We start from the raw sequence: 288,358 nt of genomic DNA on the forward strand, positions 1-288,358 counted from the left end.
CTGCCTGGCAGGGTGGCAACTCACGGAGCAGTAACAGCACATTTCGGATGCAGGACATGTCAGTGAACAGCTCACCACCCACCTCTGCTCCGGGTGGCTTCAGAGCTTTCCTCAGTGAATTACCCGCATGACTTTCAATTAAAAACCGCAACCTCTACCTGTTAAAATGATACGTCGCCTTGTATATAGAACGATTTCTCAAATGTTACAGTGAAAAGCAAACAAGTGACAGATTTACAACAGGTCTGTCTTCATTTCAGGTAGGTTACAGGAAAACACTGGGTTTGTTGCAGCCAGAGGTTGCCCTCTCTCTTCCCTGATGAAGCCATACGTTTCAATCGCTTGCTGAAAGGAATGCAATAAGACTCCCCGTGGTGCTTTTCAGTACAGAACTGCACAGACTGGTGTCTCCACAGAGCAGCATGAGTCCTCCTCCCTCTCGCAGGATCAGATCATTTTCCTTATGGGCCTGGTGAGTAAGCACCCTCTCTTTCCCACAAGGGACTTCACAATGTTGAGGCCACTTCTCATCCAGCCCCCAGAAAAACAGCCTGGTACTAAGCATTTCTTAAGAGCCTTTATTTATTTATTCATTTATTTTTAAAATGTTGATCCCATGTAGTTTCCTAATAACAGATGAAGTTTTATACCGTGGGTACCTTCTGGTGTGGATTGGCCATCTTCTGATGGTCAGTCTGCGTCCATTAAGATTTTGCCCTAGGTAGCACACTTTACCTATGGGAGAGATTTTAAAGACTATTGGTGTGTCAGCGAAGGAGGTTTTGCCCAAGTAGTAGTGCAGTCGGACTATCACATCGGTAATGAAGCAGCTGAGAGGGAGCACTCCTGTAGGAAACCAGCAGCTTTGCTCTATGGGAGGCAGCACCTCTTTTTTCCTGGTGTGTAGAAACCCTTACTCTCCACTGACACTGCAGAATAGGTTGTGATAGACCACTTGCTGTATTATTAACAATTTCAGCAGCATTAAAGAAAGGAAGGAAGGAAGGAAGGAAGGAAGGAAGGAAGGAAGGAAGGAAGGAAGGAAGGAAGGAAGGAAGAATAAAGTAACCCCCATCCCAATGCCCATTCCCTGTACCATTCCCAGCTGTTAGCTTAATGGTGCAGATTTTCTGCCTGAAGGATACACATGAAACAGATGCTCCTGTGTCCTGAGCCAGGTAATGACCACAAGTACAGTTTGTAGGGGATGCACGGGGGGGGACTCAAGCCTATCAGCCCTAACAAGTGCTGTAGGTTGCCCTTTAAATTGCTTCCAGAGAGTGTCTGTGCTTTGGTCTAATGAGCTTTAAATAGTCAGGAGCACCTTCCATCTCAGAAAACCGTCCCATAGAACTGTCAACGGGCCCTGCTGTGCACCAGACACTGCTGCAGAAGGTGCATGAGCAACAGGTTTGGGCTCAGTCAGTGGTCATTTGGGGTACAGAGCGTTCAGGAACGACTCGGCACTATCTTGCTCCAACTGGGGAATGGTGCTGGAAATATCAGGAAATATCCTAGAGTGCAACCAGGTGGCAGTGTCTCAGCTGGCTGCCAGGACTTCTGTGAATATGAGTTTCATATTTGCCTAACTCTACAGTATTAGGGCTTTGCTAGCAGCCGCCTGGCCAAGACGGCGACAGGGACTCTGAAAAGCTAAGGTAGATCAGATAGGCTGAGAGGAGAGAGAACACAATATATTTCTGTGATTCCCATGCAGGCAAGAAACCGTCACGACAGAGCATGGTAGAGACTAAACTGCTAGACAAAAACCAACCAACCAACCAACCAACCAAACAATTAAAAACACATGCAGAGTTAGTCACAGCAAGTCACCAGAAACCTCAGAAGATACAATTCCCAGTGTAATCCTGTACAGTGCACTAGGCCTGGGTCATATTCAATATAAACACCCTTACAGGAGTGGAAAGACTAAGAAAAAAAAAAAGTCATTACAATAATGTTTAACTTCAAAGAGGCAGACCATGTGTAAATAAGTACACATATTAAAAGGTACAGCCAAAAGGATCGAGTGATTGCTAGGGGGTTCGGAGATGCTTTATGGACACTGACACTGCGTCAGAGGATGAAAAGAAAAAGTATACATTAAAAGATTCAAAAAGGAACCCCAAAAAGGTACACTCACATATTTTTAAACAGTAAAGAGAACTGCTATAAGGTAAGTAAATAAATTCCTTCAGAAAATGGAGGACATCTCCCAGTGAGAGTGAATCAAAAAAAGATGAGCTCTGGCAGACTGAAAGGGAAAACCACAGCATGGCAGACCTAAAAAAAATCCCTCAGAACTGGAGGGCATAAAAGCTACAGACGCTTTTGCTGGAGTTTGCGTGTACACAAAAAATACCCTTTTCTTTGCAGAAGACAAGCCCATGGATCTGTCTCAAATGAAGGTGCCAGTAGAAGGAAATCTGGACCTAACTGATAGGAACAAACAGTGAGAATAGCTGGGGCTCTGGCTGGGAAAACGAGGGATTTCAGATGTTGATCTGCCAAATCCATGGGCAGGTAACCTGCTGCTGAGGTGGGGCCTCCGTACACTGGGGTGGATCTGGGTGATCACAGTATCACAGATTTCTAGGTTGGAAGAGACCTCAAGATCATCGAGTCCAACCTCCGACCTAACACTAAGTACTCCACTAAACCATATCGCTAAGCTCTACATCTAAACGTCTTTTAAAGACCTCCAGGGATGGTGACTCCACCACCTCCCTGGGCAGCCCGTTCCAATGCTTAATAACCCTTTCGGTAAAGAAGTACTTCCTAACATCCAACCTAAAACTCCCCTGTCGCAACTTTCGCCCATTCCCCCTCGTCCTGTCACCAGGCACGTAGGAGAACAGACCAACCCCCACCTCTCTACAGCCTCCTTTAAGGTACCTGTAGAGAGCGATAAGGTCGCCCCTGAGCCTCCTCTTCTCCAGGCTGAACAAGCCCAGCTCCCTCAGCCGCTCCTCGTAAGAGTTGTTCTCCAGACCCCTCACCAGCTTGGTCGCCCTTCTCTGGACTCGCTCGAGCACGTCCATGTCCTTCCTGTAGCGAGGGGCCCAAAACTGAACACAGTACTCGAGGTGCGGCCTCACCAGAGCCGAGTACAGGGGCACAATCACTTCCCTAGACCTGCTGGCCACACTGCTTCTTATACAGGCCAGGATGCTGTTGGCCTTCTTGGCCACCTGGGCACACTGCTGGCTCATATTCAGCCGACTATCAACCAATACTCCCAGGTCCTTCTCGGCCAGGCAGCTTTCCAGCCACTCATGTGGTGCCTGTTCTTAATATGCCCAGTCCAGTTATCACAGAATAACGAGCTTTAGTTTCTGGAAGACACTCTGGTTGGTGGGCTAATAAAGGACAAAGTAGTGGACACAGGATGAACAGGACATATAGGAAAGAATCAATGTGTTTTTTGTAGGGGGAACAATCCTGTCTCCTCAGGCATATTTAATTGTGCTGAGAAAATTGGGGTTGTTTAGTCTGGAGAAGAGGAGGCTCAGGGGAGACCTTATTGCTCTCCACAGGTTGGCCTCTTCTCACAGGTAACTAGGGATAGGACTAGAGGGAATGGCCTCAAGTTGTGCCAGGGGAGGTTCAGGTCGGAAATGAGGAGACATTTCTTCTCAGAAAGAGCAGTCAGGCATTGGGACGGGTTGCCCAGGGAGGTGGTGGAGTCACCGTCCCTGGGGGTGTTCAAGGAAAGGTTGGACGTGGTGCTTAGGGACATTGGTGGCAGGAGGATGGTTGGACCAGATGATCTTGAAGGTCTTTTCCAACCTTATTGATTCTACGATTCTATGCTCTCCAGCCCTTCTGCCAGCTTTGTTGTCCTCCTCTGGATGTTTTCAAGAATCTTAATATCATGTTTATATTGTGGAGCCCAGAACTGCACACAATATTCAAGGTAAGGCTGCACCAATGCTAGATATAGTGGGAGAATCATAGAATCATATGCATGTTGTGACGTACATCATTCAAAATACTTGTAAGTGATGTAGGAAAAAAAAGCATACGTAGTGAAGTGAGAGATTTTTCTGGCCCTACACAACTATCAGAGTTATTTGAACTAAAACCAGCTGCAGAGAGTTGCAGAAGGATCTTGTGGTACTGAGTAACTGGAAAATAAAATCAGAGATGAAAGTTGGTCTTATTACATGCAGGGTAATTCACATGGGGAAAACAATTTTAACTACACACATACACGTAACAACGGGATCTCCATTTCCTCTCACACATAAGGAAGATCTTGCAGTGCTTGCGAATACTTCTTTGAAAACATTGGTTCAATGTTAAGTAGTAAAGAGACTGTTGGTAATTACTAGGAAGGGAACCGACAACAATATAGGCTACATCAAGGCTACATCGTTATACCGTGAATTTATGATGCTTCCTCTTTTCATACACCATCTTCTCATCTCAAAAGGTTAGGGTAGAAAAAGATACAAAGAATAACTAGAATTTTCTCTACAGATCTGTTTCATAAAAAGTACTAAATGGAATGTGATTCCTCTGCTTGGAAAATAGATGACTGAGGAGAAATAAGATATAGCTCTACAAAATTGTGTGCTGCATAAGAAAATTTATTCACTGTTTTTCACAGTACTAAGGGTCACCAAATGAAACAGTCAGAGAACGAGATTAAAATAAACAAAACCAAGCACTTTTTCACACAGTGTGTGCTGCAGTTGTGGAATTGCTCATTGTTGAGAAAAGATGTTGTAGAAGTAAGAATCCTAATTCCTCCAGCTAGAAGTTGTCAAAGGTCAGAAAGCTGTATCAGGGAAGATATGATATTGGATAAGACCATCCCTGAGCCAGACTCAGTGCGTCTGTTTCTTTTTTATTTTGTTCTTACAAAAAAACCCACAAACAAATGTAGACAAAGATGGAAAGAGCCCCCTCCACGACGAGCATCCTCAGCAGGTTTCTTTGGCAAGTTCTTATTATGGGGCCAATCAATCCCGCCTGCCCGTAGCTGTGGCCCGGGGCTGCAGAGGTGTCAGCAAAAGCTTCCAGCACCCCGCATGGTCTTTAGTGCACTTGCCACATGTGAGGGCTGCAGGAGCACCAGTGAGCTCCCAGTATGACCATGGCACCGAGAGGAGATCTAAAACCAGTCGCTACTTGGGCTACATGTTGGGCAGGGTGTGAGAGGCATTCCCAACTCTTTTGATTACAGAGAAGTCCCTGTGGTGCTGTGAGACACTCCTCTTTTTGTCGTCTTCTGGTATAAGAAGGACAAGCCATCTTTTCTGCCAAGTACTAGCAAACTGTTATTTGCTCATGTAATGGGGCTTTCAGAGATAAGTCTGTTTTCATGACTCATTTCAGGATGATGCAAATTCAGTTTTACCCCCACGTAGCTTTTAGGAATAACTGGGCCTTTAGGCAGAGGAAAAGCACTGGTAACATTGCACCTGAAATCTGGACCTAGGGCTGCCATCAGTTGTTTTCCAGTCAATGCTTTGTTCCACTTTGTGTAAGAACCAAGGAACAAGCTTAAAGCATCTTATTTCTTTATCCCTACACGGTAAAGCCTGACTCCCTAGGGAAAGCCTTACACTTTCAAGTTAATTGGTATAGATGTTTCCAAAGTTTGGTACTCCGAATCAAGCAAGAAATTCATTTCAGAGAGCAGGAGCCCCATACTATCTCTCCCTCTCCAGTCAATTTCAAATGCTCCGCTCTACAAGTTTCTCTTCTTTTCAATTACAGTTCTCCCATGGTAGTAAATAAATTTGTTTCAAGCACACGCGTTTCTCTTCTTTTCAATTACAGTACCCTCTCAAGTAATCTAATTTCTTTCAAGTCTTCAGTTCACATCCAACTTTCCCTCCAACAAATATATACATCAGGTAGCAGAAATACATCCCAGGTTCTGGCTTTATATTGAGGTTTTTGAAGGTGTTTTTTGTCTCCATTACCTCCAAATTGACTAAAAACTCTTCACAGGTTCAGTAAGAGGTACACAGACCAAGTAACATGCATGAGAGCTGCACAAGCAGGCTTTTGTTTGGGCATCTCCTTTCGTCCCAGTAGCTGCCCTACTCTAGCTGCAGGAGTGATGGGAGTGCTGAGTGTCAGAAATTCAGCCTTAATTTGATATAAATACATTAATTTTATTTTGCAGCTATAGCTGACATGATAGTGAAATCTTAGGAAGGCTTCAACATTGTCTGTTGCAGGCTGATATTTATCTCCCTTTTATCTTCGCAGAGCTTTAGAAGATGTGCAGAGGATAGGGCTTTAAATGGATGTGAGGGATGGATGGAGGACTGGAGGAGCTGGAGATTGAGGACAGCTTCAGAGCTGAGTCTGGGACAATCCGTACAGCCACAGGAAATGTTGCTCCATTATGTTGCCTTATCATGCCCATATGTTGCCTTATCATGAAAGACTAGAGGGCAGAGCAATCTGCCAGTAAACGTGCTCTATTTGTCCTGCAAATAAACACAGGGCTTCAGACTGAAGTGGCCATTTGGGTACCCTCCACATGTGCAATACTGAATATTCAAAAACTGAAATGTAGGAAAAAATGCACAAACTTCATCGTAATAGGTGCCTCCCCTAAACTGCCCACATAGCAATAGGGGTTCAGACAGCGAAATGATGTGTGGTTCACACGTCGCATAGCAAGTAAGTATGTGGTTGGGCTCTGGTGTATGTGTGAATTAAACCAGTTGTGTTAGCAGCTTGATGAACAGGTACAAATATTTTCTGATACTTTGCTACAGCCACCTGTCAGCAGATGAGTACAGCAGCTGGTAATCCGTGAAGATCCCCAAGATTCTTTCTTTTGATTTTGTTCATTTAATCATGGCAGCAGGAAAAGATAATTCAGCCTTTCATGAGGTCCATAGAAGGGTTATCAAAGTGAGGGACAGACCTCCTCTGACAGCGCTCTGGAGGTGTTGGTATGTGATCGCTACTGCTTGTGTCTGGGGGACTGAGGTGCTGGGGTGTGTTGGCTGTTCCTGTGGCAGATCGCTGAGCCTGCAGCCCCTCTGCTTTCCCACAGCGCTGGGCAGGTTGACTTCAGCACCTCTGATGGAGAGCCATTGCCTGCCCCTGATGGCTGTAGGAAATGGATGTTCACAGTCGTGCTCATTTGGTCATTAAAATAGGAAGCGCATTTCTAGCTTCAGCCTCCTCAGCTAACTGCAGTTAATTTCTCCATGGATTTGGCTTTTATGTGCACCCCAACTAACACCCGCTGTTTTTATTTAGTGAGTCGGAATTTGATGAGATTCTGCCTTCCTCTTTCTTTACTCCCCATTTCACTGTAGTTGTAGTTCAATCAGTAGCTCCCTAATTTGATAGCTCTGTTCTGGGATCTGGCCACAGTATTCATTCAGCCCGTCTCTTTGCTGATACCGTACTATTTCCTTCCTTACAAAGAGTTGTTTTCCTAGCATCCAAACTGTGCAGAGAGGCCCATATGTTCCCATAGTCCATGTGCTCTAAAGCATAGCAAATTACTGTTTAGAAAAAGCACTCTGCAGTCCCCTGCGCAAGCCAAAGCGAACTCCTTGGCACGATGCCATTCCCACTGACAATAAAAAGTAGTCTCGTGGAGGAGGTTCTCAAGAGGGCTCCAGAGCTGGTGTGCGCAGCGGCAGCGCAGGTGCAAGCAGAGACCAACTCAACCAACACGATCAACCTGCAGCATTCGGCAAGACAAAAACCTCCCGCTATTTAAATGCTGCACTGAGCACATGCTGAGCAGCGTTCCCCTTCCCGCTATGAGCAACGATTTCAGTCCTTCAAAGATTCCCGAACGCACCAAAACCCACCTTTAGCATGCGGCGCAGGCGAGGCAGTGCGTAGGAGTGCACAGACCTTTCTCCTCTAGCAAAGCGTTTGCTGGGGCCTCATTAAATGCCTTCCCCACTTTGCTTTTGTCTCTTCTCAGTTTTCTTCTGCGTCAAACCTTCCTCCTCACAACCTTTTCCCAATTTAATCCCTTCACCATTTGAGGAGGCTGAAGTTACCGAGCAGTTTGATTTTACTATACCAGCACAGCTCCTTGTAAGCCTCAGGAGTGGACATCATGGGAGTGACTGGAGATTACTTCTGATGTGGCTTCTAGTTTTATTTCCTATGTGCCATTATTCCTTTTTATTTCTTCTTCTTTTTCCCCACATTGCCCCAGAATATGTGGAAAAATCAGTTTTGTTTTTTTATGTCTCTCTCCGTTCACGTCTCCTCCCTTTAGTTTTAGGGTATTGCCCGTGCCCTACACACCCTCACGGAGTGATGCAATGGAGAATCAGGAGGAGGCTGAGAGCAGAGCTGGAGTCCTGGCCGCAGACAAGAAATAGGGTACCTACAGATGGGCTCTGGGGAACCCTACCTGTTCATGTTGACTGGAACCCAGAAGGGGATCTGAAAATAACACCTCAGGTGAGGTTAAAAAAAAAGGAGATTTTGAGCCTGACATGCTATAGGAGTAGGATTTGGAGGAAGGCTTTTTTTAAATACATAATAAATCAGCCTCTTCTTACAAATAACCACAGTGGGACAGAATTAATAACATATGTATTAATTGATATTTTCAGAAACATTTCTATGGAGAGCATGTAAACAAGGAGGAGGAAAATAATACATCACAGTATTACTGTCACCAGATATTGGAATTGCTGCTGTGTGCTGTGGCATCCTGTCCCATCGTACCGTGGAGTAGATGAGTCCCTGGTTATTTTCTTAATTTATTAGTGCTGTTGCTGCTGTTGTCATTATTGCTATCACTCCTGGAAGACTTACCGTTAGACTAGAGTTTCACTGTGCTAGACGCCATCGAAACTCAGAATTAAAACAACATCCAGGACAAGAGATGACTGGTGCACACAGGCAGGCAGTACAAGAAGTCAGAGAGGTAGTGAAGGCCAACATGATAGCCAGAGACACCAAAGTTAGTGAAAAATGACTGAATCACGAGCAGATGATTTCAGTTGTGTGGGCTGGAAAGAAAGAGCAGTGGTGTTTCCACAGGCAAGGCCGACACACAGCACGGATGGAGAGCCCACAGAGAGAGGAGGAGACCTGAAGAAGCTGGTCAGGCTGGCTGGGGATGGCCAAGAGGAGGGCAGCACAAGTCAGCTTTCAACGCACAACTTGCACTGGGGCTGAGCTGTGGGCCACAAGGCCACACCTGAAGGAAGTTCACGCTGACTGTCCTCCTCCTGAGGGCAGGCATGGTGGGGCACGTGTGGGGGTGCAGGAGAGGGCCCGAGCGAAGCCCAGCCTGCCCTGACACCCCGAGCCAGCACAGGCCACCCCGAGCAGGCCCTGGCTGCCCCTCACGTCTTCCAGGTGACACTCGCCCAGGCCCTGAAGACATGGAGGGCCTTACAGCCGTCAGCCTTGCTGTGCATGCAGTATTTCAGCCACTTTAATGGTGCCCCAGGCATGGTGGCAGGAGACTGTGCTAATAGCTTGGAGGTTTGGAGACGTCCTGATGCCCACCAGCCCCCACAGACTTCTGCTGCTGACCATCAGTAAGAAGCATTTTACAGTTCCTCAAGCCTGTGCTGGGCTTAGATTGGGCAAATTTATTTGCTGTTTCACCAAAGGGAAACTCAACACCTCTATCAGGTAATAGGAGCATTGTGTGTCCTTTGTGCCAGGTGTGGGCTTTGTCCTTTTGAAAACATACAGCTGTGAAATATGTAACTCTGCTCTAAGTCTGGACAGGTTTTATCTTGCTGGTCATAGCAGACTTTGGTCTTTGCATTTCTTTTTTTCTTTTTTCTTTTTTTTTTCTTTCTTTCCCATGCTGCTCTTTCTGCTGCTCCCAGAAGTAATACACCTGAAGCTACAGGTTGGAGAGTATATGCATAAATTGATGTCAAGCATTGTCCTGGAGTGCCATTAATTGAATACCATTTCTGGTAGCGTTTATCTTTGTTCAAAAGTAGTTTTGCTTTATATAGATTTCAGCCTTTGTAATTTTAAGTGGTTTTCCTGTCAGAGCCAGGCAATGATCTAAAACGTCCGAATGCCTGTGCCTGCATAAATTGCTTAAATTTGGTACAAATGAATTTTGAGTCTAGCATCTGAATCTACACGATGTGGGAGCACATCTATACTGAAATCCTTCAATGCTTTACATAGTATGGTCTCTATAGGACAGCTATATATAAATAGGACAGATACAGGACAACTCATTTTATCTATAATTTGAAAACTCGCTAGTGATAATAATGTTGTTGGTACCATTTGTGGCAAAGAGGTGACTACTTTGCTCTCAGACCAGTAGAACAAGCTGAGTATTTTCATCACCTTACTTTGCTTGGCCTGTGTTCCTTTATTGGTTCCCCAAATCTCTGCTGCCTCAGATATGTCTTTCTACACTGGAAAAGCTCTAGTGAATCCTTGAGGATCTCTTTCTCAAGGAGAAGCCCTTATTCAGGAGGCCACCTTCGTGCTTCTTTTGTTTTACTGCATGGTGAGTTCAGTGGCCATTTCCTCGAAGTCTTTCAGGATGAGGAGCTCATGTTCATATTTGCTCTCCTTAGTCCTGTACTACTCAGTTGTCCTGTGCAAGAGGTCACACGTGTGAGTATCAGTTCTTTCATTGAGCAAGTTTAGTCTGAGGGATGATCTTATTCTCCTGGCTTTGGGTTCAGCAGGATTATTCCCTCAGCTGCTCTGCCTTTTACTATTGAGGCCACGGCAGGCTTAACCTGACAGCGTACCAAAGACCTAACAAACAGGGCGTATTATTTTGGGCTCGGTGCCACACTGACCTGGTTACAAAGCTCCCAGATGGCACTTGTCCGTCTGGGGCTGTGCAGTGCTGGTCTGAGCAGCATCCTGACACCTTGAGAAACACACCAAAGTTGGAAATCAGTTTTTCAGATAAAAAACCTGTTCTGCCCAGCAGCTTCCAGGAGCATTTCTGCAGCTCCTTGGTCCAGGCATGTGTCACGGTGGTGTCCCGGCTTCAGGCCACCACAAGCAGTGCCCAGGTGCCCATCAGCTCTCCTGGCCCTTGCTGTTTTTGGGAAGCCGTCTGGTCCAGAGCCACAACATGACCGGGCACCGAGCTCCAATGCACTGGTGGGAGTATTTCTGCCTCCTGCAAAAGTGCCATGTACCAGAAGGCACAGGACAGTGATGTTTATTGACGGAGGCAGCACTGCTCGTGCACACAACAAAAGAACTGCTATGCATTCAAAAAAGCCATCATCCCCTCCACCTATGTGACAATAAATTCTTTACACAAATGTTGCACTTGGCTACTGTCAGCAAAGCCAATCTGTACCTTTGCAGGATGATGCTCCAAGACGGAGAGTGAAAATCCATCTGGCAAATGGTGACAGTCTCTAGCATGACAGTGCTCAATCTGTCAGGGAATGGAAGACACTTCCATGATTTGTCCCTACTAGAATTTCAGCTGAAAATGCAGATTTGAAACATTAATTATGAATGCAGTCCAATAAATACATCCCTAGGCATTTTATCAGCTGCATTATATATAACAAACTCCTGAAGGTTTTACATTTACTTTAATTTACAGAACTTTCTAGTTGGCTGTCTTATTGTTTGTGTTCCTGTTGCGTTGATATCTTGTTGTTTGGAGTGTTGCTTGACCTACCCAGGAGCTACCATTGAAAGAAATGTTTCTCTGCATCATGCTTATACTTTTGTTTGTTTCTTCTTACATTGAGTACCTACCTGATCTTTATATTTTGTCTTTTTGGTACTGATTTTTATAAAATGTGCTGTGCTGTGCTGTACAATGTGTCAAATATGAAAAAGAGAAGACTGGGATGCCAAGCTATGTGTCAAATGTTGCTGAGGACCCAATCCAGCTCCCAACACCTTCTAGAAATAATGAGAATAAAATAAAAACAAACCCCAACCTCCTCCCCCAGAAGGAAACTCGGCAAAAACTGCAGGCGCCATTAATTTTGCAGATTTTGCAGTAGCCACGGGAAGGCACACGTGTGTTTGGTGTGACCAAGCTGCCAGCTAGCACCTGCAAACAATGCTTGACCTTTCAGTAGCGTCGAGGGAAGAGCGGTGTTAACGTGTTCCTTCCCCTGCAGTACGATTACATCCTGCCTTTGCAGGATGAAACATTCAGAATAATGCGTTTTCCTTCTTTAACTTACAGCTGTAGCCTGGCAAGAAGAAATATGACCGATGCTATGCAACTTAATATTTTGCTCAGCGCTTGGAATCTGGTCATTTTTCTTGTGTAGCGCTGGTCAGGGTAGCGATGGCTCCAGGGACGGACCATCGTGACAATTGCGTGGCCCTGCTGCTGGCATTACAGGCAGCGGGGCCGGCTCCTGCTGACCTGGGCACGGCCGCGAAGCCCAGTGCGTGCAGCTGAGTCCCACGGCACCGAAATAAAGCTGCTCATTACATCTGGGGCTTCCTGGAGAGAGAGGATGGCTACTTTTTACTGTCACCCTACAGGTAGCATTCATTATGCTTTTAGGGGTGGGTGCTATGTATAGAAAACATGATTTTCATTGTGGCAAAACTTTTGGATACATACTCCAATACTCCAAGTGTCAGGTACTGCTATGAACTATTGTAATTTTTCTCCTTCCCTTCCCTTCCCTTCCCTTCCCTTCCCTTCCCTTCCCTTCCCTTCCCTTCCCTTCCCTTCCCTTCCCTTCCCTTCCCTTCCCTTCCCTTCCCTTCCCTTCCCTTCCCTTCCCTTCCCTTCCCTTCCCTTCCCTCCCCTCCCCTCCCCTCCCCTCCCCTCCCCTCCCCTCCCCTCCCCTCCCCTCCCCTCCCCTCCCCTCCCCTCCCCTCCCCTCCCCTTCCCCTTCCCCTTCCCCTTCCCCTTCCCCTTCCCCTTCCCCTTCCCCTTCCCCTTCCCCTTCCCCTTCCCCTTCCCCTTCCCCTTCCCCTTCCCCTTCCCCTTCCCCTTCCCCTTCCCCTTCCCCTTCCCCTTCCCCTTCCCCTTCCCCTTCCCCTTCCCCTTCCCCTTCCCCTTCCCCTTCCCCTTCCCCTTCCCCTTCCCCTTCCCCTTCCCCTTCCCCTTCCCCTTCCCCTTCCCCTTCCCCTTCCCCTTCCCCTTCCCCTTCCCCTTCCATTTCCCTTTTTTCCTTTATTTTTTCCTTTTCCTTTTCCCTTTCCCTTTCCCTTTCCTTTTCCTTTTCCTTTTCCTTTTCCTTTTCCTTTTCCTTTTCCTTTTCCTTTTCCTTTTCCTTTTCCTTTTCCTTTTCCTTTTCCTTTTCCTTTTCCTTTTCCTTTTCCTTTTCCTTTTCCTTTTCCTTTTTTCGTTTTCCTTTTTTCGTTTTCCTTTTTTCGTTTTCCTTTTCTTTTCCATTGTGAAGCCAGCAGTGTGTGTCTGGTCACTGTTTTGAGACAGAAAGCTCAGGGAATGGAAGGTGTGAAATATCTGGGAGTCATTAAGCAGCGTGGCAGAAATAGAGTTCCCAATTGCCAGAAAAAGCAAACCCTACTCACACAAGCCTCCTTGTCTTTTCTTGGTTGGGCTGGGACTCAAAGCTTTCCTGCCCTGTGGATCTGTGCTCCCCAGGCCAGTGGCAGCAAGCAGGTAGGGTGCTCCTGGGGTGCCTTCTTCCACCACCATCTCTTTTGTCACAGCAGTATCACTGCTGCAGCTCTTGGTGCTGCCCAGCATGGGAAGTCCCCCCTCTCTTCCTCTCTTAGCAATCTGGTAGGAAATCTGCACCACTGCTCCATCCCCAGCTCACCTGCCTCCAAACCAAGGCACCCAGGACTTGCTCCTTGGAGCATCAAGAGATTTTGTTTTAGCTGTAACTTTACCTGAGAGCTAGAGCCAAATAACAAGAAAATTCACATAAAAGAGTGCTAGGGAAGGTTTACTACTACTACTGCTGCTGCTGCTACTACTACTACTACTACTACTACTACTACTACTACTACTACTACTACTACTACTACTACTACAGTACTTTTAAATTATTTTTCTTCCACTATGGTCATAAGCACCCTGAACAAAATCTCTCAATATTTGAAGGGGCCAGTGGGAGTCTGGAGCATGTGCCACAGCCCGCAGTGTGGGAGGATCTGCCCAGCTGCTTCACTCACTGCTGCCGATTGCCCAGTGCCAAGGGGATGAGGGACTTAGAGGACTCAGTGCCCTGGATGTGCTGGCATGAACAGCACTTTTGCTGGGGAAAAAATGCTACAAAAAGTTTGGGGGGTGTTTGGTTTCCTTTTTCTTCTTCTTCTTTTTTTTTTTTTTTTCCCCTAAGAACACAGTTTTTCACAGGCTAGAAAAAATGGCTGGACAAAAAGTAAGTGTAGAGGTGTGTGAGGCTGTACTTCAAAAAGTGTGCGTTGCTAATAAAAACTTGTACTGCATACAGGACAGCAATTAATTCTAGATTTGTTTTGTGCTCAGGGCTTACTTTGATGTTTATGAGGTAGTTCTTTCAGATGTGTTACCTTTATAACCCGAATGGTAAAAACTCCTTACTGATTTATCCTTTGACTGTAAATATTAAAGTGGGGTACAACTTCAGATTGCAGAAGGATAGTTTGTTAAATAAGTTTAATAAAGTAGACTCAGAATCTTTTGCTAGCTTAAGGAATGTGAATCTGAACAGGGATCAAGGTCCGACTGCAGTCAGGTGCAAGAACAACATTTAGAAAACTTTACAGGGTCTGAAATCCTTTGCAATGGGTCTCAAAGCTGAGTGTCATCTGATCTGATAGATGTATTTCAAGTTAGAGCCTTCCTTCACAACTTCTAGAACGCCAGACTAATATTTTATCTGTAAGCATGAGCTAGAGCTTTAAAAATATTAAAGACTGAAACAATATTTAAAGGTGTCTAAAACTCCCCTAAAAGAACTGTTCTTCTCTTCCAGCATCACCAAGCTTAAACTACTTGGTCAGAAATTTTCCATATCAAACTACAGCCTGAATCTATAATTATTTATATTTCTGCCCAAACTTTGCGGATGGTTTTGAAAAACAAAATAGGAGAGCAGTTACATTTGGGGAGAATTAGGGCAAAAACATCTACATAAACTGGAAAAAAATCAACTGAAATTTCACACAAAATCGAACCTCAGTCACGGGGGCAACCAAGAGGATGCTGACAGTAACTGGGCAGTGCATTCCATATGAAGTACGTGGAAGGGCGATGGTGTTAAATCTAGGTGAAAGCAGAAATCTAGAAAGTGAACTTTAGTTTCAGAGAACCATTCCCAGAACCAAAACAATGCTAAGACAAAGCATCACATAGAACAATGGTCAGCTGATAAAAGCCTTGAAAGGGTCTGGAGGGGAAGACGTATGAGGAGGGGCTGAGGTCCCTCGGTTTGCCCAGCCCCAAGCAGAGCAGGCCGAGGGGAGGCCTCATGGCGGCCTGCAGCTCCCTCACAAGGGGAGCGGAGGGGCAGGCGCTGAGCTCTGCTCTCTGGGGACAGCGACAGGACCCGAGGGAACGGCACGGAGCTGGGACAGGGGAGGGTCAGGCTGGGGGTTAGGGAAAGGTTCTGCACCCAGAGGGTGGTCGGGCACTGGGACAGGGGCCCCAGGGCAGTGGTCATGGCACCGAGCCTGCCGGAGTTCAAGGAGCGTTTGGACAACGCTCTCAGACATTGGGCTTTGTTTTTGGGTGGTCCTGTGTGGTGCCAGGAGTTGGACTCAGTGATCCTCGTGGGTCCCTTCTAACTCAGGACATTCCATGATTCGTGACTCTGTTAACAGCATCTGAAACTTCATTGTGCAGGCCTGAAGAGGGCTTGTGAGCCCTACCAGGCTTTTAGAATTTTTCAGCTGGTTTAATGAAGCAAACCCAGAAAAGTCCTCAGTATTTTAACAGCAAAATATTTTAAAATAATGCCTCTGTGTCATCGGTGATTAAATGTAGAAAGACATGATTATACCTGCTACAACTAAGTCCACACTTGACGGTATAAATCCTTAATCTAGTAATTCCTCTCCAGCCAGTGATGCAATTGGGTCCATTAGCTTCGTTACTTTTACAGGTTTATTGCCTGCATACACTTGAAACTACAAGTTAAATTGGAAAACAGTAAATTCCAGAGGGTGCTATGGGTTTGTAACAGTACCCTACTCATGCGCACATATCTGCCAACCTCAACCATGCTGTGATTTGATGACTATTTCATGTTGTACTGAAAATTTATGGAACAATTTAAAAACAAGATTTTGGTTGGCCTCTGATATTGTCTCAAAAAGCACCTGTAAAAAAGGCAGTCTCAGAATTCTTATAATTTTTTGTGTTTAAAGAACTCTACATCTCAGCTCGTGTCAGAGATCATACTGTCACAGACTTCTGCCTTTTGCAACATTACCAGTAAGGAAGCTACCTAGCAAACCCACACAGCACGTCTACGTCGTATGGTCTTCGCTGGTCTTCTGCATTTAATTAGAATTTAATATTTAGCTTCCATTGTGCCTCTCAGAAGATACACACCTTGAAATCCGTGTGTCTACTAGCATGTGGCTGAACACACACACACAGATGAATTCACAAGAAGTGCTTTTTAAAGTAAAGCTGCAAGCCCTCTCTTTGAATTTGAAACACAGCGTCTTCCAAAGTATTTTAAGGTGAAGAGATGTGAAAAGTAAATGAAACCTGAGTGTACACAGTTCTAAAGATCGTGTCTTACAGACTACAAATCTTGTCATGTTAGAGTCATGTACCTAAAATTTTAATATGTGAACAGACACATGCAAACTTACTTGATACCCAAAGAAAATCCTTGAGGATTCAGTTTATAGCTAAGTACTTAAGATGACAATGCTTATTATAAGATGCTTTGATGTATTAGAAAAACAAAAAAACAAGTACATGCAGCAAACTCTGGAAATACTAAAAAAAAATCCCCAAACCAAGCACAACAACAAATTTAAGCTAATGTCTTTTGTTAGCATGATGGCAACAGCACGTGCCTCTAGGCACCACATCAGCAAATTAAATCTAAGAACACAGCCCGGATGCAGTTCTTCAAGCACATGCAAATAGTTACATGCATGCCAGAAATAGCTTGTCTCAGGTGGGATTCACCTTTCCTTAATCATCTTGTTTGTCTGCAGAAGGCACCAAGGAATTTTGCTGGTCTGGCCAACAACCTGCAAAATGCCCGCTCAATTTTCCTACCAGGGCAGCTCAGCGAGAATGCAGCTCTCCATCTGAATACACCGCAGGTATTGTATGGTGAACCACACGGAGTGTAAAGTGTGTTTAAAATATTGACTTCTCTGCAGTCTGTACCATTTTATGTGAAAATGTTCAAGGGAGAGTACAGTTTCCAGGAAAATCAGACAGCCAGTGTTTTTAACGTGTTTTTGCAGTTCAGGGCTGATACAACCTTTACAGTCAGAATATCTTGTGTGTGTTTCTGTGATTCAGTCAAGGAAAACTTACTCAGTTGTTCACATTTGCTTCCACACACTGACGAAATTAAGCAGTTCTACAGTTGCACTGAGAAAGATCACAGAGAAACATGATTTAAAGCTATTAAGGACTTGCTCAAATTGCCAACAAAAATATAATGTCTAAACACGGTATTCAGATACAATGTAATAAGTTTATTTTTTAAATCCAATTTTAAAGGTCCCTTTTTAAACAAAACAAACAAAAAAATCAACACAATTCAGAGGGCTTATCTCATTTACCATATTCTTCCCACCCACTCTTCATTTATCATATCACAAAGCAGCAACTTATATTATTAGTGCTCATATAGTGCACTTATATGAATTTTGATTTGTGTATTAAGCTTTAAATACAATGTATATCCATGAGCATAGCCCAGAGTACACAACATTACATTTTCAAAGCATGTTAAAAAAAGGACAATAAATGTATATCCAAGACAGTCAAACTCAAATATTTTGACCTGGCAAATTCTCTAACAAGTAACAGTAATTTTAAACTGCATACAAAGCAGAACAGTGCCAACATGCCTCCAGTCTGTGAGCTATGGTAAAATATCAAGCATACACATAAAGAAGAGAAGCAAAAGGAAGATGCCACAAATTCAGAACTAACCTGAGGCACACCCAACTGCGACTGAACAAAGGCAACCCACCTTCCCACTCTATAATGCAAAGAGCCCAACAACAATAAAAAGCACTCCTATGCTACGGAAAAGTTAATATTTAACTTTTTCCAAATTTTGTCTCCGCATTTTTAAACAACTTGCTCAAAAAATGTAAAGATGAACATCTAATTATACTGAACAAATGTACAAAACCGTAAAGTCAGAGAAGCTCCGTAAGATTGCCACTTTTCAACCTTGCATAGTGATAGCTGGCATTGATATTGCTACCATAGCTTCAGCAGAAGATAGGGAAAAGGAAAATCTTTACTTCTAAGTATGCACATATGTAACATTTTCTTCACAAAATTCATTTAAACGTTGTTTTAATAAAAGGGGAAACAGCTCTAAAAAGGGAAAGATAGTGTTCACAAGCTGAGAAATAAAAAAATACAAAACCAGAACATTCCATAAAAAATGAAAATAACCATTCCATCATAACAGCACCTATTTTATCACTAAATAAGCCCCATACATGCAACAAACTACAACTATTGTATAAGGCTGTCAAATTAAAGGTTTACTTTTCATATAAACAAAGTGTAAAAATAGCAATAAGTTGCAATCTTCAAATTTAATGCTATGTGAGGATTTTGTCCCCCCAGATTCATTTGGTAGCAATTTCAATATGCATTTGATATAAAGGTCATTGATCTAGGAACCATGGTACAAATACATTGTGCCTAAGACAGTATTGTCATACCTCTGTTCAACTTTAACAGAATTGGAATGCTCAACAACACTACTAAGCTCGGGGATGCTTTCAGCAGTATCCCCAAAACCATGGTAGTGTCCATAGTGCAAAGTATCTCCAGGGTCTTCCACCCACGAGGGCCGGTTAGAAACGCAGCTACTCGGGCTTCCATTCAGATGAAGAGACCCACACATATCAGTGGGATTATTCATGGCCTTTTCCACCTCCTCGGTGCCATTACTGGTATGAATTCGATGCCTACCGGGAGAAGTTATTCCAGGAATGATTCCGTTAGGTGTTATTGTTAAACACTCCTCACGCCTGGTATCCATCCCACTGAGCTGTTGTGCGGCGGTGAAATCCAAATGTCCATTGATGGCACATCCATTTGTCAGTGCATTCAATATGGAGCTACTGCTATTCATATCTGCATTAAGAAATACACCTGTCACCAAAAATTAAGAATAAATCAAAATACATCAAAATGTCTCCACTATACTCCACTGATTTTAAAAACATTTCCATACACAGCTTTGTAAATAAATCTACCCTTTCTTTATTTGCAACAACATAGGTAGTTCAAAGTAAGGAGAGCTGATCACTAAGCTTGAGTCAAGGATTGTGATGTCGAAATCTACCTACGTTCAATGTGCAAATATACTCGTATTAATCTTTCAAAGACAAGGTGAACTGCTCAGAAATGATTTCATTTAACTCTATGAGACAAGTGTAGCAGGCAGCATTCCGGACAGCATTTTGAAAGGTGGAATAAAAGGCTTCTTTCCATCCTAAATGTAGTGCCCTCATGGGATAAAAGAATATATATGTACAAGAACTGAGTATCTGTGAGAGGGTGATGAGTTGTTTTTTTCTTTTATTTTATTTTCAGTAATAATTAATCTGTGTTTATTTTTTTTTATTTTTTATTTTTTTCTTTTCAGCGGTCACTCTCACAGCATGGTATACTCTGAAGTAGGCCAAAAAAAAAGAAATATTATGTTGGGAGGCTAACATAAAATGTTTCAAAGTTCCTTTATTCAGAAAGTACTTCAGTTTATCTAGCAGCCTGCTAGATAAGATCGTGAGCAGGTTTATATTTAATGAGTTTATAGTAACATCTGTACAATCCACATGCAAAAGGCCATACAATAGCAACAGCAGAGTGCACAGAAGACTAAAAAAGGTTAATGGCAGGAAACAAAATTCTAAAAATGTGCATGCAAAAAAAGAGACAACTGTTTTAAAGCAATTTCTCTTTTGAATTTAGTAATTAGTACAATAATTATTATTTCCATTAACAGATTTCAGCAGTGTGTCTGAAATGTATTTTTTTGCAGTGGTACTCAAAAGTACTAGCTCAAAAGCTGCATGATATATTCTGCCTTAAAAATGCCTACTAGTAAAGATTAGCAAGGCAAACGTAGAAATACAGACCTATAAGGTAACATTTGAAGATTTTACATTGTTCTTGAGCTTGGATACGTGCACATATGTTTGAGTATACACGAATGCATAAACCTATGTGCAAAACAGGGTTGTATTTACTCTGTATTTCCAAATCAAGCCCATAAGTTAGTCTGTGGGTAACTTTCCACAATTATAAAACTCTGGGTTTTTGCTTAAGTGATGTATTATGAGTACCACTGTTTGACAAGGAAGAACCAGAAGCTTTGGTTCTCTATTAGTCCTCCACATGGATATGATTTGAAATATGGATTACGATACTGATACTTCACATACAGCAATACACAATGCCAAGAAATGTATTAATTTTGTAACTTGGTGGATATACTAACCGGAATTTCCTGTTTCATCCCTACATGAGTTAAAATAACCACATCAGCTGAACTTGCTAACCACAAATTCTTACTGAAAGTGAAAAAAAAGCACCCAAACCCATCAAGACATCAGAGCTAATACTTCAGTGATGAAAACGCACAGAAGGAATTTCAGATAGTGTTTATTAACTGAAAAGTGCAAAATGTTAACTGCTTAAAAATAAACCCTCATAGGCTGGCTTTGCCAAATCAAATTTAATAAAAATGGCACTATTGTTAATTAATATGCAAAAGTAGGTAATGAATAATTCTAGTGATAATTATAGAATGTTACTACTTTTTAAAAATTAGCACCTATAGTAATAGAGAATATTCATGAAAGACAATCATTTTTCCATAAATAAGAACACTTGGTAATTATCACTGGAAAATATCATAATCTACTTTTTAAGTACTGACTGTATATATATGTATATATATTACTTCTAATATATTAAAATATCTATCCGTTATCATTCCCTTTGGCGAATCTGATCTGTGGTACAAAGCATAAACATTTTTATCACAGAACACACTAAGAAATTCATTTCTCAATATAATAATAACGCACTATAATAGTAACTCTATAAACACCCCGGGGTTACCAAAAGCATCTTGATTCAGCAGCCCTGAAAAAATCTTAGACCATTAATATTCACTAACACTACTAACATTATGACTGTTTCATGAAGATCAACGTACAAAGTCCAAACAATTTTCCAAGGTACTTTAGTTCCAAATACCAGTTTAAGACCAGCAATATGCAGCTTTTTATTTGCATTAAAAACCACAGATTTGCTCATAGCAGGATCCTGCACTTATATTGCTGTCTGAATAAATTTTAAACACACTATGTGTGTCTAGACTACCCTATATAGCATTTTTTGAACTATTTTGAATATAGTTTAGTTGTTATATTATTTTCAAAGCTATGTAAGTGCTACAATGTTTCCCTATCAAATCTTATTAGCAATTAAATCTATTTAATGGAAATGAAATGATTCATTTAAATTGTTTCTGAATTTTCTTTAACCTGAAATCATAGCAACTAAAAGCAAGGCACAACATAATACAAGCCTTAAGTTAAAAGTGAAACAGCCATTGTCAATTTCTGTTTATCTGAGAACTACCAACAAACCTCCTCTTTCACCATTACAATTTTTGTCATGAAACAGCTAATTTTAGATACCCACTAAAACCCCAGAATAGTGGGCGTTACAGCAATACAACAGTTTTCGAGACTCTAGATGACAAGGTGCAAAATTAAAGAATTAAGTCTTATACTTAAAAATAAAATGCATATTGGTTCTTGCAACGACATGGCGTTTGCATTGCAGAAACAGTGTATATTTCAATTTCTTTTGGTCCAACAGAACTACTCTCCTGTTGTTTGGTGTCTTCAACCATTTGAATGTTGTTGTAGTTAACAGGAAACTGTCCACTCCCACCTGATACAACAGCAAACTCTCTGTCAACGTGCATATTGTCAGCATCGTCCTCAACTCCTCCATTCATCATTGGTATTAAGCCATCAAAGCTGTAAGCTGGTTAAGAAAAAGAGGTAAGCTTAGTCACTGGTGCACACTTGAACATTCAGCCAACAGATGAGTATTTTGGTTATTAAAACAAAAACTTTCTACATAGAAATCTTGGAATCGCAGAATGGTTTGGGTTGGAAGGGACCTTAAAGCCAAAGTTCCAACCCCCCTGCCAAGGGCAGGGACACCTCCCAACAGACCAGGCTGCCCACTGAAAGCTTCTGATGTGTTTTGAGATTCCAAATGTGCAATAAGCAAATGCTCAGTAGTTGCATTTCCATTTTTATCCCTCAAAATGGAGAATTAGCAGAGCACCTATCAGACTTTGCACTTGTGTATCAAGCAGTTATTAGCCTGATGTACTAATAGGTTGACTAAAGAGTAATTTAGGTTACCCATCTTTAGGCTTTACAGCGTGCCCAATGGATAAAAAGCAGTCTCTATCCCAGAGGATGTCTGCCTGGCCAGCTGGGACTGCTCCCTCCTTGGCTCCCAGTTCCCAGAAACCCACGTCCCAGCCACACAAGACTGCTCCAGGGATCCCTTCAAGAGCTGAACAAACCGATCTCTTTTCTGATAAAGCCAAAAAGTGGCTAGACTGCTGTGGGAAATGCTTTAAGAAGCCAGACGGGCTTGACTGCACTGTCTCTTATAGCTACCAGCCACAGTACTCCTCCGGTATTAGCCCAGCAGATCCTGCACTGCTCTCACACTGACACTAACACACCTTTTCACCTTTTTGTACCCTGCATACACTCACCATTATGTTTTAAAGGGCTACAATAGTAGACTGCGAGTCAACTTGCATTACCTTGGGCACAACAGAAATTTAGTAGACTAGTTGTTTGTAAGGAACCTTCAGCAATCACAAATGTGTTTCCGGGCCAAAGAGCTCACCCAGGGCTTAAAGGAGACCAGGGCCTTGGATCAGTGAACCTCACATCACCCTAAACCAGGAAGGGAAAGGTGTTTTCTGCAGCTACCCAGAGGAATATGACGTGCAGTTCCACGCCGGCACATCCAAGGGTACACCCAGCACTGTTCCCTGTCCCCATCCCACAAAGGGCACGCAGCAGCAGCCACGCTGAGAGCCACGATGCTGACAGTCAGGTCACCTCTTGCGCACAGCAAGCCAGCGTTGTGTGGAGCACGCAGGGCAGTCTGCCAAGGGCCAGGAGCTAGATGGACAGGGATAGGACTGTGACAAACGCACCCATGCGAGCGGTTGGCCTGGTGTGCATCGCCTTTGCATTTGACCCTGTGCACCAAGCAGCCCGGGAAGCAGGGAGAAGTTGCTGGATCCGATTTCAGAAAAATGGACGTAAAATCCTGCTAATGTTTCTAAGCCAAAACTATCTGGTGTACATTCTGAATGCTGTCCTGCACCAGGAGTGGCTACAGATGTGCATTCATTAGGTTCAGCTTATGGTGCTCATTTTTATATTCCAATAGCAGAGAATAATTCGTTTCCATCGCAGTGTATCAGGTATCAGCGTTGCATAATTTTGAAGCCAAAGGGCTTTAATGTTGCGTGCCTGATAGCAGGTATGTGCGTGCATATAAACAAAATTATGTGTACGTAACTCTTGCCCCCTGCCCAGTTTAGCTATTTCAGGACAAAGGGTGAAGCACAGCTCAAGTATTTCTCCCAACTCTACTGCCTACAGTCTCATTGTAAGGGGCACATGCTGTGCCTAGGCACGACGTATAGATTTTTCCAAAGGAGTGATTATTCTAATTCAGGGTATGGCCATCAAAACCCTACCCTTTCCAGCAAACACAGGGCACCTGCACTCTTTGAAATCCAGAATCTCCCAAACAGTTTTAAAGTAAAGGACAATAGGAGAGTGTGCCTTTGATAAGGGCAAAATTGCCAAAAAATTGGTATTGTTTTGTAAAAAGGCTAGCTAAGCACAAAGATATACTGATGACTTCTCATTACTCACCTTTACTGTTTACAAAGTGCCTCAAGACCAGTGACTCATTCCCACTCCAACAGACTTTCTGCATTATTATGACAGATATTTCTGACGCTGATGCCTTTGAAGGCAGACATATCAGATCAAAAACTTCAGTTTCAACAGTTTGGATGCACCTCTTAATTACTCTATAAACCTTCAAGCAAACGCAGCAAAGCATTTACCTTTGCTTGCAAAGGTCTTAAAAAATCATACTTGTAAAAAAAATTCAAAAATTACCCCCACTGCTTCTCTACTCTAATATCTCCATTTTTGGTTAGGAGACCTCATTCACTTAAACATATTTTATTTGTTTGCCCCATCCACAGCTGCAACTGTTTATGCTGAAAGGAAATGCAGATACTGCTATTTCTTGGCAACATATATCATAAAAATAGCTTGCCTTGTGCCACTCCTGCACATTTTGGGGAAACACAACCTTGTGACTAGATTGGAGGAATTTTCTGAAACTAAGAGATTGCTGGTTATGAACATTCAGAAGGAACAACTCTTAAAAAAAAAAAACACAAAAAAACCCTTTCCGTTTAACTGCACAGGCTCTCTTCTCCACCAGGAACGTATTTAGTTTAGACCAACCACATAAAGCAGCATACCCTAATTATGGTTGGCCATGGAGTCCCATGTTAATGCCCAATTCTGGGATAGCTGAAATGGTGGCTGGATGGCAAGTACTAAAGCAAATACTACAGAGGGACACCGTAAATGACATCAATATTGTCTGTATCAATTTTAAAACGTTGTTTTGGCCTCATTTCCACTCTTGTTAACTGGAATTAAGCACCAGTTGAGCCCATTTTATTTGGCTTACTGGAAGCCACACCTGTTAGACCAACATAAACTTTAACTGACGAAAAGTGTCTTCATTGATGACCTGCCAAGTCCTTCTCCCAATGCTGGATGTAGGAACAACAAAAGTTCGAATACCAAATGCTGGACTCCTTTTATTAAGAGTTTAATGGGATGACCATAGCATGGAATAGAGGATATTCTCTCTCATGTTATTCAAGGTACTTATAAAATTAAAAAAAAGACTTCTTCATATAGCCACCAAAACTATCAAGGTACTATTCCATCACGGCTGGCAGGGGAAGCAGTGTTATCCTCATCGTACAAGGCTGAATATGAATCCTCCAGATTCATTCTAGTCTGACATCTTCCTGTAACTTATCCATTCCCCTTGGAACAAAATCCTGGAGATTTAATGTAAGCTCACTTAATGTCACAGATACAATCTTTATCAATTGAGAAACGTTTTTGCATCACGTTTATTTCATCCATCTTGCCTAGTAAACAGTTTCTGAAGTGTGAATGAATCCTGAAATGGAAAATTACCATCAGAACACCCGGGCTTCTTTGTGAATTAAGGCAATATTATGTTGCTCTCCAAAACAAGAAAAAATTGAGGAAGGAACAGAAGCTAATTTCAGCTGCTGCTCTTCTGCATGTTATTCTTGGCATCATGTAACTGCAGAACTCTCCGGAAATAGAAATTTCTGAACGTGCCAAGATGCTAACAGGGATCTTATGGCATATGCATATTCTTCAAAGGATGGAAAGCTTTATTTACCTACCTCTTGTATTCATATGTATTTTAAATATGTTGGTGAGTTTGTGAATAATACTCAACATCCAGTCTGAAAGGCTTTAAAATGTTTATTTTCCTTTCTTGGCAACAATATCACCCCATCCCTTTTACCTCTAGTGTCTCACCTTCCGTTCTAGCTTTCTTTACTCCAGCAGACTCCATATCTTCAAAGGATCTCTTTCGACTTGTCCCACCACTGAATGGATTGGGACCTGCATTCTGATGAACCCCATTTAAGGTGCCATTGTTATAGTAACGATTCAGGTGACAGTTCTGGAGGTTCAAGAGAAACTGGGCACATTCTTGGAAGCCCTGGGTATGTGCAAGGTCTGCTGCTGTCAGGCCACTGGCATTTCTCAAGCTGTACAATACAAAGAAACTGAATTACACTCATTCATCAACCTAGCTGGCTGCTGCTGCTGCCCTTACTGACTATCTATCTGTTGGCGATGAGAGAAAGCATACACTTAGCAAATTTCCATTAAGAAATTAGTTATCAATCTTAGTATTATAACTAACTTAACTTTTCTCACATACATCTGGCTTCTAAGCAAAATTTGGGAGACAAAACACTTTAAAATAAAATCAATATACTATATGCCTTAAAAAAGCATCTTCCTATTTAAACTTCTCAAAACGCTTTATTCTAAAATAGTCTGAAGACCTGATCTTTACATAAACTTCAGACTAATTTAAGCCTTGAACGTTACCATCTTCTGCAGTTTATTTTGCAATCTATATCTTGAGTAAAAGATCAAATACTCAAAACAAGCTTAACATGACTTGGCAATTGTCCATGGCATTCTGGTTTCTAAGGTAACAACAACATCACTGTTCCTCCTAACAATAAAATATACACATACATAGAAAAAAAAGATAAGGTGCTATACTTAGTTATGCTTTGCTTATAGTTTTTTTTTTTTTTCTGGTTTGTTTCTTATTTCAAAGTGTGTGACATCATAAGTGTTGGGACTTGCTTTGTTATTTGAACCAAGACTTTTTCCATGTACAAGAGAAATGGCACTGGATTTTGAATATCCTAATATATCAGGGAGCTTATAAATGAAACCAGATAAGACATGTAGACTTGTGGAGGTTTAATTTGCAAGAATGCTGTAGGACATGTATTTACACAAACATACAGTATGTCTGTGCTTAGAAATACAGAATCCTGTCATAAGGAAGCGCAGAGAACTGGCAACAAGAAGGCTAGAAATGACACAACTAGACTGTGAAGCAAAAGAAGCCAATGTATCTTTCCTATTTTTTCCCTCCTTTCCAAACATAGCTAACTAGTTAGAAAAATGGATTTTTGTTTCTTGGCTTCATTAGTTTATACTACTGTATATCCTGTAGTAGTTGAAGTCTAAAACTTCAAAATCCAGAAAGAGACTAGCCACAGAATGAGAATTTAGAAGATGAATAGACCTGATTCCTCTGTTGTAACTCATATGCAGTAGAAAACTCAATCCAGCTCATGCAAAGAACACAAGGAACAAAGCTCAGCTTTACTTCCTAGAACACTGCAATTTATTTGCTATAACAATGAAAGACCAGAAAAATCTTTAGAAACTATTACAGCAAGACTAACTCCGTAAATGGATACAGCTACGTTATGTAAGATTTGGAAGGGTAAATTGAAATACTACAGAATCAGAAAGCTTATTAACTAGGAAGATCAGGGTAATTTCATTCCATTCTAGAATTATTCTAAGTGATCACTTACTTGGACTACTAGTGAAAATCCAGAGAACAGCAGCCAAGAGCGTCCAAGAAAGCAAGACTTTAGAAGACTGAAAAAACTATTTGGTCAAAAGAAATGAAATCTCAGGGTAGCAATATTAGCTTCAAACACCTAACAGACAGCTGCAAAGAGACTAATATGTTCTGTGCATCCAGTGCTGGCAGTATATGAATGGGATTAACAAGAGCAAAGTATATTTCAAATAATGCACTAGGAGAAAGTTTCAGAGTATGAAGTTAGTTAGGGTTGTTGAATCTGCAAAGTGTTTTCTCACCTCCTCCTTTTTAAGGACAGACTATGAGGCCAGAAATTCTGTGAAATATAGTCGATCCTTTCCAATGCTACACTAGATGGCCTGTTGAGTTTCCTGCTAACCTGCATTCAATGCTCTTCTGGTAGTTCTAATTTACTTGTGTTGCAATACAGATACAGTATTTCAATATTGATTTTGAACAAAGTGAATAACTCCATTCTGTCTAATCTGTTTTAAATTTGCTGGCCCAAAAAGGAAAATACAAGAAATCTAAATGAGCAAATTAAAGATATGCAAAGATAAAAACATGACCAAAACAATACGGTGTTGACTGAACACCTAATTTAATAAAACATCAACAGATAATAATTCTACATTTTAGCAAATGTTACTGAACAGTATATCTCTGCTTTGAAAAATGGACTGTAAGACATAAAAACAGACTGTAAGATTTAACTGTAAGACAGACTTTAAGTCATCATTTCCCAAAGTAATGGTGATATAAGCTGCGAGAGGCATTTGGAGATGTATGAACTAAGACCCAAGAGTAAGGCTAAATGTAAAACATTTTGAGAAAGTTTGTTTCCCAGAAACAAAAGAAATGAGATCTAAATTAATGTCTGGCAGATTTCAACATGTAATCAACTTAGTAAGATTTTTTTTAGATCTCTCCCCTCCCCACTTCTTCTTAAACACCTTATTCCTAACAGGCAAACAAAAAAGTACTTGTCCTAAGGAAGTACTTTAGAAATACTGCATAGATTTTGTAAGGACTCGAGCAGATTGGATGTAACATTCTTGATTCCAAGAGTTTAGAAATTTCTCTCTTAAAAATCTGAGTCAGAATTTAACCTAACAATTTCACAAGGACTCACTTTGTCAGGAAGTTAGCAAAAAAAAGAAGAAAAAAGAAAACAAACTAGAAAAAGAGAAAACAACTGTAAAGTTCTTTCTGCTCTCTCTCAGTGGGCATAATAATATGAGGAATTCTTCTACATTCAGTTGTCAAGTTCTGTGAATTTAATAGAAACTTGATTATTCTAGGACTTTCAAATCCTTTCACATTTCAGTTAAACGTGCTTGTATTCCAATATTTTCAGGAAGGAGTAAAGCAGAAGTCAACAGAAATGGCACAAACTTTAGGTTTCATTTTCTCAAAAAACAATCTAGAAAAATAACGTTTTACTACTTTAGCAGCTTTTTTTAAGCCTTCTCTAGGAAAAATACCACCTGTCAGTGGGAACAAAAATGGCTAAAAGAACTAGCCATGCTACACTAGCTCATCAGAAGTGTAAGAAAAAATGGCAAACTCAATTAGCCCACGCATAAATCGGAAAGATAAAGCCCTTAACAGGTATCACAGTTTTACCAGATTAGAATAGCTTTATGACATGAATTCATCAAGAAGTGTTTCCAAAATATGTAATTAAATAAGAAGTAATGCCATCACTGTGAGGATTCTGAGTGCGTAACAGAAAAATCCAGTCTAATACAGCCTTTCTAGAAACGCTGAAGTGGAATACTAGAAAGAATTAAAAAAGCTCAGACATCTATTCCACCGCTCTTTAAAAGCACTAATCTGGACTTTGAGTAGTACTCCCCTGTTGCAGCAGCAGTTACAAGGAACTGGGAACACTTCTACTGAATCTCAAATTACCTCAAATGATGCCAATGTTTGGAAATGAAGCAGCTAGCTCTGCTAGGTCCATAAGCCAATATAAAAGCTGTTAATGTAAACAGACTTTATTATGGAAAGGAAAACAGAAATGGTTCACTGCACTGACCACGTGTAAGACACAGAAGGAGTTTAATCTCTTACATGCAATCTATCTCTATGTCAGTCCTTGATTATGAACTGCAATTATGCAAACTATCAGGTGAAAAAGGAGGAGAAATAATCGAAGATTCTTTTGGATATTAAGCAGACTATATATGACACTGACTGCATTGTTTAAAAAAAGGAAACTCAGAGAGGTAATCACTATAATTAAGTAAATTGTCAACTACCTCAGTTATCAGAGATGTCCCATGAAAGGCACATCCCTTCATTTCTCACAGCTGCTTACAAGAACAATTTGACTACATAAAGGATACTTTAACTAAAACCAACTTCAAGACTTGAGTTGCAAAAGAAAAGCAGTGAAAAAAATGCAAACCTTTGGACAAGACGGATGGAAATACCTCAAAATTTCATGTTTCTTGAAAAAAATTCTTTTCCACCCATCCTTGATTTTTTTTTTAAAGTTAAAAATCCTTTCAGTACTAGTTTTGAGCTGACTTTAACCCTAACCTTGAGATAGCCAAAGAAACTGAGAACATACTATTTGATATTAAATCTTCAGGTAAGCGGACCTTTTATTCCTTCTCATCATACTGCAAATATGACAGCGCTATTTCTCCAACTATTACTCAGAATTTATAACTTAGCAAGGAACTTTTCTGCAGGTTTTCTCTCTCCTTCCTTCTCTCTCTCTCTCTCTTTTTAAGATATTGCACTTGAAAACAAGCTTGTATTTCCTTTCAGGTGTTTTCTCAAAACTAGGCTACCTAGCTGAAAGAAGACCAAGCACGTAACAAGCTAGACTGGTATTTTCCAAAGATGCTTTTACGAAGTAACTATCAGTAAGGAAGATGTGAAAGGATTTAAGGAAGTCATATTAAAGAAAAGAAAGTCAGGCTAAGCCTTGCAACATTACATGCATTTTACAGTTAGACAGTCTTTTATTACATAGTATTCATTGACTCGATACAGTATTTTCTAAAGGTTGTCCTATTTACCCTCAAACCCCATCTCTTCTCCAGTAAATCAAGTCCAAAAAAGTAGATGTCTCTGAAGGTGGTCAGTTCAGCTACAGAAACAGGTGGAGAAGCTCAGGAAAGCACACTGAAAACTATACCTCTGAAAAGACTTTTTTTTTTTTTGGCACCGACTCCAGACAGGAATTTGAATTGAAAAAAAGTGAGAAAAATCTCTGACTTAATCTTACCCAGAACTAAGTGCAGTTTTCGTTGTCAGAAAATTGATTCACTCTACGCTTAGAAAGCACAAGCCTTGCATCATTTCCATTTGATTTTCCATTCATATTTGAAAAACAAATGAGTCCTCTTAAGATAACTTGGCAGTATTTCATTTTGCTTTATAGTTTATTCATTGTATTTATTACTCTTATTACTGCAGTTAAATTAGAATCACAAAGCATGATGTTATTTACCCTCAGCCTTCTTTGTAGACAAAAATCCAGGAGCTGGGAATGATAAAGATGTATTATTTTCCTTGAAGAATGGAAGTTTGGGATGCTAATACCAGAGCAAAAGAAAAAAAATACAATTGGAAAGATACATTTTCATACTATAAAGTTGTTATAAATAGAAAAGGTCCATGAGAAAAGTTGAAGGAAATCTGGATATGGAGAAATAGGTGATCTTGAGGTTTCTTGACAGATTACATTTAACACTTGAATTCTGTAGTGACAAGTGTTTTATAAATGAACTGAAAGCACGCACTGTTTGAGTTAAAACTCTGACTTTTGTATATACATTTATTCACATACCTTCTGTAGTGCTTAAACAACACTCTTACAACCCAGTGTTTCTTCATCCATCATGAGATGTCCACAGGTAGTCTTCAAAACTGACTAATCTTGGCATGAAGAGCACTTTTTTTTTTTTTAATTTTGTTTTTCTCCTTCCAGTTGACATCACAACTCCCATTTTAAAGGCCCAGTTCATCTGAGAGTCTTGGTATCAAATTAAAGCAACTATAAAGAGGACACTGTTGAAGCTTATGCTTAGTTATTCCCTACTTCTGAAATGCTTTTAAAAGGGCTGTGTGTGTAACTCAACTGTTGTTCATAAATAAATATCCTGACCAAACAGGATTTGCATATAGAAACACAAAGTCAACTTTCAATTTAGCCTTAGTTTAGGGAGATTTTTATTATCTCAATCTAATCACAATTTGTTGTTTTGAGAAGTTCACTAAAGGAAGGAAAAAATATGAGGTTAGCTCTCAGAAAATATGGAAGATAATTCCACTGTGATTAAGGTACAGAAAGTACAAAAAAATTAACTCAAAATTGTTTAAGTGTACTTTCTTGTAAGGAAGATTTATTTCAAGTTAACTCTAAAAAAAATACTCTTCGAAGGATCTGTGGAAAGAAAGACTTGTGTTTCTTGCACTGACTTATAAATTATACTGAATTTACTTAGACGAACTTGATTCTAAGATGTTTCAGTTGTTCGTATTTTTTTTATATTCATTGAAGGAAAAAATCAAGTACATTTCTATGTGTCTTTGATATGTACTACTTGAAATACTCTATCTTCCACTTATAATGTCACATACCTTGAAAAACAAAACAAACGTTTGCTACAAAAATTCAACATTCAATCTTTTTGAAAAAACATTCATATGTAAAAAAAATCCTCTAATTTTAAATAGTGATTACATCACCTACAGCTCACTGTGTTTTTGTTAATGCCATGCGACAATCTAAGAAAATAAACCACAGTTTCTGTATATCAATGTAATATCTGTTAAAAAATACTGATCTCAACTTATCTATTGTTAGTTTACAAATAAAAAAAAAAGTAGATAATTGTAAATTAGGGTAAGCAAAGCATGCAAATCTATAGATTCTATATCTGAATTCCTAGATTAGCATTAAAACCAATCACCGCAACAAATACCTCAACAGTATGCCTTGTGTGCAGAAAGGAAGCGATACTGAACATTCAATGCCACAACTGTAAGGTTTTCGGAGAAGCACCTGTGGCAGTTTCAGCAGTTTCTATATGGAATGCTCCCCCTTTCTAGGATTACTTGAAAAAATCAAGTCAATTCGAATTACGTAGCTGTAAAACATTGACATGTGTAGTTTTCACAGTTTCAGAATCTTCTGTTTGATTTAAACGGGCAATGGTGCATAAACAGGAAACTTATAATCATAAGGGATCACATATTTGCAGGCAACATTAAGATTAAAAGTTACATAAACATACATAAAGTGCTGTAGCACATTATTCATTATGTAAGCCATTATCATGTGACCACCTTAACAACAAGATACTAAGCCTTTTATGCCTTTAAAGCATTATTACGTTCATCCTGAAACCAATTTGTCAGTTCTTCACCGAAATTTATATAGAATGGATTAAAATTACCAGTCAACTCATGGCTTCAATTACTTTAAATTTAGTAGGCTGTATCTCAAAAGAATTAGTAACTATTCCTATACAAAAATTAGCAGATAGAAGGATTAAAACAAAAGGAGAAAGAAAAAAAAGAGATCAGAACACGAAAACGCCCACAGTGAGAAAAGAATTCCTATAAACATCAGTATACTAATCTAAAATTTCTACAGCAAAGTGATTTTAAAATACTAAACTTTAAGTGTTTTAACCCTTTGGTGTCCAAATACAAAAGTCACAAAATTGTTTTGATTTTTTTTAGATACCAAGAGAAAAATTTTCTTAACTAAACAGATGTATTCCACTGCTGGGGACAGCTACAAAAAAAATCACTCTAGAATTACAAACTGGGCATCTACAAACGCACAAGTTGGTGCCAAGTTTTTATTTCACAACAAAACATGCGGCAGCTGAAATTATTTTAGACCTTTTAAAACAAGGGTAGGGATTTTCAGAACATCCTCCAAAACCATAACCAGGTGAGCATACTGGAAAGAAGGAAGCTCTTCTTTGTGAAGACACGTTTCACCTCAGTATCAAGGTCCACGAAGAACTACACAGCTGTAACAAGCTCTCATGTGTATTAGACACATTTGCTCACGATTGAGCAAATGCTGGCACAAGGAAGAATTCATTAACCATGGCATGCAAGGTAGAAATACTACAATCACCACCATCAGATGTTGGTTTATTGATTTGGTTTCTGATTTAAATGCTTTAAGACAGACCTCAAGGAGTTGACTTTGATTTTCAGTATGATTGATTCACATTTCCAAGTAAACTTTTATCTGAAGAAATATGTGACTTTGCCAGAAAGTAGCAATCAAGAATATTTTTTAATTTACGCTCGATTACATAAATTATTCCTACATACAACTCACAAAGGTATTAACGACTGTTATCTCTTAAAATGACAGCATGCTTGCAACACTGCATAACAGAAAAGACCTTCACTATGAAAATGAAAGTAGAAATTTCCTTGATCAGTAGCAACAATGAATTCCAAACCAGCTTCTTTTTAGTATTGCAGCCACTTTAAGTCCAAAGACAATAGAAGAGTTATTTAGCCAAAAAACTATGAAAATCAGAACCATCACTGCTGTTACTAGTATGTTTCTAGACACAGACAAGGAACACCAGATAAAGTTGCTTACAATGAGAAAAACATTATGGAAGACTACTAAGGAAAACTTCAGAGTAAACTCTGAATTGAAAAGATGAACAGTGTTGTAATGAAGATTCCTCAAAGATGCCTCTAGTAGCAAATACAATCACCTTATTTCTCTTGAATGTATAAATTGAGAAGCAGTGACATGAGAACTTGACCTGGAACTTGAAAAATTAAGAAAGCAAGCTTTTTCCAAATGTGCCAAATGCAGAAAAAAGTTCAAGAGATTTAGTATAAAAATTATGGACAGTAAGAGCTTGGGAAAACTAAAGAAAGAAGGTAAATTGATTTTAAACAGGTATTTTTGTGCCAAAAGGGGAAAAAAAAAAATCAAGAACTGCAGGACTAAAGGTATCAGATGGACTTGTTATTTTCCACTAATAAGTGTGGCAAGGGAGAATGTCTTTCAAACTACATAAAAATTTATTTTTTGTTATGCTCTTACTCAAGTAGACAGAAGATCTTTTGGATTAAGAAACTACTGACACGCATGAAACCACTTTAAAGGAGCTTCACAGAGTATTTTCAACTGAGGTTTTTTTTATTGAAGGAAGTCCGTCTACCAGGTATTGAAAACATCTCGCAAAATAGAAAGAAGGAATTGATCTGAAACAGAATAGTAACATTCTCCCTAACTGATAGCTTCCAACGCTCTTCCACGACTTGCTAAGCTCTATGCAGCGAAATCCAACGCATAACCTGTAGCACAAGTCACACAAGTTACGAAAACTGTTTCTGATCAACCTGAACATGTTGTGGGCCATGCTACAGTTGCCTGTCTTTTTTTTGGTCCAGATTCAAAGACATCAGTTAAACTATGATCAACTCAACTGAAATGACCCAGACTGGAATAGCAAATGAAACCCAAATCACCGCATCTACTACCAGAAGTTAATTGCAACTTGTTTGCTCTAACAATTCTGCAGTCAAAATGTATCAGCAGATCAAGCACGGCATCCATGCAGATCGCCACCACTATGTCAGGGCTAACCATCAGAACTAAGCAGACTATTGTATTTGGGAATATACTGCATCCTCGTTTCTTCTACTGTACCTAACATGATGTGCTCCATCCAAGTTTCATTCAGTAACACTGGCTTCTCCACCTGACTTAACTGCACCTAGTAATAGTTTATTTTACAGAAAAAAACAACTCATCTGAAGGGAAGCTACACAGTGAACATAAGCACAGTGTCATATGTAAAGGAAAATCACTTGCCCCTGAAAAAATCCTAACATTCCTGTCAGAAATCTGAGTTATCAAGACTTTAAAGTCTTGGTAACGCCTCGTTTTTCTTTATCCATGTCTTTCTGGACTGAAGAAAAGCCAAGAAACCACTGTTATAAATCACAGAGGCTTGTCACTAATGACTAAGCTCCTCTATCAAGCTGGACCATATCCTGTGTCCTCTTTATGTTCCAGAAAGGTCACAAAATATCACGGCTTTAATGAAGAATTTAGCTTTACTCATAAAAAGTACCACCTCTCACATTTTTCTCTATTTCTGAACTTATGTCAACAACTACTGTTGTTATTCCACCTCCACTAACAATAATCCACTCTCAAACTGAACAGCAACTACTGAGTTTGCCACAGCTTCCTGTAATTACTCAGAACAGCTTTAACTGTGAAAACTACCCTTTTCCATCCTGATTTACTCTAAGACAGGGCCTCTCCCACTTTCTGGTTTATCAGCTATCCATAGATGTATGATTTGCTTCAATATTCCCAAATCCTTCCTTGAAACTAACCCAAACTACCACCTTATTTCATGGTCACAGATCATATTAAGTTCTTCTACAACAACAATCAAATATGAAACGAAACATGCAAGAAATTAGCAAGCTTTATTTGTAATTATTGTGCAGAAGAATTAGAATTTCACCACTGAAATGCACAAAACACTTTGACTCTGCCTCTCTGTATGAATTTATATAGGACGGGAAAGGAAGAAAGAGACCCCAAGCCTGTAGCCTCCATACTGCAGAATGGTAACTACATGAATACTGTGGTGAAGGCCCTAAAAATGTTTCTGATATATAACGAAAACAGAACAGCCACATTTTTCTTAGCTATACCGTACTGTCTAGTAATGCAACAGTAGTTAATCCAAAAGTTTAACTGCTGAATGGGGAGCTGGCAATCAGGTTTGCAAAAAGAATCACGTATGAAGCAGTTTGAGTTTGAAAAGTACCAAACAGATCATGTAAGTATTAATATACTAATTAACGGATAAGAACTATTCTGTTGAAACAGTACATAACTGCTATTCCCCTAAACAAAAAAATAGTGAGAATCAGAAGCATTATTCTCAAGACGGGGTTATGGACCATAAAACAGTAGGATGTTGCTTTTTCTATGGTGAATCAGTATAGCAGGACAGCTTTGGAAATTAAGAGATGTGACTGTAATGGCATTTCACATCAGAAGTATTGTAACACCACACGAACAGGCTGCAGTTCTATATTCAAAGTTTGGTAGCTAAGTTAGCTAGCTAACAAAAACAAGCATGTGCTAAAAAAATTGCAAGTCTCTGCTAAGTTTTGAAGAAAGCAGGAAGAAAACCAGAAAGATGAAGCATTACCTACTTCCAAGTAATAAGTGCAACTCAGCTAACAGAGGAGATGTCTAAACCCTGAGACCCTTTCAGGGAACAAGCCATATAAGTTTCCTTAAAAGGGGAACTGATAGAAGTAGGAACTCACTTTTGTTCACTAAAGAGGACTGAGTTTCAGAAAGTAAAGTTGCAAAAGTACAAATGAGAAGAACAAAAGCTGAGATATCACAGAAGTGGTCATAATTAAAATGTGAAAGATGTCACTTCAAAGAGAAAAGTAAGACAAGAATTTCACAATTGGCTAATCGAAAGGAGCTAAAAAAAATCTGTTAGACTTCTGTTGTGAAGCATGAAGATCTGTTGTGAAGAAGTAAAATGAAGTTAAGGATGCTTTTTTACAAACATCACAATGTAGCTCATGACACATGAATTTGCAAAGAAGAATTAACATTAAGCTACTGTCAAAGAATGGTAGTAAAGTTCTTGCTGCAAAACCACATACTGGAGATAGGATGCTTCTGGCATTATAGGAGTGAATTTACATATTCAAACAAACCCAAGACAGCTTTAATAAGAAAGTGGCTGAAATATCTGCCTCAGCTAGAATTATAACATCATGATAAGTCTGTCATCTGGTAGAAACAGATGTATGGGTATTATTTATTCCAGCACGTCAGTTACTTTCCCCAGACCTGACAACCAGAGCATGAGAAACCAGAATGGAAAAGGAACTCTTCAGGGTCTTGCAGCATCCCATCACGGTATATAAAATGATTTCTCCAAAAACCGTACGATTTCTGGTAAGGAGATAAGAAGATTTCCTATCCCAATATTCACGCATTTTGACCAAAAAACCTCTGAAGTGAGCCAGTACTCGTGCTCAATTGGATGGATGAATACCAAGCCACATCCTGACCCTTAGGGTGCATCTCTATCCCAAGAGAACATTGCATTTGAAACTTCTCTCCTAGCTCTAAATCAAGTCACTAAGAAATGAGCAACTGTTCAAGTGACAGTTGCAGATTTGTTATTCAGAAACAGGTGAACATGATGATGCACAAGTGAACTGCATCGAAACAGCCAAGGAATGAGAGAATTAAGTTCAAATTAGTATAATTAACAGCTGCATCTGCTTACTGTTTTTTTTTGATTCAATAGTATTCTGTGTTTATATGTGAATTTTATATTTATATACATGCTGTGATACAATCTTTAAAACTGTATGATATCCAGCATTTCAAAAATAGTGTAAAAGAGCAAAACAAAACATGGCACCAAGAAGGCTTTTCCCTGTAAAGAGCTGTGGACACTTGTTCGTCACCATTGTAAATTATACACAATTAACCATACATGAATTGCATTAATTATGCCGTTTCAGTGAAAATCCAGCAGTTATTATGGATACTTTAAAAGGTACTATCCACATTAAAAAGTCAGTTACACAGCAAACCTTTTCACTCATATGAGGACATTGTGACCACCTGCTTCCCCCTCTTCAAGGGTCCATGAATACCATAGTTAGTGGAGCAACCATTTTTATGGCTGTAGGACATACTGTGCACAGAATATGCTTCAGCTAAAATGAGAAGGTAAATACCACAAAAAAAATCAAAATATTTTCACTAGGGTACAATTATTATTTTTTAATATTACTAAAAATTTACACAGGAATAGAGTCCCAAATTCTCTCTCATCAATTAGAAAAACAATGCAACAACTTCATGAAATTTAGAGACTGCAACATATTGTATTTCTCTGCAAAAGCAATACACTAACAAACCTGAAACAAAGTAAACTAGAACAATTCAAGTGAGGCAATTACTTTTATCCTTACTGGACCACTGTTAATATTCTTTGGCTTCCAACATAACCAAACAAGTGAAATATGTAGGAACAGGGCAGACACTGATATCGAAGATTACACTAGTCCAATTTACTTTATTTAAACAGCAGTATTTGAATAATCACTCATAAATAGAAAATAGTTCTCTTGCAATATTACACTATTGATTACTAACGTTAGTGTAATAATGAAATCTTCGCATCCCTATTCTACTTTCTGTATAGAACTATATAAGGGATGGTGCAATACTTATGTAAACTATAAGTATCAGGGATAAGTGGCATATTCGACTATTTGCAGTCAAAAGAGACATTGCGTCTTCACGTTAACTAGATTTTGATACCATAACTGTATGAAGAAATAAAGACAAAATTGTATTAGAAAATCTAACCTCCACAAAAAGGCCATGTTCACCATCAACAGAGATCAGCACTTTAGTCTTGAGCTAGTGCTTAGTTCTCTATTTAGTAAAACTCTTGCCTTTGTCCTATACAGTCAGTGAACATTTCAGTTAAAATATATTAATTAGAACTAAAATATATGGAAATGCCCCTCTCCTTTTCTTCTAATTGAAGCCACAAAATAAAGGAGACAAAGCTTTCAGAGCACCTACATTTTCAAGATGCTACAAAAATCAGGAAATCAACATAACCATTAGAGATATGGGTCCAGTTTTCAAGCCCAGATGATCCAAAGTTAATCAATGTCAGAACTGTACCTATGGATTTGGCCTAATTTAACATCCTGAGCCTGAACACTACGTTCTACGGAATAAATCCTCCACCCTAATCAGTCAATTAACTATCTTCTCTCAGATGGCAGGGGCAGGCTTTTACCCAGTTCCTCCAAATGAGGAACGTGGGCTGCTCCACGAGTCTATTGCATTGGCATCACTTACGTTACCATTTATGGGATAGGACCTATGGAAACTGTGACCAGTCTATCCTACTCTAACACAGATGGAATTCAAAGTTAGAAAATTGCAAATTCAAGTGATTTCCTGTTCCTAAAACTGATAAAAAAAAAAAGTAAAAAGGCCAGAAACACATACGAAGTTTTTTGACTATAGCTTGCAAAGACAACATTTAAAAAGCAAAATTTCAAGTATGTAAATTAAAGTTGCAGCCATATCTCCAACCTCCGCCATTCAGCTCCTACTTTTGAATCTCTATGGATGTAACACTCTCTTCATTTACATCAGACCCAAGTCATTCATTTCATGCTGTTTATGCACTTCTGCAACTTCTCTTTTGATTGGAAACTTTCTGAAAAATCACAAGATTACATACTAATTGATGATGATAATTAAGGTTTGCTCAATTCCACAGTAAATTTAAATCCAAGTTTATCTTAAAACATCTGGAAGTGAGTGCAAAATGGGAATTTATGAATTTACAACTGATTTCATGAACTTGTCAATAACTGACCTTGACAGCTGCATGAGTTACCTCACTGTAATTTTTCTATGAAGTAATCTCTCATATAAAGCAATTTGTTCATTACTATTAACTTTAAAGGTTCTGTATTTCCTGACTACTCTGAGACCATTGAAAAAGTTAAATTTTATGGTAGATTAATCAGGGCAGCATTACAAAAACAGTAAGATGGAAACCAAAGGGTAAAACAAGAAATTAACTACACGATTCTTATTTGACTTACAACTCAATAGTTTCATCACATTGCAGGTTAAAATACAGTAACTAGTTACCATTTAAGATAAAAAAGGCTAGTTCTAATTAAAACAAAGTTCTAAAGTATTTACATTATTATAAGCCATAGAGCTTATACTCAACATTTCTAGGTGAAAACTGCATCCATTTTGTCCATGCTGTAAGTTGCAAAAGTTTGTGAGATTTTCTGAATGTTTTTGCAGTACATAAACCTTTAAAGAAAAAAGTTAAGAGGGCAAATATACACAATACACTAACAAACAGCATTAAACTAACTGCAAAGAGTGTGTGAGTTGCTATTTTGCACATAATGTTGCTTTTGCATTGTTTTCTGTATTTATTCACCAGTGTAAGGTGTAAATTAACTGTAAAAGTAACTACATGCTAGATAAAGTGTATAATTTGGGGCCATCTCACAGAAGCGAGATCCATTTTTTAATATACCACATATAAATGTAATACTAATGTAGCACACTGGTACAACTTCAGTTAAATAAACTTTACTAGACATGCAAAACATCTTGGGCTTTATTACAGTTGAACATGTCTAGCTGTCTTTTAATCATGTGTCTGCTGTTTTGATTTTTCTTTTTGATATTAGTATCTATGTTTACTGGTCTAAGTTAGTCAGCTAAACACACAACAATCAACAACGACACAAAAAAAAACACCTCACTTACTCTATTTGCGCACCGTGAGCCACAAGGGCACTTATGGAATCCACACTACCAGACCGTGCTGCTTTATGAATAGGAGTTTCACCAACATAATCCTGTAAAGACAAACTACATTTTGTCAAGCATAATCTTTCAAAAAAAGACAATCTTATTTTTACACTACTCATTTTAATTAAGAAAGCAGATATACATATATAAAAAATAAAGCAGCATTTATGAGCTAGCAAATACATCAGGTACTTAATCAGTATTTTAAATTTTGCAGTAGGCTTTCATGTACTTTTAGGAACAACAATAAGGGCATCTGACTTGCACATGCCTTTAGCCAATGACTAAGTAATCAGCAAAATCATACGGAGCAAGACCTGTTAAAGAAGAGATCTATACATACTACTGGAACAAGTTACTCAAATATTTATTTCCTAGCATTTTCATTCCCCAGCACCTTGCCCTGAGCAAGCCATCTTAAATTCAGAAGCACTATGGCCAAGTTGGTGGGACTATATCGCTTTCAAATCCCGCTGACACACTTACCCAGTACTGCATTGCACAATAAACACCCTCCAGGTGAGATGTATCTGTGAATAACTCTGCTGTAACATAAGCATGCCCAGTGCTCACAGGCCAGGCCAGATCTCTCCTGAGACATGCACGTTTGACTTACGTGTCCTATATACTATTCTTTTTTGTCTACCTTTATTCGTTTAAATTCCATTAGCATTAACCATTAAAAGCATTTTGTTTTTCAGGCAACTCCTCTCTACAAGCTAGTTTCACAGGTAACAGGGAAAAATCTACACGATTTTACAAATGCAATTGGTAAGCAGCAGGTGAATTCCATGCATCATGACCTCAGGATGCAGATGAAATTCAGGACTTGCAATTGAACAACTATTATTAATGATATTAATGATTACTTATTTTTAATCACTATTAATTGATATTATTAATAATAAGGTATTAGGAATCACAGAGAAGAATTCATAATGAAACATGGCCTTGAGGTAGCAAGTAAACGTTCAGTTAGTTTTGTTATGTTTTTTTCAGTCCTCAACACTTTCACTGCACAGCAAGCTTTTCCTTCCTCCCCAAATTTTGTACAGACTTCTCTGTCTGCTCCACTGACATTAAACATAGTCTAAGCGTGAGTACCTCATTCTTGCTTCTCTGTTGTTTCTTTTATTAAAACATCACCACTAGCTATTAAAGTAACATAACACCTTTACCGGCTTGACAGTCTTTACACACAACGGTGTTCAACGCTTAGCTCTGCAGTTCTGGCTACGCTTCAGCTCTATCTGAAACACGAATACATTCACAGTATGATCTTACCACCATCCTGACTGAAGGTAATGTGCTTTAAATTGTCTGCCAAGCTTCTCAGAAATTCAATCACATTTTCTAGACCATGTAAATGTAACTCAAAGATTAATTTTGGATTATGTTTCATATACTCTCAATTTGCTATTTGCCAATTTTATTTTACAGTGAAGTATTTTTATAACATGCTACAAATTCACTAAGGGTAAGCAAGTTTACCATTGCTTAAGACATGTATTTAGCCAGAGTGAAACGCCCAGCATCCCCAGCAGGGAACAGCAATGGTACCAGACAAATTTTGCCTTATAAAACTAAGGCAAATTGCTGAGGCTGACAGAGTTTGGAGACAGAAAAAGGCAGAAAACTCCTTGGAGTCCTTAGTGATTATGAAAGAGCCATGCACTCCTTTCAAAATGGCTGTCTGTAGCTGATGGATAGAAGACTGCTTTTCAATGAACTTTATATAATTCTTCCTATTTATAACTTTTCTAGAAATTACAGGAAGACAGACATATTGAATGGAGGACACAATTTTATTAACTGCCTACATGGAAACTCATCTGGTACTAATTTATCCAGGATTTTCTTAATAGTGTAATACATTTCCCATCATAGCAGCTGTCTTCGATTCATCATTTTGTTATTATTTCCATTCCCCCTCTTCCGTTAAAGAGATGAAAGTGTAGAAAAGAAATGATTGGCCTCTTAATTTTGTTCAGCATTAGTATTTACAACCCTACCCCTAACTGAAAAGATAATCATCAATATAGAGTTCAGTTTAGGACAAGTTAGCTCATCTTGCCAATGCATATGACACAGATGACAGAAATCTTCACTAGACCCACAAATCCAGCATGTTGCCCAGTTAAGATCTAGATAGCTGAATTACGAAGTACTGCTGAGGGAAATGTTAGAAAGATAAGAAAGGACCTTTGCAAAAGAGCTCCTCACCACTGCATTATAAAAATAAGCTGAGCTTAGAGCAGTTAATAAACATGTCACCAATGACCAGAAAAGGGTTAGCATCTCAGAAAGAGAATACATGTCTTGAGAAGGGCTTCTTTCAGTCACTGGCCCAGAAAAGCATGCACCTTTCTCTAAAGCTAAAGAATTTAGAAAATACTTTGAGATCAGAATATATGAATTTAGATTCTTATAGCGTTCCTCTTAATTATGGCACCTCATTTTCCATCTTCACTAACATTCATTGTCATCTTTTGAAGTTCTACTACAGGACCAAAACTATTTGGTCTTCCATTTACCTGAAATAAGTTTCCAGCTCTGCAAACAAAGAAATTCTCTTTGGGTTATGATCTAGAGTGAAAGGAAATATATATATTTCCCACTGAAAATGGCTTGGAAATGTATGCATTTCTCAACACATCCAAAAATCACCCATAGAGGCAAATAAAGTACTCTATGAGACCGAGCACAATTCTGTTTAGATTTAACAATTGGAATGGATGGCACTAAACAGAAAAAACAATGTAAGTTTTTTCTAAGAACAGTGCCTAGGTTGCTTGGCTTTATGCTCAATTTGCACATTACCACATTGTCCTGTATGTTTTCATTTCACCTCTTTCATATGCCTTTTTTTTGGCTGGGAAGAGCAACCCCAGTTATTTTATTTTGAAGGACTCTAAAAATTCCCTGATACTACCTGCTAATTGATCGCAGTTCCCACATATGAGCTTCAGTTTGATATAACCCCTTCTGCAACAATATTGCAGGAAAGGAAATATCAGTAACTTGTCTTTCATAAATAGAGCACTGGTCTTTACTGGTCTTTCATAAATAGAGCAAAACACTTCAGGGTCCCATTTATCCTTCTTATGTAACACTGCTCCAACAGGCCAAACTTGACTCACGATCCAGAAGTCCCACAGCAAATAAATGACCAGAAAAAATAATAAGATAGTTTTCCCAATTTTATTAATTTAGCATTCAAGGTAATAGAAGTTTGTTTGCTCTCATGAAAACCAAGTACACTGCTCCGAAGTAGGTGACAAAGTGTCACATGGCATCACAGGCACAGTCACTTTTTGCAACTCACTGCCACTGTCAAGCCATGTCTTCCTCCTTTCCCTTGGAGGAACACTACTTTCCTTTTGCAAAGACGAAGGCAGGTTTTTTGTTGTTGTTATTTTTTTTTTTTAGCTTGGGGTCATGGCTGGATTACATTTGACTATTTAATTTTACTAAATAGGTATCTTGCTCTTCCTTCCTTCCTCTTTTTGTTTACATGTCTGAGTCTTTCTTATCTTTGGCTTAAATTCTCTTCAGTAAATCTCAGCTTGCATTTCATCACTATGCTACTTAGCCTCAGACATTTCCTGTACAAATTAAATCTCTCTCAAACTCTTTGCTTATTCCAAGTCCCTTTTTAGATATTTGTATTTATCCAGTCCAGTCTAAAGCATTTTTCCTCAATTTTGGGATATACATTTCTGTTGGCCTTAAGATCTTCCAGTTCAACTTTGCGCAAACTTCCTATTTTCTTCTCCAAGTGCCTGAATATAATTCAATTAATCTCACTCACTGGTACTTTTATTCCTCTTTCATCTAAAAGTTACTTACCTGTAAGTTTTTCTTCTTAAAATGTCCCCATGAACATTTACACTGAAGGCTTTTAACTATGTATGCACTTGTACAATACTTCTAGTATCAATGTCCAAGATACAGCATTATTTTACCTGACGAGAAATAAAAGCCAGTGCCATTTCTTACTCAGCTGATTGAATATCAAAGCCTATCAACTGATCACACTTCCAGAAAGCGTTCAGACTTCTTAGACCTAGCGCCCTGTCCTTCCTGAATCTAGAAAGTAGAGGCTGGAGAAGATGGAACATTTTTCCTCATTCTTCACTAAAAATCTGCTTTGAATTCACGGTGGTTTCTCCTTCTGGATTTTCAGTATAGATGAGGAATGATGGAATGTTTCTATTTATCTGGCTTTAGTCCAAAATGCATCTAGTTTTATATTTTAGACAACCTATCACACAAAATGAATGAGTCTTTTCTCCTCCCCAACAAGGATATTAGTGGGTTTACAGTTCTTGTGAGTTTGGGTAGTCTAACCCCTCCTAAATCTGTCTGCCATCACTACCAAATTACGGTAACTGGCGGGATGAAAAGTAAGTTAACGTCACCTGTAAGGATGCAATATTTCTTATCATTCCCCTTCAAGGCAGGCCACATGATTATTTTTGTTTGTTTTTTGGCCAATCAACGAAGGCAACATACAGTAGAAACATTTGATATGCTGAGGTCAGATGGAAAATATATTTAAATGAAGCAACAGGCTTTTTATCAGAAAGAATTCATGATTATCTGATGCTAATATGCACAGCAGCACAGAATCAGTCTGCATTGTGACAAGGATAAAACATCAAAAACTTCATGGAAGTAGCAGTGTAATTGCTTTGCACTGTTAGAGTGAACTAAAGCAGGCAGGAAGCTAAATGCAGGTCTTGTCTCACAATATTGAGAACTATTAGCAGGCACTGCTCACTGAATATAAAAATAAATAAGACTTTCTCCTGCACCCAGCGGCAGGTAGAAACAGACAGGAATATTGCTTGGCAATTTGGCTTTCTCTGAATGTTTATGGTGACCCTCAGGGAGGTGAGGGACTTGGGGTAAGAACTGCCCACCAATCAGGAGAAGAAAAAAAAAAAAAGACATGATTCTAGCCAGCACATACAGTTATACAAGAAGGCTGGACATCATGAGATATACTCACAGAATTTATTTTGGCGAGCAAGGTACAGTTGGGACAAGCAGCTTTCAGCATTTGTCGTTCATTGCTGCTGCCCGAGAAAGGTCCCGGGCAACTGCCACCAGCACTGAGATAATCGTTTTAATGTTTTCCTAAACTTCAGGGCAGGCAGCATGGGCTACAGTACCTCAGGGCAGATATGAGAAAGCATGTATGCAAGTTCTACCGAGTACCAGTGGTTTACATTAGGATTGAGAGACTTGAGGAGATTCCTTTTCAGAAGCTATCCTTTTCTTTTTCCAGAGGTGATTGGTTAGTCTGTAGCCAGTGACCAGGAGTCAGTTTGGAAGGAAACTTTTACTAGTTTAAATATCAAGTATTCCCAGATCTTTCTCAGCATGTGTTTTGTATCCAGTGTCCATGGAACACTTGTCCTCACACAAGCATTAGCCAGTGACTATGTCTGTCTGAAGTACAGCATCAGTCAGCGAGCTGGAAGGAATAAACAAAATACACATCAGGAAATAGTGCTCCAAAAGCTCAAAAGTGTGGGTGGAAGCCCTAGATAATCACCTGAAAGAGCTTGGAAATTAAATAAGAAACTAGAATCACTTATAAAGCAGTGCAAATCAAACAAGAATAGTAGATTTTGACTGCAATTCAATAAACATCTGGAAGGAACTGGGGAGAGCAAAGCATGCACTGTGCTTTACATACTCGTGTGCGAAACATTCCAAGTTATCTGTGGGTTGTTTTGCTGTAGGTGTCACAAAGGTACGCTGTCTAGCTTTGAGTGCTCGTGCACGTGAAACCAGTGTGACTGACCAGCTGCATCTTAACAAAGAGCTATTCTTGTTTCAACTGTCATTTTTAATTAACCAGAGATTTCTTCTTTTATCAAACCAGATCTAAAATACCTCTTCTTGTATGCTCAATTAATATTTTGTGGGTCAAAAAAGTTTTTTATACAAGTGTAATTTGATACTACCACTATCAACAACATACAAGGGTTCCACAGCATCAGCTCTCAGTACTGTCTATGTTGGCACCCTTTGCCTGTCAGTATCTAAATCTGCCTTTTGAAGTCTTCCTAGGTCTTCCTATTATTTAGGTTTGCTCTCATGACAGGCCATAGATTTATAAAGACTCCTGAGTCACTGGCTAGTCACTAAGACTAGCCCTTTCTAAGACGGAGTGAGTTACCAGTCTACTTTTAACTGCGTGTCATACTGCCTTCTGCTTTCCCTTACAGTCATCTGCATGTTGCCCTCAGCCCATGGAGAGTTCTCTCTGCACTCCTCTCCTCTTCTGCTGGGGGCTAGCTACCACTTTCTTCTGCGTTATAACCTCACCCACTAGATGTTCCAGGAGAGTAAGCTTGTTCTTCAACTCCATTTCAACCTCACTGGTCAGTTCTTCTCTTTATCCTCTTAGCAGGAAACTTTCATTCTTCTCATTCATTCATTTTCATTCATTCTTCTCTTCTCATTTAGCAGATATCTGTACATCTTTATTCTGTGCATGCCATGTTTCCTCTCTAATCACAGTTTCTTTACATTCTTACCTGGGCTCCAGATGCATTTCTAGTTCTTGTATTTTCTCTTCTGATGATTCTACCACTATGCAGCAATAACTTATTGTGTAAGTTACTTTTGTCAGGTATCAAGGAGAAGATGCGATCTATAGCCTCTGCATCCAGTCACCTTCATTGTTTCTATAATTCTCCTGGTGTCTCACAGCTGTTCTCAATGCACCAGCCTTCTTTTCTGAAAACTCAACACAAACTTCCCCATTTCTTATTTTTTGCATAACTTAAAAAAAAAATATATAAAAACAAGTCTAGAAAGGCAAAAGTTCAAGTTCTTCAGCAGTCTTAGCTTAACTCTACTGCATTTAAAACAGTCTGGCCATTAAATATTTTAGGAAAAGTATGACGTAAATTTAACAGAACAGAGATTTTACAGATGCTGTGCTGTACTACAGTTTTAGTAAATGCATATGCTCTAGTAATAATTACTCTTATAGGACATAAAGAATCATATTTTTAAGTACTGTTTTTAAGGGAACACATTATGTATGCACAACACACATAATAGATCCATTCAGTACTGGAAACATTTTCTCCAAATGCATTTTTTTAAGCACTTGATTCTGTTACCATACCAGAGTGTAACAGTCCTTTACGTGCTTTTTTACTATATTAATGTACTCTATACTACAAAATAAATTGATATATATACCCATGGTAACAGTAACGGGAAACTATCAATTAAAAAAAAAAACAAAACACCCCCCATTCTCTCTTTGATAGTCAAGTACATGTTTCTGATCTACTTGAAGGAAATTACTAGAAAAGCTTTGGAAATAATCTAAGAAAGAAAAAAGTATGCAACCAAATGCATCTTAAAATAAATCATGTCTTACTAGATTTTACTAGTTAGACATATGACTAAATCATCAAGGACCACAAAGGTCTCGTGGTTCTGTACGTAGTGGCAAATCCACTGGCTCATTTTTCAATTCTTACATATTAAGTAAGATGTTTCTCACTAGTCTCTTTTTCCTTCCCCTAAAGATGCATTAAAATATCAGAGCATTTGGTAATGCTGCCAGCATCAGAGCAGCGTGGTACCATTTTGTTCACGGAGAAAGATGTCAGTTCCTAAACCAAATGTTCTTCAAACCTTTAGTGGCCTAAGACAATTATTAGTCCTACCTCTACAATAATCACAAAGCCCTGTACCCAACAATTAAGTTATTTCACTTCAGGGGATGTTAAAATTATTTTACCTGTATGTGAACATAAGGATCATACACACTGTAAAAAGGGACTGAGACACTTCTTCCAAAATTATATGCAGACATGAAATACACATTAAACCATACCTGTTTGTTTATGTTGGCCCCCACTTGAATCAACCAATTCAGGCACTGTGGATGTCCTCCAAAAGCAGCAATGTGGGCTGGTGTTTGAGCAAAACGTGTTGTACTGGCATTTACAGAAGCTCCGGCTCTTACTAACTGTATTAGGCACTCCAGCTTTAAAGACATGAGGGAATAAAACCCAAAAAACATTACACAGATATGCTATGACACAATTAGCACATGCTAAATAAATAAAACCCCAAAAAGCTAAACTTACTGTCGAAACTAAGCGGACACAAAACAAGAGAGAACATGAACACTGGATTTTCCCCTTCCTCCTTATTCCTGCCACCAGCCACAGACTGCACCTGAAAAATCCTAAATTCTCATCCCCTAAACTGAATTCTGACATTTATTTTTGGGATGGGGGAAGAGAACAAATAATACCTCAGAGTTAACCACTAGAGCTACTTGGCTCACTTTTGTTATGCAGAAAGTTTCTGATCTGGCAAAGCTGCAAACATGATACTAAACAGACATTATTAGCTAATGTTTGCCAAAACAAAAGTGTTGTTAGGAGATACGCGGACCTATTTTCAGGAGAGTTCAGAGGGAAGTAAACCAGAAAACACAAGAAAGATTTTAAATTTCTTTAATATTTTCTGAAAGTGACAGAACCTGATTATTAATAACCAATATCATTAATACTATGCTAAATCTATACATGAAATATGTTGTGTTTACTGTTTTCCTGCTATTATAGGTGAAGAATTGTTAAAAACAGCATGCATGTCTGTGGCAATACCAAAACCAGCAAAGCTCTTTCCTTTAAAAAAAAGGAAAAAGAGTATTTTGTCACACTATATTCTGACTTATTTTCCTATCCTGCTAACCAGAAGTATCCGATATCCAGCTACTATATTTAAGTGTTTGCAACATAACATTTGTGGAAGCTGAGCAAACCATGATGACCTCAACTTTCAAAAATAGTCAAAAAAACAAAGCTCCTTTCCTGTCACCCAGTAACATTGCCCTTTTGTTGACAGGAAAAGGAACGCACTATGCTAAAAAACAAACAGTTTAGTCTAGGCTTCCATTTATTGTGGTCAAAAAACGAACACCCCCCCCTCCTGCACACACATGCGACAGTACAACAAAGAAACTCCACACTGACTCTGTCATTTTACGTGAAGCAATGCCCCATCTCCTGGTCTGTCTCGCTTAGTTAATTAAAGGAAACGTTTATTAGCTATAGGACTGCTAGGGAATAATCTGTTCATAAAGAAGTGATGAAAAAGCATCAAAAAGCAAGCTGGCAGCTTGATTATGGATAGAGGCACGAACATCACAATTTCAGTGTCCTTCTCTGCCTCTGTACAATGTCTTTTTTTTTTTTGAATCTGTAACTTCCTGATGTAACTTCCATGAGTTACATGAATAGGATCAACCACTGTTAGTTTTTCAGATACATTGTTCACTTCAGCTGTATTTTTTCCCTGTATAGTTCAAAGAAACACATTCGAACTCTATCTTGTAGCATATACAAAACCACTTTTTTTTTTGGACAGTAATGGACCTGACATAAGAGTACCATTAACATACCATAAATTAAGTGTCCAAGAGGGAGGGGAACTGAAATTTCACAATGCTAACAGCTCTAGCTCCATAAATCTCAACATTACCAAAGAAAAAAAGTATCTTTTCAAAAGCAAACAAGTAAGTTTGCTCGAAAAAAAAAAAGAAGAAAAAAATACATATATATATATATACACACAAAAAAATACAGTAAAAATGGTGTAAGATAGTTTGTAATTCCAATGCTAAATTACCCAAATAAATTCTTTATTTGCTACCCTTAAGGCTTTCCTTCCTGTCTACAAGTTCGCACCCCAATATTGCTGCTAACCCTTAATGATTACTAATAATTGTAATCATTACTGTAATCATTAACAAATGATGTGACAGAAAAAGCACCAGCTATACCAAGATGTTTCTCTACTATAACTGCAAGCAAAAGTAAAATTCAGACAGTTTTTAAAACAATCATCTTTCAATAAAATTAACTTGAAAATGCTTCCAGAAAAGCACTGCAGCTTCAGGAAAGAATATTTCCTCTACAGAAACCGGGCTGCATCAACTTCCCTAATTATACAGGCATCACGGCTTGCCAATCGCAAGGGGAAAAATATTGGAACTGGTGCACCCGTGTCGTCTTGCACTGTTTGAATCTGCTTTATAAAATGGCTATGCGTCACCGTGGACTTCGTGTTTAAATTTTTAACTTCGTGTTTGATTTCTTTTCCCTTGTATCTCCCCCTCTCCATCTCCTACGGGGTTTTAACAATGAAGATAATGTTTCATCCCATTAAAAGCCGAAGCAGGGTTCTTCTGCATCATGGCGGTCAGAAAAGCCTGCTTCTTTCTACGCTACTGAAAAATGAGACAAATTATTCTGTGAATAGAAAAAGACAACATGCCTAAGGACAATACCCCACCAGAATACTTAGGCTTTAGATTAGGACACGGAAGTCCGTTTTCACTGAATAACATTTCAGAAGGTATTTTCCACTGTATCGTTATACCTAAATTGGAGGTTAAACTGATTTAACGGAGACAACGGACAAGCCTCCATATAGGCCACAATTCTGGCACGATACCAAGGAAGAAACGTGTGCTTTATCTGTACTACTTTTGTTCCAGAAGAAACAGAATGTACTTACTACTGTTTTGCTTCCTTTAATGTAAACAGTCAAACGGCAAAAATAAGAGTAGAAGAGCACAAGCCAGCAGATATAATCAAAGGAAGCAAAAAATACACATGCGAGCAGTTAAAAATGAAATTAAGGTAAGCATAAAACAAAGTGAATCAACAGTGACTTTTCCTTTAAACGCAAGCCTTTTATTTTCTACCTCTCTGGTAGCTTTTTTAACAATTTTACATTCTGACCCATCTTCTCAAAAATCTGCATAACATCAGTGTAATTTAGGGCACTATATAATTAACTCTAATTTGAACACAGCAGCTCTAATGGGAATTAATTTACTTCTCAGGATATAAGCACTTCTCTGCAGTGAGGGAATACCCTGAAAATGGAAACTCCACCACAGACATCCAACACGGCAAGTACATTTGGACATGCTACCATCTATGATCAGTACTATCTTCCAGAAGGAAGTGGGGGACAGATGGGGATGGACAGAGGTCCATACTGTCGCCATAACGTCAGATATTGCAACCAGGAACTCTTACCTACTGTTTTTAATGGTCACTGTTGGTATTTTAATTATTAATTGTAAGGTCTACAGGTATGTTTCATAGTAAGCTATATAATTATTCACAAATACTGTCTTTCCCTTTTTTAGTCTTAAGATACTATGTTTTTGTTGACTAGCATTAGATCAGTATTTCCCCAATAAAAAGCTCTATTATCTTTTGCATATTCATCTGCGAGGGAACTTTACTTTTGTTGCTACTTCCCTATTGCAGGGCATCTGCAACTGTGCAGGAAGGCAGTTCTACAGCTTTATTTATAAGTGATTTTGCGTTGCCCTTTGATGTAAGGAGGGCTTTCCTTCTACATTCAGCTTGCGAAAGAAGTGAAGAAATATCCATAGATTGCTAAAGGTCACCAACCCTAGACTGATGTTCTGTGCGCATGCACATGTATGTGTAGGAATTGTTTTGGACTTGCTCACGGCAAGTTGTTCCAGAAGTACTTCTTCCCAAAAATAGATGAATCAGTTTTGTCATTTCAGTCTCCTACAGAGATGCAGTTAAAATCATTTGTGTTTGATGGACCATGCTGCTGAAGTGTCCTATACCAGGACAGCAATGAAGTTCTGCTGCCATTTAATTTCTTGCAGGCAAAGAAAACCAAGTGCAAACTCCACAAAATCTAGCACGACAAAGAACCACAGCAAAAAAATCTTGTTCAGTAATTTTTGAAATGTTCATTTGGAGTTAAAGTTTAAGACCCTGATACTTTAAGAGGCAGAAAAACTTTCCACTTGCAATTATGATCAATCTTAATTTGAAAAAATAAATAAATAAACATGAATAAGAACATAAAGACTTGCATATGGATGTCTGCTAAAAGCAGCTATTGTTTCACTTTTGGCAATCGCCGGTTAGCTTGTGAAAGGTTGATTTATGACTACGCCAAATGAACACAAAGTAAGTCAAGTCCGAGATCCAATTACAATACTGGAACTTTTCAAGTGTGTTGAAACACAGGAGGTTCCGCCCAAACGTCAGGAAACACATTTTTCACTGCGAGGGTGACTGAGAACTGGAATGATGGTGGGGGGTCTCCTCCTTGGAGACCTTCAAAAGCCACCTGGACGTGGTCCTGGGCAGCCCGCGCTGGGTGGCCCTGCTGGAGCAGGCGGCCTCCAGAGGTGCCTGCCCACCTCGGCCACTCTGGGATTCTGTTGCAGTCTCTGCCTCAAAGAAAAACATTACCTAACAAGACTGTAAAACGCGCAGATGACTTTCATATGTTGAAGCTGCCTAGCCTCTGCCACAAAGCTTTTTTAAAAAATATATATGCAAAGTGATATCGAAACGTTTGTAGCCTGTGTCATCTTTGCAAGTTTCATTTCAGTTGAAAAACGCTCCCGCCTATTTCACATGCAACAGCAACAACAAAGAGAAAACACACCACAAATCAAATTTGGTGAGGATACCTAAGAATAAACACAGCAAATACAGTAGCTTGCAAACCGACTTGTTCCCTTCAGCAACTTTTTCTGCAAGAGTCTCTTGCAAGAAGCGAACAGCAGGAAGAGAACGTACGCAAGAACTCTCATATCCTAGCACGGCTGGTAAGAAGCTAAAAATACTTAAGGAAAACAAAACAAAACACACGCTTGAAGGACAAAAGCAAGACTCCCACATGCACGCACAAAAATTCCTATGATAACGGTTAAAGGAAACGGGAATCATAAATGCAAGACAGACAGAAAGCCTTGATGCCAAATCAGTATCTGCACGTTTTGTATGAGCTTACTTCAGGACAAAATTTATGGTACTCCATTTCTGAACATAGAAGATTAGCTTCTGAATAGAGAGAAGGGTGTTTTTTGTTTGTTGTTGTGGTGGTGTCTTTTTGTTTGTTTGTTTTTAAGACTGTAGGATTACTCGGCTGTGTTTCTAAAATGTTTGCTGGGTACCGCAGATCAAATCGCTTGCTGTACAAAATCCATCTCTTAATGTACTTGCATTATGTCCGCCTAAGTACGTTCATTTTCCTTCCCTGGCAGACAATCAATACATAAATAGAAATATATTGTGAATGGGAGGGAGAACAAGAACAAAAGGCCCTCAAAAATCAGAAAACAGACATCGCTGAGGGAAAAAAAACACACCCTCCAGGCCTGAATTCTGCACAGGCTGGAACACTCATACCATTATACATAGAAAAAGCATATGTAAAGTGAAGAAATTAAGATAGCATTCATCTTCAGATTTGAAGGTAAAGATAATTCGAAGAAGAAAGGTGGTTAGGAAAAACGCGGATAGCAGGCTTTTCCCATTTGCCCCTTCCTGAAAACGGGAATTAACAGCTATTTAAGTGTGTCAATCCAATAAAGGCTATTTATAAACCCATTTATTTTTGTAATGGCAGCAGAAACCTCATCTAGCAGGCTTCAGCCGCTGCCCCCGGGCTTAGAAAGATCACGCAAGGTTCTCGCGGGGCCGAAGGGAGAGGTTTCAGGCCAAGCAAACTCCAGGCCGCGTAAACTCTACCCTTCACCTAAACACGGCGCTGCCTGCGGCATCCAGAACCAACACCTACGGCTCAGCGTGGCTGCTTTTCTACGTTTTGACTTTTATCCGCCTAGCAACAGGGCGCTTAGCTCCGCTCTCGCACGCGTGCACACCGCCGTTCGCTCCCCGCGCCGAGGGCTGCCCCAGGGGCACACGCATCTCCTGCCCCAGCCCCCAGCGAGGCGGTGGCGCCGCACACAACAAAAGCGGCCTCCGGGTGCGGCGCCTGACGACGGCAAGGGCCGCCACGACAAGACTCCGCAGGCGAAGCGACGAGGCACGGGGAGAAGGGGAAGGGGTCAGCGGGGGTGGCCGCCGCCCGCTGCCCCTCGCCCCGGCCGTGCCCTGAGGGGAGCGGGGCGGCGGCGCCTCCCGGCCGGGCGCGCAAGGGGCTAAGATGGCGCCGCGATGCGCTGCGCGCGAGAGGGGCTGGCGCCATCCCTCTCCTCCTCCTCCTCCATCCCTCCCGTCCCTTCTTCCCTTCCTTCCCTTCCCTTCCCCCGGCCGGGCCCCACCTTGCCGAAGTGCGCGGCCCAGTGGATGGGCGTCCAGCCGTAGAAGGAGTCCTCGGCGGCCAGGTCGGAGCGGGGCGAGCTCTGGAGCAGCGCGCACAAGGCGGGCAGGTCCCCATCGCGGCAGGCGCGGTGCAGGGGGAAGCGCAGGGTCAGCAGCTCCTCGCTGGAGAAACCCGCCTCGGGGCCGGCGCCCAGCGACATGGCGGGCAGGGCGAGGCGAGGAGAAGCGAGGCAGGGCAGGGGGAAGCGGCGCTGGGGGCGAGGGGAGGGGGAGCGGGAAGGAGGGGGAGAGAAGGAAGGAGCGGGCGGGGAGCGGCGGCGGCGGCCGTCAGGCACCGAGCACAAAGGCGGCGGGGCGGGCACCCGCGGCCGGTGCCGCCCCTCAAGGGCGGGGACGGGAAGGCGCCGGGCGGGGGCGAGGCGGGAAGGGCGCTCGGCGGCACGGCCGTCGTTCTACCCCCATCCCTTCACCTCCCCTTCTCGGCACCCCCTTCCCTTCCCTTTCAAAATTCCCCCCAAAAATCCGCCCCCCCCCCCCGAGCACTCACAGAAGCAGGTTGCGGTAAAACCGTGCCTCATCGACCCCTAGCGGCCCCCGCCATCTCACAGGGGCTGCTCGTGTGGGTGCTGAGCTGCCAGCCCAATATGTAGGATCACGGAATGGTTTGGGTGGGAATGCACCTTAAAGATCACCTAGTCCCAAATATATAGGATCACGAAACACCTCGAGTTGGAAGGGACCTTAAAGACCACCTAGTCCCACTCCCCTGCCATGGGGGGTATAGGATATATAGGTATGGCGTTGTTTTCACACCACATCCCCATCAGAAAGCGCGTTCTGGCTAATTTCAGTGCTCTCCAGCGCTTGGAGATTGCTATGGTTCTGTGCGACATAACGGGTTGCAAAACAAAGGATAATTTCATTAGTGGCCGATTCCAGGGATGGTGCCAAATTTTTACTTGCAACTTGAAACCAGTCCTTGAGTAACTGACTCCACAGAAACCTTAGGAAACTTTTGTTTGTTGCTCCTAATTATTTTCTGTCAAAAGTACTCGCGAGATACTTTTCAGGCAGTAGTAAACTTAAATTGATGGTAATTTGTTTGCGTAAATCCAAGTACATTCGTTTACCCCCCAAAATCGAGGGATATTTCTTTTTCAGTAAACACTATTAAATGGTGTAAGCCAGGAATTATGTCTGGGGGCAAATAAGATACAAATCAACTTTTGGTAAAAGTACCAAGAGGCCTAAACAATTTTAAAGGCTTTTCTTTAATATCAAGTGAAATTGATCATTAAACACCTTTTAGCTATTATATGTGTACTTCACCAAAATAAAATACTACATTTCTACAGGGCTGTCAAGTTATAAATCTCAGAATAACGTGTAGAGGAGGGTGAATTACAAATGAGCCCTTTTATAGCTGGTTACACCGAAGCACAAAAAAGCTCAGTGCTTTGTCCAGGGGAGGGAGTGCTTCCAGCTACAGCAATTTGCAGTTCAGTACCTGATCCTTTGCCTTTCAAAAACGTTCAGCTGATGCTGCATCTGGCCCCAGCTTTCGCAAGTTCTGAGAGTTTACCATTTGATATACACTTCTCTTTCTGTGTTATGTGGATTTTGTTTTCCCCATATCAAACTTCTCTAGGCAGATGCTAATCATTTGACTTGTTTTGAGATTAAATAATAAAGGTACCATAGGATAGAGCAGTTGAAAGAAGGAAGGAAAAAACCAACAGCTTACGTTATAAAAACGGTCATTACCAGAATGGCTGGTATTAAAGAAAACAGTTTCTTAGTTTGAAAACAGGCAAGCTGTTTTTCACTGCTCTGTGTATAAGCACTGACATTTATAGTCACTCGTGTATTGTTTATAACTGTCATAAGAAGTGATGAATATTTAAAACTTGGGTTATAGGGAAGATGAGCGAAAATTAAATATTGCGTTACTGAAGATTCGTATTGAAGATTTGCATGTGGTTTTTGTCTCTTACTGGCATGTGGAAACTGCCACACCAAATAAAGACAGTGGTCTGTCTAATTTCCTTATAGACACTGACATTAACGTATTTACTTTCCAGCACTGCCTGCAAGATAGTCGTGTGCTGTTATACCTCTTAAAAGTGGGAAGTGTAATACTGCAAGGGGAAGTGGCTTTAACAGCGACATGCAGAAATCCTGCTTGTGGAACTGAGCTCAGGCATCTTCACTCACCAGAGGGCCGCGTGGCCATCCAGAGGGACCCCAACAGGCTGACAGGAATCTCATGAAGTTAACAAGGAAAAGGGCCACCCAGCTGGAAAGCAGCTCTGCAGAAAAGAAGCTAGAGGTCCTGGTGGACAAGAAGTTGAACATGAGCCAGCTATGTGCCCTTGCTGCTAAGAAGGCTAACTGTATTCTTGGTCACATTAGGCAAAATGTTGCCATCAGGTCAAGAGAGGTGATCCTTCCCCTCCACTTAGCATTGGTGAGGCCACTTCTGGAGCACTGTGTCCACTTCTGGGCCCTCCAGTACAAGAGAGCCCTGGACATACTGAACAGAGTCCAAGGGAGGCCACCAAGATGATGGAGGGCCTGGAGCAGCTCTCCTGTGAGGAGGGGCTGAGAGCTGGGACTGCCCAGCCTGGGGAAGGGGAGGTTCAGGGGGATCTCATCGATGCCTGAGGGGAGGCTGCAGAGAGGACGGAGCCAGGCTCTTGTCAGAGGCCCTGGGCACAAACTGGCCCCCAGGAGGCTCCCTCTGAGCCCCAGGAGCACTTCTGTGCTGTGCGGGTGAGGAGCCCTGGCACAGGCTGCCCAGAGAGGCTGCGGGGTCTCCTCCTTGGAGGCCTTCCAAAGCCGCCTGGAGATGGGCCTGGGCAGCCTGCGCTGGGTGGTCCTGCTGGGGCAGGGCTTGGGCCTGGTGGCCTCCAGACGGCCCTGACAGCCTCAGCTATTCTGGGATTCTCTGATCTCAAGTTTCATGAGTAGATTCCTTGTTATGAGGTCGACCTTTTTTATTTCCTTGCTAGTCATCTACACCAGGTATTCCAAAATAGACAACCATAGTAATCACCGTATGATATTGGTTCCTTAATCAGTTTGTAGTCTGCATATAATTTGGAGAGTCATAGCTGTCTCTCTGTTTGCTTGTTTACTGTGATTAATTATCCATTAAAATATAAAAATAGGTCATTTTTAATATTCTGCTTTCCTATTGACTTCTGTGATGTATTTTGGCAATGGGCTTCATAGGATAATTAATTTTAATTGAAATTTCATTAAATTGTAATTAAAAATGTTTTCTTTAACTGCTGTCATATGTTGTGAAACCGGGACATGGGAATTCTGGTTTTAACTTTTTTTTTTTACACTTCATTCCAATTACATTGTAATTCATTCTTTTCTCTATCATTATCCTCGTTAGCCTCTGTACTGAACAGTACAAGTCTTAAACATATTTTTGACAATCTTTCTGTGCAAAAGTTCAGGTAAAGAGAATATAAATCTGTATGTGGTTCCAACTTCTTTCTAGATGATGGGTGTGGTTTCCCTGACATATATAGCTGCTATTACGGTCTGTGTGCATGTAGAGTAAGTCAGGAAATTGATGGTCATGGGTTAAACTGTAATTTACACTCCTTTATGAAAAAAAAAAGGAAGTTTAATATATAAAAACGTGTCAGGTTCATTGCATTTTCTGGTTTGTCTGAAGACAGATTTTAGCATTTAGTGTGCTTTATAAACTAGAATTCTTTAATGGAATACAATAACTAGTATGCTTACTGTATTATATACACAACAAAATATGTTCCTAATTTTTATGACTTGGAAGTGTTCATCCACTATGTTTAGTCACCCATATTTTTGCGTATTTCAGAAAAAAAAAAAAAAACAACTTATTTGCAGGCCTATTTGCATTAATTTTGTCCTCAGTTCTATTCCTGGTCTTAAAAGGGAAGTGAGAAGCTTTATTTCAGTTTCTGTCAGTCCAAGGAAGTGGGTCTTATGTTTTGTTGAGGAGTGCAACAGAACTAAATTTCCCTTAAGAAAGAAACAGAAAAAGACACGGAAGAGCTTTTAGGCAAGGCAGGGTGGAGGAAGAGATTGGTTTTATTTTAGCTAAGTTTGGTTTTTTGTTCTCTTTTGGCTAAAGGTTAAGAAAGAAAATAGTCTGTAAATGACGACTTCTTGAATATTCAATACAGTCTAGTAAGTATACATTCAGATACTAAATAAATTATTTTAAAGTGTTTTGTGAAAAATTATTTGCTCTTTTACACAACTGTGTAATGTACTCAGTGTCCTCTCTTTGCCATTCTGATACAAATAAATTATATTTGCCAATTTTTCTTTGCAGACGGGTTGAAGATGGAGCATTTTATGACAACTCATGCAGAATGATGTCAGGTATTTTTCTTAAAAAACAAACAAACAAAAAACCACCACCACAAAAAAAACCACACAACCCTCTCCTCCTGCCCTCCTGCTTTAGAATTTCATTGAATACATAGTAGCATTCAAATCCCTTCTTCCTTGCTATGGCAAGCTTGCATTGGTTAACGTTTAGGGCTTTATTTAGATACTCATACATATGAGTCTAGTGCCATTTGAGATGCCCAAGAGTATTCTTCCGTGTATTCAGCTGCTGCTGCAGCAAAAAGTGATCAGTTTATGCAGGTCCCCTGCCGTGCCTGTGCAGACTTAACCTATCCTGGAAGTCCACAGGCTTCTTAGGCTACATTAGGCACCTATGTTCTGACAAACAGATCCTCCATAAATATAATTTGCATTGATGGTCCTAGTTGCACCAGGAGTTCCTCACATTTTATCTGGTCCCAAACCCCTTAAAACAGCCTGTCTTTGCAGGAGGTTGTTGGATAATGAATTCCTTGCTGCCCAAGTCCATTTTTGGGTCAGTGGGACGTTACACTAGCTAATTGTGTTTCCTTCTGTTTACCTAACGGGAATCTAAGAGGGGGATTTTGCAAAAGGACAAACTAATTCAGACATTACTCATTATTCATTCTATTTTGGAACTATGTGAACCGTGATGAAAATGTAACATTTCTTTAGATGCCATGAATTTGTTTTAGCAACGGTGAGAAACTTTCCATCATTTTCCCAGTGTAAACAGAGTCTGATTCATCATCTTCAGGGAACAGTTCAAAGATTAGGTTTACTTCCTGTTTCTGGTTGCACGGAAAACCACAGCTGAGTGGTGTACCACTTGAAATATGTTTTCTTATGTAGATTTTTTTGCTATTTTCACCTTTCTTCCATGAAGACCAACTGTTTTGTTGCGATCATTCCTAGAACAGAATAGGAAATAAACATATTCTTTCGGATGGAAGTTAATGGTAGAAACAGCTGGAACATTTTGTAAAAGTTAATTTAATAAACATAAAAGCATTAGTGCTCAAGTGCTAAAACTAAGTTTGCATAGTATGTGAGGCCTCTCAGGGCACAAAGACCAGAAAATTAATAGCAGCAGTAGCTGCTAACATGGAAAAAAAAGCCGTGAGTGGAAAAACAGTAAACTGAAAGTCCTTTATCCTCCTTTCCAGTCTTCAGTTCTCAGAGTTTTGTCTGGCAAGGAAAGCAGGGAATCTGTCTGACTTTCAAATAATTACTGATGTATTACTCCATTGCAGGCAAGTAGCAAAGAGCAGCTGCTCGTTGTAGCCAGAGCCAATTTCTCCCTTTCCCATCCCCCATTTCTTACTGCTTTCCCTGGAGAAAGCTATCTCACTATTAAACAAACTTGGGTTGGGTTGCAAGACATATCAAGATTTCATTAGAAAAATATTTACTCATGCATAAAGAAGCCTTTTCAAAAAAAGTTCACTACTTAGGAAACGATGTGATTTTGTGGGTAATAAATAAAAACAGATTTGTTATGCTACAGTTGTAAAGCTGCCATCTTTTATGAGCCTGGGAAGAGTGACCTTACTCATCATAAGGCTTTGTCAATTCTGCCTCCACGCAACTATTCTCTTCCTGATACATGTGACTCATCTGGGCCATGCTTAACAGAGGTCTAGTGCCTAACAAGTAAAGGATTTAATTATACTTTTTGGTTTATTGACAAACTGTCCTTCGTTTTTCCACATTCCTTACCAGGTTTAACTGAAAGTTAAGGTTTCTTGAGAGACAAAATACCAGCACTGTAGTAAAAAACAAAACAAAACATAATTCTGTAAGAAATCGGCATCAAACCATTTCCATTTATAATGAGCCTAAACGACAGAAATAGAAAGCTCCTTCAATGTCCTTGTCTTAAAAAAAAAAAAAAAAAAAAAAGGTAAGTTCATTATATCTCCATTTATCTTTACATTTAGGATGGATATAAAACTGAATTCCTGAGAAGTTACATTCAGGAATGATCTTTCATCTGAAAAAATGCATGTATGTGTGGAGGAGTGTTGCTCAAGTTGCTCTTTAAGTAATTCACATGATGACTCCCTGAATTCGTCCTGATATTTCATTAGAGATGCTGTCTTCCTCCCTTGCAATGGTGAGTAGCTTCCTGCGGTTCAGAGACGGGGGAAGCAACCTGTATGTGTTACTTGAGCTGTGCTCTGCAGCATTTTGAGATTTAAAGAAAGCTAAGAACTGCACAAAAATTTCATCTCTTGCATCCAGAGGAAAGATACCGTGGGGCATTGCATATTGTGATTCCTGGAATTCAGACCACATTCATACCATACTTCATGGTATGGAGTCTGTGCCATTAGGCATAATAAACCTTTCACACCAAACAAACTTTCCTACGTTAAGAACAACATTTCTGTAATTACTCTACGTACTGTTTTGATTTGTACTTGGATGGAAGCTTGAAGCGTTTACGTAATTTTTATTTAAATGTTAAATGAAACAAACAAATCAGTGAATTGACTGCTTTTACCCAGATGTGGAGGTAACAAACCATCTTCTAATTTTAAAATTCAATAATCTGGAAATCTTTCCATGGGGAAAAAAAATAATAAAGGGAAAAAATGTCATATCCTCTTACAAAGAGAACAAACAAAAATCTTGAGAAAGGTGAAGTGTGTGAAACGTCTGTTTCTGAGCCTGGCAAGTGTTCTTGAAACCCTCAACCTGTTCAGTGAGATTAGATGCTGCGTTTGAGGGTTTTAGTCCTTACTCATTCAAGAGAGAGCATGCTCCTCTCTAAACTGTGATTTAGTCACGCAATTGTAGCACCATCTTTTTGTAAGAGAGGATGGTGCCTGGTGTTTAAATTCTTCATGAAAAAGAGTGAAAAGATGAAGCAGCCTATGTTATCAGAATAGGTTTCCGTTCTAGCTAGCGTAATATGAAAGGAGCCATCTTGTGGTTGTCTCTTCTGCAAATAAAATGTTGTAACAATATTGCCCTGAAAAGCTGAAGTTAAAGTTGCATCCATACTTCTGTGATATTTTTTCTTCTACTTGTTCACAAATGTTACATTTTGAGTAAAACCCTTTTCAAGCAGAATCTTTTTCATTCAGATTTTTCGTTCTACCAAATATTCTGAATTAAAATAACACATATAACTATTCATACAGAATTAAACTTGATACATTCATTCTATGTACCCTACTAGTCAATCCACCCCAATATTTGCTAGTCCTCAGAGCTCTTGCATCCTTTAATCTGCACTCTAAATCCTGTTTTAAACTGTAGTCAACATCATATCCTCTGAAATATCTTGGTAAAACTACTTTCTAAATCAATGCTAAGTGATTTATTTATTTATTTATTTATTTATTTAATAAACTCTGTTAAAATGTAATCCTTGGGAACTATATGCATTCCAGGCGCAAATAGGCAAAGCATCCTTTGCTCCTGGACTTCAGCCTTGACTTGGAGAGACAACATTTAGACAGTAAATCAGTGTGATTTCTTGGCCTCTTTGCCACTGTACAACGGCACGTATCAGTTTTAGAGTCTGATTAAGCCTCACAGTCCTGAGCATGTACAAGCAAGTTTATTTTACATAGATTAGCTCACTGATGTTTGTATTAGTTTAATTAAATATAATTTAAAAAAATCACTTAGTTAACCCAAAAGTTATGTATAAACACAAGCCTCTGCCATAATTCCTGAAGTTCTATATCCTTAATAATACTGAGTAAGGTCATGTGTGATACAACTTGGATAGCAATTTGTCTAGTGCAGTTGTTAACAACTAATTGTAACTTCACACCTAAGGGTCACCATCTGCTGAAAGTACAGAAAAATGTTACAAATGTCATTTGACTGCCCTCTCTCTATGGACTGAAGGCAAAGATGTATGAAATCTATACTTTCAGGTAAATTTATTCATTTATTTCAACTAACACATAAGCAAAGTCTTACTTCAAAATGTGGAATCATTTGAGGTTTATTCTCTTCTTTGGTCTAGAAAAAAAAAAGAATTTTCTAGGAAAATGAAAATCTGGAAAAGGGATTTTAAGACTACTTATTTCCACTGGAATGGCAGGTACAGTTTGAGAAGATGAGAGACGGGATTGGTAATAATTTTTCCTACAGCTGATTTAGGAAGACAATATAAACATTTATTTTGGAAAGTTATTTGAGCCATAGGATTAGAATGAAATGTTATAGGTCTTTCAGTCAGAAAATAAACATTAACTAGGAGAAAAATGCAGCTTCACAACTGAAAATATTTGAACTTTTTTTTTTCATTCAAAATATGCTTTCTTTGCTTTAAAACTGGAAGTAGAACTTTCTTAGATGAAAATCTGATTTCTTTGAAACTGTTTTGTTTCAAAGCAGTAAAATAAAAAGTCAAGCTTAATATGAAATGTTTTAAATTATTAAACAGGATGCTTAAGTTGTTTTTCATTTTTTAAGGTTTTTAAAAGTATTTGTTGTTTTACAGAGGTATTTACTTTTTGTCCCCAACTAATAGAAAACTTTAAAAATGATAGTTTTCTTGACATGGAAAAATGATTTCCAGTGTTGCTAAAATAAAATTAAAAAGTCAGGTGGCTTCTCACTATTTGAGAAAATTGCTTGGATGAATGAAACAACATGCTTGTAGAGAACGTAAGCACTGAAATCAAAGGTAACAGACCATGTAAGACTTTGACATAAATTTCTGTACAATTATGTTTGAACCTCTATAAGCAATAATAACTCTCATTTGTTTGAGGCATAATCATACATCTTTACTTTCTACTTTATGAATAGAGAACTGTTCAAAAATTATTAGTGTATCCCCAGTTAACAACAGAACTGTATTTAGTCTATTAGAATTACCTGGATTCAACTTCCAGAAATTTCTTGTTGCTAGGGAAATTTATAGTCATAGATACATTTTTTTACAGGGGTCAGTGCTTCCATATCAATAAACAAGAAGTAGGGTAAGATTCTCCATTGCTGTCCACTGTTTAAGGAAGCTTATAGCAGCTTTAAAGGTACCTTTGCACTTACAGGGTTTTTTTGTTGTTGTTAGTTGGGATTACATTGACTCTAGGACCAGAAATTGTTTATTCAAAATTGTGAGGAAATAATTTTTGAACTGAAGAGTGAAGTAGCTAAGTAGCAAAATCTGGAGGAGAATATTGTAATAGCATCATCTGGAAATTCATCCAAACAAGAAACTTTTTGTCTCTCTGCTTCTTTTTCCAATTTGGCATATAGAATGAATGTCTAATTTGCTTGATTGAAACCTTTTGCTTCAATAGTAAACTACTGGTTTGCTAAAAATAAAATCCTTTCAGTACAGAGGGACATTTCATACATCTGTGCAGAAATACGAGCTCTATTTGTACCCTGAAAAGCTGTCAGACATCATATGTGTAGAACTGAATATACAGTGTAAGAGTCTGCTGGATGTTAATCAGTGATGTTTCCTGTGAATTCACCTCCAGATGCCTGTTGTCTCTTTTTGTCATTTACTTTGTTATTCAGTTGTTCCTTCTTCTTTTTACAAAACTTTAATATTGAGTAGCATAGCATATTCTTTACCATGTCCTGTAGATGTTAGACATCGTTGGAAACAGCTGAAAATAGCTGCTGGAAGCCTATTGAGCAACCTCAGCTCTTGCAGACACCAGCTTGTCCTTCACCAGTGTCATCTCTTCTGCAGTAGCTGAGTCCTGGCTCTGATCTAATTGGAATGGGGTGGATTTTCTTTGACCTCACCAAAACAAAACAGAACACTTGCAAACTAAAATACCAAGTTTGTTAATTAGACTGGGAATTTTACTAGACAAATCTGTACCAGTGAAAACTGCTTTTCTGCACCGAGGAAATAGTTACTGCCCATATTCAGCTATGTGGTCTGTTACCGTGAAAACCTTGCCTAATGTGCAACCTCAGTACATTTTTTCCTGTATCTGATAGGTGTATTAGAATAGACTCGGAAATAATACAGTTCTGAGCAGAAACTACCAGGAGTAAAAGCTGGCCTGAAAACAAAAGCTTTAGGCAGTGTAATACAGGAGGTTAATCTGTAAGTACCTCCATGTAATACTATTTAGTCTAGCAGATGCTCTCTCTTCAGCTGTAGTAGTGACATTCTTACATTGAAATTCGGTATCCTAACATGCAGATATGCTTTCCATTGACCAGACTTTCTCTGACAAATACACTGACATTTTAGGGGGAAAAGAAGATGTGTCTTATTTAGTTTTGGTACTGCTGTTCTGAAGATGTTTATGAAATTAGACCTAGGCAGCTTTATGGAGCGTCTTGCATGGAAGTTTAAACCACAGCCATTATTTATATCAACATTAAGTAATTGTGTAACCCCAAAGGAACGGCAATGTGTTATTTTAAGCAATCAGACAGGACATAAGAGACTGTCTGATATCACATGTTGGCAAGAAGATTAATGCTGAAATCTTAAGCCATGCCAGGTTTAAAAATGATGAATGGTACCGCTCAGTGTCTAAAATGTGTTATCTTTTTTTGAAACACACACAATTTTTTCCCTGGGTAGGGAATAATTGTCTGCCTATCACAGTATGCAGATGGATGACCAAACTTGCAAAACAACCTTAATTTTCAGGTCTTGGAGAAGCTGAAGAATATCCAAATAATTAAGATACCGGCCTGCATTATAGCATATAGCATAGCCTGCATAGCATAGCATTATAACAAACTGTTACAGGTTTTGTATGTTATCCTGAATAAGATAAGGCCCAGATCCACAAAGGCTTGATGCTTCTATGGAGAGCAGCCGAAATCCACTTCAAATGGTAGTTAAGTTTCTTAAAATCTTTTGTGTGCCTGGGACTAGGTCTGTATCCATTGGGAAAATAAAGTAGAGTAGAACTGCTAGAACTCCATTGTTTCCAGTGTTTGCCAGGCTAAATGTAATTAGTGTGAAGTGCTCAGCTACTACAAAAGCTGGAGACATAGAAATATGTAAACAAAATAAAAAAGATGGAGAGCAACTCTGCTCAATCAGATAATGACAGGACAAGGGGGAATGGTTTTAAACTGAAAGACAGGAGTTTTAGAGTAGAGGTTAGGAGGCAATTCTTCACTCAGAAGGTGGTGAGGCACTGAAACAGGTTGCCCAGAGAGGCTGTGGATGCCCCATCCCTGGAGGTGTTCAAGACCATGTTAGATGAGGCCCTGAGCAACCTGATCTAGTGGGTAGCATCCCTGCCTATGGCACGGGCTTTGGAACCGGGTGGTCTTTGAGGTCCCTTCCAACCCAAGCCATTCTATGGTTCTGTGATTCTGTGGTTCTGTGATTCTATGAAAAGTTTACACATTCTCTAACAGATGAACCATGAAAAATCTTTAATATTAAAGGTGGATTACATTCATATTATAAAGCATATATACAAAGCAAGTAATACAAAACAAGTATAAGCAGTAAGTCTGTTGTATGTTTGGAAAATGTTTTTTTTTTTTTCTTCACAATGAAATGCTATGGAAATAAAGCCCTGGTTTATGCAGGAGAGACATGTGGCTCAAATAACTCCAAATATTGGTACTAAGGGAAAACTGATATTGAAAGAATTCCAGGCAATTGTGATACCAATATTTACATGAAACAATAGTTCCTTGCTTTCCAGGAGTGTAACATTATGTGAAGTTTTGGCAAAATAGGATAACATTTATTAATCTGTTTTCTTAGCTTAATGCAATTTATGAGTTGTATTCAAGTTTCGTAGATTGAAACCTAAATGCTTACATGTTCACCTGTATGTCAGAATCAAGCTGGAACATTTTTCACTTTTAAAAATCAATGTTCCTGACTTTTTAGTATGTGTGATCTGGAGCTTGTGGATTTCTGCTGTCTCACCAGGTGACTGCTGTAACTATTCTCCAAAACAAATAGCAGCACTGTCACTTTCTTCCTCTTCTAAAAGGTATTTCTGCTGCATTTTGAAGGGAATAATGTAGGTAAGTAATTACAAGCATTCACCTCACTGAATCTCAGGTTAAAGCCCATCAATTTTGCAGGTGCATATGGTGTAAGACGTAAATGATGCTCTTTCCCCTAGCACCCCTATTGGATAGTCCAGGGAGCCCAGACTGAGCATACTGACTGTTTTGAATTCCCATCTGATCAGATTTGCTCAGTGGGCACACCTCTGTTCTGCATTCAGCTTGCTCTTGTCTGGCTGCCACTACCATGGATCAAGTGGATCCATATCCACCCTCGGGGGCAGGCAAGGAGAAAATCTGCTATTTTAAAATGCTCACGCTGACCTGGGATTCCCCCTGGCCCCAGCTGCACTGTAACAGAGGCAAGGCACCTTTCTGTGATTAAAAACATCCAGGGTTGGATGTTGCAGTGCTCCCCATCACAATGTCTAAATCAGTTTGTAGAACTAGTGTATAAAGTTTTTGATAGTGCCAGAATGAAGCTTTTTGTGTAACAGCAGACATGGCAAAGACAGCAGGAGGAAAACGGTGTTCAGAGTCACTGCCCTGCTGGTCTGCCTCAGCCTTGGCCAGAGATTAAAGTCTTTATGGCTCATTTTTGATGTCTGTTCAACCTTCCATTTTCATTAAAAATGCTAGAGAAGAAGTGGATGTGCACCACTGTTGATGCTTTTAAAGATTCTAGACTAAAACTGTTGAGGTTTGTGACCTCAGAAGTTGAATTTATGTATGTACCATATGTATTTTAACCTTATTTTGGAGTTTAATTGTTTTCCAAAATGTATAGGGCTGGACATGAAACTGAAGTATATTTAAACATTTCAGTTTGGGGAAAAAGCTCTACCAAATGGGAATATGAATTCAGAAGTCCACTGATGAATTGTAAGGATAATTGGGGGTCAGGTCTACAGCGAATTTAGCGGCAGAGCTGCTGCAGGCAGATGTAGCTAGCCGAAAAACTGGGAATGCGCACACTGCCAGAGTTTCAAATTAATGGGATGTCTCCTGGGAATGAGCGTCAGGAAGGAAAATCCTACTGGTTGTTTGAGCCTAACTTTCTGCTTCTCACCTCTAGCCACCTGCCTGGGCCGTTCTGCCCAACCACTAGGGAGCTCTGCCAGCACAGGTCTTGCGTAAGAAGTTCCATTATTCAAGTTTAATCCAGCAGTCTAGATCTGGGACATACTTAGCTATTTCCTAGAAGTGTTAGCTCAGTTTTATTCAGGATTTCCATGGTTTTATTGCTAGGCAGTTTAACTGAGAGTAATTCAATTTTCCCCTGCATCTTTTATTATGGGAAAGAACCCATAACTGCTGGGAGTTTGTATGATGCTTCACTCTTTTTTTTTTTTTTTCTTGTGATAGTGATGTAATTCCTGCACGATGTATGTGTTATAGTATTACCTAGGCTTTACGGTTACTATTATACAGATGACATACTTCAGAGAACATGAATGGGAAACTATCACTCAGGACTGTGTATTTATAGCAGCACCACGTTAAGAGCAGGAGCAGGGCTCTGACTCACCGTTGGTGATGCTCACCTTGTGATGGCTGTGACACGTCCTGCTCCCAGCTGCCCCTTCCACCCTGTGACATGCCGTTTCCAGGCCCCACTGCAGACATGGCTCAGCTGCTCATGTAGCAGCGGCTGAATTTCGGCAATTTGCAGCTCAGCATATTAAGGCAACCCCAAATAATTTTTGGCTTACCTTAAAATATTGGCCTGCCAACTGTAGGTCTTCAGCAGCTGTTCTCCAACTGAGACAGAGTTGCACCAGAAGCAAAGATCTCTGGGGAAAGGGAGACAGGACTTCTATCAGTGGCTCCAAAGAGTCAAGATGCTGGATGAGAGAAAAGTTATGCTATATACCGTGTGAAGAAACTCAGGAACATTTTCAGGCTCTTTGGGAGGAGTAGGTGCCATAGCCTTAACCCAGTTTCAAGTTCAGATGAAGCATATCCAAGATAATTCATCTCTGATCATCAGTCAGAACTCCTAGAGTGGGAGTTGGCTCCAGGTTCACAAACCTATTTAGACGTCTGTAGTGTGGGCTTCTACATATGAGGTGCGTATTTAATGTGCAAAAGATTCAGCAACTACAGTCAATGGGGCCTTGAGACCAATTTTGTATCTTTGTGGGTTATACCCTCTCCTTTCATTGACTGTGCCATGAGTAATGTTCAATGAATCATATTCATCTCTTTATTTCTGCAAGTACTAACGGCCCTCTGCCTCTCTTCTTCCTTTGTCATTGTTTCTCTTTCCCATTTGTTGGTAATACTTGTCGAGTCTCTTTGGGACATAACTGTCAGAGACTTCAGGCACTTTTGTAGAAATCTTATGCACATTAGTGGATTAAATAGTTTTTGCTTTATATTAGGGACTCAATTTAAAGATGTGCCAGTCTGGCTCAGCACTCTGAGGCTGTGTGCAGAAGAGGGGGCAATCCACATCATTTGGTGTCCCTCCTCCAACACACAGACTGTCAAATGACTCACTGGATCAATAAGATTTTTAAATAGTACAGAAAGGCTTGCTCTTTTTTGTCTTTCATCCACATGAAATGGCATTGTATGTTACCTTATTAATCATTCGGTTGTGCCTTTTCCTCCAATAGTCTCTTTAAGAGCGCAGCTGTTATCTTGGGCTCAGTCATAGGGAGTCCTTTGTGGTTCACGTTATCCCTTGGTGACTTCATCCGCCTGTAAGATTGCCTGTATAGACAGAGCACCTACATTTTTCTTCCCGTATTCCCAGCATTATAGTACTAGAAGAATTCCCCATAGGTCTGTGAAACGTACCCTTATGCTGACCATCATTATGTTTCCCTTTCCTTCCAGTGCTTTCCAGGGTTTTTCATTAGTTTGTCGTTTAAACACTATTCTTTACAAGTGTGGCTGGGATTAAACAGGAACATTGTTCAGAGAGAAAAGGGCTTCTGGTAGAACAGATGTCACTTGCAGGACCATATATCCCCTTCCCTTGGCAACAGACAGAAGATCTGGCTAACTTGTAAGTGGGCATCATGCCCTCCCAACAGATGGTCAGAAGTACGGGGAGCCAAAAACCCATCTATGGACATGAAATATGTTTAAGAGGGCATGTCTAGACACAAATGTTGAACTAGCTTTTTAAGCTGAACTTCTGTGCCCACAGTCAATCTAGATGAAAGGACGTGTTTTAAAAAAGGAACATTCTGTGTCAACATATGGCTGCTTTGGTGTTTAGAGCTGCTGATGGTTATTGGGAGGGTTGAGGAGCAGGAGATCATAAAGTAATCACCATAATATAAGAGGTCTCCATTTTGGGTTTCTTTCTGTTGGGAATATCTAGGAAGAGACCAAACTAAAGTTCTGGTTCAGCTGAGTGAGTTTCACAAAATAAGTTCAGGAAATCAGAGGAATCTTCAGTACAGTTGCTGACCTAAACGTGCAGCCTTAGAACAGAATATCACCTCTGTTTTGGTAGAAAGTTGAACTTGTTTTCTTATGGTTTTGTCGTATTTGCCAACAACATTAAGAATCAGAGCAGTTTTTATTGTCACAAATCTGTCTCACAAAGACGTTATCACATGGATGAGTGAGAACAGTTCAGGTGTGTGGCTTTTTATTATGCTTATAATAGTTCTTAGCAAGTTTTTAGGAGAAAGTCTACATGTGCTACTGTAGCTGGGCAAGGAAATGTATATTGCAATAAGGATACATAACTACATCAAGACTTGTGCCCTAAACTTTCCTACAGCTGAAAATGCTCACCAGCATACAGTCTATACTTTACTCATGATCTGACTTTGCTCTTACCTGTTGAACTCTTACCCCTCTGAACTTGAAAATCAAGTAGGTTTAAGTAGGTTGCCTGGTGTGCTAGATAAAGCCATAGCAAGCTGTGATAAACACTGGTAAGAAGTTTACTGGCTAGCATTAAGAAATTGGTGGAGATTTATATGCATCAAGGCAGCTCAGCTGCAGAATTTGTTTTTGCATGTGTGTAATGGAGCAGCTGACTTCAGCTTTGAAGGAAAAAAGAGTCAAAGATTGATGAACTGAGAGAGGGACGGAGTATTTCTCTGTGAGATGAGAAACCGAAGGAACCGGCTGGTTCATTGCTGTGTCCTGAGAGCGATGGTGCAGGTGGAGCATGTACCAGTACAAAGAGAGCCAAGTCACTCTGCATCATCAGCGCAATCAGGCAGCTCCCAATAATTGCCTTTCTTATGGCAAAAGAGAGGTTAACCTCTAGCTAGTGTGTGTTCTGGCAGAAACGCTACCAAATGCAACAATGATTTGGTAGTGTATGCACTTCACTGGGGAGGTGTGGCTAGAGACTGTTAGGATGTTTCACTTAAAAGTGGAAATAGAAAACTATTGCGTAAGAATTATTTTCATTCACTGCCCAGCCTGTTTTGATGACCCAGGGCTGAAAAGTCACGCATCACATTGTCACTCACCTACACTTTCCACATGCTGGATCCAACTCCGTTCTGCTTCACGCTGATTTCACAGCTATACTTTTCACTGTAATTTCAGAGTATTTTGAATTCTGGTGTTTTCTGACATAGCCAAGATCATTTGCCTTGTGTGTTTTGTTTATTTTTTAATAACTGTATTCTGTATGGATGTACTATTTGACTGCATACATGTTGTTCTGTAGTTGAAGGAGACTATGAAGGCAATTGCTAAGTGATCTAGCAGTGTGCATTCAGGAGCACTCTTCATCAGTTAGTTCATAAAAGCCTTTTTTTTTTTTAATTTCTTCAGCATGAAGTGCCCTGTGAGCTCAGTACCAGCTTCCTGGTATTTACCAGCCTGTTTTCCATTCTCTTTTAGCCCAGCTAAAAATGACTAAATCCTAGCTGACACAAAGTCTCATGAGCAACATGAGGTTTGCTTATTAATAGTATTTTATTTCAATAATGAAATTCACAACTGTGTTGAATTGTAGTGCCCGCTTCTGCAGTGTTTCCAGGCTCCTTGTCTCTCTAGCATTAAAGCATGCACAGAGCTTGTAAGGAAGGGGAACACAGCCTGACCCGTGGGGTAGAAAAGTAAGTCTGCGTGTGAGTGCTGCGAAAATGCTCATCGAGGACCTAAATCCGTGCTTCCGTATACTGCCTGGAGAAATCTGACTGCAGTCCCACCTGCTCCAAGCATGCCTTTGCGCAGCCAAGTGTGTACACATGAGTACTATACCGAGCGCTTGAGTAAATCTCCAGACAAGTCTTATGGGAGTGTTACCTGGGTGAGGACGGTGTGGCTTACCTCTTATCATCAGGGAATCATATTTTCCAGTCCAAGACTTGCATAATTTGGCCCCAGTGCTTCCAAATCTGAATCTACCTAATTTTTAAGGTGTTGTTCGATTTTTGTTTTTTCATATTTTGCTAGGAAGAAAGTATTTTCATCCTCATTTACAGGCACGAGCTAAAATACTACCCTAATTAATAGATAAATTCCTATGTTTACAGAAAAAGAAAAAAAAAAAGAATAATCTGATAGCAATTCATACTACTGCAAGGTCATCAGAAGGAATCTCACTGCGATGACTTTTGGTGGTGATGGCACACACATCACAAGCCACAGACCCAGGTGCACACTGAATGCAGACATAGGCCACAGGGGCGGTTCAGCTGCTGGGCTATAGGCCAAGGTGAGGGCAAAACTTTTCATCACTCTTGTGCAAGCTGGGCCACGATGTGGCATGGGGAGCTTGAGGAGACTCTGAAGTGGTAAACCTTCAAGTTGTGGGCAGTGGGAAAGATGAGTTTTTAAACTGTGTGGGTTCAGGTTTCCCTGCATTTTGCATATAAAATAAAAAGGTCATCTTTGAGTTTGAATATGCAATAGGAGTGTGCACAGGGTGCTGCCGGTTTTCCTCACTTAGAAGCTTCTAGCTTATCAAATTACAGTCATTTATTTAGTAAATGTGTCATGTCAATGAACAATTATTAACTGAATATGCTTATGCATGTTACCATGGTTAATTCTACACACTTACTGCAGAACGGCTGCGTAAATTAGAAGATTATTGGTGTGGTTAATTTGTATGCCACATCTGATGCATAAAACAGAACTTTGCTTCCGATTTGTAGACAGAGCCATCGGGACACAGGGTGGCCTTGGGACAGCCAAGCCAGCGGGCACTGCTGCCTCATGTCGTTTGGTCTCAAGTTATTCCTCAGGTTAGACAGATGCAGGTTGCTAACCTTCATGGTTTTACTGCAACATTTGGTATTTTCCTTGAAACTTCAGCTTTTCTTTAAAAACCTCATTTCTTTCAAATAATAGTAAAGCCTCTAGCCCTAGATATTGGAGGGAGCTGCCTGGAAAGGTTAAAAGAATGTGGGAAGGATCCTGGAGGACAAATAAATGGAGCTGAGAATGAATTACTGGGAAGCAAATCTGAAAATTTTTGCAGGCCCGTCCTCTTTGTATCTGAGGAATCGGTCTGGAATTTGTAAAGGTGTAGCGTGTTCAAAATTGTAAAACTATATGTAACAAAAAGCCTCTTTTTTCTGCAGTTCATTGTTTTTAATGCTTATTGAGAGGGTGAATGAGTTGGTACACCAAGTGGCTTGCTACATTAACCCCTAAATTTTTGAAGTTTATGTTCCTTGGCAACACAAGAAACTTTCCTTAAACTTTTCAGAAATGCTGATGTATTTGCAGGCTTTCTGGTGTCAGATTGGTTATTTTCTCCACAATTACATTTCTAGTATGGTACAGTGTTGTATTGCTAATCAAGAAATTTTAGGATTTTTTTTTGTAGAACTTCATGTTTCTCTGATGAGCTCAACTTCTGAATTACTAGCTTTATAAACCAATCTCAGCTTTCATTATAAATAAAGCATCTACACATTTAACTTTGTAAAGAAATGCTTGAAAATATGACTGGAGCACACTCTAGAGGCTTAAAAACTCAACGGCAGATAAATAACTCCAAATTTATTCATATTTCAAATTTCATGATTTTTAAGCCAATCTCATGATTTTTTTTAAGCTTGATTAGTTTCTGAGGAAGATTTGAAGCATGATTTATGGATAATATGGATTTACATATCTGCTGTTCATTAGGAGAACTATCTTTTACTACTTTTTATCTGCTGATGTGGAACTGAATGTTGTATGTTCCTGATTGCTAAGTCCTACAATCTAGGTCAGAGATGCATGAAACTCTGCCAGTTCATAAAGGTGGTGGTGCTATTTCTGGAGTGTTTTGGAAGCTTGCAAAATGTATCCTTGATAGATTTTATGAAAGGATTGTGTCCTGGAAAGGATGAATGCTACACTTCATAAAATTATTTGGAGGACTAAGACGTCTATATGTAAATGAAGAAGATTTTAAACAGGTCTATGGATGTCATTAGGTTTTACCAAACTTAGTATGCCACTTAAAAAGGGTCATTACCCTATATTGAGGCTATATGTTCTGTGCCATTTTACATCTTGTCACTTGACTTGGGAACTTGCATGGAGAAATGGAAGTGCAAGCTTGATAAAAGTCTTGATTTATATGTTGCTTCAAATTGTCTGAGTTAAACCATGAGTCTATCCATCTCCACTCTGCAAGTAATTTTTATCTGCATAATATTTCCAATAAAACATGAAGCTCTTCAAGTGTAGCGAAAGGATTAGTGAATTCTTGGACTGCTGACACTTTAGGATAATGTTTAGCAATGGGTTCGAGTTACTCTCTTGAAGCATCGTGCAGCTATGGCTAGATGTCTAATTGAGTGACCTAGACAGCTGAGCGTTGTCACTGTATCTGAGCAGCAGTTCGTAAAATCATTCATGCTTTTTTTTCTGGGCTGTCAAATAGGCAGCTATCATCACTGTCACATTTTTGTTGTTATTTTCAGCTATTTATTAGGCATACATGTTGCCTGCTTGGACCGTGTTGATCATATATTATTTTATGCTGGCACTCCAGAGCCTCAGAGATGAATCAAACCAAGGCATCCAAGTCTGGGTGTGGAGCACACATCCAGTGGTCACAAGACCTTTCCTTTTTTAAACTGGAGTTGCTGTCTCTGTTCCCACTTCTTTGGCTGGTCATTGCTTCAGGAAACAGAAGATCCATCCTCCGGTCTTAATTCCTGTGTTAATTACGCTGCCTACTGGAGCACCACAGGGCAGGACAAATCATAGAATCACAGAGTATCCTGAGCTGGAAGGGACCCACAAGGATCCTCAAGTCCCAACTCCAGGCACCACACAGGTCTACCCAAAAATTCAGACCATGTGACTAAGTGCAGAGTCCAAATGCTTCTTAAACTCCAACAGACCTGGGGCAGTGACTGTCCCTGGGGAGCCTGTTCCAGTGTGCAACCACCCACTTGGTGAAGAGCCTCTTCCTGATGTCCAGCCTAAACCTTCCCTGCCTCAGCTTGACACCATTCTCTCAGGTCCTGTCACTGGTCACTAAAGAGAACAGATCGGCGCCTGCCCCTCCGCTCCCCCTCGTAAGGAAGCTGCAGGCCGCCATGAGGTCCCCCCTCAGCCTCCTCTTCTCCAGGCTGAACAGGCCCAGTGCCCTCAGCCGCTCCTCGTACGTCATCCCCTCTAGGCTCGTCACCATCTTTGTAGCCCCTCTCTGGACACCCTCCAGTAGTTTCACGTCCTTTTTGTACTGTGGTGCCCAGAACTGCACACAGTGCTTGAGGTGAGGCCACACCAGCAGAGCAGAGCGGGACAATCACTAAATTTGGAGATGGAGACGTGGGCAAGGCAGCTGAGAGGTGTGCTAATTCAGTACGTACACACTGGAGCAGGGATTTCCAAGCTCTAATGCAGGAACTAACACTTACCTTCAGAACTACATTTACATTGAGTTTTTTTTACTTCTTCTTCTTAGGCAGTAGAGAGCCTTTAGATTTTGGAAATTGTTTGAACTACTGTTATGGGCCAGTGAACTGCTGCGGTTGTAGTTACCAAGGCCTGGCAGAAACCACACAGCTGGAGGTCAGGGATAAAAGGGTGAAAAACCCTCAATGATAAAAAAATACCAACCAGGAGCAAAACCAAAAGCATTTATTCCCCTGACATGAAGTACAGCAAGAACAGACCTGAGCCGCTACATCAAAGTAAGACGTCTGATGATTATTAAGGGAAGGGAAGGCCATGGCTACAAAAAACGGTAGGAACAAAAAGCCTGAGTTGCCTTTCTGAAGAAAGAAATGTTCTGCATATCCCTATAGTGAGCTGGACAATGCATCTGGGCAGATTTTTTTTCCCTAAAATGTATGTACCACTCCAAAACAAAACAAAATAAAAAACCTCACTTTTGATTGAAAAATGGTTTACAAGTTGGGAAAACCAAAGCATTTTCATTAAAAAAATAAACACAACTTTTTGCTTTTTTTTTTTTTTTTTTTGTAAAACACATTTCTAGGGATTTTTTTACTTGGTCGATGCTACACATTCCCATCAGAAGATATTTTTACTCGTCTTACTGGTTAGTTTTCAAGACTAGATCAAATACCTCCAATTTTTCTGCCAGCCAAAACTTCCCACCTTCCTAACTCCTCACTTTCTTTTCACCTCTCTTTCACCGCTTTTCTAATACCATCTGTGCTATTCATCAGTGTTTAATTCAATCTTTGCCAGCATTCTACATCCCTTACAATCTTGGGCTAGGCCAAACTCTGGTTACAGAAACGGTTTTGGCAGTACTAACTCTTGATTTCTATGCACACGTAGTTAAAATCGTCTGGAAAGAAAATCTTATGTTTTCACAGTAACTACCTACAATGATAAAAGAGAAACAAAAAAGGGGAATAAAAGGGGAAAAAGAGACAAGGCATAAATAGGGTAAATATGAACGAGGAAGAGAGCATCAAGAAAAACAGAAGGAAATAAAGGCATGGGTCATGTAACTGGTCAGAGAGGGAGATAGCATGTAAGACACCTAAGAGAGTTTATATATATATCACTTCATCTTTCAACAAAGTAATAATAATTAAGATGAGATCTTCTTAGAGAAGACTGCATTCATTTTTGCTTCTTTCAGTGAGTTTGCTACAAGTCAATGTCTGATTTTTTTTTTTTTCAAAAATTGTTCCTGATTGTGCAAATGCAAATAAAGACATGGAGTAATTTCTGCTTGCTTTGTAGTCTTTGTGTGTGCAAGCAGTACCTCCTTATATATAGCTAGAGGCTAGGGGAAAGCCGGTGTGGAGTGTTGCCAAAAGGGCTTGCTCGTTACCAGATTTTTAAAAAAATATTGTTTTTTTAAATACCACTGATTTTAAGTCTTGGGAAAAAAAAATACTCATTTTGTTGACTTTTTCTTTTTTTCAGAATTACAAAAAAAAAAAAACCACAACAAACACAGTTTAATGGCTAGTTATGTGAGGATACTTTGTAACACCTTTCTATAAACATTTTTTGATTTATTACTCTTTATGTTCTCCAGGTTAGTGTTCAGCTCTGCTTATTTTGAATTGCTTGTATAGCTGCCTTTGTCCTTTGCTAAAATAAAGAGGGATGTTCACACTAGGGCAAAATTAAGAAAATCATGCAGTGGCTCTATAGTTTTTAGCTACTATTATGCACGAGGGTGTGTGTTATCAGTCAGTGTGGACCGATAAAATCGTGGTGCCTGAGTAAAATCCGTATGTACGCTGTGGTCTGAACTCTGCAGTGAAAGTTGGAGGGAGCCTTTCACCGCTGGGGACGTGACAGGAAGCAGAAGCTGCTCTGGCTTGGATCTGTAATGAAGTTAGCTCCAATTCATCTAGCTCGTCTTACTGGTAGGGGGAGGCACTGTGAAAGCAATTATTAGGAGACAGAGCTGAGAACATCACTGAGCTCAGCATACTAAGCTTTTGAGCTTTTGTGATTTTATTAGATACGTGGATGAGGTCACCTTTAAAAATAGCTGAGAGGAAGAGAAAGGAGAAAAGATGTGGGTTGCCGAAAGTTGTGCTGCTAAAGAAATCATGGAGCCTCTTGCTAATACATGGTGGTTCATTTTGGGCTGCTATTTTCGTTATTCTTAAAGATATGCTGAGAAATTGGGATTCCTCTCTTCCATTTTGTTTACCTGAAAATTCTTGAGGAGTAAATCAGAATCATTTTTGTAAATGCAGCCTCTAGTCCTGGAAATTCATAAGCAATCACTGCAGTTTTTTCTGTCTTTCTGGTCGTCGGTGACCAAAGAGAAATTCTGTTTTATGTCTGCATTTTAAGGCCAGAAGCATGAGCGATTATTTAGTTTGACATTCTCCATTCACAGGTCTCGTCTGAAGTCATATTCATGGAGGCTCCGTTTGATAACTGGCTGCTGTCTCATCTGCTTGCTCAGTACTGAGTAATAAAATGCCTTGAGCTTATTCCTATGCAGTTTTTCTAATGTCAAGGTAATTAATATGAATTTTCTTTAGCAAATACCGTCTAAAACTGCTTGATTATTGATCTTTCTCTTAGAGCTGTAACTCTAGTTCAGATTGTATTTTAGACTGTAATTTAGAATCGGTGGTATCTTTCTATTCCTGTGTTCGATATATAAAAGCTTCTGTATGAAATCATCACGCTTGAAGGGGCATCAAGGTTCACGTAGTGCATCTTCCTGTTCCCAGGCAGGAACATGCAGAGATACATCGCTTCTGACAGATACTTGTCTCATGTTTTCTTAAAGGTTGCAGACAATGCTAAGATTACAACACCTCCCCAGAAAAACTGTAAAGACGTTTCCCAGTGTTGGATCTGAATTTGCCTTGCCACAGTTTAAACCTGTTCCTTCTCATTTCATGCACCACAGACACGGAAAACACATTATTTCCATCTGTTCTGCAACAGCCTTTCTATGTGCTTGAAGATTTGCTCCATCTTTTCTCATAGGTCATACGTTTTGTGTCTTGTTCCTTCCTCGCATTCTCACTTTCCCCTTGCTGTTATCAGTAGCTTCATTAGCACATGTGCCTGTTGTTATTCTTAATGTTATTTTATTTTTGCCTCAAGTACTTGGAGTTAGAATCTTCACAGGGAACAACTCCTGGATAGTGAATCATCAAAACTTGTTTTTATAATTTAGCTGGATTATTCTATTCATACTGGTAAAGACACAGGATTTCTAAAGCCAATACATCAAGAATTTTTGCCAAGTCATTGGAATTTAAATAATTTATTTAAATGCTGATTTCAGTATTTATATAAATACTGATTTCAGTTTTCAGCTCCCCAGTGTAAAAGTGCTCTCCACCTGGAAAGCGGGTAGGTATCAGTTTTGTTTGCCTCTGGTTTCTGGATGTCACAGTGGATGATTTTTGTGCAGGTGTCATTCCTTCCAGTGAAGGAATCTATATCATCTATCTATATCTGTATCTGTATCTGTATCTGTATCTGTATCTGTATCTATATCTATATCTATATCTATATCTATATCTATATCTATATCTATATCTATATCTATATCATCTATATCTATATCTATATCTAATCTACATCTATATCTACCTATTTATATATACATAATAGATATAGATATCTCATCTCTGTATCTTGTCTTCCGGAAAGATTTAGCTTTGAATTAGCTAGAAGACTGGCGCTACAGGCTGCCGGAGGGTTTGCCTGGCTTGCCTCTAGCAGGTAGCTCTTGTTGTGTGCTGGTACTCACTTCCATGCCCTGTTTTCAACAGCGAAACTTCAGTGCTCTCTGCCATGCAGACCTCAACCATTTCCTCTCACCTCATTGCAGAGCAGAATCCTGGTAACTGAGGTCAGAAGGGACCCCTGGATGTCTCTAGTCCAGCCTCCTGCTCAAAGCAAGGCTACCTGCAGTTAGATCAGCTCATGCCGGGCTTTCTCTAGTCAAGTTTTGAATAACTACAGGGATGGAGTTTCCACACCCTGGAAGCTGCTTCTTCTGGGCAACCTGTCCCCATTGCTCTCCCTGTGGCTTTTCATTTCCCACATCCACTCAGAAGTTCCTTGCAGCGACTTGAGTCTTCACCGCATGTCTCCGAGGAGTATCTGGTCCCATCTCCTCTGCAGCTCCCCATTAGGTAAGTTAGGCAGCAAACATGCCTCCTCAGCCTGCTCTTTTCCAGGCTGAACTAACCCAGCTTTCTCAGCCTCTCCTTTTATCTCACGGGCTCCAGCCCCTCAGCCATCCTCATCCTGTGCTGGACTGGCTCTAGATGGCCGAGAAGTCACTCGTTCTGCAGGGCCCAGGACAGGATGCAGCGCTCTAGAAGCGGCCTCACAAATGGGAAGCATCCCTTCCTTTGCCCTGCTGGCTGCGCTCTAGCACTGAGCACACGAGGCAGCAGGGCTTCAACGTGGCTGAGCTAAAGTTTCTGTGCTGAGCTAAAGTTCCTGTACTGACCTGAAGTTTCAGTACTGACCTAAAAGTTTTATACTTTTTTCCCCTTTTGCTTCAGGCTGTTCCAACGAGTTTTCTTCAGAAGTAGTATTTTTGCCTAGTCACCATGCAGGCAGCTTTATCTAGAGCTTTATCCCTCTCTGTAGTCCTTTGCACTCCTTTGTGCTACCAGCACCATATGCTTCCCGTGTCTTTAAACAAATGGGAACTAATGGCTGTGCTGGAAATTGATCTGTGTACAGGCTTGCGTTGTATAAAGCCTGTTTAAAGGAATAACTCTCTGCAGATCTCATTTTCTTCTATGTGTCAACATTGTGTCAACATTATTAACTGAATATTCAGATCGTTTGCAGCATTCCTCCCATCACTGTATTAATACCTCTTGCAGAAGTGAAAAGCGGAGGCTTCGTTGTACTGTGGTTGGCAAACTCTTCTACGCTTTATTTTGGGAGCTCAACTGGCTGCTACAGAGGGGCAGTTTCCGCTCCGTCTGAGCACATCATGTGCTGGTTAAATACCTCAATCATGAACATATGTTACAGGAAATGCAGTCGTAGCACATAGCTTTTTTTTTTTTTTTTTTTTTGTTATTCTTAGAGTTATGACTAAAGGGCAGTGTCAAAGTTCATGGTCTAAAAAGTGAAGAGTTCTTGACAGTCATCCTTTTTTTTTTTTCTTTTTAGGTTCTTTAACTTGAAACACTACTCTTCTTGGCTTTAAATGGTAACTTAAAGCTGTAATTTACAGTAAACAATTAAATACCTTTGTTGAAGCTAAATTAGCTTATGAGAGACAGATTCTAGTGTTTACAAAGCTAATAAAAGAATATTATTTGACTATAAAAAGTTAAATTCTTTCAAAGTTTCTTTGTGTATTTTCTTCTGAGTTATTATTTCCACCATTTGGAAGAGGAAGCTAAATTATATCCAGCTTTGTAGTCCAGCAGGCTTGACATGTCATCAGTACATTTTTCCCTTTTTATTAGTTTATTTTGCTGTAAATTATGAATACGTATATTTCAGATAGAACTATACAGTTTAATACATACAGCTCTAAAGCATACTTTAAAATAAAGCAAATAATCTGCCTTGTACTTTGCAAATTAAAACATACAAACAGAGTATTAAATAAAAGGGCCTGGGGTCCAAACTTTTATCTTATTGTATGGAATAGTAGCTCTTCCTCAAACAGTCCTGCTGTGTCTTTTTGAGGATTAAAAGCCCTTTCCATGCAAATAAGACTATCCAACTTTGTCACACAATACATAATTATGTTTAATTACTGCTATAGAAGATCTGCTGTTATAGTTGTTTAGGCAAAGATCCCATGGTATTTAATAGGGACTGAATAAAAATCGTGGCGTCAATATGTAGTTACTATGAAGCCAAACGTGCTATGGACTGGTTCTGTGTATTGGTTAAATAAACTTATATGGTGTAGGACTATTTGATCCATAATTCTCACTGGCTGGAGGCTTCTAAGGCTTAAACTTTTGAAGAAACTGGGATACTAGCAGAAAGAGCATAGATAAAGATCTCAAGTAATTGCAGAACTCATTGCTTTATTATTTTCATTTATATTTTATGTATGCAGAAAAATTAGCTCTGGTCCAAACGCAGTGTTGCATCTGTAGAATGAATAGTTCATTGCAGCTTCTGTATAAAAAACAACCTTTATTTAGATCAATATTAAAAATCCTGAGAGATTCAGAAAAATTTTACCTGGACATGAGTTATTTCTTCATGAATTAAAATCAAGAGGAGAGAATGATGAAGGAAAATCCCTATAAAGTTCCCCCTGGAGTTTTCTCTGCAGTCTTTTAATTTGGGAAAAATGAAGCTTGTATTCAACAGGATGGGGGAAGGAGTCTGGAAAACATATGGTCTTCTTGTGTAAGTGCTTCTCTGGTTGTTTTGCACTCCCTCCGTACCCAGCTGAGTCTCCGGATCCATTCTCCATAGGGCAGGAAAGTGCAATGGTGTCTGGTGGGGTATGATGCATCTTCTGTAGCAAAAGTGAAGCGTCCTTTTCCGATGGGTGCAAAGTGCAGGCTCTGAGGGGAGCTCCCCTGCTGGAGCTGGTGAACGGTCCAATTCCACTTTTAAGGGGATAGCAACAGTGGGCAGTGTCTCTGAGTTTTCATTTGTCATTTCAGAGAGTTATTAATGACCTTCCTTTCTTCCTATGGAGACAGGCTGAGAGAGCTGGGGACGTTCAGCCTGGAGAGGAGAAGGCTCTGGGGAGACCCCACTGTGACCTTTCAATACTTAAAGGGGTCTTATAAAAAAGATGGAGAAGGACTCTACTCGGGTAAATGATGATAGGACAAGAGGGAATGGCCTTGAGCTAAAAGAGGGTAGATTTAGACTAGACATTAGGAGGAAATTCTTCACTGTAAGGGTAGCGAGGCCCTGAAACAGGTTGCCAAGAGAAGTTGTGGATGCTTGTGGTGCAGGGAAAGTTAACTCCATCCCAGGCAGATCCAGTACAATGCCCCATCCCTGGAGGTGTTCAAGGCCAGCCTGGATGGGGCCTTGGCCAACCTGGTCTGGTGGGTGGCATCCATGGCAGGGGGGTTGGAATTAGATGATCTTTAAGGTCCCTTCCAACCCAAACCATTCTATGATTCTATGACAGGAAACAGTGATGTTTGCCTTTTTCTCTTGAAATATTTTACGTATGTGTGGAAGATGTTCAAAAGACTTATTTTTAAGTTGGTTTGAGCAAAGGGAGTGCAGTCATACAGGCATGACAGTGGCTGATTGCATTTATCTCCTAGCTGGTCTGGAAAATAAGCCAAGCTTAAAGCTGAACTGCTGAACAGCTCTAATGTCAAGAGCAAAAAGTTGGAATTGGTGCAGAGGAGCCCACTTGTGAACAATCTGCTTTCTGGTGGCTAAGCCTCATTTGTTTTGTATTGGTGGAGTTGTCTGAGCTTGAAATCTCAGGTGGAGCAGTCCTGGTGAAACTCTGTCCCCTGTGTGTGTAGTCATGCTAGACAGATTTCGATGGTCAACTCCACAGCTTGGGAAGTTACACTAAAGAAACTAAGAGTGCTAGCTTTTAAATATTACTCATCTATGAGTTTGATGGAAGGGATTATTCTTGTCAGTAGAAGTTGCAAACAGAAGTTCCCACAGATTAATCTGATGTGCTGCAATGTCTTTTGAAAAAGAGATAATATGCAATTTCATACTTTATGATTGAAGCATTACTTTCCCTTTCTTTTACACTGAAATCTAGGAGAACAAAAAGAGCCAGACACTGAGTGTTTTTTGAATATTTTGTCAGTCCTTTCTCATGTAAAACTCTCAAGTTACGTTCTGAGAGTTTGCTTGAGAATGGACTTCAGTGTTTGCCTTCTCTATCACCTAATTAAACAGGCCTGTTTTTGAGAAGTATTTTATCGGTAGGCACAAACAAATATGCTGGAGTGTAATGATGTTACAATAGTCATTACTGGTCCAGACAGTCTTATGAGTTTGGATAGAAGAAAATGACGTGAAAGCAACATGGATTTGAACCACAAGGATTCCACAAGGATTCCAATACTCAATTTCAACCTTTTTTTTTTTTAACCCCCCCCCCCCCCCCTTTTTTTTTGGAGGCTTTGCCTCATTTCCTACTATATATTTGCAAGGTTAAATAGTTAGATCAAGTTATTTTGGTGGTGTTATTTCTGCACAGTGGCATTAAGCCATGACATTCAATCCACAGCAGTAGAGCCAAATAACATTTGAGAACCTCTGTGTGCATTATTTATGTCAGACATCAAAGTGGGAGGCTCACATTTAGGTCTGACCCCACCCTTGTTATTAAGTTTAAAGGCGATGGCAGTGCTGTTATGAGTTACACATCAGCGATAAACTGGTTACAAAACATATCTGAATATGGAAACACCTCAGATTGTCTCGGTGTGATTAGATGGTGAATGTAATTTACATGTTGAAGAGTGGAGAAGTTCTTCCTTGTACTAACAAGCATACATAAAACAATGTCTCTAGCAGGTTTCCTTCCCTTAATGTCCTTTGCTTCTTAAGTTATTGTTTTATACACTTCCTAGTCCCAAATTAGTGCAGGTAGTACTGATTTAGCGCTATTTAGTATTGATGTAGTGATTGCTCATGTTTTTTTTTCTGACCGACATACATAATGAGAAGCTTTTCATTTCTGAACTGAACAGTTATGGACTTGTTTTGCTATTGAACTGAATATGCAAATAATTATGAGGAAAATAGGCAGCGCTCCCAGAAAAGCCTCTGGTTTCCAAGTCTCGTCCAATTAGTAAAGAAGGAAGCTTTCTTACACAGCTTTTATCACGGCCCGTTTCACTGATCAGATAGTGATTATGAGCAGAGATGAGACTGAATACTCTTCAGATCGGAAAGCAATTATAGAGTCAATCCATTATAGCAATTACCGATTAATGTAATATAGCCATCGCATGTAGTCATCGCAGGTAATATGCTGAAAATAAACAGAGATCTCCAGTGCTCTGGAAGTGCCCTAGAAAATCCAAGGTAAACACTGAAAAGCTTATTTTGCTTAATTTAAAAGCAGATTTTATCTTACCTTTGCGATGTGTTTCCCTTTTGCAGCTATATCTGATAAGGAGCTGGAATATGCCTGCTGGAAACTAGATGAGTGATGCGGAAGCAATGACTGCAGAGCTGTCTTTCAAAATACGCTTTACATAAATGTCGAAACTCTCCATTGGGAGCTTAGGAAACATCAGCACCGGAAAAGGAGACAAAAATTTCAGGCAATCTTCAGCCCAGGGTTCTTACAAGGTTTTATTATCCAGTTCCTGTGCTTAAAAGCAAGAATATCCCATTACTTTGTCGGAAGCGGGAGGCTTTATACGAGGCCACTGAGTGATGGAGGCCTGACTCATTCCTTGCAAGGGTCATTTTCATGTGGGGCAATAGCTTCACCTGAAATACGCCAGGAGAAATTAAGTGAAGGCAGACCTAACAGATGGTTAATCGCTAAGAGATGACATTACCTAAGCTTGAGAACTCTAGGAAATCCAGCTTGATGGTGACTCTTATTTCTCCTCTCCGAGCAGCTGTGATGTGACTCTGTGTATACACCTTGGCTTTTATAAATTTATAGATCTTCAGGATTCAAGGCCTCTGGAAGATCTTATTTACGAAGATGCTTGTCATGTGATTACTAGTTAATCAGGACACACTTTGTAGGTTTATTTGGCTAAAGTTAAAAGCACTAAAAATGCTAATTGCTGCAAACAGGGCTATAAAAGGCAAGGAACAATATCCAATTTCTTTAACATTGGGAGCTCAAAGAGAAAAAGGCAAAGGGCTGAGCTGAATAACCATCTCCATAATCCATCTCCATCAGGTGACTGCAGTATTCACCTGCATGAAAGAGAGCAGCCAGAGGTGCGTGGAGCTTGTGAGGAGAAGCAGAAGGGCAGGGGGCAGCTCCCTCAGGCGGCCCTCTGCCCACCTCCTGGTCCTGGTAGCAGCACCACTGCAAGCCCTTTAGTCTGGGTAGGTAAAGGTTTGGTAAGCTAGGTGGGTCTTCAGCGAGACTTTTGCTGGAACAGTTCATTTTGTGCTTGGCTTCTTTGAAAAGGAGCACTTGGAGAATGTGTTACTGCTGGCTCAGAGGGGCAGAACCAAGTCTGAAGTGAACCAGCGGTGATACAAAGGTCTGCAACCTAAATGGATGTAATATAAATATAAGATCATGAGGGCTGAAAGGGTGCAGGTGCTAACTGTAAGGCAAATGGTGACATTCGTTATCTGCAACATTTATTGACTGTAACATATATTGGCAGATCATTAAACGGCTTCTTTCACCTTGACACTTCAATACCAACTGCATGCGAAATGTACGTAGTCAACAAATCGTACTGTAGGACTAAAAATAAAAACTCCATAACCTCACGTGGTCTGCTGCAAAAATAGTCCAGGGAGCACTTAAAAGCTTGATCGAGCTGATAGCCGCTCTCGCTGAGCCTTGCTGCGTGCCACACGCGGGCTGTGGCCAGGAGCCAAAGGGAGCAGGCTCCCAAAGCCCTCCCTGCCCGTACCAGCAGTGCAACCCCTGCACCCAAAAAACAGAAGGAGGGAGCAGGCAGGCGGTGACACTTGCTGTGCCATGTGGAGACGGTGATTTCCCATGTAAATAAGGAGTAATCCAGTTTTCTGGTTGTATCAGATGTACTGGGATCAACGTGTGGAAATGTTATCACACGCGTGCTGACCGGAGAGTTGCTCATTTTGTTGCTGCTGACCAACGCAGTGACCCAGAACCTCTAGCATCTCGCTGTTCTCCTCCCCCCTCCTGTCCTATGTGCTGCCTTTCCACCCTCCTGTACTTCAGAAACTTCTGGAAAAATGCCTGCCTACTGCCCGGGCCTTTGGAGTCAAGGAGGGGACAGGCTATTGGCACCACTAGCAGGACCCTACTTCGCTCTGGTAGGGACTGCATTTTTAAAAGCAAACTGGCAGAGATCTGTGGCAAACTTTCATGGGGCTGGAAAATATTTACGGAAAAGAACACTACAAAATACGTGCAAGGGTCACCATGCGTGGCTTCCAACCCAGTGGCCCTGTACCTCAGAGAAGAGGATTTTCTTCCATTAACCTAGTTTACCAAGTGAATTTTCCATGCAGCGCTGAACGAGTGTCATTAGCATTCACTCGGAGTGAAGGAATGGCTTTGACTGTGGTTCTGCTTATTTGACTCCTCACACTAAACGGTATCCATCATGATGAATGCTTGGCCCACTTTGATTCTGGTAGGCAAAGCACAAATTCTGCTGGGTGATTTCTGCTGAGGAGCAGAGCCTGGGCAAAGCCCAGTCCCTGCTACTGCAGTCGAGTCGTATAATCACTTTAGTCCTCTCGTTGCACTTCTTTCTAAAAATGGCTGGGTGACTCGCCCCACTACTTCTTATTAGCACTGAAGTATTTTATGGCTAGAAGAATCGAGCCTTTTTCTGATTTCCAGCATAAATTTATTCAGGACCTCTTTGTATATTCATTTGTTTTTGTGCTAGCATTGTCCTTAAGCTTAAATAGCCCTGGTCTATCTGTGATATTTACTCACTGATGTATTTATAGACAGCAATCCTATCCCCTTTCTCAGGCTTTGTTTTGCCAGGCTAAACAAGCCAGGCTCTCAGAAGATCACTGTCACTCTTCTAATGACTCTGTTCCAGTGTGATTTAATTTTTCCTGAATGTGGTTGTCCAAGTCTCTGTGCTGTACTCCAAATGAGGTTTTACCGATGAGTCTGCAAAACTCTTACCCTTACTCTGCCCAAAACTCTCCGTCAGGTATATCCTACAATCCTCTTTTTCTGGACGGTCATGTCAGTGCTCTGTAGTAAGAGTTCAGAGCAAAAGTTTTAGGGCTCACTGTTTAAAAACGTCACAGATTCATCAACTTCAAGGCAGCCGTGACAACTGCTACCAGCTGGGGATCTGCATCTGATATTTCAGCCTGCAGGACACAGCTTTCTCTGTGACTGGCCTGAAACTGCAGAGGCACTGCCAAATTCCCTTCCCCCAACACCTTCCCCAGGGGAACCACTGATTTGCTTCCGCCCAGCCTGTGTTGTTAAAAAAGCACTTACTCCATCTCATGCTAACAAAACGCAGGGCAAATTTTGGTAAATACTGTCCATTCAGAATGCACACATTAAAAAAAAAAATCAAAACCTTGACTCCTTTTTTGGTTTAAATTCAAGCCCTTTTCAATCATTTCTAGCCATTTTGATTTCTAGACATTCAATCCCCGTCCTTCATTTCTTCCTCAGTCCTCATTACGTGTGAATAAAATACTTCCAAAATGGCAATTAAAATAGATTTCTTTCCACAGAGAGAGCTCTTGTGTGACTGCACCGCTGACTATTGTCCTTCTTCATTTCGTCCTTTCTCAGGTCTATCCTTCATCTTCTATCATGCGTGATTTAGACTAAGCCCTCAGTTGCGAGGACCGTCATTTTATATTCATCTCTGCCTGAAGTGGAGATACTTATTATTGGTTCCTGAAAGAATAAGGAATATAACAGATCAATGCCATTATCCTGAATTGCACTTAGAGGACAAAGGTAGTGTAGCTGTTGAATTGATGGTCTCAGGAGCACGGAAGCAGAGCTACATTTGGGGCTATCACAGGCTTGCCAGAGGACTCTGCGGGTATTTCCATCTAAAGATCACAGCCAGGATAAAAGCTACAAAAGCACCAATGACCGTGATAAAGCTTATAACACAGAGAGTTGTCTTAATTGCCCTGTAAAATGAAACAGACCTTAAAAAAAAACTTCAGACTGTTAAGACCAAGACCGCTCAGGCTCTGCGCTCAGCACAGTGTGTACCATGAAACCCACTGGGGATGCCCAGTCTGCCTGGCCACCTGTCCTGGAGCTGAGCACCATGGTCCCGAGCATCAGGGTGCCTGTGTCCCGTTGCCAAACACGCGCTCCAAGAGTCCCCTATCTGTGCTTCTGCACCAGCACTGTAACTGCACTCCCTATGGTACTCATTCGTTTATGCTTGGTTGACAAGCTCTCGGCACCAGAAATTTTGCATCTGCCTATATAAATACTTTGGCACCTCAAAGATAATTAAAGATATTGGGTACAAAGTTATCCAAATATAACCGTGTCTCTGTTGTTGGTCTATTTTTTTCCCCACTCATATCTTCTATCCATTTTTCTCTTCAAGTTTATTTTATTTTATTGATCCATTTGTATTTATTTCCTTCCTCTCTCTCTGTCTTCCTTGTACTCACTAGAAAACAAGGCACAGCTTAGTCCAGAGGAAAGCATACTCTCTTGCTGCCCTCCTCACTAAGATTAATGCTTTTGGAGAAGAGAAGCCGAGGCTGACCGAGCCTATGCTTGCTGCAGGTTCCTGTCCTGCCTTAGCTACTAAAGGCATCTCTCTGAGAGGAGACAGGCAGACAGCTCTCCAAGTGCCTGCCCTCGCTTTGTCAGAAGCAGCAGCCTCCTATTCGCAAGGGGAGCACAGAAAACGTGACCACGTGGCTTCATCCATGTAGAGGGGTCCTCTACTCTGTATTTCTCCGTCTTCACCTGTGCTGGTACTGTGAGGCTGGCGGGTCTGCCTTCTGAGGTCTCCAACTCCATCTCTGGCATACAGATGCATGTGTGACAGCGGGTAACTGCGAGAGCCCTAGCTCCCCTGCCAGCTGGAGGTACTTCAGGGCACTTTTGAAAGGTAGGTTCAACCAGACGTGGAAACATACCTCTGAGTTTAAAACAAGTGTTACTTTGTTGGGGTGAGGCTTTTACTTTAAGGGTTGGAAAACTCCATAGGGCAAATCTACAGAGACAGTTACCTACTGCACAGGAATCCCAGGACAGTGATTGATCCAGTAAGACCCCTACATAGCTAATTACAGTCTGTCAAGGTGATTTCTATCCAAGCTGGACTGATATTTAATTAGTCTCCTCCCCATTGAAATGCTGACCTTGGTTTGGCACAGGGAAAGCAGAGAATTGTGTATCTGGCCAGAGCACCTCATTGCTGCTCCAGGAGCTGACAGACGAGGTATTAATAGCTGGAAATGAAAAATGGAAAATGGGAGTCCAAAATGGAGCAGGAGCTTTCTCTACCTGCTATTTCCTTCCTCTCCTTTTCTCCCTTCCCTGAAAACTGTTGCTCACAGGCTGAAGGATGGAATAAAACATGCAGGAGTACGATTGCCTTTTCATCACTTTCAGCTTGGGGTAAATACTCAGGACAACTCAGCCTATACTGCAGAATACAGGAGGTATCTCCAGCATCAACTTTTCATCAAATTGAAAATTGGCAATTTATTCCTGCTGTTTTGTCTTTCAATCACTAGCTAATCCATGGCAGAAATTTACCTTCTACCTTGTGACTGCCTGGTTTCTTTAGTAACTTTCTGTAAGACAAAAGCTTGCGGAAGTCCAAAGAAATTATCAACTGTTGAATCTTTATTTGCTGAAAACGATGTGCTGCTAGATCTACAAGATCTCTGCCAAATCTGGCTAACGTATGTCTTCATCTCTTTCAAAGAGGGGTCCAGATCTTCATATTAAACTAAACTAAACTAGAACTAAAACTAAAAATATAAAAATCTCTTTGTGTAAAGAGAGTTTCCTGAAAGTTTCCTGAACCTACTACATATATGCTCTGTATCTATTCTTTATGAGTCAATACCAAAATGACTGTTTCATCTTTGTGTATATTTAAAAATGTTTTATAGAAAAAGGTAGTTAAAGTCATGCCTTTTGATGTCTTCAGAAAGGTTTTAGGTTGCTTAAATATTACCATGTGGGGTTCCCAAATACAGGGCATCATCAGCTTATGAATGGTTTAGAAGCAAAAGTGGGACCGAAGTCAGGACGTAAAATAATCTGAACAGCTTTGATGGTGAAACAAAAAAGAGAAAGGAGAGAAAACTGGTCATAATGACATGCCTCATCCTTCGTGTTACTTCAAAACCTTCCCCCCCGCTATAGCTTGCGCTCATGGGATGAGGTGGATGCAGAATATCAGTCAGTCCTAGCAGCTTTTGGTACAAACAGGACCGAGACTGGCAGGAGGAAAGCACAGAACAGGCAAGCAGTGTGGAAGGACGGATCACGGTAAGCACCTTGCAGGGGGAAGCCTGAAAGGAAAAGAAGCTGGGAAGAGACTGGCATGTTCCTCAATCTTTTGGGCACCTCCACCCAGATTTGGAAAGATTTGGAGGCCGCTCCCCTGCCTTGGGGAACTCTTGGACGTGGTTAAGCCATCCGTGCTGCTCTCTGAGCACAAGAAGTAGGTGGGCTTGTCTTCTCCGTAGCTATCTGGTAGGCAGCTGTTGCTCCAACGAGGCATCAAAAAGGCAAAGCGGGAAAACAAAAGTCTCAGATGGTTGATGCCGAGAAATGTTGGAAGAGATATTGCACCTCAGGTGTCAGAGTTTAAGAAAATCCGCCTGTATTATGGATTAGGGTTGGCTTATCTCATCCTGGGTCCAAAGGCACCACTGCCCTTTGGCAGAAGATTTGATTACAGTTGGGGGATCATGGAGCCATTTGGGCTGGAAGGGATCTTAACGATGACCCAGTTCCAACCCCTCTGGGCAGGGGTGCCGCCCTCCAGAGCAGGTTGCTCAAGGCCCCATCCAACCTGGCCTCGAACACCTCCAGGGATGGGGCACCCACAGCCCCTCCGGGCAGCCTGCGCCAGCGCCTCACCGCCCTGAGAGCGAGGAATTCCTCCCAGCGCCCGACCCAAACCCGCCCTCTTTCACCCGAAAACCTCCCCGGGAGGCGGCCGGGCTCTCCCCCCGGCCCTTGCGCGCCCGCGGAGGCGGCTCGGTGAGGGGCGGCCGCTGGGGGGCAGCCTCCGCCCGGCCCTGGCGGAGCCTCCGCGGGCGCGCAAGCCCGTGATGTCAGGGGGCGGGCAGGAGGCGGCTCTGCGGTTGCATGTGTGTGTGTGTGTGTGTGTGTGTGCGAGCGTGTGTGACACGGGGTGGCGGTGTGACGGCGGGGCGTCGTCATCTGCATTCACATGGGGGAGGCGGGGGCCTCCGCTTGAAGCCCCCCCCCCCTAAAAATCATCCCCCCCCCATCATCATCATCATCATCTCCGCGGCCATGACTTCGGCCGAGCAGACCGTTACGTGGCTGATCGCCCTGGGCGTGCTGGAGTCGCCCAAGAAGACGGTGGCCGACCCCGAGGCTTTCCTGCAGTCCTCCCTGAAGGACGGCGTGGTGCTCTGCCGCCTCCTCGAGCGCCTGCTGCCGGGCTCCATCGAGAAAGTAAGCGGCTCCTCGGCATGGCGGGGACGGGGAACGGGCTGGAGGAGGGGGGGGCTGCACCGGCTTTGTGCGGCCGGGGGCGGCGGCGAGGCGCGGGGGGGCACGGCGGCGGCCTCCGCCGCCGCCGTGCCCCCCGCGCCTCGCCGCCGCCCACGGGGGACCCGAAGGTTGGGTGCTGAGTTTCCCCGTGGGGACGCCGAAGAACCCCCCCCAAAACCCCCCAACCCTCCCCGCCCACCCCCCGCTTTCCCAATGATAATAGCAACCCCCAATTAAATTCCACGGCGTCTCTCCAAAATAACGCCGCGCGACGCGGGCTGGTTTAAGGCGTTTTGTTTTGTTTTTTTTTTTTTTTTTTTTTTCTTTTCGGTGGGCTGGCGCACCTGGGAGGCCCGGTGGGGAAAGTTTCCCCGCGGGGATGAGCGAAGGTCACGCGCCGTGCTGGTGGCCAAGTGCGGGGTGGAGGGGGGTGTCAACTTTTTTGGCTTTCGTGGCTTCTTCAAGTCGCCCGCCGAGCCACGAAGTTTGGGAGCCACCACTCCGAGTTTGGTAGGGCGCCGAGCTCGGCTTGCCACGCATGGGAGTTGTCGCTGCTTTGCGCTGCGCCATGACACAGAGGTCCGGGACTGGAGTCCCTTGGGCTCAGTGGGGTCATTCCTGTCCCCGTGAGCAAACTGGGGACATAGAAACCACCCAGGACCACCACCAACACGACTGGAGCCGTGAGAGCTCCTGCACGAGCAGCATGAGGCCCACCGCGGGTGACGGGCAGAGCTGCCCGGGATGGCCGCCACCACCTTTCCCCTCCAGTTGCCACGTGCGTGTTGGAGCTGAAAACGCTGCGCGCCCGCTCCAAGGCTTTAGGTGCTGAGCTGCGGGGCAGGGAGAGGCTTTGGGGAAAGGCCTTCCTCTTCTGGAGGTGTCGGCCAGCATGGTAGGACGGTGACCTGAGCTTGTCATGAGGAACAGGCTCTACGGCAAGCTTGAAAATAAACACGAGCGTGACAGAAATAAGTGCTGGAAGAGTGTTTCTCAACTTCACGTGCTTTTCTCTGTACGGTGTAGCTAGGAGTGGCTCTGCTGATGTGAACGAGAGGCTCTCTCTTGTTTCCACCTCAGAGCAGCCAACACCTCAGATGTTGGGGTCCCTTCCCGACCCCAAGTCCAGGGGAGGCTTTGCAGAGGGGCAGAGCTGCCTGCAGCCTACCCCATGCCCAGCGCAGCGCACCGGGAGCTGTCCGTGGGGTGTTGGGATCTGTCCTGTGCACGTGGGTGTGGACCTGGTGGTGTGGGGACAGGAGGTCTGGCAGCAGGTGGTGGTGGGTGGGCTGGGACCGCTGGGAGAGGCGAGGAAGAAGAGCTGCTGTGGGAGGAAGGCTGCTGCTTCTCTGCCAGGCAGGGCATGGGGTGGGCAACTGCCCGAGGTCCCATGCTGGTCTGAGGTCCCTTTCTCCTCTGGCTTCAGTTTAGTCTGGGGGGAAATCACTTTTTCTGCCCCTTTTTCTTCTTTTTTGAAGGGTTCTCTATTTCTTTGCTTATTTGTTTGGTGAGGGGGTCCCAACTTTTTTTTTGTGGGTCTTTCACACTGCACTTTCTAACTCACAGATGCATCTGAAGGACTCATGAACTCATTTTCCAGTCCAACTTTGTGAATATTTTCTCTGTAGCTTCAGAGTGTATACCACGCAGGCTGGCAGCAAGAAAGTGGTATAAGTCTGAAGGAGGTATAACTCTGAGATATTTCCATAATACTTTTTCTCTTTTTTTTTTCTTCTGCGTTGCTAATAAAACATAAAATTTGCATCCTTCCCTGAATTCGGTTATTTTTTTTCCATGCCTTTTTTGCTACTGCTGTTATTTATGCATTATTTTTATCCTGCGAGCATTTTATATATGAGCCCTTTTATTCCCTATTTGTCGCGAAAGCTGACACTTCAAATTGGGCTTTTTTTCAGGTTTAAACAATACACAGTTTGGCCCACAGATGTAGGCTGATTCAGCTCTCAAACTCATTTAAGATCGGAACTTTCTATAAATACCTGACATCAGCAGGCACTTTGAAGACTGACAGAGCTCGCTTTCCTGTAAATACAAAGTAGCAACTAAAACCAAAAAGAACCTTAAAAAAATATACAAATTAAAAATAAGCAGGAATGTTTATCAGTTTCTTGAAGGTGTTTTCTAGAAAATGCTTTAAATACATTTCTTTCCTTCTAAAACTGTTTAGAAAGAGGACTCGATATGTGTAGGAATGTAATAACACATTTTTTGGCATTTTGTGCTTTTAAAGCCTCTGGGTACCCTGCGAGTAATTAGTAGAAGAATTTTAATAAATAAAGGTTGTTTGACCATAAAAGGAATAAAGCACTTGAAGGTCAAAGAACAGATTTTTCTTCAGTCGATAAAAACAAATTGGTGGGTTTGAAGGCTGGATAGTGTGTTCTTCCTTTAGATTGCTTTGTATTTGTGCGCCGTCTTTGCACAGAATAACTTCTTGTCAGGAAGTTTTGGCTACGTTTGCTTACGTGACAGTCATCTGTCTTGAACAACAGCAGAAGACAGATATTAAATTGATCTGATTCCAGGAACTGTGAATGAAAACACGTTGGAAAGTGATGTTAGTATGAATTGTGTCTCTCACTTTTGGGCTGCTGTTGGACATCCCTGTGCTTCCTTTGCGTTTCGAGGGAGGACGTGCCGAGGTAAAACAGAACAGCTGGGCTGGGCGGTGTGATGGTACTGCCGAGCAACCTTCGCCTGGGGAATAGGAAAAGGGAAAGGAACAAAAGGGAGAGCAGTTACCGAACCCAGCACCCTCTGCCCAAATCCAGCGGTGTCTCAGCTCTTGTAAGTTCTTGAGGAGTCGCACTAAAATCATCGTTTGAATGAAGCCAAGGTTTCGAGTTACAGCTTCTCGCCCCCGTGCTGTAAAACTGAGTGGCTTGGAGGGTCGGGGAGAGGATCGCTGTGGAGGTATCGCAGCGCGATACTGCTCGCTGCGTAGATGCTTTTCATTGCAGAGATCATTCTCCAAACAAATCCCTCCATTGCAGACCCATTTGACCCACTTTTGACATTGTAAATAGAGATTAAAACTGGAGCGGTAATTTTCCTTGTCATATTAGACTTCGCGCTCCATTAAGTTTCGTTTGTACTTTCATTTTTTCGGCCGGTTGTTCGACCGATAAGCGTTTCTTTGAGGACAGCTCCATTCGCCTGAAGAAGAAAACAGGGAAGACGCCTCAGGGGAAGGAGTCCCGGCTCTCGGCGTCAGCCCGGCCTCGACCACTGCGTCCAGGGGCTGATATCTGTGGCATGTGGGGAGCCTGGCCTGGGGAAAGCAAGGAACATGCTTTCTCGCTGGAGGAGGCTCAGCGTGCGGTTGGAACATGAGTTGGTCCTCCGCATGGAGGACTGGGCTCCGGTGTTGGTGTTTGGTTATTTGTTGGCACCATGACAGGATTGGTGGGAGGTTTGACTTAGCGGTTGAGGTCTTTGGCGAAAAAAGGCATTCTGGGTTTTAATTGAGGAAGAAAAGGCTCCTAAGGCAAAAGGATCGCTCTACGTGAGTCCCCAAAAGGAGGGCCCAGGCTGCCATGTGTGGTGGCCATCTTGTCAGCCTTAGGACAGGTGCAAGCACCAAGTGAAGGCAGGCCTCACTCGTCTCTGGTTTCACATGGATGTCTCGGGGCCGAGTACTTCTGTCGTGGTGACGAGGACTGACCTGACCATGGTGTTTCAGGCATTGCAAAGAAAGGGAAGGTGCTTGGGAGCCAGCGTTAATAACGAGCAGTGCTTTTGCAGCCAGGTGCCTTTGCGGAGAGCACGGGCCAAAAGCCTGTCCTCGCTGAAATCCGCAGGGAAGGTGCTGCCGCAGCAGGCCAGCCTAGGACTAGACCAGGCAGACATGAAGCTAAATCTGCATTTCAGTGTGCATATGCTCTCTCCCCCGGGCAACAGTCCTCACGTAGAGCCTCCCGAGGAGATTATTTGTGCTTCTGGCAAGAATAATCCCCGCCGGGCAGCTGTGCCTCCGGGCAGGCTGCAGTGCGGCTGGTGTGCGTGCGGAGGGTGCTGCTGCAGGGTGGAGGAGCCGCGAGGGCGAGCCCAGCTCCTGGGGAAGGTTAGCCCAGGTGAGAGCATTAAAACGCCTTTTTTTCTAAATAGGGCTCATTCTTGTAAGCGCTACTGTGAGCTTCCTCGTGGGATCATTTGGTCGTGTTACAGAGTTGTCATTGACCACGCTGTCAGTCACCACGTTACTCCTGTTGCCTTGCGACTGCAGGAGTACAAGAGAGTCACTGATGGAGAGCGCTGCTGCTTTTTGCATTTATTCACTGGCTTTGTAATTGTGGTGGCTGTGATGTTGTCCAGAGAAACACAGTATTCTGAGGAAGCAGAGGACCTGTGTCTGTATTTAGTGTCCCCTTCTCCTTCAAAAATCAGACCCTGTTAATGCCGAAGGGTCTAGACAGAGTTAAATAAGGGAATGCCAGACCCAGAGAAGAGGGGGAAATTTGTGAAATTATTTGTGAGGAACTCATTTTTTTGAGAAAAATACGGAGAGTGTAGTTTTGCCAGCCTCACTCTCTCTAACATCCTTTCCACAGTCCCTAGAAGATGTGTTCTTTCTAGGTCTGTGTGTAATATGGACAACAGAAGAGGCGATACCTTAGCCCTCGGGTACCCAGACCATCCTCCGAGCACCACATCTCTGTGGGGAAAGGGAGGAGCTTTGGGGTGCCACCAGTGCTCTCCCTCTGGTTAATACAGCGTGCTAGGGGGCAGAGCGCACAGCATCGTTCAGGTGATGATGCCTACGATTGTAAAGCTTTGGAAAAACTGCAAGTCTGGCCTTAAATTTAAGTTTATAAATTATATATGTATGTATATATGTATTTAAAATCTGCCTTTGAACCACTGAGGGAAATTGAATATACATCTTTCTTAAATAGCAATTTTCATTTGTTGCTGCCCAATGTTTGTGATGTGACCAGATGGAACCTTACCAAGTTTCAGGCATGACAGGGCTTGCAAAAATACCGTGAGCTGGCAGCATGGAAGGGACATCAGTCTTGCGCTCTGCCTGGACTTTGCCTTGGCTGGCTGAGCCTTACTGCCCGGTATTTAGCCATTGTGGCAGTCTGTGCTCTCCCTCATCGTGCCATGTGGAGCAAAGTGATGCTCTCCCCACATCACTTCCTATAATCCAGCTGCAGCCATCACCCACCACTGGTGCAGGTGATGAACTGAGAAATTCCCCTGGCTCTGTTCCTCCCTGCAGACCTTGTGGGCAGAGTCCCCTCTTGGCCCACAAAACACTGTTTAGGTCTAGGAGCATTCAGGTCTAGGAGCATTTGGGTTTCCATTTTCCTGCTCTACAGCAAGCACCATAGGAAAATGCTGGCAGCTTGCCCGGGGTAGGGTCTCCGCTGTAGGGTTTTTGTAGGCCCGTGGAGTATTTTCACACACGCAGAGGGGAAAAAAGCCATAAAGTCCTACGCCCCCAGCTGATGCAGCTGTGCTGACAGAGCAGTGCTTTAGTTGGCTCCGTCGATGTCACTGGGGGAAGTGGTACGGTTAGACTGGCAGAGGAATTCCCTCTCTGGCATATGTTACATCCACACGGAGGAGCGATGCCAGCACCGCTAGCAGCAGAGCTCTTCCAGTGTAAACAAACCCTGAGTGATTGGACTCCTGCAGCCCGAGCTCACGCTGCATCCGAACAGCGGCACTGCCTGCTGCACCGGGGGCACTGCCGGGTGCCGTGAGAGGGGGTGCAAGACCCCTGCTTGCCGGCCTCCTTGCACGGGGGAATGCTGCAAACAGAGCTCCCAAATTATCCCTTCAGCTGGGTTCTCATCAGCTGCTTCCCTAACGCTGGTGGCAGCTGGAGCAGCACGTCATCGTGCTTTGCCCACTCCAGCGTCAGGGAATGCTCTGCGTCCTGCGTCGCTCCTGGAGCCCAGCAGCCCCAGGCTGGTAAAGTCACAGGGGGCTACGACAGCTGCCTGCTAGATGGCGTCGCCTTTTTCTTTAAATAGACAGGAAAATAAGAAAAAAAAGGGGGGTGGGGGGCAGGCTAGGAATTTTTGGAAATGGTGGAAATATTACTTGTGCAGTTGTAGCTAGACCTCATGTGTGCCTGTGTGTGATGCTTTATGCATTTATGCATTCTCACATGCACGTGTGTCAAGCAGACTCAGCCTGATCTAGTTCACAGGGTGGGCCTGCAGGTGGATTGTAATTGCAGTTGCAAAGGCAACTTGCAGTCTTGTGTTTGCTAAGTTTTACATGCTTGGCATTCTCACCGCTGTCTTACTGGGTTTTGTTTGTTTGTTTGCCTTTTTTGTGTGTGTGAAATATAAAAATATAATGGAAACTTCTGAAAACGAAACTGTAGCATCTGGAACACCGTGACGCCCTTAACTTACTGTGTTTGTATCTTAGGGAGTGATCAAATACCTGTCTCATGGGAGTCTGTTTATAGATTTTGATGGGAATTTGATCAGGTTCCAAGGAAGGTAACAAAAATCCAGTGCTTCCACTGCAAAGAATATACTGTTTTCCTGAGCATTGTTTAATGCAGGTGGAAATCTGAAAGGATGATCTCAAACAGCTGTATCAGTCTCACAGTATCATTTCCGCAAGGCAGTTTAAAGAGAAAAGTGGCTCTAGGTGTTGTGTAAGACTCAGAGAACCAGTTTATCAAGGCTGCCACAGAAGCGGTTGGCATTTTAAGAGGACTGTAAATTTCCTTCCCAAACTTGCCAGCGTTAGCTGAACTGGGTGTTTTGAGGGCTGTTTCAAATAAAGGGGCATTTCTGAACATGTGCAGAAGAAGAACTTGGAGCTAAAGAAGTCTTCAGTCCACCGAAGCGCTCCTGTTCCAGCTGCCCTAACCGGGTGGAAATCGAGGGATCAGGGAGCCGTGGCTGGTGAGTTGGTATGGCCCATTGGGCAGTAAAGGAAGGGTGGTAGGCTCCTGATGAGTGGGATAAGGTTGCAGGGCAGAAAAGTAGGGTTAAACACGGGATTGGAATTGCTGGTTTGAAAGGTGGCTTGATTCTTGGTTTACTTCCATCTGGGTATCCTTCTCAGCATACAAGAAATTTAGGTTGTATTTTAAGGCACCTACCTCTCGGGTGTGTGCAGAGCCCTGGTAAGTTTTTTGAGTGAGCGCTGCAAATTTAGAAATTTGGTCACTGGAGTTTGTGGCCTGTGAGAGTCTGTTATTGGATCCGGCTCTTACTGTCTACACTGTGTCTGCTGCTGGGTTTTCAGAGCATGGGTTTCCTCCTGCCAGAATGCAGGTTTGTAGCACGCAGTAGCTGCTATGCTGCTCATTATTGAAAAGTTTGTGGGCAGCAGGTTTTATAGGTTTGGAAAAATCAGTACTAAAGAGCCACAGTACAGCAGAAACAAACTCATTGTGAGGTCTGGTGCTCCATCAAGATGCCTAAAGCCCAGAATGTGTCTTTCTAAGAATCTTGCTCCGTGTTTTCAGTTTAACTGTAGAATCCTGCTAGTGCCACCTCACTTCACCAGCAAGACCTGCAGTCTGTGAAGTGGCTGGGCTCGAGTGCGGGATGCTTCTCAGTCACAGGCGTGAGCGATGCGACCCTAAAAGTGCAGCTGCACCTTCTGCTGGGACTGCTTGGCTGTCCTCGGTGTCCACTTGTCAGTGTCTTAGGCAGATACAGTGCAAACAAGACCCCAGGCAGAATGAACAGGAAAAATGATTGGCACGTTGTGACAGAGGACAGTACCCTCGTCCATAACACGTTCCCTTATGACTTCATTCTTCTGTAATGCTTTTTAAAGTGCAGGACTGCCTCTTTACAGGATCTTTTCCCTAGCGTGCCTGCTTGGAGGCCGAGTCTTTGAACTTTGGACTCAGGAAGCCACGCTCCTGGCACAGAACATTTTGAAGTGTCTGCTGGACGCACCTGCTAGTTGGCAGGTACCTCTTCTGTTCGCTGGTAGTTCTGCTTTCTTGTAACTGAGACGGTATTCCTTCGTACTGAACCGTGTTGTACATATTGTGTGTCATGCTACATAAATGATTGAATGACAGCAAGCTTCCTACATAGAAGTTTAAAAAAAATCAGTCTCGTCCTACTGCCTTCACTCCAGTTTGTTTGAAAGACCTCTCTCACTTTGGCCCATTTTGCTCATCAGATGAATGCAAATGAACAGCTGATTTTCCATACATATAAGCAGAAGACATCAGCAGCTATTAATTTATAGAGTTCAGTCTTTGCAATCGAAGGGATATCTTTTTGTGTTTTAAACTCATTTATTGCTATATATTCCTCACTTATTTTCTTGGCATACTTCCATTGTCCAAAAGGTAGCCTTTTTCTTTCTTCCTAAGACAGCCCCTGTCATACCTTTTCTCAATAATTCTTGTCTCTGCTTTGCCCTTCTTTATGCATTTGTTGTTGTTGATTAAAATCATAGAGTTAAACTGAATCAAAACAGAGGTAATTTTAGCTGGGCACCATCCAGAGAAGATGGAGAACAATGTAGTCCACTTCTTGACAGCTGCGGTGCCTCGCATGCATGTCCTCGTTGAACTATCCATAATTTCTAGAACTATTCCCCGAGAGATTAGGTCTTAATCAGAACCTGTCCCTGAACCACGAAGCAGTGGTTTAGGCTGTTGATGCCGCTCTGTGCATTACCTTCGCTCATCGCGCTGAATTCCTCTGTGGAGCCCCCGGTCCCTAATTAAGAATCTGTCAGGTCCCTCTGGAAGTCCTGTCTTTCCTAATTACAGTTATTCTTTTTTATTTGTATTACTGTAGCACGTAGAGGTTCCAGTTGGACACTGAGGCTTCTTTGTGCTGCGGGTGGTATAGGCTTGTAATAAGATGACAGCCCCTGCTAATGAACTGACAGCGTTGGGCTGTGACAGCAAGAGGAGGAAGCAAATACCGGGCGAGGAAAGTGTGTAACCTCTTCTTGTCATTGGCTTTATGTACATGCAATCTTCTTTCTGTTAAGCTAAGTAATGTTGTAGTATGACCCTCTTTGGTTTTGGTTTGTTTATTTATCCTGGCTTTCTGAACGTGTTTGCTTTCTTTTGGGCAGACTAATCCTTGCCTGCCTGTGCTCTGCTTGCGTTTATGCTGCGTTACAATGTGAATAGTCTGTGGGCTATAAATGCTACCTGTGTAGCTGCCTATAAGGGGATCAAATGTCTGCTACCACAGGTGTAATTTTAACACTGACTTGGCCCACACAATTGTACTGGGAGATTTGGTCAGAGGTTCTGAGTGTGCTGCTCAGGTCATCGTGCTTCTTAGTAGAAGATTGCTGGAGTCATATTGAGGTTTCCCAGTTAAATAATCTAATGGATTTGCTTCTTTTTATGGGATCATTAACACTTCACATTTCCAGCAGGATACAAGTGCTGTGATATTTTTAGATTCTTTACCCATATGCTTCTGTCTCCCATTGGATAAAAATGCCACTGTACCCATAGAGCTAAGAAAATGTAGCCTGCTTGTGTCATCCCCCTGTACTGCTCAAGTCCATTACCCTCCCTTGTTTTGACAGAGAAAAAAAAACAACACAATTTTAAAAGATTTATCGTATCTTATTCTATTCTTTTTGAGGGAAGATGATTTTAAACTGGAAACATGCATTTGAGTTCTGGTAGGACTGAGATTTCATGGACATATCTGGCATGTTTGGCCTTTGTTTTTTTTTTTTTTTCTTATTGTTTCTTTAATAGGAAGGTTTTGCCCTCTAAATCAGGTGTCCTTGCTAATCCCTTTTTTGACCTATTCCCTGGTACTGTGAAATCTTCTATGCGGTATGTGCAGTCTCTTCTGAGGTAGTAGTTCACATATCTGGGTTTCTTGCAGTTACTGAATTTGGTGCTTAACTTATTAAGGACTTTGGGAATAAGGAGTGTTAAGTTGACACACCTGACTGTATTATGAAGCAAGAAGTTGTTTCTTTTAAGAGAAATCTAGATTTACAGTGATTTCATGATAGAGATTATTCTTGCTTGGAGATTATGGGTAATTTTAAGCTTAAGAATGAAGAGGCCTTGATGAAGTAGAAGCAACCAAGAAATAGCGGGTGCTAAAAAAGGGATGAGGCAATATGACCTATAAAGGGAGATCAAAACCAGATATTTTGCAACTAGTGTAAGAAAAAAGTTACTGATTACAACTATATAATTACTGCGTATCCCATGTTAGACAGCAATATGAGGCAGGAGCATGCCAGAAGCGTAAGCCAGGAGTTACTAACAGAATTCTCCAGAAACATTTCTAACAGTGGGTGTTGGGATCATTAGCTAAGCATGAGATTTCTTAAGAAAATTAAGAAGTAAATTAATTGGAGCAAACAATAAACGCAAAACTGGCAAAAACAATGCAAGGGGGATGAAGCTCATGATATTTCCAAGGGGGTCCTGTTTCTTTGTGTCCTTTCCAAACTTATTGTGATTCCCATTTAGGCTGTCATACTCACGTGGGACTTCTTTGGCACTCCCTTAACGCTTTTTATGTACTAAAAGGGTTATTCTTAACCCACAGCAGTTTATCATAGTACCAAACAATTGGAGGAGCTCGGTGTGTGTGCGTGCTTGCTTGAGAAAAGGAAACTTCTTCAGTTGATATTGATAGCAATTCCTTGTATTATGGAGGAGTGGCATTCATTTAAAATTAATCTGAATTTTGTGTTTAGAAAGTGAGAGCGACTGGTGTTGTAAGTGTCTTTGTTCCAGGTTCAGCCTGTCATGCTGTTGTGTTTGTCAATGCTTGTGGTACCACGGGGTCAGAAATATCTGTGATGCTCTATTAGTTCTGCAGGAAGGCCCTACCTTGGTTCTGGCTTGATGCAATGTTTGGAGACAGCCTTGCGCTAAGTTTCAGGTGCTCTGGAGATGATGGATTACGTGTGAGTTTACATAGCCTTGACAACGTGTTCATGCAACAAAAATTCCTTTGCAGTGTACTCTGTAGGCAAGGGACGTGATGGCTTGTGGTGCCACCTCTGCTTCCAATGACTTCCAGTATGCTTTTGCTCTTGGCTTTGCTGCTCAAACAGAGCTACGTGTCCAGGGCTGTAGGTCTGTTTACCTCATGGTTTGAGCAATGTTTTCTTTGGTAAAGTACTTCGTAAAAAATCAATGATTTTTTTTTTTGGTGAAATGATGCTTATGTGCACATGGTAAGTTAAAACGATGGCTGCTTTTCCTTGGGCAGCTCTCCATTTGAGTTTCAGGACAGAGGCTGGACAGTGTGCAGTGGCTCCAGCAGGTACCTTGCAGAAGACAACTCCTTGTTGAGTTCCCTTAGGGCTCTCCTCTTCGTGAAGCGCCTTCTCCGGGCTAGGACGAGGCATTTTCTGTGCCTATTGAGCAAAGCCGGTTGAAGCCGGGCGCTGGAGCCGGCGGGTTATGAACTGCGGGCAGCGATGCTGCTCCCTCTGAGCCCTCCAGGCTTTCTGACAGACTCCAGCCGTGCCAGACCCGATGCGGGGGGGGGGGGCGCCCGCATTTTGAGGGGAGGCTGCGGGTGGGGCCGGGGCCCTCTCGCCCGAGGCGGCTGCGGGCGGGGGGTGGGTCTTTAATCCCTGATTTTACAGAGCAGCCAGCCTCCGCGCCCTTCCCTTCCCAGCCCCGTGTGGGGGCGGTCCCGGGCCGTCCCTCCCCTCCCCGCCCACCGCGGGCCGGGGCCGCGCTCCTGCGCTGCGTCCCTCGGGCCCCGCACGCCATTTCCTGCGCTCCCTGTTTACTTCCCGGGTCGGCCCCTGCCCAGGCACCCGTCGGCGCCGCCGCCGCCGCCCGCGGAGGGGAGGTGAGGGGCGAGGGGGGAGCGGGGCGGCGTGGGGAGGGGAGGGGAGGGGAGGGAAGGGGTGGGGGACCCCGCGCTGAGCCGGCCGCCTCTTGCCTTGCAGGTGTTCCCGGAGCCGCGCACGGAGGCCGAGTGCCTGAGCAACATCCGCGAGTTCCTGCGGGGCTGCGGCGCCTCCCTCCGCCTGGAGGTGAGTCCGGCTCGGGGGGGAAAGAAAGGGGGGGGGCCGGGGGGGCGCCGGGGCTGCCCCCGCTTTGAGCACAAGATGGAGGAGCCGCCCGTGTGCCCCCCCGGGGCGCTGAGGGGGAAGGATGGCTGCTGCGCCTTCCCCGTGTCCTGACGCCGCACCAGAGCCCTGCCAACTGCCATCTTTGCCGTGCCTGCCGCCGCGGGGCTGCGAGCTAACCAGCCCCCCGGCGCCGGTATATTTAGCTGTAACAAGTACACGCTGCTGTCGAGCTCGCCTGATGCCTGTGTGGGAGAAGGGACTGATGTAATCCGAAATAGTTTCCAGCTTCTCCCCGGTGGCAAGCGGGTGGTATTGTGATTTCGGTACTCGCAGGCGCTTTTTTTTGGGTGGAAAAAAGCGGCTTCTGCTGCTCCCGAATGCAAATTAGCCAAGCGTTGCCTTAATCAGTTCTCAGGTTCTTACAGTACCTCTGGTCCTGCCTGTAATTTCGCCAGGCAGTAACAGAATAGCGTTAAAAAGACTCCGATTGCTTTCACGAGGCCTCTACAGAGTGAAGTACCATTAGTGAAATTAACAATACTTACAGGGCTTGTGTTTCGTCTTAGGTTCTGTCATGGGGGAAGATCTAAAACCTATCTTTTATTTTTTAACTGTTCCTTGTGAAATAAGACTTTATGCTCTTAGCTGCCCCCCCCCCCCCTCCAGCCTCCTAAAAAAATATCTAAAATTGAAAGGGTGGAAAACAAAAATCTACAGGATTCAGAAACCAGGTTTTGGGGTGAGCTTTGCATTGTCTTAAGCATTCTGTTTTGCCTTACAGCAGCTGACTTTTCTTTTTAATGGCTGTGCTAAGTCATATTTTGAACTTGCACATGTGAGAACCGATCTAAAATTCAAGTAGTAGACACGTATGAGCTAGAGTGAGTTGGTGAGGGAGACGCTTCAAGTCTCCATTCAGAAATAAACGGAGTATTGCAAATGTCAAAGCAAAAGGTGGGAAAAAACACCATGAATATCCATCTCTCTTTACTCGTTCCCTAGGGCAGGTCTCTCACTAAGCTTGGAGTTGTTTCAATTGTAACAGGCTGGGAACAGACAGTGTTGCAGCTTGGTCTCTTTTGTAGTTGTGGTAAGCTTTTGTCAGCTCTTTTGCTGAGAAGGACAAGAAAGTGAAGAAAAACGGTTTAAAAAAAAAAAAAGGATAATTTTGGTCTTACTCTCGGAACCTGAATATTTTTTGAGCATAACCAAATTGTTGACGTGGCCTCAGGGGCTTCTCAGCCAGATTGCCGGAAACTCCTTTCTTACGTGGAGGTAGCTGGCTGCCGTAGCTTCCAGCTCAGCATGTTGGAACAGGAATTATTCCCAAGCTACCAAGAGAGGTGAGAAGCTGGCAGGAAGGGGCACAAATGCTTGGGCGTATGGAGCCTTCTGTGTGTGCCTTACGAGCTTTGGTTATGCTCCTACATTGGCTGTTCCCTGTTGTTTTCTCATTAATTTCTCCAACCCCCTAGCTGTGGCCAGAGATGAGAGGAATGGCAGCCCGGATTCAACAAGTGATTATCTGGCAGGGGCCTCCCGGCTGTCCGCTGATCCTGGGCTCTTTTTCCTGCCTACTTTAACAAGGTGTGAGTCAGCCCTCGTGGATCTCTGCCTCGCTCGCTGTGGGAACTGGGGAGATGCCATAGCTTCTCTGTGCAGTGTCTGTGTAACGCTTCCTTACCTGGCAGTCAGGCTTTGGAAGAGGGTGGTTGCTCGCTTTGAAGGCTGCCTTTGATTTTTGCATTGAGTGAAGAGCATCTCTGGAAACGGTGAGAGGGATTTTTTTCAGGGGCAGATTGTTTCAGAGGGCAGATGATCTAATGAAGAGCTAATGGTGAGTATAAATAGCTGATAAACTAGTGGATGTGGTTGTGATAATTTAAATAGAAGAAACATTTGAACAGTGGCAGGTATCAGAGGGAGCTCTAGAATGGTGCTGGGAAATGAGACCTTGTTCTATGCGTGAATGTGATTTTCCTAAGTGTTCTTTGTGGAGTTTTGCATGGCTCTACCTGAGACTGGCATTGAGTTATATGTGGCCAGGTTGGGTGATTTTCTATTTAATTTTTGGAATGTGGTACAAAGACAGCACTGGTTTGCTTAGCTAAGGTTCAGCATTGCACAAGCACTTTTAGTTCCTAGATCTGAGGTAGTCATGGGTATAGTGGAATTGTAATTTGACAAAGCTGTGTCAGAGCTCCTTGCTTCTTAGTCTGTGCGGTTCTGCCTTTGGAGCCTCTGTTATGGCACGTTTGAGAACTTGATGAACGGCCGTGGTTGATGGAGAGCTGCACTGCAGTAGTTGTTTCTTTTAGATGTTTTTCTCTGGGGTGTCCATTTATGGAGGACGTGATGACTGCTGCCTTCCTACCATAAAGATAAGGGACAGAGGTGAGAAACATTTTTGATTTGGGAATGTTCTGGTGTCTAGAAGTTATCATCTTCTTCCTCTCCTCAGTAAATTTGAGCTGTTAAGTTACATATTCAGAAAGGATAGTTCAGGTTCTAATGAGGACTGCTGTTCCTCAGAGGAAACCAGTGGTTCCTTTTTTCCCCTGCAGTATTTGATGTTTAAGTGTTCCAGAGCAAAATGAATGCCTAATCTGGAGTTTGCAGTAATCCTTTGTAAACTGAAATCTGTGTTGGTAAAGCAGAAATAGTTTCAATAAATAATCAGAAGATTGTTCTGAAAGTATTGTCTTTTAATACTTTTTTAAAAATAAAGATTTCTCATATACGGATTAAAAATTGAGACCTGTTCATGAAAAAATGTTCCTGAGATCTCAACTAGGGACTGAATATGCAACTCCATATTGCTTTTTTTTCCCCTTCTGGAAACTGTTCATGTTTGCTTAGAATAATTGGAGTGTCGAGCAGTTTAAAGCTTCGAGGCTTCATTGCATACGACAAATGTCTACGTAGATAGAACAGACTGTGGAACAGCTGCCTGCGTTGTAAGTTCACAACTTACTCTGCGGTTTCCTTCGGGAGGGTACAGTAGCTATATGCTGCTCTTACCATTCCTGTTTTAAGGGTCGTTTTCCCACACAGTTTTATCTTTGGGTGAAAAGATACTTTAACTGTATTGCCTTTAAAGGAAGAAAGACCTGCTTGTCTAAATGGGTTCGGAGGAAAGGCTTGCAGCATAACCGTTGTGCATGGTAGACTCTGCTCTGGAAGAGTATTGGTAGATCCATGTAATTGGTATGGGACTCACTGCAGACACGCAGCATCTTCCACAGAGGTCTGGCAAGAGACAGAAATGAAAAGGTGACGGTCACGGAGCGTTTGTTCCTGTCGCAGCCCTAATATGTTTCTCTGTAATGATTGTCTTGTACCTGTGTCGTGTTACTCTGGGTTTGTTTCTTTTTCAAAGGAGTCTCAGCTTCCTGGATAGATGCACTCTTTCCTCTTTCTTAGATCAGAGCTGCTTAACAGCTTGTGGGGCCAAAAACAGGACATAGAGAAATCTTTGTCTAGTTCAACAGCAGAGGAATTTGTTTTGGGAACAGTTAAACATAGAATAAGTAATAGGTTAATAGAAGAACAGAACTGCACGATGCTGTCTGTTGTTTAAAGGACTGAACAGAACAGTTGACGTATCCTGTGGACACCACCAAGTCCTACTTCCTCAAATTCCCTGAGTCGTATCTTGCAGCGTTTCTCTGCTGGCTTTCATCAAAGGAAAATGATTATTGCCTGCTTAACTGCAAGCGTGTCATGAGCTCAAAAATATTTCTGACTGTTACACTGATGGGAAAGATGGCAACTGGCTCATGGAAAAAGATAGGCAAGCCATGGAGTTGAGCCTTTTCTGTACCTGTTGGGAGACCTGCGTACTTCTGTCATTCGGGATGCTCACTTTATTACAGAGGCAGCAATGCCAAAATCAGGATTTTATTTCTATAGCAAATTTATTAAAGGAGAAATAAAACAAGCCTGGTCTCTTGTACAAGAAGCATTTACCTTTAAGGTTCAGAACACTGCATGCAAATTTGGGGAATGAAGTCTCAAGAGCTATGAATTCTATCAAGATAATACAAATGTGCCTGTAACGCAGCTGTGGCCCTGGGGAGAAGTTTGCGAGGGATGCCAGTATTCTGTTAGACCAGGTAATCGTTCGGGAGCAGGTTTGCGTGTCTTTCTCTTCCCTCCCCACCCAGGCGTGGCAGCTCATCTGTTAGGTGATGGTGCTCTTCTCCATGAGCCTTGTGTATTTCCTTAGGTTGTTACGGCTGCGGTCCTGCTGCCTTTGTGGCTTTGGGAAGGTATTCTGCAAGTTGGCGTTGGAAGATCTGTTTGTACAAGGTGCAGAACTAAGCTGCTAGCACGAATGGGCTTAGCCGATGTCTGCTAGTGAATTAGGAGCGGCGAGGGTTCTCGTACAGAAGAGCTTTAGGCCAGTATTACAATGATATTATAGAAATTCAGTCACACACCTACCCTTCTGGTGCTTGTTCAGACTCTCGTCTTGCCTTGTCAGGAAAATATTTTCTTTAGATTTGCTCCTTGGTTTTATTCCAATAGAAGGAATGTCTTTCTAACACAGGAGGTGTGCTACCAGATGTCTTAGCTGAGCGCCTTTCTGCTGCTTTGTCATAAATATTTTCCAGCATTTTGATGTTTTAAAGTTACTACTATTTATTTCCAGTTAAACACTGGAAAGTTTTTATTTAGAGACTGGGATCTTGGGTAGATTTTTGTTAAGAGAGGAATTATACAAGGAATTTATGCATCTTTAGTTAAAGATTCTTCTTCTGATTTCTGTCCCTTTTCTCACGTATTAGTTTTACAGTTCTGTAAATGAATGTTTCATGCAGTTCTTTCTCAATTTTCTTAGTCTATTTTGCTCATCATAAATAACAGTCAAGTACAGCCTGACTTGCCTTACCGGAATTCTGTTAACATTTCTAAGACGGGAAGATGCTATTACTTGGCTTTTTACATAAAATTTTTACAGAATGGCTTCTTTATGTGATTTGAAGGATTCTTGTGCTCAAAGAGGAAGTCTAGAGCAGTGATTCACAAGTTCACCAATTCTTTGTATTCCTGTTAAGGAGAAGGCTTTGAATATTACTTTGTTAAAGGTATCTTACAATAACGTGATGGGAGAATTCTTTTTTTAAAGAATTCTTTTTTTAAGGTCAAACCAGTTCCTCATCTGCGTGCTGTTCTCATGGCTCTGTGCGTGATGAGGTGACACAGAGGCAGAACCATACGGTGTGGGACAGAGGAAAGTTGGCACAGCTTTAGTGTGTAAGACACAGCCTAACACATGAGCGTGCCCGACAGCATTTCAGATTCTCGCCCTGCTCACTTTAACCTTCCTTCTCTTCCCATGGGAGTTTTTTTTCGTGGCTCTGCCTAAACTGTTGCAACACTCACAGTGTTATGTTGTGCTATTGCTTGTAAACCAGTGATTTCAGAGGTTTTCATGAGATAGGAGGAATGATTCTCTCTGTTGAAGTACATGTTCAAAAGCACCTCATGTTGATTTGAACAGTGAAATTTTAAAAAGGGGGGAAAAAAACCAAACTTACAAAAATTACAAAAGTGAATTGCAGGTGTGCCTCCCTAAGGAGTACTGTAACAAATGGTTGGGGAATGTGCTAGCGTTTTTTTGGCTACTTAGGGGCTGTATTGAATATTCCTTGAGTAAAAACCTGTTCAGAGATCTTGAGTTAGACCTGAAATGTTTGTATACCTGCAAATTATTCTGCCTTGCATGCTGACATAAAGCCTGGAGCACAAACGTAAGCCCGCGTGCTCATACAGAGTCCGAGTAGCTCGGTGAGTCTGCCGCAGACATCGAGCCGTTTGTCTTCACTGCACGGGCCACGTGTGAGGGGCGTCTGGCAGGGCAGGACCGGTCCAGGACATTTCAGTGCACACAAGGAGAGTTGCAGAGGCGTGCTGCTCTTCTCTGCTCCAGCTATTGTCTGGTTTGTATCTGCTGAGGGCACTTTGTGCCGCTGCCCGGATGAATTGCTCTGTGGTCTGGGAGAGGCCTCAGTGTAACCGCTTCACTTGTGGGGTTCGTTTTGCTCCTGAGATCTGAATAAACCCTCATTTCACGATTAAAAGAAAAAAAGTGTATCGTGCTGTTAATGTAGAGCGCACAGCAGATCTCAGCATTGCAGTTGTGTGCTCAAATATAGCCCATGGCTTTCACTAAAGGGTTGCTGTGCTTTTTTGCTAGAAGAGGAGCTGATCATGTGAGGGGGAAGTGTGGGAGCTAGGAAAATCCAGAGAAACGAGAGAGCCAGAGGGGAGGAGGCTTTTGGGCAGAGCTTCAGAGACCCTGAGGAGAAAAAAAAGAGAATGTGAAGGTTGCTTGCTGGCTTGTGCTCTTCTCCTGACTTGTCAGAGGGGTTTGGGCTCTCTGGTTTCCTTAGCCCTCCCCTGCCTTCCAGCTCTCTGGTGGGAAGCTCAGCGGGGAAGGGCCGGTCTGCTCGCTTTCTGAACTTCTTTTCCGCTTGGCCCTGAGCGACGAGCAAGCAGCGCGGTGGGAGCTCCAGGTGAGAAGACAGCTCGTGGGCGAGCTGCTCTGCTCCTTCAGTCCCAGCAGGAGAGCCGCAGCAGCGTGCTGACCCGCCGGGCGAGGGCAGGGAGATGGTGGCGGGACAGCGCCGCACCTGCCGCAAGGTGAGCGCCGAGCTGTGAAGTGTGTGCTTGGGGAGGCGGTTCTGTGCACGCGTCAGAGCCTCTCTGCCTCTTAGTCTTTCCCTGTCCCTTTACAGAGAATGGGTATGGTCGTGTTGGATGCTGTCGTGGTATTTACAGGTGACTCGTGAAGTTGTGCTTCAGAGGTCCTGCCACCTCCCTTTTCTTAAATGGTTTTTAAGACTTGTGAGAAATGTAACTGACAGATGTACGGTAAACAGAAATGAAGGTAAAGCTTAGGCTGTACAACCACAGATGTGTGTGCTGAATGCAATTACCTTGTTGTTAGGTGTCAGCTAAATCTCCCAGGCCTCTGTGTGACGCACAGAATCTCCCGACTTGAAAGAGACCCACAAGGGTCAGGGAGTTCAACTCCTGGCACCACACAGGACCACACAAACCCAAAACCCTATGTCTGAGAGCGTTGTCCAAAGGCTCCTTGAACTCCGTCAGGCTCAGTGCTGTGACCCCTGCCCTGGGGAGCCTGTCCCAGTGCCCGACCACCTATGGGTGCAGAACCTTTCCCTAACACCCAGCCTGACCCTCCCCTGTCCCAGCTCCATGCTGTTCCCTCGGGTCCTGTCGCTGTCCCCAGAGAGCAGAGCTCAGCGCCTGCCCCTCCGCTCCCCTTGTGAGGGAGCTGCAGGCCGCCATGAGGCCTCCCCTCGGCCTCCTGCAGGCTGAAGAGCAACTCTAGCAGAGCAGTGGATTTGAAGATGACCCGAGATGAGGACTATGCAGAAGAGAGTCCAGCTCCCCAAAACAGGCTGCTATTTTGCTTTTGTTTACTGATTTCAGCAGAATCTTCTCGATTTTTATTTGGGACTTAGGTGGTGTTTTATGTCGATGCTGTGTGAATATGATGCAATGTCTAATCTAGATTGTGTGTGGTTTGCTGATTTCTTAAATGCTTCCAGCTTAGCAGCTATTCCTGACTTCTGCTTGCATGCAGATTTGTTGGTATGTGTGGGAAAGGTGCTGTGCAGTCTGTTCTGGAGACAAGGTTTTGCAAGCCTGATTTTTGCATTATTGTCTTGATGAGAGGAGAAAAGTACCTCACTCACTTCCTATAATTTAAAGGAAAAGGCGTATTTAGAATATGGTGATTTTTGCTTTTCCTTAGGGGGAATTACTCTTATCTTACCAAGTTCAGCTGAATACCCAGATGGCTCTAACTCTTACATGTTTCAGCTTGAACCCTCTGTTCCGCTGTAGTTACCTGGATTTAGATGTTTCATCAGATGTCAGTGCTACTGAGAGCTGGAACAATAAGTCTGCCCAGTGTGGGAAACATTTCTTTTTTTATGTTGCTAGCTTTTTCCAGGTCTTTACGTCTTCCGGGAAATATTGAAAAATCTCTAGATAGGAGAGAAAACCGTAGTGGTGGTAACCTCAGACTCTTGTTACTGAAAATAAGATGTCTTCAGCCGTGTTGCCTCAGTCCATCGCCTCACCTGTCTGATGGAGCAAACGGTGTCCCGAAGGCAGGTCCGGAGAGAGTAAGTTCAGTGGGAAGACGATGGGGCATTTCAGCAGGTGGCAGTCTCTTCTCTGAATCCGTGCGGGGCCGGTGCTGCAGCCTGCTGTGGGAGAGAGGGGAATAGAGAGAACGATGTCTTTCTGTCAGTGCCATCTTGTGGGCCAAGCATAAATACAGACTGAGTGCTGGTGGATTAAAGAAGAAGGGGGAAAATCCTTCTTTGGGGTGCTCTACACGGTTTCCTAAGGTCTTTTCGCCCCACTGACAGACTTTGCTTCTTAAAAATGGGGCCGGGTGTTTTCAGAGTGAGCTGTGTTTCCTGAAGAGGCTGGGCTAAAGACTTATATCCAGCAGGTGAAATACTTGATTGAACCTTCTTTCGCCATAAGCTGTAGCTGAAGCTGGGGGGGAAACACCAGCCAAGAAAAAAAAAAGAGAAAAAAAAAAACAATTTTTTGACTTTATTTCGCATAGCATAGTGTTGCTCTATTTCATCATCAAGTTGGCTGCACTTCTTTGTGTGTAGTATTTAGAAACAATTAACTAGAGTTGCTTTTGGGTCCGATTTAGAAACAAACCATGAAAAGCTGAGCCAAGCCCCTGCTCCAGTACAAATCCTCAGTGCGACGGGTGGAGAAATAATAAAGGAAAAACTCGGGGTGGGAAACAAATGAGCAAACAAATACGAGGGACGACTAGCTGTTGTACTAATGGTTTGTGAAGGGCAGCCTTCACAGATTCTCTTTTAGTAGCACTGGGTGATTTTTATTTATTCTAATTTTTAACACACCCCCTCCCTATTTTCTACCCTTTACTCCTCACTTATTTCCCTTCTTAGGGTGGTTAGCGGAGAGAGGATTAGTGGTGTGGTTAGTGACGATGTGGTGATGCTTAATAGTTTTATTGTATGTGTACTTGTTGAATATCCTGTGAAATTTCTACCTGATCAAGTCTTCTCCCTCTGATGTCCAGTCTCGCTTCACGAGAACCTCCAGGCTGCTTTGCGTGGTCATGTTAGGGGATCTTTTACTGGAAGTGCCAGCGAAATTAGGTCCTGTTGTCATATGTCATAGGCTGGAATAGGTGCTGGTGCTGCTGCAGAACAAACCAGTGCCCTGGTTTTAGTTAAATCATCCCTCCCTTCTTTCCCTCGTCTCCCAGTTCTCTGAAAAGGGGCTTAACTGGTTTCACTCCCTTGCAGATCTGAGCCCATGGATGGAAGGGCTGGGAGGGCACCTTTCTGCTGATGGTGTTTGCAGAGCTGGAGAGAATGAATGGATCCTCAGTTTGTAGGGTGACTGAAGTGTGCTGGGACCTGTCTAAAGGGGTCGCCACCCTCCATGCCCAAAGCATGCACACTCTGTTTTCTTCTTTGCACCAAGTTTCCCTCTAGAAACGTTCAGAGCAGGGACTGCAGGTGTCCCAGGGCAGTCTGCGTGCTGGTGACGGGGCTTGCATGTCGCGCCGTGGCCGAGCAGAGCTTCCGCGTGTTTCAAGCACCTCCGTGCGTGGCTGGGCGCCGGGCTGCTTCCTCTGAAGCCAGAAAAATGAAGCTGAATTGAAACGGCGTAAAAATATTTGGTAGCGGGATTGGTGGTGGCTCGGTGTGACGTTTGCTGGTGGTGAGTCGGGGTGAGATGAAGCGAGCCGAGACAGCAGGTCTGTCCCCTGCCTTTGTTCTCCCTGACCACCGCTGCTTGCGCTGCTCCAGCCCGTGCTGCTTGTGGCGTGTGCCAGATGCCTCCTGGAGCCAGCTGGCTGAGCAAATCCACAGAAATCCAACCCATTCCCTCCCGCCCCCTAAAAAAGGAAACAAAACAAAACTGCCCGCAGTGCAAAATCGTGCTTCCCCCAAGCCCACGCTGCTGGGATAGCGAGCTTTGTTCGACTGGAGGGGAAAAAAATAAAAAAGAGGAGGAATTAGGGCCATGTCGTTAAGGCTATGTGTTTCAGCAGTTGTCTGGATCAAGTCCGAAATCCTGCTCTAATCTTCAAACACAAGACGTTAGTTTTGATAATCCCGTTGATGGGCAATTGCTCAAGGCCCTGCCTTTGTAAGGGGAGGCTGGTCGGGTCGGAGGCATCCACCAGCTCAGTGTTTGGTTTCCTTATAACTCTGGCAGCAAGCAGCTACTGCCCGAGTGTTATTTTTGCTGCCTTTAGTTACGTTTTGCCTGTTTCGTGTTTATTTCTAATGAGTTATGAGCAGAAACACCCCTTGCTGTATTTTTAGGTGAGCTGCCGTGGTCGCTGCAAAGGGTTTGCTGCTTCCCTGCCGGTCTCTGGCGATTGAGGTTATTTTCTCCCATCAGGACTGACCCCCTGAGCTGGATCTCAGTGTGACGGTGGCACAAAGGGCTCAGTGGAGAAGAGAGTGCGCCAGGGCCTCCTCTTCGGCAGCAGCAGGCTCCTGGCGTGGCTGAGCTGTGTGATGAACGGCACCTCACGCATTCGGTGATGCCAGCCTCAGACGCTGCCCTTCCTCGTTCCTCCTCCTTGCTGTGTGCCAGCACGAGCGTTTGCGGGTCCAGTGGGTGAACAACGGGGATGCCACCTCCACCTACAGTTAGTGGAACTTCTCAGCAGGATCAGGCTGCTCCTCGGATGTGTTCCAGTTCGTTTGACTGGTACAAAGCAGCCAGAAGATGGGGGGGTGGAATTGATCAGCCCCCCTACCCCCGGACGCTCTCGCTTGTTCGCTCAAGTAATGAATAAAAATGAGGTTTAGGGAAAAAGACAGCCCCTAATGCTAAAAGTCTGTCAGCAGGCAGTGCCTAGAAGCACTTTTATTTAAATCAGCAGCCACAAATGCTTCTACCCTGTTAAATGAACTGGGTCTCCATGCAAAACGCGTTGAAACATTTTTCTTGCATGTTCTGTGTGTTTATTAGCTGCATAGAGCGCCTTTGGAAATGCTCGCTGAACTGATGACCGTGTTCAGTGTAAAAGCAGCCTCAGTGCAGAAATCACAGTGTAGTTGATCATTTTCTGTCTCTTCTTCAGGTTCCTTGCGCAGGTTAAAGCGTTTTAAGTGTGTGGAGATAGGGTAATATCCCCCTTCCTCCTCCTGACGATTGATAGCCAATGTTTAGGAAAGTGCTTACGCTACAGATACGGAGCAGGATGTTAATCTCTACTAATCTAGTCGTCATTAGAATAAACCATGTAAATCTCTCCGCCCTGCGGGCTGGGGAGCTGGGTAAAGTAAATCACAAGAAAATGCATTTTCACGCCCTCTGCCTTAGGCTGGTTCTCGTGTCACATGAACGCCTTGCAGAAGGTAGCTTTCACGTACAAGTACAGCTGAAGCATTTTTGGTGCTTGGCAGTGAAACTGAACGAGCAATCCTTCATTGTTAAGATACAAAGTTGTTGTAATTAGCTGACTTTGATATTGTAAACTGCTGATAGTTAAATTGACCACATCTGGGTGTTATTTATGGCCTGAGTTAATTACCTGGCTTCGAGGGCTCTGCAGTTTTGAAGATGCCTGTCAGCTTGTTGACTTCTTTCCTGCCTCGACTTGCTTGTTAAGATGGCTTATCTTCTAATTTTTTGGTAATACTGCTTGCTGGGAGAAGTACCCTGTCTTCAAATGTCAGTATGTCACTCACAATTAAGTGACTGATTGTAATTTTATTCATAGCTGTTGTCAGCAAGTGAAGAGGAAAATGTAGACGTTCCTATAGAGCAGTCCAAAAACCTCAGATCTAGGGAAAGCACCATCTGAGGCAGAAACGAGAGAGTACTGTAACTTACGGTGACACAGGCTGGTTTTACGAATTAAGGCGCTGAAGAGCGTGCGATTTGGTCTTGTTTTGCACAGATGTAAAACAAAACGAACCAAAAACAAACAACAAAAACCAGAAGAATTGATTTAAGGTTAGAAGTAGGTAGGTTGGGTGCTTGTCTTTATATTGTAAAAGCATTTCAGGACCATGAAGTAACTTGTGTGCCAGACTTCCCTCAAATTATTGTAGCTGTGAATGCTACTAAGGCTTTGAGAAGACTGAAGAAAAGCTTTTTGGTTTTGGCACAACAACTTTACCGGCCCCTTCGTGTGTGTGTGCTGTGATAACATGCCGTCGCTTGGTTTTCTGTAGGAGCCTGTCCCGGTTTCCCTGGCAGGCTGTTGGGTACTCTGCCCTGTGTTGGCTGCAGGAGGTGGTCTCAGCCTTGTGCTGGAGTCGTAGTTTGCAGGCAAAACCACTAGCTCCTGCGCGGACATCCTGCGGCACTTTCCCCAGTAGTGCTGGGTACTCACAGGCGTCAAGTATTTCGGCTTTAAGGTCGTCGACGAAGGATTACCGTCCCTGTTTCCAGAGCCCTCAGCCTCAGGCTGTGGTATCGGTGGCAGGGCACAGCTCCCGCAGACCTCGGCTCAGCGCTGAGTGCTGACCCTGCCGCCGGGCAGCCTGAGGGCAGGCCGTGGTCTGTCCCCCCAGCAGCTCCTACTGGTGCCTGCTCCTCGCCCTGCCCTGCTCCAGCACCTGTGCTGGGCAGGCTCCGAGGTGAGGTGGTGCAGGAAGCTGGGCTGGCAGGGCTCTCCAAGCTCACCCTTTCTCTCCCTTTCTCTCTCCTGCCGATCCTGTTGTCTGCAGGGCTCAGGGGAGAGCTGGGGCTGGCAGAGAGCAGGGGAGGGCCGCTGGCAGCGCTGCCTCGAAGCCACTCGAACCCTTGTGGAACAGTAGCCTGGATTTCTGAGCTGCTGAGGAGACGAGCAGTGGATCAGCTTGAATGAGACGACATTTTTGCAGTGATGTAGGAGTGTTGTGACAGGGGGAAGTCAGTTCTCTGCTGCAGCCGTCAGCTGGCTTCACCGCAAGGCGCACAGTTAGCTGGCTTCTTACTGCGCTTCCTGATTTCCGCAGTAAATGACACGGGCATCTACAGGGGCGGCTTTTGTGAGCTTCAGGCTCAGTGGCAATTCTAGTTCAGCACTGCCTACTGCTGCACCAGTCTCCTTGAGCGGCAGACAATTCATTTTGGAGCTAAACTAACTAACTAACCTGATTTCCTTTTATGATAAGATCACCCGTATGATGGACCAAGGGAAACCAGCTGATGTGATTTTTTTGGACTTCAGCAAGGCTTTTGACACGGTTTCCCATAGGATCCTACTGGACAAAATGTCCACCATACAGCTAAATAAAAACATCATACGATGGGTGAGCAATTGGCTAACGGGCAGGGCCCAAAGGGTTATAGTAAATGGGGCTGCGTCAGGCTGGCGGGCGGTCACCAGTGGTGTCCCTCAAGGCTCCATTTTAGGGCCGGTACTTCTCAATATTTTTATAAACGATCTGGATGTAGGAATAGAAGGTATTTTGAGCAAGTTTGCTGATGACACCAAACTTGGAGGAGTTGTGGACTCGAATGAGGGTGGAAAGGCCTTGCAGAGGGATCTGGATAGGTTGGAGAGCTGGGCGATCACCAACCGCATGAAGTTCAATAAGAGCAAGTGCCGGGTCCTGCACCTGGGACAGGGAAACCCTGGCTATACGTACAGACTGGGCGATGAGACGCTAGAGAGCAGCCTAGAAGAGAGGGATCTGGGGGTCGTGGTTGACAGCAAGTTGAATATGAGCCAGCAGTGTGCCCTGGCGGCCAGGAGGGCCAACCGTGTCCTGGGGTGCATCAAGCACGGCATCGCTAGTAGGTCAAGGGAAGTGATTGTCCCGCTCTACTCTGCGCTGGTGCGGCCTCACCTCGAGTACTGTGTGCAGTTCTGGGCACCACAGTATAAAAAGGACATGAAACTGTTGGAGAGTGTACAGAGGAGGGCTACAAAGATGGTGAAAGGCCTGGAGGGGAAGACGTACGAGGAACGGCTGAGGTCACTGGGCCTGTTCAGCCTGGAGAAGAGGAGGCTGAGGGGAGACCTCATCACAGTCTACAACTTCCTCGTAAGGGGGTGTCGAGAGGCAGGAGACCTTTTCTCCATTAACAGCAGTGACAGGACCCGCGGGAACGGGGTTAAGCTGAGGCAGGGGAAATTTAGGCTCGACATCAGGAGGGGGTTCTTCACAGAGAGGGTGGTTGCACACTGGAACAGGCTCCCCAGGGAAGTGGTCACTGCACCGAGCCTGTCTGAATTTAAGAAGAGATTGGACTGTGCACTTAGTCACATGGTCTGAACTTTTGGGTAGACCTGTGCGGTATCAAGAGTTGGACTTGATGATCCTTAAGGGTCCCTTCCAACTCAGGATATTCTATGATTCTATGATTCTAAATTGCAAACCAGGACCCGTTTTTCTGAAGTTGTTTTTAATCCAGGTGAGTGAAAAGACTTGCCCGAGTGATTTGTAGAGCAGGGGAGTTAGGACATCCTGGGTGGGGGGGAATGGACTGGGAAATGAATTTGCCAGTAAGGGCATTTTAAGGCTTCCTGATCCATCCTTTGACCTGCTTTGTCCTCAGTACTGAACGGGGACAGAGACCTCGAGGGAAACGTTAACAGTTGCACAGTGTACAGTGAACATGCAGGTCACTTCTAGGTGGAAAACAAGTCTTACTCTAGTCCTGAACCCACTCAGTGCCTTACAGTGAAAGGGGGTGATAGGCTTAAAAACCAGTGGGAAGGAGAAGGGGCAACTTTGTAGTTGAGAGCGTGCCTGGGGAGGAGTGGGATTTCCGAAGGCTGTCGTCCTCTGACATTTCCCTTCCCTTGCTTTCAGCTCTGTCTCCTGGACCGCAGCTGAAGTTAGTGACAGAGCCTTCCTTCTATAGACAACAAAAGAAACCTCTCCAGAGGGTGACCTATGGTGCGTGGGATGTTTGCCTCTCTGGGGACAGAGAGGGAGACAGCACACATCTGAAAATCAGTTTCCTAAAATGAGACGAGAGGCAGTCTTGGCTTTGTCATTCTTCATACCCTGGCTCCTTAGTTCTGGATGTAGTTGTGGCGTCCTGGTGACGGAGTGGGACAGTTGCTTTCTCGTAGGGGCGCCCTCCTTTGGCGTTAGCATCTGGACATTTTGGGACTTCTGAGAAATGCCCTGCTCTGTCCTCTGCAGGTGGAGACCTCTGGGAATCTGTCTTTTCTGTGCGTGCAGATAGGCCAGTTTAAAGAGAAGAAGAAGGAAAAAAAAAGTCAAAGGGTTTTAAGCTGATCAAAATAGGGTGTTTTTTTCCTTTTGTTTTTTAGGGGACAGTTTCTGGTACATTTTGGAAGAATTTTTTGACAGATAGGATAGATCCAAAGCAAGGGGAGCTGAAGTGTTTCAGACTTTGCATTTCCCCAAGGTGAATTCTGACAAGCATTGTTTCCTTGTTCTGAGTTCTGGTAATGACAGAACGGGGAAGGTCTGTACAGGATACTGCTAATATGGTAAAGCACAAGGCAAGTGCACTTCATGAAATATGCCACAAATGTTTGAGCTTCAAGAAAGCTCTGGGGAAAATAAAAAATTATTACTGTGAAGTGTTAGCATTGATGGGGCTACCAGCCTTGATGCCACACTTGTGTACCAATGACAAGATCTTACACCCCTGCGTGGTGCACATCGCTTGAAGGTGGAGCTTCTGTGTTGTGCAGGGGTCATGTAAGTTGGCCTTCAGTCGGACTTGGGCTGAGAGGAGCTGTGGTATCATTGTCAGTCGTTAATGCTGTGCTTTGGCAGTACAAAATTGACCCAAAGCAGCCATAGGCGTTTGTTAAAGTAAGCAAAATATGTACTGCAGTAAAGTAACCAGAATACTCTGGTTGTGGAAAGCCTGCTGATCTGCAGTAAAGCCCGTCTGGCATCTGTGGGTGTCTTTTGAAGAGGCTGGAGCTGTTGGAGTGCTGTTGTACTGCAGTGCTCTGCACCTGAAACAGGGCCTTGGTGGTTTTGCTTCACCACTGGGAGTCCTGAAGCAGGATTGATTTTCACCTAATTGCCATCTGTGACTGCTCTGAAGTTTGGGTTCGTTCCTGGTAGTAGTTAATGCAGGTCTCATTAGAGGAGTGTCTTCACTGCTTGCTGAGTTCTAGCAGTTCCACGAGATAAAACTACCCGAGTGAAATAATGACACTTTTGTGGCAGTGCCTGCCTTCAGGAAATTGGTGATGCTTGAGGTGAGGTACGCTGAGGTTAGTTTGAAATGATCCTGATTTTAATATTAAGGCACTTTTTCATCTTTCTACATTTCTTTTGCTTCTGTAGAATATGGAGGCTTTGCAGTCCTGAAGAAACTGCCTCAGGTGCCGTTCCTGCAAGTTAACGAAGGACGTGAAATTCCCCTCAGAACACAAAACTCTTCCCCTTTGTCTTCCCGGCTTTTTAAAGCAGTCTCTCCAAGGGGATCTGTGTGAGCAGATGCGGCCTGCCTTTGGAGTCAGTGAGCTGCCTTGTTCCGTAGTTGAAGAACCCTTTGCTCAAGCAACTTGCAGTGAGCACAGCTGCAAGTTCCTGCTGTGTCAGAGCTGGAAAAGAGTTGGGCAGAGCGCCTTGGCCAGCAGTGAAGGCAGCAGAATGGCACTGCGAAGGAGACACCCTTGTGCCGGAAGGCACTAGGGTGTTTCACAGGCCTTTAGGGGTTAAATTTGAGTCACCATCCCTGGAGGTCTTTAAAAGACGTTTAGATGTAGAGCTCAGTGATATGGTTTAGTGGAGGACTTGTTAGTGTTAGGTCAGAGGTTGGACTGGGTGATCTTGGAGGTCTCTTCCAACCTAGACGATTCTGTGATTCTGTAAATTGCTTGGGAAGCACTGGTGGCTGATCCTGGAGTTAGGGTGATGAGTTGTCATGAAGCAGAACTTGCATTACTTGGGTACAATCCAGACATCACATCACAGCTTCGTTTGAAGCACGTTGTAGGAACTCAGTTTTAAAAAGTAGTAACTCCATTTTAAAAGGTAGTGAAGGTACAGGTTAGAGTGTGCCTGTGTCTGGGGGAAACTGCGTTTAGAGCTGCCAGAAGGTATCGCGGAAGCTACTGCGGATGCTTTAAGAGCAACCTTCATAGCTGGTTTTATTGTCTAGGCGCTCTAAAACGAATTCTGCTGCAAGGCACTAAAATAAGGAGTACGTACCGTGTGCGTAGTATTTTACCAGGTGTGCAGGACTGGGCACCATGCCCGTTTTGTACAAAATGAGGCAGGCTATTCTAGGAGCCTTGCAAAGGCTGGTGTAAAACCAGGGCTGCTTGACTAACTTACTGTACAAAATAAGCACTTTCAGTCTGCTTTTAAAAATGAATAAGTATGTTTTAATCATTATTTTACGGGTCAGATGTGTCTAAATAGTGTATGTTTTCCTTTCAAACCCACTGTGTTGCTTCCAAGAGGTTAAAAACAGGGTATTCACTTGGAATTTTTCACTAGGAGTTGGGATGTGTTGAAAAACTCCAGTATGGTCCTAGGTTTTTTTCTGTTAGCTTTTCCTTCTATTTCTTGCAATGTATCTAGAAGGATTTCTGTCCTTTGAAAGAACTTAAATATGTTCTTCTGGATGCAAGGCAACTTCTCAGTGATGTCTTCCATGAAGATAATGCTTGAGCCAACAGCTTTTTGAGATAGTGTTGCTGGAGTCTCTGAAGCAATTCCAATTTGTTGGAGCTGTATCTTTGTTCTCTGATGCTTCTGGAACATCCCTTCAGAAAGGCTTCAGCCTAGAAGTGTGTGTTGTGCTCTGCTGTATTATCCTGTAACTTCAGTTCTTCCTGCTGCAGCATCTGATGCCACTTCTCATTCAGATGAGAGGAAGCAGTGGGACTTTGGAAAGCTGTCAGTTTGCAAACGTTTGTTGCTGTTGATTGGGAAAGAGGAGGATACCCAGTGACTGTTCAGGCGAGATTTGGGTTTAGACAGAGGTGAATGAGATACTCACTCCACAGAAGGTGAGCATTAGCATTGCTGTGCCAGGTACATGGAACAAACCTAGTACTGCACCTGGAAGCTCTGTGCTACTGAATAGCTTATTCATAGCTCCTTTGTTACTGAATTTGCTCAGGATTCGAAGTCTTGCTGCCACTGCTTTCGGTGCCATGCTGCTCTGCATTGGTGCAATCCTAGTCTGGATTAAAAATTGCTGCAGTTGCCTCCCCCTGTTCCAGGAGCCATCCAACAGCACACAAAGAGCTCTCGGGGCAGCTTTGTGGATTCAGCCTGCTTTTGCTATTTGCCCAGTTGGACACGAGGGAGAAGCCTTTGCTTTTATTTGGTCAGCTTAAGGCACTGTCTGCAGTAGGCTTTAAATGCGTGATAAATTGCACCTCCTGGTTACGTTTTATCTTTAAGTCTTAGGCTGTATTTTTGGGTGTGATTAGACGGAGAAAAACTTCTGCCTCTTGTGTAGCCAGTCTAGATGTTACTCGCTGTTACCTCCCCTGCTTTAAGAACCAAGGGAAGTGGGAGGGCATCACCTTGGGCGTTGCTTGATGTGAAGCCTGCTTTTGCCCTGTGCAGGACACCGTGCCTGGTTTCGTGTTGAACTCCTCTGAGGCTGAGTTCTGCTCCCAGTGTGTGACTCTGGAGCTAAAGGGTGTCTGCTCTGATCTCACAGTCCAAGGGTGGAGCTCTCAAGATTGCTGTCAGTCGCATCAGTATCCTCAACAAGGGGTTTCACGTGTTCTTTGGGAGTGTTGTAAGGAAGATTACAATCTAAAAAAGGTTTGTGTGTCCTCTTATTTTGGCCGGTTTTGGTTAACACTAAATGACAGTACTACATTTATGTCAGTACAGTGATTTCTGTGATGAACTGTGTTTGAGGATGCTGCAGCTCCATGTGATTCGTCTGGTATCCTTTCTTTTTAACGTGTTATGAAAATGACATTTCAGTTTTAAGTGCTTCCCCGTGGGGCTTTTGCTTTCTCTTGAAGCCTCGTCCTTAACGCACTGTGCTTAACTTTGATCTGGCGGAGAAAGTCGTGAGCCTCCAGCAGAAGTCCCATTAGAACCGACCGTCTCGTCTCAGTAGTACCAGCTGTGAAGATGGGGCAGGGTAATAATCCATAGCTCGTTTCTCTAGGCTCAGGCTGATTTTTATGGTGTTTAAATAGCAAAAATTAAATGAGGGGGAAAAAAAAAACAAAATGTGTTGATATATCACATGAATTTTTTTATAAGAAAATGTTATCATCGGTATTCTCTGCTGTAGCTATTGGCATAGTGATAGGTGGAGCTGTTTCTTCTCACTTGTCTCTTTCTTTATTTAAACCTAGACGTGCTCGCTGGTTACTTTTGGTGTGGTGCAGTTTGGTGCGTGCTGGCGTTTAAGCTGTGCAGTCAGTGATGCTGGCCCCGCTGTGCTCACCTCCCTTAATGGTGAGTGCAGCCCGTTAGCTGTGGGCTGCCGATCCCAGCAGCCTGCTGCCCCGGCAGTCCCACCTCTTCCCCAGGGACAGACGGACAGCGTAGTTGCAGGGCAAGGTCTTCCACATGGAAGGCGACGGCTGAAAAGCTTCCTGCAGCTGGCTGCCCGGTGGCTGGATCTAGCACAGGGGAGGTGTGTGGGGTACACCCGCAGAGGGCACCGACTCAGGATTGCCCCTTTGGGTAGCAGGTTGCAGTTGTAATGGTGTAGGGAAAACGTGCTGCCGGATTTATTGTGGGTAGTTTGGCGTTACGGTGTTCCTTTATCTTTCAACATGACTAATCAATTGCTTAACTCTGCTGTCATAATTGAAAAACCAGGTCTGGTATGCGGCTTCGAGAATCTGGGAAGTAAAGGCTAATTATTGCTGCTCGAGCAGTGTTTTACTGAGGGGTTTTCTGTAGCGATGAAACAAACTTTTTTTTTCCTATCTTGATTTTGGAGATTAAAAACGTAGGACTAATATGACTGTCTGCTGACCTAAGGATCATAGAACCATGAAATGGATTGCGTTGGAAGCAACCTTAAAACTCACCCAGTCCCAACCCCCTGCCATGGGCAGGGACACCCCCCACCAGCCCAGGCTGCCCAAGGCCCCATCCAGCCTGGCCTTGAACACCTCCAGGGATGGGGCAGCCACAGCTTCTCTGGGCAGCCTGTGCCAGGGCCTCACCACCCTCACAATGAAGAATTTCTTCCCAATATCTAATCAAAATCTACCCTCTTCTAGTTTAAGACCATTCCCCATTGTCCTATCATTATCTACCTAGTATCTAGTGAAGAGTCCTCCTCCATCTTTTTTTATAAGCCGCCTTTAAGTATTGGAAGGCCACACTGAGGTGTCCCCAGAACCTTTTCTTCTCCAGGCTGAACATCCCCAGCTCTCTCAGCCTGTCTTTGTAGGAGAGGTGCTCCAGCCCCGATCAACTTTGTGGCCCTCCTCTGGACTTGCTCCAACAGGTCCACATCTTTCTTGTGCTGGGGGCGCCAAACCTTGATGCAGCACTCCAAGGATGAGTGTACAAATTCAGGTAAAAGGTCTGTTTAGCTTGTAATCCTGTCAGATAGTGGTCTGTAGTGGGTGCTTGGGAGAAACGGTATAAGAAACGATGAAAATGCAGAATGACCCTTTTGCTGTTAGATCTACCCAGCTACTTACAGTCCGTAGCGGAGGAGCTTCTTGAGGTGTCATGGATGTTATTTGTGTCACTGTGTTTGTGATAGCTCCATGGACCTCCTGTGGCTTTTTTTGTGTCTTTCTGAAGCTATTTTGAGCTTTTTTGACCTCCATGACATCCTATGACAATGAGGTCTATGGTTTAACTACGGATGTTATTTAAAAACCAAACAAAAATGCAAAACCAACCTTTCTTCTGTTAGTGCAGCTGCTGCAGCTGTTGGGAATGGGTACTTCTGTTCTTACGTTATGGATGATCTCCAGGGTGTATACATGACTTTGTGTGACACTGTAGTATACCTTGCTACATCTCTGTACCTTTACTTGCTCTACCATATTGTGATGGACCAGAGCAGCATTTAAGATGTGGAGGTAGTATGCAAGTAACAAAAGCAATTCGTTTGTTGCCTCAGACTTTTCTAATTATTTCCAGTATTGCTTCTTTTGGACTTCCTGATTTGGCTGATCTTGTATCTGGAGTCGTTAGCTGACTGTCCTCTTTTATCTGTTGGTGGGAACAGCTAATTTAGAGCTCATGTATTTATGCAAGTGAAATTCAGGTATCCCCTCTTCCCCCTTGAGGTGGTGGTTTTGCTTTTGTTAGCACTGGATTGCACTTCCCATTTTAACATGCTCATCTACAAAGGTCCTCTGGTAGCTATTTGCTGTGAATTCAAATATCGATTAGCTTGAATTTGGTATCTTCGACAACAACAGAAAGCTCACTCTTCATGCCGTTTGTGAAACCACGTGTGCAGTGTTTCGAGAACGGCAAATCCTAAGTCAGAACCTCTGGGACGCTTTTGATAATCCCTTCGTAGGGAAAACCAACTATTTGTCTAGGGCTTTTGTTCCTTCTTGAGCCCTTCTGAATCTTCCCAAGGAGTGCTTTATCGCATATTGCCTTTGTTTAAAAACAAAAATCATCCCTCGCTGAGGTGCCTTCTCAAAGGTCATCCAGATAGGGTGTGTTAACGGGACTACCCTGTGCTTGCTGACAGTTGTTTCAAGGAGTGTTGATGTATTTTTGAAACATTACTTCTTTCTACAATACCACTGTCAATTCTTTTATCATATTTATGCAAACCCCTCCAATTCTGGCCTTTATTATAGCTTTTGCTAGTTTACCAGGCTTAGGCATTTGCTTTACTGGTGTGCGGTTCTCCAGACCTCTTGCCTGCTCTCCTTCCTGGATCTTTAAAAGCTTGGTTGGTGTTTGCTGCCTTCCGTTTCTCTGCTACTGAAGCACTGTCAAGTACAATGTTGCCTTCTGTCCTTACACTTTCAATTCAGAGTTTGGCTTCTCATTGAACTGACAGGTATCATTTAGTTCTGGAAGTCACAAAGATACCGTGTTTGATCGGTCCTCCTGACTCTTCAGTGAGTTCTAGCATGGTGGTGAATTGTGCTTATAGCAATTCCCAGGAGAAATGCTGTATTTAAAGGAAACCAAAGAGTCTGCCGTTTGAAGATTTAACACAAATTGTTACAAGTAAGGAATGGAGTCCACCTGAACTGTACATAAGTGTGTCTACTCTTCTGTCTAAAGAAGAGGTGAGTGTCTGAGATCTATAGGGCTCCAGTCGTGGGTGGCATAGAGACGGGGGAAGATTTTATTTCCTACTTCTCCTTGCACGGGAGCTAAGGGTTACATGGGGAAAAAGCTAGCAGTTGGCAAGGTTGCAGCAAATGAAAGGAAGTGATTCTTCACACTCTAAGCCAACTGCGCTAATGATTTCTGTGGGTTTTTATAGAAGCTGAAGATGCACGGATTACAGAAGTGACTAGAGAAGTCTGAAAAATCCATTTAAAGCTTTTAAATGCCGGTAGTCCCTGCAACAAACTGTTGGAAGAACATCTTGGTCAAGTATTATTATGTAAAATATTTGCCTTTCTATAGTCTTCCTTACTGGCAATTCTTAGGTGCAGATTTTGGGGCTGTGTGGGCTGTCACTGATTTTTGTCGTCAGTGCTTGTCTTGGTTCTGCGGATGGCATCCCTCGGTGCTGCTCGGAAGAGCACGTGGACCTCTAAGAGAAATCGTTTCCACCAGGAGGAGCAGCTTTAACCACCGTGTGTTGCTGCAAGAGAAACAGAAGAACTCATACTGAAGCAACCACACCGGTCATTGAATTGTAGCTGGTAAAAGCCCACGGTGCTGTGTCCGACTCTTCACTGGGACATCCCAAGGTTCAGAGCCTGCAGACAAAGTTTCCTGGCCCCACAGTTTCCATCCAGGCATAGTCCCCTTGCCCTGGCTGGTTGCAGGAGGGGGTGGCAGCGAGATGCCCCCACACGGGTACTGTTGACCAGATGATCGCTCTGTTCAGTGTCTGCTGAGGAAAGCCGGCAACTCCTTCAGGTCAGGGTCCAGGCGGTGTTGGTGAGGTAGGTAGGATGTGGCATAAGCAGTGGGCTGGATTTAGGGCTGTTTTGTGAGGGTTTGAGCGGGAGAGGTGGTGTTTTGGAGAGGATGTTGAAGTTAGGGCATCTATAATAGGTAAGATGATGGCATGAGACTAGAAGAATCCTGGGCCGTGGAGATGAGAGAATTCAGGAGAAAAGGAGTAACTGAGATACACTGCTGAGGCTGCCTGCTCGCTGTAATGCCTTTGGCTCTCATTGCCAGCTGGGGTCCCCAACCCATCAGCCCAGTGAGTCAGAACCATACAATTCTTGCAACAGCTAATTTCTTGGAAAAGTTTTCTTTAGTTCCTTCAGCTCATGTCCTCAGGCATTACTGTGAATAAACAGAATCGCTGTGGATTTGTTTTTTGTTGTTCTTTGCGATCTGCTAGAGGCGATTTTTTATTAATGTTTGGAAATGTTTGTAAAAATTTCCAAACTCTATAGACGGTGTGAAGTTTTTTAGAGAAACATTACTGAACATCAGCATGAGATTGGAAGATTGGGTTGGGGGAGGTTGTTGCTAAGTCTTCCCTGTTGGAAAATATCTGAACTGTGACATTTCCCAGTGCCTCAAGTGAATCTTCTTCCCTTGCCAGACGAAATGTTTCCTTCCCACACATCAGCTTGGGCGTTAATCTGGTCCTGCGTTGGGCTGGTTTAGCTCCTGAAACTTAGAGCAATCTTCCCACTTCTCGCTGGATGAGTATTCTTCCAGGTCAGCTGTTCGACGGGGGTTGCTGCGAGAGTTTAATGCATCGATCCAATGTTGAATGAGCATGAGGCGGGGTGGAAGCACTGGGCTGGGAGAGGGGAAGAAGAGCAATTCCCTACCTCAAGCCTTGCCCTGATGAGTGGGCTTGCAGACCTGGGCAGGAGTGGTTCACCTGGACCTGTGCTGCATTTCTTGCCCCTGGGGTGCCTGCTTCACCCTTCCCAGGGATGACCCAGCAGTCTGCTGCAGCTTCTCTTTTCCCTGTTCCTCGCCTGAAGATGCTGGGCTCTCCAGCTGCTGCCGAGGCAGCCGGACCAGCCCTGCAGCTGCAGGGCCAGCTTCCTCAGGTGGAGCAGAGGGAGGTGAGGCTTGTCCCTGAAGAAAGTCCTGTGCCTGCTCTCCCGAAGTGTATTTTGTAAGTGATGGTTGATCCTGGATTGCATTATTGCAGGTGTCTGGAAGAGAGGGAGCAATCCCTAGACTTCTCGCTAACAGTATTTGTGCTTGCTGAAAGCAAAGTTGTAAGCAGTGAATGGAAAAGGGCCCGCTTCAGAGGAGCTGCAGCTCAGAGTGCGCACACAGTTCTCAGCTCGTCAGTGGATTTTACCATGGAAGTGTTACAAAGGGCTTCACTCGGAGCCTACAGAAACTTGAATTCTCATTTTTGGGGGCTATTCCACTTCTGCTCGATGCTTTGGGATTACTGTTTTCCTTTTCATGATCATAAATGAAAGCTTCAACAGGCTACATAGAAATTCAGTAAGCCTTTATTCTTTGTTTTGGCACTTCCCACGGTATATTCAGGAAACAATTGAGATTTCTGATAAATCCCCTCTGAGCAGAAGTGTATAACGCTCCCTTGTTGTTTATTATTGTTCTTGAATTTCTAAGTCACCTTTCCTTTCCCTTCCCACTTTTATTTTTTTTCTGAGCGTGTGTACTCTGATCACGATGAGTCAAATTCTGCCCCGTGCCAGAAATCTCAAAACACCAATTCCCCTTCAGTCTGCTACCTCCAGCTACTAGTACACAACTGTACAAGCATTTTCCTGTTTCTTCAATTAATTCCTCTATTAAAAAAAAAATGCACCACAGGGCAAGCCACTTCTGCATGCTCCTAAGGCGCAGGCCACGTACGGTGCTTGTTTAAGGTCAGTGGGGCTGTTTTTGTCCCGTGCCTTGTCTCTAGCCTCTTCTCCATTGATACTGAAGCTGCGCATCATCTGACCGCTTGGCTGAATGCATTTGTTCCAGATGACACGTGAGCATGTGATGGCGTTTGAGTTGCGGGTAGAGCACGTGATGCTGTAGTAAAACAGCCAGCAGGCTATTTTAAGAGGATGGGTGATAACCTCATGGAGTACGAGATCTTTTGCAGCGAGATTAGACCTCTGTAACCACCCCCAGCTCTTACTCCCTGCCATGCTCTGGGTGTGTCTGTGAGTGCTGATGTTTAAAGTCTCAGCAATCTTACCGTGCATCTGTGATGCTGGGGTTTGATGGCAGTGACTTAACTGGTATCTAGCTACTGGTAGCCCTGTTTTGCAAATGGAGAGCCGGATTACAGACAAAACAGGTAACACTGCTTGTTTTGGACCCAGAGAAATTGCTTTTCTTTTTTTTCTCTCCTTTTTCAAATTCTGCATGATGTAAGTTAAGCATTTTGCTTCACTACGTAGCCCTTTTCTAACTCCACACAGCACGGCTTCTGATACTGGGCTGATACTGAAGGATCTAGCTGAAAGTTGTTGGCAAAACGTGTATCTAGACAGAAGGCATCTGAAATCAGCTACGGCAAGCCACCCTTCCTGTGTTTTTTTGGTAAGAGTATGGAGATGTTCAGCTTAGCTGATACGTACTTCATTATTTTAGAAAGTAAATCTAAAATCCAAGTATTCCCAAATAAGACATCTCGCTTCCTCATGTCTGAAGTCTAGTTGCAGGTTTCCTGAATATGCCAACTCCTCCTTCAGTACTTGGTTGATTTTGAGCCTTAAAAAAATTTGATGCATCACTGCTGAGTTCAGGCATTGGCAAACAGCAGTTTGTAAAACCTAGCCCAGAGATGATTTGATTTGAGTATTTATGTTCAAGATCCGCTTTCAGAACCTATTTAGCGCAGTGAATTTTCTCTATTCTTCAGGCCAAATGGGCAGTCTGGTTCTGTAATCTTAAGCAACTCTCACTTGTTGTCAAGTCATTTTGATTTTTCCAGTGATTACGTGTTGGAGGTCAGTCTTCATCTTCGTTACTTTGATACTTTCAGTTAGCATGAGGTGTTGGTCGTGAGTGTGAAGAGCCATTTCTTGCATTCTTTTTCTTTAAAGCTTTTTCCTAACTTGTTTCTTTCTAACTTCTTTAAAAATAAAAGTCTAATAAATTGTGGATGCATGAAAAAGCATGCAGCCATGATACGTGGGTTACTAACTAGCACTGGATTCATTTGCTTGCCTATATTTCAAGTTGGGACGGAGTTTGCAGATTCCATTAGGGTGACTTTTCTTTCAAGTACGGCATTTATCTGTAAGTCATGGACAGGAAGGTGCGGATCTGCCTCTATCCACTTCAGGTCATGATAGGCTTCCTCTAAACTGTAACTCAGGAATGCTTTTGCTCTCCGTGCTGCTCCTTCATGGGGGTGTTGAATGGGAACGATGTAAAGATAGGTGCCCTACAAGGATCTGAAATAGCAGAAACCTTGGGAAGAAGGATTAGCTTCCCAAAACCGCTATCTACTACTGTGACTTTTAAAAAAAGTGCAGCCACTCTGGCAACCAGCCACTCCAATGACTTGCATCCATTCACATCTAACAAGGATCACAGAGTTACAGACATGACCAGCTGGTATTGGTGTAGGCATCCCATGGATTCAGAAGACCAAAATCTGCCATTTCGCTTTTGTGCGTGACTGCAATATGTACAAACTAACTCAAACTGTTTGTCTCATACAAAGGCCTAAAAACTCAACTGGCTTGACCAGTTTTGTCCTGCTACATTGACCTTTATAAGCTATTCATACAAGAAAAAAAAATGGTTTCATGAAGTATAAGCAGCTATTCACTTTCAGAATCAAAGGAGCAACCAACCCTTGGGTAGATGTTAGTATTGTTCTCTGATAAAACAGGGCCTTGAAACTGCCTTCCTTTTTCTGCAGCCCATTTATATTGAGCGTCTCCTGGTTGTTCTCTGTGGTTTGTTTGCTTTGGTTTCTAAAATTTGGGCTGGCCTTTCTGTTAGTTGTGGCTCTGCTCTGTATCCAATCCCATTTGTAGTTTTGGCTTCTAGTCCACTCACAGCCTTCAGGGCTGCATACGCTTGTCATCTGTGGTGTCTATAAGAAAACTTATGAGAGCAGGAACCTTTTTTTTTTTTTTTTTTTTACCAAAAGGTAGCTTGTATGTTACAATTTGTTTGCTGTAATACCTGTTGACAGAGACTTCAGAAACGTTTATGTTTTTTCATTATAGGGTCAGAAGACATTGCTTTTCAGGAAGAAAAATACTTTGATGTTCTTGAGAAACTTCTCACTGGTGCCTTGAGGAATGGTTCTGGGAGCGCAGTAGCGTTGGCCTCTGGAGCATTGTAGAGCTCAGGAGCTCAAGTAGAAGCCATCAGTAAAGTGAGGAAATTAATGTAAATCTGGGCTGAGAACCTGCTCTTGGCCATCAGAAAGTATCGTTACTCTGTACAGTCAGCTTTCATCTAAGCAGGTTGACACCAGGCCCAATCTCTTCACTTGGCTTCAATTCTAGTTTTTACTCCAAATTCGTTCAAATATCTTCAGTTCTTTTGTTCTTAGAAATTGAACCACTGGGAGAAGGATAAGATAGAATTATTGGTTCTTATTTTTTAGAAAGAAAAGCTACTTAGAGTTCAGTAACACAGCCTTTACCTTTCTTGCGTGGTTCTCCCCAGACTGTGTGACTATTTAACCATGTCAGACGTGTTGGCAGCCTGTGATGACTTGTTCACTTACTAGTCAGAAAGTCGTTTTTATCATGGAGTGCTCACCAGAATGCCACAGGAAGAGGGTCTGAATGATGACTTGGTGATTAGTTAGTCTTCCTCTTGTGCAAGCAGGGGTGAAACTTGATAGCAGAGCTATCTGGATTTCCAGCGCGTGCTTTGTAAGTTTTTTCCTTAAACTGTTTATAGACCGTATTCCCCGTGCGTTTTGGCCTGGATATCCACAGCTGTGTTTCCTGATTTAGGAACGTGGTTTACATAGTTCTTGCTTATATATACGTATCAGAAAGAAAGGTGAGTTTTGCTGGGCTGAATCTTCCTCAGGGGATGTTTCTGAGTTTCCCTGTTGAGATACCTCTCCGCGTGAACACTAGGAGGTGCTTATGCAATTGCTTTGTTTCAGCTAAACAAGTCAATGTAATCTGTTGTTGGAAATTGCCAAGAAATCTCAGCTTTGGTGTCCTGATCAAATTTTATGTTTGCTAACTTTGTTTCATCAGCTTTTATTTTTGCCTGTAGTTCCAAGAATGTGAGCTTTAAGTCCTTAGTGCTCAATCACTTACTAATATGTCACTAATTTTTTTTTTTCCGGTGGCAAGTGAGTTTGTCAATGTCTGGTGTTATCTGTCAGATTGAAAGCCTACAAAGCAATTTTAAAGCAAGTTAGGATGAAAACGTGATAGGTGTAGTCCTTGTTCCGTTGTGCAGGTAGAAATTTGGAACAAACTCCTTTGTTTTCTTAAATAAAAACACAAATGCAGGTGTTGCTAACCCTTCTCTCTCAAATCACATGTTGTTTTGCTACTACTAAAAACCTGTAGCTTAAAATACAAAATTCTCTAACTTCCTTGCTAAAGAAAGTCCTTCCAGAATTCATTTCAGGATGCTAACTTGCTGTGTCACATTCTAACAACAAATTGGGAAAGCCTCACAAACGGTACAGTCCATTTCCAGAAAGGAGCCTAGTATTTTTGTGTGGATTTTCTTCCATGCCTTTTTTGGGGTTCATGAAAAGTAAGTCATGTATGTTTAACTTCAGAAAAGTTTAGATGTTGACTTTGAAGCAATGGCTTAGGTAAAATGCTTACATGGTGTTTGAAGTGAATGCCCTGCGTTAGTGCTTTGATGCGGCTGGCTTTGGGGGGGAAAATCTTGGAGATGAAAGGCTTTAGTACATCTTCAGGGACTCTAAGTATTGGTGTTTTTGTTTTTAACCTTGGTGCTCTTCGAATTTGTGTTGTAAATGTATATTGGGATTCATACGCGCACGCATGCACATGCTACAAGCTTTGATACATGCTTTTACTTTTGGTTGTGCCTGCTTTAGTACATAATGTGTCAGGTCTTTAAAGTACTATTCATTATTGAAATTGAAGCTTTTTAGGTGTTCTTAATATAATTAAGTTTTTGTTTTTGAGGACTAGTTTTATGAGCAATGAATTTTATTCCAGATCTCTGAATCTTTATATATTCTTCGCGTATATACACCAAAGAGCTTTAATTTCCCTTGCAAAGTGTTCCCAGGTCACACAAATCCTGCACTGCGGATCTGTTCTCCCAGTTATTTGTCTTGCTTTTAATTTTTGGAACAACGCAATTTTTTTAGCTTTCCCTTGTGCTGTGCATTATGATTTGGGAAACAGTGTGCTTCGTACAAATTTCCAGAACACTTACAATCATCTCCTCTCCTCCCCCATCCCCTTTCCTTCCTCCCTGTTGTCATAGCTCCCCGCTTTTCTTATCTTTCCTCTTACTGCCGCAGCTTTCAGATGATAATTCCCTACTCCGAGCCAGCTGCTGCAGAAGAGCTGAATGAGACCGAGTGCACTCACAGCTGACCTGATGTTGGAAGGAACAAAGACGGTTGTGCTTTGCCTGTGGGCTTACCTATGTGATCTCTTCCCTAGCCTGGCCGCGTTAGGCGTGATCACAGAAAGGTGCAACGGGAATGGCGCTTCTGGCTGCCCCTTGCCAGCTGCTGTAGGGGCAGAAATATGCAGGGGGAGGAGGGTAGAGGACCAGGAGGTTCCTAATGTTTGCGAAGAAGGTCACCATTTTCTAACAGAGCTGTTGTTTTTTTCCTACCCCTTGTTTCTTCGCGCTCCCGCGGCCAAAAGCGCGGCAGTCTGCCCGCCAGGACCAGGTGGGATGACGCATCCTGTGCGGTCATGCTGGCCGCTGCCAAACTCCGCAGGTGACGCCGAGAGACCCTGGTCATTTCCTTTCATTTCCTCGGGGTGAGCAAGCCAACCTTCTTTTAATCTTTCGCACAAGGGGCCCTAGGCCACCAGGCTGAGCTGGAAAGCGTCCTGCTGGTTTTGTGCATTCAGCCCTGGGGTTGCAGCTTATTTTGGGGCCGGCTGGCGAGGCTCGCAGCGGCAGCCCTATCTGTGCCGCGCAGATATCTGTGCTCTTCGCGAGGCAGCTCCTCAGCTGCTGCCGTTCACAGTGCAGGGCTTTAAAGGAAGCTGTCATCTATTTTTGTCAGGTGCTTAAGATGCTAATATCTGCTTGGAATACGGTATGTGTGGGTATTTGAGGCACCAGTCTAGCAAGAAAATGTTTGTTTAAAAAAAAATAAATCTTCCAATTTTTCCATTAACCATTTTGTGAACTTTCCTTACCATGACTGTTAGGTACAGCCTTACTGGTGCTGTGTTGCTTTAAGGGTTCCACCAATCTTAAATCTGCTGGTGACCTTAGGTGATGAAAAAGTGCCTGCCTGGCAGCTTGTCTGAACCACCCCCAGTTTTTCCTGTCCCCAACTTATATCAGAGAAATGCTATTTTGAAAATATTACCACCGTGACCAGCTTCTGGCTTCATGGGCTAGAAGGGAAGAAGCACAGTACTATAAAGGATGCCTGAGGACTTGGAAGTGGCTAGCTTGAAGAAAAACTTGTGCTTGCTGCAGGCTTTTGGCATACCTGCGTTTGCTTTCACCGTATACACTCTTGACCTAATTTTCTTCTTTATCTTTTCTTTCACGTATTCCGAAGTTAATATTTTTGTCATTTCAGAAGGCACTGTTTGTTGCAGGGATGTGAAGTGTTACTTCATTGGTTTTAATTCATTATTATTAGGTCATAAACACCTTCTGAACAGACATTTCCATCCCCAGAGGGATGGTTATTTTGCTTTCCAACCAAAATGGTTTCCAATCCCAGAGGGTTAGTGGTTCAAGTGCCTTAGGCTGATCTGAGTGTATTGCCATGGCCATTTGTAATGTGCTGGAGTTTAAATGGACACATGCAGGAGTCAGCTGTGCTTTGACATGAGAGTATGGATGTGGTAGTTGTGCAACATTACGTGGATGAAATGGATCTCTGAGGCGTTTTAGCGTGGTGGTGAAGAAACGTCAGAAATGGAAAAATCAATATAGCTCATATGTAATGAATTTTAAAACCGTCCAATTAATAGCTTTTAAAGCAATTACAGATGAGGAATTGCCTTCTAACGTGCATCTTTCTATAGGGTATTTGCTGCCATTGATACGTGACCACGTTTAACACCTCATTCATCACCCAGAAGAGGTCGTAACATTCTTACCAACAAAGTTTGCCTCCCGCTGAAGTCCTCAGGGCAGAAAATGCGGGTGTAGTTATGGAGAGCCAGGCTCATACGCTGAGAACTGGGGGCATGGAAGGAGAAGGCAGCTTCTGAGGGTCGTGATAGGCAGTCAGCAGGCTGCAGCATCACCGTGCTGTGACCGAAAGGGCCAGCGTGCTCCAGAGTAGTGCTTTAGATAACACAAGTCCCCTCTTTATTAGGCTGTTTGGTCTGGTCTGCTTTTAGAGTATAGGACATGCCTGAGATATTGGCGTGCAAGATGTTGAAACGCAGGAGAGAAGAGAATAACACGAGAACCTTGTAAAAGAAGAGGAAAAGAGCCCAATAAAAAGAGGCAGAAGAGGATCAGTCTGCTTAGCTCATTGACTCCCAGCTAACTATTTACAAATTGCAAAGTGTTTCCAGCATAAAGCTCCCAACATCATCCTGTTCTGCCTTTATTTAATAGCTGTGCTTTATGTTAATACTTTAAAAAGGCATATCTACATGTAGTCAATTCCCTGGAATTTAAAAACAAAGGGCGATATTTATTTTATTTGGAAGTTTGTTGAAGGGATTTGGCTTGTCTGGGTCCTCAGCTGCTGTGACATGCCAGTTTTCTAGTTGCATCCCGACCAATGTTTTGTTGGGGCGTGCTGGGGGAAGGTAGGAATGGGACGAACAGGAGGGTGAACTTAGCGCAGGTGGAGCCTCTGCAGAGTTTGAAATGTTGTTTGCCTGGAAAGCAAGGCTGTGATGGAAATGTTTTTCCTTGAAGACTTGTTTAGTGTCTATGTGTGTCTGTCACATAATGTTTAAAAGACAGTGTTTTCAAGCTACTATATTTTAAAGTGTTTGCACTTTTAGGTATTAAGGACTGCTGTAAGCATGTGCATGTTTGAGTTCATGCTGTGGGCTATAACAGTATTCTAGAAGGTAATCTAACATGCAGACCTTGTTTTTGGTAGTGGTGTGTGATGTACAAATAACTGCTTGATACTGACATCCCAAAATTCAGCCTCGATTCTGGCAGTTACAGAAGGGATGCATGGATGGGCTTTCGTTGTCCAGCGATGCTCAACAGAGAAGTTCCTGAACGATGCTCTCAGATCCAGCTGTGATGTATTAAAGGGTCAGCTCTCTTAGTAGATCTGCTTGTGGCTACCAGAATGAAGTCGGTAAACCACATGCAAGTCCGACTTCTGTCGAAAACCTGGAATGAAATCTTATGTAGCAATTCCTCATAAGCTCTTAAAACATCCTGAGATGATTTTACTTGGAGAGTTTTTGCTTGTATTGTGAAACCAGCAAATGTGCCCTAAAATAGAAGGGGGATGTTTGTTGTTGTGGGCGTTTCGTCTTTTTTTGGATACAGGATATTTATAATCAAGTATTTGAACTTGGTTTTGATGTGCAAACAACGCAGTAGCCTCACAAGCTCAGAGCACCTGTGGTTTTTCATCCTTCTTTATCCCTCCGTCAGTTTATTCTTAAACATTTTTTATACCAGTACAAAACCCCTCTGGAAGGTGTCATGCCCCCCCCCCCCCCCCCCCTCCTTTTATTAAAGACTATTAATGGCATCCTGGCTGGGACAGTGCTGCGGGTGGCTTCCTGTCACGTTGCCTCTGCAGAACACCGCAAGGAAGCAAACGTTTCTCGTATCCTCTCATTGTGTTGCTGTTTCCTGCGAGGCAGCAGACTGGACGCATGTCCTGGATACAGGCTTTTTTATGGCACCCAACGTGTCGGAGGGCCCAATCACGTCCTTCTTGGGATCCCTCATAGCCCAGCACAACAGGAAACCAGGCGCGCTTGCGTCCTGTTGTGCTCCAGTTAGCCTGGCCTGGGAGAGCTCTCGGCTGAATCCGAGTTCAGAATGAAGGTGAGCTTAAAATCTATTTAGGATAATTATTATTGTCGTTGTTAGCGGTAAGTTTAAGCTATAGCTTATAACGTTTTCTTAAATATTCCTTTTTAATAGTTCTCTCCCCACTTTTTGGTACCTTTCTAACCAATTCTGGTGTCCGCACAAGTACACGTCTCTAAAAATTTTTTTTTTTTAGGATCAGGGCCACTGTTTTGTGATTCAGTTCATTCTTTCGGTTTGCTAGTTTAAAAACTGCCACAGTGAGCATATAGTTAGTAATTACAATTATAAGCATCTATTGCTTTCTTCTTCCATAGCAGCTTTCTTTGTCCCAGTTAGATCAGTTTAACCACTGCTCGCCAGTCTGCTTTTCCATTTAAGCGAGGTTTGTAAGTTCTGCGGTCACTTAGGCTATTTACTTATCTTGCTTGTGTGCGTCTTAAAATAATTTCTTGTGTTTCTGGAAAAAAAACCTTTACACCTATGGGTGGTGAGGCACTGGCACAGGTTTCCCAGAGAAGCTGTGGCTGCCCCATCCCTGGAGGTGCTCAAGGCCAGGCTGGATGGGGCCTTGGGCAGCCTGGTCTGGTGGGAGGTGTCCCTGCCCGTGGCAGGGGGTTGGAACTGGGTGAGTTTTAAGGTCCCCTCCAACCCTTCTGTGATTCTGAGAGTCTGTTACAGAGCCCACATCAAGGCAATTTCCCGGTCCCTCTACTTACTCCTTAGAGCTTCAAATAAACGTGAATACTCCTGAAATGATCGGTAGCCCGGTGAAACTTGATAGAATAATTAGGACTTGTTTTATGTGAGCAGTAGTGGCTTGGTATACAAATAGAGTGAATGCTTTGGGAAACTTTTTTCCCCCCTTACTGAATAATTCTGTCACTTAAATGTTCCCTAAATCTGCTCTACTGTTGTTAGTAGATCACGTAACTGGTCACAACTGGTTTGTCTGTCCCTTAGGCGGTTACTTTAGATAATTTCCATGAAGATTTTCCCTACTCTGTTTTAACCAAGCTCCCCTTCTTGTCGCAGCCTTCCTGTGTCCCTTTCTCTCTCTGGGGATGCAGCCTTTTCCTCTCGTGCCCCTGCAGGCTGCCTTCTGCACTACAGACATCCCATGGGAGTGCCTGCGGGCTGGGTCTTGCCAGGAAAACAACCCTCTTCTTGTTGACTCTTTTTTAGATAAAAGCTGTGACGCTGCAGGAAACTGAATCTTTCTGTTTCTTAAATCAGCTGGAACAACTGTAATAGCAGGATTTTGCTGTCCTCTTTTAATCTTGCACAAGGGAATACTGCGACTCCTTTCAACCTATGCAGAATCTACTGCGAGAGCTATTTTCTCGAGATTGTGGATGAATGTTTCCATTACCTCAGGCAAATATTATGGGTCTCTTCTTTTTTCCTTCCCCCCTGAAAATCCAGATGTTCAGTGTCATCACCCAGTGCTTGAAAGCTACTGGTGTGTTTTCTATGAGACAGTTTGAGGTTTGGGTCTGCTTCCCACAGTTAAAAATGAAATAAAGTAAAATAACTTCACCTTTCGTTCCTCCCCTTCCCAAACATCGTTCTTCATCAAACCTATGCAGCAACGTAAAATTCATTAACTCTTAAGAAATGCAATATTCCTCTGCCTTGTAGAATAAAGAGATGGCAAGTATGTTGTAATATTTTTAAAAATATTGTATGGACAGTCAGGTACAGTGGCTGTGAGCTACTTACAGCAAAAGAAGAACGTGCTGAGAGTAATGCAGTGCTTTGAATGCTACCCAGTAACTTGGTTGGCCAAAATGTCTGAGGAAAGGTGCTCTCTTGTGATAATGGCATTTTATTCAGCTTTCCTGTGGTTTAAATGACACTTGATATCTTTAGCTTTTTTTAATCAAATGCAGCTGCTTCTGTATTTTTCTTTCTATTTAAAAATGAGTTTCGAAATTGAAAAAAGGGGGGAAACCCTCCGCATTTTAACTGATCCATGACAGCCACTGGAAGACTGATCACCTTAATCAGGAAGTAGCTCCTACAGTCATGGTTTGCGTGATGATGATAGATATACTTAGTTTAAGGGCTTGTTCCTAGGAATTAATTTGTTTTTTTTTTTCAGACTTTTGATGCAAATGATCTCTATCAGGGACAGAACTTCAGCAAAGTTCTCAGCTCTCTAGTTGCATTAAACAAGGTGACTGCAGGTAAGTACAGTTTACTCTGTTTACTTTGCTCTCCTACCTTGTGTTCAACTTGCATCAGTGTATATTTATGCCTGTTCCTATAGTTAAGATAAAAAGAACCTCTGCAGCATTTTAGAAGAGTTTCTTTGTTGCACTCTGTTAAGACTTCAGCAGCAGCCTGTCTGGGTTCTCTGGTGTCTTCTGCAGAAGAAAGCTTTGCTGTGGACCTAAGGCTGAGCCTTTTAGCTAGCAATAATTCTTAGAAAAAGAATCTTTTGTTTGTTAGTGTAATAAATATGTTGTTTCTTATGTAGTACTCCCCTGGTCCATTGCGAAAGGGATTTTTTTGGCTTTTTTTTTCTTGCATCAGAAAATACCCCTTAGGAGTGACTTCTCCAGTTGAATTCTTAGTTGTAGTGAGTGGGCATGGAGTAGTACCATTGACTTCTTCGAAGTTACTTAGGCCAGTTGAAGATACTGCCTCTCATCTTAACTTCAAGTGGAAATGTAGATGATCTCTGTACATCTTTAAACCTGCTACTGCACACTGACCTGTAGCAGTCTTTAGGGGAGAGGGGCAAGTGTGGCTGTTTGGTCCAGACATCAATAGACTAATATCCACATCAAAAAGTCACAATTGCAGCTGGTCTTAGAAAGGACCCTGACTGATCCTTTTCATGGGGGGAGGGAGGTGTTGGTGTTGGTATGGAAACCAAAAATCAAAACCACATGCAAACTGTGTTGTTGCCTCATTCCTAGAAGCAAGTGGAGCTGCATAAATCTTCCTGACCAACTGTATTTACAAACAATTAAATTGGGTGACTGTGTCGAAGGCATTTTAGACCCTACCTCCCTAGTCTAGTATTGGAAGATGACTTTCAGATCTGAGTCTGCAGAAACTTGAGGCGTATGCAGATTCTTCTGAGATGAATCCTTTTTGTGAAGGAAGGAGTGTGAGTAATGAGCCTGAAGTGTGATGAAAGGCTGTTAAATATGTACCCTCCCTCAGGTTCTTTAACTTTGGAGGGGATACGATCAAGGTACCGGTTGCTTTTTCTAGACCGATAAGGGGAGAAGAATTGATGTAGGGAAATTGAGAACTGGGGAGGAAGAAAAGGTGTTACAAACACTGGAAATCATTGGATGGAAGTGTGAAAGTTCTGTGAAAACTACGAAATTATATATTTCCCTAACATGCAAACCCTGTTGCCAGTCAAGATTCTTCAGTTTTTGGCAGCAGAGATGATTTTTTTTTTTCCCCTCCTGACAATAATGCCATTGAGAAAATCATTTAACTTGTTTATTTGATACGTGGAGTCTGGAAGCCCTTTAAGTCTATCAAAGTGTCTAAATAATTCACAAGCATTCAGATGTTATTGGTAAAAATAATTGCAATTTGTGTGGTTTGTTTGTAATATTTTTTCTTCTTTTCAGATTGTACAGAGGCAGTTTCTAATTCAAGCCTCAAAGGGTGCTCTTGTGGTGGCGCATTAGTTGTGCTGTAGTAAAACAGAAAACTTTGGAAATCAGGCCATGCTTAAGCAATTTTTATGTAGAGCATTTTATGGTTGCCCAGAAGCTGGAACACACCACAGTGAATAAACCTCATGCTCTTTTCCTGGGTGAACTGTCCGTAGGTTTAATGTTGGATTTGGTGGTATGTCTGTTCTCCTATTTGACTGCAGATAGGAACCATAACAAAATGGGCATGGAGATGTTTCAAGTTACTTTTAATCCTTAAATTCTGTTGGTTCCTCAGGGTTCTCTTACTACTACAACTTGAAAGCTTTGGGGAGCACTGGAATTAGCTGTAATTTTAAGATTTACAAATTAAGGCCATGATCTAGTCTCATTTCTCTCCAAGCAGTTTATGAAAAAAAGAGGAATGGAAAAAAAGCTTATGGAAAAAGAAAAAAAAAAAAAAACAAACACGTGTTCTTTTTGTAATGGACCATAATCAGCGGTGTTTATATTAATGTAGTGCCCTTTAAATGCTTTTAAGAAAGAAAGTTCAAAGTGTGAGGTGTTTTATGAATTCAGTGTGTAATGATATTCATCCTAACTTGCATATTTTGTATGGATAATAGTTCTAATATTGAACTATTCGACTAGAGAGCTCATATTTGCATATTTCCTGAAGGATAATGCTTTTTGAAGAATAATAATGACTCAGTTAAAAAGATGCACCTGAGGAAGGTGTTTGCTCCAACCCTGCAGAGGCTGAGCATCCTTTGCCAACGTTTTCCTTCTGTGCTCATTGCCCGTGTCACTCTTGCCCTTTTCCTGCATCTCAGCTGCTGTTAGATGCTGTGCTGAAGCTGAAAGGCTTTCTCTTGTAGGCTAATTGAGTTGTCCTTTCAGATGTGACACGGAACAGCAGATGTACTTTGTTCACCAGTCTTTTTATGGAACTGAACCTGCATGTGTCACTTCTTTCACCAAAAATAACTAGGATTGCATAATCCTTGTTTGCCTTAGTTTGAAAGCGACAGTGGGAGAACGCGTTTGTCTCTGTGTACCTCTAATACAGGACAAGTGTTGGGAGGCACAGCAAACTGCTAGGAAACAGATTAAGGGGCATAAAAGCCAGGAGAGCAGGTGGGAGACTTGCCTAGTCCCAAACCTGGATGTCACTAGACAGAGTGACATTGCTACATTGCTTTCAGGGCTCTTCGAAGCTCAGAAGCCCACTAAATAATATCCTTGTATGTGGAAACCATGAGGAAAAGGATCGACTTGTCACACCATGGGTAAAGGAGCAACGCTTGTCTGCTTTAATGTGTCCCATGCGTAAGGGCCCTGAGAGCATCCCCCTTCTGGGGGGTTTGGCTCTGAGGGCTCAGGGCCCATTGGGAGCTGGTGCAGCTGAGAGCAGCCCCTGCCCCCCTGTAACACTGGGGACAGGCTCCATATATACCCATATGTCCATACATATACATGTGCTAGGGCCCTGGCACCCAGAAGCTGCTTTCTGCAGAGCTGGGGCCCTGCCCTGCTTGAGCCCTGGCCTGCGATCCCTCAGGTGGGGCCTTGCTGGGCCTGCACTGCCCCGCTCCCAGCTGGGGTGGTGGCCTGGGCCCGGCCCTGCTGCCCCCTCGCCGTCAGCCCTCTGGGTGAACTTCTCAAGCAGATGTGCTTTTTGTGAGAGGGGCAAGTGAAAGCGGGGAGAAGTTGCGGGGGGTGAGGTGTTCTTTGTTCCAAGCGAGCAGCTTGCTTCCTTTCTGCCCCTCGCTTCCCCCTTGCCCTCAGAGAAGAAGTAGCTGAGTTGGCAAAAAGGATGGGAGAGAGGGACGTAGGAAGACAGTGGAAAGAATGTTTTAATTGAGAAGGAGATGGCGGTGGTTGGGGGGAAGAATTAAGAAACAGATGTGGCTGGCTTTACTTCAAGCAAGTTTTATGCATTCAGATTTCTTGGCCACTAGCTAAAATGATGTTGGTTAATTACCTTTAAATAGACTGGTAGCGGGTAGGAATGGAGAAATAAAATCCTAACCCTCCTCTTCCTAAATAGCTCAAATTGTTTTCCTGTCTGTATGTGGAAGAAGTCGACAGTGTCTCTGGATTTCAGTTCATACTGTTGCTTCATTTTCTTAAAATCTTGAATTACTGAGCAACCACAGATACTCTGAATCTGCTTTAAGTACGTGAGCGTTTCAGAAGTGGGCAGAAAGCTATATGAAAACTTGTCAAATTCTGATGTTTACTTTTTCTTCCCTTCTCCAGACATAGGGCTGGGCAGCGACTCTGTATGTGCACGTCCCTCATCTCATCGGATAAAGTCTTTTGATTCTCTGGGATCGCAGTCTTTACACAGTAGAACTTCAAAGCTCTTTCAGGGACAATATCGGAGTCTGGTAAGTTCTAGAACTGAAACATGCTGAGGTGTGTTTTTGTCTTTTTGACTAAATTTATAAGTAAACAATAGCCTAGCGAACAACTGTTTACTGTTTTGCTCTCTTTCACCTCTGCAGTTCAAGACTGAAGTTCTATTTTTGCAGCTTCTGTTATGTTCCATAATACATGCAACTTTTCTGAGAACTTCTAGGATGGTGGTATTTTTGTTGTTATTGTTTTTCTCCTCCCTCATTTACCATTCTGTGTTGTCTACGTATGGAGTGTTAGTCCAGCAATTACTTCATAAGTGTAAGGACTTATTCTCATAAAGGCAAAATCTCATGTTCGTCTTCAGCTATACTGACTTAATGAGTTTAGGGATGATTAACGAAGGATATTCAAACCTCAGCAAGGGTAGGACTTCTAATGTTGGTAGTACTGGCAGTTACTCTTGTTTGCCGCTAGGTTTCAAGGTGAATCCTTCAAATAGCTTTCAGGTAACTGGGTGGCATGGGCAGTTGTTTCACAGTGCAGCTGAAATCAGGGTGGAATATTGCACTGAAAATAATTGTGATGAAAGGTGCTTTTAGCAACTAAAAGGTTTGTAGGAAGGGTTCAGACCCCCACTGTAAACTGCTTTTTTCATGTTTAGGGGAGGCATTTTTGAACTGTGTGATGATTGCTATGTGGAACCTTAACACAATGCTCCGCTTAAATTTTCTTAGGTGTGGTTTGACGTGTTTTCTCTGGTAGCAGAGCCCATGCGAGTTCTTGCCCTAGGCCACTAATTCCAGCTCCCACTCTGCTGTTCACCACCCACTCAGTTTTGCTGGTGAAACCGTTTGAGACTAGCTGTTAGTTGGATCACTGAAATAATAAATTTTAAGTGTTTGTATCAGTCTGGTGATTTGAGCAGCTTTGTAGATGGTTACAAAGAGGTAGAGAAGTGCTAGAGCAAGGAGAAGAGAGCTAGTGACCAACACCAGGAAAATACTTAGTTTGGTTTTGTTGCTGCAGGTGATCAGTTTGGAACAGTTCTTACCAGCTGGTACTCAGTTGATTCTACTGGAGAGCCTGAGAAAGGGAATGGGCTGTAGCTGATGTCACTACGCAATGTTGTTGCTTATTTTGTGGCTTTTTGCTGTTTGCTAAGGCAAAATGATTTTTCTTGTTGAGCAATTGTAATAAATGAAAACGCATGATGTGCAAGCAGAGGACTAAGGCAGAGACACTTAACTGAATCTATGCCAATGTCATTGTCAGATGTTTTGTGACTTGCAGTATCTTGGGGCTTTCTGTGTATTTTCAGTGTTTCATTTGCCCTCATTTTCGTACAGTTTCTCAGCCACTAATAGTCTGATTGTTAAATTGAGATGTGATGCAATAACGTAATTGCTGTGAATATCAACTAAGCTGGCATGTAGTATGATTCTAATGACATTACACGGCAGATATTTTAATCACCTCAAGTGTACAGCCAACGTGTAAATGAAATTCTGTTACCTGGATAGCTGACTAGGATTGCTTACAGTCATTTTCTCACTTAAATTACTTTTATTTTGGTTGTACAGGTAGTAGGCCTTACTTGTGGTAAAGATAGGCATGTTTAACAATCCTGTTCTCTTGGTTACAATGCAGTGGTTTGTATTTGGATTATTTAAAGCTGTTCAAGCATTTAGCTTTTTTAGCTTTTTTAACATGGCAGTTTGTCCTAATTCTCATTAAATGCTTGATACAGAAATCCAAGAACAAAATGCCAAGTTTGAACACCATTCGTTTGAAAGACTTCTTAGAGTAGCTGTTAGCATTTAGTTATTACAGAGCAATAAAATGCCTTCACGTTTTTGACAGGGAATGAGCATATGTATGGACAGCTGCAAGTCTGACGTGCTTCAGATTTGCACCTGTGCTAACCTTGTGGCAAATGATTTGTGAGTATGCCACAAACTACTTCAAAGTCAATTGCTGAACCAATTTTTAGTATTTGTGCGCGCTGTTTTCATCCACTGACAGACCCCTGTGACTTGCACGTCCCAGTGTGGAACCTTCCAGCACGATCCGTTATTGGCAGGGAGAAAGCTACAAGCTCTGTTTGCTGTCCAGCATTAGAGGTTTTGAGTTAAACCCAACTCAGTACCACCATCCCCAATCCAGAATGGGTTAGAAAACTCTCTGACGTAAAGCTGCTATGCCTTTTTAGTTGCTAAGGGCAGTTTCAGTCTATACAGCAAATAGGAATTGTGGTTGGTTGGTTGTTGAGAGTAAGAATTAGTCTCGTTTTTTAGCTCTGTTTACCCGCTTCTGATTTGAAGGGGCTGTAATAAGACGATATACGCTCGGGACTGGTAGAAATCCATAGATATAAATGTCAGAGGCACCAGAAATGGCAAATCATCCTTGCAAATCCTTAGAATAAAAATGTGTGGGGAGAGTGGGGGGGAAGAGGGCTGGCACGTGCACACGCACACTATTTCAATGTTATGGATGTTTGTTTTGTTCATGAAATGGTAAACATCTAAAGTTATCCTTTTTCATCCTTACTAGGACATGACAGATAACAGCAACCATCAGTTGGTGGTGAGAGCAAAATTTAATTTTCAGCAGACAAATGAAGATGAACTTTCTATTTCAAAAGGCGATATTATTCACGTTACAAGAGTGGAAGAAGGAGGCTGGTGGGAAGGAACTCTGAATGGCAAAACAGGGTGGTTTCCAAGTAATTACGTACGAGAAATAAAATCCAATGGTGAGTTATAAAGGAGGGTGTATTTATACAACTCTGTTTTGCATAGTGGTGGGTAGCTGGGACTGATTAAGAAGTAATGTTTTTTATTTAAGCTTGATTGCATTTACTGACCTTCATTCACAGAAATCATTAGGGCTTAGGAACTTGTACTCCTACCCCAGTTCACTATAAAGAGTGCTGTAGGGGTTTTGAGGAAACACTAAGCATGCAGAAAACTCCCACGTTCTTTTGCCTTCTGTCGGTTGCAGTTGGGCTGCTTTGACTTCTTCAGTCTGAATTTCTAGAATGCTAGACGTTGGCTCTGACACTGATATGCTTTGAGTTGGTACTTTGGGCTTAAATAGTGTGGGATTTCCTGCTACCCCTGCCACCTCCCCCCCAAAATACCCAAACCTCCATAGTTTTAGTACTTTAAAGCAGATGGAAGCAAATGACTCCTGCAGGAAGCATCCTGAATTATAGCAAAATCTACTGTTAGATTAGAGACAGTTTTATAAGATAGTGTTTGTGATACCTTTTTTCTTTATTGTTCCCATGCCTTCCCTTTTCTTTGTATCGGCTGCACTCTTACACCAAAGATACACCCTGAAAATCATATAGTGAAGGTGCCTTCTGTAAATGTCATCTTCACAACTAAATATCAGAACTAACAATGTTTTTTGATCTACCAGGACGTTGATGTGGGTGATGCGATCTACTGTTTGTCTCTTCCCTGTCTCTGCTTGCTTTCAGAGACTGGGGACAACCCTTTTGCTCTTGTAACTACCCAGTGAAGCTCTGAGAAGCTTTACCACTGTGTACCTTGCCATAGCTCCAATCAAAACACCTCTTTATGGCCATGCTAAAAACATTGGCATGACTTTTTTTAGGCAGCCAGCCAGACGCTTGGTTGGTAACTCAAGCTGTGGGGTTAAAACTCAATTTTTAAACTTGTTCTTTCTTCCCCAGTTGCATTATCTTGCTTTCTTCCTTGTTATGCTGTCTACAGTCCCTGTTTTCAAAATGCTGGAGTCTTAGATCTGTGTATCACTGTCATTGCCAACTAAATCCTCTTACGCGTAGTCAGGATATAAAGACTTAGCTTTAATGTTCTTCGGAGGTCTCTCAGATGGGGCTTATCCTGAAAAACAGTTCCCAAAGCGTGCTTTGTCTTGTCTGTAGTTCTGTAGCAGTCTTTTGGACAGGTTGAATATCTTTTCCCATTGTTACTCATTTAAAATGTTACTCATTTAAAACATTGCTGCAGAGATTTTGTTTGGATTTCATCAGTTCTGATGTCGTCCAACTCCTGAGACTGGAACCTGGGTCAGCAGGAAGGCTTCAGAATGGAAGTAGCTTTTAGCAGTGAATATATGAGAACCAAAAGCTGCCAGCAACTGAAGTTAAGGTTATTTTAGTCTTTCAGGAATACTTCACTTGGGTGAAGTAACTTTCCTAAGCAGGAAAGCCAGAAAGCTGCGAGGCCAAGGTTGGTACCAAGTGCACTTGGATTCTTGCCAGTCCTTGCAACCCTGTCTGATACCTGATTCCCTGGGGCTGAGACGAACTGCTTCCAGGTTTAACTTCGACTTCTCACCATCAGAAGTGTTTGCTGCTAAGCTCTTCCTTTCCCTGTGCTCTGTAGGCATGTTCCCAGTGGGTGCTACAAGGGCTTGCTCCCTCTGGCTTCTGTGAGACTTCTTGGAGCACTCTCACATGCTCACTTCCTTCTGGGGAAGGGAATGTGTCTTTAGTTCAAATAGTGCCAGCACAGAGCAGTGATATATGTATGATGCTCTTTATGAGTGGTTGTAGAAATGATAATTAGTTTTTGGAGCAAAGTATGGCATTTAGTCTTCTTAGGCTGAACGATGACTATAAATCTTGGGGAAATAAAAATCCTTTCCCATCTCAAATTTATTTTGCTGTTGACTCTGTGTTGCTTTTCTCTGGAATGGATAAAAGAGGATTTGTTTGAAGTTTTGTGCTTATGATCATAACTTCCAAATAAAAGAGAGAAACTGTAGTAGTAGTAGTTTCTTCTCAGATATATGCCTACACTGTAAGGATCAACAAAAGATGGTCCACTTCTCTCTCCATCTTCTGTGAGCATGCTTACAGTTCCCTTTTCAAGCCCTGTAACATCTCGCTTTAAGTGTTCTTTGATTGCTAGTCAAGAAGTATTTTGAAATACTTTTTTTATTATTATTATTTTCATGCTGCTGTTATGTTGCACGTGACAGGGTGGAAGATTTGAGTATTTGACAGTGTGGCCTTAATGAGTTTTTTTCTTAAGTGGAGCAGGGAGGGAACGTTAAGGTTTAGGTGGAGTCTTATCTTGTAATGCTGCTTCTGGTTTGCACGGTAGAGAGGTTTGGAGACTTAGTTTTAAGAGTTACAGTATGAAAAGAATAGCATTTAGCCAGACTGGGAAGCACTTAGGTAGCAACTGCCAATAGTTAACCAGTTTAAAAAATAATAACAAAAAGTCACATGGTGACTTCCTAGGTATTAACATTGTAACCCATTTAAATGGCACGATTATGCAGACAGTAATACAGCTGTGAAAGAAGACGTTTGGTTTTGCAAACCTTTTTTCTAATTCTTCAGTGAAATTAATGTTTTCTTACTGTCTAGCTTCTCTTCTGTTAGGCTCTCTTGACGGTTCTGTTGGTAGCAGGCGCAGCACAAATCAGTGCTAATAGTTCTTCTAGTTGGACGGCTTTAAGATAAATAAATAAATGAGGTCATGGGAAAAGGCAGTGTATAGTGGAAGAGTGAAGTGTATCTGCTGGTCCCGTCCTGTGGTGCTCAAGGGAAGGACAAACACACTTTCAGCTTTAAAAATAATTAAAAAAAAAAAAGGAAAAAAGAGTGCTGCTTTTCTTCTCCCCACCCATGCATGCTCGGAGGGGTATTTTGTTCTCTTGTCAAGTGCTATTCCACAGGCAAAAATAGATGAGAATAGTACTTGAGCAGGCGCTTGCTTGTTTCAGATTTGCTTGTGTGCTGTACGTGTTCTTGCCACGTTTTCAGCGCTAATGTGACAGGTTTACATTGGGACGAGGAGAAAAGTAGGCAGAAGGGAAGAGCCTTTTGTGTGGGAAAGCTGGGTGTCTGGCTTAGGTCACGCTTGGGAAGCTGCAGCTCTCAGTGCTTTGAGGAACAGCGTTTGTGTTGGAACAGGCGAGGTGCCAGGGCTTTGCTAATGCTTCTGAAACCTGCGGATTCCCTGATTTAAGACCTTTGTGTGTTCCCAGCGTTTTGGCCAGGGGTGACACCTGCTTGAAACGTTGACTGAATTACGCTGTATGTTTGTGCAAGTACTCTGATGTTCTCTCGTGAAGGGTGATAAGTGACACTTATCTTGGTTTTTGCTGAGAAAGTGATTCCTTATGTGCAAGATCAGGATTTTCTCCTCTGTGATGCGCTGTGTAATAAGCTAATTGCAACAAGACTGTCTTACTGCTCCTCGTGAAGCAAGGCAGTGCTTGGAGGCAGAATACCAGACGTGACAGACAGATGGACTGATTTGCTGTGTCTGATTCTGTGTTTCTACAATAGAAATGGCCTTTGCGTTTTAAAAGCTGGGCGCTGATTATGGCTGTTCAGGCAAAATGGTTCTAATGTGTGATGCTTTTTTGTTTCCTCTTTTTAAACCTGAATTCGTTCTTGTGTCTCTTCTGGATAACTGATTCAGCTGAACAGCTGGTAACAGAAATAACTGTGTATTTCAGCAAAAATCTACTGTCTTCAGCAGCTTAGGACAGAAGCATAATGTTAGGGAAACAGATGTGGTTTTACACCCTTTAAGATGACAAAGTAGCTGGAAGAAGAGCCCCTATTCTATGAGCAGCCAACTTCTTCCAGATTAACAGGGGTCAGACATCTGTATTCTGATGGAATTCAGGGACAGGTGTTTACCTTCTTCCTCAAGCATATCAGGCTGTTTGGTCTCTCCTTTCATGCTTTCTGGCTTGTGATTAATGTAACTCTGGGTTTGTAGTGGACCTGAAAGTCGCTATAAATCGTAGGATCAGTTGAGGGCTCCCACAGAGAATGAAAGTAAATCACTAAGTCTATACAAACAACATCATTTTCATCATTCAGTACAATGAAACAAGCTGGGATCGTCCCATAAATGTGTAGCATTATATATAATGTATAAATGAGTAGCTGTCTACGCAATGTTAACTTAGGTGTTTCTTTTGCATGGAATTTTTAATGGCAGTCAGCTTGGGTTTTTGGGTGGCAGGAGTCCTGTCACTTGGAATTACCCAGCTGTGTAGCAGAGCATGTGCTGAGAGCACCAGTACGCCCACCTGGATAACTGGGGGAGCTAATGGATTTTGTGCTGTGGGTCAGCTTATGGCTGACTCTGGGCAGGGGGGTCTTAACCGAAAGGATCTGGTATCTGAACATGGTAAGGAGAAATGTTTCTGTGCATGTTCAGTAGCTTTAAGACCGCACTTTAATTTTAGAATTAGCTTCTCTGAGGAGAGTTGCAGTGCAGTACAGAGAAAATCCCCTTAAAGATGCCCCACGAGTGCTCCTGCGGACTAAGCATTCCCCGTGAGGACTGCTGGCTAAACCCTCTGGCCAGCCCATCCAGCGCTCCTGCCTGCAGAGATGCAAGGGTGCACGTCTGGGACTGGGCAGCCCAAAGAAGCACTGAATTCCTGTACCCAGCACACAGTCCAGCAAGGGCTGGTACCCCATGGGCTGTTCTGCTTGTGATGCTGTTTCCCTGGTCGGCTCTACTGAAATGGGAATTTCCCACAGCTGTGGCTGACTGGGCTTCTGCTGTAAAGGCAGCTCTCTGAGACTTGCATAATTTATTCTTAAAGGCCTGAGGTATCAGGTAAACTAAAGTTAAATTATTCATGTATGTTTATTAAAATGCGTTTGAAAAAAACAGCTTGCTCTTAAAATAAAGGTATAACTTTCAGTAGGTGTGTTTCGATGATGCTTTTTTTGGATTACATACGACTAAAAGGCTTATCCAAAGTTTGCATATTAGACAAGCCTGCTTATTTAAAACAACCCAAAACACCATGGTGTCCTGATAAATACAGTCTCACAAGCATCTTCACTTGGTTGTGCACTAGGTCAAGTGTCAGAGATCAAAAAGAGATACTGGAAGTCTTACATTCTGTTTCTCAGGCACGCAGCTTGACACTTTTGGTTGTGTCTCCCTTCGTGTTTACTCCTCTGTGATCACACTAGAAGAATGGTAGGGATGGGAGGGGAGGATTTGGAAGTGTCTTTTCAGTGCGTCTCCATCCTGGGAGCCAGCACTCAGCTTTCAGGGCTGTTGGATTGATCTTGAAGACATGTTGTCATGCCAGGAAGGGCACGTGTAACTGAGGGGTAGGCTCACTAGGGGATTACAATAAGGATTGCATTTGTTGTTATCAAGGACCCCAATCTCAAGTATGTAACCGTGTTTTTTGACTTCATTAACAATAAAAGACAGTTCGTTTTTTAAAATGTCTCTCTGATCTGGTAAGTCACTTTCCTACTCATGCAGTGTTTTAATTCTGCTTCAATGAGACTGAGTGTTATGTGTCCCACCTTGGTTTGTTTGACCTTTGGTTGGTGAGTTGCTTTTACTGAGTTCGTTAAACTGATACCAAAGCTTTTGTCTGAAAATGCACATGGTATTTGGAAAACACTTCAGTTGCAGTCTGCGATGTTTTTTGTTTGTTCTTTTATTAAAACAAAATTTGAAAACCGCATTTAATTGACTGATTTTTCTGTTTCCAAGAAAAAGAATTGAGAACTTCGTTTGCCTTCATTGAGGCTAGCATGTCATTCCTTGTGAACACGTGAATCGTTTTGATTCTTTGCCAATAATTTCAAGCACAAGTATATGCATTTCTCAGTGAAGCATTATTTTCATTATATCTTACTATAAATATTTGAAAGCAGTTTGTTTGACCTCTAGTGTTGAGCTATGAAACTGCACGTAATTCACACAAAATTACCTTTTATTTCAGAAAAGCCAGTCTCCCCCAAATCAGGTACATTGAAGAGTCCACCTAAAGGCTTCGATACGTCTGCAATCAACAAAAGCTATTACAATGTGGTGAGTGATCCTGATCCTTTTTCTTCCTTGTGTGCTTTTATATACTGTAGAACCTCACTTAACTGAATGCTCTCATTGCTACAAAGAAATGGGCAGTCTTACAGACCCTTAGTGCCAAAACTAGATAGGGGTTTTTGTGAATTCTCTATAAATAATATCACTATTAGTTAAATGGAATATCACACACGTGGATTTTTAAGTGTGGTGCGAAATTGTGGTCTGAAATAAGTGAGTAATATGCGTTACTATAATATGTTATGCTTATTTTACTTGCTTGGCTAGTTGTTAACTTCCCTTTTCTCCTCTCACTGCCACCCAAATATGCAGTCACTCTTCCCTGATCACCAAGAATTAATGAAATTCTGGTGTGTTTAAATGATTAAGAATATTTTGTACTTTTTGTTGAAGGTGACATTGAACATTTGCAATGAATTTGCCTTCTTTGTTTTTATGCTAATGAATCAACTCAATAACTAACTTTGGGAACCTTTTCCTTATGCTGATTGATTGATTTCATGGCAAAAGCTGTATAGAATCAGCCTCGAAAAAACATTTGAGGATTCTTTAGTCTAGTACCCATACATCTTTAGTAAATGCATGTAAGAAACATACCAAAATTATCTTTAATCCTGTTGTAACCATTTTGAGAAACCTTTGTTTACTAACAGTAGATACTTTTGGAAGCAAAAACAGTAAGATGCTTTTTGTTAACCACTGCTCCCTGCTGGTGTAAAAAGAAAGCACAAGCTTTTCTTTCCTTTTTCTTTGGTTACACTGCCCGTTTCTTTCTTTTTCTTTTTTTTTTTTAAGTTCATTTTATTTGTCAGCTTTTAGCAGGATCGTAAAGCATCATTTTATGCTTTCATCTCTTGTGGTTGTGGCATAAATAACGTGAACCACCTGGAAGAACAGAGTAGTTTTGCATATTGGGCCCTAACTGAAAACACTGAAGCAAGCTCCTGCTCCTCCCCACTCACATGGTGCCTCTGCCAACAGCCATAACGCCATGATAAATGGAGGGCTGCGATGCTTTGGCTGTTGTATTCCCCACCTGCTAGTCACAACGAATAATACCTGTGCAGGCCCATTCCTTCAAATTGCAGGAAGTAATGCTCTTACTGTGTTGCATCCAGCAACAAAATACCAGACAGCTTTTCCTTTTCATCTTCATTTTTTCACTGTATCTCTCTTTCTAGTCTTTTTCATAGTCAGTTTTTTCCAAAGTTGCTGTAGTGTGTAGTAGCAAAGATGTCTTCTCTTTATTGCTGTTTTGATGTTGAAGCCTACACATTCCCTACAAGTAAACTGAAGTGAATGCAGCAAAGAAAGGATTTAGTTGCTTCAATAGGTAGAATGATGCTCTTACTTACATTTAGTATAAATCTATGTTGAAATTTTAATCCAAATAAATTGGCAGCTCTCTTTAGGTTTAAAAAAAAAAAGTCAGTGGTAAATATATTCCTCAAATATAATATTATATGTGGTTTCTCTTGATAGGTCCTAATATTACATAAAGTAATAATAAATATACATAATGTGGTAGTAAAGTAACAGTGGCAGCTTTTAAATTTGGGCTTAGTTAAAACTCAAGATCCAATTCATTTTGGACACTGGCATACTGGTGGTTGCAATTTTTATTTAATAATTTAGGCCAATTTTGGGGGGTGACAGTGTACTTCAGTGAAAATAAATGTTTGAATTTGCCTAAAACCACAGCTAAGGTGGTTAAATTACAAAAGGCCATGCATTTTTGAAATAATATGTTCGTTTGCTTTTTATAAGTGTTCTCTGAATAACTTTTGTCCTCCTCATGGAGGCTTGAGTTACTATCCAGTTCTGGAAACAGCTAGCCATAGCTGCCTTTTAAAGTTGACTGTATTTTTTGTTTTTAAATGATAAAATAATGACGTTGGTGACCATCGTATTCTTAGGGTTACTTTTCACCTTGCTCAAGTACAACTACCTTGCTGTGTTCAACTGATGTAATAACATTCCCACAGTTTTGAGTGCTAGCTATTTATTAACTGTTGAGGATATATTATGTCATAAGGTAGAAGAATGACTCATTCATCATAATATAGATGACCCTAGAGTAGTGTTCTTAAGCTGGTTTGTAGTGAGCTGGATAATTATCTTGTTTTCACCTTTTTTCCACAGTGTAGCAAATGCCCCCAATTTTTAAGCTCATGTTGTTATTTTTGTTTAAAGAATGAGAGGTTGCTGTAGCATGCAGTTTTTTTCAGACAGGTAAGAATTTATTGCTGTTTTTAAAGCCTAAATTAGGATAGCTGGCATCTACGTATTCTTAAAAAAATAAGTGCTTGCAATGGCGATGTAACTAGAAGATAATGATTTTAAGTAATTATTAAATACATAGTGATATTTATATATAGGTTAAAGGCAGTTCAGAGGAAGCTCAGGAGAGGGTAGGGGAGGCTCTGCTAATCTCCCCTTGTGGGGAGATAACTGCATAGGCTAATGGCACAGTGCATTTAATGAAGATGAGACTGCTTTCACCACTTTATTTTGTTCTTTACCCCCTTGTAAGCATGTTCTATGTTTGTGGATTCACATAGCTCCATCTGAAGTTTGTAATACAAACTAGATGTTTATTTCAGTGTGCTTTATTGGCTGCTCCTTGCACTAGGTGTTGCAGAGAGTACAGGGCACATTTGCTTGTTAATCCCTTGAGAGTTTAAAACGTGGTGTCCCAAATAAAATTGTTACCTCGGCTTACAAGGCAATTGCCTGGAGGTTAAGTAGCTGTTTTAAAATCAGGTAGCGAAACGGGCAACTTTCTCCACAGTGTGAGCATTTGGATGACTTCATTTTTCATGTAAGTATTTGATAGGTGATTGAAAACAGAGCATGCCTTTTGAGGTCACACTTTTCAAGTTGGATCAAGTGTTTTTGTTTATCAAAGCTCATGAAAAATTTTGAGGAGCCTTGAGATACGGAATGCTTTTGTGCTGATTTACATTGGCCTTCTTGAGGGCCTGTTTTGAAGGATAGTCTCTGATTTTTGTGATTGAAGAAAATTATGCATTGATCGCTGTAGTGCTGAATGTGATGTTTCAGCTGCGTGCCTTACTACTTGCATAAAGTGGGAATGTACTACAGGATCGTGCCCGAGTGTAGCTGTGAAATCTGCCTCTTCTCCCTCTGTGGAAGGTGATCAGCTTTGTGTAGGTCACTTACATCCATTTTTGGGTGGTAGCTTTTGCCGTAGGGAGATGACTAGGGTTTTGTGTGACGGAACTGTTAACCATGCTTGAATTTTCCATGCCTTGTGATTGCGAGAGCTTGTGCTCTCTGAGCTCAGTTTTCTGTGCCTGCCATTCATCAGTGTTAGGGATTGTAAAAAGCTGCCACTTCAATGCTGCTCTTTTGGTACCCAGCCTTGTCTGTGCAAATGTTGTGGTGGAGTTGTGGAAACAAGGTCTTGGAGGTCTCATGGGGTCCTGCAGCAGCCAGAACACGCAGAAAGCAGGAAAGGGAAGAAAGGTGATTATCAGAGCTCGCGGGCGAGTTGTGGATATGAGGAATGTAAGGGTGCTCTGGTGCCAAAATACTGAGTTACGACACTGAGCACTTATCGCTTCAAAGCGTAACCCAAACGTTTTATCCTCATAGCTTCTTCGTGAGGTAGGTAAGTCAAGCTGGAAGGATGCGAGAGGTCACAAACTGATGTTTTAGAACTATGTAAGCAAGATTATTCTTCTTAAAAACGTTTTCAAAGAATGTTGTATGGAGTGGGAAACTGTGCTTGTAAAAAAGGGAAATAGGTTTAACTTCTTTTAAGAGGCATTTAAAGCTATGTGCATGTCTAAAGTACTGTGCAATGCTGTGAACTCCTAGAATAATATAAAGCAGTATCTAGTGCTGTGTATATAGGCTTTGTAGCATAGTTTTATTTAGTTGCATTCATTTTCTTTATTCCAGTAACTTACCAGGTTGCTGCTTTTACTTTTGAAGCTTCCTCATTCTTTTTTCCCCATCCTTTAAGTCTTTTTCCTCCAATCTTTTACATGTTCCCAAGAAAACCCTCGAATAAAAATCCAGATAAGGAAAGGAAAATAATTGAGTTTTGAAACATGAAACAACTTTCATTTCAGCCTCTTCAGACAGCTGTTTAATAGCAAAGGATGGAAAATACTCTTTGAGAAAAAGGATTTGCCCTTCAAGATCCCTAGCATTTTTTTTTCCCTGTCTTTGGATGTTTTCTGATAGTGTTCAGTGCTTTGTCAATATATTACATTTTCGTCCTTGGTTTTGTCTCCTTTTCCTAACCAATGGCTATATAATGACTTCTGGCTGGGAGATTTTTGTAGGAAAAGCAATGTTGGAGAAGATTCATCGTACATTTAGTTTTGAACTTTATGGATCCTAAGTACTTACATGTTTCCTTTTGAACAACTGACTTTTTTGTATTGTATTTGTGTTAGAAAGTGGGATTTTAATTTGTTTTATGATCAGTGCAAATATGGATTTAGTTTTTTTGGTTCCCTCTGGTCTAAATGGTAAAGGTTTTTAGCTTTTTTAAATAAAATGTGCACCCATATTGTATTTTATGCTGAAGTTTTCTATTTAACAGCTATAGCTTTCTCTGTGACATTCTTCTGTCATCATGTTTAGCAGAGAATGGAGACATTTTAATCTTCGGTTCAGATTTCCAACAAAAGAATGAACTCAAAAGTGGTCTCTCTCTTTCTCCAAATGAATAGAACCATTCAAGGAATAAGCAGAATCAATGACACCAATGAAAGGAACAGTGAATTCTTCATTGACATACTGAACTATTTAAAGTTATTTCATCAGGTTTGCATTTAGGAATGAATGGCTTTTTTTATTTCCTAAGAAAGAGTATTGACTAGAACAGTGAATAATGCACTCAATTACAGTCGTTACTATAAATGCTGAAATGAGATATTACTGCAGGCTTGACAAATATGGCATGTACCAAAATGAAAAGGTTTCTGGTGTGGCTTATGAGCAATAAATTACAAAAAGTTTTCGAAGCTTACTCTGTCCTGTGAACTGCATTTAATTCTGACGATTCCCCTGCTAGATCATTAACTTCTTGAAGACAAAAACTAATTTATTGCTAGAAGCATGGTAGAATTTGATGTGAATATGTTGGAGGATATCTTAAAGCAGACTGCTTGGAGATGGCCCAGTAAAATGCTTCCTTGTACATAGTTGGGAGTATTCCAGTTGTTTGATTTATATTCAGCCAAAAAGCAAGTGTGCTGTATCTTATAAACTTGTAATTTTCTTGTGGTAGCGTATGTTACTGCACTCATAGTTGAAGCTTAGGCGTCCCCATTTACAAAGAACGCAACGAGGCTAAGAATTTTGCTAAGTAAAGGCAACGGTTATCTGGTATTTATAAATCTGACCTTTTCGCTATCTGAATAAGTGAACACTTAACCAGCAAGATAAGTTGTTCTGCGTTGTAACTGAGACTGAGAAAACAACGCTCATTGTTTGTTTCTTTTACAACTTCTAATGTGTTTTACTATTCTCTGCACTTTGAGTGTTTTGCAGTACACAGGAGGAATAACTACTCCTTGCTAGGGAAGAACACTCTCCCTTTACTTTTATATATAGTATAGCTCCCTTTACTTTTACAATAAAAATTTGCTTTAGCATAATGTATTTCTGTTAACACTTTTTGTTATGTGACTGAAGGATGGCTTGCGTGTGTATGAGTGTATATTTTCCTGGGAGTTTCATAAATACATAGTATTTAATGCTTTTCTCTTGATGCTATATTTTTTAATACAGGAACCTTCTTCTAAATTTACCCCATGCTAAGTAATTTTTTGTATGTTTTAAAACTGTTAACAGGTTGAACCTTTTGAAGTATCTCTTAAAAAATACCAATTAGCAATTGTCATTTATTGTAGGTGCTACAAAATATATTAGAAACAGAAAACGAATATGCTAAGGAGCTACAGACAATGCTTTCAAACTACCTGCGACCATTACAAGCTAGTGAAAAGTATGTGAGTTTGTTTTGGCTTTTAAAATAAGGCTGAAGATCATTTGGGAACTGGGGAGGGTTTATGTGGTTGAAAATTCAGTTTTAGTGATAATGTATGTTTCCTTGTGTGGACTGTGAGATCTTTGAGGCAGGGATTCCTGCTTCAGGTTTCTTTTATTCTGCTTGATTGCTGACTAGGACAGGCTGATCTTGATCAAAGAAGCTAAGAAGCTTTTTTTTAAAGGCTGTAAGTTTTATTAAAGCACAATTAGTCAATAACTGCAAACCTAAACACCTTTTATTTACCTTGGCTCCAGGTTAAACTCAGCAAACACTTCATACTTAATGGGAAACCTGGAAGAAATAAGTTCTTTCCAACAAATGCTTGTACAGTCTTTAGAAGAATGCACCAAGTAAGTACAATGCATAGCAGATACTGTAAAATTCTAACAAGCAAATATTATTACTTCTCTTGTTGTGTATGTTAATGTTTGAGATGAAACTTTGTTCCTCTTTTTGTAACTATAGCTGCCACAGCAAAAAAGTGTTAGGTGTTTGGATAATCACTGCTTGCTCACACAGATAGATATTGGCCCTAGAATGCAATTGCAGAGGTAGCGATTTTTGAAATAGTTTGGAAACAATTTATAAATATCCATGAACTGCATGTCAGTGGGAAGGTGGGTAAAAAGTGGTGGTTTTTATTTTGGAGGCTGGAATTTTTAGGTGATCAGGAGAATAAGAGAATGAAGGGAACTTACGCTGTGATGGAACAGGGGAGGCTGGGGGAAGTGACTTGGATGAAGGACTCAGAGGGAGATTTTGCTTAATATTTTTTGGTCTTCAACAGTGGTAGTCACCAACATGTGCTGGGAGAGGCACGTAGGATAGGCAGAAATAACAAGCTAAATAAAAAATCAGTCATGATGCCTGTACTGTACCATATAAGAAGCATGAAGCAGAGAGAGAGCAAGAAGGGAAAGAAGAATGAGAGAACCTGTTTTCCTTCCATAGGTTAGGTGAATGGTGGTTGAATATTTTTTAGCTTGTACCTCTGCACTTTGGGGGTGCAAGAAAGGAGGTCAGCATCACATTTGATTGTCCTAACAGTTTTCTACTGTTGGAACTACATTTTCAGTGGAGTTTCTGTTCTTAACCTTGGTTGTATCCTTTGCATAGAATCACAGAATGATTTGGATTAGAAGGGATCTTAAAGATCATCTTGTTCCACCCCTCCTGCCACAGGCAGGGACAACAACCCCAACTCCCTCGGCCTGTCCTCATAGGAGAGGTGCTCCAGCTGTGATCACCTTTGTTGCCCTCCTCTGGACTCGCTGTAATACACCCAAGTCCTTCTTGTGCTGGGGGCCCCAGAGCTGAACGCAGGGCTCCAGGTGGGGTCTCACAGGAGCAGAGCAGAGGGGGAGAATCACCTCCCTCGCCCTGCTGGCCACACTGCTTTGGATGCAGCTCAGGATGTGGCTGGCTTTCTGGGCTGCAAGCGCACATTGACAGCTGATGTCAAGTTTCTCATCAACCAGCACCTCCAGATCCTTCTCCTCAGGGCTGCTCTCAATCCATTCTCCATCCAATCTGTGTTTGTGTCTGGGATTGCCCTGGCCCAGATGCAGCACCTTGCACTAGGCCGTGTTGAATTTCATGAGGTTCGCACAGGCCCACCTCTCAAGCCTGCCCAGGTCCCTCTGGATGGCATCCCTTCCTTCCTGCGTGCTGACCGCACCACACAGCTTGGCGTCAACGGTAAACTTGCTGAGGGTGCACTCAATCCCACTGTCCATGTCACCAGCAGAGATGTTAAACAGCACCGTTCCCTGTACCAACCCCCGAGGAACACCACTCACTACTGATCTCCACTCAGACATTGAGCTGTTGACTGCAACTCTTGCAACCATCCAGCCAGGTCCTTACCCACCAAGTAGTCCATCCATCAAGTCCATGTCTCTCCAATTTAAAGACAAGGATATCATAGGGGACAGTGTCAAATGCTTTGCATGAATCCAGGTAGTTGATGTCAGTTCTTTTTCCTTGCTTGTGTTCTTCTTTTGTCTGACCATGTGGTGACCTAATGTGGCTGCTAATCCAAATTTGCTTGTTTTCTGCCAAATTAATCATTTGAATTGCTACTGAGAGTTGAGACAAGCTTCAGCCTGTGCAGGGGAACTAACTACTGGGAGTACTTGGCTGTGAGTAGGAGAGAATGTGTTGGATGGAGGAGAAAACACCTATTTTGGCAGCAGTGATCTTCTAGATGAGCTCTGTGTGTTGTGTTTTGACTTCTCCCTCCTCTGTTCCTCTGAGCTGCTCCATGTTAAGAGGAAGCTTTTGTGATGACAAAGTGTAAGCCGTGTCTCCTCTAGACACTAATTTATGTCTGGGTTTGTTGCTGACTTTGGATCTCATGTCCCCCTGCCATCTGGCTTCTCTCCCTCTCTTCAGTCTCTAGACAGCATAGACTGGAGAGAACGGAAAGGATGGTGTAGCAAAGATAACTTTTAGCAGTGCGATAGAGACATTCTTGAAGTGGCCTTTCTTCCATGCTGTGTTTGAATGAGAAGGGTATTCTTTTTGGCAAGTTTAAACTTAAGACTTGACTAGCTAAGTGGTGTCTGAATCCCTGAGAGTGACAGTCTCTTTCCTAATGGCCTTTGTTTTTTCTTCGTGGGAAGTGAAATATTACTGTGTAACAAGTTAGGAAACATAATGGATTGTAGTAGGTGGGCAAAGAAAGCGATACCTCAGGATTACTGAAGGGTTACTACAAATATTTTGTATTATTTCCTTTCTGTAAATACGCTGGCCATGCCAAGTTATATTTTCAGTTTAATTTTCATTGTAGCATATTGACTTGAGCATCCAGCTTCCTCCTGTTTTGAATCTAATCCATGATAATTCCCATCATGCAGAAGAACGCCTGCCCTGCTGTCTTGTTTTTTGTCGTTTTGCCATGTTTTTTTGGCTGGTGAACCTGTTCTATAAACTCAGAGCAGCTCCCAGGCTGAAAATAGATTTATCATTTTATTTTATTTTTGGCAGAGAGCTAGCAGTTCCATCATTCAGGCACTTCAAGTTGCAGCATCCGGTGTGATGTTTTTTCAGACTTGACATGTCACGATGACCAAGCGCAGATGTGCTGCCAGTTGTGGTGCTGCCAGCCTGCGTAGCTTGACAAACTCCTGCTCTTGTGCCTGGGAGTTGAATATTGGTTGAGTTCCACACCCCACTCGAGTCAGTTTGTCATTTCAGTTATCTCTTAATAAATCCTTGTGTGTGAAACTTTCTGATGCTTTTTCTCTTCTTGTCTGCGCTGTGTTGCCTTATTTAATCCTCATTTTGTTAAACACTGGTTGATTTCAAAGCACATAATGCTGTAGTGCTTTTTTTTTTTTTGGTGTGTTCTGAGGGAGGGAGTTGTTAGGGTGCTGTTTGATTTTTATGTGCCACACTTCCCTCCTCCTGCCCTGGCCGCGTTCCCGAACCCGAGAGCTCCTCTGGTGCACTGCTGTAGGTTTGTCCTCTTTGAGCTTGTCCAGGTTGGCCTCCACTGCAGTATAACCACGGTGCTCCTGTGGACTGCTCCATCTGTCGTAGTCCTGGGAGCATTTCTTGTCTGGCTGCCCGGATGCTGGGGACCGCCAGACAGATGCTTTGGGGTTACATCTGCCTTCATAATTTCTTTTTGTCATTTAGCAAACAAAAAAGGTGAAGCAAGTCTAAGTAGCACTGAGTAGGGATCTTCTCACTGATCTGTTTCAGAAGAACATTTCTTCGCTGATCAGCTTCAAGTGCACTTAGTTTTGGTGGATGGAAAAGAGCAGTAAGAGGCAAGGCAGGGAGACGCTGCTGGAGTCATGAGTTACAAAAAAGAGGATTTCTGATTGTAAAACAGAGCAAGAGAGCTCCGGTCTCTTGAAGGCAGAAAGCGATCCAGTGCTTTAGAGCTCTTTCCAGATCTGTGATCCAGTGCCAGCTCTCGGTTCTGCTGTGGTTCACACAGCACAGGAGGGTCCGAACAGACAACTTCAGCCATCTCTCTCTGTTTATCTAAGTGATCTCCAGTTTTGAAGTATTCCTCTATAGATATCTTTGTAGCAGGAGATTGAACAGATGTCTCCTGCTCTAAAAGAATTCTTCTGCTCACCCGGGAGTAGAAGCTGTCAGTCTGTGGCTGTAATTCTCAATAAGGGAAGGCAGGTCGTCTGGTGGACTGTGAATAAATCGAATAGAGCCTCAGTTTGTGAAAATAGTAGCTCAGAAAGCTGTGAGGCTTCTTCCTTATTTCAGCAGCTCTGTTAACTGTGAAGCCTTGGGAGATGGCGTAATCTTGTGTTGCTTTTGCAAACTGCATCCTTTGAAGTCGTCAGCCACAGAGGTCCTGTAACCATTTTTGCAGACCTTCAGTTGTTCTTGAAGTTCTCAGCTACCAGCTTTAAGTTCAGAACATTCCCTGTATAATTCCTCAATTCTGTTTTTTTATTATTTTTGGTGGAAATGGAGGAGGACAGAAAATGCTGCCCAGATGACTGAAAATTTCCAGTTTTTGATCGGCTCTGCAGGTGAATGTATAGGGACCAGGGACATAGGTGACACTACACAATGCTTTTCTGGTAACCGCAGTCACGTGAGCTTTAGGCACAGCTGAATTCAACCTGGCAAAAAGAAAGCACACGTACAGCATGCAATACTGATTACGTTATCTACATTTGCTGACTTTGTGTTAGAAGTTGCCAGATTCATCAGAGTTTCCACAGCCTTTACCAGAATGTTGTAAATGTCGGTAACATGAAAACTAAGGTAAATTTCTTCAGAGTACACAGGATGTAATTATTCTGTAACGCCACTATTTCTTTGTTGGCTGCCACTGTAGCTTTCTTCAGTCCCGTTATGCTCACTGGTGTTGATCAGGTTCTTAAAGCAAGTGTGACTGAGCCACAAGGTCATCTCTTTCTTACTGTTCTCAGATGTTCTTGTGATGGGAGCGCACTCTAAGCCTGAGGAAACAAAGCTGGTAGCTATCAGATACAACTCCACCAAACTGCTGATCTGTTAGAGAACGTAGGTGCAGTTGTAGGATGATGGTGCCTGTACCGTGCGTAGAACAGCAGAGACTTTATCATTCTCTAGTTCTGTAAATGAAATTAAAACATGTCTTTGGCCTTTTTATAGCTGAAGTTATCACCGTTCTTTAAATATATCTCTATAAAAATATATGTAATACGTGTATATATACTTGTGATTCCTTTTTAATTAAGGTATCAAATATGAGAATATTATTGGGATGTCAACTTCAGAATACATTATAAAACTATGCTCTTTATTGAATTTGAAGGCATTAATTACCAGAAGGTTTATATGATGTGGTGACAGGCATTAAATTGTTGTTTTTCAGGCAGTTAAAGGAGATGCACATAACTTATTAATTACTCCTGTGAAATTAGTAGAATACTCTCAACTAATGCGCGTAGTTAAAAGTCAAAGGGAATGAGTCGCCACCCCCTCATAAAGTCTGTTAATTATCTTAATTCAGCAAAGAATCTGTGGCATAAAGTTACAATGCGTGTGTAACATTTGAGAGAGAATAATGTCAATCTTTCATTCTCCTAAAAGAGCGGCGGTCAGAGGAGACACAGATGTCTCCTTGATGCAAGCAGCCATAACTCGCTTCTTTTCCCCAGGCGCCACGCTGTGAAGAGACAACTTAACCGTTTGCAGCGGTTGTTTACTGGGGCCTCTGACTATTTAATACTGAGCTGTATGCCCCGAGCACGTCTTCAGTCTGAGGCTTGTGCTGTCTCTATTGCTTGAAGAATGTGGTGTTAGCTCATGCTTACATTTATTGAAGGAGACTAGCTGCTAGATGGGAAATCCTGCTAGGGTGGCCCTATGAATAGCCTTCCCTCTGTGCTGGGGAATGCACCGTTGTTCCTGAAATGCCTCCAGAAGCGGCATTGTGTCAGAATTTAATCTTTTTTTCAAGAGAGATAATTATCAGAGGGTAAAATATGGGCCCTAGCTTTTAACGTAAGGAGAGCCAACAATGTGGTCAGTGCATCTGGCATGGCGTGCCAGCTGGGTATTCAGTGGTTGGTTTGGGGATACCTGCAGTGATGGCGTTCTCAGATAAGGAGACGTCTTTCCCTTGCCTCTCAGTTTGAACATCTCTACAGTCAGTTTTGGTTTCACAGAGGTGAGGTCTTCCCACACCATACAGAGGGAGCGAACAGCTTAGTAGGGCTTAATGTTTTGCAGTTTGGGGCCTATTTTGGGGGGATGAACTCCTGAAGTTTAACTACTGTAAAAGAAGTGGAGGAGTGGGACAAGACAAGTGTATTTCAGCGGGATTAGTACATTCCCTGTTTAGAGGAGTGGCTGTCCTGAGAGCCTGAGCAGATCTTTTGTACTAGAGTTCACCGGATCATCTATCGCTTTTTAAGAGGGAGCGTACTACAAACTGATATTTAGAAATGTTACGAACACGTTCAGGACAATAAATTCTTCTTTTCAACATAAAACCAGTATTTTATCTGAGAGAATTGTCGGAACTATTGTCAGCATGAAAGGACCTGCCTCTGCCAACAGTGTGTCTATTGGGTATTTACCGAGGGCTCGCTTAGTTTCAGAGCAGTGTGAAATACTGGATTCAAGAGTAGTTAAATGCGTAACAGGAGCAGCAAAAGCTGCTGTTTGCTTTAGCCTGTTTGCGAGATGAGACAAAGACTTGGCATATTTACGTTAGGAAACACAATATTTGTGCAAGAAACGGAAATGTCTGAAGGAAGTTAAAGCATTTTGCCTCCTTGCGTATGTTGTACACGGGTTTTAGGTATATCGTGGACAAACACAGCCTAGGACTGCTGAAAACTTTGCCCGGTCTTCTGGGTAAGTTCAGCGTGGGTTATGCAATCAGCAACTGGCTGTATAACCTGCTTCTGAGGAGGCTTAGTCTTTCAATTGGGGGTTGCTCAATAGAAAATAGGGTTTCACCTGTTCCAGCACCCTTACGTGCTCGTTAGTCCAATTTATTCCTTTGCACATAGAAAATAATCTAGTATGGATGTTTTTATGAATAGCTCTAGGAATGACGTGGTAGTAGTAAGGGAGCATGACTACTTCCCATCAGTTTGTGTGCAACTTGAGGAATAATTCAGATTTCTAAAAAATGAGTTTTTTCTTCTACATATGAAGTATGCACCTTAAGGAGATACTAAATGAGTTAATGACAGCTCTCATAATCTTACTCTTAATTTTGCTGTTTATACTGATGCAAAATCAAAATTCAGGCTTTCTGCTGCTTGTACAGGTTCTCAGCTGGTGTCACACAGCCATTGTCAGATGTTTATAATCCTGATATTTTCTTACCGCAATTACATGAGTCTGCTAAAATCTTTTGAAAACCATGCTGTGTATTCATATTATTTTTCTTCCTGCTCCCATCACTTACGTGGAAAAAAATGCATACGTAGCCTTCAGACAAACCTGGTCAAAACTGATTCTGTTCCCAAGACTGTGTGAAAATAACCTGTTCTTCTAAATGCTGCTTCACTTGTTGAGTCATCTTTTTGTTTTGTTTTTGTGTTTGGCCAGAGTAACCGAGGCTACTGTTACTTACTTGATAAAAAAAAAAAAAAAAAAAACCAAAAACCTCTTATGCACAGAATTGTTTTTTAAAAGCCTAAAGTGAATTTGTCCTTCACTGTTTAGCAGACGTGGTTCATTCTAGCATGGAAGATGAATAAAACACAAGTTACAGAAATGATTTCTCTATCAGTGGTGGTAAAGCAGCACTTTTGCCCTGGTTGCAAACGAATATAAATGTGCTTTATGGCCTTGAAAAGCAAGACGAATGATTGTGTAAAAAACTATCTGTAATTGCACTGTAACTGTCTGTCTGTGCTATCAGAACTTAATATGGTATTTTCATGAATATTTTAAGCATGTTGTCGGTATTGGTGGAGGGTAGAGGGAGAGAATGCTATTGCTTACTCTGTCCTGTTTTGCTAAAGTGCTGAATGCTGATTTTGAGACTTGGCATAGTGTAGGTATGTGGATAGTAACCAGTAGGTACATTCATTAAAAATCAAGCTCCTAAACAATGTGTTAGTTCTTGAAAAAGGCTGACCAAATGAATGTCTTAGGAATATATACCATGTTATGCCTACACTGTGATCTTATAAGCAGGCCTGACAGTTACAGGGCTGAAGCTGTAAAGAAGGAAGAGAAGGCTGTTGTTTGCTGGTCAGTGACCATAGAAAAACACCTGTTTGTTTATATAATTCATGTTATGTATATTATTTTTTATATTACATTTTTATATTTTTTAAAAAAGATGCTCATTAAGAATATACACTGCCTTGTCAAGCTGTAATTTATTTCTTTGGTTTGTATTACTGTTGTTTCATCTTTATTACTCTATTTTTAGGTTGCCTGAAGCTCAGCAGAGGGTTGGAGGATGTTTTCTAAATTTGATGCCACAAATGAAAAGCTTATACCTTGCATACTGTGCCAATCATCCATCAGCAGTAAATGTTCTCACAGAACACAGGTATGTTTACCTTGTAGTCTGTAGATTTTTTTTTTCATTTTTTTTATATGTTTGAAACAAAAACCACAGCACAAAGCTGTTTGATGCAGTCATGGCCAGCCTGTCACTTTTGACAGCTTCTTATCAACTGAGATAATTTTATCACTTATGGAGCACGTGCTGGACTTTAGATATGTAAAACAAACTGTAGTTATTATCATCTTCATTTTAAGAATGTCAGGATAAAGTCTGCTGAATATGGCATAATTGACATGATTACTAGAAGGCTTTTTATACAGTTGGCTGATTGTAACTTAGCCCTGTAAAAGCCTGTGTGTGTGTTAGTATGTACTGAATTTTGTAATGGTATAACCTTAGGTCAATTTTGAGTGATAGAGAGGAGCACGAGCTTTTCAAGTTCACAAAACTGGTATCTCCTTTATAAAAGATGTAGGATTCTGAGTTAACATTGCAGAGGTTGCACAGCTTTGGGACTGACCTCGAATTTGTATAGAAGATACCCAGCATCACACTGAGGAAAGAGCATCAAGGCCAGAATTTGATTTTAAATCTGCTTGCATAAAATTTCCCTATAAATTCTCCTGATGAGCACATGCTGCAGCAGCTGTTAGCTTGGTGTTGTTTGTCTGCCTGTGTTGTCTGCCTATGGTGCAGGATGGAATCATGACCTTCTCTTTAAGGTTAGACATAGGACAAATTCTAGCATGATATCTGATTTTTGCTTTTTCTAGAATTTCTTGATGTTATGGACCAAAGACAAGATTCTTTAAATATTCTTAACTCTCCCTAAACAAAGAGGAGCATAATTGACTTGTTTTCTGTAACGTTAAGTTCTTCCAACTTGCATTTTATTTTAACAGCAACAGTTTGTGGCATATTTAGGACTCTTACTCATAACGGGGTAAATCAAAAAGCTTCCAGCTACTAAAGACTATGAACTATAGTTCGGGGATTGGAACTAGATGGTCTTTAAGGTCCCTTCCAACCTGAGCCATTCTATGAACTATTACTTATGTTAGTAAATCTTTTGTTCCCTTTGGAAAATAGAGCCACAAATTCACATTGCAGTTTAGGCTGAAAGAAGGTATTTTTAGTCAGACACAATAACAAATTAAAGTTAAACAAGACCAAAAGAAAAATAAAATCGAATTCCTTAGTGTTTTCTTTCAAATTGCCTGCTTCCAGTAGCATTATCTGTAAATGCTAAAATACTTAGGTGATTTAAGCCCACGGGTTTGTAATGCTCTTACGTTTAGATTTTGTTGTTGTTTGCGCTTTCGTGCTCTTTCTGTACAGAGGTCTGGGATTTAATCTGTAGATGGGAGATGGTAAGTGATAGCAAAGTAAACACCTACGTTTAAGATTTTGAGATATTTGTAAAGAATTATGTGGATTTTCAGAACTCTGGGAAAACAGAGGGAACGGGTATGTCTGAGAAACGGGTGTTAAGAATATGAGAGAGGACAGTGAATTGTTCTGCAAATTGGGAAGATAAGTATTTCGTCTCTTCTGTGTTGCTTTGGGCATTGTTTGTCCTAAGCAAAAATCAGCTTCTGGTCTATAAAGTCAGCCTGCTGTCAAGCCCTGGTGGAGTCAATATAAGTATCATAGAGCAATTAAGTAATTCAGATGTGGGAGGAGGTTCAAAGCAATTGCATTGTTCATAAAAGATAGCTCAAGGGGGAGATAAGTTCTGATAAACAGCTTTCTGTTTAATGCTATTGTCTTGTAAGGCATGAGTCAACAGAAGTGAATCCTGTTTTTTTTAAATTACCCCTATTTTATTATTCTGAGCCCTTCAGTTTTGCTGAATGCCATTGCTGTAGGTAGCAAGTGGCTCAGCTGAGAATTCTGCTTCAGGCAGCTGCTGTGAAGAAATGGGAAAGTGGCTTTGAGCAATTCTAAGCCTTTTCGTCTCAGAATACAAGAAACCTTTTAATTACAGTATTTTAAATATAGAGAGAAAAAGCCACTTTTGCTTGGAATACACTGATTAAGGATGTGGGGAAAAGGAAAACACTCAGAACTGTCTCCTTGTTTAATTAGTTGAAATGGTTTTATTATGCGAAAGCATCTCTCATAAACTTTAATGTAAAAATTACCGTGAGGTTTGAAGATTGTCATGACTGCAATAGTAACAAAACGACCACGTTGCAGTTAATACTAGATCAGTATTGAAATGAGATTTTCTCAGAGTTCTCAAAGATTGGTTTAGACTTTCAAGAAATTATGATGATTTGTTGGCTGTTTATACGGAATAGTTACGTGCTTTAATACCAACAGACACATGGCAGAGAAATAGACATTCGATTTCTTAGATTTGAGCATCAAGTTTCTAACAGCTGCACTTTTCAGTAGTGTTTTAGAGTGAGGGAAATGGAACTGTCTGCAGTGGTTCAGTTTAGAATATAAATTTTTGCTGTCTAAATCAGATTATTTCTTGCCATGAACTCTGTGCACTTCGTAAACTGACAACATGCCTTAACTGTGCTTCTGAAACGTGTCGTACAGAAAAAAACTAGCAGGTCATTTTAAAGTCAGGCTCTTATATCATAAAATTAGTAATTTCTGCTGTTTATTAAGCTTGCTTGCCTTTCCTGGGAATGTTATCAACAAAAATGAAACAAAACAAAACCAAATCTGGATTGTTACCCTAAGTGAGACTTCAGAATTTTTACCTCTATTTTTTTTTTTCTTTTTTATTCTGTATAATATACTTGCTTTGTTACTGCATTTTTATGGTCACTGACTAAAAACAACTCAAAGGGAATTGGCTATTATTTTGAAGCATTAACTGTGCTGTTTCTTTAGCCAGTTGGATCACTGTAACATCAAAATTACTGTAAGTAGTCATCTGGCTTGATGGAATATTGCATATATAAAGGTTTTATGTCATTTTCTGAAACATCAGGCATGCTCTTTGAGCAGTGTTGTAGTACCTGTTAAGAGGTCCTTGCTAGCTGGTGAAGAGTCTGTAAGTATACTTACGAACTGATGACCCTGACCTATTCAGAATTATTTTGAACTTGTATTGAAAAGCCTTTTTTGGAAAGGAGTTTTGTAGAATCGACTTTGTGCAGTGGTATTTGGGATAGGGCTGGAGATTTAAAAGGGGCATTCAGTGGGAGTGTGACTTTTCCCCTATGCCACTCAGTGTGAATGCCAGCCTGATGTTTCCTGCTTCTGTTCTGTCATTTGCTTCTTGGTCATGTGTAAAAGCAACATGGGTAGTCTTAATCAGTTAGTACAAAATAAGGCATGTGCCGATGTGTGCGTGTATGGTGTGTACATATATATTCATGTGTGTATAAATAAAAATAAACGGTGAAAAGTGTTGATTTTAGTATTACTGCATGAATAAGCTTTTTAATTTTCAAATGTTCAAAGCTACAAACATCCTTAATTTCCTGAAGTTTACTGTTAATAGTAAAACTACTGAAGTAAATACCGATAAAGAGACCTGCGTGAGTATGCAGAAATGGGAATAAAACCTTGTACAGCCCATACCAGGAGTTCAGGTTCCAGAGCTAAATGTTTTTTGAGGTTGTATTTGGGTCTGACAATAAGAACAACAACAGAAGTCTTCTGCTGTGTTATTTCTTTTAAATTTGGAGCATTGTGAGCAGATCGTCTTACTTGATTCCAGTTGTGTCACTCTAAGTTTTATACGGGTGTTAGAGCAGCTACTGAGCATAATTTCTCCAGTTTTGTACAATTTGAAATTTTGTAGGCTCTTTTTGTTTGAGGAATTGGGTCAGAGCGGTTGCATGTTTTTTTTTCTAGAACTAACATTCTTCCAGTTTGAAAGACTCAAGGAAAAATGACAATTATTTAACATACTTAGGTCTGTCACCTTGACTTGTAATCGTGTCTTAAGCCACTGGCTAGAGCTTAAGAGATGGAGCTCACCAGGTGTAGCTGAGTGGTGACTCTGGCTGAGATCAGTGTTTTGATTGTTTCCATTGCTGTCTCTTGGCTCATTCTTCATGGTCCCTTCTCCAGTAGTGACTGTAGTGCCCCTGTATGTGATCCCTGTTTTCTTTACTTCATTCCCTAACAGTCACACCTCTTTGGCAGTGTTGTATGAGATTTCAGTCCCATAGTTCTGCTTGAAGATCCCAGTTCAAGTCCAAGGGTAGATGATCCAATGCAATAATACCATACTATTTTTGGAGAGAATTGTGCAGTACTGTCTCAAGGGCACAGCGTTTAGTTGAAGCAGCATTGTTTGCCATTTGAGCTTCTGACCTTAGAAGTATGCTTGCCTTCCAGTAAGAGAAGAAACAGGATGAACAACCTAAGGCATGAAAGAAAGAATTTTCCTCAAACCAATTAAAACAAACAAACAAAAAAAACCAGTCGAATACAAAGGACAGAAATGGATAATTGCAGAGGAGAAAGGAGTCTCAGGAACTTGAGGTGTTACTACCCCTGGCAGACATCAGAAACTGTAAAGTTCAGTGCAAGAGGAAAGTCCAGCAAAGAAAAAGAAGAGGCATCAGCTAGGACTGGGAATGTATGCAGACTATATCCAAAATGACAAGGGAGAAGATAATTTAAGTATAGAACTACCTGAAAGGTGAATAACAATGAGGGGGTGGTGGTCTAAAAGTCAGTGGGGTGTTGAGTTCTTCTTAAAAAAAAAAAATACAGAGTATAGACCCAAAGTAATCAGTATTAAATATGTGATTATTGGGGGGAGAGAGGCTTTTAAGCTTTTTGACTTTTATTTAAAATAAACATGGCATTGTTTAAACAAAATGTAAGAAAAATGTTTCTAAAAGAAAAAACTGATTTGCTCAAAAAGTAGCCAAAAGTCAGTAATGTTGGTTGCTTTTATTTTGCAAAACAAGTGTTGAGCCAGTTTTCAGCTGGAAGAATAGCTGGAAGCTATTTGCAAAACTTCACTTGTTCAAATATTACTTTTGCTAGATTCTTCAGCTTTCTTAGATAACATATCCCAAGCATATTCTGCATTTGCATCACGGACCTAGCAGTCTGGATAAAGTTTCTGGAGCTGAAACATTACAATTACTCCGAGTAACTGGAGCGTGGAATACAGATCAGCTTGAGTCAGAAAACCCTTTGTGCCTCCCCCACTTTTGTGCATCCCTGAGCCTGCAAGTGTGCAGGCTGATGTCATACGCGGAGCAGCAGTCCCCGAGTGAGCAGCTCGACTGGGAAGGTTAGCACTAGGAAATTAAAAGCTGCAGTCGAGGGGTTGCTGAGGCAAGCTGTGCCACGACGCTCTCAAAATGCGGTGCCTGTGTGCAGTCCTCAGACCCCTCAGCAACGATAGCTCCTGTTCCATCTATTACAAACAGAGACCTACTTCAGAAGTGTAAGTTGTGAATTCAAACATTTATTTTAGTTCCTGAATGTGTGTTCCTCCAGTTTAAATGACTTCGGGTTTTTTTGCTTTCTGTTACTGTAGGCACATCTGAACTTGTTTTATTCCCTCTCCCCAATCTGACTTGCAGCTTTTAGAGGCAGCTGTGCTAAGAAAGATTTGAATATGTTAATGTGGCTTAAAGACACTTTTTGTAGTGACTTCTAAAATAACTTCTGCTGTGAACTAACTTTAGTTGGGAGAAGTGGGAGAACTCTTCAGCTAGAGCTTTTGTGGGTAAATGAAGCACAGTGCTTTTGTATGCTTCTCTGCTTTTTATTCTGTAAAATGACGCAAGTAGTGAATTGAAATCTCATCTGCTTCTTTCTGAAAAGGTACTTACATAGGCAGTTGTGACTGAGTTGATGATTTAACTGTTCAAAAGTTTTTCAGACAAATCGATATATTATTTTTTCTGTTTTTTTAAAAAACAATATCCAGTTTAGTTCTGGGGCAGAGCTTTATTTTAGCATGTACTGACTAGGAAAGTGGTACTTGTAAGCACTGGTTGAAATTGTGACATGAAAGAGCCATTGTCTTTGTCAAAGCAGCTGTGCTCTTAAGCTAACAACAGTGATTTTTTTTTTAAGCTGCTATTAATTAAGAAACTGTTGTGAACTGTTGTCATATTCAAACAGTGTTCTAACCCACCCCTATTGTATTGAAAGGAAACCTTTCCATTACGTTTGTGTTTTATTTGCCCTTTATGAATAAACGAAGGACATTCACTTTGAGCTAAAGTAATGTCCGTTTTGCCAAATAGTTTTTGTTCTCGAAGCTGCAGAGGTAGCAGGTTGGTTTAGCTTGAGCAGCCTGGTAGCAGGGGCTGCACCATGACGCTGCTTGAACAATATTTTTGCTCCTATTGTGTTGTGTGTGTGTGCCTGTGTTCATGCTGGAGTTTGAACAAGCTAGCATGTCGAAACTTGTCAGGGCGACGTATAGAAGTGTATGAAAGAAAACATTGTCCTCCTGGGAATGTTGGGAGGAAAACTACGTAATTCGGTTTTAATTACACCTATTAACACTGCGCTGTTTAAAAGGCTTCCTGATGATGCCATTGTTAAGTGTGTTTCTCAGGACGTTGTGTACACTTCAAGAGAGCCGAGGTTTAAACTTGCTCTGTGGGTTCTCACACTGTGATTAAGTGAAACCGAGGAGATAAACAGCAAAGTGTCCTATGTTGGAGAGCAGCGACTAGTGTGGCAACTGCTGTAACCTTGCATAAGGACAGAGTGTTTTCAGTTAAAGACAGGACTTGCAGAGAAGACAGAGGAAAAAAGACAGCATGTTTCTTTGTATTTTTTTTTGTCAGGTTGCAAAGTAGTGGATTCTCTGCAGTGAGCTTTTCCCGGTTTTCTGACACATCTGTTTCACAATGCCAGGCTTGGGAAGAAAAGGGACGGTGGTGATGAAAATCAGCGTGAATGTGGGTGGAATGGATTTGGTAACCATAGTGTTCCTCCTATTGTGGAGGCATTAAATAATAAAAATAATTAAAAGAAGAAAACAAATGCATTGTGTTAGGGGATAGCTCAGCAAATGCCATTTATGTAATGCATTTGTATGCACGCAGCAGCATGGAGATGGCCAAAGTAATTAGGGACGGGGATTTTTGTGTCTTTGCAATCTAAAGCTGAAAATCAGCATTGCTGAGAACAATGTTGAATTGAATGGCCTGCGGTATTCATGGTTGGCATGTACTGTAAAACATACTGGCATTTCGGAGAAGAAAAGTTGTGTGGACGTGTACGGATTGTGCTGCCTGAAATGGGAAAGGATAGCCGATAACGAGAAAGGAAATAGTTTGTACAGTTAGGCTGTAGGGGCTGCATATCTGGCTGAAGCAAACAATGCAAAGAATGAACACTTCCTTCCTGTTAGTTCTTGTAGCATTACCTTTAGTGTCTGTCACTGAAAAAAGCCGTAGGTGAAGGTTCTTCGCAAGTACCATATGTACCCTATGGTGCTGACGTGGATTTGGGATGCTTACAGGGAGAATTAATTAACAACAAAGAAAGCAGTGGTGTACACGTGATCAATGCCATATACAGAGCAAATTGAAATTTTAAACCATTGAATGTTTCGTGACAGAAGGGCCTTCACATGTGAGCTTTGCTGAAGCTTTGTGTGGAAGTTGGCTGCTGTGCCCTCATTTGTCCATCCTGTCACCCTGCTGGAAACAGCCGCATCCCCTTAGTGGATCCCCTTAGCTGCATCCCTCCCCAGTGCAACTTGAGGCCATTCCCTCTAGTCCTATCACTAGTTACCTGTGAGAAGAGGCCGACCCCCAGCTCCCCACACCTTCCTTTCAGGTAGTTGTAGGGAGCAATAAGGTCACCCCTGAGCCTCCTCTTCCTCAGACTAAACAACCCCAGCTCCCTCACAGGACTTGTGCTCCAGGCTCCGGACATGCTCCAGGGCCTCGATGTTCTTGTACTGAGGGACCCAAATTAGCCTAAATCCTGGATGAACAAGTAGCTGGTAACACTGTAAACCAACCTAAGTGTGAGTAGAAAGCCTTAGTTCATGGAGGTGCCACCAGAATCAGTCATCAAGTTGTAAAATTGATGCAGTTTTTATGCAGAGTAAGGGCTGTTCATAAGAAAGCTTAAGGCAAATAGGTCTTGAGGATCTAGATATTCGGTGGGCAGCTTTTCTTCTGAAATCTAAACCGAAGCCAGGAAAGTACTCAGGCTTATCTGTGTTGCTTTGTAATAATCTTCCACACGATTTACTGTAGGAGGTTTTTCAATGAGTTTCAATTTTGGCTAAAAGCTGACCGAGTCACAGGCTGATTTCGGGAGGCCTGGAGTTGCTGATACACCCTGATCGAGAGGGGTGGGGAAGGGAGGTCTGCCTCCTGGAGCTGTGGCGTTCTCAGGTGTGCTGAACCCTTCCCTCTGCGTCTTCGTGATGCAAAGCAGGTGTTGGGAAACTCCTTCCCGTCTGCTTTCTTGGCTGTGCTGGTCCGGAACAGCAGAAGCGCGCACGTGCGCTGAGAAGGGCCTGGGCCGAGCGTGAAACTCTCTGAAAGAGGTGGTATTAAGGTTATGCCCTCCCTGGCAATACAGAAGCAGTATTGAATGTAATTAAACGAGATAGTGTAAGTAAATACCACTTAGCTAATGTGAAGATAAGTAAAAATTGGAGTTATTTCTATGGAGGAGTGCTTTCTGTTCTATGAAGCTGGGGAAACTCTTAGCAGCCAGGAGGAGGGAGATCTAGGTAGGCTGATGCATAAAGCGCTTGCATGAGGTGGGAAAGACTCAGTTCGTGTTCTTGGCTTGCCTTTTTTCATCTATTCAGACAAATGGCACTAATAAACAAACTCTTAAGTTGTTCTGAAATCAGAAGGGATCGAGAGGGTGGACAGGCAGGGTCTCTTTTGTCTTAATCTGTGATTTTATGTAGCACACCTTGCTGATATTTCAACAAGTGTATTTTGGTGTGTTATGGCAGTGTCCTATCAGTGTCCTTTTTATAGGGAAACTGAACAGATCAAATTTGCTTTCATTTCTGCATGTAAAATATGACACTGTTTCCAAAGTTTGGAGGTACTTGCCCTTTCCAAATGTTACCTAGGTTTAGATTTTTGTTAATGGGGCCATAGTATACAAGTAAGTATTCCTCCTTTCTTGATTTTTGATGTTTTACTGTTACTGAAAATAACAAATCTAGTGGCTGGCAGAGGCTTCCTTTGAAAAATGAGACTATGTCAACAACCAGGGAAGTGAAAAATATTGTAAGTCATGACTTTTGGGGACATACTGTTGTTAATCACCTGAAAGTAAAGATTTTTGGCATAACTTAACGTGGAATTTGTGTGTCACATAAGAATATAACAATTGCTCAAAACATGAACAACCTCATCTACAGATGTCTAGGATGACATAGGTTGAACGCAAAAAGATTATTTTACTAAGTGGCTTTCTGAATTTTCTTTATTTAGATTTTGTCTTCAGGATCACATGTACTTCTGCAACACGTGTGTTTTAAAGCCTGGAAATAAGCCCAGGTGCTGCTGGGCTTCCTTTCCCTAACGAGAAGGCTGATTTTATTCCTGGCCATTTAAACTCTTGGAAAATCTCGTCCTGGACCTTAGTTTTCTGAAGTATTTGCTTTTTAAGGAAGCTGGGAATGTAGATATTGTAAGCTTCCTTGATAGCAAAGTCAGCATAAATTCCTGTGAGTGTCAAGCTGAAGGGCTGTGCTGCAAAAGAGTTCTCGGAAATGATCCAAGTATGGAAAGCTGTGGATAGGGGATGTAGCAGTTCATGATACTTGGAGCGTGTGGGTTTCTTAAACCAACCTTGTTGTCAAAACAAGCACGTTGTATAATTATACCGTCTGTGAAACCCTGGCTCCTATGAGGATAGACTGCACACCAATTACTATTGGTGTGGCTGCTGGTTAGCTGGTCAGTAGCCCCTGGGATGCATGATACGAGGTCATTAAGTGCCTAAGTGTGGGAGGAAGAAGGTTCTAAAACATTCTGTGCATTCGCATTAGTGCTTGCCACCTTAAAAACAGCAATGCCCACCTGACTGAGTGTGGAGCTGTTCTCTAGTTTACTCCTGGGAATTACCTTTTTAAACCACCTCTAAGGTCAGATGTCTTTTTACTAGAATAAAGAGGTAAGTAATAAAATATTGTGCAAAGGCTTTATTCTATGACTTTTGCTTGAAAGGGGTAGCATTTAGGAGCTGTCTCTGATCATCAGTTGCCTAGAGTGGTGGGTGCAATTCCATTTCTGCTCCCTGGATTAATGGTGGACACCGGATTGACAAGTGTCTTTCTGCATTAAACAAAATACAGGAGCAAACTGATGTCAGCACTTACGTTATACTTAATTTTGATTTATTTGGCGTTTTGTTTTACTAGCAGAATTCATTGTAGGTGAAAGCCTGAAGTGAAGAATCTAATGCACTTCTAATTGTTTTGGTAACTTGATTTTAATTTGCTTAAATATCTTGTGTGCACAGTGAGGAGCTAGGAGAATTCATGGAGATGAAAGGTGCCAACAGCCCTGGGATCCTTGTACTGACCACAGGCCTCAGCAAACCTTTTATGCGTCTGGATAAATACCCCACATTACTCAAAGAACTTGAAAGGCACATGGAGGTATATCTTATCAGCATTTATGTTCCAGCTTAATGATGATTTGACAACAATTATTTTAAAGGTACATGTCAAACATGATGGGACCCAAAATTATCTTTGTTTCCTCTTCCTTCAGCCTTCTAAAATACAGGCTGCAATAGTTTGAAACGGTGCAGTAAACTTCCTGCAAAAGCTAAATGTTTACAGTAAAGCTAGCCAGAGAAGCTAACCTTCACTCCTAGAACAGCCTTGCACAGGCTTTGGTTGACTCGATGTTGAGTTCATCTCCTGCACACAACTTGAGGCTACTTTATCTTGTAGGAGTGCTGCTTCTCATCTTAGGACCTCAACCTGTTGGACACTTCACCTTGACTTCTACTGAACACTGTCCCAAAATGATCTTTCCAATGGGGGAAGGTGTTTGAGGAGCTACTGTTTCTGCATTTGCATTTTATAGGTTAGATTTGTGGGGTGTGAAGGAGGGAGAGAAATAGAAGGCATATGGGTCTTCGTTATGTCACATGGTTTGTCAGTCAGTGACAACAAGACATGCTAAGCTGTAAGGAATGTGTTTTTTGTGACAAAGAAAGGTAACATGACAAATAAAACCCTTTAAAATGAACACTTTCCTATTAGGATTTCAAGTTGGAAAGCAATTTCCTTTGTCCAATAGTTCCTGTAAAATTTTCTTGGTTCTATTTTAGGCATAAGTAGCAAAGTTGTAAATGGCATTTTACTTTTATTACAAGAAAGATGACTAGTTTTTGATATAAGAGTAAGAAAGCTGTGAAAAGAGAGTAGGTAGATCTAAAAGCTTTTATAGGATTATTTGTATTTAGTTAAGCCTTTAAACCCTTTGTTATTATTTTTACTAGAACTAAATCTTTTATTCTGTGCTTTTCCCCTTGCTTTTAGGATTATCATCCGGATCGTCCAGATATTCAAAAATCCATGACTGCCTTCAAAAATCTTTCTGTAAGAGTGATGAAAAATAGATAATATGTATATTTTCAGTATAGTGTTTTCTAATTTCATCTCCTTCCATTGCTTTTAAAATGTGGAGCTTTTTTGTACACTTTTGTAAAAGAAATTTTTGTGAAACTTCTTTTGAGCCCTGGAAATTAATGCAGTTTATGGGCAGAGCTAAGGATTGCAAGCTGTGGGGGAGTTACAGCAAATAGACTATTGACAGAAGAGCCATGCAAGCATTCTGCAATTCTCAGTCTGCCCTCTCACTTGTGCTTTATTTTCCTTTCTATGAGTGCAGGCATGACTAATGACCTAAAGAAGGGCCACAACGCTTGAGTGTATTTTTAAAAAAAATTTCGGAAGTGCATTCATTTTAGTGGAGTGAACGGATGAAAAGGAAAACACGAGAGAAACTCTGAAGATAGGAACTTTCAGCAGTAATCAAGGGGATAAGCCTGATTGGAACAAATGAGCTTTTTTTTTTTAACTAAAAAAAAGCGCAACTGCAGCAGGCATATGTTTAATGTATTCTAAGTTACAATAAACTTGTATGTTTCCTGCTGGAAGTGCATGCTGCTGGTCACCTGGCATTTTTTACATTTTAAAGCAGAAATTTATTGTTACCTGTGTTCAGAGGAGGTTTGGGGTTTCCCCATTCTCTTGAGTACTTCACAAATGAGATGACAGTTCTGAAAAACTGAAGTGAGATGAGTGTGAGTACAGCTAGTAGAGCAGGTTGGCAAGAAATGTAATAAAAATAGGAGCACATGGTTACACACAGTGTTTGCACAATTGGCATGGCTCTTTACTGAAGAAGGGGTATACTTCGCATGTAGTGATGTGTACTTAGGACAGCTGTGTTACTGTTTTCTGCTCTAGCCCAGCTGTTTTTCTTTGAAGAACAAAAATATAAAATGTAAAGAAAAGGGAAATTTGAGAAACAGGGTTTCTCAACTATAGTTTTCTCAAACTATAAATTTGTAATTGAAATTAGTGTATTGAAAAGTAATACAGAAGATAGCAAAACTAGTTTTATAAGAAATACTGGTAATGGTCATCTAAATAAAAATGCTTCAAATTAGCTACTGTCTTCTGTGTGCTACAGTGAAAACAGTAAATACAGCTGTAGTGGTATTTCTACTCTTAACCATGTTGATGGCATTGATAGAGATGATATTTTTGCCTGTATTTGCTAGGCACAGTGTCAAGAAGTACGGAAACGGAAAGAACTTGAACTACAAATACTAACAGAAGCAATCCGCTGTTGGGAGGGAGAAGATATTAAAACACTTGGCAATGTAATTTACATGTCCCAGGTCATGATTCAGTGTGCTGGAAGTGAGGTAATGTAGTTCTCATCTTTACTGTCAGTCTATCTTTCCCTATTGTAATTATAATTCTCTCTCTATATATACACACACACACACATAAAATCATGTAGCACAACATTATATATATAATTATGTAGCAGAAATAAACAGTGTTTTGAGATACTAATCTAGAATAGAATCTTTCTCCATTGTTTTAAGGCTTTTATAACAAAACAGAAAAAACTACTTGAAGATGGATGGTCTCATCTGTAAAACTTACTGAAACGTGGCCAATATAACACTTGAAAAATCATCTTATGATGTTTTTTAGGTCTGTTTTTGAAGTGCGTAATTAAACAAGGTTTTCCATATGTAGTTATATTACAGGATCATTTCACAAACAGTTATAACATATTTAAATAACTATTACAGTCATACTGTAAGGTGCATGAGGCCCATTTTGCCCTCACTGTTTTGGGAATTTTGCTGAGGTAGTACATTTTTGAAATACAGGTTTGAAAAACAAATGGTTTTGGAGAAATGGACTAAGAGGAGATGTGAAAAAGTCAAAGGTGACATTGCAAAGTGTGGGTGATTTTTAAAGAAAAAAAAAAACCTACCAGAGATAACATTCTAAAAGATTTTTAAAGCAAGTGCTAACGGAAGAGAAATGTATACAGATTACTGACATGTTTTTACTGTAGGCTGTTCTCCTGTATAATCAATTATGCTTTGAACTTGTTGGGGGTTTTTGAACTGCAACCTCATTCAATTTCCTCCCGTAGAACAAAGATTTTGATGCATATGAGGAAAGACAAAAATGTTTTGCAACTAAATACTTTAAAATTCATCACCTGTTAATTTTCTATCAGATATTTTGCTAGGTATTTATTTAATAAGATTCAGTAGTACTCATAGTGCATCTTCTGCAGTTGCCTCTTGTCTTAAAAAAAATAAAAAATAAAAAGCCACCACAATCTCATTCTGATTAAAATGTCAAATGTAATAGACTTCTAGTAGTTTCCACATATATTACAACTTTGCTTTTCAACTAGATATCTAACAGTTTAATTTGTGCAAAAGCAATTGTTTTCATTTCTTTTTATATGACATAAACATTTGTAAAGACCTACTGAAAAACTAATAGAAACATTCAAACTTGATAAGGACCTGTGTTGTATTGCAAAGATGTTCGGAATTGAGACAGTGACTTTGAGAATGGATGTATTTGTTTTGTCATTAAAATAAAAGCTTTATATGTTAATGCTTCTTTCTGTAAGTGTTCGTCTATACCAGTTGAGTAAATTTTCTCCTCTTTCCATAGAAGTACTTCTCAAAACAAAAAACTAAGGACAACCTCAAAAGTGAAACCAGAATATTAAAAACAGAACGAAGCAATGAATATTTTCATTATGAATATGAGCATTATTACTGTTCTTTCATAATCTTTTTCTAATTCAGAACTTAATCTGACATTATAGAAAAATCTGATCTCTCCGATTTAAGAGACACCAAGTCTTGACATTACAGTAACAGCATCCATCCGTGTTATATTAACAAATATATCCAATATGTGATTTTGGTTTTGCTAAAGTCAGTGAAACTGTTATCAAATTAAACACCGTCTAGGTGAAATACTGGCCTTAAAATTTCTTTTTAAAAAATTATAAGGCTCTACTCTCCAGCAAGGGGTTATAGGCATGTGTTACTAGAAATTTTGAAATAGAAAGCTAAATAATCCTAACTCTTTTTACATTTATGGAGGCTTAATTTTGCTAGAGATGAATGCTTGTGGAATAACTATAGAGTTGTAACATTGTTGATAGTTTTTAATAATATAAAATATAAAAAGTGGGGAGGAAGCTTGTGATGTTGTATTTACTTTTTCATTTTCTTATTTTTAATAAGGAAAAGAATGAAAGGTATCTTCTTCTCTTCCCTAACATATTGCTAATGTTGTCTGCCAGCCCAAGAATGAGTGGGTTTATCTATCAGGTAAAGTAATATATGTACATATGTGTATAAATGCTGGGAGTGTTTTTTTTCCAAATGTTTCATAGAAAACTTGGAACGATTATTAAAATTCTGTGTTTACAAAGAGAAAAGGTAATTTCTGGAGTAAGAACTGTTCATCTGTGTTTATGAAGTCTAGAACCTTGGATTTGACTTTTTTGCAGCTGACAACTTCTGTGACCATCAGAAAGATGTTTTTTTTCCATCTCTATGCTTCTTGGTATTAGCTAATGAGAGGAAGAATTGATAGCTTTTTAGAGCTACATTAGAAAAGGATTCTGTTGTGCAGGCTCATTAGTGATCCTTCTGACTGCTGCTTCAATCTTACCAAAATTACACAGGACTCTTTAAGCTCTTGGTGGTGCAAGTTAGGCTGGGTTACCCTCTAGTTCTTTAGGTGTGTCTACAAATCAGCAAAGCACTTCTGAAATGAGTCTTCTAGTTTTTCCTGTTTACTGACTCTTGAGTCACAGTGTAGGAGTGATCTCAGGGCTCACCAACTGGATTTCCTCTGGACGAAACTGAACTAGAAGGCATGCTCCAAAAGTACACTTGATCTGCTTCAAGTACTAATCGGCATTCAGTCCATGGCACCAACCTAGAGCTAGCCCAACGTACTACCACCTAAAACACCTACAGTGTGGCCTTCAGGCCCTTAGCGCTGCCAGATATTTTACTTCACAGATCCACTACTCACTCCTGGTAGGTGGCCGTTAAGCACTCTAGCAAGTTTCCTAGCTGAGTACTTGCTCTTGCATCCTGACTGTAGTTCCAAAAACCTCCCAGGAGGTGAAGTTAGAGCCAGTGCTTACTCCACAAGTTTCTGAAATTTTTGTAAACGTTCTTCAAGTATGGCTGTGTGATTCTGACATCACAGTAAAACACCAACAGCAAGGGAAAATGAAACAAAAGTTCTAAAAGGCGGCCCAAGATCCCACCTGGTTTAAGTACTTTTGTAAATCACTTTTTCAAGCGTTCTGTTCCTTTTTCTCAAGTAGTGATTCATCTGCCACAAAGGAATGCTAAAGGTTTGTAGTTCAGGGTTCTTACGCAGTTGGCTATATCCAGTCACAAACTGTGTGACTCAAAAATTCATGTTTTGGATTCATGATAGTCAGATTTATCTAAGACATGTCGTTCAAATACATAATCAAGCTTCTGTTATTTTTGTGCTGCTCTTAATAACTTTTAGCTGGTGCTTTATCCTGACATGTATGGAAAAAGATACTAGAAAAGGCAGGTGAGTGCTAGATCCCAAGTGGCACAGCCATAATTCCTGATGACGGAAGGTGCTTCTATTACAAAGGCAGCTGAGTGGAAATTTAGTGTATTAACAAACAATACAGAATTAACCAATAAATCTGTCAGGCTTAATTCTGCTCTCCTACTTTTAAATTGCATATACTTTCTTCTTTCTCCCTCCCATCTTGTCCCTCAGGTGGACATGATTGTTCAGTAAATAAGCAATTTTCTGTGCACTTGCCTTCAGGTTCTGCTCAGGATATTCATAGCCCTTTCTTAATGTTTACCATCCAACCCTCTGTTGAATACAAAATTGTTGATTTCTTCATAAGTTCTAATGTGATTTTCCTGACACTATGAACTTCTCAAATCCTAATGTCTGCATTTTCACAGCAACGCAAAAGTGTTTCATTACTTCTTACGCTTGAGACTGTGGCTTAGAGCTGTGTTGGGAATACATAGCATGTGCTGTCTCGTTCTTTGTTTTGAGGTTCTTGCCCCAGAAGTGGGATATGGGCAGATGGTGATGTAGCTCCCTCAGTCATTCCAAGAGAAACGATGTCCTTGGAAGCAACATCTTTACATGCCTCTTTTCCTGATTGGTGCATGTCTACAAACAGGGAGAAATGAGCATTTCCCGATCCTTACAGTTTAGGTGTAGGCTGCAGCTTCTTCAGTTTACAGTACACCCTCCATGTATTTCTGAATATTCCAGTTATCAGTAGGCTTCAGCCATCCTGGTTCATAGTGCTGGTATTTACCACATACTGTAATGGACTAGTGGGGAGTACATTTATCCATGGTTGTGGATACAAACTATGCAAACTATATTTTTCAAAAGAGCTTCACAATTGTTTCTTGAAAGAAGGGGAATGTAAGTTGTTTGCGAGTTTGTTTCAATTTTCTGTGTTTTGCTGACCTTGTACTTTTTGTCTCCATGCGGCTCAGGTGATCTTTGTTCTCCATCACCAGTCTTTTGCCTGGTGTGTCCCTGTATTCCCTTTGCACCTATGTCAGCATTTCTTGCACCTCACAGTGTGGCTGTATGCTCTGTTGTTTATGAACCAGAAGAACCTGAAAAACAGAATTTTAGGCTGCATTGTAAGGCACAATTCTACCGTGTTCCCTTCATCGGAGAAGCTATTGCAAGGAAACTTTATTTTTGGCATCTTGGGCTTCAGCATGCTCTTGTGCATACAGAATACTAAGTGGTTTTAGTTCAGCTTATAAGAAGCCTTTGTCCATCCGGTAGTCATTTAAATAAAATAAAATAAAATCCCCTCCATTGGAGCCAAAATTCCTGAGTACATAGGATTTGCACTTTTGCCAGCATGTGCTGAATAGTGTTTCTGTGCAGAAGAATACAGGATCTGTCTTAAAAGAACTTTAATAAAAGTTGCATTTTTGGTAAAGCCTTTCATCCTGACAATATTACATCTTATCTGTTCTTCTGTGTTTCTAAATGGACAAAAAGTTATCCCAAACGGACTTTTTTTTTTCCCAGAATGCTTGGTCTTAAAATGAGAATAGGTTATCTTCTGCAAAATTAATGTGTTCTTCTGAAACTTTAGAAACTTTGAAGATGTTTTTACTGCTTTTGTTCTTTTTCCCCAAATATTTGAGAGTGAATTTAGTAGTGGCAGGGATATCAGAGAGGAAAGTCTTCAGTATAATTGAAGGATGTGTTTAATGAAATCTTCCTTTCTAAATGTACCACAAACCTTGTTTTGAGAGCTAATCAATCAGTTTGCAAACAAATGTGATTTAAGATCAGTCACCATTGCCTCTAATCATGTGACATGGATGACCCTGAACATCTAAGTTCCCAGAACTTGAGGCTATGATGAATAACCACTGTTACATTCATATGGATTCATATGAATCCATAGATATTAAATAGTCTCATTAAAGTCACAGGTCTCATTTGTAGAAGTTGGGCATTAAAACTTCCATTGCAAGGTGTCTGTGTGGATTTTAAAATATTTTAAACCTATCAGTACGTGTATGTGTTTTTGCCAGTATACTTTGTGTATAAGTTCATTCAGAGCTTGTAATTACATATTTTTTACATGGTAATGGTTTTGTTTGTTTTGGATATAATTTCAGTGCTACTGCTCTTTTTTTCGCAGGGAAAACTGCCAATGACCGGAATGACTATCACAAAGCTAGAAGACAGTGAAAACCATAAAAATGCATTTGAAATATCAGGTATTGTCTGGAAGTATTTTTATTTGCTATTTAATGTTTCAATATCAGATGTTCTGTCTAAACATAGGAAAAAACTTTCTCATTCTGAGGGTGACTGAACACTTATCACAGGTTTCCCAGAGGTTGTGGTTTCTCTGCTTGGAGATACCTAAGAGACTTAAGAGCTGTCTTGATGTGGTCTTGGGCAACCAGCTCTAGGTGGCCCTGCTTGAGCAGGGGTGTTGGACAAAGTGACCTCTAGAGGTCCCTTCCAGTCTCCTCAGCCATTTTGTGATTATACAAATTTGGTAAGGCATCTACCCAGAGCCTCACTTGAAAATTGCTTTTTAATGCTAGTGTTAAGCAGTTAACAAACTGCCTTTGTATGCAGTTCATTCCTAGATTTCTGTCTTTTAATTAAGGCAGTAGCCTTGGAAAAGGTCCTTCATTGGTGAAGCAATTCAGACTATGCTACTCTTTGGAAGAAAGGAAATTTCAGACGGTACAGAAGAGCTTTAATCAAGGGCTTTGCTTTAGAAATAAATGGTCAGTCTCTTTACTGAGAGACTGTTAGTAGCTTTGCTAATCGTGGTTGCAGTTGTGCTTTCTTTGGGTATTTTCTGTCTGGTAAGTAGTTTGTTTCAGCATGTAACTTAATTTTGAAGAACAGTTCCTGACATCAGAATCCTAGGAAAACACACTGGGAGAAGGATCTACACGATGGAGATTCATACCTTCATTTGTTTCCTGGATCCATTCTGCCCTCAAGCAGGTTGCATTTCAATAAAAGAATTTTGAGGCTCTCAGGTGGCAGGTGGTATAGCACTCAGTGCTGTGAGGTGGAGGGGAAAAAGCTGTTGATGTTGCTTGTTCTTCTGAGATAATAGCTCCGAAGCTGACCTCAGATAAGGAATTTGATGGGTTAAAATGGAGTTAACTGTAGAAATTAAAGTAATCCTGGGTTAATCGTCCTGCTGCTTTCCCAGGTGACTTCTGCCTCAGTTTTAATACTAGATTCAGACTGACTTTCTACCTTTTCTGAATGGTGTTCTATCACTTGTCCAATACTGTAGCTTGCAGACTAAAGAATGACATTGTAGGCTATATGTTGGCTTTCCTGGGGAAGATGGAGAAGCATAAGGCTACTAGATTGTACCTCTAGACCTCAGGATGAACCTGTCACCTACATCTATTTCTTATGATAAATGTTGTGTTTAATTATCAAAAGTGGGGAAGAAAGGTAGAATTCCTTTGCTTTGTGGAGCACGGAGGAAGTGCTATGACATGGAAAAGTGAGATGCTGTGGTTCTGAAAATCCTGGGTAAAATTTTTTCTTGGTACTTAGGGGTTATAATGTTTTAAGAAATGTATATCTTTATTATCAGGTCAGACGTACTAAATTGTTCTTCTTTGGTTTTCTACATCTTATTTTTTCTGTCACTTAGGAAATATGATTGAAAGGATACTAGTGTCATGTAACAACCAACAAGATTTGCATGAGTGGGTGGATCATCTGCAGAAGCAAACCAAAGTCACAACTGTTGGGAATCCCACCATTAAACCTCATTCCGTGCCATCTCACACAGTAAGAAATGACTTGTGAAGTGAATAAGCAGTGTAGATAGAGTTAGGTTATCTGGCAAATACACTGCCATGTAAAGCATTTTCTTTAACATTCGGTTCTAGTAACTAATGGTTATAACTATAGCTTGAGGGGTCAAAATCTTACGTTTTTAATTGCATGAACAGAATAAATGCTTAGTTCTTGGTGAAACAGCTTAACAGAGTAAAAGAAAATTCATTATAGTTACTTTTTCTATAATGACCAAGTAATAACATCATCTCTTAAGAACCTTAGAACAGTAGGTTTTAACTGGCGATGTACGTGGGTCTGTGGAGAAAAAATTTCCTGAAGTACTTTTTTTCAGATTCTGAATTTGAGTTGTTTTATATGAATGGATCTAAATTTATCTTGTATTGTGAAAGAAGTGGGAGCAGAGCTGCTTGTAGCTGTTCTTTCTTTAGTGCATGCTCTATCTACAGTAGACAAAAAAAAATTCTTTAAGCACTATTTTCCAAGCAATAATTCAGTGTTAAAATTTTGAAAGCACAGCTGTAATAAGCAGAAGCACTAGACAGGTGATATTATTTCACCAGTCCTTCATGGTACTTTGCCTTTATGATGATAATATTCTTTCTCTCCCTTCCCGTAACTGTTATTGTCTTTGACAGCTTCCTTCCCATCCAGTAACGCCTTCCAGCAAGCATTCGGATAGCAAGCCGATACCGCTGACTCCTGCATACCACACTCTCCCTCATCCGTCGCATCATGGGACTCCACATACCACGATAAACTGGGGACCTCTGGAACCTCCGAAAACTCCCAAGCCTTGGAGTCTGAGCTGTTTACGGCCTGCACCTCCATTAAGGCCTTCAGCAGCACTTTGTTATAAAGAGGTGAGATGCAGCAGCCAAGAAGTATTGCTCTGTAAAAGGCCTGCGATGAGAAGTTTAACTTTTTTTCTTTTTACATAGCAGCAGTTTACAATTTTGTGTGCATCTTTATATAAAGATGCGCTAACAGCTAGCGCTCAGTCAGTGGTAACGGACTAGCGAACGCTGTTTATTTCAAACAGGCATTTAGTCTTGCAGCTCAGAAAATACAAAGGCTTGTTAGGAGACGGTATCATTGCCCCCGCTGTGTTTCCACTTACTTTCATCCTTCGTCTAGTTACTAAACAAGATTTAAAAACAACAACAAAAAAAATCAGCCATAAACCCCCCACAATTAGCAATTCTTAAAAAAAAAAAAATCTTAAAAAAAAAAAGGCAGTTCTTTTTGTTATATTGATCATCCAGGCTTATTGCAAAGTAAGTTGTTTGCTAAGCATGCCGAGATGCATCTAGGATAAGGGATTCTGTGGTGCTTCAAATCATTCTAAACAGCTCTGGTGGTATAATTGACTCTTGATTCCTCAGTACTTACCACCAGTACTAGGTAACAGTTACCCATTTAGAAAAGAAGTCAAAATATATATTAAAAAGAAACTGTCAAAATATACATAATTTTTTTCTACTTAATTATGGTTAATGTCACCATTTAGCAAAAAAAAAAAAAAAAAAACAACACAACCAAACAAAAAAACACCACCCCAAACAACAAGCCTACCACCAAACAAAAGAAACTTAGATTTTAAGATGCTGTTGTAGTTTTTAATTAACTTATGGTATGAAACAGGAATCTGTTCCAAGAGAAATACAGTGGTGGTGGTAGGTTGATTTTGTATTGTCAATACATTTTTGCATGGCTTTATAAATACGAAGAAAATAGTAGATTTATGTTGAAAGTCTGTGTTTGTATAAGGAGGATAATATTGAATGCTTTGTAGCATGGTAGTATCTTCTGTTTTGGTATCTTTTCTGTCACGGATTCTCACTGTGCTAATTTAATGCAAAGCAACAGGTCCCAAAAAGGGTAACAGAATCATGGAATGGCTTGGGTTGAAAGGGACCTTAAAGCTCATCTAGTTCTAAACCCCCTGCCATGAACAAGGACACCTTCCTCTAGATCTCTTTGCCCAAAGTTATGCCTGTGAATTTTTTTTGTAAGCATGTGATGTTGACAAAATAATGTTATTTTGTGGGTATATGAATTGCAGTTTTAGAAACTGTAGTCTAAATGTTGTGCCTCAATGTGGTGTGGTTGGTTTTGATTGTGGTGGGTGTGTAACTTGCTTTTTCTTTGTAAATCTCCTAAGCAACAGGGGAAAAAGTGATAGGTAGTCTTCAGCTGGAAGGTTAATATTTGGGCTTAGTTGTTAAAAGACGTTCTCTTGTTTAGCTCTACTACATGTTCATCTCTTTGTAAGTTAAACTCCTTTCATGCCTTTTGTGTGTGGCGCTAAATTCTTCAACATGGTAAAGTTTCACTCATCTTTACAGTGTTTAGCATATTGATAGTATTCAGTCTATCTTCTTCATCTCTGGTCTGTCCTGCTCATTCACTCTTTTACTTTCTTGTTCTGTACTTTTATAGAGGATGTCTTGTACCCTTAAGGTAAGGGGTAGACCAGTATGTTCCTTTTGTTCCTGTAAAATTAGCATTGCTCCTATAAATTAGCATGACTGCATTATGAGCAGAAATGCTGTATGTGTTGCTGTATTTTTTTGCTGTAGGTCCGTTCTGACAAAGCTCTAAACATTTAAAAATTCCAGCTTTAAAGAATATAGGTATACTACCTTCCAAGCTTCCTTTTTAGGTCCTTTTTTTTAAACCTGCTTTTAAGTAGAGAAGTCAAATGGGTTGCCTCTTCAGAGGTTAAGGGTAAAAAAAAAAGTCATGCCTGCCTGTTTCCTTCGCTGTAGCTCCCAAACAGCCTGCATGCTTTTGCAGCAGCTTCTCTGTATATTTCTGTTGACAGAATAGATTAAAAATATCCAACTTTGTGTATAGTTGGAGGATGGGTAGAGAAGAAATCAGCTAGTTCAGGCAAATCTGAAGTGCCAAAAAATATTAGTAAACTGAATGTTGGTGCTGTTAGCAGATTTTTAGTTATGAACTCCTGTATGCATCTTAGAAGCTAATATTTGAAATACTGTAGAGAAGCTCTACTTTTTTTTATATTTTTGCTCTCCCCTCACAGGATCTCAGTAAAAGCCCTAAAACCATGAAAAAGCTGCTTCCCAAACGCAAGCCAGAACGGAAGCCATCAGATGAAGAGTTTGCACTGAGAAAAAGTAAGAAAGACTTGAACAAATGTCTGCATAGTACAAAGGCTGGAAATAACATCCATTTAAATCTTGTGAGAATTAAATGTTCAGTCTAAGCAAGTCATCTGGTTTCCTCTCCCATCAGGGGAAAGGGAGTAGGTATCTAGAGAGGATGGTTTAATTTACTCGATTTAGGTATTTATATCACAATGGGATGAATTGCTTGCTAGAGTCTTACTGTTGACTACAGAACGCAGAAAATTATCCAAGGCTAGGTGAGAGACATCCTGCTTTCCAGTGTGTGTATATAATATTCTTTTTTAAAAATGTGTGTGGGTGGGAAAGGTGGAAGTTGCAGGATGATGCATAGAGATTTATTCTGATCAATATTTCTAATCTGTGGTCTGTCAGCAGCACTTGCACTACATTCCTTTTTCTAATTAGCAACTGTAGCTTGCAACTTTGATGTCAGTATGTTTAGAAACTTGTTTAACTTCTGCAGCTCAGATAATATTATTCCTTCTGCAAATAACTATTTTTGGTACCTTCACTTCTGGTGGCACTCATCCTCTGTTCAGATATGTTTCTACTCAAGCTAGTCATTTCAGGCTCCTTTGTAGTTGGTGGAGAGGTGCCTTTACAATGTAATTCACGTCCTGAAGTGAACAACCAAGCTAGGTCAGGTGAGGTAGGCTGTTGAAGTGCCATGTAAATTTGTGTGAATGAATGATTCAATTAGTTATGCCAATAAAAGATCAGGGGCTTAAAATAGCTTGTTTTGACTATGTTCACATCTGAAGACCAGATTCCTTTACAGCAACTTCTGCTTCTCTGTGTCTGTTCTTTGCTCATGAGCTTCTTAAGTTAGTGTCTGTGTGCCCTGAGTGATAAATACATGGAAAGTGTTACTGTAAACGTTGTCTCTCACCAATTTCTGCAGGGTTTGAAAGAAAAAGCTTGTCCTCAGGGCTTATTGTTGGGGTTAGTTCGATTAAGGTGGAAGTGCTTCTGAGTGTGCTGTGAATTTCTAACAGCAAAGAGTTAAGGTAGTGGACAGAATAATCTTGTCTTTGTGGATGTACATGTGGAATGTTTAGTTCAGGATATTAGCAGATAAGCTATATTTTTATGATGCATGAACAGGGTTCTCTCATTACAAAGGATGAAAGACCTGTACCTGTGTAGTAGCAGAGACACTTCTATAAAGACAGCTTTTTAGGACTTCCCTCTTACCTTTTTCCCCTCTTGTTACTGGCATGAGGAAGAAAATCAGGCTTAACTTTAAAACAATAGAAACTAGGTTGTCTGTTGTTGTGCACTGTATTGATTCCATTTTAGCCATGTCCTTAATACACACTACATGGTATTTTGAGGTCTACCTCATTGCATTCTGTGTGCATCCTGTGTGTAGTTGTTAAGTAGCAAATATGTGTGGTAGCTTCTATTCAGAATAGTTTCGAAGCATATCTGGAATATAGAAACCAAAATATCTGGAATATAGAAACCAAAGTTACTGAGACTTAAAAACACCAGTGAGAGCTGAAATAGTAACAAGCACTACATGGACACTAACTGTATTGGATGGTGTATTTATAAATGAGTCATGGCCCTCATTTACATGATGAGTTTCAGGGTATGTTGTTTTTCTTGGTGAAAAAGTTTTATGGTCTACAAGAGGCTTCTTAAATATTTGTGACTGTCATCTGGCTGACACTATTTAAAAACTTGATTCTCTACCATGTCTTCAGAAGAATTATTGTGAACTGACTGCATAAGAAGCATCCTCATTTAAATCTAACCAGTCTCCTATAAACTGTTGTAGCTAAGTGTAGTTATGGTTCTCTATAATATGAAAGTAGACATTTTTTTTCTAGTCCATTGAAGTTAACATTTGGAGAAGACTGTTTTCATCAGTCTCTTGCATAATAGAAGTTTTATCTGTAAAATGACACTTTTTTCACTTTGGGGAAAAGCCAGCAGTGACTTTTTTTTACCTAAGGAAATTGTTTTGACTTTTTTTTAACATAATTTTGGAAAAGTTATGTATAGCATTACAGACTTTCTTGACTCATCTAAATATGCATTTTATAGTTCTGTGGTGGTGTGTTTTTTGTTTTTAATTTTTAAGGAGCAGAGAACTGAAATACCACTAGGTGGTTAATAAACACCCCAGTATTAACATTTTTAATAATTTTCTCTAGTTAGATGTGATATTTTAAATTATGTTTACATTCTCTGAAACTTGTTGAATGTGTGATATATCGTTTTAGGTGGACTTCTGGGAAAGTGGACCTTTGATCTAAATATATTTTTTTTATTTCTAATGTTAAGCAATTCAAGAAGTTAGACTGTAAATAATGTTTCATTATTTGTATATGAGAAACATAAGGACAAAAAATGCTCTCAACTTGGAAAGTAAGTCTTAGTTTTCCAGTTTAGTATTACGTCACTAGAAACCCTTATGATGTAGCCCTACTAGTTCCTTTCACTTCTCTAATATTACTGACCGTACTATAGGAAAACAATATTGAATCATAGAATCTTAGAATGGTTTGGGTTGGAAGGGTCTCTAAAGATCACCCAGTTCCAACCCTCCTGCCATGGGCAGGGATGCCACCCACCAGACCAGGTTGCTCAGGGCCTCATCCAGCCTGGCCTTGAACACCACCAGGGATGGGGCATCCACAGCTTCTCTGGGCAATCTGTGCCAGGGCCTCACCGCCCTCAGAGTGAAGAATTTCCTCCTAATGTCTAGCCTAAATCTACCCTCTTTTAGTTTAACGCCATTATCCCTTGTCTTATTATCTACCCAAGTAAAGCATCTCTCTCTATCCTTTTTATAAGACCCCTTTAAGTATTGAAATGAGGTCTCCCCAGAGCTCTCTCCAGGCTGAACTCTCAGACTTTATTCACAGCCCCAGCCCTCTGATCGTCTTTGTGGCCCTCCCCTGGACTTGTTCTAACGGGTCCACATCTTTCTTGTGCTGACCCCAGACCTGGATGCAGGACTCCAAGTGGGGCCTCACAAGGGCAGAGCAGAGAGGGACAGTCCCCTCCCTCCACCTGCTGGACACTCCTCTCCTGATGCAGCCCAGGATGCCGTTGGCCTTGGCCTTCTGGGCTTCAAGTGTGCGCTGCTGGCTCACGTTGAGCCTTTCATCCACCAGAACCCCGAAGTCTCTCTCTGCAGGGCTGCTCTCAATGAGTTCTTCACCCAGCCTGTACTCGTGTCTGGGATTGCCCTGACCCAGGTGCAGCACCTTGCACTTGGACTTGTTGAATCTTATTAGGTTCGCATGGGCCCACTTCTCCAGCCTGTCCAGGTCCCTTTGAATGGCATCTCTTCCTTCTTCGTATCAGTTGCACTGCTCAGTTGGTGTCATCTTCCTTCCTTACTGGGAGGGATCTGTTTAAGAAAAATTAAACTATTATAATAGTGTTATATCAGATGTTGGAGGCTGGAGATTGAGTATCTGTAATGCGTAGTAGATGTGTGTAGATGTAGCAATTATTAAGGCACATTTACTGAGAGGCGATGTGAGCCCTTTTGGGATGGGGGGGCTTATAGCTGTACTTCAGTGTATTTGAAAACTCTTTTTTTTTCACTCCTGATTAAATTAACACCCATTTGGTATGTATGAGAACTTTCAATAAAAGGGATAGTTGGTGGTTTTAAGACAAAGGGTGTTACTTGAAGTAATACTTTATTGATTCTGGCTTTTACTGTTCATCTCCCCACCCCTATGCCCCCACCTTGTGTCAGTGATGAGAAGCTTCAGTGCTGTTGTAGTTCTCCTTCGGCCTTTTCCATTTTGTGGAGCTTCTCCAGATTCCTGAGGATTTGTGGGCTGTGTTGAAAACTGCTATGTTAAATTAGCTTTATAACAGGCAAATGAAACTAAATAAGACGTTTCAGCTGAGTGCCCTTACAATACAGATCACAGAAGTGAAATACTTGTTTTGCTATGGTAATAATATAGTGCTGCATTCTAACCACAACAAAATTAAATTATTTTTCCTGCCTTGAAAGAGAAATAACCTGCACTTGGGAATATCTGCATCTCTTAAACTGTGGGGTAGCTATGCTTAGTCAAGATGATTTCTTCAACAGTTAGCTCATCAGTCAATCCTGCCAAATCTTTTGACAGCTAGCTTTGTGGTGGTGATAATAAATCACAAAAAGTAAACATGGATGCATTGGCTCACAGGTAGTGCTATATCTTGATGTTGAAGCCAGTTCAGATTCATGCAGCAGAGAACCTGCAAGACTAGGAGTTTTTTCTGGGGAATGAGGAACACCGGGGAAAAATGGTTTTAAAACAAAAAATCATCTTGACTTGCCCATAAAATCCTGGTTCCATCTAAACTACGAGTACTTCTAGATTAGTTTGACTGAAATTTCACTCTTTGTTTCAAGTGAACAATTTGACAACATTTTCTATTGAACTTTTTCAGGAATGTGTTTGCTGTGGACCTATATTAAAAAAATAAAATTGCAATGTTAAGTTTGAATGGTTAGATTTATTTATTTTCTTTTGTAATGCTGTTAACTTCTTAATGTCTGGGAAGTTGAATGTACTCCAGTTTTCATAGATACAGTTAAATGGTAGTGACACATCACTGCATACTGGGCTGAAATTTTGCCAATGTGTTTTTTTGTTTAATTTTCAGTAGAATGCTGTTTACCTTTCAGGGTAAATCTGATTTATTTGCAAAAGCCAGAAACTGTCAAGATTCCTTTTTTTTTTTTTTGAAATATATTTTGTTCCTTCATTTCTTTGATAATATTATGGAAGAATAACTGCAGTACACTATTTTTCAGTTTAACAGTTGTTTGGTTTGAAATCAGAGATATGTCCTATGCAAATTCACATACTCAGAAAATTTCTTCGATGTATGGGTAATTTCTGACTTGTATTTTGTCTTTTGTTGTTTTAAACATCTTGTAATAGTATTTTCATTTTTTAAAGCCCTTGTTACTTTGGTCATTGAAGCTTGATTTTTTGAAATGATTAAGAGAATTTTAGAAAGTTGATTAGGCTGAACTTTGGTCCCAACTGAAATATGTGGTATTTAGCTTTAAACAAACATGATTTATAAAGGCTTGTTTGTATTAAGAAACATATATCCATGTTTAAAATTTTATTTTTCCCATTGATTCTAGGTACAGCTGCTTTAGAAGAAGACGCTCAAATTCTTAAAGTCATTGAAGCATATTGCACAAGTGCCAAAACACGTCAAACACTAAATTCAAGTAAGTTAGAAAATACTGAAATGACTAACTAAACCACAAATCAGATAGTTTGCAAAGAAAAGTGTAGTGTCAATGGTCTCAGAGCTTTGCAAATTGCAAGCTGGACCTGGAAGAAGTAATAATCTGGTTTTGGCTTAATATCAGTGCTGAGTGTTTAAGTATTGGAAGCCAAGGTCCGTGGTTAGAGATTATAGTTCTTTAAGTGTTTATTTAAAACAAACCATGACAACTAGTCACTTTTTCGTTATAATTGCAAAAAACCTTCACCAATGAATGAGGGGTTTTGAGGCATCTGTTGACAGTTGCTTGGTATGTTTTTTGATAAATTTCAAGAAGCTGGTAAGTAGTGAGGAAGAACGAAGAATAAGTCATAATTTTTGGAGGAGTTTATTTTTGTCTTCTTCTGTTCAACAAAGACTTATGGTACAGAAAAGTAACATAGACCTGTGAAGATGTATTTTGTTGCCACCAGTTGTTTTTAGTATTAATTGCAAATTTTAATCCCATCTCATAATTTCAGGAGAAACTGTTCTCAGATCTGTGCGTTGCTTAAAGCCATTTGTAGTTTCTCAGATCAATGCCTAGCTTATTGAAAACCTGTAACGTGCCTCTGGGGTCCTACTTCATTTAATCCAAATCAAGGTTGCCATGTGGAGTTCCTCTGTGTTGTAAGTAAAACATTGCACAAAGCAGGGGAGTCCACCAGCATGTGTTCCACTTACACAAGGAAGGAGGAAATGCTGTTGGGTTTGTTCCAATTTGCACAGTTTCTGCACTGTTGATTAAGGATTTAATTCAGATATCCTTGGAACACAGTATAATGGAACATAATTTTAATGGAAAACTTGGCTGGTTTTGCTCTTGTCAGGAATTAGAAGAGTGGACATCGTAGACTCCTTGTCCACTAAATTGATTAAATTTGCAGCAGTAAACACTGTTACTGCTACCACACATCTCTGTGCCTGTTTTGCTTCCAAGCAAAAGCACTTTATACTGAAAATTGAGAAGTCTCAAAATATACTTGCAAACATAGTTCATAGATTTTCCTAATAATGTTCACTTAGTATTATCACCTTGAAAAATTGCAGCTATTGTGTATTCATATGTACTTTAAAATTGGAATATGACCTTGTATTAGACTTTTAAAATGTTTTAAATAATAGCAACAACCTCAGTTTCAACTTCTTGTTCTCTACAAACTGTAGGTCTCCAAGGTGATAAAATTGCCAGTTTCATAAATTAGCTGCTATTACATCATTTTTGATTACTATTGACCTATTTTCTAGTGCTACAGTCATTACAGTAGTGTGCTTAATTGGATAAAAGAAAATGAATGTGCTCAAAATTCTGAGGATATACTGTTGTTCCAAACAAAATTAAATGAGATGATTGCTGTTAAATGTATTGACTGTGATCTGTTGGTTATATCCAAGGATAATGTGACAAGAAATGGTTGAGGAAACATTTGCACCTGCACAGTATTGTGTGTGTGCAGACACATAATGGATATGACTTTTTTGCTTTTTTGCCTATTTTTTTTCCTTTCTATGTATATTTAAGAAATATACATAGTGCAGTAGGTATCATTGCATACATCAGAAGTCGGCAGCTTTTATTTGCTCCTAATTGCAGCAAAAACAATGATTTTTTTGATTAAGCACATGGCTGCTTTGTTTGGAAAGAAAAGTGCTGTCATCTAAGACATCAGATTTCAGAAGATCCCTTTGTAGATTGGAATTGGTAAAGGGGGAAAAATGATGCTGCGTTGCTTCTGTGGAAGCAGCGGTCAGTATAGAAGAACAGAAAGAAAGAATTGCCAGTTGTCAGTGAAATGTGCCACTTCCTTACTTTTACTTCACTTTTACTTCTCTGTTAACATTCTGCCCGGCCCTCAGAGCACTGATGTGGCATTTCTTCTAGCTGCACCTTAATCCAAAGCCCCAGGGGTGCTACTTTTGACAACGTCCATTCAGCGTAGGTATGGCAGGAGTGAAAACTGGAAAGCATTAGAGGTAGCGGAGCAACTTATTTTTAATTGCTGGAGTGGGGAAGATTCATTTGGTGAGACGGGGAAAAAAAAGAACAGTTTTGCTATGTTCTGCTGCTTACTTTGCATTTCTCCTCTAAATGTGGGCTTAAATATTTTGCAGTGTCATGCAGATTGTGGCTCATAATGTGGCCACTTGCATGGTTTTAGTCCTTAGATATTGCCAGGCTTTAAAAAAAAAAAAAGCAACAACACATACACAAAAAAAGCAAAGGCAGGGGAGCAAAAGTGTCCTTAATTAAAGTGTCTGTTACCATAGACATCTTAAAGTATTTAACTGGGAAGACCATTTCAGACAGAGACCTGTAGGAAGTGGTGTGTGAGGGGACAGGATGGATCAGTCTGTGTTGCTGTTAGCCTCGTGGCCCTGATTTTCTATCAGTCCAGTTTCCACGTGGTTAAACAAGTATGGTTACAGGTACAGAAAGGCTTTAGTTCCTCAGTCCCTTTGAGGGGGTACAGGATGGTGCCGCTGATTTAGAAAGTCAGCAGCCCTGCTCTGCATGAGAACCTTTGCTTTTTCCCCTGCATTTTCCTCTTCTTGGTGTTGACACAAGCACTTATGTGGCTGTATTGTGAGCTGGTGGGGAAATCAGTTAACTGCTTGAAAAATAAGCTTGCAGGGTTAGTTTTCATCTGAAACAGTTCCCTGACCTGGTTCACCAAGCAGCTGTACAAATGACTGTGTCATTGCAAGGGAGGGAAAGGACGGAGGTATGTATTTGTGATGGGGAAGTGGCTGTTGTTTTGCCAGTCAGCACTGGACCGTGCTGGTTTACTGTGTTTATTGCTCTGTCCCAAATCAGATTGCCTCCAGACCACAACTGTCTCCATACTTGAAAAGAACCAAACTCCTCCTTCCAAAAAATCTACCCTCAAACGAGATTTTGGTTACTCAAAATTTTCAACTGAGGCTGCCTAGAAGCTTAAAAAAGATTTGCCAAAAATTGTATTGTAACAGTTCAAAAACTATTACGATGAGCTTAATTTTTTCCTAAACCCCAAACAAATCAAAAAAAAAAAAAAAGAAAAGAAAAAGCTTTGGTGCCTTTTTAACAATATTTTCTCTTTTCCTTCTCTTCCCATCACCTTTTGCTTTTATTTCATGTGTTTGGTTGTGGCTATTCCTTACGTTCTCCTCCTCATCCCACCTCTGCCTATCCACATCCACCATTTCATTTCACCTATACATCCTTAGCATGGCAAGGCACTGACCTGATGCATAATCACGTCTTGGCTGATGATGACCAATCAAGTCTAGACTCCTTGGGTCGTCGCAGTAGTCTTTCTCGTTTGGAGCCTTCAGACCTCTCAGAAGACTCTGACTATGACAGTATATGGACAGCCCATAGTTACAGAATGGGGTCTACATCTCGTAAGAGCTGTTGCTCATATATCTCTCACCAGAACTAATGCACTTCTGAGCTTTTTCTTAACAAATGCTTGTTGTATCACAGCCTGCTTTTCTTAGATGTTTTCTTGCTGTTCCTTGTCTCTTTAATGTGATATTTTAACAACTTCCGAGGGAGCTTCTGAAACTTCAGTTATACCTGGTGGAAGGCTCTATTGCCAATTCAATGCACATACAAATAAGTCATTCTAAAAAGTGTATATCCTATCAAGGATGATATTTCTTGAGGGTTTTTTAAGTGACAGATACTAATTTGTAGCTCTGAATGGTCTTTTCTTTTGACTTGGTCAGTGTAGCAACAGGTCCTTTTCTTTTTTTTTTCTTCTTTTGGATACAGCACGTTTTTGTATTTTGTACTGAAACCATACTGGTTTGTGAGCTGAGTGCCAGCAATATGGAAATACTTCAGTGGTAGTTGTTGAATTTTCTACGTATTAACAAAACACAAAGCTGGTAGAGTAAGAAAAATACGGTTTAAAAATAAACAGTACAAGAGCTGTAAAAGTCATTCAGATATTCACATATCTGGTCCATTTGTTTGGAGAAGCGTTTGCTAATCCATATTTTTTTGTTTTTATACTGCTGTCTTTTCCTCATTGCTTAGACGTCTATATGAAGGATCGCACTGCTCTCCCTCGCCCCCAGTCTGGCACTTCTCATGAAAACCCGGCAGTCCATGCTCATTACATGCAGTGTTTTGATAATGTCATATTACCTATGGTCATATTGTCACTTTACTGTATGCAGTAGTGTGGCAGCAAACAGGGTTTAGACGTTTACTTGCCTGTTAAAATACACAGCTGTCAAGTGACCATTCTTCTTGAAAAGACGAGATGAAAATGGTTCCCCAGATGAAAGCTCAAGTGTTCAACATCTGAAACTCTAGGTACAACTGCAATCAAATTGGCTTGTATGAAGTTCTTAAAAACAGAATGCTTGCCTTTTGTTGTTTTTTTTTTTTTACTGTTTGGAGCATGTCTGTTACAGTTTTTATTGTCTTGTAACTTCTCTCACGAGCAGGTTTGTTTTCAGCAACAGCTCTTCACTTACAATTGTGTTGGCATTTCAGAGAACTGTGACACCTTATACACAGCTGGTGGTCTTGAACCTGCATCTGGGGCATGACTGGGGTGAAGTGTGCGTTCTGTCTTGTGGATAATGCAGTTGGGATTGAAACAAAATGTTTTGCAAATCTTCATTAGCATTAGGGAAAAGTGTATGATAAAAGGACAGAAATAGTTCCCGTTTTCACCGGGATCCCTGGATGCAGTTCCTTTATCCTTTTCCAAGTGTTATCCAGTGTTCAGGTATTAGCCTAGGGATAAATTCAGAAAAATCATGATGCAATTAACTGCTGCCTGGGAACTTGATCACACTGTTTTAAAGTTTCCAGGTAATTAATATCTTCCTGCAGGTTACGTGATCAGAAAGTTAGTAATTGTTAGATATGAATGATTCCAGAAGGTGATCAGCATGGAGAAGCTATTTCAAAACAGCTTGATTTGCATTTCATCTTGCATTGTTTGGTCACATGCTTTATCCTTTATTGTTACTGTATTAAAAAAAATTGATTAACAAAAACAGCAACGCTTACTGAAGAGAATTTTTAGGGGTCTGTCTTTCTGGAAATCATACAAGTTCCTGGTCATTAAGTTAGCATATATTTCAAACTTTTTCCTAAGTGGAGGAATATTGCTTAGAGAAATGATACAAGTATGTGTGCTCCATACCATTCCACAGTGCATCTGTAAGCCACTTCACTTCCCCTTTTCCTTTGAGTTTTTGTTTTACATATATGGAATGTATGGATTTTTTTTTTCCTGTTGAGCTGTGGTGTTCTAGTTAAATAATGTTTTCTGCATTGGATAAATGATAATTCTTTTATGTCTGTTTCATGTTACAGTGTAAATATGAGTTTGAAATACAGTTGCTGCACTTGAATTTCCTTATCACACAATGTTTTGTTGTCGAGATCCGAAGATTTTATTGACTTTCTATGCACCAAAGCTTTGACAGTTTACCACCATTAATTATTGTAGCATTTAAGTCATTAACTTGGATCATAATTATGCTCTTTCATATTAACATTATTACGCATTTAAATCATTCAGTGTCCTCAGTGTTACAGGCCACTCGCTATTGTGAACCAATTGGGCGTATTACTATACCATGCTTAAAAAAATGCAATGTGGAAATGGTGGTATTCAGTCCAAAGGTTCAGTGTTTCTATTTTTGTGGAACTTTAGTCATGGTAATAATAGTACCTTCTGTTTATGCAATTCTGTAAAATATATGTGTACAGTTACTGATATACTGGAAGGATGGAGAATCTGAGTTAGAAGGTAGGTTCAAGCCATTGTCAGCCCCTCCTCACACGGCTTAAACAGTGTTCCCATAAATTAGCATTTGCCATAAATTGAAGCCAACCAATATGAATTGAGTGTTTTGCATAATCCTGCCAAAACACAGTAATGTGTACATAGTGACGTACAGCATAGAAGAAAATATATATGGTGCACTTCATTTGTGAATGGGAGAAGCCATCTTCAGTAGGTGACTGCCTTTTGGAAATACAAAATGGATGTATATCTGAATGTTGCATTGTACTGTACAGTATGCATATTGTTTGTGGTTGCATATATCAATTAAGTGTTTTGTTTTATATAAAAAAGGACATCTGTTATGTACAGTTGAAATAAATTTTGCATTTGCTAGACTGTGACTTTAATATTTAATTATTACACAGGGGGAAAGGACAGCATAACTTGTAACTTAACATATTGCTCCTATTCTCCCCGTGCTTCCTTTCTCTCCCTCCCCTCTCCTTAGAGAAATCAAATGCTGAAGTGAAAAAGCTTTTTTGACATAAGTGTATAATCTTTGTTTTAATGTAATTGACAACTGCAGGAAATTCCGTGTAACAGGAAGTATGTAGCCTCTTTATTTTTAAATGAAAAGGCAAAAATGAGTGAAGTGGCAAAATTTCTGAAAAGTTAAAATGTTTGTTTTTGTTGCCTCCTCCCGTCCCCCCAGTTGATTTTTTTTTTTAATTGGTGTATTTCCAATAAAAGCACAGTTGAACTTTTTGAACAATTTAAAATATACTACTGCAGGTCCTGTTACCACAGGTAAAGTTTGATGCTTATTTCTAGAACCTTACACATTTTCATGATTTAATATTGCAACATTTTTCTCTTTAAAGCAAGTCTTCTTGTGTTCCTGCTTAAGATATTTATATTTGAGTGATTTAAAATAAAAAAACAACCTAATATATATACTAAAATATCTGTAATGGAACAAAAAATATAATCTAGTTCTGTTAAATATTGTAATATTTTTTTGCTGTGACTTCAGCAACTCTAGTTTTTGTCCTACAGCCCTCTGGTTGCTTTTTTTATTGCTTAGTGAAATGTAGGAAATCTTGAGGGATGATCTGCCGCTTCAGATGATGTACCTGTCTTTCAAACTCTTCATTCTGTTCTTAAATGACTCAGGTTTGCACACGGAATTGTATGTTTGTTTCAGTCTATTCTCATTTTAATCATCAAACCATTTTGCTCTAAACTGCCTAGATCTGTCATCTGAGTCATGTGGGGTTCTTTCCTATTTGTGTACCACTGCTAGTGAAAAATAAATAAATAAGCTTCATGCCAAACCTCTTTTTGCTACTCCCAAGAGTTTGCAAAAAATGGTGTTTTTTATACAGTGTACTTAAGTTTGGCCTGATGTTTGGTTTCTATTTTCTTGTTATCTGCACAAGATATTAAAGGGCTCCCGTTTGACTTTTGACAGATCTATAGCATGAAGGATTTCTTTTTTTTCAATACTTCAATCTCAACATACACAGAGTTTGGGAGCACCATTTTTAGAATTCTTCACACTAGGACTTGATCAAAGAGTCACTGAGAAAGAGAAGGTTAACTTGGAAGGTCTGCTCATCCACTTTAGCATCTTGCCTCTAACTAATACAATGAAGAACTGAGTATTTTAAATAAGTAGTGCTTATTTTTTTCACCACTTGCTTCCGCAGGAAAATGACATATCTTTTGTATATAACAGTGGCTAACTTATCTAAAAAAAACAATTTGCATTGCATGTATTTGTTTTTCAGTGGCAAGTCAGACTTCTGCCTTTGAAACTCAAGGAAATAATTTTGAAGAGCTTCCTAGCTTATGAAGAGAGCCTATTAAAGTTGGTAGAAAAGGGGCTGTATAGTTACAAATACCGTTTCTCCTTTTTTACATTTACTGTGCCTTTGTTGTGCAGAAGAAACATTTCTAATGGCCTGAAACTATGCCATACGTGTTTTTATAAAGTTAACCACTATCCCTATGGGTTTAATTTCAGTAGCTTAAATTAGGAACCTCACAGTTGCAGGAAGAAGGCAAACTTTTCAGAGAATATCACTGAAAGTATCTTGGTTGAGCCTTCTCAAAACGGCCAGCTGGAGGAAGGAGCTCAGTTCTTGTCTGACTGTGAGGAGAGCCCACTTTTAAATGAGGCCCTGAAGTTAGCAGTTTCAAGTAGGTGAAGCGGATACCCACCTCCATTTTATTGTTGGCTTAACTGGTTCCTAGACAGACAAGTTCTCTGAACATAGGCAAAGATTTGATACTTAGTTCAAGTGAAAAGGTGTCTGAATTTCATCCCCCTTCTTTTCCTTCCCTCCTGCCTGCTACACTAAGGTCTGTGCAAAGCTTCCAGGCTTCCAGTGTGTGTGATGTTTTACTGGTTTCAGATGGAGATGATCTGAATTTCTGATATGAAGACTTTCAGACGCATTAATATCCAAACAGATTTCAGCTTTCCTGTTTTCCAGATATGCTCAGAACTGCCTGCTTGCCAGTGTGGCTCATGAGGCTGAGAAGGGGATCAGACACTGAAAACTAAAAGCAGCGGCCTGCTACTGACAGGCCTGCTCTGTAGGTCCCTTGTACCGGGTTACACAGTGGGCGTTGCTCAGGTCTCTAGCCCTAGTGGGCTACGGTGCCAGGTGGGCTCTGTTATTTGCGTTATTCTATAGGTTTTAGCAAGCCTGGCCTCCAATTTAATGTTGGTAAAAAGCATTGTGATTCTTTGTTCTCCACTCGAGGGCTGCGAAATATTAATACTGAATAGATACCTTTACTTGGTTGATGGTATTTAATTGACAGAAACTTAGTTGAACCATGTCCATAATGGTTCCAAGTTTTGCCTTTGTCTTTATTATGCAACAGTCTCCTAATGGGGGTATCTCAAGTCTTCCAGGACCCCAGATTTATGAGTTTCCCCATTGGAAAGTTATGGCGACTTCCTCGATTTTTAAGCTCCAAATCCTTTCTCATTTCCTTCCCCCAACAGCTTCCCCCAAGAAGTAAAACCAAACCAAACCTGTGTTGGGACTTGCGATGGTTGGTTTTTTTTTTCTTCTTTCCCCTCCATCATTATTTTTATAGTAGTACTTTTGGTTGTTATGTCTTGAGGTGTTTTAGGGGCAGAGTTTTTGGAGGTCAGCTTGAACGTTCTCTTTTTGCCTCTTTGACTTGTAGTGACACTACCCAGTTTCAGTACAAGTCAAATAGTTAATACAATTCAGCACAAAACTTGCGAATTTAAGATTGACAAAGGGTGGGTATTGCAACCTGAAGCAGCTCTGGAGTCTTCTGCGTTATTTTGTGAAAGTGTGGAATACATCTTGAGGAGGCACCTTGGATTATGTAACTTGCAACAACTTCTTGAACTTCACATCCTGAAGCTGTAGCTTGTAAACCTTTTTGGAGAGAGATGGTCACACGGAATATAGTCACAGAGAAACTGGGGGAGGCAATGGGTGTAGTTTCGGCAATATTGCTGAGTGGTAGTCATGAGGTGACACTCCTCTTGAAGTTCATTCTAGATGTGTGTTTACTAGAAAATGCATCTTTAAACAAAACAAATGAAACAAAAAAGTAGTGAAATTACTGTGCATGTACTCATTTGATGACAGGATCCTCCTTTGTTGCAGGATATGTAAACCTTTAATAGTTAGCAACTGCTTGTAAGGTTTAAAAAGAAACTTTTCATTTGTGCCAGAGCAGCGAAGGCAGTGAAGGTAGGATGTGCAATGTCCTGAATTCCACAGTAGTTGATATTCTGTGGCACAGAAAGGTCAATGTTCACTTCAGTTTACATCATGTAAGTGTGTATGTGTTCTGTGTGGTGTTCTCCTTGTGTGTATAATGTTGGTGAACGTTTTGTTTTTATGAAGCTGTATATGCTGTGTCTCAATAGTATTAAGTGTTTACTGTGCTATGCTGCACATGCATCAGGATATGCTAGTGTAGACATCTGTTCAGCATGGGTGTGTATATAATAACTTTACAGTTAGGACATACTATGTTTTTTTAAAGCTGTCTTCTCCATGCTATTTCTGCGTTTGGCAAGGACCCATGTTACTCTGACCAGGCAAAGACAATTGGATGCGTCTCTGTACAGAGATAAATAAAATGCGTTGTCATGGGTGAGAAACACATGGCACTTCTCTCTCTTTGGTTGGAGTCTCCCTCAACACACGCTAGGCTGAAGCGGTCAAAACTGGTACAGAGACCTGAAATTTAGTGATCTGGTAGCAGCCGGTACCAACTAACTTCCTAAAATACCATTTAGCTCAATGCTGTGTTACATCTTGGGCAAATAAAGCCAAGCAGTAACCAATTAACTGAAATAAACAGAAGGCAACTTTTTTTTACAACTAAAGATTGATAGTGCAAACAAGGAAACGTCCATGAGCCCCATTTGCTAAGCTTGTTTTGTAGGTTGCTCTTTCCCAGAAAAATGAGGGGGGGGGGCTATTTATTTGGAAAGGATTTGTTCACTTGGCAAGATCAAGAACTTAAGGCTTTCAAGGACGAGATTCTGTTCTCAAATATGCAGTTATCTGTATTCCACAAAATTTGACTGTCATGTACTGATATGTTTGATCTTTGCTGTTACCTTAAGGAAACTTTTCTTTGTTAAAGGATGTTTACCTTTGCTAAAACAGTTAAATGAGCTTAACAAGTCCTGCGAAACTGTGTTCCCTACAAGCTTGTTGTTCAGAACTCAAGACTGCAGCTGTTAAGGAAGTTAGGATTTTTTCAATGAACTCGATTAACTTTGTATGTGTTTAGACTTTTATATATACATAATATATATATATATATAAATGTTTTATATATTTATTATTACGAATTATAAAAGAAACACTGTTACCACAAACAACTGTTCGGCAGGGGCTATCTCCTGACACATGTAATCCTGTAGTACCTATCGACTTGTTCAAACTGTGCTAGAATAAAGGCATTCCTTGTTGGTGAAAACTCATCACAGCACATTAGTAGGCAGACATACATTGCTTGTTAATACTCATATCTTGGTTAAAATATACAGGAATTTTAACGCCTTATCTGCTGTATTTGAATTCTGAACAAATGCTTAGGTAACAATTTACAGCCCTCTTAAAAACGCTTGTGATTTATTGCAGCCTAACTAAGTAATGTTTCTAGAATGCATGCTTTATGTATGTATGAATGGACGAGCATCTCTGAGCAGCAGATTTTCTATTTAGAGCTACACTACTAGAAATTGCGTGAATTATCTTGATGTCAAAAATTGTAATTGTAGAAAATTTCTGAAGATGTTAGAATGTTCTGAGTTTTTGTTGTTAAACCATTAAGTGCATTATTAACATTTTAAATATGAACTATGTATTTAATTTATTACAGGACAAGAAGACAGTCTTAAAGTGTATGTGTATGTCTATGCAGACACAATTGTAGTGTTTATGGTGTACTGGGGGAAGGGTTTTTAACTTTTTTCTTGTGTTGCTGTATCATTTTATATCACTATTCTGCTCCTTACTGATAGAATAATTGGTTTAGGGTGGCATTATGTCTTGGATTTTTATTGTGTGAGATCAGAATCTGTCCTTGAGGCTTAAATTGCTACTTCTTGAATGCATCTATCTTTCTCTGACTCAGCTATGGTAGACTTGTATAGATTTTACTGATAGTTGACCAGTGCACTGTATATTGAACTGTGTAGCATCCCTATCAATAACACAGAAGTTGTCATCACCAGGATAGAAATCTCAGACAATACTTGTTTTTGTTATAAGGCTGTGGATTCAAATGTAGAAAAAGGTGTCAGTAATCTGTGTATGTAGAGGGAAGGGGAGAAATTGAAAGTGATGTACCTTGGTCATGCAGGTGTATCATGCAATGAATGAAATAATAACCTTTAAAATTTCCCTGACACTGTCTGCAAGTTTCTCATTTTGTAATTTATTTTTACAACAGGTTCCCGCAAAGAATCGGCTCCTCAAGTCCTGCTTCCAGAAGAAGAAAAAATTATTGTAGAAGAAACTAAAAGTAATGGTCAGACTGTTATAGAAGAGAAGTAAGAGAACATTTAATGAATGATGGATTAAAACAGTAAACTTTGCACTTTCCTTCCTCCTTCCATCTCCTTTTGTAACAGTATGTGTATGGTACATTAGCAGTAAGGGGCAGAGTTGTCTGGAGTGTGCTGCCAGTCCTTTTAAGTGCAGTTGGCCTTCATTTAAATCCTTGTTGCCTGGCTTCTGTGTGTGGTACTCAGTTTATTTCTTCTGTGCCAAGAAGTGGTACGCTGCACCTGTAAATATTTTTCACTTGTAAGTAGCCCTATAGCACTAAATTATTGTAGGATTTCGCTATTAAATTAGTGTTGTCTTTTTAGTTTGTGTGTGGTGTAATTGTTTTCTTTTGTTAAGGTGTATGTCAGACATGAAAAATGATTCTGTTACAGAAAGCAATAATATAGGAACCAGTATAGGTCCGTATGTGTTTGAGAGCTGTATCCTGTCACAGAAGCTGGCAGCACATCCTTGCTGCTTCCTTGCTGCCAGGAAGGATTAATGAATATAAATCAGGATAAGAGATAATTTTTAATGCAAATTTGAAATTAGCTCTGAACTGTATTTTTTTTAATGCTTTTCATTTAACAGTTGTTTAAATTTAGATATTTTCCTGAAAACCATTGTAACAGATCATTTTTTTTCCATTTTAGAAGCCTTGTGGACACAGTATATGCATTAAAGGATGAAGTTCAGGAGTTAAGACAGGTTGGTAACTTGCTACCTTAGAGCAACATGGAGAATGGAAAGATGGCATGTTATAAAAACAAAAGCTGCTTGAAAATTGATTCAGTTCGACAAGAATTAGCTTGCATTTTGGACTAGATAGAAACTCCGAGATTCGCTTTTAAAAGTAAAACATAGCAATTTGACAAAAATACCTTCTTTTGTGGTTGTCATCAAAAGGTTGGAGCATCAACCTGTGAGAAAAGTATGAAGTACACTGTCTCTGAGGGGACTTACTAAGCTCTGTTTCGTTTATTTTTGGATATTACAAGTTTTGAAACATTTAAAGTATTAAATCCAATTCTGGTGTATCACCAGCAAAATAAGTGTATAGAGACTGTGAAATAGCATTCTTGGAATGGATGATTGTAGTAGTATAAAAGTCTGGATTTACTTAGGCCTCTATTTACAGTCTTCCAGTAACCTGAAAACCTCCTACAAATCAGTTCCTAAAGCATCTCCTTTCTGGAGATGGAGTTCTTTTCGCTGCCTATCATGTGCTCTTTTTAACTACTAGCCCTACTACTAGGGCTAACCCTAACTTAGGGTGCTTGTTTTTGTCATCGGAAACTGCACTAGATCACACTGACTTGCTGGTATGGTAGTTCCAGCTGAGTTGTTTTAATGTTTTTTTCTTGACAGGACAGAGCCTGTTTAAACCATATTTGTGCTACATATTCGTTGTTTAATGTGTAGGCAAAATAGCTGAATTATCCTCATTCTCCAATGTGTGAATTTACCAACTGACCTTAACTGACCTATTGCTCAAAGTCGTCTTTGACTCATAAAATCACCCATGTTAAAGTAAAATGCATTTTTACTCAAATTGCTTCAGTTTTGGGGCCGTAAACATGAATCTGAATTCTTTGCCCATCTATAACCCATCTATAACTATGCCCAGTATTTTTAAGGATGTCGTGCCTATTCGTTGAAATAGTATTGTTGATGTATTAAATACTTATTTTTTTTGCTGTTTTCAGTGTATGCTGAAACATATATATCCTAGGTTTGATGTGATTTTGGCAGTATTTTTAGAAACACAATTCACTTAATACAGGCAGCAATAATAACCCACTAATTCTTCTGTGGGATGGCTGTTTCTGTACAAAGGGTAAAAGCGCTGCCTCACTGAGGCCCTGCAGATCTCTTTGTGACTCTAAACAAAACATCACCTTCTCTTGAAGTTCAGACAACAGCTCACTTCCCTTGAGCCTCTCCAAATACACTTTTCATAATCTGGCATCTTCCAAAGCCAAGACCTTTTACAGCCTGACTTCATTTTCTTGTATATTGGGAATCTTAGAAGCATTTATTGGCCTACTGCTTTTTTGTTTCTCTGGAGAAGTGGCAAAAATAATCTCTGAGCTGGGAAGGTCCCAGATGACTCAGGAGTTCATGGATAAAAGCTGTCTGGGAGTACATGGTGCACTAGCTGGTGTAAATCCCAGACTGGCTGTTGGTAAGAGTTGGCCACAAAGTGAGATCCCTCCTGTAGCAGCTGCCGTCAGTTACTCATCACTGTTGTTCAGCACTTCAACAGTACAGTCCTGAATTGCCAATAAATACGTGAAAAGGATATTGTCTGTACCTACAAGAAAAGACTGAAATTTCTGAGTTTCTCTTGAGGAGAGAACGGAGTTGAGGAGTCCCATTCTGTTTTTAGAAATTTCGGTAAATTGACAGCTGATGGGAGTCCAGTGGGACCCCTGGATTGCAGACCTGTTTGTGTTAAACACCCCTAGACTCTTTGTCTTGGGAGCCTTGTCTCATTTCTGGTTGCTTCCCCACTGTTGCCAGCATCACCTTGTCCTTTAGCGCATTAAGGAATGTAAGCATTTCTGTGGTTGGGTCAGTAGCATCCTTACAGTCCTGTTGTTCGTGGTGTTTCAATATTATCTGATGGTGTAAAACACTGAGATCTGACTCAATGCACAGTGCTGGTGCTTCTTGCAATTCAGACTCCTCTTAGATTGTCTGGTGTAAAGCTTAGTTACAAAACACTTCTCAGAGAACACAATGGTTTTCGAGATGCTCCTTTCAAACTATTTGCTTTCCTGATGAAGCAAGTTAATTTCCATGAAGTTTTCAGATGCTTTTCTAAGAATGTGGAAGTAGTTATAATCCCAGGAGGCTCTTAAAGGGATACTTACTCTACTATTTCTGCTCCGTTTCCCTTCTCCATTAACAGCAGATACTCTACTGTTCATTGATCAGCTTTGAGCAGAAGAATTCAAGATTATTGGCCATCTGTTACTAGCAGCAGCATTCGGAAGGACCCCTAAGTAAAAATACGAAATAGCTCAGTCTCCATTTGGTGTTTTTTGTTTGATTATGTGAAGTAACTGTGTAACTTGTAAAATTTTAATAAAAGGCTTTCCTTTTGAAGAGCTAATAACAGGCTTACTGAGAAGAGCCTTCAGAATTTGTAATTGAAAGTATATGCCTGGTCAGAAAAGATCTCTTTTTAAAACAAAACAATCAAAAACCCAAACTAATAGTTTTGTCTCTGTTAAACAGGATAACAAAAAGATGAAGAAATCATTAGAAGAAGAACAAAGAGCTCGCAAGGACTTGGAGAAGCTTGTTAGAAAAGTACTAAAGAACATGAACGATCCATCTTGGGATGAAACCAATTTATAACCATTTTTTTCTTTTTTTTCTTTCTATTGAAAGACCAGTTGTAAAACTGAGCTGGGAAGCCTTCTGACATTAGTCAGTGTTGCATCAAGAGCACTACAAAACAGGATTTAACTGGATCTAGTGATTTCTTGCTCTGAACATATAGAAACAGCCAAGCCATTTACTGAAGCAATCTGTACTTTAAGTGTGGAGACTCTGGATCCTGAACTCTACTAAACTTAATTTGTTTGCATCTAAATTACCTCATTTTGCAGAAGGTGCAGCACCTGACTAAAAGTCCATGTTTTTCAGTGGCTTTTTAATTAAATATATATTTTTCTTGTAAATATCTGTAATTTTGAATGCATATGTGGTTGGTATATCAGGGCTGATATGTTTTTTTTTTCTCTTGTTCTTACAATGCTCACAAGTGTTAGAAATAATGGCAGTACTGTCTTACCTGAGGAGGGTCAGAGTTCTCTGTGGATAATTATGGATTTGCTCCAAATTACCCGCTCATCACACATGCAAATTTTGAAAGTTGTTTTTCCTATTGACCAGTGTATTTAAATCCTTTACTGTTATTTATGTCTGCACATACATCTTAAAACAGTTTACAATTGTTTAAAAACAGTATTAAACTACAGAAAATTGTTTGACAGTAGAAACAATTTTTAACAGTACTAATGCCCGTGACTTACATTCATGTACACTTATTTGGCAGACTAATCTGTTGTGCTTTGGCCACCAGAAGACTGATGTACTTGCCTGCTTTTTATGACTGTGATTTTTAGGTGTTTATGTACTACATTTTCTATTGTTGTGCTTAAACATACAGCTGGCTGATAATTTAATGGATCATGCAGTTTGTTAAAGCAAAAAAATCAATCTAATCCAGAATTTTGTGAATAAATTGTTGCTATTTATTTTTTATGGTCACAACAATTAAATTCTAGCTAACCTCTTTTTTAATTGCGTAAGATGCATGAGCTAGGCCAAATTCATTCAGAGCTTTGTTTTTATACCACTATGTAAGACTTTGTTTGGAATTCCGAGACTGTGGAAGCAGAGTCATTCCTTTCCCATCCTGTTTTCTCAGCATACTGCTGGTTTCTGTACTACTAGGATTTAAATGGAAACAAATCTGGAAATTAGAATTTTTTCATCATGCTGTAATTCATAATTTGCATTGCTGGCAAATTTGAAAAACACGTATCATGAACGTGATTGAAACCTTTTATTCCCTAGTCTGAAAGGTTCAGTTACTGCAATCCTTTCCTGTATTTAAAATAGGAGATGCTACGTTACTGCAAATGCTGAGCTTCGGTTGGAGCACTTGAAACACTAAGCCCATTCAAGCTCATTTGTAAGAGTCCCTTGATTTCATCAAACTTCGGATCAAACTATAGGTGGTGCAATTTTCTGAGGGGTTTTTCTTCACTTGACAGTCAGAAGTGTAGGTATAGCAACAGACCCAGGTCACGCCTTGTGCCCTTCTTGGTTTTCTAGTGTCCTTTAACTCTTTTTGAATATAATGTTTGGAACTAAGCAAATGTTTATATAAACTTTAATGAGTTGGTGCAAGAATGATTAGGGTGGTAAGAATTGTGCACATTTGAATCTAATGAAGAATATTTTTAAAGCTGTTCTTAGCTGAGAAATGTGGATAGCTTTTTTTAATAGGAAAGAACATAAATGATTACATTACAGACTTGAGAAACAGTTCTGTGAGAATAGGTACTTAATCTGAATAGACAACTAATTGTCTGATTTTAAAAGCTGAATATATTTGTAGGTATTTTAATTTGTGTTCCTACAATTTAAAAATGTCTTCCTTTAATTCTAAAGGAGCAGAGTGGGTAAGAAAACTTAAGGATGTCTACAGTATCTAGCTACATACACTCACAGAACTTTAAGTTTATGACAATTCTTGATACCAAAATCTTTTCCTTTTGTTTGCAGTTGCACAAGAATGTTGACTGACATCTGTAAATCTTCATATTTTTAAAAAATGCTCTTGCTAAAAGCTAAGTGATACTAAGCTGTGCAAATTCATGGCACATTGGCTAAATTTAGAATTGACAATGCCAATATAATTAAAGTTTCTCTGACACTTCTACTTCCTGACACTAAGGCTATTCTTAGAGTGCATTTTACCTGTCAATTGAGCATATGTAAAAGGACATTCCAGAGGAAGAAGTATAAAAGAAAAACATGAATCTTAGCAGTATTTAGCAAATTTTAACTCAGGAACAACTTCCATCATAACATGGCTTTGTTTTACATTATATTGTAAAGAGTAGCATTGCTGTGTAAATTTGCTGACACTTAGTACCTGTGATTATAATCATTTCTGACAGTACCCCTATACTGATATCTAATGAACATGCCTTAAACACTGGGATCAAGCAGTTGTTAAATATGACCAGGACTTAGGGACTGATTTTATTCAAGGTGGATTTGGATGATGATTTTTTTTTACAAAAAAAAAAAAGGAAAAAAATCAAACATTATATGTAGCTCTTGTCCTTAGCTCTAGTGCAGAGAACAAGATTCAGGCTTTTGGGAACCAAGGAATATCTGAACTTTTTTCTTTTACAATTTGTTATACTGTATATAGAGTGTAAATTTCACCATGGACCTTCGGAATTGTTGGAAACTTTATATAAGCATGGATAAATGGGGCACTGTTTATTTAACCTATTAAAGGGTTATTTCTTTGCTCTCATCATTTAGGGATGAGGAGATGAAGCCATTTCTTATCCTGTAGATGTGAAGCACTTTCAGTTCTAAACTGTTCAAAATGTAGCATAACATTTCTCTGTACTTATTGATGTGTGCGTGTTTGTCTCACCATGTCATCTTAAATATTAAACAACTGACTGCCTTTGTATAAATTTTTCTTAATGCTGATCATTTAGGGAATTTAGGGTGTCTGTTTACAGTATCTGTGGAGAAGTCAAGTTTAGTTTAGACATCACAATATCCTGATATCGACTACTAAAGTGTTTATGCTACATTATTGTAATTAAACCATGATTTTTCCCCTACCTAATGAAGTGTTACATTTCATGTAATATGTGGGTTTTGAGATTAAGAAGGAATACTTGTTGATTTCTTTTTTTTTCTTTTCATATAAATGACCTCTGCTATTTAATAGCTGGAATACTATCTTGATAGGGCCTTTTTGTGGTCTTTTGTAATAACAGATTGATGCCTATGAAACAAATCAAGGGTTGTTTAGAGGGATGCAAAATAGGATTTTAACTGTCTTGCACCTAGGAATTTTCTCTTTCTTTGGCAACCTGACCTAGGGCAATGTAAGATCCAGGAGATCAAAGACAGTAGCTGATGAAAGGGAGAAAAGTAAGAAATGCTAGAAAATCAAATTACCGCATAAATAAAGTAAAATACTTGTCTACATCGCACAATCGATCAGAATAGATGAGAAATTGCTGGTAAGCGTACATCATAGGGACGCTACTTGGTTGGTGCCACATGAAATAGGTGGGGCTGGTATGATGGTGGGAACATCACCTTTATTGCTTCGTGCAGGATGATGGGATGGGTAATGGAAAGCGTAGGGAGCCGTTTGCTTGAAAAGGTGGTATCAGTCTTTTGACAAGACACTTGAGGGGGTTGATAACTGAGCTTAGATTGAAATAAAACATCCATTCCGGCTCAGTTTATCAAGTAGGTATACTTAAAAAAAAAAAAAAAAAACAAAACAAAACAAAAAAAAGAGGACTTGATGTGTAGCACTGTATAGCTTTAGTCAGAAGAAATTCTTCCAACTCTTCTCTTGGTTCTTCATTGTAAAGATTTTTTTATCCCCCCCCCCCCCCCCAATTTGAAATCCTCATTTACTTTTCATATTGTGTGTTTTCTTCTTTTTGGATGTCTTATTGTGGTGGGTTGACTTTGGCTGGTTGTCAGATCCCCACCCATCCCATCCACTCTTTGTTAATAGAAGGAGAGGGGGGGAAGAATAAGATGGAAAAGCTTGTGGATTGAGATAAAGACAGGAATATCACTTACCAGTTACCGTCATGGGCAAAACACTTAACTTGGGGAAAAACAATTTATTGCCCACTGAAACTAGAGGTGGGTGGTGAGGGACCAAAGACAAAAACTAAACACCTTTCCCCAACCTCCCCCGTCTTCCCAGGGTCAACTTCACTCCATGCCTGACTCTTCTGCCTTATCCCCTACCCTCTCCAAGAGGCACAGGGTGGGTGGGGAGTGGGGCTTGTGGTCAGCGCATTACAGTTCCTCTCGCTCCTTCCTCCTTGTGCTTTTCCCTGCTCCAGCGTGGGTCTTTCCGTGGCCTGCAGGGCGTGCCAGGGGCCTGCTGCTGCCTGGGCCCTCCATGGGCCGCAGCCTCCTTCAGGGCACGTCCTCCTGCTTGAATGTGAGGTCCTCCTCGGGCTGCGGTGTGGAGATCTGCTATGATGTGGCCTTCCAGGGGCTGCAGGGGGACAGCCTGCTCCACCATGGTGGTCTGCGCGGCCTGACAAGCGATCAGTCTGACACTGGAGCAACTCCTCCCCTTCCTCCTCTGATCTGCGTGTTTGCAGGCCTGTTTCCACACACTTCTCATTACTGCTGCACTCTTCAGATCCCATATATTATACACTGAGACTGCCAGCAGCTTAGGTAGGTAGATGCTCGCTATGACAGATATGTGAGATGATGCTAGTCTATTGGGAACAGAAAACCTTTTCTCCCTCATCTCATCCTGTCAGTTTATTGGCTTCCTGTTCCTTGCTCGCCCCTTACCTGCCCCTTGTTTTTTCAATGGCCTACAGGGTTTCCCTCCAAATCACAGTGTAAGTTGTGTTCCAACAGGTGGAATTCATGTGTATTTCCTAGGTGTATAAGGAAATGGTAAAAAATACTTTTAGTAAACATCAACTACAATCTATTTTATAATTGTTGCCAAGTAGTTGTCACTTGCCTGCCCAAAAGCCCTGGGAATGTTTTCCAAGGGTGTGGTATGCTTTGACAGCCAGAGGAATATGTGGTCAGTGGAAAGTCTTCAGCATTTGGGGGGGGCAGGGTTGATAGATCAGAGCTGTTAATGGTGTTGGGGAGAGCTTTGAAGTGCTTTGAAACTCAGAAGGGAAAGGCACTGGCCATGCTGGCCGTTCTTCCATCAGGCAGTGCTGAATGTGGACCTGAAGATCGCAGTATTGCAGGCTGGTGGAAGCAGCAGATTAAAGATACGGCAGATTAAAGATATCCTGCTGCCAGCACATCACAAAGAGCTCTTTCTGTTCATTCACTGATGGATTTTTGAGGAAAGTCTGAAAAGATCTTGGGTTGCTCTTCACTACAAATGACTGCAGCCACTGCTTAAGGTTATTCACCTCTGAGTTGCTGCTGCTTGTCCAATAGTTTATATTCTGTTGGATCTGCTACACCTAGTAGACTTAGAAATTTAGATGCAGAACCTGGTGTTACCTGTTTGTTTTGGACTCTTGCTTACTCTAATAGGGCAAGGAATGGGAAAGAAGGAATCATGAAACAACTATTAATTATGGGAGAGAGAGGGCTAAAATCATCAGGAGAGATGCGGGTGAAATGTGTGTGTATCTGGATGTACACGCTGCTGATGCTGAAGGATCACAGGATTGCAGAGTCTGCACTTCGGAGAAATGCTGAGATGAAGTTTGAGATGAATTTGCTCTGTAAAGTGTGCTTCACAGTCTGGAAAAGGGCTGCAGGCTTGCTGTATTTCACCTCGTGTGCTCTCTGCTTAAGCTTTCTCTTTGCTTGGCGTGAACCAAGTATCGTCTTGGAAGCGGAGCTGCGCCTGGACTTGGAACCAAGTCAGCCTTCTGAGCTTTTCATTAATTCAAGTGGCTGCCTGCGAGCCCAAATCTAATTATTGTGTTAGAAGAAAATGAGAGCTACCGTTGAATTACTGTGAACAATTAAAATTTTGTTCCTATTCAAACAGTGAAAATCTTGGCAGTCCAAAGATGGCCCAGATGGTCACATTAGCTCCTCGATGTTCGTTCTGATTTCTTCCCCTTCCTCTCTTGAACATCCACGGGATGTCCCTATGCGTGGCAGAGCTTACATGGGTGTTTTACCCCAGTAACAGCCTTGAGCGGCTGTGAATTGGACGTGTCCCCCACCTGCCTGGCCGCATACACAGGCGGGTGGCTCTGCTGGCTTTCCAGTTCACGCAGCAGTGCTAACAAGGCTGGGCAGGTAAGTCCCTGCGCACATCCCTGTGTGTGTAAGGGGTGAGTCTGACCACGAGGATGGGTTTAGGCTGACATCTAAAAGGTAGTGGAGGCTAGTACAGCAAGAAATCTTTCACCTATTGGCTACACACCAATGCCAGGAACTGGATGTGCCTTCCGTGGCACCCAGGTTATGATGTTTACATAGGCCTGGAGAGATTCCCCAAACTTTTGTTTTTAAGCTAACATATTGCTCAGTTTTTGTTAGATATCTCTTGCCTGTCAATCAGACTATGACAGCTCTGTTTTCGTTATAGACAGGAGATGAGCAATAGAGAAATAGCATGTTTTAACAGTGTTTTCCCAGCAGGGGACTGTGTTAGCTTTTGCTTTGTCAGAATCCACTCACAGTTTCCCTGAATTTGTTAATATTGTCCTGTATGCTTTTGCAGCTGACTGGAATTAGCCTTTTTAATATTTTGGAGCTGCTTTTTAAGCCTCAGAAAATATAGTCTATTAGCGTTTTGTCCTGTTGGACAAAAATTATCAGTCACAGGGCCTGAAGGTGTTCCTGTAGCATGACCTAGCCGTGACTACGGGATTTGTATGTTCTTTATCACTTCCCCACGGCACACGTGATTTATCACAGCATCCCCACATTCAGTATCACAAGGGTCCTCTCAACACAGTGCAGTGCGGAATTAACGTGAGATCAGGTTTCACTGAGTGGAAAAACTAAGCAAGGGATTTGGCTGTGACCACTAGCTCATTTAATCTTAGGCCTTATTCTAAAGCAGGCAGAGGAACTGAGGAACATCCACTGCTAGAGCACAGGTCTCATCAGTGCCCACAGGAACTCTGTTGCAATGCCTGCTCCATCCACTGTGTCCTGCTCCTGCCATCTACTTTGTTAAGTGGTATTTCTCCTGGGACTTGAAGACACTGCACTACTTTGGCTCTGCTAGGAAGCCTCTCCTATGAGGACAGGCTGAGGGAGTTGGGGTTGGTCAGCCTGAAGAAGAGAAGGCTCCAAGGGAGACCTGACAGTGGCCTTCCAGTGCCTAGAGGGGGCCTACAGGAAAGCTGGGGAGGGACTTTGTTGGGGAGCGCAGTGATAGGGACAAAGGGGAATGGCTTTAAAGAAATTCTTCACTGTGAGGGTGGTGAGGCGCTGGCACAGGTTGCCCAGAGAAGCTGTGGCTGCCCCATCCCTGGAGGTGTTCAAGGCCAGGCTGGGTGGGACTTTGGACAACCTGGTCCGGTGGGAGGTGTCCCTGCCCATGGCAGGGGGGTGGAACTGGGTGGGCTTTAAGGTCCCTTCCAACCCAAACCATTCTGTGATTCTATGATCCTAAGTCTCAATATTGTTCTCCAGTAATACAGCTAGAGTAATATTAGTGAGGAGAAATGAACTAGTAGGGCTACAACCTAAAACAAGCTTTACTTTGCAGTCATTATGAATAAAAAGGCATATCCTTTAGGTTTTCCAGAGTGCCAAGATGTTTCAGATTTTGCAAAGGGAGCAGCAACCTCCCATTCCTTATTTCCAATTCCTTGTCTATATCTTATAAAGATTTCTGTCAAAGGATTTTTCTTTTCTCCCTTTGTATCCTTCATGCTGAATGGGAATTACGATCCCTTCATATCCCTTTAGCTAATTGGGAATTACATTGCTTTAGTCCAATGCAGTCCCCAGAGCTCACTGAGACGGCTCTAGGTTTGGTATCTGACAAACCAAAACCTTTCTCCTGCACAATCAGTTGTCACTTATAAGAAGCCTGCCCGTGCAGTCAGGATATCTCCCATTGCTGAAGGCATCCTGACACCTGGGATAGGTGTCACCACGCGGTAGGACGTGCTCATGTGCTTCCTGTCCAGATTCACATCCTGAGTGCTGTGACCCCTCTGCTTCAGATCCCAGTGAGATGTGCTGGGCTTGCTGCTGAGGGGCTCAGGTCCTGCCCAGTGCCTTCCCTGCCTTGTTTGTTTCCAGGGGTCCTGCTGGACACACGGCCAGCGTAGTCATGGTGCTGATCTCCTGTCTATCAACGGAGAGACGTTATTCTCTTTTACAAACTATGAATAAAGCTTTTCAGGGCCCTGTGCTATCTCAGTCCTCCTGCATGCAGTTTCTTGGCTTCAGTGATGGATGGATTTTGTTATGAGAGCACACGTGCTTCTTGTCTGTTACGTAATTAACAGCAGAACTGGTTCTGAGCAAGGCTCTTCCCCCCTAAATGAACCAGTTGGTCAGCCTGGTGGTCTGTTACCTCCATCCCTTCAGTACAGCCCTTAGGCTTAGTGACCTTAAACTATTTGCTGGAAGCAAAACCAGGTATTTACTGCTATTACTGATAGGTGATATTTTCACATCTAACTGTCCTCAAGCTCCTTAAAGGATTCATTTTATGATTTCTATTTGTAAAGAGCCCTGTCCCTCAGCTGAGCATGGGTGTGCTATAAGTGACCCCCTGAACATACTTTTCCTGGTTACAGAAAGCAAGTGAGATTTGAATTTTATTGTTAATCCTCACTATGTAGCCTTGTTTTCTGATCATTTCTTCCGATGCTGTTTCCTGGGTTTGTTTGAACAAGGCAATTTGGTAATTTATTCAGGAACTTCTATTCCCAAGGCTGAAATGTTCTTGTGTGCTTGGAATAGCAAGGGAATATGTTTTGTTTTGTTTTGTTTTTCTTAATCTTTGAGGTCCGATCCCCTCGGTTTATCTGACTTGACTCTAAGGCCAGAAGATTAAAAGCCTTGGCAGCTTCTGCACTGAAACTGTCCAGCCGGGTGAGGGATTGTATCACAGTGTGTTATGAAATAGCTATGGTGCAACCACCCTTTGCAGCTGGAGGCTGACAACACAGCTTCCAGCTGCATCAGCGGGCCTGTGAGGGGCTCTGTCCATCCATGCCATCTGCCGAAGGGTCGTACAGAGTTTAGCCGTAACATCGGAGAGGCATCCAGCAATGATGCAATGTGAATTGCAAGCAAAAGCGGCAATCCATGTTAGCGTAAAGGATTCCCCAACTCCCACCCCGTGGTGGTGTTGGTGAGGGACCTCCTCCGTGCGGAGGGGGCTAGAGGAATGGAAACGTAATGGGCGTTATCCAAAAAAGAGGTCTCTGACATGGGCTGTTGCATCTCACTCTCCTTTACTCTGTCAAACTTTGTGCAAGAGTCTTGCTTCTGCGATACAGCTGCACAGAGGCAGCTGGGACACAAAGAACATGTCCCACCTCGCACCATGCCTGCTGAAAAGCAGGGAGGGTTGGCGGCGAGCTTTGCCTACAGATGCTGCAAGTGATGAACGCTCTTCAGTTTTAAGTAGCTGGCCGTGTGTGCATAGACAACACGTCTAGGTACTGAACGTAATGTTTCTTGTGCAAAAGGAGAAAAAGACAGGTGGCTATATAATAAGCAGATCTATATGTTGTTATTTTGGGAGAGTAACAAAGAAATGGATTCAAGAATCTCAGCTTGTTCTCATTTAACAGATTTGATTTCTGGGTAAATGGAGAACTTTGATTTTTAGGACTCGATGTATAGAAATATTGCCATGCCTTGTTTTTGGGCTGTAAAACACATTTATAAACGATCAAATTTATGAGTACAGCATACTCGAGTGTCTGCTATGGATAGCTGCACAAATCAATGCTGCATAATTTGCTTGCTGCATTGTGAAACAGGAAAGCTGTCCTGTAAGGACATCAGAAGCACACAACACCGTTGTAGAAAATATAGTGGAAATTCAGTCTGAAATGGTCCCCTGAAATGGTTTATCTTCCTGGTGTCTGCCTGTTATTTTGAATACAACGGAGAGTCTCAGCATAAAAATTTGTATTCTGGTTATTTTCGCTTTTGTCAGTTTGTGGTCTATTGGAATTCTTTCAGAAGCACCTTTAAAACAATTCAGATTAACTGGCTTTTATTAGGAAGCAAATTGAAATAACACTTCAATGCAAGAAGCGACTACTGGGGAAGCATTCGATCGAAAGGAAAAGCATGACATTCTCCAGCTATCCCAAACGGCTTCCTGCTCATTAAGAGTGTCACATTTTATCAGCATCCACCATGGGATACTTACGGTGAACAGTTAAGCCTTCTGCACGGCTGAGGATGCTCAGAAGCATCTGTGTAACATAAGAAGCACTGCTGTAGGGCAGGAGGAAAAGTCATTTCTACCTAAATAGTTGTACGGGTGTGCAAGACCATTCATCTGCATAGGCAGGCTTGACCCAAGATGCTAGTCTGAGCATGCGCCTGAAGGATTCTTCTCAGCAATCCAAAAAAATCAAAGGCAGGTTCAACACGCCAGTTGAACCACAGTGTAGCAATGGTCGTCCTTTGTGTTCAACTCCAGATCAAAAGAAACCATCAGCTGGTTTGCACGCAGGTAAGCTAGGTGGCCTCATGCAAAAGTGCACTGTGGGGAGAAATGGTGAAGGAAACCGGGAGCTACAGCACAGAACTGAGCTTTGTGGTGAGACAAATGCAGTAATAATGCACTTTTCTCTTTAACTTGATAGGCAAAGTACTGGCATGATCCTTCAGCGCAGCAGCACGTCCTATGTGCTGTGTACACTGTGAAGAGCACGAGTGTGAAAACTTGCCTGGGAAGCGACGGACGAGGAGGAGCTTAGAGCTGCTCAAAGCCTTGGCTACTGGAAGAGGTTTGAGGCAAAGGGGTGAACAGGGCTAAAAATACTGCACGACCCACAGGCACGATACAACTGAGCTTGGAAATTTTGGAGTGGGGTTTTGTCCACGGAGCACCAAGCTCCTCGTTCCAGTGTTCTCCACTGTTTCTCCTCTGAGTTATGCCTCCCACGTCTGGCAGCGACTACGACGCCACCCAGAACACTGTATGACCTGACCCAGCACTGAGGCAAGGAGGTGGGGAAGCAGGTCCTGAGCAGCTGGAAAAGCTGCTGCCGAATGCTCTGGTTTTCTCTCTTGCGTATGTGCCTTAGATCCCTCCTCTGCTTTTTCCCCTTTGTTTCCAGGTGGCTTTCCAGAAACTTGTGTTCTTAGTGTTGCTGAGAGAAAGCCAGCAGAGTGCCCACCATGAAGAAGCATTTAGTTTTAGTGTGTTTCCTTACAGCGTGCTTTCTTCCAGTCAGGTATGTGGGGTGGTCTTCTAAATCAGGCAATGACACGGAGGCTAAACACTCTTTTAGTGTTCAAATAAGGACATCTTCAAGCTGTCCACGGGGAAGCTTTCCAGGTAGGGTTAGAAAGCAGTGCAGAAGTTTACTCTGCACATACACCCATTTTACAGGTGGTGACTGTGCACATCATGATATATTAAACTTCTCCGTGAGCTATTACCGGCTTTCTAGGCAAAAACATGCTGGTGTGAGGCTGTTCTGCCTGTTGCCTCAACTGTTGAAGTATTTAGAAGAGGTCTATGATCAGTCATAGCGAGGTGGCATTTGTATTTGGCTTGACTTAAGGAGGATCCTTAGTCAAGGAGCTCTTCAGGTCTAACCAGCATTAGCTTATTTGGAATTCAAGAACCTTTGTCAAACGTGGTTGAAGTTCACATGAGGTTCAAAAATTGTTCAGGTTGGGAGGGAGTATGGAAAGCAGATGAGCTGGCCAAGTGATTTTGTGGTTCCTGGTACCTCAGGAAAGTGAAGTAGAAACAGTGTATTGAAGACTTGGAATGAAACAGATAATTGCTCATCACTCTTGAAACACCTGCAAGTAATATGACAGATCTGGGCCGCATCAGACACAGTTGTTTAATGGGGTAGAAGGCAACTGTATGTGTGTAAGAGATGCCATTTTTATTGCCATTTTATATGTTATTGAAAATGTCATTTTCATTGGCATTTCATTGTGGAGCATCACTTTTCCCCCAGGAGTGATGATACAGGACTTGTGCAGTGCTTACCACAGTGAGCAGGGTACTCACTGATGAGCAGGGTACTGCTGATCTGGGAAATCAGCAAGCAGAAATGACTCCTAACAGCACACACTACTCGGGACGTGGTTCCTGCGTGTCCACGCCTGCTGTCCACCATGGATGAAACCTGCCGGAGGCTGTGCCTGTGAGCAGCGGTAAGGTCATGTGGATGTTTGCAGTTTAGTTAAAAATCCCTTTATAAAGCTGCTAACGCTTTGCTTGTTTAATTGCCAAATTCTACTTTAAGAACAGCTGCCCAGCCATTTTGGAATTGTACTGTTGGGCTTTTGTCCCTCTGTTTGTCCCCTTTTTGTGTAGATGTCCCTCCCCACAATAAATGAACCTAATCAGGTACAGCTAACTAGTGAAGTAGTACCATGGATATTTGAAATTTTTATATATATTATATACTTATATACATATTAAAAAAAAAAAAAGTTGAGAAATGCTGATAAAGGGAAACTCACCAAGTTACAGATGCCCTCTGCACCTTGAGCAAAGCAGATGAGAGCAAAATTGAACTTGCTCACCAAAACCCAGCTCCATCAGTTTATCATGGACACACACCCTCTTTGCTCTTCAGTGCTTTCTCTCTCCTGCTCATGGCACAACGTCTGTCACTGTTCCCAAACGCTTTCTCCTTTTGATGTCCACATTACTGGCTCTTGACTGCACAGAGCTCATGCTCCTTGCTGGCTGGTCTGCTCCTGGGCAATCTTTTTTCTTCAGCTTTAATGTTTTTATTTTTTTTTTTTCTTCAGCTGCCATCCTCAGGCAGCCCTGATCAGATCTGACCTTCCTGGACTCAGCTTTTTTCCATCTTTCCATGAAAGCACCTTGCTCTGAACCAAGCGCTCCCTCCCGCTGCCTGCTTAGATGCTGTCCTGGAGCATGGCCGCAGCCCAGTGCGCTAGGGGACTGTTGGATGTGCTGCTCCAGTAGGTGAAAGAAAGGCATATATTTTAAATGAGGTTGGCTATATGGATCTGAAACCAACATGGCTGTGCCCGTATCAATATTAAGCTGAGATGGAAATGAAAACTTGTATGAAGCAGAAAAAACAAACACTTGGCTGACAGAGCTCTTTGTCAGCCCCTGGCTTGTGTGGGATTGATCTCTGGAAGTGCTACCTGTACAGGTGAAAATTGCAAAAAGGGCATACTTCAGGGACAAAACCTGTTAGGATGAAGATAACTATTTGCTGCAGCTGAGACTGTCAAGCAGGTAAACATTCACCTCTCCTCTGCCAAAATTGGACTGGCAAGACTGAGGGGAATGTATGAGAATGTAATGGGAACATGGTGACTGACAGCCCCATCAACTGTATTTTCTGCCAAGCTTTGGAGGATGACTCAGGGTAAGTTATTTCAGAATATTCACTTTGAAGTGATGATAGATGGGGCAAGTTATCATTGTATAAACTGTCATGAGGAAAACAAAGTGCTTCAGGTGAAAATATTTGCTTTGGATTTACGTACCTAGAATATGAAGAGCAGACGATGTACTTGCATTATGTGGGGTCACAGGGGAGTAAACAAACTGTCTTCAGGGTTAGGAAAAAACATGTTTGATTAGAGATAATTCTGCAATGTTAACAAGCAAAGTACTGTAGCATTCCACCACAAAATTGTATATATTATAAATGAGTCATGTCACTACTTTGTACTGGGTAAATGAATAAACGAGCTTCAGAAGTGTAACAGCACAGTTTAGCACTGTACTTCTCAGAAAAATATACAATGGGTAAGGAGTTTTGGCAAAAGCTGAGTGCTTCCAAAATCTGGTGCAATTTACTAGATTTTGAAACGTGATGTACAAATAAGGCTCACAGGATTCCTCACTAAGCTCTAATTTATCTCATTATTTGAGGCTTTGTGTCGTAAGGATTTTGTGTGTTTTGATGGATAGTCATACACAATGCTTTTTCTAGTACAGGCAAATTTGCAGAAAAATAACAGTAGATCCAGAGGAGCTTGCCATAAATTATGAAATGTCTTATGTCTGGAACGAGCACAATCCTGATAAAAGCTGTGTATAACCATGATGTAGGAGTACTGGCTGGGGGATCCAGAGGTCTGTTAGCCCCCTCTCGTCTCATTTGTGTTTATCATGATGTTGCGCTGTTCGTATCCAAATCGGAAAATGAAACCCAGGTTTGGTACTGACTCCTGAGGGCACCGGGCCTGGATGAACTCCAAACTGTTCTTGGATACCCACGTCCTTCAATGTGTAATTTACCTCTGGGTCTGTGAACACCTGCAGCTAAGAGGTGACTCCAAGCAGGGAAGTTCACCAGCCGTTGGAGAAATTAATGCCTTTCACTACGGCACGCATCGGAGCACTGGCAGGTAGGAGGAGTAGTGGGAAGAGAAGCGATAAAAAAGGCATAAATTCAGAGTAGCTCACACAGAGAAAGTAAAATAAAGAAATGTCTCAAGAAACTTTAATTTAAATCCCAAGGAATGTTGGCAGGGTTTTCTGTAGTGGCAGGGAAGGGTGTGGGTACTCGGAGCGATCAAAACGTCATCCAGCAGTGGTGAAGCATCGCTTGAGGGAAACCCCCAGTGGTGCCTTCCAGTGAAATGGCTCTAAGAAACTGAACTCCAGGCAGCCTCCCTTCCACATTCTTCCCCCAGATCTGGTAAAATCCCAAGCATCATGTGAGGGAGCGTCTTTAACGTGGCTGGCCAAGGAATTTCTGCTTTCCGTTGTGGCTTCCTACGGCTTTTTACCCCTTTGGAAAAGAGCAAAGCCTGCGGTGTGCAACGGGACTTTCACGCCGTGGCTTTAATTTAATGTAATTTTTTAAATTTGTTTTCAGCTGGGTGCGATGTGCCGGGGAGCTGCGGGGCCGCTATCAGCGGTGGCAGGGCTCCTCCTGCTGGCTCCTCGGCAGCCCCAGCAGCAGCTTGCTCTGCTTCCCGCTGGCATCTCGGTGTGCACCTTGTGGCTGTCCTTTTTCCCTTTTTTTTCCTCTTTTTTCTTTCTTTCCTTCTTTTTTTTTTCTCTCTTTTTTTTTTTTTCATTTTTTCCTCTTTCTGTAGGCTCTTATTCTTCCATCTTTCTTTTTCAAAGTAAATTATAGGAAACTACTGAGGCAGGGAAAAACTGTATGTTCATATGAGACATATGAGACTGAGCCTCGAGAGCCGGGATGCATGGCTGGGTGTTGTAGTGCTCCCATCCGTGCCCGGATTCAGCACAGCGGGGGTGTGTGATATATTTCAGGTGGGCTGGCGGTGTGTCGAGGCAGATCCCGGCTTCGGTGCACTGGCAGATGAATACATCTATGTGGTACTTGAGGAGTTACCCTGGGATGCTAGATATGTACCCACAAGCACATACATTAAGATTTTTTTTCTTAATCTCACTGAATGCAATAGGGATCAAAGAAAAGAAGGATTTAAACAGGTTTGTGCCTAAATCCTCCCAAACAGTCCTTTCTCTAGGACCTCTTCTTGTTGCTGTGGCTTTTTCTTCTTTTCCCCTCTGTTTGCTTCCAGCTACTTCACAGACTTGCAGACGCTGAGCTTGCCAGACCCAGCCTCTTGAATGTCTAAGGTCAGATGTCAGTGGAAACTTCTTTTTTCCTTCCTCAGCTCTTGGCAGGTTTGTGGCTTTGTGTGCTGGCTTCTGTCACAATAGCTGTCGTTTTCCCCAAAAAGTGGACCCTAAGCACTTCCTGCATGAAGCATCAATCCAGGACAACCACAGAGCAACAGCTGGAGTTGGAAACTACTGGGAAGTTTTATTCAGAGTTGGCACTGGGACTTGAAACAACATTCCATTGATAGAAGTGAGGGGCAGAAAACTTGAATCTGCATTAAAAACTCTTTCCAGGTTTTGTTTATGCTCAAGGAGGTTTAAGTTTCTGAATACTGTTGGACCTACAGAAAATTTCCCCACTGGCATTGAGAAAGACTGCAGTCATAGAATTATAGGATCATAGAGTCACTTAGGTTGGAAAAGATCCCTAAGATCCTCAACCATAACCTCGATGTCCTTCTTGTAGCGAGGGGCCCAAAGCTGAACACAGTACTCGAGGTGCAGCCTCACCAGAGCAGAGTACAGGGGGACGATCACCTCCCTGCTCCTGCTGGCTGAGCTATTCCTGATACAAGCCAGGACGCTGCTGGCTTATATTCAGACAGCTATCAAAGATAGCCAATGAAGTAGGATGGTCTTTTCTGGGAAGGCTGGTTTATTTTTATTTTTATTTTTATTTTATTTGTTTATTTTTATTTTTATTTTTATTTTTATTTTTATTTTTTTTATTTATTTTTGGATTACCTTATCTCAGCCTGAACACTGATGGTAGGGTTTATCTAAAGCAGTATGGATTTGATATGGACTAGCTACATGATAAACACCATTCAGTCTGGAGGGGACTTTGGAAAGTCTCCAGTCCAACCTCCTGCTTTGAGCAAGGTCAGCTCCGAGTTCTGATCAGGTTGCTCAGGGCTTTGTCCAGCTGGGTCTTGAAAATCCCCAAGGATGGAGAACTAACCAGAGAACCCAGCGGCCTTGACCTGCTGCCGAAGGCACTTTGCTCGAAATAGCTGGATTAAAGGTAGGCTGGGCAGGTCTCCAAGGCTGCAGCGCAGTCGGTGCAGGTCCCGGCTCATACACCGCTGTGCAGTCAGCTGCTGGCGTGCTTCATGTGCCCCATGCTGAGCATCACCGTGTGCTCCAGTGCCACCATCGCCTTGTGTACTGCAGCGTAAAAGTACTCCGAGAAAGTGGTGCGTGACAGTGCCTGCACTTCTGTAATATATTTACCTTTTTTTAGACGCCGTGTGAGATGGGGTTAATGGGACCAGTTGGCAAAGAGCCCTTCTGAAGGCCTTTGAGAATCGCTGTGCCACTGACTGCTGTGGTGGGATTTCCCTTTCTTTGCAGCCAGTAAAGGGGGGCAGGTATGCAGCTCATGCTTATGGCTCTGCACCACAGACACTTCCCAAGGAGCAGCTGCCTAAGGGCTTCTGCTGAGAAACTCAGAAGGCTCTTTTAATTTTGACTTATTAATGTTTATGCTCCATTAATATTAGCTCCGCATCTGGGAAGCATCCTACTGTGAGTTCAGCATCTTCTTTTCTGCCACAAGCAGCGTGCATTTTGTGAACTACTTCTCCATGTGCCTGCATATAGCTTTCCATTTTTATTTTATTTTTTTTTCTAGTTGCAATCATTTTGCATTCCCATTTCCACTTGACATTATAAAAAGCCTTCCTGATGAAAATGTTGAACTTACTTATTGTAAGTATATTGAAAATGGTCAGTCACAGAATTGGTGCTTTTCTTTAATCTTCTTCTGTAGTACATATTCATTATCTTTCTTCCTTCCTGTCAAACTGGGAGTAACAATTTCTATTCCATTACACAGACTTGAAATCCTAAAGTCCTCTGATGTGGATAATTTAAACTTATAATACATTTAAATATGAAATAATTATATGTTACAAATTGAATCTCAAAATTTCTATTGTATTCAATCTGTCCTGTGTTCTCCTAGACTTTCCAGGCTAGCATCAGCAAAAGTCTTCCACTGAAGTGTGTTATGATTTGAAATCTGTGTTCCTATGAATAGTCAATTCTACCTTTATTTTGTTTGCTTCCAACTTTAATTTATTCTAGATATGCATTACAGATTTCACTTTCAGTGATTATGAAGATAATGCAACTGCTTTCAATGGAATTAAATGGAAAGCTAAAGTTAAATTCACTGCTTGATTTTTTTTTATCCATTCTCTTTTGTAGCTTGTGAACTTCTTCTTTACAAAATACATCAAGAAATGCCAGGATGGGTGCACGTAACCACAGACTGCACTTCCTATGAGCAAACTTGTTATCCAAAACCTGTGCACATAATTATTTAAAAAAACATAAGGTAGCATTGCTCAGATCTGAGATGTTGCTCCTAATTTTGGAGTTAACATCTGTTTGTGGGCTGTTTGTGGTGCTCATGTCTCAGGCAGGAAGCTGTGGGTCTGTGCCTCCTGAAGCCTGCCACAGACTCTCTGTGGGCATTTGGAGTTGATTAATGCCCTTGTGCCTCTGTGCCCTCCTCTGCTGACTGGCATCTCGTTGTTGATACTAAATGAACCAAGAGAGCTGTCTTCAACCAGGTGGTTAATGTGGGAGGAGGATTTGCAGGAATAATACCTGGACTCCAATTAAAATTTACTTGAAAGCTTATTATAAACATGTTCAGGAGAGGCTACGTATGCTAATCTTTGAGAAAGCAGCTTATTTGGAGACAGCTAAAGACTGACTGGTGTTTCATCTCTCTCCAGTACTCAAGCAAGTGTTCATAAGTCGACTTACACTTGCATTTCAGAGGCTTTTTCAGCTTCCCTTCACAGAGCCACAGGACAAGAAGGAGGAGACGTTTGAATATAGTGTCTTTAAGAATAATGGTGCAGAAATAAATGTACTCAGAAAAATTATGGAGGAGGTCTGTATAAATGTTGGGTGAGCACTTTCTTTCATGGGGAGAGGGAAATCTGTGAAAGTGCTTTTAGAGAGAAGTGAGATGGACAATTTTCCTTTGGCTTTTTCTGCATGGGTTATACTATGTAATTTAGATCTGTATTTGATGCAATTCTGTGATATTTGGAATGCTGTCCTCTTACAAACATTATATGTGAAAACATGGTTTTCATATAAAAAAGTGTGCAGGACTGACTGAACAGGGTAAAATCAAACCAGATCAATGTGAAAAGTTAGGATAAATAATACCAACTAATAATAAACATAAAATGTTGTAAAGCCATATATAGGGAAAGGATTAAAAGAAATGAAGATAGTATGTGTGGGGGAATGGGAGTGGGTAGGTAATGGGAAAAAAATGAAACTCAAAAAGGAGGAAACTACTGACCTAAACCTCTACAGCCTGAAGAGCTACTCAAGTGAGGAACTCATCTTTGGTCAACAGATTTTATTTCCAGATGGAGAAAAAAATCATAGAATCACAAAATGGTTTGGGTTGGAAGGGACTTTAAAGATCACCCAGTTCCAACTCCCATGCCAAGGTCAGGGACACCTCCCACCAGACCAGGTTGCCCAAAGCCCCATCCAGCCTGGCCTTGAACACCTCCAGGGATGGGGCATCCACAGCTTCTCTGGGCAACCTGTGCCAGTGCCTCACCACCCACTGAGTGAACAATTTGTTAAGAATATCTAGTCTAAGTCCACCCTCTTTCAGTTTAAAACCATTCCCTTTGTCCCTATTACTACGCTCCCTCTCCAGCTTTTCTGTAGACTCCTTTAGGCACTGGAAGGCCGCTGTAAGGTCTCCCTGAAGCCTCCTCTTCTCCAGGCTGAACAAGCCCAAATCCCTCAGCCCGTCTTTGTAGGAGAGGTGCTCCAGCCCCTGATCATGTTTGTGGCCCTCCTCTGGACTTGTTATAATAGGTCCATGTCCTTGTGCTGGGGGCCCCACAGCTAAACGCAGTACACCATGTGGGGTCTCATGAGAGCAGAGGAGAGGGGGAGCATTGCCTCCCTCAACCTGCTGGCCACACTGCTTTTAATGGAGCCCTGAATAGGGTTGGCTTTCTGGGCTGCAAGTGCACATTGCCGGCTGATGTTGAGCTTCTCATCAGCCAATACAGCCAGGTCCTTCTCCTCAGGGCTACTCTCGTTCTATTCTCCATCCAGCCTGTTGTACTGGGTTTATGTGGCGAGGTTTTGGTAGTGGTAGGGCTGCAAAGCCCAGCAGCTTCCCCATGTCAGATCAGAGACAGCTCCAGCGAGCTCCAAAAGGGACCTGCCTCTGGCCAGAGCTGAGCCAGTGAGTGATGCTGGCTGGGCCTCTGGAACAGCAGATTTAAGAAAGGGGAAATAAAAATAAGACATGCTGCACAACAGCAGCTGGGAGAGAGGAGTGAGAAGCAGCCCTGCAGCCCCCAAGGTCAGTACAGCAGGAGGGCAGGAGGTGCTCCAGGCAGGCAGCAGCAGTTCCCCTGCGGCCTGTGGAGAGGCCCCTGGTGGAGCAGGCTGTCCCCCTGCACCCATGGGTCCCACACGGAGCAGATCTCCACGCTGCAGCCCGTGGAGGAGCCCCCGGTGGAGCAGGTGGATGTGGCCTGGAGGAGGCTGCGGCCCATGGAGAGCCCCCGCAGGAGCAGGCCCCGGGCCGGAGCTGCAGCCCGTGGAGAGGAGCCCACGCAGGAGCAGGGGTCTGGGGGGAGCTGCCGCCCATGGGGGACCCGTGCTGGAGCAGTTTGCTCCTGGGGGATGGACCCCGTGGTACGGAGCCGTGTGGGAGCAGTGCTGGAAGAGCTGCTGCCTGTGGGCAGCCCCCGCAGGCTCAGTTCAGAAGGACGGCATCCCGTGGGAGGGACCCCACGTGGAGCAGGGGCAGAGAGGGACCGTGAAGGAGTGGTGGGGACGATATGCTATAGACTGACTGCAGCCCCCATTCCCTGTTCCCCTGTGCTGCTCAGGGGGAGGAGGTGGATGGGGAGAAGGTGTTTTTGGTTTCTTTCCTTTGTTTCCCACTTCTCTAGCTTGCTAGTAATAGGCAATATATTTTTCTAATTTCCCTATGCTGAGTCTGTTTTGCCAGTCACGATAATTGTTGAGTGATCTCCCTGTCCTCATCTCAACTCCTGAGCCCTTTCCATTATATTTTCTCCTGTTTTAACCTGAGGAGAGGGAGTGAGAGAGCAGGTGTGGTGGAGTTTAACTGTGTAGCTTGAGATACAAAGCATCTGACATACAGTTTAGGGTATTCCAGGAACAGCAGACAGTGAACTGCATGGTCATGTCTTCATCATCAGATTACAGCATTATAAACTGCCCTGCCCCAGCTTGCCCCTCATATTTCTTTCCCTCCTGCTCTATGTCCTTTTTCTTTGTGAAACACATGCATATATGTGTGCATGTTCTTCAGTGTCCTTTTCTGTGAATTGTGTTTTGTTGTATGAAAATCACTTCTCTGCATTTCCCCATTTACTTTTGTTTGCTTACTTTCAACCTAGCAGGTTCATGCTGGTGCAGAGATGTATGTCATATTGCTTCTGCTGGCACAAGACACCTTTTACTCAGAATCAGTATGAGGCTTTGCTGAAAGAAAGAATGTGCTGAGGAGTGGGTATTGTTTTTCATAAAATTTTATTTGCCAAAAAGTGTTGCTTCATCTGAGCTGCTCAGACTTTCCAATCCAGGTCAAATTCGGTTAATAGTTTTGGCCAAAACAGGCAAAAACACATTAAATTTTATGATGCTTTATCCAAATGACCCTGTAATCAAATATCAGTGTTTCCTGTTGGGTTTGTAGACAAGTGCAGGTGCTGGCCATGCAGGGAGGTTGCTGTGGTCCTTTTATCCTTTCCAGTGTGATAACCCAACGACTAGGGAGTTTTCCGGTCAGCAGGGACACAGGACTCAAAGATTCCACAACCTGATGCAAGTGAGTCTGTAAAGCAGGGATAGAAATGCCATGGTATCTTGCCTTGGCTGTGGAGGTAGATGTAGGACATTAGAATGCCTCTTATTTGATTTAAATACTAGTGCAAATATATGTGGGCACTTTGTGATAAATTATATGTGTTTTAAAGTGCCGTTGTGACTTTGCTTGTGCTCCAGCAGTTTAGGCTTTAGCCTTTTAAAAACAGTTTTTAAAAAAATGTCACGCTAGTTGAGACAACAATAACATTGCTACTAATAATGATACATTCAGGGGCTTTCATATTTGACTTCCTACCTTTTAGCATATATTTTTCATGATTTTTTCCTGAATGAGGAAGGCTAAAAGGTATGACTTTGTGGAAGGTTTGAAAGGTAGAATTATCACTCAGATTGCAAAAATGAAAACCCTTGCCAAAGCTGTCAGCATGATGTCTCTGTATCTCTGTTTCTGTGTACATTTCAGAGGAATCAGTCATTTTTTAATTTTCTGCTTAGGCTAACTCCATTGATTCAAGTCAAAGATAAAGACCAGGCTCTTCCTTCAAGGAAAAATAAAAGCAAGTAAGTCCCAGTGATGGGTCTAAACTATCCATATCTATTTCAACCCTGTGAGAGTGTCTCTAATTTTTGAAAAGGTGGAATATGTTGGCAGACCAAAGCTGTTCCTGCAATACCTAATCATCATATCTCTAAATGTGTTCTGTCTCTTGCATGCAGTCTGTAGGTTGCTGCTGTCATTATTTGGAGGAAGAGGAAAAAAAAATAATGCTGAGGAGTTGTTGATGACTTAGAGCAACTGTTTTTCAGCCTACACGAAGGTGTTTGCCAGGTTGATAATGCTTCTGATGGCCTTCATCCTGTTTATGTACAGCAGGTGAGTGCTTTTACTCTATAAAGGCAATTTAATTCTATTAGCTTTGACAAAATTGAATTAATGCCTTCCATAACTTGATTTTGAGTTTAGGGAGCTTTCACAGATAATGAACTTCTTACATTTTTTTCTTTCTTTCTTTCTCTCTCTCTCTCTTTTTTTTTTTTTTTCTTTTTCTTTTTCCCCAGGAACACCTGTGCTGCTTGTTCATTGAATATAAAATAAATTGAATACAAAATAAAATGATACTAGATACCCACATTTAAGCAACTGAACCAAGCCTTATCTCTCCATTGATTGTAATGGTAGCTTAGGCACCTAGCTCATGGCAGCATCTACGTTTAGGTGTTTGAATCTCAAACTGAATACCCTCTAACTTTCTTTTCGTAGTGCCTATCTCTTACCAGTTCCCTGTTAACTTAGCAGCAAGGCAAGCCACAGCATTGCTATGCATGCAATTTATAATAGGCTAAACTTGTTCATGCTTACATAAGCTATGAGTTAGGCTATAAAGTTATGTAGAGCAAAGGCAGTCCAATACATGTTTGCAAGACCACAAGAGGTGGGCACAGAATTCCCAGCTCTTGATGCCTGACTTCCATGGTAGAAGGTGTAGCTGATGTCCTACCATTTCCTACCATGCAGATGTGGAGGCTATTTCTTTGTCAGTCTCTGACCTTTAGTTGTAGCTGGTGGAGGGTCAGGCGCAATCACCCTTCAGACCTGGTCTTGCCTGAAGACAGCCATCCTAGCCTACTTTGTTCTACTCATATGCTAAAGTATTAGAAGTAAAGGCTGGTGAGGAGGCTTTTTCTCCTCTAACAGTGCTTTTATTTATCTGTTTATTTAATTTTTTTTGGAGAAAGCCAAAAATAGCGCAGGAAGAATCAACAGAAGAAACGAATAACCCGTGATGATGTAATCCTGTGTCTCCCTATAGCATAAACCTATACTTCAGCATTTTGAATCTCCTGACTATCACATGACTGCTGTCTGCAGGGCTCCTAAAATATTCCTAACACTAGTATGATCTATTAAAAATATTCTGATTTTCCTTCTTCAGTTCATATATTATTCAGTTCCTTATTCATATTCATCTTTATTAACCTCCTTTCGCACTCCCAGATGCAGAGTTTTTTTCAGTTATTATTGTTTATGAAAATACAGAGTGGGAGGGATAGTTATTTCAGCAAAGATTTTGGAGTATTCTTGAAAGGGGGAAAAGTTGTGAACTTGGTTATAATGTCTTCTGTTAGTATTAAAACTGCTTGGGGGTGTGGGCTGTAGGGCTGTGAAAAGACCAGGTGTTCTGCTGTTTGGTTGCGACTCAGTGGTGACTGAAGTTATTCTTTCTGTGATGCAATTTAGATCAAATACTGACAACAATATTGGATTTATCTACACTGTAATTTTGCTGCACCGTACTGCTCTTGTGGTCTTTGTCTTCTGTAGGCAATACTTACCTCTTTTTTTACCCTGTGCCCTAGGCTTTTACTATTGTTAGAAGCCTCCCTCTGCTCCACAGGTTGCCAACAAACTGTTTCTAATCATTTAATTAACATAACCAATTCAAACTCCCATGTCTTCTGCTCATTCTGTTCCCAACCTCAAGTGTGCTACTTTGTCAGACCTGAAGAAGGGTTTGCATGTGTAAAAGTTCTTCTGTTTCTTTTTGAAATACATTAGATGGTGTTTTTTTAAAAAATACCGTTTTTCCTCACAAATCTTACCTGGATGAAATGCCAAAAACACGGAGGAAAAAGGAGGATAACTCATGTTTGATAATATCTCTAATGCCTTCAGGTCAGACACGATTTCTGTATGGTGTCTCTTTTCTGGGAGAACATCTGCTCTGTTTAAATAGTCTCTTTTTGTCTACCAAGTTGATGATTTTGTGGTACTGGATACATCCCAGGCTTATTAAGGAGAAAAGTATCACAGAGAGCTTAGTTGCACTTCAGTCCCCTTTCCTGTTCCTCTTGAGTTCACTTTTTGAAGGCTAGGCCAGAAAATAATATTTTGAAGAGGGATTTTGTGGTTCTTGCACACTCTGATGTACTGGAGTATGGTGGGTTTTTTTGGTGCCTTCTCCTACTCTGCTTCCTGCGTCGGCATCCTTTCTTCTTGTCTCTTGAAGGTTCCTCCTGCCTCCTTGTTTTTCTGATTTCACTTTTCATGTGAGATGCCTCTTCATGCCTTATGATCGCTTGTGTGTAAATCTGCTGATTTCCTGTTTCTGTAAAGCTGTAATTAACCTTACTCTGTATCCCTAATGTTCCTGTTCTTCCTTTACTACCTTTGTAGTCTAGTCCAGGATGCTATTCTGATCTGTATATATATATTTGTGCAGTCATTAATGGAAAAAAGACTCACCTCATAAGTGAGGTTCAGAAATCCCAAAGTGGTCCAGAGGGATTTAACCTCCCCTCCCCCAGGGCATCATATATTTCTTTGCATTTGGAAGTTGGGCTATGAATGACCTGAAATGATAGTTCAGGAGGGTAACTTTAAGTTTTGCTTCCTAAAATCCTTACCACATTTCAAAGAATACAAAAAATCCATTTCATGACTTTTGATTTGCTTAAAAAAGCTGGAATTCATCTATCCTGTCATCTTCCACCTAAGTATTAACCTGTCACCAGAGAATTTATAGAATGAGAGAATCATAGAATAGTTTGGGTTGGAAGGGACCTTAGAGATCACCCAGTTCCACCCCCCTGCCATGGGCAGGGACACCTCCCACCAGCCCAGGTTGCCCAAAGCCCCGTCCAGCCTGGCCTTGAGCACCTCCAGGGATGGGGCAGCCACAGCTTCTCTGGGAAGCCTGTGTCAGGGCCTCAGCACCTGCATAGTGAAGAATTTCTTCCCAATATCTAGTCTAAGTCCACCCTCTTTCAGTTTAAAGCCATTCCCCTTGTCCTGTCACTACACTCTCTGACAGAGTCCCTCCCCAGCTTTCCTGTAGGCCCCTTTAGGCACTGGAAGGCCGCTGTCAGGTCTCCCCGGAGCCTTCTCTTCTCCAGGCTGAACAACCCCAACTCCCTCAGCCTGTCTTCATAGGAGGGGTGCTCCAGTCCTTTGATCATCTTCATGGAATGAGGAAGGTAGCTGTAGTTTTAAAACACCAATTTTGTATTTGAAAGTCGCATTATATGTCCTGTGATGGGTGCTTTGAGATTCCTGCCCTTAACTACTATGTGATGGTGATCACCAGCCTAGGTAGGCTGAAACATTTGCAGCATTAGTTTGTAAGTCTAGTTTCAGAAAATGTTTAAAACTGTTGCAATTAGTTGAACTTTATTATTATTATTATTATTAATTTTATTCTATGGTATGCTCTGGGAAAGGTAAGAGACAGTGAGTAGGGAAGGCAGAGGTTCCTATTTGCCATTCCCGTGCTTGCTGGGCTGTTTTTCTGAATGACTCAGTAAAGTAGAGATGATGAAGTAGTTTCTAAGAAAAAAAATAACCTATTGTACACTAATGTATTTTTCATGGAAAATCCCTTCTGAGTCATCATAAATGTTCTGTAATATTTACTAGAGGACCTATTTTCCACCCATAAATAGGTTCTTTTATACTTCAAAAGCCAGCATCTTTCCGGCTTGGAATTAAACTCAAAGTGTTTCTTTATCAGACCATTTGTTGTCGCAGTAGCTGGTTGATTACAGATGTACATCAATTTTTTTTGTCTGGTCTTTTTAGAGGCCAATCACTATGGTAACCACATTACAGAAAATTGCTTGGTCTCCTTAAAATACCCTTCAGAAAAAGGTCATTCATTATTAACATTTTCTGACTAAGCTCAAAATGTTAACAACATCAAGAATATTGTCACCGTTTCTGTACTTGCCTGGTTTCTTTCTTCACAGCATACCTTTCATTTAACTATCAAAACAGGACAAAATATTGACTCTCCAAAACAATTGTAAAGTGGCAAACTTTTGAATGTTTTGAAATACAGGGATTCACTCATGTTCCTGAGATTTGACTGTGAGAGTACACAGCTTGGTCTCCTTGATTCCGTTTCTCTGATTCTGAGGAAAATCCAGGCTGAAGTTACTCAGTCCACCTCTGCACACTAGTGCACCATTGGAAGGAAGGGACAGACAGCAGTCTGGTGCTGAATTATGAAATAGCTGTTCTAGTTAGCCGTTTAAAAGCCTGGAAATGGCTGGTTAAAGGTTTCTGCTCTCAGGGTAAAATGCAAGGGATGTTAGATGGGAAAAATCGGGTCTGATTATAATAATAGGGTCCTAGTCTGTGAAGAGAGAATACACAAAGTTGTTCTCTTTCTGGCTTGTGCCACTTGTGCTCTGCTTGATTGGACATGTTGTTCCTTTGCCATTTTACATTATCTATGTTGCCAGCAGAGGATTCTCACATTTGTATAGTTTTCTTGTTTTGCAGACAGCTATTTCCATCCAGCTTTTATCCAAACACAGTAAACAATTAAAAAAAAATCCCTTTTCTTGGAGTTCCATCATTTAGGAATTGACAAACAAGTAAAAAAGGCTGCCAAAAGAAAGCACTAGTTGGAGGAAGTTAATTCACATTGATGTGTGCATGCCACTGATAGCAAGTTATGCCTATGACATTCTGACATTGCCTCTCAAAAAAGAGAAAGAGTGGAGTGGAGTGAAAGACTAAGAGGATGTTCATTTAATTGGAAAGCCTACTGAGATCTGAGGCAGCTGAGGCAAAGGATGCACCCTTTTTCTGCACAATGGCATTGGTTGAAGGTTGTATATAAGGTGGCCTTATTAAAGTGACAAGGCAATTTAATTCTTTTGTGCACAATGATTCTACTTCATTGATTTACAATGGGAAGGATATAATTTTGCTAGTGTTGGCAAAAAGCTCAAATGTCAGGCTTTTCAAATTGCCATACTTGCCTTGTTCAGGATGAATAATGAATAAGTCACCTTTTGTCTACAGTTAAATATTCTTGAATAAATACAAAGAACATAAAAGACATAAATGATTGCCTGATTTATATTTAAAATAAAGATCAACATTGTGATAAATGGTTGAAAATGCTTCGTGTGAAGTAATATGACTATGCTGATAATTACATTATCAATTAAGGGGCAGCCCAGGTGTGGAGTGTTACAGAAGGGATGGCAGAGAGAAACCCCTAGTGTGGAATGTGCCACAATTCACTGCCTGGGAAGTGTGTGTATGGATTGAAGAGACCCTTAGCTATGTAGGGGATCTCATGCTTAAAATTCAACCATTTAATATACCAAAGCATCCATTCTCTCATGAAGCTGTTGCTTTGTCACAAGTAGGATGCATTGGTCTCATCTCTGGAAAATGATCTTGCTCCATTCATTCCTGATAGTTTGGGTGGGCAGAGAAGCCTGCTCATCATTTCTCAGGATCTGCCTTTATTCAGAGAGGAACAGATCTTAAAGACCAATGTTCATAACTGGCAATATTGTCAAGGCCTGAGTAAAAGAACTGCAACAATTTGGAAGTAGACAAGACACAGAAATTTACTGAATACTCCTCAACATCTGATTCTGAGGCCATAAGCAACAGGTCTTGTCTCCACGTGCACAAGCACAACGCATCCAGTTTGGCTAAAATAATTGCATTAAAACTGTGCCTACTTGTGATCTGTTGTTCTTCCTCTTAGAGAAAGCTTTGCTTGTCTTTATTAAATGTACTGATGTCTTAGGTTGATAAGAAAGATGATGGATTAGCTGCTTAGATACTTCTGTTAGATGAAGAGTGTGCTTTGAACTTGAAGTAGGGCAGCAGACAGCCTCAGAAGTAGCTGGCTGACATGAGGGAGTGTTATAGTGAAGATCTTGGGATGTCCTGTGTGGAAATACAACACAGAGTATGATAGAGTATGTACTACCTATGCCTGAGTCCTGTGACAGCTTCCGTTGACTAACACTAGTAGTAGACTGTAGCTCTCTAAATGAACAGTCAAGGTGGGGGGGTTGCAGGAGGGTTTTTCATGCATTGCTGGCAGCAAAGATAAGGTGAGATTCCTCTCCTCGGTTTTGGGCAGGGGCATCGTGTGCTCTTCTGTTTACTCTCTTCTGTGGCATCTTTAATCTCTCCTTGTACCACTCTTTTCTCCTTCCCTGCCCAGGCTCTCCTCATCTCATCTTCTCATTCTCCCACACATTTCTGTTTTCAGTAGGTCCAAACAATCTTATTTTGGTTCCTCGTCCCAGGTCCATAATCTCCAGAACTAGCTTTGTTTTCCATGGGTATATGCACTCCCTATTTTTTTCCAATCTTATTTCTCACTCCACGGGGTGTGTTTCAAATTGAGAAGGAGTTATTTCACCCTCCTTCCTTTCCATTTCTTTCAAAAGCTCAACAAAAAAACCCAGCAGCTTAAAGAAGAGCGCTCCTGCCTTATCTGTTAGCAGTGTGCTGCTTGCTTAGCTCCGCACAGGATGATGGTAATGGCCAGTAATGTTGCTCAGGAGCAGAAACTAGCTTTTTCCAGTCCTTCCTGTATCATTAGGCCAAACGTTGAGAGAGATTAGTTTTTCCCTTGTTGCTAAGAGTTCTTGTGGGTGTCTCCCTATCCTCTCTAAAACAGGTTTGCCACTAATTGACTGTTTCCTGGGAAATGTGTGTGTTGGCAGCTGGCATGTAAAAGCTTCAGGTACATCTAGCGTTGCCTGCTTTTTCTGTAGAAGAATTTCTGGCTGATGATTCATGTAATACCTATTTCTGATGTGGCTTTTAATTCTTGGAACTGAGTAGTTTTAGTTATATTAAACGTTATGCTAAATGACTCTTTTGCAGATGGTCATCATTACAAAATAAAATTTTATTTCTTATTGATGTTATCTGAAAATCCATGTACATTAATAGTGACTTATCATTCTGGTGCTGCAAATTTTCTTCTGTTATTTGTTTTTGTTCACATACCATTGAACAAGGTGATGTTTCAATGTTATATTATAAAAGAAAAAGCACATGAGAAGATGAACATTGCACTCTACTTCTAGAGATTCTGAATAGTTTCAAGCTTCATATAGCTTAAAAACTTCCATTAGGCAAAAATGCATTGTGTGTCCTTCTACTTACCCATGTTGTATGGAATATCGTAGCTAGACTGCACTTTTTCTTTCAGGTTACTTCTATGGATCTAATTTAGTGGCTGTAAAAATTGCCATACTTCTGGGTCTGTGGAAAGACACAGAACTTATGACTTCTTTGAGTCCCGTGACAATAGCATAGTCACTGTAGGTTTGCTTGCAAAATAAGACTGTTGTATTGAATGAGTGTGGTGAGCTACAAGGAGAAATAAAGGTAGATAGGAGAATACAGTTTGTAGTACTATTCCTTTTAGACCCTGTGCAGAGTCCTTGCTGAGCCCCATTTTCAGACTTCTACCGAATTTCTTATGTTAGTAACAAAACTTATGATGAAGCAAGATATTTCTTTGATGCTTATATCCAAACAATATTCAATTATATAGGACAGTTGGTTTGCTCAGAGCATATCCAAGCAACTTGTTGAGTAAAAGCTACCTAAACCTGTTTTTGAAGGATCTGTCTACCAGAAATTCTTTGCCTTCTCATTCTCATTCATTGTTCCTTTATTCCTTCCCTTAGGAAAGTGTTTAGTTTTTTTTCCCCCTTTTTATTTTTATTTTATTTTTATTTTTATTTTAATTTTAATTTTAATTTTAATTTTTATTTTTATTTTTATTTTTATTTTTATTTTTATTTTTATTTTTATTTTTATTTTTATTTTTATTTTTATTTTTATTTTTATTTTATTTTTATTTTTTTTATGATCCGCATCTTTATCAATCAGTACTCCATCTGTGGCAGTGGCTATGCCATCCGTTCTCCTGGTAAGATTGCACGGGACAGATTCTGCTCAGATCTCACCTGATCATTTTTTGTTTCATGGTCCATTCAAGACTTTGGGTTCTTCCTGAACAAAGAACAGAGTTTATGATCAGTCTTCCTCAATGATATTTTTAGGGGGTCTAGCTTCACAATATGACCATGAAATACAGGAGTGAGGTGTGCTATTATTAAAAATATCAGATTCTTTATACAAAACTTGCAAGAGGCTGAAAATAAGTGTCCTTGTTTACACATCTGCTAGCTATGATTAATACCCTCCCTCTCCCCCTGGAATCTGGTTTTCATTATTTTTCCGTTTGATGGGCCACTTACTATCATGAAAAGTAAGTATAATATATTTTCAGGGGCATAACTGGGATTGTAATCAGCAGAATACGCCTAGTTTGAATACTGCCCATCTGCATGGGGAGGGCAGAGTACTGAGACGTGCGACTGCCATTCCTGTGTGGACCAAATGGACACTGAATTTTCATTTTCACCCAAAAGAAGACTTACAGAGAGCAAGGATTTCCAAATCAATGTCCATTAAGCAAAATAAATCAGTACACAATGGTCATTTCTAGTGCAAGAACTAGCTGACAGAAAAGAAGCATAACGGAAATTCTTTGTTAACTTCAGGTATTTGTCCTGTAGTCAGAAAATATTGAGAGAATGGAATATTTAAAATATTCACATAGTTCACAATACATTTCAAGACTTCCTTGCTAGTTTCACTTTTCCAGTAATATGCAGAGAAGAATTAAGGGCCCAAACCTGTGCAAACGAGTTTCCCCATTGTATCAGTTTCTGATACATCCTTACTTCTCACAGCTCCAATCTCCTAAATCTCCTGCCAAGAGAAATGTCATACAAGCTTTTTTTTTTTCTTTCTTTTTTTTTTCTTTTTTTTTAAATACAAGCATTTGTTATGGTGGTATATTTTTTAAAACTTAAGACTAAGGAAACTGGAAATACAAAGATGAATACTACCTTTTACTAACTCATGTAATTCCAGCATCTCTTTTTGTTTTGACATTAAAATAAGTCTCCTGAGAAGAAACTGAATGTTATACTATTCAGATGCCATTTTTTAGGAAGGATTTATAAAGCATTGTTCAGGTAACAGGCTCTCCAAACCCCCTTTGTGTGAGCACTATGTGAGAAAGCACTGGAGTAGCAACTATCAAGTAGAGCAATTTTTCTTCATCCTTCTTAAAAAAAAATAACTGTGCAAACTCCAGGACTTATGTGAACTACTTTTAACAGGTTATTCAATTACTCTGATCTGTCAGCATAGTTTAGGTATAATTTGAAGTCTGGGATGAGATCAGTGATTGCAGTTCAGAAACTGCTTTGTATGTGTAAGGGGATTTCGTTAAACCTGAAAACCTCAGGTTAAAAATAAAAATTGTTGAATTATATATATATATATGTTCTATACAGAAGTAGGCTGTTTTCTTTGTGTTTTAAGGACAAGTCAAACTTAATCAGTGTGTGATGAGTTCTACACAAAGATACTTCTCAGCAATTGGTCTAGGCCTCTTCCTTACTTGGTGTGTGATGAAGCATTGTATACTTGTGCTCCAGATCTTTTATTTCCTTATACTAAGCTATCCCTAGGATATATTTTAAAGTCAGCAAGGTAACTCTCTCTTTTCTTTCCCTGTGGTTGTTTTCCCATAAACCTCTTTTTTATTTTTTTTTTTATATTTTTACTATTATTTTTTAGAGCAGGAGAGATCTAAAATGTGCAAGTATTTCAGAATAAGCATGTCCTTACGAAGAAACCCCTGAAACACCATTGCAGAATATGGTTTCAGTCAGTGTGAGATGATACTGTTTGTGCTTATAAAAAATGAACCAGCACAGAATAGCTGGGAGTTATTTCCAAATCTTGTCCCCTCATTGTCTTGCATGCTTCAGTTTTGGGCATCGTGGGGAGATGGACAGAAATACAGGTAGAGGAAGAAAAGGAGCAATGGGTCTTTGCAGTGACTTTCAGCACCTGGTTTGCTACTGAGCTCATGGCAAAGGAGGAGTAGATGGAAAACTTGCCAAGCTCTTTAGCCTGCTGGTTGTAAGAAAGAGAATGACTGTGGCTGTTGGCTGCTTTTTGTTTTAAACACCAGATGACCTGCACGTGTACTCTGGAAAAGGGGCTTAGCTTACATCCCTAACATCCCTTTGTGAACTGCCAGCACCAGCAGCCTGTTATGGTGCTCTGAGACACCTGGAAGAACAGAGCTCAAGTTCTGGATTCACCTTTTAAATGAGCTAGAGAATTTTGCATGTGGAGAAAAGTCATTTTAGAGTGCTGTTTGACGGTTGCCCTTGGCTTACATGATACTGTACACTAATCTGCCTGTTGACTCACTGACATACAAGACCAACACTTGTTTTAATTTTATTTGCCTTTGGGAACTGCCGGCAAGAATTAAACAGCAAAGACCTTCCTTGCTAGTCTCTCAAAGACCATTGGGAGTAAATATACCATATGCATGAAGGGAAACAAAGAACAATTTCTCCTCCTTTGCCTGAGAGTCATTCTTAAACTCTGTCCCAGGTGTAATTTTCCATGCTTTTCTTTTTAAACCTTGAAATACAGATTAAAAAAATGACAGTTCTTCCCTTTGATTCTTCAAGGACTAGTGTGAAATCTTATTACTGACTATAAATTAATTGCAGCTTTTCCTCCCAGTTTGGACTGTTAAGACAAACTGTAATTCTGTTTTCTGAGACTGGTTGCTAGAGTAGGCAGACCATCAATAGATGAGACTAAAAGATGATCACTTAGCAATAAATTCTCTCCCCTTTTTCACTGCTTTCCTTGGCTTCTTCCTTTTGTTGGATTTAAATGTTTGTGATTTTCACCTCTTTATCCATCACAGCACTCCATTGACTGAATAATACACTTTTATTTAGCTGCCCTCTTTCTGTGAAATAAATGCCAGTAATAATCAGTCAATCATTCAATCCATATGAATGTGGAATTTAGATGTGGCTGTTTGAATCAGGTTTATAATATACCATTTCTTGGTACAGCATGTTCTTTGATAGTATTCTTTTAAATGACTGTTTCCAACTGCACTTGAAAGCACCTATGAAAGAAATTGTTTGTGACGCTATACTTAGTTTAAATCTCCTTCTCTTTTCTCCAGCATTTTTGTCTGTATTTCATTTCTATGCAAATTATATCTTTGCGAGTTAGTAAAATTTTACAAACCAGTTGAAATTCAGCTATGGAATGAATTAGTGGAGAAAATTTGGAAAATATGCTCATGAAAGGAAAACTGAGGAAAACATTTAAATCTAATTGTGTATTATTCAAAGAGAATTTCAGAGCAACTCTTAGGCAAATATTACATAAATGTATACCTATATTAAATGATTAATTTACCACAGGTAATATACTTGAAGGCTCAGGGACTATTTTCCCATTAGCCCGTGCACGTAGTACTTCTCAGCTGAAACAGAGCCTAGGTATACAAATGCACTAACTCCCTCATGGGGAATTGCAGAGGAGGAATTGTGACTGTAATGCTTGTAAACAGCTAGGCAGCAATAGCAGTAACTACCAGCGCCCCAGTACTTTGTTTCCATTAGAGCGAGAGAGACCGAGTTTAACATCTTGGGGAGAGGACCCTCAATGACCAAGAATAATTTCTCATCCTCCCGAGTATAAAGTGTCCGCTCCCCCTAAATTCATTAACAGCAGCTGGCAGATCTACTGTGAGTACTCTGAATAACTACCAGATTCTCAGCAATTGATCTCCAAAATGGGAGGCTTGATAGCTGCGCGTTTGTCAGTCAAGAGTAATTTCTGTGATTTGTGCCTCCACGAGATACCTGCTTCCTCTCACGAGACAAAGGCAGGCTTTGTGAAGGTTCAACCCTCATTTCTTCATTTCCTAGGAAGCCTGTGGGACCAAATGCAGATGTTGAGAGACTAAGGGGCCTTCAGTACTTTCCAAGCCTCCGTGAGAGAGAGGAGCTGAAGTCCAGTCCAAAGGTTGTGCTGGCATCCAGGAGATACTGTAGCAAATCTCAATGCGATTTATTTTATTTTATTTTTATCTATCTATCTATCTATCTATCTATTTATTTATTTTAAAGTTAATTCCACTTGGGCTTCCTATTCATAAATACTAAGCTGCATGTTTGGAGGGTCTGGCTAGGGCAGAGGACGATTGGTGTCAGTTGTCTTCCCCTCCCCATGTCTCCTGAGTTATTCAGCACATGGTCACCAAGTTCAGGTTCTAACTGTGCCTTTTGTATCTCTTAGAAGCTAACGGTGATTGTGGTCTCTTGGTACAGCCTGTCCCACTTGTGTGAGTCAGGATTTAATCCCTTTTATCTCCTTTATCTGTGTGCCTGAACACTCCATTCCTGTCCATCATCGTTCTGTAACTATCTCCTAATGCAGACTGTTCTTTAAGTTCATGTGCTTTCTCCACCAGGATGTCCTGGGATACTGGGTTCTCAGTGCTGGGAACTTGCTGGGAACTCTAACCTAGGTGCTACCAACATCTGCCATGCTTACAGCCCTACTTCTGAGTTTCCTTCTGGTGTTTCCATGCCTAGACATGCCCATCCACTCTCCATTCAGTTCAATCTTAGCATTTCTACTACAGTCTCTCTCTTTTTTTTTTTTTTTTTCCCCATGGCTGGGTTTAATCACTTTGGGTTTCTGTGCCCAGCGGAACGTGTCCTTACTCCTCAAAGACCGGCAGTGATGGCTTTGCTTCTGTGGAGTAAAATGCACCCAAGCTACAAACAATATTTTCTAAACTACTCACGTAACTAGGGGAGGGATCCAGTATGGCACGTAGGGACACATAAACTGAAGTGCAGGGAGATTTAAGGCATTGAAGTCTGATATTGCAACCCAGGCTGCCTTTTTCTAGCTGCCCGCTCAGCCTGGAGGTATATCTGGTTGGTGCATCCCAGCTTGAATCTCGAGTTCCTCGTGAAGTTCCCTACCTTTAAAAGATGGGCGATTAGCTGGTGTCTAATATCGCTGAAGGTTTATCAGCTGCTGTATGTGCCCTTGAAGGACCTGCTCTTCAAGGAGCCGTGCTGTACCAGGCATACTGGGAGAACCCAGCTCCGTGTGAAAACCCACAGCAAGAGATTCATGAGGGGCCGGTTGCTGCGTGGCAGCACGCAGCTCAGCCTGAGTTCTCCAAAGGGAACTAAGAGACCAGCAAGGCATCCTGGCTCACCCTTCAGGGGCCGGGTACCCCTACGCCAGGCACTCTCATGAAGCAGTAATGACACATGCAATGCCCTCGCTTTAAAAAACATAAATAAATAAATAAAATCCACACCTGTGTCTCTGCTCTGCAGGAAAGCCTGCCTATTTATGAATTATTCTCGACTGTAGGAATGCTTATATTGAGTAAAAATGACACAAAGCTTACACATTCCTCTTATTTCAGCAGACACAATAGTGCTTGCCAGCTATTGTTCTAACGTGGTATTATATATGTATATTTTTTTAAATGGATGACAAAGGAAGTTTAATCTTTAATTTGAATTTCCATCAAGGCTATCTTACATAAGCTAGTTATAAGGATTCTGAAATGCAGAATAGAGGGCTGAATTGGTGTGTGTGTGCACATCATTTTTCCTATAATAATTCCTGGCATTATGGATAGGAAAAAAATGTTCCTTTTACTGTACCGAATACATACATTTGTACATACAGAATACTAGTCAGGTGGTAAATCCTACACGTAGTGGCTTGTAAGTGTCACATCGTGCATGGTTCTGATGAAATTGTATAGAATGTTGTGATAATTTTCAGTGTCCTCAGACACCTAAGGGGGCTCACTGATTGGCTGTAATTCAACAAAATTATGCTCATTACAGAAGAGTAAAAACTTAATTTTTCGGACTCAGTGGTACTCAGAATTTAAAGGAAGTTTTGTGAGTTGAGTTGGAGAAAGTAATAAAAATTTATTTTCTATTTTAAGAGTGTGCTTAAAAATCTAATTTTAGTATTGGAAATACTTTTTTTTCAGGTTTAGGTAGTGCGTTTGGGTTTAATGATGTAATAAATATAGCAGGGAAGGGGAAAATGCTGCTCTTTTAACTTGCTTTTCTTGAAGGACAGAGACCTATCCTGGACTTTGCAATGGAAACCTCTACTGAAATGTTCTTCCAAGGGGACCAAACTTCTTCAAGGGTGAGGGAAACCTTGAAACTGTACCTCTTATTGTTGGCGAGAGCTATCAATATAAGGTTTTTATCTAGAAGAAGGTCATTTATTCCTCTTGCACAGAGTTTGAATAACTCCACTTTGAAGAACTTGGTGTTTCAAAATCAGAATATCACTAGCTGGCGGTCTTACTCTGGTAACGTGCTTGGTGCCAGTGACTGTATATTCAACTGTAGCCAAGACTGAAGCATCTGTTCCAAGTCTGTCTTATACTTTCCATCTTTCATGTTCTTCTGTTACCTTTCTGCATAGAAAACCCTCTGTTTGATCTAGACCTCCCATACTTGTGGGTTGTACACTGCAATACAATTTCTATTTCACAGCTCATCTCTCCTGGCTGATGCTGTGCATTCTTTGCCCAGCAGCACAGTAAAGCAAAAGCAGTTCTGGCTTGATGTTCCTCTGCAACCAGAGGCAAGGCATGGAACCAGGCCAGGAGCTGTTTTAGCCATCAGTGTTAGCATGAATGAATGGGTAGCCCTGAAAGGGTCATTCTGCAGGCCGCTGTGGACCAGAAAAGGGTTTGTGGTGGTCAACCAGTATGCACAGCTCTAGCATGGTGGGTTACGCTAGGTGTTTTGAAGAGTTCGGATTTTCATATTTGGGCAAAAACATTCTTTGTTTCCCACCTAGCAATGTGCATGACAGTCTGTCTGCTGCTAATTTGTGAGACCTAGCCTGTATTGCCCTGCCCAGGCTTATGAAGCGAGGGTATATGGCAGAAAAAGATGTACATTGGGCATGTAACTTCAGTTTGGCTGAGAGAAATGAGGTAGGTAGAGCCATTTTGAAAGAACTGTGACACTTCCATTCACTGTTGATCAAGAATTTGTTGATTCTTGAACAAGATATTCAGGCAAGTCAGGAACAGTTTCATGGAGAGTAAACTGCTGCCTGTTAGGGCTTAGAAGCTAAAAGAAAAAACTTTGAGAGGAATATCCTCTCAAAGAGTGCTTAGTCCTTTTTTTTCCTGTCTTTGGAAGGGGAAATGTTGAAAGGGAGCAAAGTCACCTGCACCCTGTGCTGCACATTTCACATTATGAACTGAAGATTTTGCTTCTCCTTTCTAGCTATAAATCCCCCTCTCTCTGGAGCCATTCTGGGCCCTAACTTTGGAGGACAGTGCTGTCCTATTCGACACTTCATGTTTGCATGAGGGAAAAATCCAGAAGGAATCGACAATATGTACTGTTAGAGGAAAACATATCATGCTGTCTCGAAGAGCCCAAGAGAGACAAGCCTGCTGCCTCTGCATGCCCCCAGGTCCAACCAAGAGTGAGTCTGGAAATGTATTCCCAGCAGGAAACAGGGACACACACGGATACACCATGTATGTATATATACAGCTGGACCCACAGGTCAACCCAAACAGATACACAGAGCACTTGCACAAATGCAGGCAGAACCAACAGCCTCTTCCTGCTCCCCCCTCTGGCTGAGCAGGGTGGAGGTCCTCTAGTTAGACTATATCTGTGCGATGTACAAGGTGGAGCCCTCCAGCAGCTGAGCTGACACATTCAGTCTGCCCCGCAGCTAAACCCTGGGTCCCAGTCTCCCCAGCTGCTGGCACCTGGATGCCCCCAAGGCCCCAGTTGCCCTCCAGCTGCTGGCACAGAGTACCTCTCACATGTATGTGCACACTCACACACCTGACAAGGACTCCCCAGGACAGGTCTCACAGTAGCCAAACTCATGGTCTCACCTTTAGAGACAGACATAAATGGGGTCTTTCTCCTAGAGGCTCCCCAGACCCCCCGGTCTCTCTGGCAGCTGGTGGGACTCCCCTGGTCTCACCGATACCCAGCTCCCCCCATGGTCTCACCCCTCGACGTGCACATGCACATGCACAGTGCCCCAACAACTTCACCTGCTCATGGGCACCTTTGCTCCCACACTCACCCATGCAGCTGCACTTGCTGCAGCTGCTGCCACCATGGACACAGGGCTCCCTGTGACCCCAGGCCCCACGCTGCTTGCTGCATGCAGTCCCCCTGTCACACACACGCACATGGAATGGAGAAACCTCACCCAGGAGAGGGTTAGAAGGGAAGCTGATAAGAAGACAGGACTGCTCTGGTCAGATGAAGGACATGACCAGATAAACGTACAAACCAGCAACCTATTTACATGCATCTGTCCCTTTTTATCTTCTTATCCCTCTGTTTTACCACATTTGCTCCTCCCCAGATCACCTAGGTATTTCCCTTCTCTACCTTTGTTTTATTCCCAGGCATTCCGTGGTAAGTCCTGGGGAATCCCAAAATGTCCTTCCCTTACATCCCATAATGTGTCCCTCCTCTGGGCAGCAACTCCCCTTAGTCTGAAGACGACTGATCCGTGATCATGGATGCTGCTCATGAGGATTCATTGGGATGTGTTCTGTGCCTGGACACTGGGGCTGGTGGCTCTGCTGGGGTAGCTCTGGGAAGGGTCTGGACATGGTGTTTGTTCCCTGGAGTCCTTAATTTGGGTTCCCTGCCTGCTGTTGTCTCTCTGTTCCCCTTTGTGGGTGTGAAGACGAGCTTTCATCACATACCCTAATGTATACCATTTTTCTGTATAGCAGAGAATAAGTGAGAGGCCACTTTTTAAAAAAACAAACAAACCAAAAAAAACACCACGCATACACACAAAAAAAACACTTTCTGCGTTACAGCAAGGGAAGTTGCAACCTCAAGTCTATGTAGTTGTCTACCGTGTCTGTTCTGCATCAGCTGTCTTTGTGCTCTCTTCATGAGATTATTGCATAGGCTAGGTACTATAGGTCATGCTGTGTATGTGGGGTAGGACAAATCAAAGAGATTTTTCCTAGTAATATAATCACAGGGAGTGTTGACCCTGGAATATGTGAATATGCTGGAATCTCTGAATGGAAATGAAAACTTTAGCTCCAAGCACCTAACAGAATGCTGTTCATCCACACAGTTGCTCTTTTCCTGAGAACATATAAAAAGAGCAATAATTTGGTTAAATATTCCTAGGAAAATATTCAAACTTTGTTCTTCTTAGGACTGTCATGGTGTTCTTAGTGTTCCTGGCACGTGTACGCGTAGAATTTTTGTAGTGCCCACAGAATGGGACTAATGGGCAGGCCAAATTTGCTTGGGGAATCCTTTTCCGTGGTATCTTCATGGAGACAGCTTTGTAAAAATGAAAAATTCATTTATGTCTTCTCAAAGCTGTGTCTTGCTAATATCATACCATAATTCCACCAGAAAACTTGAGGCCTACAGCTGGCTGCATACAGGGTGACTAAGTGATTGTTTCAGGTGTGTTGGGGATGGGCATAATATGGACGACAAGAATGATGGCAGCATGGTTAGTTCAGACGAATTTGTTCCCAGAACAAGATCAAAACCAGTGCACATTCTGCCTATGGAGGCTTGATTAGAGTCTCTCTCTTCACAATAGTTGAAAGACGTTCAGAATAGAAGTAAGGGTACAATGAAGGAAACTCTAACAGTGTGGGAAATTAAGCATTGTTATAATTTATCAAAGGAAGCAATGTCCTTCACCGCACAAATTTCAGCTCAAGATAAATTCAGGCATGCATTCCAGTTCAAGAAAAGCTTTTGAGCTTGTAATAGCACACACAGGGAAAATCTGATACTATGCATAACGCACGAGGTTAGGTTAGATGATTATTTTTGCCCTTCAAGTCTGCGAGTTTTGTGTAATTCCTGGCTGCAAGAAAAAGGAGCCATGTTTATGTGTACTAAAGGTGTAGGGTATCCAAGGAGAGCAGATGTGCAATTGGGAAGATTGTGATGGGAAATGGGAAGACTGTTTTCTGTAATGGTTATTGGGTGGTAAAACAGCAGCTGGTCTTTTCTGTGCTAGGATATGTAGACATATTAAAAATGCACCTTTCTCCATTCACAAAGGTAAAAATATACAAGTTGCATGAAGAGGAAGCTAATGCCACATTGCAAATCAAGTGAATACAGAGAGAGAAAAAAATAGAAAATAAATATATAGACCAGAAAGTAATTTAGGATGGTAGAAAATGGTAGAAAGAAAAAAGTGATTGTGCTTGCAAAAGATGAAGTCACTCTGATGCAGTGTGGGACTTGTTTGTGCAGAGTTCTATTCACTGAGGAGAACTGGATCAAACTTCCTTCCTTCCTTCCTTCCTTCCTTCCTTCCTTCCTTCCTTCCTTCCTTCCTTCCTTCCTTCCTTCCTTCCTTCCTTCCTTCCTTCCTTCCTTCCTTCCTTCCTTCCTTCCTTCCCTCCTTCCCTCCTTCCCTCCTTCCCTCCTTCCCTCCTTCCCTCCTTCCCTCCTTCCTTCCCTCCTTCTTCGTTTCTTCCTTTCTTCATTGAAGATTCACATGCCTGGTGCATCACAGATGCCTACCCAAGTGCCTTTCTCCATGAGAAAAATTGTATCTTTCATCAAGGTAATGTATTTTTCTAAACTGTCAGAATCATTCCGATGAAATGCATGAAGAAATCAATAGTAGAATTGTATTAGAGAAAAACCACAGCTTTGCTCACAGTTAAAGGTTTCAAGTTCAATAACGTTGGACTTTAAAGAGGAGGAAAGAAATCTCCTTCTTTTTTACTGTAATGCACTTAATGCACCATACAGAGAAGAATAGAAGTGCTGTCCAATAGACCCTTTGTGTTTTTCCTCAACCTTTGCTATCGGCTTCCTTTTACATTTCTTTTTAATTCTCCTTCTTCATTTTCAAAAAAAGACCCCCCCCGCACACACTGCAAATGAAGCTAACTCCTTCCAGTAGCACTGCAGCAGATATAACTATATTCTGTCACAAACAATACCAGTGATGTTTAGAGAACTACCTTTATTTTGAAATATCAGTAGAAAAGGTATTCTTGGTTCTGTTCTTCCTGAGATAATGCATAGAAAGATGAAAGTGTGCTAATGCCATGGCTTTTTTTTTTTTTTCCGAAACGTACTTCTTCTCAGCATGTTAATACACAGTGAGAAGAACAGCCAGATAAGCAAGATGTAACTTCCTGCCTTGTATCACAAATAAGACTAGTTATTGAGAATTATTTTCTTCAGGGATCCTTTTCGTTCAGAAATGTAGGATTGGCCTGAAACAGCTGCAGTTTTTTGGACCTATTCCTAACTACATACGCCTAGCTACTTTCATATCTACAGATTAGGTATGTTGTCTTCAGTACTAGTCTCTTTTGCTGTCCCTAAATTATCTTCTTCATTTTAAATTTCCTTCAGGCAAAAATTTCTTATAGCCTTCCTTTGAACTGAACTTACTTTTTTCTTGCTGTCTTAGAATATTCCTCCCACCAACAGCTAGTCTTTCCTTATATTCTTTTGACGGTTTTTTTACTGCCAGCTAACTCTCAGAGAGAGCTTTGCTTTCTTATTTTAAACAGCATTTCTAATAAGTAGTATTTATTTTTCTAAATTGAATGCTTACTTTTCTGGTTACAGATAAAGGATTTCTGCCAAGGAGCTGCCAATTGCCTGTATCCTTACAGAGATTTAAACTGGGTTTTAGGTTCGTATGATCTGACCATCTCTATATTAACAAAATAGCACAGTGGGTTGTGTTCTCATCACTGTCCCATGCTAACTGAAAAGCTCGTTACCTTCTACCAGTAACAAACTGTGATGCAGTTTTCACCTGAAAATCGGAGTCTCTGGGACAACTTACAAAAACGTGAATGTGATTAGGGACATGTTATAGTGATTAATGAAATTCACCACCACCAGTCACACTGGCTGACACCGTAGCCTCGTCTTCTCCTGCTCCCATGTCTATTTGTGTCTGCTTTGAACTGTTTGTGTCCTGTTCCAGCGAGTGGTTTAAGTTTGATGGCTGCTTGATATAATGGGCTCCAAGTCTGCCAGTAGTTTTCACAACTCCTGAGGTAATGCAAACAGCAATGATGAGGTACTTCTATACTGCTTTTTTTTTTTTCTTCCTTTTTTTTTTTTTTTCCCAAAGATCCCACTGAATGTCCCTCCGCTCAGTGAAGGGAGGGCAACAAAACATACTCATGAACACTTATTCACATCCTTGCCTGCACGGTGATAGTTCTTATAACCAGACTGTACCAACTTTTTACTGGTTTTTCTCTCTCCTTCACGGACTTGGGTAGAGGAATGGCTTCTATTCACGATTCCCAAACTACTGAGCCACTTCTCTGGTGACTCAGGGAGCAGACCTGCTGGCTGGCTGCAGGGCTGCTGGAAGCTGTGCTATGGAAAGGATAAAAAATTTGAGAGGATGTTTGTTTTTTGGGTAAGCCTAATGCCTTTCTTAGGGGGCAGACAAACAACAACACCACCACCAAAACCAACAACAACCAAAAAAAAAAAAAAAAGCGAGCAATGAAAATGTCAATAGAGTAATTAATCGAAATTAAATTAATTTAATCCTAGCAGAAGTGGAGATAGTATAAAAAGAGTAAATGAAGTTGTAGTTTTAATTTCTGTAATTCCTTTCCTTCCCCTTTCACTTGTTGGAGACATCTGTGGTCTTTTGTATCTAACTCTCTTCTCTAAGACTTTTCTTACCTCTTGAGTGCTGAAGTGCAAGGTGACCTGTGATCTCAGAGAGCAGAAAGATGATGGACAGTTCTTTGACTTGAATTTGTAAGGAAATGATATAACAGCAGGCCCATCTTTAAAATGAAGGGGATTGCCTGGTGCTAGCTGCTTCAATTTATGTGTATTGGCTGAGCAGTGATTTTACTAGCCAACTTCAGATGGGTCAGGCACTTCAGCACTTTTGTTGTGAGGTAAGGGAGGCTTTCACATCCCAGGTTTGGGCCCAGAAATGCGTATTCCATCTTTCCCCTGTGTTAGGTCTCTCCACTTTCCTCACAGTCACTTAACAGACAGCAGGTGAAGGTGAAAGGAGCATCAGGACCTGCTGGGAAAGTCAAAGAACAGCCTTTACTTGAATGGGAGAATGGGATGAGAAAAAGTGTAAGCCTGCTGCTGAATTTAGACCTGAAAAGGTGAGAAACCCTAGAAGGGTCTGTGGCAAAAACTTGTGGAAAGATGAAATGAGAGGAGGAAAAAGCCTGGTGCAGGGTAGTGTCTGCTAGAAACCCTCTGATGGTATTGCTGTGAGATTTTATGTGCAGTTAAGGACATCCCCATCATATTTTGTAGGGGGTTTGGGAAGGGTGGCTTTACTGATCTCATGGAAAGTTTAGTGAGGAAGACCAGGTAGAAGCAAGTCCGTCCTTTTTAAGCAGTTGTTGTGTTTAAACGGCGACGTGGCAGCCTCTCTCGCTTGCCCTGTGCAAGCTCTCACAAAACGGGGCTGTTTCCTGGGGCTATTTCCCTGCTTATTGTTGACATAAAAAGGCACAAAGCTGTCTTATGGTTTAGTGACATGTCAGGCATTGCCAAATTTCTGAAGTATGAGCTTCACAACAGGTGGTAGTGGGCTCTTTGCCATTGCTTTGCATGGTACCTTGTGTAACCTGGCTTTTCATACCTGTGCTGAATGCTACCTGTCCTGAACGAAGAGAATAAACAAGTGGGAGAAGGGGCAGGGTGCTGCCCTTATCAGGAGGGTCCATCCCCCCTGACAGCTCAGCCTTTCATGGTATTAAAACCATATTAAAATACCATCTATTTGTAAGATTTCCCTAGTCTGACAGATCCTCTATGTTAAAAAAAAAAAAGAAAAAAAAAAGAAAAAAAAAAGAAAAAAAAGTAGAATTAGAGACAAAAGATATTTTCAGAAAGCATCTGCTGTAAACAAAAATGTGCACATGCACGTGACTTCATATAATAGATACACACAAACATACAGAGACAAATTATGGGAGCACTGCAAAACTGGCTAGATTTTGTCTGTGGATATATATGGAGACCACTTTCAGCCTGCATGTGTACACATACACAAATTTAACTATTTTATGCAATGATATGAGATCTCTTGATGTTCAGTATTTTTCTGATCTGTAGTAGCTTTTTCATACAGAAATGGTGCCAAGAATATAGGAATTTGTGTTACATTGTGTCCCTGGCTAGTGGTATTGTACAGATGCTCCCAGTGCCTTGAAGTTCCATCAAGCCTCATGAACAGAAGCTGGAATTGCTGTACCTGAGCAGATGTTTTTCACTAGTTACAGTATAATTCTCCAAATGCTACTTTTCAGCATGTAAGCAGTTGTAGCCTTCCCCTCTCTAGTCCAGAACACCTACATGAGCATACAACATTCTCAGTGTTTTTTGGGGTATTAAAGTGCTACAGGATCAGAACTTTTCAATTTGAAAACTATTTAAGCAACTTTTCATGGTCTATGCCATTCCTCTTTTTTTTTTTTTTTTTTAAACTTGGTCTGGACACAATTTTTTCCTCCGTTTCCCACATCAGTTTGCCAGAGTTTGGTCATGTCTCGGGGGAATGCACAGCCATTTCCACCAACTCTTCAGAGAAGCTTCAAATACAGTAAAATTTAAAATGGAAGAATGAAAACACTTGAGGTGTGAGTAGAATGAGACCCTCTGTAAAAAGTTGAGCTGTATACTGGCATTTTAAAATACCTCTTTATAGCCAGCTATTCCAAGTTGACAGTGATCTGTGTGTGCACTGAATTTTGTGGGTAGCTACCTGACTTTGTGCAATATCTCTGACAAAATCAACTGATAATATTTTACTCACAATATGGTTCTTTTGATGTACACACTCTTTCTTTCACTTTCTCTGATGCCAAAGCAGAGCTTTTTGGGCATGTTTTGCTTTCATAAGCTCTCTAGATATTTTCCAGTAAAAGTACTCTATACCAAAATTTGCAAGAACGGGTTCATTTTTCCTTTCTAAGTTCTTTTTCACAAAGGACTTTAATAGTCTCATTATCCCAGTAGAGAAACTGTGACTCACTGAAGTGAGCATCAAGAGCCAATCCCCTTGGAATTTTAATGGGTCTGAGCCTAGGTATGAACCTCAGGAGCAACATTTGCCTTCAGCAAGATGCTACTTCATCATGAGCTGCGCCCATCCTGAGAAGAGAACCAGAAAGGAAATCCAGAGTATTCTGCAATTCCTGGTTTGGGCTCTGCTGTAGTTTTAAGTGGCCAATGCCCAAAGACAGACTTTTCGTCCATGAAATCTGTATGAGGTTGAGAGAAATGCCCTAATATGACTCTCTGCTCAGGCCTGGTAACATTAAAAATACACAATGAATTAAAAGATTGAAATATAGCATGAAATGAGAACTGTTGGTTTATTTGTAAAAGTAACCCATGTCTCAAAGTTCCTGAGTTAGTCAAACACACCAGCAATGCCCTGAGTTGGACTTGCAGTAACAAGTGCAGTTTATTTTCTTCTGCTGCTTCTCAAAAGTTGATGTCAAATCATCGAAAGATAAAAATGAATTAATTCAATTTTTTACTGTAGCTGTGTAAAGACACAGAAATTGTCTCATAATCAGTAGTCTTAAATGTGCTGCCTTTGAGCAATTCTGATGCCCTGTATGCGAATTTTTAGGAGACTTCTTAATTTAGTGACTGAGCCAGTTCAAATCATAGTGGTACAGAGGCTGCATTCATAACACAGCATCCAGGTGTCTTTGGCAGAGTCCATCTGCTACCAGTGCCATTCCACTCTTCTATCACACGTGTTCTATAAACCATTAAAAAAAATCATCAAGTTTTAAATCTTTTTGTCTGATACAGCAAAACTGGTTTGTTTCCTTTATAGTCTGACTGCTTAATTTTTATTTCTTAAAGGAAAAAAAAATCAAATCCTAAAGCTGATCTTGAGTTACACAATTGTTAAAAAGCCTCAGAAATTAGCAAGCAGCTTTTAGAAATGTTTAACTTAAAAACAGCCAGAAAGGGTTTTTTATTTTTTTTCCTTTTACATTTGTTTAAAAAAATTATATTCCCTCCAAATGAGACCTTTGTGCCAAGTTTTATTCTGGAGCACTGCTTTACAGCTGAGCTAAAACCCCCTATAATAGGAGAAAAGTGACAGACCCTTAACTATAGTAGCATGAACAGCACTGCTATAATTCCTGGGTGAACTTTGTCCCTGGATGTGTGTTTTTGGAGTGTGCCGGGGTGACATTCAGCCTCTACATTCATTTTTATGATAATTCAGAGTAAATTGTGGTGCAATAAACTCTTCAAGCCTGTCTTTCTTGTGAAAGCCATGAATCAATCAGCTGCAGGCTTTTTTGGGTCTTTTCAATGTATAGTGATCATTTAGATTTGACATGCATTGTGAGACCTTGGCTTAGCTCCTCTCTATGGTCTGTCATTAATTCCAGCCTTTACTGTTCTGAAGTACAGTGAAGGATGACTGAGAAATCATTGCCCCTCTTCAGCTCTGTTATTGCACAAAATAGCAGCGCAATAATTTTTTGTCAATGTTTTACTCTAAAAGCTTTCTACATCAGTTTTGAAAAGGAAGCAATAAAGCCCATTCAATGGTATGAATAAAAATCCTTTGAGGTTTAGGCGCAGGGCTGCTTTTCTTCAGCTGGTAATCAAATTGGAGCTAAAATGAAATTGAGTTTTCTTATGAAAATAGCCTTTGTTGCTGGGAAGGCTGGTAATTCATAAACAATAACCTGCTCTTTTGTGTGGATAATAATATATTCATGTTCTTTCAATAGGGTAAAAGCCAGACCTAGTGCATTATGGTACAGTAAAAATAGCAGAAGGAGCTTGCTGGAATAATCTTGAAGAAGAAATGTAGCATTCGGTGACTTAAGCTTTCAGCTCCCATCTGAAATTGTACTTTGCTTTTATTTGCGAGCCGGGTTTTAGTTGTTGATTTGTTGCTGCTATACAATATTTGGTTAATTGTGGAAGATCTCAAGCTGTGCTCATCACTGCTCCTGCGAAGGCTGCTGCCAGCTGCTAGAAGCAGAGCCTGCTGCTACAGGATGTACACTATTCACAGGAGCAGCCTCTCAGCGCTGATTATCACTGAAGAGGTCCCCGCTCTCCATCACTGCGCGCCCCGCACGCAACCGGACTGCCGAGCACGGGAGGTAGGCTCTCTCTCCCCTCTCCTCAGGGTAAGGTGAAAGGCGTGCAGCGGCGAGCGCGGTGGGCGAACTTGGCTGGGAACCGACCACGTTTGCTCTGCTGTTTGCTGGGGAAGCGGCCCCCCAGCCCTGCGGAGGACGGTGTGTGCTCAGCCACGCTGGAGCTGAGCAGGGCTCGGGGAGGATGTGCGGGGCACAGAGCGTCGGGGTTCCCAACTCTGCTGCTGGGCGCCCTTGGGAACGTCGCCTCGTCCGGGGGCTTTTTGCCTAACTCGCCGCATGCTCCTTTGTGGGGTTGAGCCGGTGCTGGGGCTTGTCTGCTGCGTTTTAGGGTGTACCTCGTTGTCACCTCTGCGTGTTGCCACTCGATGCTAAGGGGTGGGGGACACCTCCGGATACCTTGCGTGGGCGAAGGCAAGAGGCTAGCGGAAAACTCTGGGAGCGTGTCCTGTCTGTAGGGACTCTTTCCTCTGCCTCAGCTTGTGGGGAGCAGAGGGTAAAGTTCAGTCTGAGTTCCTGAAATTACCTCCCCCTGGCTCTGTATCAGGGTATGCTTTTACACTGGCGATGGCTTTGATAGTTCTGATCTCTGAGCGCTGATAAAAATAAAAACAAAAAAACTGCATTGAGACACAGGCATGCAGAAATGCTTATTCTGAGTCTGTTTACATACACGATGCAGACTTCCTCAGCCTTACCAACTATGCACTGAGGTGGAAGCTTGCTTCGGGATTTAGTTTGATTTTGACGAGTCTCCCTGCCTTGGTGAAACGAGTGATATTAAAAACACTCATCAGAGTGCCTGGGGAGATGTAGCATGAGAGGTGATAGCAGGTCATGGCTGTGCCATTACTTGGGGATTTCAGCCAGGCAGGAAGACTGGAGGACAGACGGTCTCTTGGTGTAAATCGGAAGAAGCTTTACCCAGGGCTTTCTTGCAGTGAAAATCTTTGTAATCCAGACTAGAGACTCTGAAACTCCACTCTTTTTATCTGCAGTGAAGAATGGATTAATACCATGTGTACTGCTCTCCCTGTAAACTTTCACGAGGGTTCAGAAAAGTTTAAAAACACAAAACAAAAGACACCCTAGGCAGATATAAAGTAAACGAGAATGTAGCATGCAAAGATTTACAATGGGTATTTTCTAAGTAACACTGAAGTTAAGTCTTACCATATGCAAGGCTGTCTTGAGGTAGTTGCATAGGTTTTTATTCATTTTTAACAGTGAAATTATATGCTTAGGAAAAAGAACTTTTAAAGGCACAGTGGTAACTGACAGTCACAGCAATCTATGTCATTATCCAATTAGTACACACAAGTGTGTTTTTATTATTCACTTAACATACCTCTGTGTTTGGCTTTCAGAAATACGATGTTTTATTTCTCAAAGTGTTTTAACATTGGTGTGTGTTTTACCGCTGTAATCAGAGGTAATATTTTTGCACATTACATTTGTTAATGTCTTTGTTGCTGATTGGATTAGCTCTGTTTAGAAAAAAAAAAAATTAAATGAAAAATTGTTTTTGTGGGTAAATGCTAGTTAGACAAAATGTAGCTTGTACTGAATTTCAGTTTTCTTCCCAACTGGAAAATGTGCTTTATATTGCATCCAAAGTTGAATTGAGATAAATAATGTTGCTTTTGTTTAAAAGAATGATAATACAATGAAATTTTTGAGTGCATTTGAATGAAATCTGTTTAGCATATAATAGAGCATTTGTTGGTGCTTGCTAATGTGAGAACAGAGAGTCTATACAATTGAACCATCCTTTTTGTTTTGTTGAAAAATAAACTATCTAGCAATGTGTTGTTGGCATTTGTTTCCTTGGGATACTAGTGAACTGACAGATGTGGTGGTGATTTTAGCTTTTTAATAGCACGCTTTGCAGAGTTGTGGTACGTTGTGTTGTCAGAGTTCTCTAGGAGCAAACATTTTGGTTGTAGTTGGACAGTGCTGTTATCCTAGCACCAAATAGGTCAAATAAGTATAACAAGTTTTCCAAAGAATCCATGTCATCCACACCTTTAAAAAGAAGCCTTGCTTTTCTTGCTGTATTTAAATAAGATTTAGTGAACATGTTTGAAGTGGGGTATGTTTCCTAATGTTTCTTATTCTGACTTCACCTTTGTCATGGAAATGCATGCTTTGTTCTGGGATTCATGCAGAAAGGAGGCTTCATTTAGGTATACAGTGCTCTAATGAAGCTCTGGTATGTGCATAAACCTCAATGAAAGTAAACTCAGTCTTTAAATTTCACTAATATTAAATATTTCTTTTACTGACAACACCAGAGTGGGACAGTTGTATACCAAAGTATTAGCTTTCTGTGAGAGATCTGCTGTTGCATCTCTTGCTCAAATACTATTTTGTTATTTGACAGTATTATGAATAATTAGCCAGCAGTGAATAAGTCTTCCAAACTAATTTCTGGTTGCTTTTATTACACTATAACACAAGTGTATATCATATTTACAAATGTTAACTTTATGTTCCACTGTAACTTACAAAGGTAGGTATTTTCAATTGGAGTTAACATTTCTAAGTTCACAAAGGAACATGTTTTAGGTCTATGCAGTCATAAATCATATGGTACTTATTGTAACAAACAAATTAAAATTGTCCACTGTTGACAAAGTTGGTTGAATGATGCACTGTAAATTTGTCTTGAAATTTTAAGTATCTGCTGATGCTAGAGCACAAATTCTTTGCTGAGTATGGATTTCCCTACAGAAGTAAGGCAAACAAGTTAACTGTAATTATTTTGCAATAAAAATTAACTTCTAACCTATGCAGACAATAAGGTAACCCTCAACCCTCTGGTCAAAAAAAATAATGATGCATTCAGATTTAACGTATTGTACCTAATGAATGCATCCTATAACTGGAAGAAAAGCTGACCTTTATGAAAAGATGATAAGGTGAATTAAGAATGAGATTAGTGCAAATGGGAGAACTTTTAAATGAATTTTTTTAATACCTGCTTTCTCTGTACTAAGTGTATTTACATTTTTCAGTCTTGATTTTTGAGAAGTTTGTGGTCACCTTGGTTGGGTTTGCATCTTGTTTTTTATCTTATTTTATTTTAGAAAACGGTATTCAGTAAAGACACAACTGAGTAAATTATTAGTGTTAGAATTCTGGGGTTAGAATAGATCTGATGGCTCATGACTATGTAAAAATAATACTTGTGAGGAAAAATATATCCTAGGATCCTTATCAAAAGTAATAATGAAGGTTACAAACTGCAACCCATACCATGTGGATGAGTATTTGCAGAGTGCTGCTTCACATATCTTCCTGTTTTTACTCTTCTGATTCTTATGTTTGCTTAAACTTTGTAGATTTTAGTTAAGTACTGTACTATTTTATGTAAATTGCACAGAAAAAGTTGAGGGCTTCACAAAGCTTCAGTAGTTTCATGTCTGTCTCCACTACAACCCTTGAAATCTAATAGCTTGTTTATGGGTGACTTCTTAGTTTCTACTGAAGTATAACATTAGTGGATTTCAATTTTTTATTGCCTTCTCAGCTTTCAATACACTCTGCCTTATCAGTGTACTTGAATCCACATGGCACATATAACGTGAAATACTTCAAGCATTTTTATTAAGATATCCAGGAAGGACTCTGTAAACAAGGCTTTGCTTCCCAATGCTTGAGCTTTGAATACTCAGCTCTTACAAACACACTCTTACTTTCTCAGTCTGAAACGTGGCCAGACAAAAGAGCAGATCTCTAATATGTTTGGTGCCTTCTTAATGTAGATATTTGAAAAACAGTATTTTGCTTTGAAATATGAATTGTGTACTTTGTGAAGAGGGCTAGTCTCTCAAGTTTTCTCAGTGCTTGTGATGCCATAAAGAAAGCATTATTTTACAGCATAATTCATCTCACTCTACCAAGATTTTTCTTAAAGACCATTGAAATGACTTCTTTCTCCTTTGAGGCTCTTGAGTACAATACAGACGAGTCAATAAAAGTAAAATCTTTTGCTGGCACTCTGGATATTGAAGGCGCTTCACGAGTTGAAATAAAGTGGTGGTTTTGCTTTGGTAGCCTCCCTTTACGGGTTCAAAATGGAAAGCATGGAAAAATGAGCTAAACAGTGAGCAGAAGCAAAACACCTCATGTTGCTGTTACAAATGGGAAATCAAGATCCTACTTCTCCACTGTCTGTTACTTTGCACTTTGGTGATTTCAGAAAGTAGTTTAAAAATGGAGGCTGACATGGCAGCTGCACTGGAGTCCAAAGGCCAAGGCATACTCCAGGTTAGATTATAAAATTGGGGTTGGGGTGGTGTAGGATATGGTGTCTGGATACAGCAAGCTTCTGGGGCCTAAGGCAAACCCACTACACCAAAAAAGTGCCTGCTACAACCATAGGGAGTTTTAAAATCATGTTGCATAGCTGTGAAGAATCAGGCTCACATGTTTAAAGAGGTAAATTCTGTATCAAATGGTCTCTCAAAATATGTCTGGCATTGACTCTGATGCCACCAGCTAGATAGAATACATGGTGCAAAATCAGACCAAAAAAATAGTTACCAGGTACATTGAGTAGGTACTGCATGGAGGGAAAGAAATAGAAATCGGCAGCACTTTGGAATTTGGAGAAGACTCCCACGCAGCGTGGAACAGTTTTCTAGCTAGACTTACTTGTGCCTTTCTGGTAGACAGTTTTTTGTGTATTTTTTTTTTCATGGATTTTTTTTCTTCACTGATTTTCTTTGCTGCAAAATAATTTCATCTTCTCTTAATTTCAGTTTATCACCACTAAAAGCACTGGTCTGATTTCCCCAGAGCATTCCATCACTTACAAATCTCTGTAACTAATGTGAAATCAGATCTACGCCAGTGAGAAAGTGATGGGAAACACTAGGGAATCAAGCCTGTTCTCTTAGAGAAAAATGCTAGGTTCGTAAAAGTTTTTCAGATCACTTTTCCTATTGTCAAATGTTAAAGTGTCAGAATTTAAAAACTTTTCTGTTTTTCTCCGTAAGCTAGCTGCATTTGCTAGCATTAAGGTAGTCTATAAAAAGTTAAATTCCCACCACCATACTGAAGAAAATGAAATAGCAGCCATCACAGAAAAAAAAACTCAAGCAAGAAGTAACTGGTGCATTCACTACCTAGTAACATAAAACTTTTAAGGTCAATCATTATTCAGTGTTACGGATAATCACCATCATGGTCCAGGCTTGCCAACACATCATATTAAACATTCATCCTCAGAAACTTGCATAGCCCCTTCCTGTGCACTGCTTACACTGTAGCAAGACTACAGCTTATAATTCTACCAATCAGCAAGGATTATACAGAGTTATAAAAATGTAATTTCAGTCTCCCTGGGAGATGTAACATCCAGCTGCAAAACATTTGTAAAGTATGTCAAAAACTTCATATTGTATAGCAGCTAGTAAAACATGGCTTGATTTATGTGTTTGAGAACTGATCCACAATGTCTGTTTGGAGTTGGTCTTAATCTTTCATCACACTGTTTCAGAGAAGTTTTAACCATATTGGAAACAAAAATGTTACTTTTCCACCATACTGGAAATGTGACGTGGCTTTAATTGAGAATTTCTAACAAAATTAATACAATCATGCCAACAAGTGTTAAAGAATAAGCTGGCATTTGACTTTACACTTGATTTATTAGGCTGCATTGCTAATACATGAAATCGATAATGGACCTTTAATTGACTATTTATTTCATAAACTGACATAACAGTACAGAAATCGTTATAATCATTTCTTTGTAGGAAGAATGAAAGTTCTTAAGAAGACTCACTGTGAAGTTTTTAAAAACAATTCAATAATTTTAATTGGTGTCCAAACCAGGACAGTAATTTGAATGAGACTTTGCAACCCTTTATCCTAAATAAACCACAGCAGCTCTTAAAATCAGCTAATACTCTGGTTAGTGTAACAGAATAAGAATGTGAGAATTGCGTTACTCATATCTGAAGGTGTGTATCAGGCCATATTTGACATATCAGGCCAGCATCATTGTCAGTCTTGAAGTCTGAGTGCACATGTCCTGAATTGACTGGATATATGAAATGGTCCAGTTGATTAGGATTGCAAATCTGTAGAAAACCTCACTGTTTAAGGTCAAATTCTGGAGACCAATTTTTGTGTTATGTTTGCTTGTAATTTGTTACATTTTGCTGAAGATTCTGCCTTAATATCTCAACACCAACCTAATCCAGAACAGACCGATGTTTCTGTGATACTAAGTAAAAGAAAGACACAACTTTGTAAGTGTCCAAATTTTTATTCTTCTGAAGAACTGTCCTGGGGAGTCAACTTTTTGATGTCAACCCGCTCCAGAGTAATGCCCGTGCATCACCGTATAGAAATTCTGTCTGGTTGTGTATTTGCAGTGAGACTTGTATGAGTAGGAGAAAAAGGGGCATTGATCCTCTCTCAGTATGCTTCTCAGCACTGAATGCAGAGCTTAGAAAGATAAACTTTGCAGTTATTTTTAAAGCTAAAAACAAAGTATTTAATTTGGTAAGGGAGCTTGCTATTTGGAACACTGAATTCGCATTGTCCCTAGGGATCAGGCTTTTGTGTGTATAAAGTCTGTCTTGGATGACAGCTCAGCAAAAGGAAAAATATTGTTTGGAGAACCAAAGAGCCTTTAAGCTGCAAGTGTCTGTGGTTTTGAAATAATGATCTATCTGAAAATGGGGGTCTAGTTACATGCAGAGAACCTGGACCAAAAGACACATATGATGATGAAAGGCTGCTGGCAGTTTAATTCATGAGCCACCGTAGAAATTGGCAATGCTATATGCTCTGTGAACTTTTAACAAACTTCTTGGCATATTCTTGGAGAACGTGTCCTTTCCATGAGCATTACACATGGCTCTGTCAGTGTGTTGTGTTTCTAAAGGCTGTCTTTATCTGTTGGGGTCAAACCTGCTCAAGCAGAGTACTCTTCCTGATGTTATTCCTCATATGAACAATGTGTGGTAGTTCGGTCTTGGGCAGATAGTCGGTGACTTGTTATCACAAAGCTGTTTTGACTTGGACCTGACAGTGGAAGGGACAAGGAAATTCCAAAATACCGCTGAATAGCATGTGAAGGACTGTTTGGGCTTTATAACACAGGGAGTAAATATGTGTACTGTTTGTGAAAGCTTGACTATATTCATTTGCTGTATAACTGGGAGAAGGTGCTAGCTGCTGTACAGAACTGACTGAGAATTAAATCCTTGCATTAGTGGATTTATAGCTGAAGAGAGTATTAGGCTTGTTGTTTGGAAGGATGGATCTAATTGTATCTTTTGTGTTGTAAAAATATATGTGAATATAAAGCCTATGAGCTCTTTTATTTTTTTTCAGCCAGAGAAAGTCACCAGTGGCTATTTTTCTGGGTAATGTTGACAAACAGAAATGCTTTGAGGCTAACTGTTCATAAGGGATAGCCCATAGCACAATCAGATGCAGTAATAATTTACAGCTGCTCTCATTCCAGACTGGATATGACTTATAAACCTAAAGATAGAAAGATATTTTTTCAGTTACTAAGCTCTAGTGCCAGTCACATGCTCTAGTGATTCTGTTATCAGTAAAGTACACTTCTATTCTGAATGTCCAAGAGACATTACCCTGCCCATGATTTTCACTCTGGGAGACGAAGAAGTATCTGCTAGCTCTAAACAATAATGCTTTTCTCAGTAGATGAGAGGCTAATGTCCAAGGGTCTATTGAAGCTGATTGTCAAAAGCAGCAACAAAGGCTTGCCAGCTATTTTGGTAAGCGTCACATGGATGCTGACCTTGTGTGGCAGTGACATTGCATCATCTTTTGTGTTAGGGCTGGGCACAGGAGGCTGACTGGCTGAACTGGAATTAGCATTCCCTAGCAAGGTGATGCACATAGGTTGTGCAGAACATTACACAGTGCTGCCCTCCTCACTAGCACCCTCCCCATACGGCAGCTGCCTTGTGGCATATAAGGTGAAACTACTGCTCATTTAGTTTGTGCTGGATCCTTAATCGAAAACGAAAAAATGCTGTCAGGGCTTACTTCATTTTAATTTTGAGGATGAAGAGAGGAAAGCATTAAGTATTTCTCTTTTCCTGATTGATTTCCATTCTGGGAAAAGGAAAAGCCAGCAAGCATACATAACTTTGTCAAGAAGGAAGCAATTGCCTCTCTAAATCATGACAATCTCCTCCTTTTCCCTTGTTTTCTCTCCTGTTGCTGGCTTTACTCTATTTGCTAGCAAGGAAATTTTGGGGTCCTTTAAGCTCCACAGAGATGGCTTCTTCTGATTTTCTAGTTTCTTGCTTTTAGCAAAGGAAGAGGACAAATCTCCACATTGTTTCTCTCTCCTTTAAATCTTTCTACATCTTTCTAGACCCTTAGGCTGTTGACAACCCTGTATTACTCTGAACTCATGCTGTGTCATCTCTAATCTGTTAGGAAGATGCTGTGATTTTGGGCTTTGCAGTTACAGTGGCAGAGCATCTTTAGCTTCTTCGATGTATTTGCGGGCATAAGATTCTTGAGTGTCTTCAGCTGTTCTCTGACAGCAAGAATAGAGCTTCTCCACGTTACTGACTCATACTCTGATGGAGGATGGAGCTTGGCAGAAGTCAGTTACTGAGTTGTACAGGGTCATGAATCTGTGAGGCACAAGGTTCAGGATGTTCAACTTACTGACCTGATATAAAGACCTTTGTTTCAGTGCAGTTACAAGCTAAGGACATCTAGTTTGGGCTTCTGTTAAGATGCTATTAAAGCAGAAGCATAACTGAGTACTTCAGGTAAGCACTAAGCATGTTTCAGATGATGCGTCTGCTAGACCTGCTGGCACACAGAGCTTTGAAGTAAGTTCAGATAAGAAAGATGATATATCAAGTCAACTAATACTCCTTTGAAAGAACAAAGCAACTGAATGGGTTATCCAGAGAAAAATTAGCAGAGAAATCATTTGTTATGTGATGTTTATCAGAAATTGATCTCTTGGGGAAAAAAAACCTACATCACTAGTCCCACAATACTTTCATTAAGCATGCTTTTCACAAAAGATGTGCCTAAGCATCAGAAGCATCTTTGAATTTCTGTTAAACTGCCCAGCAGGCATGCCATGTGGTCCATAGAAGCAATGAGATTATTTTTTTTCCCCATCTGCCTATTTTAACTTTTTAGTAACAAATTCATATTATTCCCTAGATGCTGTGAGGAATTAAATATAGATGAACTCAGTGTGAGGCAGCAACTTGCTGGTAGTGCCAGTAAGAATGTTGTGCTGATGAGTACAGGAGGAATTCTGAATGAGACCATGGATATCAGCGGGTTCCAGCTCCTACATCCATGCATGTGACATGTTCCGGGTTTAGGCATGGTGTCCAATATCTTGTTGCTTGCCAAAGAGCCTTCATGCTCATTCCTGGTTGCTGGTAGACACATTTTTCCTGATACTGGGGTACCATGTTTCCATATGGTTTGTGAAACATCTATGGATACTTACTCTGTAACTAATATGAAGAATGTGCTGGGAGCTGAGAAACTAATTTAGGATACTGTTCTCAGACAGACAATATTAAATCTCTGCAGTTATTTCTTAGGTGGTAGTCTTGCCTTTTATCTTAATTGAAGTATGTAAATGAAGTATTGTAAACCAAAGCATCATATCCTTGGAGATGTTTCATTTTATGCCAGTAACTACTTTTAGTTTCAATGAGGAGTAAAACCTGATCATCTCCCTTCGTTGATTAGTGTGCATTTGTCAATAAAAGACTATTTTCTCCAGTGAATCTCATATTGTTCTGTGAGGAAGAAAACCTGATGCAAACAGGTAAAGGGGATGAACATAAGTATTTCACTTCTTGCTCTTCATTGAGACTGTATGCTCTGGTGACCTTCTACTTTTGGAGGTAAACAGATTTGGGCTAATGGCCCATCAGCTTTATTCTGAAGATACTTCCTAAGGGTGTAACGACCCATTGTTTTCCTTTGCACACTGAAGCTAAGCAGTAGTGTATGTTTTCACAAGTATCATTCTGACGGGGCTAACTTTTCAATAATTTCTCTGAAATACACTTATTGAAACCCAGTAACAGTTACAAAATATTGCCTGTGGTTTTGTAAATGGAAGCGTGGGCCTGCTGCTGAATGGTGTAGATACCCTCTTGACAAAAGATAAAGAGAAGTCAGAGTTGTCTTCTTTGCTTCAGCCTTTACTGCTAAGGTCAGCCCCCAGAAATCCCTGACCCTGGAAACAAGAAAGAAAATCTGGAAAAAGGAAAACTTTCCCTTGGTCAAGAGGGATTGGGTTGGAGATTATTTAGGTAAACCTGATGCTCACAGATCCATGGCCCTGATGGGATGTACCCATGAGTGCTGAGGGAGCTGGCCAATGTTATTTCTAGGCCACTCTCCATCATTTTTGAAAAGTCATGGAGAACAGGAGAGGTGCCTGAGGCCCGGAAGAAAGCCAGTGTTGCTCCAGTCTTCAAAAAGGGCAAGAAGGAGGATCTAGGAAACTACAGGCCAGTCAGCCTCACCTCCATCCCTGGAAAGGTGATGGAACAGCTCATCCTGGTGGTCATCTCCAAGCATGTGGAGGAAAAGAAGGTGATCAAGAGTAGTCAGCATGGACTCACCAAGGGGAAATCATGCTTAACCAATCTGATAGCCTTCTATGATGGGATGACTGGATGGGTAGATGAGGGGAGAACAGTGGATGTTGTCTACCTTGACTTCAGCAAGGCTTTCGACAATATCTCCCATTACATCCTCATAGACAAGCTCAGGAAGGTCAGGATAGATGAGTGGACAGTGAGGTGGATTGAGAACTGGCTGGATGGCAGAGATCAGAGGGCTGTGCTTAGCGACACTGAGTCTATTTGGAGGCCTTTAGAAAGCGGTGTCCCCCAGGGGTCAGTACTGGGTCCAGTCTTATTCAATTTATTCATCAGCGACCTAGATGATGGAACAGAGTGCACCCTCAGCAAGTTTGCTGATGACACAGAACTGTGAGGAGTGATTGATACAGCAGAGGGCTGTGCTGCCATTCAGAGGGACCTGGACAGGCTGAAAAGTTGGGCAGAGAGGGACCTCATCAAGTTCAATGAAGGCAAGTGCAGTGTCCTTCACCTAGGAAGGAATAACCTCATTCACCAGTACAGGTTAGAGGTTGTCCTTGGTGGACATCAGCTCAGCGGAGAAGGACCTGGGAGTCCTGGTGGACAGCAGGTTAACCATGAGCCAGCAATGTGCCCTTGTGGCCAAGAAGGCCAGTGGGGTGCATTAGGAACAGTGTTGCCAGCAGGTCGAAGAAGGTGATCCTCCCTTTCTCCTTAGCCCTGGCAAGGCCACACCTGGAGTACTGTGTCCAGTTCTGGCTCCCCAGCATGAGAAGAACATGGAGCTACTGGACTGAGTCCAGTGGAAGACTATTAAGCTGATTAGGGGACTGGAGTATCTGTCATATGAGGAGAGACTGAGAGAGCTGGGCCTGTTTAGCTTGGAGAAGACTGAGAAGGAATCTTATCAATGAGTATAAATATCTGAAGGAAGGGTGTCAAGAGGATGGGGCCAGACTCTTTGCAGTGGTGGCCAGTGACAGTACAAGAGGCAATGGGCTCAAACTGAAACACAGGAAGTTCCACCAGAATGTGAAGGAAAACTTCTTTACTGTGCGGGTGACTGAGCACTGGAACAGGTTGCCCAGAGAGGCTGTGGATTGTCCTTCTTTGGAGATATTCAAAACCTGCCTGGACATGATAGAATCATAGAATCATTAAGGATGGAAAAGACCTTCAAGATCAACTGGTCCAACCATCCCCCTACTACCAATGTCACCCACTACTCCACCACCTCCCTGGGCAACCCGTTCCAATGCCTGACTACTCTTTCTGAGAAGAAATGTCTCCTAATTTCCAACCTAAACCTCTCCTGGTGCAACTTGAGGCCATTCCCTCTAGTCCTATCACTAGTTACCTGTGAGAAGAGGCCGATCCCCAGCTCCCCACACCTTCCTTTCAGGTAGTTGTAGAAAGCAATAAGGTCTCCCCTGAGCCTCCTCTTCCCCAGACTAAACAACCCCAGCTCCCTCAGCTGCTCCTCATAGGACTTGTGTTCCAGGCCCTTCACCAGCTTCGTAGCCCTTCTCTGGACATGTTCCAGGGCCTTGATGTCCTTCTTGTAGTGAGGGGCCCAAAACTGAACACAGTACTCGAGGTGCGGCCTCACCAGAGCAGGGTACAGGGGGACGATCACCTCCCTGGTCCTGCTGGCCACACTATTCCTGATACAAGCCAGGATGCCATTGGCCTTCTTGGCCAACTGGGCACACTGCTGGCTCATGTTCAGGTGAGTGTCGATAAACACCCCCAGATCCCTTTCCTCTGCACAGCTTTCCAGCCACAGCACATGATCCTGTACAATGTGCTCTAGGTGACCCTGCTTGGCAGGGAGGTTGGTCTAGATGATCTCCAGTGACCACTCTGTTACACTGTGTGTACAGCTAACAGTAGGAATATTCCTGAAATCTCCCTATTTTCATAGAATCGATGTAAGATTAAAAACAAAAAAAGACAAAAACAAACACCATGATCCAACAATGACAGTTTAATAGATATTCTAAATAGTGATAGCCAATTTATTAAAATAATTAGTAATGGTAATACATTACTGCAAAGATACTACTTGGGGAAGTATGGGTATCCCACAATTTGTTGTACTTATTAAAGATGATATACATATTATCTGACAGATGACACTATACACAATTTGAGGAATATATGAAGTTCTTTACTCAGTGTCTAAGTTTCTTTTAATCCATCTTTATAAACTCCTCCATTTGATTACAGCATGAGCTGCATTTCCAAACTGAAAACAACATAGAATTTAATTTTTTTATACCAGAGTGTTTTAGTAGATAGGTGTTTTGATGACAGTGTTTGATTGTTTCAAGAGCGTTTGAAAATGCAATATGAACATTTGCTGGACCTGGGTACTTGACATTTTTATCCCAACAGTTTGAGTACTCCTTCAGTATGTTGTTACTTTGCTGCTCTAGATTTGTTAGAAAATTTGTGTTTATGGTAGTAGGCAGGTTTTAAAAGTTTCTCAAAAACAGAACATTTTCTTGCGGATTATCTTTTCTTGTAAGTATGGTTTTATTCTGATTTTGATAAGAAAGAAAAATTACTGCTTGTAACATCTGCTCTCTACCTTTGCACTGTAGCTCATTTATTTTTCATTTGGACTTAGATGAATAGCAGCTCTTAAGATTAAGAAAATGACTTCTAAAAACCATGCACTTACACAGTCAGTATTAAATTTTAAATGGGAATGACTCAATTGTTTTTCTTAAATATTTTTCATTATCAAAGGGAATGAATTCATTAGATGCATTACACTTCAGTTCTGCAAATACTTTGCTTGGTTTTCAGCCCATGAGCAGTCCTGATGAGTGATGGCTTCACAATATTCAGCATGGATATCTCTTTGCAAGCCTGAGGCCTAAATGCCTGCTCTAGTGTCTCAGCTGAAGGTGGCAGAATGTTTGCTTGCTGAGGACTGCTGAAATTAAGCTTTCTTTTCCATCATCATTTTAAAATTTTTCTGCAAATGCAGTGTGTTGCAAAGATTAATAAGCCATTCATGTTTTTCCCCCCAGGTACGAGTTACTCTTTTATGAGAAAGTTTTCTATCAGTCATTCTTATGGGGAAGTCTCCTTTCCATTACGTGGTAGCACAAGAGTTATTTGAATGCTGCACAAAGCACAGTTCACCTAGAAGCAAAATAATTGTTTCCAGATTTGGAAGTTTTTTCAAAACTTAGCAATGTGCACAAAATCCCATGAGCCTTCACCCCTTGCTGGGGCTAATGCATTGGGAAGTTCTGTGCAGGTGAAATTCTTAAAAATATACTGCAAGAAATCTCCCCTAAGACTCTTCAGTAACAAATGACAATTTCCAGGCATTCACAATCAGGGGGTGCTCTGTACTCCTGTCACAGGGCTAATCTTAAAAGTTATGACTCAGACTGATGGATATAAATTATCATAAATATTTCACAGATTTCAGATATTGTGGATGTTAACTGAAATATTTAGGAAGAACATCATAAAAATTATAGTCAATCATGACTGCTTTTGTTTTATGGGTTATGACTGTATTCATATGTTCCTCCTTCTGTGTTTAATAGAGCAAGCTTGAGAGTTGATGAATATGGAGTTTTGCATCCAGACTTTCTGCACAATTCTATGAATTAAAATTTTAATAAAACTTACATCAAAACTCATTATAACCATTACCATCATGCACCAGAGGCCATGCAGTTACTTGCTGATGTGCATAGGAGACAGAGGTCTGCAGGTCCCTGTCCTATCTCCAGCTGCTTCTACCGACACAGATACTGTTTTTATCTGTGATTGCAAAACAGGTTTTAGGGCTCATGTAGGGTCAGTGGGTGGTTTTAGTAAGAAAAGAAGCTTGAAACTGGATGAAGGAGGAAGTTTGATGGAGCATATTTTGTTGTAAAGCTGTTTTCCTGGTCTTCATCTCCATTAACTACTGTTCCCTTTAGCTTTCCACAGCTTTTTATTTTCTTTTAAGATTGTTTCACCTGCTTGCACATTGAAGGCTCTACTATATTATCTGGTCTGTTCTTCCATGATGGGTGAAACTCCCCACGCCTGAGTTTTCAAGCTTAACTCCTTAAAGGCATCTAGGATTTCACTGTACTTTTTCTGCTTTGTTCCCTGCTTCCCTGCTAGACTTGTCAGAGGTTGAGTTATTGATGAGGATTTGGTCTTGGAGGATATTGATTGTGCAGGATTGGATTGTATGGAAAGAGAGGAAAAATAACCAAGTGGTTGTTCTGTTTCTGAGGCATCAAAGACAACTAAAGATGGGGGGCTATGCTGAGATCCCATCTTTGTTCCCAGAACTGGAAGAGCTTCATAAAATTATTCATAAATCATAAAGTTATTGCCTAAATAGGCTAGGACAGCCCAGCAAAATAAGAATAAAGTCCAGTGTGATGGAAAGCTATAGATGAAAACCAGTAGAAAGGCAACTTGGCACTGTAACACTTAAACCTTTATGGCTTACTTCTGTCCCATGCCCAGCTTCACAGTGGAACAATGAAATTTGCTGTGATTGTTTAGAACTTCAGAGGTTGGTGGGGTCCTGTCTCACTTTCATTTCTGATGCTGTCTGTGTATTTCTAAGAGGAATTTATTTAGCAATGCAAAGCTAAGGTTGTTCCTAGGTAAGGTACCTTAAATATCTTGCTGCTGCTGAAATGCTGTGATTTGTATCAGAAAAAATACCTCATGCAGTGCTATGCTCAGCCTCTCCTTGTATGACAGATGCTCCAAGCCCTTCATGGTATTTGTGGCATTTTTCTGGACTCAATCCACTAAGTGCATGTCTTTATTTAACACCACTGGACCCAGCACTCCACAAAAGTCTCGTCAATGTGAAGTAGGGAGGAATGATCCCCTTGCATTACCTGCTGCCAATGTTTTTCCTTCTGCTACCCAGCATGTGAATATTTTCTTATTTCCAGAGGAAAGAGTTATCCTGACCCACTTGTCCATTACCTGCCAGTGTTTGAAATACTTTCACTTCTTCAGTGAAGTAATGGTTTAAAAGCTCTCATGCTCTGGGGCTGCTCCAGGTGCGTACAGTGCTACACATGACCATGCAGCAGGAATTTCAGTGGGAAAGTGAATACCACAGAGCAGTCATCTTACGTGGCAGAGACCATATCGAATGGCAACTGAAGGACGGTCGAAATAATGACAATCAGCAGTTTGGATCCTTATTAACGTGAGGTGGAAATGTTGTAATAAATAGATGGTGAGATTGCAATGGTTAGTGCAGTAAAAGTAGAAAGCTAGTTACCTTTCTGTGTTGACACACAGTCAGGCATGTATGCAGCACATGCCAACGTGTAGCAGCTCCATCTTCTGTGTTACCCCAGACTGCCCTGTGTGGCAGAGAAGGCAGTGATTTTGATTTTGATTTTGCTGTGCTGATTATATACCAGTGAAACTTTCAGGAAATTAATGGAATTACATGGGTGTGAATCACAGTGTAACAGATTGCTGGATTGGACTTGCGCACATCCTCCAAGACTTACTGCTGTCATCCATGTAGGACTGAGGGGCTATAATCAGTCTACTTTAATTTTGTAAATTAAATCTAAGCAAGCGTAATTACATGTAAAGTTATCTTCAACAGAAGAATGTTAAAGCCAATTTTAGATACATCGGAACATATACAGAGGTCCAGCTGCAGTAAGAAAGCTAGAAACCTGAGAATGATCAAGAACGATCTCCACGCAGATGCATACTAGGACCACTCTACTGTGAAACTGGTTCTGTATTTATAGGCGAAATAGGTCTTGACTCTTGTACTGGGTCTGGTTGGGATGGAGTTAACTTTCCCTGCAGTGGCCCATACAGTGCTGTGCTCTGCACATGTAGCTAGAACAGCACCGGTATCACACCAGGGTTGTGTCTATTGCTGAGCAGTGCTGGCACAGCATCAGGACTCCCTCTAACCTACCCCAGAATAACTGCTGGCTTCCTGGTAACCTGTAGCAGAGGAAGCCCACTTGGGGAAGCACAGAGAGGAGTCATGCATGTGGTTTGGGCCAAGGCATAGTAATTCTGGTTGACTTTTCACAGGCCTTTTGAAAGGCTAATTACAGTTTGGAGATCTATTGGGAATGTTGCTATAGGAATGAGTGACCAAGAAAACCTCACATAACAAGTGAGCTGCACCTAAGGGAAAAACATGACCAAATAGGAAAATTAAACAGGGGTGGATGAGAGCACAGAATAACAATAAATTTTAGAGAAAAACAAAGTTTTCAGCACATACTTTGCCAAGTCGATGTCAGAAGGGTGTGGAAGGTCTTAAGGAGGGATTTGTCAGAGACAGGGAAAGATTTTGTGCACTGTCAGGAAAAAAATCCCTTCAAAATTAGGGCAGTTTGAAAAAGGAGAAACCCACTTCAGAAAGAAGAAAGAAAACTGTGTTGGCATTGCCATTACTGGTGGGGTAAAGACAAGGATTGGATGTATATTGGGGTACTCTACATGGTGGTAGACTTTAAAAGTGAGGACATATTATATTAAAGACTGTGAAGCATCAACGTTGCATGTGTTAGGGCTGTATCAGTTCATCAGCAAGACAGATCAGAGACCTCAGAACACCACTGTGACACAGTTAAGGATTGCTCCCATGTGAAAAAAAGTAAGAGAAAGGAGCTTAGCACCTCCTCTGAGCAGAGCACTTGGGAAAAGCATGAGTAGCAAAGCAGACTCATAGACTTCAATGACACTGCTTTTGCTTAAAGTTACATAGGGACACAAGTGCCTGGCTGAATTGAGAGCCCAAGGGTAGGGATTAGGACTTGTGTTTACTTGGCTTTCTGCCTGAGCAAAATTTGTTCTGCCACACTGATCCCAAAACACAACTTCTGTTTATATTATTTGCAGAGTGCTGTGGGGAAATGAAAGCTGGTAAGGCGTAATTTTATTTGTGTGCTTTGAAAATTTATGTTATTATGTATTTCTTGTTGCAATGTAATGAAGCTTAGATTTCCATATTAAAATTAATAAAATGAAAATAACATGAATACGATATTCCTGCTGAATACACATTGACTATAGAACGTTTTCACATTATTTCACAAGCATATTTATGACAGCCTATTTTACTGTGTTTTGAGAAGAATGGAGGTTCAATGGAACTTTAATCATTCCCATTTTCTTACCAATTATGACAGAGTTCACACATAAGCCACCTTTGAATACCACTTTTAAACTAATCAGTAACAGAATAAGTTCCATTGTAATGATGTATAAGTATTTTTAGGCTGTTGCCAGCCTGTAACGGTGTGTTTATGAAAGCAGTAGCACTTATTGGAGAGAAATAATTTGTTAAAATAGAGCTTATATTTTATAGCCAACCTTTGTTTTATCATGGATATTGGGCAGAGTAGAAGAACATCACAGCTTTGATGCGTTCAGGTAAGCATATAAAATCTGTTCAGATGTGCCTGTGTTATTTGAACCTTTTAATTTAGCAAAGACTGAATAGTTTGCAATAAGTAATATCAGTACTCTGTAGAACTTGGCAAATATGCATTGAGTGTTCAGGAGAGTGGTGGGTTCGTAAACTGTGGTATTATGTAACCACTGGTTGGTCCCAAAGAATGCAAAAATCATGCGTGGCCGAAATATTTAGAGAGAAGAGCATAATCCCGTCACAACTGGTTGTCCCTTACATCCATGCAAAGGTGTCATAACCTCCTTTACACTACTGGCGCAGTATATTAGAGAGCCCATTGCCCGGTGCCCAGTTACAGAGGAAGCAGACTAGCAGGAGGAACAAGAATATCTGTGTGACACACGGGCTACACCCGCGTCACAGCCTTCATGTAGTCTATTCTCTTTCCTCATCTGCCCCCCAAAATGCTCATGGAGTTGCCAGATGGGAGAGCATTTCACTGTGGGAGAGGAGCAGACAAAGGCTGGATGAAATTTTTCTAGGGCTCCTTGCTTGCCCGCTCTCTTAGGACACACACCTTGTGCCCAACCAAGTCATTGTGTTTTAGGATGGGGAGTGGTCTTAGTAGGCCCATGTATAAAAAGGTGTTTCTGAAGAGATCATGTTAATGATTATCCCTGTCATCCTGGTGAAACTTCAGCCTGTGGGATGGTGAAACAGGCATCAGATTTGCCAAGGCGTTTTATAAAAGCATTCTCCCTTGTCGCTTGTCCAGCTACTGCCTGTGGGATTTATGACTTTAGAAGCATTATGACAAATGAATCATTGATTCAGCAAATTTAATTTCAGGGTGCCAAAAGACTGCCATTTACATCAATGTCTGGATTTGTCTGGTACCTCTTGTTACCAGAGGTGAGAAAAAGCAAGCATCAATGGGAACAATTTGAATATTTTATTAAATGATACATCAGTCTTCATGGAAAGCAGTTATCACTGAATGTCACAGCATGGACATTGTGATGGTATATGGTAATGTTTCCTGCCCAAGCTACTGAGAATACTCTTACTGAAAAAAAGCATTTAGGAGTGTTTTTTTTCTGCTCTGGTTCCAAGAATCCAGAAGACATTAGATGAACAAAGGAACTGTTCATTCCCTGTGTCATCAATTAAAATTACTTCACTTTTATTCAGTTTGTCTATAGTCTTTAATTTGGTCTTTCATGTCAGATGGAGCTATTGCTACTGCAAATAGATCTTCCAGCAGATTGTCTGAAAAGGAAACTATGTTATGGAGTATATTACTTAAAATAGAACACCGTATACTCTAACAGAAATACAAATATATTATTTATAATACAAAAAATCATACCGTAGTACTATAATTTAATAATATTTCGTGATTTTCAGAGTTTTAGTAGTAGGACAAACACTTTTCTGATGAACATACTTCTGTATCTTTTCTGTAATCCCTCCAGAAGTATAAAATCAAGTACACTTGTAGACATTGACCCCAAGGACTCATACTGATCAGATACAGAGTCCCTCTATTTGTGGTCCTTCACCTCTTAGTTGATTGTACCTTGTGGTAGAGAATACTTTTGGTAATGAAATTTGCAGGTCTATTCTCTTCTTGAACCCAAAATAAACTTTGATTTTAATTATATGAACTCAAGGAGGACTCAGTTATTTGTTCAGAATAATTAAACAACATTAAATAATTTTAGGTTTTAATCTTATTTCTAAAAGAACTGATTTGATGTTAACTGTTAAGACAGCCCCGCAGAATATAATTTAGCTAGTCAGCTATACCAGTCTGTACATTTCTCATGTTGCTTTGGTATATGGCAGTAAAAAACATATGTGGGAGATCTTGCCAAGCCATTGAAACCTTAAATGGAAACTGCTTATCTGAACTGCCTGCGTGTGTGTAAAAATGCTATAGCTTTAATCTATACCAGTGTGTATGCTAGTGATGATTTATGGCAGAGAGGAAACTATTAATCCTAAAAGGAATTGCCAGAAATTAGGCCATTTGCCTTTAGAGTCAAATTTTACCTTTCAATGGACCGCTAGTAAAAGATGCATATCTAACCGATTTCTTATCCATATTACCAGAATAAAATTCTGTTTTCACTGGGGTACAAAGCATATGTTCTGACATAGCAGCAGAAATAAATACGTGGAGCCATACTGAGAACTTTGACACCACTGTCACTTCCTGTGAAGATAGTTCTGGGTATAGATGCTCCTTTTTGTTTATTTTCTGCACGCAGAAGATGGGGCAGGATGAGTTTGCTTTTGCTACCTGTTACATGGGAGAGGAAATTAGTTTAAGTGCACCATACTCTCTATTCTACAGTTACTTAAAAGGGAAACTACATTAACAGAGCACTGGCACTGAGGTGAGGCAGAACCAGAAATGTTCCCTTGCTTCCTTGCACAGCTCTCAGAAGCAGAGCCAGTCGCTACAGGGAGCTACAGAAGACCAAAGCAACACCACAAGAAAGCATTCTGTACCGCAGGTTTGGTGGGAGCTTTTTGTTCCTCTTCCTTTGGCTTTTGAGTCCCTCTGGAACAAGTGTGAAGTCAGTGGTTTTTGGTGGTGCTTCACGGCGCAGATTAATGTTCTTCTCTTTATCTGCATGTATTTTGCAGCAAATACAGCCTTAGGGAGATGCATGAGCGTCAAAGTGTTGAATTAAATGCCTGTTTTGGGGAAGGCCCGCTGATTTAAATGCTGCCTAGCAGCCAGCTGGGGACTAGAATAAATACAGTACATTTCTTTTATGACAAAAAAGTGGGAATATTTGCAGTGATGTAATGATAGATTACTGGTAATTGGGTTCAGCATTGTTTTGGTACCTAATCACAGGTGGAGGTCATCTCACCCTACTTTAGACATTCACCTCTGAGCTAATCACCCAGAATGTCTTACAACTCTTGTAGAGTAACAGGCAGGTCAAGAAAGCAGTGCATACCACCCATTAGTTTGGGGATAAAAGGAATTATTTTCTAGAAACACCTGCCTTTCTCCACTGGCTGTTAAAAGGTGCTGAGGGAATTACCTGAAGAGTGTCAGTCTACTCGTTGCCTAAATTAGGGCACCCTGATTTTATACAGTAGCAGTACTCTCTAAATTGATTAAAATGATTAAGGGACTCCCTTCCCTGTCCTTTCACATGGTGCCCCAGCAGTTGGCTGCCAAATCTTGCTGGTTTTCATGCTCTCTTCTCTAGACTTATGTACAGTTAGTGCCTTCATACACATGGAACAGCTTCCACAAGGAAGGGTAGCAATGCTACTGGCCCCCCACAGCCCACCCACCATCACTGCGGCACCTTCGGGAGGTCAGGGTGAGTCCTGATGTTGAATTAGTATTGTGTCCTATAAATGCTCTGAAAAAAGGTAGTTAAAAATTATTATGCACTGTGGTTATTTTATCACTAAGCAAAGCATACCTGTGTGTTACCTGCAGAGGAAGCACCTGTAACATTTACAATTCCAAAGTCACTTTATACTCAAATTCTTGTTGAAGTTGTAAAGGTAGAATTGTAAGTCATAAGGTGCTTATAGTTCAGTAATGCTGTTTTCTTTTCCACATGGACTGTATTTTGAGAAAAAGTCCAGGATATCTGACTCTGCTCTGTTTTCTACCTTTATGTCACTGTAGAACTCCACACCCCTGTGTCTTCCAGGTGCTCTTTTTCTTAATTTCTATATTAAAATTACACTGAGTTGAATTAAGTCAAATTGGATATGTAGGGAAGCATGTACAAATCTTGTTAGGGCAGACTTTTTTTTTCTCCTTTGAAACGTGTAGTATTCAATCATTTCTCACTGTTTACAATAGTACATGGTATGAATTTTTGGTTTTGCTCAAAATGCTAAAATATTTAAGAATACTCTACTGGAAAAGCTTTTGGACAAATGCTTGTTTTCTTACTTACAGCCGGTTAAAGCCGTATGCTGTGCTACATCTGAAATATGTTTCACAGACTGCCCAAGTACAAGTCATCTGCTTTAACAACTCTTGGGGCTTAGCTTTGACACTTTCATTCCAATCTCCATCAAATACTGCGGATACTTATCTTATCTCACTGATCAAATAAAAAGCTATAGGAAAAAAATATCTGATTTTGCTTTTAAAAGCCTCATTCTTTGTTGGTTTTCCTGAAAAGGAAGATAGATATGGAGATGGCTGCAGCAGTTTGTCAAAACTGTTATTGTCTCCCTCTGTTTTTTTGGGGGATGATTTTTTTTAGTCTTTCATTGAAATGATATTTCCCGACTCATACAGGAAAAAGATATTTTTTGTTAGCATGTATTAAAATAAACTGAAAAAAAAAAGCAGTACAATTAAGCAGCTGAAAAATCTTGAAAATATGAAACTGCAGACTAAGATTTTGTGACTTTAACTAGTAACTCTAATATCTGGTTTCCAGGTAGCATGTTACCTTCCTTCTCTCTCTGAAAATCCAGCTCTTTCAAGATTACCCTAAAAAACAGGAACCATATGAGTTTAACTGGTAGTTAATTTTCTGCAGTTTCTCTGAGGAGAACTTCTATTGACTTTGCCTAAAAGCATGACCCCCAGAAGAGGAGATGCCCATTTAAGCTGCTTCCTGTAGTGTGCTATAACATCCCTCCATTTCCACGACTATTCCCTATAGTGACACTAGAACATAGTGAACTGAGAACATTGCCACAATGGGTACCAGGAATAAATCTCAGACATTAGAGATGACATGCCACATCAATAAAAGTCACAAAGCCAAAGCTAGCTGCATTTTAATATGTGAAGAAAAACAATACTTCTTGTCTTTTTTTATTTTTTTATTTTTTATTTTTTTACAATAAAGTATGCTACTGTTAGAACTAAAACCATAAAGGGCTTTCTCGGCACAAAAGAACCTGTTACCTGATAGACATCTTTGACATGTGCCAGTGTGTAGTTTATGCTATCGGCAATATTTAAAGAAATCATCTTCACCAGTCTACATTACAGAGAACTTGGGACTACAGTGTGCACTTCTGTGCTGGAACAGAGACTAGTGGTACTATGAATGGTTGATAGAGGAAACAAGAAGGGACTTTATTGGTGAGAATAAGTCTTTGTAGCTGTACCATTATCAGTATACTCCCAGCTTTTACTGTTCCTGAGGAAAAGGTGGTTGCTAAGCAATCACAGAATTGGATGAGCAGATTCGAAAATTGTTAACTGTACTTGAAGAGGGAAGTTCATAATTTAAGCTCTATGACTGCTACAAAGAAAGGATAAGCAGATGACTGAAGCTGGCACCGAACCATCCAATGCTGTAACTGGTAGAAATCTAAAGTACCTGTTGAATGTCTGAGTTCTCTGGTGGCACATCCTTTCCAGGTAATGACGATATGCTCCACAAACATCTGGTTGTGGTCAGTTGCACAAGGTGTGGTATTTGAGCTGGTTGGACCATGTCAGCCAGTATTCCTCTATCTGTCTGATGTTGTAGGCTTATCTATTACATGTCATCTGTTAGTTCTCTCTCTCTGAGTTTTCACCAGGAGACAAAGACTCCTCCAAAGATCAGTTCTACCAAATGGAAGAAAGATGGCTTTATGAGTAGATGATTCATTAGTTTGTAAGCACCCTTTGACCTTGCACCTCAACAAAGTACGTTTATGGCCCCCACACAACAAACTTCAAGAAGCAAGGTAAGCCCTTAAAGCACTGTCAGTTTGTGTGTCTGTGGTGGTTTTACTTAGCTGGGTGGCTGAACTCCACCACAACCACTCTCTCACTCCTTCTCCTCAAAGAAAAAGAGGGAGAAAGTATGATGGAAAGGGCTCAAGTTTTGAGATAAGGGCAGGGAGATCACTCAACAGTTATCATCATGGGAAAAACAGACTCAGCATAAGGAGATTAATGTAATTTATTACCAATTACAAACAAGCTAGAGCAGTAAGAAACTAAAAACATCTCCCCCCCCCACCCCCCCATCCACCCTCTTCCCCCCGAGTGGCACAGGGGAACTGGGAATGGGGGCTGTGGTCAGTCCATGACGCTTTGTCCCCACCACTCCTTCACGGTCACTCTGCCCCTGCTCCCCGTGGGGTCCCCCCCACGGGATGCCGTCCTTCCCGAACTGAGCCTGCGGGGGCTGCCCACAGGCAGCAGCTCTTCAAGAACTGCTCCCACATGGCTCCGTACCACGGGGTCCATCCCCCCGGAGCAAACTGCTCCAGCACGGGTCCCCCACGGGCAGCAGCTCCCCCCAGACCCCTGCTCCTGCGTGGGCTCCTCTCCACGGGCTGCAGCTCCGGCCCGGGGCCTGCTCCTGCGGGGGCTCTCCATGGGCCGCAGCCTCCTCCAGGCCACATCCACCTGCTCCACCGGGGGCTCCTCCACGGGCTGCAGCGTGGAGATCTGCTCCGTGTGGGACCCATGGGTGCAGGGGGACAGCCTGCTCCACCAGGGGCCTCTCCACAGGCCGCAGGGGAACTGCTGCTGCGTGCCTGGAGCACCTCCTGCCCTCCTGCTGCACTGACCTTGGGGGCTGCAGGGCTGGTTCTCACTCCTCACTCTCCCAGCTGCTGTTGCATAGCAGGTTTTTTTTCCCTTTCTTAACTCTGCTCTCCCACAGGTTCACCTGGCATCATCGCTCACTGACTTGGCTCTGGCCAGCAGCGGGTCCCTTTTGGAGCTGGCTCTGATTTGACATGGGGCAGCTGCTAGGCTCTGCTCACAGAGGCCACTCCTGCAGCCCCCCCTGTTGCCAAAACCTTGCCACGTAAACCCAATACAGTGTCATTTTGTTACTGTCCAGCAATGATATGTAATACACTTGGCATTTGGAAATACATGAGTAACTATGGCTGGAAAAAATGCTTCTGAATCATGGCCTGTCCCAGCAGTATGAATTAAGACACAAGATAGGGGGAAAAAATATTTCCCACCAGTAAAGCAAATGAACGGTTCTGTTTTTCTCATGAGTTCATTGTAGCAAAAGAAAAACTAAATCCTAGTTGATGTAAAGATGGGCTCAAAGAAGATCCAAGTTTACTTGAAGAAAATTTGGAGTATACCAATGTAAAAAAATTAAGCACGAAAGGGGTTTTATGTAGAAGATCCTGGAGCGCGGGTGAAGCAGTTAGAATACAGTGGCCCAGTCAGGATTTCTAGAAAACACTGGCTAAAACTTAGTGGCTATACACAAAAGAATTAAAAAGTCATGGTCATGATGGGCAGAGAGAGAGTGACAAAAAAGATGAAAATTCATTGAAAAACTCAGACAATGAGAACTCTGACTTCTGACATACAAAAGGGAACACACAGTTCAAGCTGTCTCATTTTAAAGGAGTATATAAAAAGACAGCATAAGCAAGTGAAGATAACGTCAGAAATGCCAAAGGAACAAAATGAGATATAACTATCAAGAGACATCAGAAATACACCAGTAGTGACAGAGAGACACCAAGAAAAGAATTGGTCTACTACACAGTAGAAAGAGAAAGCTATTGATCAGCAGTGCTGAAGTGTCAGAAGTGTTATATAGTATTTTTGTTTATCCTTACTGAAAGTGTCAGCTCTGATCAGACAGAACCAAACAGTGGGAACCCAGAGCTCTTAGTCTGGTTACACACAGCATGTCCTTGCATGCACAATAGTGACATTCAGTGCCACTCACAAAAATCTAAATGATGTAATAATGAAATTCTGTGCTGCAGAAAGTTGACTTCTAGCATTCAACGTGCGCAGTGAGATGTTTATAGGATCTTACTTGTCCTTTTTTTGTCGGTATTTTAAGTTAAGAAAGACTTTAGAAGGCCTCAAGAAGCAGCCTTTGTTTTGGTTTTCATGCATTGGAAAGATAATGAGTACCTGAAAATAAAGTTCAGATATGTTTACCTGAATGTGCCATATAATTGCCATACAGCCTATTGTGCATCTAGCTGGACTGCATAATATTTTAGTGCTGACAATTTTTTAAATCTATTTGATATGCAAAATATTGTACTAAGCTGAGGCACTCAGGGGTCTCTCTGTTGTAGGAACAGGAAAAAATCTCTACAGCAATTTAATTCCATCAGCTTTCCCAATCACTTCAAGCAATTAGTTTTGAAGACTTTTGCTGAAATTTACATAAAACACATCCTTCCCTCTAATCCATTTTGCAAGTGGTAGATTATTTCTTGTATTGTGCTGCTAAAGGTGAGGAGCAGAAGGGAAGAATATGCTTGGGCTCCAGCAAGTGATGAGAATGGCTCCGAGAACAGCGAGCTCCCTGTTAGCTTCATTGCTCTCAGTAGATTTACATGCTGATGTAATAGGGATGAGAGATTAGCTGATCCCTGTTAATGAAAGGAGGGCATCCATAGAGACAGTATGTTAAAAATGGAAGGTAGTTACATTTTATAGGTCTGGAATTAGTAGACAAGGAGAAAACAATTGTCAGAAAATGGAGGTAGACCAAGCAGTGTTTGAATGGGCAAAGTAGTTAAAGGAATTAGGACAGAGATAGTTTGCATGCACTTAACTTCTGTTACCAGATTTCATGTGAATGCAGGGTATGCAGTCTGTACTGCTGCTCACAGCCTGGGTTCTCACTGATTTCTAGAGCTGTGCAAAGTCTATCCTGAATGGTCAAACCTCAGGATCCAAAACCATGTCTCTACCCGATCTTTTTTTTCTTTTTTTTTAAAGACATATTAGAGAAGACTTCCTGTAACTAGAGTGTGAGCAGAAGCTATTATGACTCCACAGATACTACTCTCCTTGTATCGTAGATAAAAGCATTTATTTCATTTCATACTGGAGTAAGGAGTCAAAGGAATGTCACTGTAATAGACTAGATTGCCCCTTTGGGTTGCAAAGTGTCTAAGAAAGTTAGTGGTATGATGACAAGAATTGGTTAGGTTGAAATTTCTCTTATGTGCATTTTTATTGAATAGATTTGCTTTTATTTTGAACTCTTATGCTGATTATTTATATTGGGCATATATAGTACAATTTTCTTACAATGTGTTAGTGCATTTAGAGTAGCTACAATTGTTTTAAAAATAAATTAATAACTTCTGGTATTCCCAAGTCTATTAACCCAGCTAAAGGTATTAATATAAAATAGCATAACTGTTTTCAATTGCTTTCTTCTTACTTAATTAGGACCAGAAAAGATTTATAACAAGTTTACAACTTTGTAACAGTTTGGGAAACATAGGGTCATTCTCAGCATCAACTGAGTTTAGGTTTGATCTTCTTTCAGTTTTCACTGTTTTGCTTTTTTGACTATTGCCCCAATGTTGCAGTATCTCTGCATACCTGAAGGTGAGATTTATAGTAACAAGGGACAAAGAGAAAGGGGAAACACAAGCATAATCTGAATGGGAGATAAAGGAACTGTGCATGCTGTGTTGCATGATGTGGGCTGGGATATGAAGTTCGGAATGTATGTGAAGTCATCTGGGTGGTGAAAGAGAAGAAAAGATCTCCTTTACCCAGTAATTTCATATTCGACAGCTACTGATGCAAAAGCACTTATCCTTCTTCACACTGGAGTGAATTCACAATTAGGCCCAGTACAGGAATATCAACAGAAGGGTAATCCTATGATTCAACCTAGTCGTTGGAAGACTTGGGTTCACCTTTCTGTTCTTCCCCAGCATCCGAAGTGATTTTGTTAGAATTTCTTAATGTCCGATTCCCAGAAGATATTAAGGCCAAATTCCCTGGATTTCAGTTTAACTGGCATTTAAAAGATGCCCTTAGCTCTTCTGTTATAGTTCTTAAAAAATGGGGATAATCTGCTTCCATTCATGGGCATGTGAATGATAGTGATGCTTTCCAGTATTACGGAAAATGTAAACAATGGAGATAAGTTAAAATTGTGCTTTCAAACATAGCTAAAACCTAATTACCTTTCTGTTAAACTACTCGTATTCCATTGAAATGCTTTGGTATGACTCATTATATTTTATGGAATTTTTAATATGTTTCTGGAGAAACATGACACAAGCATTGTGGAAAGCTCTGACTCATATTCCATTTTCCTGAATCACCTAGAGTAATCTGAAGGAATTCAGTGCCCTGTGTCACGCACATGCCTGATTATGTGGTAGCCTACGCTTGCTTCTCTGATACTTAAATACCTGTGTTTCTACAGCCTCTGTATGTTTTGATATGTCATTGTGGGCATTCAGGGAGTGACATGAACAAATGTGGTAATTATACACCTCTGTTGAGCTAGCAGTTTTATAACTTCATACTTACAGAAGTATTAAGTGCTCCAGTGCAACATAATGCAAATTACATTTAAGACACATTTGTGTCTTAAACACCTGTTTTTAGTTTCTGATTCATTTCACCAGTACAACATTTTAAAAACAAGGAAAAAGCATATGACAACATACTTATGCATAGATACAGAAAAACTTAAAATACCTTGAGTTAAAAACAGATTGAATTAATTATAAACCCTTTAAAATTCTTTGCTGTCTGTATTTTAAGGTTGAATAACGAAAAAGTAATGGTGTGGGAGGCTTGGGGAGGGGCAGTGGAAGCAGATATAGTATCACTGTTGCTACTGTGTTTCTGGATGCTTTGTCCCTGCATAAGTGAAAAAGAAAATTTTAAAAATATTTCAGACAAATCGTAAGTTGGAAGTGAAGTAGAATGTCTTTTTGAACTATGGATTCCCCCTCCCCTCCCACCTTTATTTTTTATTTAATTTTACTAAAGAAATTAACTAAAATATCTGTCTCTATTACTGTTCAATGCAACTTTTCCACACAGGTCCTGCTTCCTGTTAAAGTAGTAAGATTTATCATTCATGTCATGAGCTACATTGGTATCTTGAACTACCTGAAATAGTCTAGCACCTGTTAAATTTTTAGAATAAGTCATTGTCAGCTAGAAGATATGGGATGTCAGAACCCATTTGGAGAAAAAATATGAGTAATTACATAGAGAAATTTAAAGCTTCCAGACTGGGATTTGAGATAGCAAGAATAGATTATCTATTTCTGTTTTAACTTCATCATATGACCTGAGTTTTCTTAGTGTCTCCAAGTATTATGATGATAGGTGAAAATAACAATCTGGAATTTGCAATAGCAACAGAACAATGTAAGCAAAGCAACTACCGCTTTATGTCTAAGTGATTTGGGGGCAGCAAGAGATGGATATTTTCAAAAAGAAAACTTTTCATTCAAATCCAAAAAATTTGGGCTGAAAAATCCTATACTGTGCTTGACAGAATAGTAGTTCAAGCACACCTTGCTTTCTTTTTTTTTCCCTTTCCTTTCTTTTTTTTTTTTTTTTCCCCCATAGGCTAAGTTCCCAATTAAGACACAATAATCTGATACATCACGGATTTTTCTTCTCTAGACTGGAGTCATAAATCATGGAAGATTGTCGTGTACTGTGAAAGATGAAGTCACCAGTGGGACACTAAAACCACACAGCTACTTTCACTAGACAGTAAATAATCCACATAAAGATTAATATTTCTGTTTTCTACAAAAATATGGAATGGACAAATATACTGGTAATATTGTAACTTAAGCTCAGGGAAACTGAGTTTTCAGCATATATAAATTATTAGAATCTAAGGTATTGGGGCTATGCCAGGGAAAATTAAGTCCAGTGAGATAAAATCAAGAAATAAGCTTTTGCAAAAAGATTTACTAAGGTTTTTGGTTTTGACTAAGAGTCTTCATTGCAAACTGAACAGTTTTCTCTGTTTTTCCAAAGAAGTGCATGAGAAATTGTATCAGGGAAGAAGGGGGGTTGAACTGGCTAAGACTGTTTTAGAAGAGCTTCACCCAAGAGCTGGCTTCAGAACCAAAAGGAGTTAAATCTTGCAGAAGAGTTTTCCATCTACCATGTTACCACTTGACTGAGCAGTTTGCTTTTCCTGAAAGCCTTAGCAAAACAGCACTAGCAATCTGACTATTCTCAGCCTTGTTTGAGGCTGATGTTATAATCAGACTTTTGCAAATCTGTGGGCTGGGCTAAACCAATGATTTCTGTCTGTGTTATGGGGTCTTCAGGAGGGTGCCTTCAGAATTTTACCTGTGTGAGGAAATCAGAGAAACTTTGAAACCTGTACTATGATCCAGTATGATAAAGTCTAAGACTTTATTTCAGATGTGTAACAGTGTGTAATTTTAAGATTTGAAATACTGCTTGAACACTTATAAATACTTTTTACTTTTTGCTTTTATTCAGTGTTTGGCAAAAAGTGTAATCTTCTAGAGAACATACATAAATTCAGCATGTGTATTGGAGGTGGAATAGGGTTAACGAGAACCTTGAACTTCAAACAAAGGTGGTCCTTCCTTCTGGGTACCTTATTATATCACTCTTCCTACTCCAAGACAATTCGTTATTCTCTCCTGGGGCCCAAACTAGAAATCGTCTAACCTTTCTTCATTCCTTACTACATCTGCCTCCCACCTCCTTCCTGATCCAACTTTTTTGTGTTGTAGCTTTCTAGGAGATGTCCCATTGCTGAATGCACACCACCACCAATGACATAACAACACCCGATCAATTACAAAGCATTCAGTCACTGCAAGTACCCGAGGTCCAGGCAGGAGGATTTGTGGGATTCAAGAATAATTGGGCATATATCCATATTTTCAAGCCTTAGGGCTTGAAAGTGAGAGGTGGAAAGCTTACC

The 288,358-nt window shown here is 41.2% G+C and overlaps 3 protein-coding genes and 4 long non-coding RNA genes across 21 annotated transcripts in view; 5 read left to right on the forward strand and 2 right to left on the reverse strand.

The window, feature by feature from the left end:
- Window positions 1-8,543: 8,543 nt before the first annotated feature.
- On the forward strand, window positions 8,544-18,477 carry LOC310892369. The gene is made up of 2 exons (XR_014578070.1): window positions 8,544-9,606; window positions 17,044-18,477. It is a non-coding gene; the product is annotated as an uncharacterized lncRNA (long non-coding RNA).
- ANKRD10 (ankyrin repeat domain 10) lies at window positions 17,518-55,298 on the reverse strand. 4 transcript variants are annotated; one of them, XM_083820042.1, is made up of 6 exons: window positions 54,955-55,298; window positions 48,691-48,843; window positions 40,770-40,861; window positions 25,789-26,024; window positions 22,010-22,105; window positions 17,518-19,171 (listed from the first exon to the last, which is right to left on the reverse strand). In XM_083820042.1, exons 1-6 carry the CDS (start codon window positions 55,153-55,155, stop codon window positions 18,705-18,707), a joined length of 1,245 nt encoding a protein of 414 aa, XP_083676168.1. In that variant the 5' UTR covers window positions 55,156-55,298; the 3' UTR covers window positions 17,518-18,704. The 4 variants fall into 4 exon arrangements, with proteins under 4 accessions (XP_083676168.1, XP_083676167.1, XP_083676170.1 ...); XM_083820041.1 differs by having other exon boundaries at window positions 17,518-19,189; XM_083820044.1 differs by lacking the exons at window positions 48,691-48,843; window positions 54,955-55,298 and adding an exon at window positions 47,369-48,589 and having other exon boundaries at window positions 17,518-19,189; window positions 40,770-46,296.
- Window positions 55,299-55,424: 126 nt separating this feature from the next.
- LOC310892367 lies at window positions 55,425-89,362 on the forward strand. Of its 2 annotated transcripts, XR_014578067.1 has the most exons (4): window positions 55,425-59,146; window positions 59,295-59,344; window positions 61,276-61,451; window positions 85,199-89,362. It is a non-coding gene; the product is annotated as an uncharacterized lncRNA (long non-coding RNA). The 2 variants fall into 2 exon arrangements; XR_014578066.1 differs by having other exon boundaries at window positions 55,425-59,344.
- Window positions 89,363-92,040: 2,678 nt separating this feature from the next.
- Window positions 92,041-213,334, forward strand: ARHGEF7 (Rho guanine nucleotide exchange factor 7). 9 transcript variants are annotated; one of them, XM_083826195.1, is made up of 22 exons: window positions 92,041-92,378; window positions 104,301-104,387; window positions 139,656-139,740; window positions 143,443-143,573; window positions 146,098-146,299; window positions 152,278-152,366; window positions 158,276-158,370; window positions 158,670-158,765; window positions 166,790-166,912; window positions 177,287-177,425; window positions 178,320-178,379; window positions 179,570-179,716; window positions 181,592-181,678; window positions 185,068-185,146; window positions 186,571-186,710; window positions 187,358-187,582; window positions 189,769-189,862; window positions 195,000-195,089; window positions 198,335-198,511; window positions 206,842-206,941; window positions 207,593-207,647; window positions 210,183-213,334. In XM_083826195.1, the coding sequence occupies exons 1-22, from the start codon at window positions 92,043-92,045 to the stop codon at window positions 210,303-210,305; spliced, it is 2,760 nt and encodes a 919-aa protein (XP_083682321.1). In that variant the 5' UTR covers window positions 92,041-92,042; the 3' UTR covers window positions 210,306-213,334. The 9 variants fall into 9 exon arrangements, with proteins under 9 accessions (XP_083682321.1, XP_083682322.1, XP_083682324.1 ...); XM_083826200.1 differs by lacking the exon at window positions 92,041-92,378 and adding an exon at window positions 104,019-104,200; XM_083826196.1 differs by lacking the exon at window positions 104,301-104,387 and having other exon boundaries at window positions 92,042-92,378.
- A 15,514-nt stretch (window positions 213,335-228,848) lies between these two features.
- LOC310880145 lies at window positions 228,849-255,057 on the forward strand. 2 transcript variants are annotated; one of them, XR_014571485.1, is made up of 4 exons: window positions 228,849-231,808; window positions 232,303-232,368; window positions 232,525-232,681; window positions 252,160-255,057. It is a non-coding gene; the product is annotated as an uncharacterized lncRNA (long non-coding RNA). The 2 variants fall into 2 exon arrangements; XR_014571484.1 differs by having other exon boundaries at window positions 228,849-232,368.
- Window positions 255,058-255,070: 13 nt separating this feature from the next.
- LOC310880131 (uncharacterized protein) overlaps window positions 255,071-288,358 on the forward strand; it is a 408,118-nt gene continuing 374,830 nt past the window's right edge. The window contains exon 1 of one of the 2 annotated variants that reach the window (XR_014571464.1): window positions 255,071-257,723. The gene's annotated coding sequence lies outside the window, so the exon portion shown is untranslated. The remainder of the gene's footprint in view (window positions 257,724-288,358) is intronic. The other variant, XR_014571465.1, reaches the window with a different exon arrangement.
- Window positions 257,719-283,281, reverse strand: LOC310880140. Its single transcript, XR_014571483.1, has 3 exons — window positions 282,228-283,281; window positions 278,217-281,271; window positions 257,719-278,004 (listed from the first exon to the last, which is right to left on the reverse strand). It is a non-coding gene; the product is annotated as an uncharacterized lncRNA (long non-coding RNA).

This window comes from Anser anser (assembly GCF_964211835.1).
Source record: "Anser anser genome assembly, chromosome: 1".
Taxonomy (NCBI): domain Eukaryota; kingdom Metazoa; phylum Chordata; class Aves; order Anseriformes; family Anatidae; genus Anser; species Anser anser.

Excerpts from the sequence above, each read along its gene's own strand:
- ANKRD10 (XM_083820041.1), bottom strand. The coding sequence starts at position 55,155 with ATGTCGCTGGGCGCCGGCCCCGAGGCGGGTTTCTCCAGCGAGGAGCTG. Across the intron at positions 22,106-25,788 it reads AAAGAAAGCTAGAACGGAAG|CTTACAGCTTTGATGGCTTA; the intron begins GTGAGACACTAG and ends TTTCTTAACCAG. Across the intron at positions 19,190-22,009 it reads AGAGTTTGCTGTTGTATCAG|GTGTATTTCTTAATGCAGAT; the intron begins GTGGGAGTGGAC and ends TTTTGGTGACAG.
- ARHGEF7 (XM_083826195.1), top strand. The coding sequence starts at position 92,043 with ATGTGTGTGTGTGTGTGTGTGTGTGTGCGAGCGTGTGTGACACGGGGT. Across the intron at positions 166,913-177,286 it reads AATGTTCTCACAGAACACAG|TGAGGAGCTAGGAGAATTCA; the intron begins GTATGTTTACCT and ends TTGTGTGCACAG. Across the intron at positions 198,512-206,841 it reads CAGAATGGGGTCTACATCTC|GTTCCCGCAAAGAATCGGCT; the intron begins GTAAGAGCTGTT and ends TTTTTACAACAG.